At 37.9% G+C, this 285,835-nt stretch overlaps 16 protein-coding genes across 35 annotated transcripts; 9 read left to right on the top strand and 7 right to left on the bottom strand.

Annotated features, from left to right (window-relative positions):
* The first annotated feature begins 1,041 nt into the window (after positions 1–1,041).
* On the top strand, positions 1,042–47,914 carry cttnbp2 (cortactin binding protein 2). Of its 2 annotated transcripts, none has more exons than XM_077248871.1 (23): positions 1,042–1,332; positions 4,327–4,434; positions 23,936–24,160; positions 26,535–27,975; positions 31,128–31,334; positions 31,474–31,573; positions 32,106–32,256; positions 32,714–32,941; positions 33,042–33,159; positions 33,287–33,544; positions 36,144–36,239; positions 37,263–37,342; positions 37,754–37,840; positions 38,752–38,851; positions 39,553–39,708; positions 39,806–39,987; positions 41,929–42,107; positions 42,443–42,648; positions 44,150–44,332; positions 44,462–44,513; positions 44,598–44,709; positions 45,552–45,698; positions 46,721–47,914. In XM_077248871.1, exons 1-23 carry the CDS (start codon positions 1,252–1,254, stop codon positions 46,970–46,972), a joined length of 4,749 nt encoding a protein of 1,582 aa, XP_077104986.1. In that variant the 5' UTR covers positions 1,042–1,251; the 3' UTR covers positions 46,973–47,914. The 2 variants fall into 2 exon arrangements, with proteins under 2 accessions (XP_077104986.1, XP_077104988.1); XM_077248873.1 differs by having other exon boundaries at positions 1,117–1,332; positions 45,552–45,755; positions 46,721–46,855.
* A 137-nt stretch (positions 47,915–48,051) lies between these two features.
* On the bottom strand, positions 48,052–75,373 carry cftr (CF transmembrane conductance regulator). Of its 2 annotated transcripts, none has more exons than XM_077248875.1 (27): positions 75,160–75,373; positions 74,148–74,258; positions 72,956–73,067; positions 72,336–72,551; positions 72,150–72,239; positions 70,447–70,610; positions 69,701–69,826; positions 68,451–68,697; positions 67,970–68,062; positions 67,368–67,544; positions 66,868–67,059; positions 63,212–63,306; positions 62,631–62,717; positions 61,189–61,900; positions 60,969–61,106; positions 60,294–60,331; positions 59,871–60,151; positions 59,692–59,771; positions 58,631–58,781; positions 57,037–57,264; positions 56,636–56,736; positions 56,023–56,250; positions 52,121–52,276; positions 51,940–52,029; positions 50,433–50,605; positions 50,211–50,316; positions 48,052–48,751 (listed from the first exon to the last, which is right to left on the bottom strand). In XM_077248875.1, exons 1-27 carry the CDS (start codon positions 75,210–75,212, stop codon positions 48,539–48,541), a joined length of 4,458 nt encoding a protein of 1,485 aa, XP_077104990.1. In that variant the 5' UTR covers positions 75,213–75,373; the 3' UTR covers positions 48,052–48,538. The 2 variants fall into 2 exon arrangements, with proteins under 2 accessions (XP_077104990.1, XP_077104989.1); XM_077248874.1 differs by having other exon boundaries at positions 48,615–48,751; positions 50,211–50,311; positions 75,160–75,338.
* Positions 75,374–77,564: 2,191 nt separating this feature from the next.
* On the top strand, positions 77,565–91,867 carry asz1 (ankyrin repeat, SAM and basic leucine zipper domain containing 1). The gene is made up of 13 exons (XM_077248876.1): positions 77,565–77,718; positions 77,871–77,973; positions 78,054–78,176; positions 80,742–80,856; positions 85,401–85,512; positions 85,712–85,846; positions 86,370–86,491; positions 86,888–86,957; positions 87,210–87,266; positions 88,093–88,205; positions 89,854–89,959; positions 90,840–90,953; positions 91,504–91,867. Exons 1-13 carry the CDS (start codon positions 77,626–77,628, stop codon positions 91,663–91,665), a joined length of 1,425 nt encoding a protein of 474 aa, XP_077104991.1. The 5' UTR covers positions 77,565–77,625; the 3' UTR covers positions 91,666–91,867.
* Positions 91,868–93,516: 1,649 nt separating this feature from the next.
* Positions 93,517–101,893, top strand: wnt2 (wingless-type MMTV integration site family member 2). Its single transcript, XM_077248879.1, has 5 exons — positions 93,517–93,840; positions 94,143–94,363; positions 96,568–96,845; positions 96,997–97,261; positions 100,588–101,893. The coding sequence occupies exons 1-5, from the start codon at positions 93,710–93,712 to the stop codon at positions 100,791–100,793; spliced, it is 1,101 nt and encodes a 366-aa protein (XP_077104994.1). The 5' UTR covers positions 93,517–93,709; the 3' UTR covers positions 100,794–101,893.
* A 2,908-nt stretch (positions 101,894–104,801) lies between these two features.
* bcl2l13 (BCL2 like 13) lies at positions 104,802–121,661 on the top strand. 2 transcript variants are annotated; one of them, XM_077248877.1, is made up of 7 exons: positions 104,802–104,889; positions 105,622–105,804; positions 110,192–110,293; positions 110,388–110,544; positions 110,850–110,922; positions 111,049–111,177; positions 120,487–121,661. In XM_077248877.1, the coding sequence occupies exons 2-7, from the start codon at positions 105,681–105,683 to the stop codon at positions 121,354–121,356; spliced, it is 1,455 nt and encodes a 484-aa protein (XP_077104992.1). In that variant the 5' UTR covers positions 104,802–104,889; positions 105,622–105,680; the 3' UTR covers positions 121,357–121,661. The 2 variants fall into 2 exon arrangements, with proteins under 2 accessions (XP_077104992.1, XP_077104993.1); XM_077248878.1 differs by having other exon boundaries at positions 104,856–104,934; positions 120,487–121,498.
* Positions 121,662–123,872: 2,211 nt separating this feature from the next.
* bida (BH3 interacting domain death agonist) lies at positions 123,873–127,209 on the bottom strand. Its single transcript, XM_077248880.1, has 4 exons — positions 127,075–127,209; positions 125,571–125,845; positions 124,686–124,819; positions 123,873–124,601 (listed from the first exon to the last, which is right to left on the bottom strand). Exons 2-4 carry the CDS (start codon positions 125,809–125,811, stop codon positions 124,413–124,415), a joined length of 564 nt encoding a protein of 187 aa, XP_077104995.1. The 5' UTR covers positions 125,812–125,845; positions 127,075–127,209; the 3' UTR covers positions 123,873–124,412.
* A 631-nt stretch (positions 127,210–127,840) lies between these two features.
* wee2 (WEE2 oocyte meiosis inhibiting kinase) lies at positions 127,841–134,311 on the bottom strand. The gene is made up of 12 exons (XM_077248882.1): positions 133,719–134,311; positions 132,992–133,246; positions 132,656–132,855; positions 132,528–132,582; positions 132,228–132,397; positions 131,226–131,347; positions 130,979–131,125; positions 130,775–130,876; positions 129,355–129,440; positions 129,025–129,195; positions 128,375–128,523; positions 127,841–128,243 (listed from the first exon to the last, which is right to left on the bottom strand). Exons 2-12 carry the CDS (start codon positions 133,235–133,237, stop codon positions 128,108–128,110), a joined length of 1,584 nt encoding a protein of 527 aa, XP_077104997.1. The 5' UTR covers positions 133,238–133,246; positions 133,719–134,311; the 3' UTR covers positions 127,841–128,107.
* On the top strand, positions 134,287–143,366 carry dennd11 (DENN domain containing 11). Of its 4 annotated transcripts, none has more exons than XM_077248883.1 (10): positions 134,287–134,872; positions 135,535–135,634; positions 136,207–136,365; positions 137,534–137,690; positions 138,850–138,988; positions 139,771–139,902; positions 140,193–140,343; positions 140,443–140,511; positions 141,247–141,438; positions 141,810–143,366. In XM_077248883.1, the coding sequence occupies exons 1-10, from the start codon at positions 134,488–134,490 to the stop codon at positions 141,835–141,837; spliced, it is 1,512 nt and encodes a 503-aa protein (XP_077104998.1). In that variant the 5' UTR covers positions 134,287–134,487; the 3' UTR covers positions 141,838–143,366. The 4 variants fall into 4 exon arrangements, with proteins under 4 accessions (XP_077104998.1, XP_077105001.1, XP_077105000.1 ...); XM_077248886.1 differs by having other exon boundaries at positions 134,291–134,872; positions 141,543–143,366; XM_077248885.1 differs by having other exon boundaries at positions 134,298–134,872; positions 141,814–143,366.
* An 83-nt stretch (positions 143,367–143,449) lies between these two features.
* Positions 143,450–148,192, bottom strand: agk (acylglycerol kinase). The gene is made up of 15 exons (XM_077248888.1): positions 147,930–148,192; positions 147,780–147,819; positions 147,476–147,555; positions 147,284–147,359; positions 147,094–147,186; positions 146,954–146,986; positions 146,774–146,868; positions 146,615–146,684; positions 146,437–146,516; positions 146,283–146,340; positions 146,030–146,177; positions 145,412–145,509; positions 145,243–145,313; positions 144,735–144,819; positions 143,450–144,637 (listed from the first exon to the last, which is right to left on the bottom strand). The coding sequence occupies exons 1-15, from the start codon at positions 148,037–148,039 to the stop codon at positions 144,506–144,508; spliced, it is 1,269 nt and encodes a 422-aa protein (XP_077105003.1). The 5' UTR covers positions 148,040–148,192; the 3' UTR covers positions 143,450–144,505.
* A 171-nt stretch (positions 148,193–148,363) lies between these two features.
* ighmbp2 (immunoglobulin mu DNA binding protein 2) lies at positions 148,364–155,883 on the top strand. The gene is made up of 15 exons (XM_077248881.1): positions 148,364–148,650; positions 148,755–148,924; positions 149,097–149,292; positions 149,505–149,602; positions 149,719–149,882; positions 149,985–150,185; positions 150,831–150,978; positions 151,079–151,253; positions 151,565–151,747; positions 152,175–152,293; positions 152,604–152,698; positions 152,840–152,963; positions 153,119–153,967; positions 154,049–154,248; positions 154,771–155,883. The coding sequence occupies exons 1-15, from the start codon at positions 148,574–148,576 to the stop codon at positions 154,966–154,968; spliced, it is 2,997 nt and encodes a 998-aa protein (XP_077104996.1). The 5' UTR covers positions 148,364–148,573; the 3' UTR covers positions 154,969–155,883.
* Positions 155,884–162,491: 6,608 nt separating this feature from the next.
* Positions 162,492–172,480, bottom strand: rapsn (receptor-associated protein of the synapse, 43kD). 4 transcript variants are annotated; one of them, XM_077248891.1, is made up of 10 exons: positions 172,361–172,400; positions 172,048–172,081; positions 170,481–171,702; positions 169,314–169,652; positions 166,233–166,391; positions 164,249–164,347; positions 163,615–163,737; positions 163,473–163,526; positions 163,158–163,357; positions 162,492–163,078 (listed from the first exon to the last, which is right to left on the bottom strand). In XM_077248891.1, exons 3-10 carry the CDS (start codon positions 170,703–170,705, stop codon positions 163,006–163,008), a joined length of 1,272 nt encoding a protein of 423 aa, XP_077105006.1. In that variant the 5' UTR covers positions 170,706–171,702; positions 172,048–172,081; positions 172,361–172,400; the 3' UTR covers positions 162,492–163,005. The 4 variants fall into 4 exon arrangements, with proteins under 4 accessions (XP_077105006.1, XP_077105007.1, XP_077105008.1 ...); XM_077248892.1 differs by lacking the exon at positions 172,048–172,081 and having other exon boundaries at positions 170,481–170,980; positions 172,361–172,480; XM_077248893.1 differs by lacking the exons at positions 170,481–171,702; positions 172,048–172,081 and having other exon boundaries at positions 172,361–172,480.
* LOC143759215 (protein FAM180A) lies at positions 166,674–180,087 on the top strand. 2 transcript variants are annotated; one of them, XM_077248895.1, is made up of 4 exons: positions 166,674–166,834; positions 178,140–178,313; positions 178,702–178,781; positions 179,730–180,087. In XM_077248895.1, the coding sequence occupies exons 2-4, from the start codon at positions 178,253–178,255 to the stop codon at positions 180,054–180,056; spliced, it is 468 nt and encodes a 155-aa protein (XP_077105010.1). In that variant the 5' UTR covers positions 166,674–166,834; positions 178,140–178,252; the 3' UTR covers positions 180,057–180,087. The 2 variants fall into 2 exon arrangements, with proteins under 2 accessions (XP_077105010.1, XP_077105011.1); XM_077248896.1 differs by lacking the exon at positions 166,674–166,834 and adding an exon at positions 177,981–177,999.
* Positions 171,890–177,904, bottom strand: kbtbd4 (kelch repeat and BTB (POZ) domain containing 4). 2 transcript variants are annotated; one of them, XM_077248889.1, is made up of 5 exons: positions 177,576–177,904; positions 176,817–177,290; positions 176,580–176,721; positions 176,381–176,487; positions 171,890–174,774 (listed from the first exon to the last, which is right to left on the bottom strand). In XM_077248889.1, the coding sequence occupies exons 1-5, from the start codon at positions 177,636–177,638 to the stop codon at positions 173,914–173,916; spliced, it is 1,647 nt and encodes a 548-aa protein (XP_077105004.1). In that variant the 5' UTR covers positions 177,639–177,904; the 3' UTR covers positions 171,890–173,913. The 2 variants fall into 2 exon arrangements, with proteins under 2 accessions (XP_077105004.1, XP_077105005.1); XM_077248890.1 differs by having other exon boundaries at positions 176,817–177,483.
* Positions 180,088–180,267: 180 nt separating the features above from the next.
* On the bottom strand, positions 180,268–186,544 carry ddb2 (damage-specific DNA binding protein 2). Of its 4 annotated transcripts, none has more exons than XM_077248897.1 (11): positions 186,416–186,544; positions 186,142–186,303; positions 185,853–185,974; positions 185,509–185,700; positions 183,337–183,503; positions 182,580–182,679; positions 182,314–182,491; positions 182,048–182,193; positions 181,762–181,917; positions 180,791–180,836; positions 180,268–180,701 (listed from the first exon to the last, which is right to left on the bottom strand). In XM_077248897.1, exons 2-11 carry the CDS (start codon positions 186,287–186,289, stop codon positions 180,445–180,447), a joined length of 1,512 nt encoding a protein of 503 aa, XP_077105012.1. In that variant the 5' UTR covers positions 186,290–186,303; positions 186,416–186,544; the 3' UTR covers positions 180,268–180,444. The 4 variants fall into 4 exon arrangements, with proteins under 4 accessions (XP_077105012.1, XP_077105015.1, XP_077105014.1 ...); XM_077248900.1 differs by lacking the exon at positions 183,337–183,503 and adding an exon at positions 184,224–184,369; XM_077248899.1 differs by having other exon boundaries at positions 186,142–186,306; positions 186,416–186,507.
* Positions 186,545–187,319: 775 nt separating this feature from the next.
* On the top strand, positions 187,320–192,341 carry paqr5a (progestin and adipoQ receptor family member Va). Of its 3 annotated transcripts, none has more exons than XM_077248902.1 (9): positions 187,320–187,474; positions 188,648–188,877; positions 189,049–189,176; positions 189,940–190,145; positions 190,267–190,393; positions 190,549–190,593; positions 190,684–190,780; positions 190,911–191,055; positions 191,182–192,341. In XM_077248902.1, exons 2-9 carry the CDS (start codon positions 188,824–188,826, stop codon positions 191,406–191,408), a joined length of 1,029 nt encoding a protein of 342 aa, XP_077105017.1. In that variant the 5' UTR covers positions 187,320–187,474; positions 188,648–188,823; the 3' UTR covers positions 191,409–192,341. The 3 variants fall into 3 exon arrangements, with proteins under 3 accessions (XP_077105017.1, XP_077105018.1, XP_077105019.1); XM_077248903.1 differs by lacking the exon at positions 187,320–187,474 and adding an exon at positions 188,275–188,313; XM_077248904.1 differs by lacking the exon at positions 187,320–187,474 and adding an exon at positions 188,365–188,462.
* Positions 192,342–192,892: 551 nt separating this feature from the next.
* Positions 192,893–209,836, top strand: kif23 (kinesin family member 23). Of its 4 annotated transcripts, none has more exons than XM_077248908.1 (23): positions 192,893–193,011; positions 193,510–193,576; positions 193,656–193,784; positions 195,153–195,258; positions 195,555–195,691; positions 195,797–195,909; positions 195,997–196,164; positions 198,399–198,511; positions 198,603–198,724; positions 201,790–201,892; positions 201,984–202,063; positions 202,148–202,267; positions 202,356–202,515; positions 206,044–206,205; positions 206,287–206,453; positions 206,660–206,833; positions 206,934–207,116; positions 207,342–207,641; positions 208,149–208,382; positions 208,463–208,551; positions 208,638–208,716; positions 209,148–209,218; positions 209,317–209,836. In XM_077248908.1, exons 1-23 carry the CDS (start codon positions 192,998–193,000, stop codon positions 209,330–209,332), a joined length of 2,907 nt encoding a protein of 968 aa, XP_077105023.1. In that variant the 5' UTR covers positions 192,893–192,997; the 3' UTR covers positions 209,333–209,836. The 4 variants fall into 4 exon arrangements, with proteins under 4 accessions (XP_077105023.1, XP_077105020.1, XP_077105021.1 ...); XM_077248905.1 differs by having other exon boundaries at positions 192,901–193,011; positions 208,641–208,716; XM_077248906.1 differs by lacking the exon at positions 207,342–207,641 and having other exon boundaries at positions 192,901–193,011.
* The last annotated feature ends 75,999 nt before the right edge of the window (positions 209,837–285,835 follow it).

Consider the following 285,835-nt stretch of genomic DNA (forward strand, 5'->3'; position numbering starts at 1 on the left):
GAGAAGATTTGATGAAATGTTGGGTTGGCCGAAACCACAAGTTTGGTAAGTTTGAGTTGAATGTAAACATAAAACATGGAAGTGTGTGTGTGTGTGTGTGTGTGTGTGTGTGTGTGTGTGTGTGTGTGTGTGTGTGTGTGTGTGTGTGTGTGTGTGTGTGTGTGTGTGTGTGTATGTGTGTGTGTGTGTGTGTGTGTGTGCGTGTGCGTGTGCGTGTGCGTGTGCGTGTGTGTGTGTGTGTGTGTGTGTGTGTGTGGACATGCTTTCTTGAATCTTAAGGAACAGGTAAACATTGATCCCATACCATACCCTTTTTTATATATAGGCTACATATTTTTTTCATTATAATAATGATAAAACTGAATGTTTACCTATTAAAGTTAGATTTAGCAGAGCATCATTGCACTAACTTTATTCTTTATATCTTGCATCATTTTGGATTGTCTGTCCTGTCATGACTTTCTCATCTTGAGATGAACATTGTTGACAGATGTTTTGACCCCCTGCGTCCAAATAATGAGCGAAAGACATAGCCTAAGTGGTAACCTCATTCATTTCATCACTATTCCCTGTCATTTTGAATAGTTTGCTATTATTTTCTCTCATCACCATTGTGGGCAGCATTCATAAAGTTATTTAGCCTAATGAAGTGCAGTCTGCTTTACATTTGTGTTCACATGCTCCACACAAACACTATGTAGGCTATAACATTAGGGGATTAACCATCAGTTTCCTTTTCATACCTTTTTAAAGTTTTATACGTAAAGGCCTGTTCAGTGAATTAGGCTATTGCTCCCTTGAAATGTTACGTGGTTCCAGGGGTATCAAGAATGTCATTTATTGAATTGAGGCTACATTTTGAACGAAATACTCAAAGGCATATCAGATAACGTTAAGTTCCACTCACCATTATAATCTCTTTACCACATCTTCATATACAAATCAACTGGCGACAGAGAGGTTAACCCAAGCAGTGCAAAAATAGGATCGCGTTCATGTCACTCCCTCAAAAGCTGTAGGTTCACACCTCTTTTCAGGTTTACATCTGGACTGAGCTGCACAACCTGCGCCCCGTCAAAATCTAGTCCTCACCGGTCATTCACAGCCCTACTCAACACATTTACAGCTGGAAGATGAATTCTAGGCTCTCTGCGATTCTTTTGCAGCAGTGTAATAGTTAAATCAGTGCCGAATGCGTTATTTGATGTGGTGTGTGGTGCCTAAGCTTGAACAGTCCTCTACAGTGAGAAGATGGCGTCGGACGGAGCGAAAGGGGAGCAGCCACCTCCGCTACAAACACTGGTAACCACTGGCCATGGAAGCGTCGAGGCGGTGAGATACATTTACGCATAAAATGACATCTGTCTGCCGCAATGAATGCTAATTATAACATGAATGAATGGTGATAATAGAATAGGAATCGTCCTGTGCTGTGAATCATAACTATCTGTGGATGTGTCACGGTGGTCCGTGTGTATGTGGAGGAGATTTAATTTTTTTTTATTTAATTTTTGCGGGGTACTTTGTTGTGCTTTCACATTTAGATATCGTTTATCTGGGACAGAGCCCAATATTGTTTAAAATACGATAATTATTCCTTATTGTTTCTTTAATGTGAAGATGCGCGCGATTTGATATGGTAAGCCTAGAAGATGGTTACCTTACAATTATTGAATAACACTTAAGGTGATCTGTTTTGTCACGTTTCGAGATACCATACAATGATAATTGAAATCGATTATCAATTGCTTTTTAGTATGGTTAAGTGCACAGTGTAATGTTTAGAATCATTAATAATATAGATTGTATTCTTTACCTAATAATAATAATAATATTATATAATAATAATACACACATACATACATACATAGCCTACATACAGAATAAAGAATACATTCCCTTACGAAAATTAACCATGGTTTTACTTAAAATAAAACCAAAAAACTATGGTTGCTATAGTTAGACCAAGGTAACCACAAATTAACCCTGGTTTTGCTACACTAACCATGGCATTTGTAGTAAAACTGTGGTTATACAAATAGTAAGCAATCTGCCCAAAAAACATGTCTACTACACTTTTAGTATAATAAAACTATGGTTAATTTGATGCATTGTGATTATAAGGCTGCTACTTTAATTGAATTGAGTTTCACACATTCTGATGACAAGTCAACATACTGTATAGATAGAAAAAAAATCAATATTACCCCTTGGAGAGATGCTATAGAGCTCTCCAGTACAGTTGCCTGAGGTTCTTCTTGCTCAAATGTATTGATCTGCATGCAGTGTCTTACGGTAAAGGGTGGTCTTTAGTTTCAGTAGTAAGATTTGTCATCATCTTACCATCCATCTTCATATTTGATTTGCATGACAGAAAAAAACACCACTTTAGAGTGCTATACAGCCAGCCATATAGTTTATTGTTTTAGCAATGCATGGAGTCAAGTGGCTCAAAATGTAGTGAAAAGAGAGATGTAATGAAGCGGAGGCGGGTTGGGGATGGGGTGGGGGGTGTTCACTGGAGATGTTTCTAAATCGGTCTGAATTTTTGTGACTCAGCTGGCATAGTTCAGAGTACTGTGTCACTCACCGATCTGAGCTGCTTTAACTGCCCGAGGCCCCTTTACATTTAGAGTTGGGTTGAACAGGTGCGCAGACTTCAGCGCTGCCCATTGGCCACTGGTGTTAAATCTCTGTCTTGTGCATCTACCCAGACACCTTTCTCAAGGGCTACATACCCTTACAAAGGTATGTAAGGCCCATGAATGGTTTATTTTGGAGGGAGCTTTGTTTAACAAGTTTACTTGAGTGGTCTGACCCCATTTATTGCCAATATCGCTTAAAGAAAAAATTGCCTTAATGGCTCTGCATCGTATTCAAGCAGGGATTGTGTGCTCAAGAGCATCTCTCACCGACCAGTATTGACTTTTTTTCTTCGACCTCAGCATACTAAAGTATTGCTTTATTTGTGGATTCTCACGATTGGCTGGTGTTGCAAGTCTTATCCAATTTCTCATTAATTTCTTCAAGAACAAACAATGAAAAACAAAGATGATAGTGACTTACATCTTTAAGTTGCAAGAAACCTTCAGTTTCAGAAGTGAATTATTTGATAAAATCGCAGTTAGGATCATACCTGAAAGGCTGGACACATTTTGATTAACCATTCATTACTCTCTTATTTTTCATCACACTGAGATAAATCACATGTGCTAGTTAGTCCTTCTCAAAGAGACTGACTCGTGAGAGTCCTTACTTGCAATGGAATGGAATACATATGGAATGTAACATTAGAAGTTGGTTTTTAACAAGGTAGACCTTCTAATTAAGCACATAATTTGTGGAAAGGTCACTAGAGTTATATTAGTCCTAGTTACAGGCCCTAAAAATGTGAAAAATCAAATAGTCACAGGAACAAGTGGTACTTTTTTGGGGTTTTTTTGGTTGAAAGCTCAATCATGATTTTTTTTTTCTTTGTGATGTTTTTTTCCCATTTTCTGTTTTTTTATGGCATACCCCTCATTTAATTCTATTGTAGTGTAAAATATTGCCTTCAAAAGACAGTATCACTGCTATTTAGTTATGCTGTATGTTATGGTAAAACAGAATAAAAATGCAGAAATAAACCATAACAAATACTATAACATATATGTCTGTAGGGCATTATAATTTAAAGGATGGTTTTATAAAGCTGTATAATTCATGAATTGTTTTATTATTAGCTCATTAGACTTTTTTTAATTATTGAGGCGATAAGGAAAAGTAGGTCTCATTAAACGCAGTACTTGCTTTCGAGATGAAGATGTACCATTTATCTTTTCCTCTAGTTTTACTTATAGAAATACACCAATGTATTATAAACAGATATTTATCTGCCGATCATTGCCAAATTATAACCATCTGCATATCAGATACAAGCATGAAAAAAACAATAAACAATGTAATAAAACCTAATATATATATTTTATTTGAGCAATATCACTCGAGTGTGTACAACAACAATACTCTTGTTTGTGTAAAACATGTAAATAATTTCACAGATTTAGGGACAAAATACATATTTTAATAAAGATTTGTATTCATTTATTTTATTGGTGTCGGCCAAAGTTGTCCAGATCATTGCATCTCTAATTACTACCCCAGGGAACTCAGACAAGACTGGTTTGAAAATTAGTTGGTTAATATTTCAGTAGAAAAAACTTAATGCTGTGGGCAGTGAGATTGGTGCCCACTCAACACCTTCTCTGCCAAGGATCTAATAGACCATCTGAGATATGCAGTGTCGTTTTCCTGTTACAAGGCTCGTCTTCTTGCTCTGTCTTTCAGAAATGCGAGCTGAACATCGACAACCTGAGCAAACCAGAGCTCCTGACCCTTCTGAGCATCATGGAGGGAGAACTTGAGGCCAGAGACCTGGTCATTGAAGCTCTTAGGGTGAGTATGAAATCTCTGCACCTGTACGCCCTACTTTTGTAGAGAATAACTGTATCAAATAACAACATTCTCATTATTGACGGCTGTCACAGTGTGTGCTGCATATGCTCGTGGCATGTAAGAGCAGTTAGGCACATAGGGTATCTCAATATGCTTTACTATAAGTTTAAAAGGGTTGAAAGTGGTCCCATAAATATTAGAAAATAAAGTTTCTGATGACTTTAATGAAAAATCAATAAACCATATATTTATTGCTTAGACTTGCATATGTAGTCCATTTCCTCTGTCTAGATGGGTTTTTTTAATGAGATTTTATGGATCTTATGCCTTTTTAGTTTGTTTCTGCTCAACCGGATGTTTATATTTTGGGCTGTAGCCACCATAGATCAATATGGGTTTCACAGTGTCCAATTCTAAAATATGGTTCCCTTCAGCACTGAATATTTGGTACGTATCTTTGTTTATATTCATCTAGTTAGTTTAGTTAGTTTAGTTTATTTCGGTCAACTTCAAAAGACAGAATTTTTTTTTTTTTTAAATTACAAGCCAACTTAAAATTTAAAAGAAATTAAAATTTAATCATGGTGTAAACAATATTTTTAAAAGAAAAAAAAGTTGCTTGACCGAAAAGGTGTCAGCTGAAGCTTATGCTTATTGCGCCGATCCTTTTTACATTTAATTTATTTTACACACAACACAAAAACACCAAACACCAAAGTCATCTTGCGTACATAAATAATGACTAAAAGAAAAAGAAGCTTTTAGCATTTATTCAGCTTTGTATAATGTAAATTTTTTTTTAATATAATTTCTTAAAGCTACCTATGGATTTCATCATAGTTTAAATATATATATTTTTTACAAATTTTAGCTGTGATTTCACCAATACGCTATCATTTAAACGTTTGTGGGCAAGAAGATAAAAAAAAAGAAATTAATATATTTATTCAGCAAGGATGCATTAAATGGATACATTTTAACCAAATTGGTTGTGACATAAGATTTTCGATTTCAAATAAATGCTGTCAATTCATCAAAGGATCCTGACAAAAATGTATCACAGTTTCCACAAAAATATTAAGCAGCACATCTGTTTACAACTTTGATATTAACAAGATAGGTTTCTTAACATCAAATCAGCATTTTAGAATTAGATTTCTAAAGGATCATGTGACTCTGAAGACTGGCGGAATGGCTGCTGATATTTCAGCTTTGCCATCACAGGAATTAACAAAAAATATTAAAATAGTAAAGAGTTACTTTAAATTGTTATATATTTGACTAAATTACTGCTTTTACGGTATTATCGATTAAATAAATGTTGCCATGGTGAGCATAAGAGATTTCTTTCAAACATTTAACAAATCTTACTAACCCCAAACTCTTTATTGGTAATGTACTTAAAAAGTTGCTATATGTTTTTGACAATCCGGGCACATTTTATTAAAATAAATCTTATGGAGATAGAAAGTGTTTAGGGCTTGGCAAAGAAGCTGAGTCAAGGGGATTGTAAAGTCATGGTCCAGAATTTGTCCCTATTAATCCTTGCATTAAGGTCAGACGTTCACAACGGGGTAAGATGCCAAGTACATCTGATTAAGATCAAAAAAGGATATACCTTTAAAATTGAGGTCAGGAGTGTCATTATATTTTCAGGTGTTCTAGTTCTGTGTGCTTGCGAGTTTTCTAGGCCAGTGTATTGACAGAATGATGGGCAAATTTTCTGTATCCAGTTTCCATCTCAATCTCCTTTCCTGTCTATTTTTGCTTAGTTTGTGCAAGTCTGTGATGTTCGCTTGTGTCATTCCCCCTCTTCCGCTTCACTGTGGGGTGGTTTCCATGCATTTTAGAGGCTGCTCTCTTTGTAATTCTGTTCCCCTGGCTGCTAGTTTTTCCCAGCTGGTTTCCCCCCCTGCGGATATACCATCTCTTTCTCTCCCACCCTCATCCCTCGTTCTCTTTCCGCAGCAACCAGCTCAAGCACAATGGTCTTGTTTGTTTCCTTAGGGAGATGGTGATAGGGCCAACCACTATGCCGACTTTTAGACATACCAATTTAAAAAAAAAGCCAAATAATGACATTTTGTTTATATTCTAGCCCATATTGTAAATACTGCATTTGATACATGATATATGAAAGCAGCAATCCTATGCATTATTAAGAAGCTGTCAGCTGTTCGATTAATTAGCGAGCTGAAAAAACTCTGTGCAATGTATCGCTTTTCATCAGAAACAATGGCGAGACATAGGCAGATTAACTGTGAAGTCACATGCCTACAAATCCTCGGACCTGCATTCAGGGCCAGCCCATTATTTCCAGTCACATCACTACACCTCAGTTTTTGAGTTCATCCCAAGAAAAATGGATGTTCTTTGGTGCAGATAGATCACTTTGAAACCGTGACTAGTCCCGTATGGACATCTGGATTTAGAATATAGATGCTCGCAAGCCATTACGTCTTAAGTGTGCTTATTTCCATTCATAAAGCCAAAAGAGTTGAGTGGAGCAATGGATGAACCAGGTCTGTGTACATGGCAGGACTACAGAGTAACCTCTGTCACAATGTTGTTTATTAATTAATCTTCATAAGTTTGCCTTTATGTTATTTTTAATTTCCCCGCTGAAAAAAACAGGCTTCTCATCTCTCATTTGTTGGATGGTTAAATGTTGTTGGATGGTTAATAAGTTCTTCATTGTAGCAAGAAACAGTATGTCTCTGTTCCAAAACCTCTTGGGGTTACTTTAGGTTAAACGTGCAGTGACTTTTATCATTGTTCTGCGAATTTTCACAGCCAAAATCCAGTCATTTCAATAGAAATCCACGCGGTTGAGGGTGAAAGATTTGCTGTGTTGACCAACAGACAGCTGCTTGTTTGAAGCAACTTCGCAACACTATTGACAATAGTCTACCTTTTTTTGTCTGCAAATTTTGCCAAAATTTCACTAATGTGACCACGTCTCAATACCTCCTTGAAATAAAATCTCATCAGGGACTGATTTGAAAGGCTCTACATAGTCATAAACTAGTCAGAAACATAAACAGTGTTCCTCATGTGAAATGCACATGATATTTGAATGATTCACAAACAGTATCAAGGAAGTTAGGTGTGCGCTTGTTGCTAAGTTAACTCCACAGTACTCTAATCAGAATAAAATGTGTAGCACACAAATATTTTTGATAATTTTTTTTTAAATATATTTATTGTTTTTGGTAATGAATGAATTATAGGTATATTTTGTTACATTTATCTTGCTTCTTCCTGTATCTCATGGGACAGTCTTCACATTGGTAGCACACCTCTGAATGCCTTCAATGCTGCCTATGTACAGAAGGCAGATCTTTAGGTTTTGAAGCAGAGCCTGTGTGTACATTTAGAGCCAAGTAGTTCACTGCTAGTCTCCCTTTTCATTTTTAGCTTACTTTCTTTGTGTAACCAGGTGTTGTTTTACCAAAATTTATTAGAGCTTTGGCAAAAATCTGACCTGGAATAATAGACAAAGTGAATTGGAGTAGTGTAGGCTATCTGGTCGTTTTAGCTCTATTAATGTGATTGGCTGCTTTTCTGCCTATGCCGCAATGATTAGTTGAAGCCGTTTCCGAAAACACTCTCTAGCATTGCCACGTGAGATAATGTCAGGTCATCATCGCTGAACGAGACTGGATACAGGTTCATGTATATGAGTGATTGTTTGTGACATTGAACATGTTTAGCCTATTATGTGAAAGGAATGCATATTTACTGAAGCCGCTTCCCCAGTTCACGTTCAAGTGGCTATTACAGAGAGCGATGTACATTTTTATACATTCTATTTGTGGTAGATGGGTAAGAGTTATTTTCCTGTGTGACACGGATAAAAATAGAACACAGACACACTGTTGTCTGTGTACAGGGGCCAAAATGAACACTCGCCAATTCCCAAATCACCACTGCCCGGTAACTTTACAGGGAACTGCAATACATGGCTTAAATTAAATTATATTTAAATCATATTTAAATATTATTTTATAATATTTTAGTTTTTAATTAAAAATGTTATTTCAAGGGCCTAAAACTAACTTTTTGTAAACACCTGCCAATGGCCAGTGACTTAAGTAAATTTACCGGCCATAAATATTTTTTAGCGGCCATTAAACTGTTTTTGCAAAAACTGACAGTTATGACCCCAAAATTCTAGACAACAGTTAAAATTCACAATTCTCTATTCTAATTTCAATACCACAGCTAAAACTATTAGCCTAACTAATATCAATTTAAAACATCACTCAAGACAAGTAACAGTAATTTTTTTAGGTAGATACATTTAATAAAGTAATCAAATGTCAATAACACTGAATAGTCTTCACTGTATACATTAAATTAATCAAATAATTCATTAATTAATTAAAATTTCAAAAGTTAATCACTCATAACTCAGAAGCAGGGAGTGAATTTTTTTTCTTTGTCCTTTTTTGTTTTTTTTAACATTAGAAACACAGATAGTAGCAGAAATATTAGGCTACTGTCACTTTAAGACCTAATGCAATATACTGATAATTATACACATGCGTTGTCTTTCTCGGCTGTTTATGTTCACTCAAACCATAACCAACTGTGTTTACTAGGATTCTCGCCAAGGCAGGCATTTCTTTACAAAATTTTGTGTGAATTTGTCCATTCAAGCGCAAGAAGATGTGAGAGAGCATATTTTTTAGTATTCATTATGTCTAAGACAAAGGCCTTCTGGAGGCGTACTTCGGATGACCTCATAATAGTATTTTATATATTATATTATATTATAATTGGACTCTGTCTGTAGCTCTAAATATTAGTATCTCTGAATGCAGCATGAACATCAAAGAGAACAGCTTGGAGCTGTTTGTGTTCTGTCAGAGTATTTGTCTCTCTCTTTCTCTCTCTCTCCCTCCACCCCCCCTTTCCATCACATTTTACATTCTATCTGTCAAATGCAAGAAGCAGAACCATAATTCCACATGCACGTGTCTGTAAGATCCGCTTAGCTGATCCTAATGCTGCCATTCAGCGAGGCAGGTGACAGTCAGCCGAGTGTTTTTGCGTGTGGGTGGCTGGATGGATGGACAGAAGCGCATGTTATGAGAATATGAGAACACTATCCAAACAGTTGAAAATCACTTTAATTTATGAACCCCTATCTGAGGTATTTTCCAGCACCCTCCCGTTTATTTAGAAGAGCACTCTCAATCATTTGTAAACACGAAAGATAAAGAATCATTGCAAAGTACTGGAAATTCTAAGTAAGCAGAATAAATCAAGCACCACACGCATCGAGTCAGCCATTTTGTTTGCTTTTACCCTAATGGCTTTCTTTTTGCCTGAACAATTTAAGCAGAATTTACCAGAAAAGATTCTTAGAACTAGTATCCTTCAAGCTTTTTAGTGCAGTTGTGTGCAGAAGTGAAAGAAGGGGGGGACCACCATTTCATAAAGTCCACTGAGTCATCAAATGTAGTAGGTGGGAATCAATAGAGTGGTTTTGGTGTCCAACAGGCAAAAATAAAGAATGTTTACAAAATTAATTCATTTGAGGATTTTGAAAATGTCAAAATTAATTTTGAAACTGGTTTAGCCGAGGTTAAAGGAGGCCTGCATCACATACTTTGCTGTGTCATTTTGTACCTGATGTTGTGAAATATGATGGCACGGTGGCAGGAAGCGTCCCATTTGGGTGATTAGCTGTTTGAGTGATCGCTCAGGTCATGGGCACCATGTTAACTTGCTGTTATTTCTAGCTGGAGGCCAGATGAAGACCAGCCTCGTTGATGTGACACCCGCCGCTCCAGCAGACTCTCTTTGAGAGAGATTAGGGTTATGATGTGGAAATGTTGTCTTAACCCTCACAGCCTAACAGCACACAGATGTCCCAATATCATTATTAATATTATCTATTATTAATCTCTCACATTGTGTCCTAAGAGAATGGAATTGTCCTGATGCACCATAATGCAACAGATTTACTAGATTAGGGTATTGAACAGTATAATGTTACAAAAGTTTATATTAATTAAATTGTTGATCAGATGGTACAGAAATGCCCTCAGTCTGGAGGGAAAATTAATACATATTTTATTTGTGATGGCAGATAAACAGATTTACTTAGAGTAGAAAGCATTTTTAAATTGACACAAATGAAAGCTGTGAGACATGAGAACAAAGTCTGTTTAATATGTCATTTGTTTTGTACCAAAACATAATGTCCTGTTTCTTGAGCATATTGGAATGATTTATGAAAGCTCATGTGACACTGTATTCAGCTTTGCCCTCAGGGACAAATTACATTTTAAAATATATTAAAATCGAAAACAGTTTCTTTGAATTGTAATTACATTTCACAATAGTAAAGTTTTACTCTATTTTTGATCAAATATTGACTTGGTGAGCAATCTGAGCGTAAGAGACTTCTCTCGAAAACATTTCCAATCGACTCCCAAACTTTCGAATGGTGGTATGTGTGTAGCAGATTAATGTTATTTGTAAAGTGAATAACTTAAAAAGGTGCAATCCGATCAGCCCGGTAACGGTTAAAATAAGTAGATTGGTAATAATCAGAGGTTACAATGTCTCTTCGTGGTCAGGACAGTTTCTGTTTGTTATTCTATATTGGAAACATGATGGGTTAGAGACATTGTGACAGACTTCAGGGGTATCCAGCACGAGCAGGCCTTTGTCGATGTGTAGTCCTTCTGGGGCTGTTTCTGAAATTAGGCTGAGACAAGATCCTGCTAGCATACAAATTGCTGTTCATAGTCCTGCCAGAGCAGAAAGGTAAGTGTCTAATTGTCCTTGCTTACCCTTAAAACTGGCTGCCTTTAAATGCAACCCATTCCATTTTTGGCCATTGTGTTGCATCTTGTGCTGTTGTCTGAGAGCCCCTAATCATCCTTTCTGAGATTTAAACCTACAACCTCTGGGTTACCAGCCCAGAATCTTTAAAGACCACCTGTGTAAAAAAAGAAAAAAGTTTTTTATGTTGTTTATATGTCTAAGTGGTGTTTTTTATATGCTTTAAGACAAACCATGTGCAAATTCATAAGTCAACACCATTGCTGAGTATTTTCTCCTTAGAACGGCAGTGAACCAAAGACAGTCTCAAAATCGCGGTTTGAAATCGCCAGTGTTTCTTATGTCACAAACTACCTTGTAACCAATCACGTCAACGTGCGGGCGAGCTTTAGTATATCATTAACTATGCTGCAAAGTCTGAAGAGAAGCCAGGTTAAAGCGCTATATTTTTCTGTTGATATGGAAAATTGGGTACATTTAGCTATATAGCGGGTGAATTATGATGTATATTACGATGTTATGATGAACTGATGAACCTAAGGATACTAATTTTTAGAAGGCAGCTGTCTTACTGTGAGATGGCGAATGGGAACATGGTTCATGTAACATTAACAACACATTATTAGCTCTTTGTAATGTAGTCAAGCAAAAGGCTAATCATATTAATTGCAGTTATGTGTCCATCGTTGTAAAGAGTGATACCATTGTGCAGCGTTTAGGGCATCTCTGAGCTGTTGCGAATGAGTGGAGGCGGGGCTAATTTGCATATTCACGGATCCACGTGTACTAAATGAAGCAAGGGTGTTTACATTCAAGCTAAGGCATGAAGGATTTTTTTCACTGGGGAAAAACATTTTAATGTGTCATTTTGATGATCATAAATGATTTTTAAGGGAAAAAATTATTGACTACAGGGGGACTTTAACCACTCAGTCACACCACCTTTGTTTTTCCTTCCTCAAAACTTTACAGCAAAAACTGAAATGAGGCAGAAGCTGAATACTCGTTGTTTAAAATGTCAGTTGGGATGAGGCCGGGCTGTTTCTCACTGGGAGCCGAATAGCAGTTTAGTCACTTTATGTGCCAGTAACTAGTCTGCTGCCAGAAACTTATATTTCATCAGACTTTGTTGTTGTCAGAGTCGTGTTTTTTTTTTGTGTGTGCCAACCTTAGTTATCTTCTCATGAAGATGGCCAGACATCTCTATTATGAATCCATTTTAAAAAGTAAGTAAATAAGCTGTACTTATGTCAGCCATTTCACATGATTTGCAACTTGCTAGTCAATTGCTGGTGGTACTATTGGGAGAGACATTCTCATTCTAGGGGGTATTTGATTGGACAAAAGTATGTGTGGTGCAGGATGAGTCTTTTGTCCATTTTCCCATAAATGGGAGTGTCCATCAAGTTAACAGATGTTCAGCTTTTGAAAAACACATCTCTAGATATTTCATTGTTTTTCATTCCACTTTATTGTGTTCTGTGTGAAAGACAATTTTATCTGCTACTGGGGGTAAACTAAAGGAGCCGAGGGTCTGCCGTCGGGCGACGTCAGGCAGTTTTTGAGCGTCGGTCCGCTTAGTTTTGGTGTGTTCTGCACCATTGGCTCTGGTTGGACGCTGTCTGTTTTTTTTTTTTGTGGCTGCTTCAACATGTTGAATCTGTGTTGGGCCATTGATGAGAGAAATCTGATTTGCTTTTAACATTTTAGACTGGTCTAATTTAAGACAAAAAAGTAAGACTGGTTCCCCCTTGGCTAACTTTCCTTTACAATCTATGTTGCCATGGAAACAAATAAACTGTCAAGTGCTCTAGATTCACAAAAGTGGCCCGGCCCCTGAGCTAACAGACATTGACTAAACGCCACAGAACTCAAGTTTTGATTTCACAGGCCTTTAAGAGACTTTCTCTTTATTCTTGAATTTCTGAACTGTTTGTGTCCGAGAATTTATTATCAAGCCAAACCGTGGCACAGATTCGCACTTCCTCTCAGACTACATTAAGTACATCCTTAAAATAAATATATTTGTACTACTAAGCTACCCTGAAGGCTAAGAAGACATATATAATGTAGAATGAAACTCCTCAGGCTCATGGACATTGCTTAAAGGGTTAGTTCACCCAAAAATGAAAATTAAGTCATTAATTACTCACACCCATGCTGTACCAACCCCGTAAGACCTTCGTTCATCTTCGGAACACAAATGAAGATATTTTTGATGAAATCTGAGAGGTGGATCACTGCTACATAGGCTGCCAGAGGGAATGAAACTTGACGGCCCAGAAAGTCATTAAAGAACATGTTTAAATATTCCATGTGCCTACAGTGGCTCAACTATAAGTTTATCAAGAGACGAGAATACTTTTTTTCCGAAAAAAAAACATAAATAACGACTTTATTCGACTATTCCTTTTCTTCCTTGTGGGCCTGAGACGAGAGTTCAAGAGATTTCCACGACGCATGCGCGAGAACTGAGAAGAGGACGTTCTTCTTCTAATACTTCTTGTTCAGTTCTCTCGCATGCGTCGTGGAAATCTCTTGAACTCTCGTCTCAGGCCCACAAGGAAGAAAAGGAATAGTCGAATAAAGTCGTTATTTATGTTTTTTTTTCGGAAAAAAAGTAGTCTCGTCGCTTGATAAACTTATAGTTGAGCCACTGTAGCCACATGGAATATTTAAACATGTTCTTTAATGACTTTCTGGGCCGTCAAGTTTCATTCCCTCTGGCAGCCTATGTAGCAGTGATCCACCTCTCAGATTTAATCAAAAATATCTTCATTTGTGTTCCGAAGATGAACGAAGGTCTTACGGGGTTGGTACAGCATGGGGGTGAGTAATTAATGACTTAATTTTCATTTTTGGGTGAACTAACCCTTTAAAAGTGATGAATATCTTTTTTCCTGAATATTTCATCAAACCAGTTAATAATTTCCTGGACTGGTGTAAGAATCTGTTCTAGTATAGAAACAAGTCTACAGTACTGTATGGTGCAATCCTTTATTCATTGGCTGTTTGAAATAAGCTGACATGTTTATGAAAAGTTAGTCATCCATTTTGAGCTTGTTTTAGCTACTTGAGGAAAACAAATATTGTCACCCAAAATGGAGCTGCCTACATGCCTGTAATGAAGTGCAGTACAGATAAAATGCGCTGTTTATGTGACACATACATGGTCTGACTCTTGAGAGTAGTTCTTATCAACTGAAAATAGCATAGATATGGTTATGTTTTTATATGTGGTTACATAATGAATTGCTATATGAAAACATAAGAATGTTTTTTTTTTTTTTTTTAGGAAACTTGCATGTCTGAATCTGTAAGGTTGTGTGCAGGCTATGGGTTTCGCATGTTTATTGGCTTTTCTTAGATTGGTCTGTGGAGCTCCTCAAAGAGATGTAGTTCATTCGAGAGGGTAATTAAAATAGGCCACAAACATCATTAGAGAGGCATGACCAGTTTTAGCGTTCCAGCAGTGCCTGTCGATCTAGAGGCGGAAATATACTGAAACCCTCTCAAGTTCTGTTTCAATGACTTGGTGGGAAAAAAAACCCACCATCCCCCAACCAACCCCCCACCCACAAAACCCTCATGGATTCAGCTGTGTTAAATAATTAAAGGATGTATGGCTTCCTTATATAATGGTGTTGCTATAAATACTCAGCATATGTGGGGATATATCTGTTGTGGAGAAATTTGGTTCCTTCATAGTAGTCATATATATATATATATATATATATATATATATATATATATATATATATATATATATATATATATATATATATATATATTATATTTATATTATATCTATTGGGAGAGACATTCTAATTCTAGGGGGTATACCCTAGGGGGTATTTGATTGGACAAAAGTCTGTGTAGTGCAGGATGAGTCTTTTTTCCATTTTCCCATAAATGGGAGTGTCCATCAAGTTAGATATTTATTATATTTTAGAGCTGCACGATTTTGGATACATTTTTGTTTCAAATAGAGATCACAATTCTGAACCGACAACTAAACAAAATAAAATGTAATTTAGTAGTGGTTCTGACAAAATGTTAATTGTTGCAGTTTATTTAAAAATGTTAAATCAATTTAAATGAATTCTTTTTTTTATTGGTTTGAATGAATTATTCAGTGATTCACTCATAAACACTTAAAACGAAAAATCTTGAATGATTCAATGAAAAATAAATTTTTAACAGTCATTTGTCTTGTAATGATGTAATGGATATAATCGTTATATAATCGATTTACTCTATTTTGATCACTACTGTACGTAGACATCAGTGTTTATACCTGAACTATAAACTTATATCCCAGTACTTCTGTGATGATTTGTAACAGAAATAATGATACTGTGTTGTTGAAAAGACTGTTTGTGAAGCCGTTTCATACCTATGCATGATAACTGCTCTCTCTGGGTCACACACACACACACAAACACACACACACACACACACACACACACACACACACACACACACACACACACACACACACACACACACACACACACACACACACACACACACACACACACTCACTCACACTCCAGTTTTGTCTTCACATTTTAGAGCCTCTGTCTCTAATTGCAAAGGAGAATTATATACTGCTACACCATGCACTCTTTCTCATGAGTACACTGTAAATTCCTCTGTAAATAATGAAATTTGCTTTCGCAGCCAATCAGCAGGTGTTTTGCTTTATGTGTGGTGTGCGACTGTGGGTTGTGGTTTAATCTTCCTAAGTGCATCCTGTGAGGAAGTTAATATATGGGTTTGTTTGTGTGAAAACCTCAATGTATGCTTAACAGGCACTTGTCACTATAGCACACTAGGGGTACCGAGCTTTGCCTTTCTCTTGTGACTTGATGATTCACTCATTTATGGCAACAGCTTCTGAGCTGCTTCTCTTCAAAGAATCCAAATAATCTTTTCTCTTCTGTAAATGCCAGTGAGCCACTGCTGTGACCTGTTTATGTAAGAGCTCCATGTGGGGCTGAACTCGGATGTTTGAGCCATTTTGCTTCGACTTTGTCGGGAAGAGAAAATCAGGGTTAGTCGTGATTCATTGCTTCACATTGTTCACAGTACGGAAAAATGCCCCAAGTGGTACACATTTATGTTAAATACGGGAACATTACGTGTGCTTGAGCGTATGTATTAGTATAAAGTGTTTAATCCAGGTCAAATACCTTTATCCTTAAATATGGCTTAATCTATCCCCGTCTCTCCTGATCACCCATATAGAAGATGTCATGCCGCATTTGGGATGTATGCAGCAAAAGCATGACTGGCTTTCCATAAGTGAATCCCAAAGGAAAGCCGATTTCTGTGTGTGTGAGTGTTTCGCATCAGAGTAAAGCAGCGCCATGAGCCTAATATGAATCTGACCCAGAAGTGAATATGAATGTGGGAGTATGACAGCTCCTCTTTACTTCACGAGCAGTGCTGTATGTAGTAATATCTCGATATGGCATCAGTGTCTTGTTATTTTGATGCCGACTTTCCTTCCTCTCAATAGAGATCAAGTTTGTTTCACTGTTTTTCCTTTGTTTTGACATTCCCTGCTGAAAAGTGTTTATAGGCAGCTTGTAATTAAATGTACAGGGTTTCTTCATTGCTGGAATTGTTTGTTATTGATTTAGTCTCTTAACTCCGTCAGTTCTGCTTCACTCAGCTGCGTCTCATTAATTGGATTGCTACTTTTAATAGATATTTGACAAATGGCACAATGTAATTTACCTTATTTTGCTTGAACAGATGTTTCTATCAAGTCCTCTGAGGTAAGCTGATCAGTGAAGAGACAGCAGAAACCATACAACATGTGCTGGTACAAGCTATACGTTTATTTTTTATTTTTTACAACACCTGCAATAGCAGAGTGCAGGTGAATTAAGTAGCCATAAATACAGTTCTTACAATATTACTGACATTGAAATTTTTAATTAAATTATATTTTAAATTTAAATCAAATCAAATATATATTAAATATTAATTAAATACTGTATCTATACCATAGAGTATATATATTCTATATGAATTTGGAGATTCAATGTGAAAATATGTGATATAATATAAAAATATATTACAAATTATAGAAATATTATTACCATTTAAGATAAGTGTTTTCTATTTTAATATATCTAAAAATGTAATTTATTCCTGTAATGGCAAAGCTAAATTTTCAGCACCATTGCTCCAGTCATCAGTGTCACATGATCCCTAAGAAATCATTCTAATATGCTGATTTGGTGCTTTTATTATTATCAGTGTAGAAACAGTTGTGCTGCTTAATATTTATATTAATACTTCTTATTTTTGTGAAAATCGTGGTGCAATTTTCAGGATTCTTTGATCAATAGAACATTCAAAAGAATAGCATTTATTTGAAATAAACATCTTTTTTAAACATTAAGAATAACTTAACCATCACTTTTGAACAATTTAATGTAAACTTGCTGAATAAAAGTATTATTTTAAATACTTTCATTTAAATTACATTTGGTGTTGCGTATTCATTTTCGACCTTAGGCACTGAGGGTTGTACTTATGGGTTAGGGCTAGTACTTGAATGAGAGGGTATGACAGATGGTGGTTGGTATTGGAGGTTTTCAGATGGGGGTGGGTTGGTCTGTAGGGACCCCTCGGTTGCCCAGATTCTCTCTCCCCCTGTGGACCCTGTCCTGTCCCTTTTTACCCCCCGAATAGAAACCCCTATTGCCTTAATTTTCTACCAAAACCAAACAATACACAGGCTCTATACCATTTGCTATTCTGCCTGATCGTCAACATGGAGCCATTCAATCTGTCCCAGAAAACTGCTGTGAAAATGTTTGACTCGGAGTCTCTTCTACTTTTAATATAGTGTTTAACTGTGATGTGAATGTCACAAGACTAAATTTCTTCTCCGTTCCTCTTTTCCCCTCCACCAGCCTGATGCCTTTTGATATCACATTTGGGTTAGGAGAGCTGCGGAAGTCCTTGGCCCACAAAGCCAGCTCTGTGTTGATCTAATTGAAAGGCCCCTTGTGAGAGTCTTTGGACATGCACTCACATTCAAACAGAAGAGACACAGAAAAAGAGCTTTCTCTCACAAAAAAAGCCTTAAACATGAGCTAACCTCTTCTAGTAAGTGTAATATGTCTGAGGGAAATGCTGGAAATCCATGGCAGATTTTTGGGGTTTGTGGCTTCAATAGAAACGTATCACTGCCCTTGGCTTGGTCCGGTTCAATGACATTAAGAGGAAGTGACTCGATACTTTACCTTTCAACAGAAATTGTCACAACCAAAAAAAAGCCTCAAAAATGTGTTAAAGTAATTTGAATAATTAGACTTTTTTTTAGGTAATCATACTCGTAGGGAAAAAGTGTATTAGCTCTTCCTCGCCTTGGTTCCCGGTTTCAATCATCCCCTGTCACTCCCCTCAAACCGTCATTGTCCTCCCCTCTCTCTCTGCTCATTTTCAGAGCCTCTTCCCCTTTGGCAGGGTGCCCTGGACCCCTCATTCAGCCTGCGCGTGCCTGTAAAGGTTAATGCTAATAATACCAGAGACCTGCCTGAACTCCACCAGGAGTCCTGTGTACACAATTTAAGCTCAAAATCTGGCAGAGAGAGTATGTGAAGTTTCAAAAGGGTTTCTTGTCTTATTTATCCCCTAAAAACCGAGTCAGATCAGGACACATAGCTGTACAAATAAGTACTTGGCATTTAATGGGCAATAAGATGTTTCCTGCTTCCTCTGCAGTCCACCATTTGGATACCAAAAAATAAAATGGGTTACACACAAATTGCTATGATATTGATGCATATTAGCACATGCCTGCCCAAATATACATATTAAGTAATACTTTACTCACCTTTACGTTGTTCCAAACATCCTGTATGAATGTCTTTCTTCTGTGGAACATAAAAGGTACAGTATTTTGAGAAATGTCTTTTTTTATTTTATAAAAATTTAAGTGAACTGGCTTCAATGATGTTTGGTTACCAAAGTTCTTCAAATAAATGTTGTGTTCTTCAGAAGAAAGAAAAGCTATCAGGTTTGAAACGACATGAGGGCGAGTAAATGCTCCTTTAAATTAAAGTGACAAGAATGAAAAATGGTCTTGCAAAGCTAAATTTTGACATAAATTACAAGTGGATTACGGAAATCTATGAAATGGCCCTTTTAATAATCTTCTTGTAATTTTGGTAAGTTAAGTTTTGGCCTGAAATGAGGGGTTTTACCAGTGTCTGTTATAATAAACTGTTGCAGTCTGATGTACTAAAAGACTTAAAAATCTCTTTCTTAAGTATAATGGAAAGTGACAACTAAATCATGGCCTTATTATAACTAGCTAAATAATTTGTGTTAGAATTAGAGCAGCTTTTTTCTGATGTTTCAAAAACAATAATAATATCAAGCCCTACCGTCAGACATTACTCTGTTGATTTGTGGCTAGTTTCCTCCGCCTTTTACTTTGAACAAGAATGTTGATCTCTGATCATCTTTACCCTTGATACCACATAATGTGTTGTGTGTTGCTCTTGTCCGTGATGGACAGATAAAGTAGTACATGAGGAGGAGGGACGGCACAGCCTCTGTGATTATAGAAGAGATTTGTGAAAGCCTAGAGGAAAGTGCCAGATGGCTGAGAATCTCAAAGCCCTCCATTCTCTATCTGCCATGACACACAGACGTTTCTCCCGCCTCCAGTTTCCCATCTCTTTAGATCTTTCTCTCTCTTGCTCTCAATCTCTCCCTCAGCCCCCTCCTCATGCTCCCCTGCTCTCTTTTTTCCTCAAGACTTTGCGATGTTTACTTGGTCCTTTACTGTTGTTGATCAGAATAACAGAAGTTTGTTTGCTCTGTTTCTCTGTCAGCTGTGTTCATCTCAGGTCAAGTATCTTCTAAAATGAGAAACTGGCTATTCATGTTGGATTCATCCTGGTCAAAACTGTCTCTCTATAATGTTTCTCCACATTTTGAGGGTCTTGCTAACGATAAAACATGTTTCTTGAATTTTAATATTTTTAACAATAGTTTCAATTATACGGTATATTATCAATTTCCTGTGTCAATATGACTTTCCATTCATTAGTCTTTTGTCATATCCCTTTAAAACAAAAGTCAGCTCCTTAATGATATGATCATCCTCAGTGACATCACTAAGAACAACAGCATAAATATCAGTAAGGTATTGTAAGTATTATCATATAGTATTATCAATGAATGAAAAGTGCCTGAGGTTGACCAGAGCATATTTGTGGCATACCGTTTATATACGTATATTATATATATTTTTAAAAAACTGCGTTAAATTACAACATAAGCAGTTAAAATGCAAGGTTAAAGATTTCAAAATTGTTCTGCATGATAGGAATGACCACCATAAGGTTTGTGAATGTGATAAATTCTTCCTTTCCACTTGATCAATATTCTGTTGTAGACCATGGTGTAATGCTCAGTCTTTTTGAAACTTCATCCATTCATGCACATTCCTTTGATTTGAAGCTGGCTCTAATATTTCTCGCCCACTTTCTTTTGTTTTCCACTTATATGGCAGACTGCACTCATAATGAAATAAGCCTGGTCCAGCACTGGTCTGTCTGTTCATGTTAAGTGGACTGAAAGCAACTCACTTAGAGAACTTTTATGCCCTTGAAAGCCATGATACACAGCAGAAGTAAACCGATCCTGACAATTGCAATGAGAGTCATCCATCTCAGGGATCGCGTATGTGTGTGTGTGTGTGTGTGTTTGTACATCTGTATGTTGATTATTTCCTTCTTTGGTGAAGCAGTAACTGGGCATTAGCCTCCAGTATGCTTTGTGCTCTTTGCATGGTTCCTCCTGCTTTCAGTACACAGACTGTGCTAAATAGGGACACCCTGTAGAGAGTAAACGTGTAGATTATCGCTCCCATTTGAGCTGCTTGTTCCTTTTATAGTATTACTTATCCTGGACAGATGGGTAGTGTAGATCAGCCCAGTGGGTTTCCTGACACTGAGCATGTTTTGTGACACCAAATCCCTTATAATGTTCTTGGAGTCATTTAACCGAATCTGTGTCTTACACTATAAAATCTAAAAATCTGGAAATTTATGATAAAAAATGGCAGCTGTGGTTGCCATACATTTTTAGTTTTACAAATGTAACTTAAAGTTACAGTAAAAAAGAGCATTTATATATATAATCTTAATACACAGATAAAAACACAGGTGCTTAATACACTTAATACCACCATAAAAACACATGTGCTACAGAGAAAGCAGAGATCGCTTTCCTGTAGCTCAAACAGTAGAGTGTGGTCATGGGTTCGATTCCCAGGGAAAGCAAGAACTGACAAAATGTAAAATGTGTATCTTGAATGCAATGTAAGTAGCTTTGGAAAAAAGCATCTGCCAAATACATAAATGTAAATGTAAAGCCACGAAGGTCATTAGATGTAGCTTTTCCGCAAATGTTTATAAATATAGAAGGTTCACAGTGTCATACACACACATACAAAACACTATTCATGGTAACGCACAACACTAAAATAGTAAACATTATAAATATTAATTTAATGTATTAATAATGTAACATTTAATTGAACATTAAACATTTATCACGAAAAGATCGCAAGCGGCCCCAGATTACTGTTATTTACATCAACTGTGTTCTATACATGACATTCTTATTCAATCCTGGCAAACTGTGTATCATTTGAGGTATTTAGGACTCTAGATGTGATATTCGACCACTAAAATTGATAAAAAATGGTTACAGTGACAGTCATTTCATGATTACAACTGAATTAATTAGAAGTTATTGATATTTCCAATAGAATAACAAGACACATCTGTACTCAATCATGTCTGCTCTGGTTTATTTGCATTCATAGGGCTTAGCTGAATGACACAATAGGGCATTTAATCCAAAAGTGTGCACATTTAGAGAACTATTGCGTAAAGTGTTTTCACACGTTTACTTTAAAAAATGTTTAAACGTATCATAATTTCTATTCATTTTCCACTGAATTATGCGATCTGCAGCGCATTAGTGGCTTCAGACACTGTTGGTGACACTGATGCACCGACACATTCGCTGCACGTGACATGATACTGTACATCACTCATATTACTAATCATAAAACGTCCTCCTCATCCTATGATGAATAATAACAGGTTTAAACTTCCATGTTCTGTATTGTACATAGACATAGAAACAAACACTAAGAAACATTTGTACAGATGAAACATGAAGCTAATAAATACAATTATTACGACAATATATGGTTTGTATGTATTTTTCATTATCTTTGGGGTAACTCGTATAAGAATATAGACTGTTTACTGAGGAATGTTAAGCAGGTAATAGCGCTTAGCTCATTGTAAAAAGCTACAAATAATATATTTCTGCCTCATCAAATGACACCAATCTCATCAATCTTACCAATATAAGATATACATAACTAATAACAAAAAACTAAACAATTATTTAGATGAAAAATCATTGAATGTGAAGTGTCAAACAAGGAATGTCACTGTAAATTCTAAGATAACTTATTCTTTTTCACTTCCAAAAACTGTACCTTTAACCTTTCAAAGTATTTTAATGTAAAATTTCCTGTTCTTCATTGTATATTGTAAGGGAACTTACCGTTGCCAACTTAACAGTTTATTTTTTATCATTAAAATGATATTTTATTTTTTATTTTATTTTTTATTTTTCTTTACTGAATTCTTGCATTGTGATGAAGGTGCATTTTTCATCCTACTGCAGATACAAACGGTTAGCATCTTGACCCAAGTAGTTACAGTTAACATGGTTGCTTCACTCCTGAATCTCCCTGCAGTGAAATACAGTCAGTTGTCTGTGTTGATTTGTGTCAAGGAAAACATCACATTTGTATTTGGTTGTTTGACGTGGGGTGACAGGGTTGGCCCTTAATTGACCCTGCTTGGATGACCAGCTGGTCTTCACACGGCCTAAGTAAACGTCAGGCTTAATGATCACTCCTGAAAAAGTGCTAACCTGCTCTTTGTGAGCATGTATGTTTGAATGCAACATTTCAGGATGTATTAAGAGGTTTGTTTGTGTCTTTGCATTGGAAAGTAGAAGAACTTAAATGCTTCCTTTGTTATTAAAGTTCTCCTTAGTTAGTAATACACAATTGTTTGTGCACTAATAAGTTCCCACACTCAAACAATTCCCAAAGCATATACTCATAAGATCACGAGCAATGTTGGCGGTTTGTCTCTTGGCAGTCACCCACCACTTACTGTACATGCATCACTGCGGTAACATAATGTGTTATAATTGCTCTGTGTTATTTGACAATGATTTGCCCGCATCCCACATGTACCACATTGGCATCATAATGATGCTAGGAGTTGTATTTACCTCTTGATCTCAGAAGTTTTCTGTTCTTTTATTGTCTTTACATAAGGTTATTCAGATATTGATTAGATTTTAGCCTCATTCCTTTTTTATGTAACCACTATGTAAATAAAACAAATAGCCTACTGTGTTCCTGCATTAGAATTTCAGGTCTTATACACACCTTAGTCAGAATATCTACTGTAACTTAATATTTATGTGTGTGTGTGTCCAAACAAGGGTAATTTTGAGTAATATTAGATACAGAAAGTTGTGAAAATGCAAAGCTATTGAAAAAACAATCCTTTTTTTTTAAATTTTTTTTTATTTTTTTTATAAATGTTCTTCATAGGCTCGAAGGAAAGAAGTGTTCCTGCAGGAGCGATATGGACAGTTCAGTCTGACGGACCCATTCCTCGCCATGCAGAGGGACTTTGAGTCAGGGACAGGACCAAAGGACTGTAGGCCTGTTAGCGCGAGCCCCATCACCGTGCTGGAAGCTGTAATGGCCCACTGCCGTAAGATGCAGGAGAGGATGTCTGCACAGCTATCAGCCGCTGAGAGCAGACAGAAAAGGGTAAGATATGTGTGATAATTGTGTGTATTCTGTATGTTTAGCTGGGCTTAGACTACAGAAAGGATTGTGTGTGAATTATTCTAAGATTATTTACATATTCTATCTGAAATAAGTCATCCTTTTTTGGTAGGATTACATTGACTTGATTAAGTTTGCTGTCAGAGGTTTGCTGAGGTGTTCCTAGTTATTCTTGGAATATATTCTAGTATGCAATGTGTGCACCTGTGTGTGTCTTTTTAGGAGGTGTGTAGTAATTTGTCTGCACCATCTATGCTGATATTGTTCTGGCAGGAAAAATTGATGACAGGGGAAAAAAAAGACTTTTAGGCAAAATCCACTTTTACTAACCTCCATGAAAGCATAGAAAAGAAAAGCAGAGTAAGAAGAAGAGCGCCAGACAAGGCGAGCAATAATGGTATTTAAGAAGAAGAAGAAAAGTAGGTGTCAAAGGAGAGAAATTGATGCTAAGCTCTAAAACACTCTGCCAAACACATCCGTAAATCTATATCTCACTATTTGAGATAGTGTTACGAAGAATACTAGCTACGTGATATTAATGCAGGCCTTGAACTTTAAAAAACACACACACACACACACACACACACACACACACACACACACACACACACACACACACACACACACACACACACACACACACACACACACGCATGCTTCTTCCAAGTGACCCCTGACCCTTCACTGCACACCACTTCTGCAGACCAGATATCAGCTGTGTTCACCATCTCAGTGGGTTCATTTATTTTGTAGGATAGGATTTTTATGTATTATAAAATACAGTTTATATATAGGTACATAGCATGCATATTTACATGTTACACCGACACTGAGTGAGCTCAGCTCTTTTTTCCAATAATAAACACTTGTGCTTGGTTGTTATGGTGACAGCTCTCTTATTGCATCGGTACTGTAGTCAATGCAACAGCTCATATATATATATATATATATATATATAGTTTAGATGTTTACAAATAGTATAAACATAGTTGTTTATCACAGTGATTACTGTCTGATTCTGTCTGGCCACTGCTTAAAGGGACTATGTGTAGTTTTTTAGGTATTTTATTATCTAAAATCAATATTTTTATTTATAAATATGTCCTCAATGGTGTACAAATATCTCTGCCAATTATCTGACTTATCCTCGTAAATGAAGAATTTATTATCTTTATATACATGTGACGGGTAGGTCCACGGAGGCTTCCATGTCGTTCCACCATCTTGAAAAACTGTAATAGCAGGGTCAAAAAGTACTCAACAACGCGTTTTCGTTCAGAGCCAGCGTCAGTAAGCAGCAGAAACGGAGGAGCAGAGCAGTGAGAGGCGCTTGTCACTGCCCCGGCAAGTTTAAAAGGCTGCATTGCACTGTTATTATTCATACTGTAACATCTGTTTGTTCGCTGTGTCAAGTTGCAGTTTGTTTGAAATAACAAACCTGTTCACCCGAAGGAAAACTAGACGAAGTGCTATTAGAAGACATCCTGTCATAGCTTTTTGGGACATAACAGCTACCGTAGATGCAACACACATTTGAAAAAGCAAGGCGCTGGAAAGCACTATTCGTTGGAATGCAAATAGAATTTCCGCTAGACGGGAGAAATTCTTACACAATGCCCCTTTAAGTGTTTTCTTTTATCTCTTCATTTCTAGGGAAGTGTTCATTTATTCATAGGCTAAGCAGCTTAAACCTGCAAATAAAGCTTGAACTTCTACCTCTAACTTGTAGTGTCAATAAGTTCACCTTTTTCATGCATGTATTATAGGGTATTGCTCAGCAGTTGATGTTAGTAGCCCGACCCCCCCCCCCCCACACACACACACACACACATACACATACACATACATACAAATTCAATTCCCTCTTGATTATCATATTAAAAGCACCTGATACCTTAAAGGTCAAACTGCTATCCCACATGAGTGATGTGATCAGCTCAGTCAGTACCTTAACACGAGTACTGATCCCTGAACATACTTACACATACACAGTCTCCAAAATAGATTTGGTGTTTATTCATATAATTTTTTCTAATTGTCTGGCTCAGAAAACATGTAAAAAAAAACACTTCAGCTGATATGTTAATGAAAAAGCTTAGTTAGTGGAGCTTAGACACAAACAAATAATTATGTAAGGTTAACTTAAGAGTAACTTCTGATTTGAGGATATTTCTTTAAGTTTCTTTAAGTTTCTTTAAGTTTATTCGTTGATTTTAAAGTAAATTTCTAGGCATGTTTACAAAGTTTTGTCCGAAAGACTGATGAATCTTAAATTGTTTAATAATTACTGGCTTGCTTTATGTGTGTGTTATCTGCTCTCTGCGAGTCTAACATTTGCCCTGCTGCTGCTGTCTAGCTTGAAATGGAGAAACTGCAGCTGCAGAGCCTGGAGCAGGAACACAGGAAGCTGTCGGCTCAGCTGAAGGATGAGCGAGAGAAAAACAAACACGTGGTGATGTCACTGGTGCATGAATGCAAGCAGCTAGCTGCTCGTGTGGTTGAAGAGAACCAGCGCTTTGAGGAGCTCTCGTCCCGCACTGAGCAGGACAGTCGTTCTGTGGGACGATTAGAGGAAGAACTGGCGTCTGAGCGACGTCGTAGCCAACAGATGGAAGCAGAGATGGAGAAACAGCTGGCTGAGTTTGACACAGAGCGAGAGCAGCTACGTGCCAGGCTTAGCCGCGAGGAGACGCGGGCTGTGGAGCTGCGGGCTGAAAGCGAAAATCTCCGCCAGCAGGTAGAGCAGCTAAGAACTGAGCGATGCAAAGATGCCACACCACTGCCTTCTGTCACCCCAGCATCTGCCCCAGTTAAACCCAAGACTATGGCATCCGTGGCTGTGGGCACTGAGGCAACAATTTACAAGACTGCTTCCTCTCAGACAGATGAAAATGAAGCAGCTAAGAAGGTGCCACTCTCCATCCCAGTAAAGCCTACAAGTTCCATCTATGCTAGCATGAACCTACCTAAGACTTCCAGTGCTGGACGGGGGCTACACCACGGGAGCTCTCAGGCAGAAAATGGAGGAGAGGGCCAAACGCATCCACATGGCTCACATTCACCTGGTGTGTCTGCTACCTTGCCGACTGGGGTCAGTCCCCGCGTTCAGGCGGCCCGATACAAATTCCAACCCTCTGCCTCAGAGCAGGACCAAAATGGAACTGCAAACCAGAGCCCTCCTTCCCGCGATCTGTCCCCCACAAATCGAGACAACTTTGCTGCCAAACAGCAGGCTCGCCACACAGTCACACAGGTTCTCTCCCGCTTCACAAGCCCTCCAGCAGGGGGACCCCCTGCAGCCCTTCGGCCTGGTTTGCCACACTCGACATCTGAGGGAGGACCCTTCACAGGGCGTTTAGGCCACCCCCAGATAGGCCTTAAATCACCAACTGTGGCCCGCATCGACAGGGGTAACCCACCCCCCATCCCACCAAAAAAACCAGGACTGTCCCAGACACCATCCCCTCCACACCCACCAATCAAAGTAGTAGGTGAAGCCAGCAGGTCCCCTGGAACAGGACTGGGTGTGGGCCTTGCCAAATCAACTGCCACCCCTCAGCTTCCTCCAAAGCCCTCCCTAGATTTGGGCGGTACAGTCCCAGCCTTGACTGCGTCACAGGTGGGTGCTTCCTGTACTGGCTGGCCGTGGGGGCAGCAGCCGACAGCAGCATGTGTGGATTGTCCCCCTGTCACCACCTCCTCCACAGCTACCATTGTCATTAGTCCCTCCATAAACCCATCTAGTCTTCCGTCCCATAGCCCCCAGCACCCGGGCAGCACCCTGGCAGCAGCATCAGGTAAAAGGGTGCTCTGTTCTTCACCCTTGCTTTCACTGCTCTTCCTTTCTACTACCCTCCTTTTCCATTCTTGATATATTCCTCAGTAAGTCCTACCAGAGGAGGACACAGAACCAACAGAGGAGTATTCATAATCTACTAGGGTTACGTGCCGTTAAAACACAGTACTTCAACATAACCAAGATAAGAGCATTTTTACGATTCTTGAGGGAACCTATCTATGGCCTCATTTACACTGCAGGTCTTGATGACCAATTGTTGCCTATATCCGATTTTTTTTTTTTTTACCGTCCATTAACACATTTTTTCAATTGTGACCCATGTCCGATTCATGCGTTTACACTTGACATACTATCTGAAACATTGTGCATGCTTAAAGGGGGTTCTTGCACAAATGGACGAATGCAAAATATTGCTTGATGCCAGCTTTGCAATATATGCGGAGTTCGCCAAACATCACAATGATTTTGTGTGGAGTGCATGCGTATTACACGTCATAAAGTGCGTATCATATGCACGTGAAAACCGCGTATCACATGCACAGTTTATTTTTGCGTAAATGGCACGAGAAATAAAATTTGTGCTATAGATATGCACTTTCATGAGATCATGGCGGGCTTTAATGAGGAGCAGTGGGTCTAAAATTTTAGGATGAGCAAGCCAACCTTTGATATGTTGTGTCAACCTTTGTCCACATTCCTCTTCTACGATGACACAACGTTTCATCGGGCCATCCGTCCCTATGCAGATGCGCGTCGGGGGTTTCTCTCGTCATTAAAGAGCGGAGATAGCCTAATGCCTCAATCTGATCTGCCTGTTTACATGACAGTCGCATTGGCACATATCTGATTTATTTCTACAAATAAGCATTTCCTGAAACTGATTTCCGAATCCATTTGTTTTTCATAGAACACATCCGATCTGTGTCACATATGAGCAAAACATCGAATTGTGTCACATTTCAGTGACAGTGTAAACGAGGCCTATGTCTGGACAGTTTCTTGACCAAAGCACTTATACAAATAGGTCAGGTTGGCCCTCTCTTGACGATGCAGGTCTCTAGGGGTCTTTCCTGTAACCCATTCTGAAGCTGATGCCAGAGGCTGCTCTTTCCCCTTTCCTCCCATTGACCTACAGCATGGTTCTGCCTCTCCTGTGTTCCACCACTAACCATTTCCCACAATGTCTTAAACTTACCATTCCAGTGTGTCCATGCTGCCATCTGTTTCTTTGTTTGACCTACTGTAAAGCAACTTGTGAATGTGGTCTTGTTCCCTGCACTTTTAAATGTTTCATTCAATGATTTAAATTATGTTTCTAGACAACTAACCCAATATAATTTGTCTTGACTTGTACTTAAATATCCATAAATAGGTATTTATGCATTGATTCTGCACAATAGCAATTACCTATACATCTGAGATATACCATTGATGTCTTTGTTTGAGATGTGTAAATTATTTTCTTAGAGCAGAGGTGTCCAATTCTGCTCCTGTACAGCCAATGTCTTACAAAGTGTCCTTTCAAACACACCTGTCTGAAAGTTTGCAGTGATCTTTAAGACCTAGCTAATTCAGGTGTTTTTGAATACGGTTGGAACTAAACTCTGTAGGACAGTAGCCCTCCAAGAGCATGGTTGGTCTCCTCTGTACTAAAATACTACCCTCCTAAAAGACCAGCTTAGATTAGCAGGAATGTCCTTGCTGATCCTGCTGGTTAGTGCTGATTTGGTTTTAGTCTAGATGGTCAACCAGTATGGTCTTTCTTGTAAAGTCTTGCTGGTAAAGCTAATTAAGAAGCCTGGTGGAAACACCAGTACAACAACATCCTACACTGGGGACCAACATCAAAGATGCAACATATGCTGGTCTTTTCAGCAGTCCAAAAGTGCTTTGACAGAGATGTCAGTTAGGTAGAGTCATGCGATGGTCTGTAAGCCAAATAAATGAGACAGCTCCAATTGCAGTTAAATTTTCCCATTGGAAGGAGTGTCAGAAGCTTTAGAGTTATCTCATATTTTGAAATACCACCCTGTCTCTGCAGGCCTCTCCATAGCTCTCTGAGAACACCAAAGAAAGACAATTATAACACCATTGAAGGCAGAGCAAGTATTCCAGCAGAGTCTTTTTTCTTCAATGTCACTAGAGACTAATCTACAGGGTAGCCCTGAATTATGTCGGTAGCTAGCTGTCATCGCTAAATGCTAAAAATTAGCCCTTTTCTCCCTCTTTCTGCAGCCACTCAGCCATGGCAGTTCTCTGAGGCTCCTCTGCTCTCTTTGCCGCCCATTTTAACCCAGAAAAGAGACACTAATCTTATGCTTTCCACTGGACCTTAATGAAACAGCCTATTTCTATCTCTATATCTCTCTCTATCTCTCTCTCTCCAAACTCCCTCCACTAACCAAGATAAACATCGAGAATCCCTAGAGACAAAGCTATTTACAAACATGCTTTAGCATTAGCACTCAGATACTAGACTAGTTACACTCACACTGATGAGTTATTTGAATTCTTTTTTCACATACAGGTGCCAATTTGCCAGTAGTATTCCTGTGCATTGTGCTCTGTGCTTTCAAATTTCATCTGTGTCTCTGCTGTAATTTCTAACGCTGTCTAATTGACATGTCTCTCCAAACCAGCACCATGTTTAGAATGTTTCAGTTTGACTGACACAATTTACGATGCGTGACTTTCATTAATGTATCATAAACCACCTGCTGCCTGATTTGATTTATCCAGTTGTCTTTTATTTGATTTTGTTTTTAGCCTGACCTAAAAACCGATGAAGTTGACTTTAGCATTTGAAAACTGAAATTTGTAGGATAGTGTGTGTGGATTGCAGATACACTCTCTAGAATAATACATTTCCGATGTTGTGCCAAAATGTGTACGTCACATAAACATTTATCCTTTGTTTTAACCAGATTTGGCTTACTTCTCATTTTTAACACAATTTTTGTATGTTCATCTTTCTGGAGGGTAATGTGGATACTGCTAAATACTCACTGCGCCAGTGGCAGTGGCCTTAAATTATTTCTGTATGACAAATGGAGTCGTTCTTCTGGGTAATGTTTTGGTTCAGAGAACACATTTTGACACAACACAAGCGCCCTGCCTCACTAGTTACTGCTGTTGCTTGAACCCTCCCAGGCTGGTGTCCCTCCATAGTCCCCTCGCTAACCTGTGGTGACCCCGTCCCCCTGGATGACGGGCAAACCCTTCTCCTCCAAGCTGCTTCCCAGGGAAATGTCACTTTATTGTCTATGCTGCTTAACCAAGATCCACTATTGGATATTCATCCTCGTCAACATGAATTAACCTCTGCCTTGATCTCTGCTGCTCTTAATGGACACACAGGTACGTGCTGGGGAGATTGGCATTTGTATGCATAAAAATGTTTGAATTTTGTTAGCATTGTGCTTTTGTCTTGTGCACATATACACAGTGCAAATGTATATGTTAATATGTAAATAATGTGTTTATTTCTCTTCTATAGACTGCTTAAATCTGCTGCTGACTTCAGGGGCATCTGCTGAAGCTGCCAATGAAACAGGATTTACGCCGTTACATGCCTCTGCTGTAAATGGTCACCATGGGTGGGTCCTCTCTTCTCCTTTCCCTTGCTGTTGTGGTGTTTTAACTATTTTATTGTGTTTTTAAGAACAGTGACACTTTTGCACATTTCATGGCACTGTTATTAAAATCCATATCAGGTGATCTGATCAAAAGACAGAGTATGATTTTTGGTTATTTTCTCTGAAATTTTAGATTGGACAGCTCTTTTAAAGCCACATGTAACAGGCTTGTTTTAAAACCTTTGCTTTGATTCAGTGAATGATTGACGGGTAAGTAGGTGGCACTGTGTCAGTGTTGTCCAGGATGCATTAAACGGATTAGCATTTTAAATGAAATGTGATGTGGTCACATGACTACTCCAGCAAGTGGTTTGAGTAATCAACATTTTGAACCCCCTTTGCATGTGTATTAAGCGCTGCCCGGTTGTGATCAAATCAACAAAATTGGATTGTAGTGCTGGCTGTAACCAGGGTCTGCAATATCTAGAAAATGTTGTCTCTGATGTGTTTCTCTATGCAATTATACCAATCTAAGCTGCTCTTTCATTGGTAGGTGTGTGAAAGCTCTTCTAAAATGTGGAGCTGATTTGGAGAAGGAGTGTTTGCAGGGAAGGACCCCTCTGTACCTGGCCTGTGAACAGGGACATGTGGAGTGTGTGAAAGTCTTGTTAGATGCAGGAGCAGAACGTTCACATGTCACGACTGTGAGTTTTCAGTTCCGCAATGACACCAGTGTCTCTCAAATGTCAATTACATTCTGCGTTCATAAACACGTTAGGAAATACTGGCCCTCTGTTCATCTCCATGGTTACCCTAACAGTTGAGCGTGGGTATTTTGCGGTCTGTGTTTTGTTCAGAATGTAATTACGGTCCCTATTTTAGAAACACTTAATTATGTCCTGGATGGTTTCTCAGTTTGCTCTTATTCAGTGGGCTGAAAAATCCCCAAAATATCCTGGGAAATTCTTTAAGTCTAAATTAAGGTTGTTTTCTGTTTTTACATTTGCTGGTTGGTTCATATTGTGTGTGTTTGTATTTTGATAGATCTGTTTTGTTGTAAGTATGTGTATATCTGTAGATAAGTAAGTTTGTGGACTTTTTTCCTCCACAATATTTTTTTTTACATCTTTGCACTTGCGCTTAAGTCTTTGTTGTTTTCAGGACAACTGCACAGCTCTGCACGCCGCTGTCAGTTCAGGTCATGTGGGCCCTCTGAAGCTCCTGCTACACCACCCATCACCTGAACCAGACCCGGGTCTCCCTGCATCCCCTTCAGACTCCAATCAGGAGCTCCAACACCCTGGCATAGCCAAGGCCAGTCACATCCTCAACCACAGTAACCAGGATGGCTGGACTGCTGCTCATATTGCTGCATCCAGGGGCTACAAGGTGACATGTTTGAGTTTGATGCCAAGTACACTGTTTTACACCAGAAAAGAATAGTTAGAAGTGCCTGATAACACATGCTTACATGTTTCCTGCTTTACAGAAATGCCTGGAGGTTTTGTGTAACCACAGTCAACAGGACATGGAGAAGAGGGACAAATGCAATCGCACCATACATGATGTTGCCACAGATGACTGCAAAGATCTACTAGAGAACCTGGGTGAGTATAATTTAAGCGATAGAGCTTTGTACAAATGTGATAGTTTGACAGGTTTAGCCACTATGTGATAGTTGGCTTAAGTGACCACAGACTTAACCCTTAAAATTTGCTTTCTTCACTACTTTAGACTTGTACACAGTGGTTGTACAGGTGCTCATGTGCTCACTGGAGCGTCTTTGCCCTGTGGATCTCCTGGAGGATGGATGCACTGTTGGCAAAATTACAATTCGCCGCAATACCAGCTGGGAAGAGTTAACAGGAAGCTTGAGTGACCTGCTGACCAATCACCTCCAGCTAATTTGTGGGAGGTGGGAACTGCAGGAAGTTCTGGATAGACCAGACACTTTGGGACTCTCTACTAACAGCATGGCCTCAGTGATTATAGGTAATCACATATACATCTTACAATATAACTAGCTACTTGCCAAGAAATTAAGATTAATTTGTGTCCATTTAACTTGATTATCTTTATAATAAGGGTGCCCAACCCTATTCCTGAAGAGTTCAGATCCAACTGTGTTCTAACACGGCTGTCTGTCATTATCAAGTTTTTCTCAAGATCTTAATTAGCTGGTTAATTAGCAGTTGCGTTTGATCAGGGTTGTAGTTGGAACTTGGCAAGAATGTAGATCTCCAGTAACAGGATTGGGCCGTTAAAACCTAACCCTAACCCTACAACATGATGTGTTGTGTAATTTCCAGATCATATTTCACCTCAAAACCAAAAGAAAATACAAATACACTACCCTTCAAAAGTTACCCAGTCAGTAATTTTTTTAATGTATAAAAATAGAAATGTTTTGACAATGTAAATGGGTCTCAATCATTAAACATTCGTAAATATACGAGTAAATATGCGAGTGATTTGCGCGTAAAGAGACCTTCCCGAAAACTCTTCTCCTGATTCACAAATACTTTGTAAACGTCAGATGTGATAGTGAAATGTGAGTGTGTGTTAATGAATTCCAATCAGTCGTAAATGGGATGCACGTGCACGTTCATTCTCAATTACCATAAATCCCGGCCATTAAATCCGGCTGACAACTATATATGGGCATCATATTATGACATGAATGCGAATGAAAAGAAAAATTTCTCAGATGCAGAAATTGAAGTTTTATTATCAGAAGTTCATTCAAAACGCCACATTTTATTTTCAAGTGTACCTAGTGGCGTATCGGCTCCTAAAAAAAAGGAAGCTTGGCAGCATATTACAGATGCAGTCAATGGAGTTTCATCTGTTAATTCGCAGAAGTGAGAAGAAAATGGTTCGATATTAAGCTTGAGAGCAAAAAACGAATTAGTTCACTTTGGAAAAATCATATTAAAACTGGAGAAGGACCACCATCGCAGATGCTATTACTGGCTCTCATAATAAGAAAAACCGTATGTAATTACTATATATAATATATTTTTTAAAATGCTGTGTAAATATGTACCCGATTAAGGTGAATTAAAATGCAGCCTTATTAATGAGCAAAACGTTCGGGTGTTAAGCGCACTATTTACGCGTGGCTGGGAGCAGGTGTAGATTTCTTGCGTACCAACTAACATTTGGAAAATACGAACATTTTAATGAATCTGAAAATTTACGCCAGAACCACTTTACACACGATTTACACAAAAATTCGTTCTGCTCGTGTTTCATGAATGAGACCCACTGTCTTTACAGTCAATTTTGAATCCATTCTTGATGAATAGAAGTATTTATATATATATATATATATATATATATATATATATATATATATATTTTTTTTTTTTTTTTTTTTTTTTTTTTTGAACGGTAGAGTAGTCCCCTACATTAAAAAAATCGAATTTATATAACTTTAATATATATATATATATATATATATATATTGCAGTTTTTGCTTTATGGTAATTTGCACACACACAAAAAAAAAATATATATATATATATATATATATATATATATATTCTCTATCCGTTTTTATTTTGATGTGAAATATGACCTGAACATTTCTTGGTGATATTCACCCCTTGTATTTTTTAATTTTAATTTTGATGTAAAATATAACCTGAACATTTTTTGGTGAAAATCACCCCTTCACTGACATGTTTGAATACACAGTGCAGAAGCAGCCATGATCGTTTCATGATTGCTTTGAAATGCAACCTGTAGCGTAGAGATTGCGATGGCTATTCTCGGATGACCCCAGCCTTATGAACAGCTGCTGCGCTTCCTGAATTGCCCTAGGTTACTGTTCAAGTTTTAATTTCCCCACCTCAGCGATTTTAAACTCTTGTTGTCATAGAAGCAAGAAAAAAGAGACAGCTAAAGGGCCCAATATGTCTTAATGTATCTGCCACTAGTATGATTTGTGATATAAAACTTCTGAATATAGAACTTACCACACACACATCCACACAAATGTGCTATTATTTACTTGTGTAGGCTCTTTAGTAGTTATTCTGACACTAGCTCTAGTGAGCATGAATTAAATGTGACTCTTGTCTTGGGTGTTGTCCAACACCACACTGGGCCAAGTAGGGAAGGACGTGGGACAGGGGTCTAACTCCGCTTGGCTCGACCCGAGGGTTGCCATGCAGGGCTGCTGAAAATAAACTAGCCTTCTCCAAGTTCTCACCTATCTCTTTCACACCCCTCTGGCCTTCTCCCTGTCTCTTTTGCACTCTTTCTCTCACCACTTCTTTTTTTTGTTTACACTCAACTCCCCCCTTAAGACAAGATGTTTCCAAACACTGAGAGCAGATGTCAAAATGAAGCGATTTGGCCTACAGAGAGCAACTTGATGAATCTCTACTATTCCAGACAGAAAACTTGAGGAGACTGACAGACAGGAAAGAGAGAAGAGGATAAAAGCTCATTTATCATGGCTCAAAACAGTAGATGAAAACTGCTCCCATGTCAGTAAAGATTACACATCCGTGTCTTTCACCGTAAGCGGACACATACATCTAGCAAATCTATCCCTCTTTCCTTATCGATTTTCCTTGTTCAGGTGATGCTGTCTGGCTGCCGGGACAGGAACTGGCCCAGTCTCCCTGGGACCTCATTCGGAAACGCCTGAGTCAACGTATTACCATACATCTTAAAGGTGAGCTTTGCAGTCGTTTCATTTAGTCTCTTTTAAACTAACGCCTACTTCACACCTCATACATAAGCAGTCCATATTAATTTTGTCACCCATATTAAAGACTCCTAAAAATGTAGTACAGTTTTCACAGAAACATTAAGCAGCACAACTGACACTACTAATAAGAAGAAATGTTTCTTGAGCACCAAATTAGCATATTAGGGGGCAGTAAGATAAAGTAGTCTCTTCAGCTTGCAAAGACTGCATTTATTTGGAATGTATTAAGACAATGTAAAGCATTCAAAAATACAGTAAACAACAAAATGTATTAAAAAATTTCTTAAATAACTATTTTCTATTTTAATATATTTTATAATGTTATTTATTCCTGGGTTGGTATAGCTGACTTTTCAGTGAAAACTTTTAATGAATAGAAAGTTCAAAATAACAACAGTTATCTGAAATAGATGTTCTTTTGCAACAATGTAAATGTCTTTACTGTCACAACTGACCCTAAACGTTTGAAAAGTATTGCATTACGTGGCATTGCATTCTACATGGTATAACTTGTAAGAAATTTCTTTATGTAGAAATGAACATTAAATTAGATTAAAAGTATTGTTCATAGTTATTTAGTGTTCATGGTTCATATGTATGCAGTGACTAATGTTAACAAATTGAACCTCATTGTGAAGTGTTGCCACATGTTTTGTAAAATGATCAAATTGTATAAGAGATTCTCTTGGTAAAGCAGAAATTTACACTATGCCTATGATAGAAAGAACCAGCTGATTTCTTGGGTTTCCACACTTAAATGAATAGCCATGCTGTGCTCCCTGTCATCACATGACCATGATGTTTAGCTGGGCTCCAGAATATTCCATCTCATGCAACAGCAAGTCAAAACAACTGCATGAAATCCTCGCTCAAATCCATTTCACACAGATCTCCTGGTCTCCCATGTCCTCTGTGTGTTGTGCTCTTTGATATACCATGTAGGTTTGATTTATGTCTCATGGCTGCTATAACTTTGCTTTCTGTCAGGCCTGTCAGAGTGCACTCTGGATGAGATGACGTACGACTCCCTGATCCCTCTACAGCTGCTGCAGAACTATGTCCGCCTGGTACGCTGACTCACTCTTCTCGTCAAAGAGAGTTTTTTTAGCATGTCTGAGTTACGCTGGATGATCTTTAAAGTTTGGATGAAGAGTTCTGAGAGGGAACAAAGTCCTTATAATACCTTGGGACCAAAACAAAATGCTTTGAGCCTCCACCACCAGTTCGGCACCTTGGGGCAACAGATGCTATTTATGTTTTAAAATTATGTAATAGAAGATACGTGCATGCAGTGCAACAAGCAGTAACTTAAGACAACATAACACCCTCCAAGACATACTTGAGTAATCAAGCCTGTATAAAGGCATGCATAAATAAAATATTTGGCATGGATGATAAAATGAACCTGGTCTAGATGAATAATACATGTGCTATTGTTCATGATATTTACCATCAGTTGTGTTTTTGTTTGTGGTCAGGTGGAACAGTATCATAATGTCATCTTCCATGGGCTGGAGGGCAGCTTTCAGGAGTATATCGCCAACCAGATCTCTCATTATATCAAGGTAATTATTATTAATTGTCTTAAATATTAATATTTTACATTTCATCCAAAGGGTTTAAAAAAAGTAAATGGATTTTGTTAATTTATATGTTTTTTGAACATTAAGCACTGATTATATGAGGCCTAAATCCTATAAGTATATACATAAAAAGTGCAATGATAAATTCATGAAATGTATTCAAAAACATACACCACATTTAATTAATAAAAAGTTAATGTAAAGACATTTATAATAGAACTTTCTATTCATCAAAGAATTCTCAAAAAAATGATCATGGTTTCCATACAAATATGAAGCTGTATAAATGTTTTCAACATTGATGATAATAAGATGTGTTTCTTGAGCAGCAAATCAGCATATTAGAATGATTTCTGAAGGATCATGTGACACTGAAGACTGGAGTAATGAGCTGAAAATTCAGCTTTGCCATTACAAGAATAAATTACATTTTAAAATGTTAAAATATAAAAACAGTTATTTTTATTTGCAATATTATTTCACAATATTACTGTTTTCACTGTGTTTTTGATCAAATATATGTGTCTTGGTTGGTGAACGTAAGAGACTTCTTTCAAAAACAATAAAAAATCTTACCGACCCCAAACTTTTGAACGGTGCTGTAAAATAAATGGTAAACAGAGTACAATCTTATTTCTGTAATGTAACATATTTTTGAGTAAAATGTTATTCACCAAGAAAAAATGTAGGATGGGCCGGAAGGTGTATTATTAAAGTAAATAGGGTCCATTTTGATTTCATGTTGACTTAAGAGTTTCACAAATGTATAAACATCAAGTAAAAGTTAAACATGGTGAATAATCTCTGAATCTCAGTATTTCTCATGTGCTGTGAACATCCATCTGTACCAGTCATGATGTTTATTATGATGCACCTGTTGTGTGTGTTTGCAGCACAGACAGGAGGCCCAGGGGATTGGCTGTGATGTCATCAGGGTAGAGATAGATGAGAGTCTATCAAAAGAGCACCTGCTGGAAATCTTCATCAACTGTGGTAAGAGCAGCGCTGTATCGAGGAGTCACATATCTCTGGTGATGATGTAAGCAAAAGAGCAGAGGAAGAAGAAATCAGACCCTAGAAACGAGATCAAATCTTGAATGAACATAAAGTTTATCATGTGTTTAATCTGAAATGCTCAGAAATGACTATGAGGTTTTATTGTGCAACTGTCTATGATGACTGATGATTTTGGCCTGTACCTTGTAAAAAAAATTATATATAAATCTTGGTTACAGTGAGGCACTTGCAATGGAAGTGAATGTGGTATATTTGTAAATGTTAAAATACTTAGTTTTTATAGCCACCAAATGTGAACAAAATGTCTGTTAGCATAGTTGTGAAAAAGTTTACTGTGTAAAGTTATATAAAATTGTACATATTTGTTGCCATGGCTGTAAAACAACCAACTTTACAGCTCAAATAATATGTTACTTTTAACATAAGAATTAATGTTACTGTTTTTATGAAATTATGTGCTAATTTCTGCTGTTAAATCCTCCAAAATTGGGACCTGTTCACTTACATTTTAAGTGCCTCACCATAACCTTTTATTTTTGCACAGTATTTTTATGAGGATTTTGAGATTATGTTGTTTGAGGACTTTAACTTGTATTAAACCCATAATATTCCTTAAATAATTGCATCTTTGAATATAGTGATATGTCTGGTATTGATCGAATTGTGTTGTGTATCAGGGTTCCTGGTGTCTTTGCATGAAGGCAGCGCTGGGCGTTGTGTTGTGGCGGTTCTCGAGGGTCTGGAGAGAGCCCACTCTCTCAGCCACATCCTGGGAGACCTGTGCGAAGCACTGGAGAACCGAGGATCTGTCTATTCCCTCTCCCTCAATCATGGTGAGATGCATTCATGCAGATGTAGCAGAGCAGGAACAGTCAATGTACCTGAAATAGCGTTCCGGTTCAACTCTTTTCTCCTCGTGTTGATGGGCAGGTCACAATGGGCTCTACTATTTCCGTGAAGGGAGTTTTTTGATTGGCACCCTGGCTAAGCCTCGTCTGCAGGGTGCTGAGCTACGATTACAGCAGCACTTCCGCTGGGTTCAGCTGCGCTGGGACACAGAGCCCCTCAATGGCATGCTGGGACGTCATCTCCGCAGAAAACTCCTCCACAAGGTCAGCCCTGCTTCATTATCTAATGAGCTGGTGGGAAGGCCTCCAAAATAGAAATTCAGCTCTAAATTTAGTCAAGATCGTTTTGTACAGTGGATCTCAACTGGTTTTGGCATGGGACTCACAGTTTCCCATGGTAATTAGTTTAAATTAAGTTAATTTATTTCTCAAAAATGGTTGACATACAGACAAGTACCATCCCTCTTTAAGGCTATTAAATAGCAGCCCCAAACTAGTATAAATACAGGAAAGTTAGTAAGTTGGTATGAGACACCACAGTCATAGAAAATAATAAAATAAATGAAGAAATAAAGTGGTATTTTGGTAACTACAAAAACTAGTTTTTCTATGGTAAACACACAATATTTACCTGAACTATTAATAAAACAAGGGCTTTGATCCTGATGAATACCTGCATGAAAATTCCTCCCAGCTAACATACGACATCAGTGGCGTAGCAAGTCAGTCCCGGGCCCATATGCAAAAAAAAATTTGTACGGGCCCCCCTAACCCTGCCCCCCAAGTACATTGAAGATTAATTTATAGACGTTCACTGTAGTGTATCAAGAAAATACCATACCAAACAATACCATAAAAAACACTCTACCCAACAACTTTTCACAACCAGAACGGAACAAAAACAAGTCTAAAACCAACCAAGGCTCACCCAATGTCAATAATAAACTACTGATCTTGGCACCGCAGCCCAAAATGTAAAAAACATAAAACTACTTACTCATTTAGTTGCATTCTCCGGGCCTTTCTTTCGGCAAATTTATCCACGAGCACGATGTCACTGGTGTTTAATTCATGGCTTTGTGCATTCTCGATGGAAATAATTGCCCGTCCCAATAGTCTGTTTATTAGCTTCAGTTTTGAAAATGAGGGCTCCGCTGAAGCAACAGAAGGGATGGTAAGAAAGAGAACTAAACCGGTCTATTTTAGTTAGTTTTTGTGTCGCAACTAACTTCTCCACCTTCTTTTTTCTCTTTGAGGCCCCACTTTTATGTTTGTATTTTTCCATCCTTTAATGTTCAATTAGCTAGCGTCTAGCAACCTCTCTCACACTGTGTTTTCTTTTTTTAATTTGACGCGGCGATGCCGTAAAAAATGACGGTACAGTTCTACGGCAGCCTCGGGGTGCAAAAAATAATAAACGCATAATAAATGCACACAAGAAATGACGGAGAAATTAGACATTATGGAGAAACAATAAATTATTACACATGACATGCATACAAAAATATATTGATTGTGGCTACACTTTAAAAATGAATTAACCTGTTTTAATTAAAAGTTCCCCATGGGCGGGCCCCCTATCGGCCCGGGCCCATTTGCACGTGCATACCCTGCATGCCCAGACGCTACGCCACTGTACGACATACCAGTTATAGAATTTATTCGTGCGTTTTAGTAATTTCATGACTTACTAAACGTAACTATGCTGTGCATGCTCGTGATTTAATTTGCTCTTTATAAATAGTGAAGTGATATATAGCACACACTGAATAGATACTGAATCCCATGTTCTTTTCATGCACTCTTTTTTTTTTTTTTTTTTTTACTGTGTCTGACAGAAGAGTCAGCCTTCACGCACATCTTTCAAAATAAAAGTCTTGCAACAGAAAAACATTTACAATAAAACATTTTTGTTTTGTTTCTTTTTGATTACACACTCTGCGACCCTCTCAAAACAGTCTTGTGACCCACTTTTGGGTCGTGACCCACCGGTTTAGTATATTTAATGTAGTTTATTGTGTTGTAGCGTATGACTGCTGAATTTGTTCATTGTGATATCTAGTTGAGTTAGTTTTAAATCGTTTTTTGGAGCACATAAAGAGTTTTTTTTCAGTTGCAGTTACAAGAAATGGAGAATTTTAAGCATAAAAAAAGTCATTTTTTAGTGAGCTATTCCTTTAACTTAGATTTTCTGTGTTTCTGCAGACTCAGGGCCAGTGCTGGACATCTGATGATCCTGTACCCAAAGCTCTTTCTTGGGTGTGCTCAGTGTGGCACCAGCTCAATGCCTGTCTGTCGCGTCTGGGGACATCAGAGGCCTTGCTGGGACCCTACATATTCCTCTCCTGCCCTGTGAATCCAGAACAGACCCAGGACATTCCAAAGTATGTCAATCTAGTGTTGTCACAATTCTGGAATTAATATTAATATATATATTTAATAATAATATTTCTAAGACAATTGTAATACAACTGCCCTGTAAAATAAAAATTGAATTTTTCAAAACAAGTAAATGAAGCACAATTGGTACCATGTATCGATTCTGCAGAAAATTAGTATTTCAATTTTAAATATTCAGAATCTGTGTATCGAAAAAAATAAATAACAACACTGTCATTTAAAATTAAACAACTAGTCATGCTATTTTTTTTTTTTGTTGCATTTCCTATGACAGGCAATGTTTCATGTTAAAATTGGTCCATGTGTCTTTTGTTTTTAGGTGGTTAGTGAGGCTTTGGAATGCAGTGATTGTTCCACGGGTCGAGGACGCTGTTATATCTAGAGTAACAGCCAAGCGCTCTCCCGCCCAACGACGGTCTCCCAACAGCAAAGGTCTGAGCCCAGGTCAGAGAGCGGTTGTCAAAGCAGCTCTCAATATCCTTCTGAATAAGGCTGTGCTGCAGGGCTGCCCACTGCCCAGACCAGGTACAGCACCAGTGTTGGGGAACAGACTCCACTAAAACATGCGACGAATGTACCTACATGTATCAGTAGCTTGACAGTAGCTCAGTTGATTTTACAATAATGCAGCTATTTCAGTACTGAGATACTTTCCCCAGCCACATCCAAAGTAGTCTCAGTCTCAGACAGCACTCCCACAGACCGTTGGCTAATGCAATGGCACAACAACTTGGAAACACTTCAGGAGTTTAGAAGTCATCATTTGATTGGTTGAATTCTACAGGATTTCCGGAAAACGTGTCTGACGCATTTTTTACGGACCGTCTGGAAACAAAGCTGTCATGGTTTGAAACCCCCTCATGGTACAAGAAAGCTGTCGTGTTTATATCTGTGACAATGAGCACTTACCAGGATCAACTAAACACTGGATTTTCAAGTTGTGAAGTTCACAGCATAGACTCTTTAAAATCGTCTAAGAGTTTTGCACACCATTCTGTTATCGTAGGGACATCATCGACGTTTAATTTTCATGCCCCCAAACATGAAGCTGAACAAAACAAACTGTGATTGGTTGCTTTACATGTAGCTGCTATGGAGTCCGGACCTTCTGCTGTCAGTCTGAAGGTCTGGCTATGCGAGACTACATTCAAAGTAGCTTTACTAACACTGACCATCTATTTGAGGCTATGTGTAAGAATTTTAATGCATTAATCAATTTGAACAGTGTGTAACGAAACTTTAAAAAATTAGACCTTCCTAACTTCCTAGGTTGTCTATGAAAGCCAGGCTGATTTTTATGTGAAGAAATCTGAATATTTTTGCTGGGAAAATAAAAAGGATATTATGTTTAAGCACGCTCCCCAGAGCCTCTATTCCATTATATGACACATGAAACGAATGCTTAAACAATGTTCAGGATAATGCCGAAAGAGACATTCTGTACTGTAATGTCAATTTGTCTTGCAAAGAAAAGGGATTCATTCAAACTATAGTCTCACATAGCCAGATCTATATAGTCTATAGTCTCAAATATACTTTATAATCAAACCATCATAATTGTGTAATTTTAATTTCCTCATCTGTTGACATGGTGCCAGTGAATTGCAGAGCTGGTGCAAACACATCCATATCGCTATGATCAGATGCTTTCTTAACTGCTGTTTTCTCACCGCTGTCATTTTAGTTGTTTATTTTGTTACTGAGAGGAAAGCATATTCATCTAAATGTCGCTCTCAGCAGTGTGGACGACTTCAGGATGTTCGTTAACAGTATATCTCTGTATTTCCAACTACTTTTTACTTATATGTAAAGAATAAAAAAAGAACTTCGCCACAAGTATATTGGAGACCTGTTAGAGTGCGGACACAAGCAATAAGTTGCTGAATCCAATTCACTTAATGGCTGCCGGTGTCGCTGATAACAAGGGTTTTTGAATTCTACCAATAGCCCCTTTAAATCTTTCAGTGCAGTAGTTATTGATGCTCACGTAAAACATATTTTACTTTTTTTCTGTTTGTGTGGTTAGAGATTGACAGGCTTTTACCAGAGTTCCAGGGTGGATGTTTCCCTCTTTCCACCATTGGCTCCGCCTACAGGAAAGGGGGCCGAAAAGGACGTGAAAGTGGCGCTTGGAGACGAGCCAATACCAGTCCGCGGAAGAAAGGAAGCTCCGCCTCTGGGAGGAACTCTAGCTGTTCCTTAAGAGAAGGTGAGGTGTAACTGATGGCTTTCATTTTTGCAGTAAATGCACCTCAGCTACAGAAGCAAACTGCTTTTAACTCTTTTGTTTCCATAAAATTGTCTAAATAATCCATATTCTTTTATTCTTGTAATATAGGATCTCTGGCCAATTCAAGCACTCACCCACTGACAAATGTCAATCATGCAAGGTTGGTTTCCTATGTGTGTGCACGTGTTTGTGTTACCAGCAGACGGCAGTGTTACTCAATGATTCTGTGTGGATGTTCCTGCAGACTCAGTGATGGAGTTGCTGTGGGTCTTTCTCTCTACTCTGATGATGAGACGGATCTCATCAGAGAGCTCCAGACCATGTGCTCTAGCAAATCTGAGCCAGACATAAGCAAGGTAATAGACATTAATATGTACTGTTCAAAAGTTTGGGCTCTGTACGTGTTTTCAACATTTAAAAAAAATATTTATTTTAGATGATCAAAAGTAAATGTATTATTCCTTTGATGGGAAAGTTACATTTTCATCATGATTACTCCAGTCTTCAGTGTCACATGATGCTTCAGAAATCATTCTAATATGCTGATTTGGTGCTTAAGAAACATTTCTTATTATCATTGTTGAAAACAGTTGTGCTTAATATTTTTGTTGAAATTGATCAACTTTTTTCAGGATTCGATTTGATGAATAGAAAGTTAAAAAAAAAACTAAATTTACTTTAATTAATTTAATAGTACATGTAAATAATCCATTTACGTTTTGAGAATAAACTGGGTGGAGAAAAAAATCCAACTGACTTGCATTAGTGGGATCGTTCACCCAAAAATGAAAATTTACATTTACTCACCTTTATGTTGTTCCAAACCTGTTTGAGTTTCTTTCTTCTGTTATTTTGAAGAATGTTGGTAACCAGACAGTTGATGGCACCCATTGACTTCCATTGTATATTTTTCCTACTGTGGAAGTCAATTTTGCACATACAAGTACCACTCATATTCCTTCAGAAAATGTAAAAATATAGTTTGTTACTATTGGTATGTTTTTGTTAATTTTACATATACATTACGAAGCAGTGGTTTAATCTTCTAGTCTTAAGTTTTAGTCTGTCTACTACAAAAAACTCACCTTGTGTTTCTCTCAGAGTCTTTCTGTTCAAGCTAAACAAATAGTCTGGCACATGGCCTTGCAGTTACTAGGAATTGACGAGCTGTTTTCATTTCCTCTTTTACCTGGTACAGATCGCTCTCTTTAAAGAGGACTTCATCATGCTTCCAGATTCGAGTCAGCCCACTCCTCAGATGAGTGATGGTGAGGTCACGGAGTCCCAAACACTCCCTGTTACAACAGAGAGTGCCGTGGATATGACCTATCCTCCACCACAGAAGGCAAGCCTTTGATAAAACACCATGGCTCTGTTCCAAAGCCTACTGAGACACCTACAGGTAGCATTGTCCTAACTGTCACGGAACCTTATAAATAACCACTATGAGACACTCTACATAGTGCACAGATAAGGACATTTCACACTGCGCTTATTCTAAACCCCGCTTTTAACTACGGGTAAAGGAACGTTTCACGTTTTTTAGAAGTTGAACTTATTTTAACTTGAGCAACGTGTTTTTAGAACGCTGTGTCATGTTTTCTTTATTTATCTGTTGCTTTTAATTGGGTTAAGTTATTTTGCTGGGCTTCGTGGGATTGTAGTTTTTTTCCCCCTCATTTAAGCTGTTAAGTAGTCTTTTACCTTTTTGTTTTTGTCCGAGTTTCAAATACTTTTAATATTGTGATTCATCTCTTAGCAGGTTGGTTTGGTTTATGGCTTCTAACTCTTTAAAGGGGTAGTTCATCCAAAAATGAAAATTTTGTCATCATTTACTCACCCTCATGTCGTTCCAAACCCATGGAACGGGTTTTATTCATTATTTTTGTTCTTCTTCAAAAAAAAATTAAAGATATTTTTAATAAAATATGAGAGGTTTCTGTCCCTCCATTGACAGCTACGCAACTACCCCTTTTACACTTCAAAAAGTTTATAAAGAGATTGTAAAACTAATCCTTATGAATGGAGCGGTTTAGTACAAATTTTCAGAAAAAACTTGATCGCTTTATATGATGAACAGATTGAATTCAAGCCTTTATTTCACATATAAACATTGATCAAACAGAAGCGTAACCGTACTTGCTTGACACGCAAGAACAAACCTCATTGGTTCTTGCGGAAGCTCAAATGTGCTGCGTAACACGAGAATGATCCAGTTAACACCACATTTGCCATCTTGGATTTGCCTTAAAATGCCTCTGTAAGTCGTTTGCTAGTTTTTGGAACAAAGCACATTCAAAGTACATTCTTTCTTTTATTTTTGTTCAAATATGTTGTTTTTTTGTGTATTTCTTTGTCTCTGAAAAGACTGACGGTGGTCACTCTTCTCCTCGGCGAGTGACGAGGCCCAGGTCGCATCTGCCCGTTCCCAGCAGCAGAGGAGCTCAGCAGGTGAACACCGCCCGCAGCAGCAACAACAGCATCAGCAACCCTAGCAGAGCTTCCACGAGCAGCAGAGCAAGGCAGCTTCTACCCCACAACAACACAAACAACTTCTCACAAGACCACATCTGGTTCCTGGATCCCAACTGTAATGAAAACTACAGTAACCATGGATAGACACCTCCCACTGCCCTCCCTTTGCCCTCGGTCTGTTATTGCCCTCTATTTTGTGAAGTTAGGTTACTGGCAGCATTTAAGTATTTGTACATGTTGTCCATACTTGTTACAATATATTACATTGTGTACTCTTGGGACCATAGTTTTAATATATTCAACTGTTTAAGTAAAGAACTTTGAGGAAAAAAAGAAAGATAAACTAACAGGAGAAAGACTGCTTGAACACTTTACAATTTGCCTTTTAGGTCAAATGTTTTGGATCAAAGTAAGAGCTGGTAGTCTTTTTGCTCTTTAGTATTTTCAATCAATCGTGTTTTATCATTAAATAAGTGAAAGGTGAGTTTTTAAAACTGTCGAAATCAGGGTTTTACCAAATATGTGTAAATAATAACTGGGAACTTAAATGTTGTATAGATTAGTATGCGAGCGTGCGTGTGTGTGTGTGTGTGTAAGCTTGTACATTGGAGGACTTTTGAAGGAAATATGAAAACTGTATATATTGTTTGTAATATTAAATTTTGGTTCATAGTTTTTCACTCGTTTCCAAACAAACTGAATGTGGCAATAAGTACCGCCATTGCAAACACAGGATATTGTTTTTTTTGTTCGTTAAGCCATAATTAGTATTTTCAATTATTCTCATGCGTGCTCAGTGACTGGCTTGAACTTTGACCCAACAACCCCCCACTCCAACCCCCCACCCCCCCACTCCAACCCCCCACCCCCCCTTGTGTGAAATTCAACTATGAAATTGGAAACGGCGCGCATTAACTTTCGTTTGTCTTCTGTATTGAACGTTTAGGATAAATCAGTATTGTTCATATGTACAGAAGAGATTATAGTTGACCTCTGATGTTTAACTGTATTATAGTTGTCGGATGAGGTTCAGAGAAATTGCCCTGCTTCCTCCAAGCACAACAATTAAAAATGCACTATCCTAGACATCGGCTCTTGGGTTTTCTTTCTCCACACTGCTAATGCTAACATTGTGTATGTTTAAAATCAAATCATTCAGCCTCTCCCCTGAAACTTACAACTATAACACAAGGCATTGCCGTTACACAGAAAAAAGAGAAATGTAGTCTTGAAAAATATATTTGTTTCACAGAAAATTCCTAGATATATATTTACAGGTTAAAATAATCACTGCTTTTTGCTTGTGCCTCTCCTAGTTCCATGACAGGCCTAAGAAATGAGAAAACAGAGTAATTGTTTTGCCATTTACATGATTCATATGATTCCATTTTGCTGCACATATGGTCTCACTATAATTTAATAAATTAATCGTTCAGAGAGAAATAAGAAAAGAATACATTTGATATGATCAAAGAAAGAACAGAGATGAATCATAGAAGTTGCATTATATTTCTTACAGTGTTCCATTATTCCTGGGCTCACAATGTCCCGTTGTGAGAGGATATTGAGTACCTCCTGTGACATTAAGGAAGAATGCATATCTTTTTCATAACAAATGTCAGATGTGTTCTGAAGGTAGGTCATCCAATATAATGTACCATTTGGAAAGCATGCTGGGGAAGCGTCCGTATGAAGTCCAGTTTGGGACGCTCAGAGGCGAGTGTCTTGGATATTGTCCTCTGCCTCCTCCTGTAGTGTCTGTGTAACAGAGCCTAGTTTGGACTGAGGCGCGCGCATGCTAGAATTCCGACGAGGGAAGATTTTGAGGCGCTCAGCTGGACTTATGGCCTGCTTTAGATGACTGGTCTCATTCAGCAGCTTCTGAATGGAATCGTAGGTCTTCACCTGACCCTTGTCCATCATCTGCAACAGAGATGCGAAAGGACAAACGTTTAAAAATCCATTTTTTTTTTTTTTTACCAAGTCTCTTATGCTCACCAAGGCTGCATTTATTTGATCAAATTAAGTAAAAACAGTATTATTGTGAAATATTATTACAATATAATAGAACCATTTTCTATTATAATATATTTTTAAATGTAATATACTCCCGAGATGGCAAATCCACCAGTCTTCAGTGTCACATGATTCTTCAGAAATCAATCTAATATGCTGATTTGCCGCTCAAGAAAGATTTCTATTATCAATGTTGAAAACAGTTGTGCTGCTTAATTTTTTTAGAAAGTGTTATAGCCTAAACAGTATATACAGGATTATTTGAACAGAATGTTCAAAGGAACTGCATTTATTTGAAATAAAAAATATTTCGTAACATAAATGTTTTACTGGCTTTTGATCAGTTAAATTCATCTTTGCTGAATAAAAGTATTAATTTCTTTTAAAATAAATTGTACCGATCCCAAACTTTTGAGCGGTAGTGTATGTACACATTTTTTAAATACCACAGATAAATTGTCCCTAGTTTCTGACAGAAATTACTGTAAATGTAATAAGCGCTCTTTGTTTTTGCTATTGTTTGGTATTGCTAGTGGTGCAAATGATGCCTACAGTTGTTTTAAAGGTAGGGTAGGCAATTTGTTTTATAAACACTTTGTGTATACTGGTTGAAACTCTCTTTACATCCTGATAGCGATCAATAATAGAAGTGGTCTAAATATTAAAATTTACATCTTCTGTTGAAGTCTCAGGACCAAAAAATGTTCGTCCAATCATTGACTTTGGTCCGATGTCCTACCTGCCTGTCAACATATATTTCCATACCTCCGTGCTCCTTGCTCATGCAGACATCACACGTCATCGACCCGTTTCATGCTATGCAGAGTTGAAGACGACAGTCACCGGGCGCCACAAACAAACAGCAGACGCTTTTTACAGTTCCTCATGAACCAAAACAATGAGTTTATGCTGTGTTCCCGCCATGTCCTAACCGTAATTGCCAGAACCCAGAGTCAAGTCCTCAGACTTGGATTTATGCTTTTTGTATGTCAACACTATCGCTGAAATGAGTCTGCAGCAGTCAGGTGGTACAACTGCAGCTCTGTAGGTTGTTTAAGTTCATTATTATTGGGTTACTTTGAGACATGAGGTAATTTAATAATGTCTCTCGTCTCGTAACGCTTTGCAGAATCTACTGTGTGTTCATGATGTGTTTTGGAGGAGACGTGGCTTTAGAGAGCGCTCTGAAGGGAGGGTGGGATCTTATGATTTCCAAGCTAGCTTGATATCACTACCCGCTTCGAAATTGCCGACCCTACCTTTAGGTTTTACCTTTTTGTCACCAGTACAAATGTGAATAATGGTTAAAAAAGCAAATATGACATTTCATTTGGTGGTATAGAATGAGGTGGTGCAAAAGCTTTACCAAGAAAGACTGGCACTCGAGCAGTGGTTCCACTTTGTGCTCAGACAGTAATATAGTGCAAGCAGAAAAAGACTGTCGCAATGTCTTCTTTAACACCTTTACTGTTCTGAAACCAAAGACAGCACAGCTACCATTATTCATCATGACATGAATTCATTGTACTTTGTATTAAGCCAGTGGTGTTATCCGTGGAACAGGTAGTGTGGTGTTGTTGGGACTCACATTGGATCGAGATGGGCACTAGGCTCATCCAGGAGGAGAATCCGGGCTCTGCTGAGGATGGAGCGAGCCAGGCATATGAGCTGTTTGTGGCCGTTACTCAGTACATAGCCTCCATATTCCAGCTGGAAGTCCAATTTGTCTGGAAACTGTTCAATCAGTGTCTTGAGACCGACCTTTGCACACAAACACAGAAATAACTGCTCACTGAAGCCTTCCAGCAAATTGCATTTACAAGAAAGGAACAGGACATACTTGCAGTTCATTAAGGAATACTATGTTAATCTTAAATAATACTAATACTGTATGTTCTCCAAGATATTACAACTAGCATTCACCCTATTATAGACCCAATGTCTATAATAAAGTACACTGATTTTTGATGACTAAAAATAAAAATGGCATTGAATTCAAATACTGTTGTCTTTTTAAAAAAATCCACCTATGTTAAAACTAAATAAAGAAAAAGGTGTGTCATTTCTGGGCCTGAAATGAGAACATTTGGATGTTAAGCATGTAATCGCTGGTTCACAAAAAAGTCCTGAGATTTTTCTCGTTGGACAAACCAAATGACCTCATGCCTTGCTTTTGAAAAGGTCACTTATTTTATAAACAATAAACAGGAAACCTCAAACACCCAAAAAATTGATAGGTGCCTAAGATAACAACTAATCAGGGAAGAAAAATAATCTCACACACTACCACAGCTTGCAAAACATGCAATATATTTAATGCAATGTTTCAGGCAGACCTTCGTCAAGCATTAGGAAATGGTTTTTTGTGGCTGATGAAGATCAGTTGACTGAAATGTTATGCTAAATATAATGCGTTTATTTTAGTAAAAGACAAAAAAATTTAAATTTTTCTAATCACTTTTTGGGAAACCTTGATAGTGATTCTTTTACAAAATAAAATTGTTAGATAATGAAAGTGTATAGCTAGTAAATAAAGGTTTTTTATTTGCATTTTGAGCTTATAATCGTTTATATTTTATGTTCAATTATTTTATTTTATTGTGGGTAAAACTATAAAATAAGGTCTAATTTATTAACATTAGTTAATGCATTCATTCATTAACATGAACTAACAATGAACAATATATATTTACAGCATCTATTAATCTTTGTTGATATTAGCTAATAAAAATAGAATCGTTCGTTGTTTATTCATGTTAGTTCACTGTGCATTAACTAATGTTAACATTTTATTGTTGTTTAATGTAGATGATCGCATTATTTTACATATGCATATGATTGCATATGATATTGCTTGCTTTCAGAAGATGCCTAATGCCGTCCCCTACCGCATAACAGTGAAAGACAGAAAATTCCGTAAATGGCGGGGAAAGAGTTAAATGCTCAATGGCAAATGAAGTGTTGCCATAGTAAAGGCATGAAAGACAATGCTCTTCCAGTTTCTTTGAATAACTCTAGAAAAAAAGGGTCATCAAACCACTTGACCTCACAGTCATTGATCATTTCCCCTGGACCCCTACGGCAAAGACACCCACCTCCTCTGTGACCCGCCACAGCTCCTCATCACTATGGCAGCCATAAGGGTCTAGGTTCATGCGGAATGGTCCCGTAAAGATGAAGACTTTCTGTGGTGGTGTGGGAGAAGACATTTACAAAAATACAACTTTAAAAGTTATCAAGAGAGAGGATGAAAGCTGTTCCCAGAACTGCTTCTACCTGAGGCACCACGCCAAAGGCTTTCCTCCACTTCTGAAGAGGAATTTTGTTCCAGTTGAGCCCGTCAATGGAGATATCTCCATCTGTGTAAACTAGCTTCAGAAGAGCATTGAACAGAGAACTCTTCCCAGAACCTGTTCGCCCCAAAATGCCCACCTGAAAAAGAGCACATGATCAACCTGACCAGTGTTGCCAAGTTCACAGTTTTCCCGCGGAATTGGGCTACTTTTACAGTGTTGCAGCGGGTAGTTTTTGTCTACCCGATAGTCCAATGCTATGGAAATACAGAAGTGCATCTTTAAAAATACAAGTAACACATTCTATTATAATGGATGCTTGTGCTAATGCCCTTCCCACATGGATTTCCTACAATATACATCACAAAACTCACAGAAATTGGTGAACATAAGAATCTGACAAATATAAGATTGAAAACACATGAGACTCTTATGCAAAAAGTGAATTTTAGCCTTTAGCTAATCTGCTACAGTCATGGTCAGAATTAATGGCACCCCTGGTAAATATGATGAAAACTGGCTGTAAAAAATAAATCTGCATTGTTTATCCTTTTGATCTTTCATTCAAAAAATGTGCAAAATTCTAACCTTTCATTGAAGTAAAAGAATTGAAAGTGGGGGGGGGGGATCACGTTATTAAATAAATGTTTTTCTCCAAAACACGTTGGCTACAATAATTGGCACCCCTAAAAAAATTTTACGAGTAAAATATGTCTAAAGTATATTCCCATTAATATTTACCTTTTTTAGCACACCACAGGGTGACTAGGAACATGACATTGTCCACATGACTTCTTGTTTCACAGGAGTTTAAAGCTGCAGTAGGGAGTTTTGAGAAAATGTTGACTTAGCCTGAAAATTTGAACAAGCACAACTTACAGGTCCAACCCCCTTGCTCTCTGCTGCGCTACAGCCCTCCCTCCACAGCTCCTCCCCCACAGCGGAGCCTGCCGTGAACGCACAGGCTAGTAAGCAGGACCACCGATGACAGCGGATTATAAACAGTTATGGAACATTCACTTATAGGGACGAAACATCAAATGCTTTACATTGATTATGGCCTGCTCATACTTTGACTACAAACTTGGTCCTCAAATCATCATCAATTTTGCAATACATGTATTTTTATAAGGTTGCACTCTTTCTATAAGTTATAAATAGCTACTAAGATAACGTTAAAGGATTAGTTCACTTTAAAAAAAAAAATTTGCTGATAATTTACTCAGTCCCATGTCATCCAAGATGTTCATGTCTTTATTTCTTCAGTCGAAAAGAAATTAAGGTTTTTGATGAAAACATTCCAGGCTTTTTCTCCATATAATGGACTTCAATAGGACACAAACGTTTCAAGGACCAAATGACAGTTTCAGCGCAGCTTCAAAGGGCTTTAAACGATACTAGGCGATGAATAAGGGTCTTATCTAGCGAAACGATGGGCCATTTCAAAAATAAATAAAAAACTTTAAGTTTTGTAATCACAAATGCTCGCCTTGCTCTGTTCTGCGATGCACATTCGTGATCCTGTTCGAACTCGTTCATCCAAATGAACGAATCTTTTTTCGAGTCATTTCGTTCGTTGAATGAACGAAATGACTGCAAAAAGACTCGTTCAAAATGAACAAATCTTTTTTCGAGTCATTTTGTTCGTTGAATGAAGGAAATGACTCGAAAAAAGATTCTTTCATTTGGATGAACGAACAGGAGAGTCACGAACGACGGTACGCGCTCGCGCTGTGCAAGAGAGGGGTGATCAGCGCGTACACGAGCGTGATTGACACTGCTAAGACATTCCTCCTGGCTCTGATTGGTTGTTTCTGACCGGGAGCGTTGTATTTCTGCAAATGGCAGTAGGACCACAGGGAGGAGCCAGAGGAGCTTGATTTTTTTCACAGATTATCTGTCTCATATTCTACTTTCAGGACATAATGACAGTTTTAAAAAATATTTGTTTACAAAAGCTACTTACTGGAGCCTTTAAAAATGAGGAAACACAAATGCCAAATCCCCGTAATCATTCATCACAATGAGTAAAATCAAAGAATATAGTTCTGATGTGCATTAAAAGATTGTTGACCATCACAAAATAGAACGTGGCTGTAAGAAAATAGCTAAAGAATTGAAAATCCCCATTTTGACCATCAGGGCAATAATTAAGAAGTTCCAATCAACTAAGATGTTATGAATCTGCCAGGAAGACGACGTGTGTCTATATTGCCTTAATGCACAGTGAGGAGGAGAGTTTGAGTGGCCAACAACTCTTCAAAAATCACAGATGGAGAATTGCAGATTGGTTTAGTCTTGGGGGTCAGAAAGCCACAAAAAAAACTACAAAAAAACCTACATCACCTCATGTTGTTTGGGAGGGTTTCAAGAAAAATCTTCCTCGCTCATCCAAAAACGAACTAAAAAAAACAAACAAATTCAGTTGTCAGACACGACTGGAACTTCAAACGGCACAGGGTTCTGTGGTCAGATGAAACTAAAAAAAGAGCTATTTGGCAGCGAACTCGCTAGATGGGTTTGGTGCACACAAGGATAAAAAGTACCCCATGTGTACAATTTAATATACCGCTGGATCTTTAATGTTGTGGGCATATTTTTCTTCTGGAGGTCCTGGACTTCTTGTTCAGATACATGGCATTGTGGATTCTATCAAATATCAACAGATAAAAAATCAAAACCTGACGCCTTCTGCTAGAAATCTTATAATGGGCCATGGTTGGATCTTCCATCAGGACAACAATCCAAAACAAACATCAAAATCAACACAAAAATGTGTTACGGAGCACAAAATCTAGCTTCTGCCATGACCGTCCCAGTCCCTGACCTGATGAGTGGAGTGAACTGAAGAGAAGAAGCACCAACATGGATCTGGAAATCTGCAGGATCTGGAGAGATTCTGTATGAAGGAATGGTCTCTGATCTCTGGTCAAGTGTTCTCCAAACTCATCAGGCATTAAAGGAGAAGACTCAGAGCTGTTATCTTGTCAAAAGGAGATTGCAAAAAGTATTTAATAAAAGGGTGCCAATATTTGTGGCCAACGTGTTTTGGAGAAAAACATTTATTTCATAATGTGTTTCCCCCCCCCCAGTTTCAATTCATTTACTTCAATGAATGGTTAGAATTTTGCAAATTTTTGAATGAAAGATCAAAAGGATAAACGATGCAGATTTATTTTTTACAGACAGTTTTGATCATATTTACCAGGGGAGCCATTAATTCTGACCATGACTGTATTTGTTGCTCATCACTGACATTGCTCTACAAAGGCAAAATGCAGTAACTTTTTCAATACAGAATTATGACCAAAATCAAATCCTGTGACTTGGCTCAACAGTGCTCAGATTTGAAGAAAAGGATACACGAAAACAATTTCCATTTTCCTCAGCTCCAGGGTTGGTGTTATTACCACATTTTGCCTTTGCAGGGCACTGAGGGCAGTATAATTCAAAAGTCCACAAATGGAAAATCTGTATAGCATAGATATGGTACAGATTTTGAAAAACATAAAACTAAGCAGTTTTATGGCTAAAAATTCTAGATTATTGATAGGCCACTAATCAAATAAGCAATTTGTGCCACTGAATTTCTGAACTCCTTTATACAAAAGCTCAGATGTCATGCAGAGAATATAATTTGTAATGAAAAAATGCATTAAATTAGACTAAATACAGAAAAAAAGCATTTTCACAAGTAGTCTTTTAGACCATACTACCCTTAGACTTTTAGACCCTACTGCAAAATTCAAGCTTTATCCCATTGCTCTGTCTTGCTGTGAGACAACACTGTTCCAAAATGCCCCGTTTGAAGAAAACTTAGCTTGTTAGCATTTATTTTTGTAACGTTTAAAGAGGAGTTTAAATCCGGGAATTGCTTGTACATACCCTCTGTCCACCCTCCGCAGTGAAGGAGAGGTTCTTAAGGACGGCGTGACCCGTTTCTGTGTATTTGACTGTTAAATCCTGCACATCGATCTGACCACGGTTAGGCCAGCTTGAGTCAGCCTGTGCATTGGCGTTCTCGATAATCAGATCCGAGCCTTTGCTTTTGTCTGGTTTGGGTGTCTCGGACGGTAGGTCGATGAACTTAAACACCCGGTCAACAGAACGCATCTGGAGGAAGAAGGATTAGAAGAGCTATGATGTAATCAGGTCCACCGAGGGCCAAGCTGCATGTGGTTTGTTTAGCCTTTAAATGATGCTTAGCCTCTGTGTTTGCGTGTGCTTGGGAAGGCAGTATGGGTGTGCAAACAGTTACACCATGTGGCAAAAATAAAGAGCCACTTCTGTATATGTGTATCAGTATGATTGTAACTATTCTCCTGATAGGGCCATAGTGAAGGAAAACAAAATGTCCTGCACCTTGATAAGCCAGTCAGTGTTGCTTAAACTCAATCAGACATTGTTTTCAACAGCATTACAGTACAGGACAATTTCTGCAGTGTAGAACAACTGAAAAACAGGCTGTTTTCAGGGAGGAAAACTAAAAGGCACGTACCATTCCATCTACCGCAATGCTGGTGGCGACACACCACTGGAAGGTGCCTAGAATGAGCATTGCCAGGCATATGATGATACCAATCTCACCCGGTTTATCCTCTGTGGAGAAACGCACATGCATTAACATGCACCAACAAGCAAGTATAAACATCAAGTGCAGGGGTGCTCACAATGACCTCACTTCTACACTTCAAAGGCAATTTCCAAGCACTGTTCACAATTATCTCTTTATATAACCAATTGTCTGTAAAACCCACTAAATCAAGCGTTCATTGGTTTTTTGGACCCACCGAGAACCATCAAATAAACAGTGGCATCCGCATCATTCAACATGCTCTACTGCTTGCTTGGTTCAATCTCACATATCTTGCCTAGATACAGACGGAAGAGTGCTCTTACGGTTGGTTCCTACCGCAATCCAGGCGACCAACGTGAAAAAGAACACGAAGATGATGTCGGCGCGGAAGAGAAACCATCGTAGGGTCGACAGGTAGAGGAACCAGGTGGCTGTGTGGGTGTTGAGGGTCTTGTGGAACAGGTTCTCAAAGTAAGCCTGTCGCTCAAAGGCCCTGATTGTCCACAAACCCTTCAGAGAGATGATGAGGTGGGAGAAAATGGGGCTCCGAGCTGTGATGAGAGAAGAATATAACGTCAACCATGTATATTAATTTAATTCCAAGTCTTCTGAAGCAATACGACGCGTCGCTCGATGCAAATCTTGTCCTTCACTGTAACGCTCAAATCAAACCTAATTTTGGTGTATGGGCCAAATGATGACTTTTTGTCATTTTGGAGATTGCAAAAGAGTCTTAGAATGATATCAATGATTTCTGATTTTAAAATATATTAAAAAGTATCAAAATAAAAACGTTTTAAATTGTAATATTATTTCACAATGTGCTGGGTTTTTGTTTTTTTGCAAAATAAAGGAAACCTTAAATTTCAGTATAATGTGTTACTACTGACATGCAAGTACGTTTCTAATTAAATCCATTACAATACATGGGTTACTAAATTTGAAGTAATTTTAATGCTACTTTCATTTATTTATCAAAATAATTGTTGAAATTCTGCATCCTGTTTGCTGCCTCCATTCAAATTCATTTAAAAAGCTTTCTCAATTAAATTCTAAATACTTAATGGTTTAGAACGGATCAGAATTTTAGATTTTTTTGAGTCAACTGCTCCTTTAACTGTCAATCTCAAGCGCTTATTATATTTCGACATCATCTACTGTATGCCACACCATTCCAATAGCAGAAGGCATCAGGAAGAGGAAGGAAGAAATAAAAGTCTCGCCCTCTGTCCTTTGGCCTCTAGGTGACCTCATGAACAAAATGAACTAATCCACAAGTTCAGCTACCCACGATTTTACTAAATAATCACGTCGGCTTTCCTAGCAGCATCCTTTCCCTTTCTATAGGCAAAATAATGCCTTTAGCTACTCTTGTCTGAAAAATAATAGAGTTGCGCAGTTTTCTGGGATCCCCGCCATAAAGCTTGTTGCTCATCACTTGTGGACTATGAGTGAATGATATCAGGATGGCAGCAGAGGAAATCCCTGGTCGGGTTTTTTCCAGCCTAGTATTACAAAGTACGGAAAGCCCTAGTTGCTTTCTCTCTGGCCCTGGACAGTCAGACAGTGGGAAGAGTGTTGACAATTGAGCTACAGAGAGACCAACAGAAATGGTTTGCCTTATTCAGATAGGTAATAGACCATAGATGATTGGTTGAGAGACCAAACTCTGACCTCCCGCCCATGTCACTTCCTCTGAGATATCCTCTCCCTTTCTGGTTTACTCATCCATCCTCTGCTCCTCCCCTGTTTTCGGACCTAGCACTGACCTCCCATCAGGGCCCTGTCAAACTGGCCCTCTCGTCCCTGGCAACAAGCCACACGCCAGCATGCAGAGTGCGTCAGGAATCCCTTTGCCAACTGCAAAGACGTATCTAACAACTGCATGCAAAGAATGCACACACTATCTGGCCTTACCTTCTGTCTCCAGCTGTTTAAGCTGCTGACCCGTACGGAGAAAGTACTTCCTCAACACAATGAAAATAATGGCCAGGGGAGTAGCCGCAAGGAATATGTACGGCCGCACGATGGACACCACAAGAATACATCCAACCACCACCAAAGTCAACTGTTGGAAGAAAAGCAAAAAAAAGCATAGACTCTATGTTCTGTATTTTTGAAAGAAATGAATACTTTTATTCAGCAAGGATGCACTAAATTGATCAAAAGTGAATGTAAGGACATGTCTCGGTTGTCATAAATACACTCTATATTACACAGCACAAATGTTTTAAACATTGATAGTAATAAGAAATGTTTCTTGAGCACCAAATCAGCATTTTAGAATGTATTTTGAAGAATCATGTGACATTGAAGACTGGAGTAATGATGCTGAAAATTTAGCTTTGCCATCACAGGAATAAATGACTTTTTAGAATATATTTTTATAGAAAAATTGTATAATATTCCACAATACCACTGTACTTTTTTACTGTATTTTTGATCAAATATGCAGCCTTGGTGAACGTTTTGGTGAAATATTTTTATATTTGAAAAAAAAATTAAACACATCACATTTGATGGCTTCCATACTGCAAGACATTGTTGACAATATTGGCCCAAAAAGCATAAATGTATGTTATAAATCACTGAAAAGCCTGTAGGAAAACATTCTGGTCCATTTGACTTACTATTTTTCAGTATGTTATGGTTTGGGACATAGTGTTCTAGTATGCTATATAGTACTGAAAGAGTGTGTAAAATCGTCAGAGTTGAAACCAGTGTTGCCAAGGCCGGGGTTTTCCCGCAGAATTAGGCTACTTTTACATTGTTGCCGTTAGAACCCCCTGCGGAACGCGATTGGGCTAGTTATGATCAGCAATTGGGTGGGTTTTGATTTGCAGACCTGGCAACGCTGGTTGAAACTTAACTCTGCTACAGAATGGTAGATCTCCAAAAGCAAGACTTGAGCAACCATACACTAAACAGAAACTCATCTACCCATCAATTAAATGCTTTTGACTAAAGAATTCACAAACCTGGACAAAGTCAAACATGAGGAGAGGAAGCATGTCATCTATTGTGGCCATGTCCTTGGTGAACCTATTCATGATTCGGCCTGCAAAAAAATGATATTAGGATACAAACGGTAAAGTATTAAGTCAGAAACTGGTCCTGTAGAAATAAGTTACTTTTTTCAGCCTTACATAACACTGACCTGTCTTCATAGTATTGAGAACAGACATGGGTGCACTGAGAACAGCACGTAGCATCTTCTGGTGCAGTCTCTTGGAGATTGTGATCATAGTGTGCACAAATGGAAGACCCCGGAAAAATCCCATTGCGAGGAGGCTCTCTGATGTGGCCACGTAGATGTAGAGAATGTAATAGCTGCTTGTGGGAGTCACAATGACTGCAGACTTCTTTCCAGGTGAAGACATGTTGGAGTACTTTGTCATATTTGGCTCAAATCGTTTATTCTCTTCTATCCAAAGTTCACTGCAACAAAATAGTTAAAATGCAGTATTTTGTGGATTGATTAAAATTAAACACTGAAGTGTTTAACACTTGACAACTAAAAAGATTAGTTTGCCTGGAAGAACAGTTAACTGAGATTGAGGAAATAAAATAAAAATCTTACTCAGTTATCAGAAAAATCCCTGCTACAGATCCTGCAACCTAAAACACATAAGAAATCATTAAGATTAGCAAATTTAGATGTACACGTCTGTTCAAAAGTTTGGGGTAAGATTTCTTTTTTTCTTTTTTTTAAGAGATTTCTTATGCTCAACAATGCTGCATTTTTAATCAAACATACAGTAGTAACAGCATTATTTTAAAATAATATTACAGTTTAAAATTACTTTTCTATTTTAATATATTTTTTAATAAATTACTTTATTCCTGTGATGGCTAATGAATTTTTAGCATCATTACTCGAGTCTTCAGTGTCACATGATCCTTCAGAAATCATTCTAATATGCTGATTCGGTGCTCAAAAACATTTTTCATTATTATCAATGGTAAAAACGGTTGTGCTGCTTAATATTTTAGTGTAAACCATGATCCACGTTTTACAGGATACTTAGATGAATAGAAAGTTCAGAAAAATCTTTTGTAAAAATGTAAAAGTCTTTACTTTATATTAATATTAAGTATTAATCTATTTTAAAAATCCTTAATGACCTTAAACATTTTAACAGTATTTGTATATGATTAGGAAACACGTCAACAATATTCATATGTAATGCAGAACACGTCAGTACACATACAGTAGACAATACATAAAGATAAACACAGAAAATATTCAGATTACCTCAACTGTAGCAACAATGAGGATGAAGATCAGAACATAAAGAAGACTTTTATTATTTGACACATATCTGACATATGTGTTCCACTTTGTCGTTTCAAATTCCTCCTCTATTTCATCTATTTCATCAGCTAAACATGCCTGCAAAGAAAAGCGAATCAGACCATGTTAAAGTCTAGTATGAAAATGAATATTTTGCAGTAAGTGCAAGAATTTTCCACACCTCAATATTCTCTTCTTCCAGGACCCCGCTAATATCATACGTGCTGTCTGACAGGCGGCGAGTGTAGATGTCCAGCTCAGAAGCCAGTTCGCTCTGAGGCACGACTGACAGCCGTCTGCGGAAAGAAGACTGAAGGTGGTCACGACGGCCCTGGCCTTGTGCATTGGTCATGAAAGCTAACACCGACTGCCTCCTCTGACCAGCCATATGCACACCGTGGTTATGATACACGTCGCTTCCCATGAAGGATTCATCTACTAGCTCGTTCTCGGGAACCAGGGAGAACTTCCGGTCAGGTAATGTCCTTCGGACCTCTTCCTCTGGTCCCTGAATGAAAGATGCCTTACGAGCTGCTCCAAGAGGGTTGACGATCACTGAAGCTTTTCTCTCATCGATGTACTTGGGCATGGAGGGGGCCACCTGGCGATAAGAGGGGCGTTCAGGTCGCATGCCTGCGCTCTCATCCACCGAGACGCGGTGGAGAGTCTCTGTGAGGATAGAGCAGCGGCGCTCTGCGCTGATATTGTCATAGGCCTCCAAACCCAGAAGCAAAGAGCTAAAATCAGGACGCTCCGATTGAAGGTGATTGAAGGTGCCGTAGAAAAAACTTTCACCATTGTGGAGCAGTAGGACCTTATCGGCCCGCTTGAAATGCTCTATCTTATTTGTTACCAAGATGCGTGTCTTGGAGGCCATCAGCTTACAAAGACATCTGGGTAAAGACATAAAAAAGAGATTATACATCAATATTACTCACAATTATGCTCAGCTTAACTCCAGTATAGTATACAGTATGTTATCATCTCTTTTCGATTTTGTCCTTTCTATTGGTAAGAGGTCACTATTCATTTACTTTTTGTGTAAAGAGAGCAACAGTGCTGATTTTTTTCACGGCCTTGGTTCCAGAGGTATTTTTCCTATTCACTTTTCCATAGGGATTTTAACAAAGTTTTCATGAAAGAGTTATAAGCCATGAAACAAACGAACCAGCTATGTGATGAATCACAACATTACAACCTTTGATTTGAACCAAAAAAAGGTTTTGAAAATCAGACAAAAAGCAAAGGTACAAGACTGTGTACTTATTGACTTTAATGAGGAAAAAGAACAGCCATCCCAAGAATTGCAAATAGTGTAGGCATATGACGGATAAATAAGATGTACAGTATGTATACTCTATTATGCCATTTGTATACTCTATTCTACCAGTTCTTTGATTGGTAGAGATTCTGGTTCCACTTTATTTCGATAGTCCACTTTAGACATTCTACTAACTATAAGTAACTTTGCAACTACACATCAACTAACTCTAGTCAGAGTATTACTAGACTGTCAGTAGACTGTTAGGTTATGGTTAGGTTTTAGGCTTGGGTTAGTAGAATAAATTTACTTGTAGTTGCCAAGTTACTTATACCACGCCAAAGAGAATGTAATATACATACTTGTCAAATATTTCTTTTTCTGTTGCAATATCCAGGTGAGTAAATGGTGCGTCAAGCAGGTAAACATCAGCATCTCTGTAAACAGCCCTGTGCAGGTAAAAATTATACTTTAACATTTTGAAGTAGATATTTTTAACCTGTGAGAATTTCATCATTCATCATTTAAAAACTAAATTAATTTTATTAAAATAAAGTTTATTTTAAGGAATATTTGAATACAGTAAACTCAACCTATAATAAGACTTGCTAATAAAACACACTTTGCAAAAGAAAAAAAAGTTACACAAGCCCAGGGACACAGGAAAACAATACAAGTTTGTCATACTCTCATTTTATTGCTGTAGGATTGTATTCAATTGTAAGATTTAATATTAAGTTTATGGCCATGTAAATCTAAGAGAGATGTTGTGGAAGTTATTAAAATGCCATACGCATATGAATTAAATTCTTCCCTAAACTTCAGTGGGAAAGAGCAGCCCTAGGGCAAGTGAGTACTCTATTGTGGAGTAAACTACAGGTGCTGGTGTACATCTGAGGAGTTGAGAGATGTTCAAGTGTAGGTGAAGAAATGTGTGACATACCTGGCCAGAGCAACACGTGCCTTCTGACCCCCGCTCAAGTTTAAACCCCCCTCAGCCATAGGTGTCTTATCCTTCTCAGGAAGAGCAGCCAGATCCTGACAATAAAACAGAAAACGTCATCACACAGAGCAAGAGAAAGTAAGACACTGTGAGAAATTTATGGACATGCTATTTTATTTGACTCTGAAGTACAGATACACACAGGACAACAAACACTCTCAGCAGGAATAGTTGGTAAACTGCATGTTTGGTGCTTTAAAACATTTGTGACATATTGAATGGGAAAACTCCCCAGACAGCAACATAGTGTCGGCCCAGATCCGGGCCACATCTGGTACATGTGGATTCCATGCGTACCAGATGTGGGCCAGATCTGGGCTGACACTATATGTTGCTGTCTTGGTCATGAGTCATGCAAAAAAAAATTAAACCAGCCTCAGACGGTTTCAGGTACTCTTCAGCTAGCTTTGTCAGTTGGCCAGTCTGGCTAACTGATAAGTTCCCAAAACCAATGCTAATACCAGCAGACCAGCCTGACAATGTTAAACTGGATTAAGATTTTTTTTTAAGAGATCACATGCAACTTGAGATGAATGATTCTCATGTAGGAGGTTCTTACCTTGTCATCAACTCTGTCCATTTTAGGAGCATTAAAAATAATAATTAAATTACGTGGTGCAGTGAGAAAGACTCTAAAACTCTACACAAACAAATCAGTGGGGACTGGGGAGCACTGAAGCACTGATGTCTTAAAGATGAAAATGCTGGGGTTTACTGCTCAGACACAACATGAATGAGGACTGGAAAGCAAGTGAATCGGTGCTACAAAGAAAATCCATGGATAACACGAGCCCACTAAACTTGGGCGTGTTAGCACTTCACATTTTAAAGACTCCACAAAATCATTTATTAGATCCTGCTAGTCTTGCCATTTGCATTGAGAGCTTGTTTCTAGAGTGACTCAGAAGATTAAGTAGGTTACGACAGCGTAAGTGTCTGCATCTTGATTTTGTCAGCATACACTGAATAAAGACTCATTATGTACAATAAAAAATAACAATACTTTGCAGCTTCTTGCTAGTTAGCACACAAGCGGCTAACTTCTCACACTCTGTTGTTATGGCCTTACCAACCATTGTGATGACAATAGCCACCTCACACTGCTCTTTAAGATCTCCTGTTGTTAGAGTCTGGATGTTTCACAACAAACAGTCATAAATTGTGCTTAATCACCATTTACTGTAAAACATTCTTTGTTTGTGAGGAAACATGATAAATTTTCTCCCTATGGGAAACACGGGGACTGACAGGCTATAAACATCCCAGGTTCACAATTCAAAAACCCACAACGCTATTATTGAATGAACATCCGTAGACCATTAAAGAATATATATATATATATATATATATATATATATATATATATATATATATATATATATATATACATATATTGTTTTTACTCTGAATAAGCTTTATTACTTTGAATAAGTTTTAATTTTCTTAGTCCTAATTGCAAAGTATTTTTTCTTGTGTATATATATATATATATATATATATATATATATATATATATACACACTCACCTAAAGGATTATTAGGAACACCTGTTCAATTTGTCATTATCTAATCAACCAATCACATGGCAGTTGCTTTAATGCATTTAGGGGTGTGGTCCTGGTCAAGACAATTTCCTGACTCCGAACTGAATGTCAGAATGGGAAAGAAAGGTGATTTAAGCAATTTTGAGCGTGGCATGGTTGTTGGCGCCAGACGGGCCGGTCTGAGTATTTCACAATCTGCTCAGTTACTGGGATTTTCACGCACAACCATTTCTAGGGTTTACAAAGAATGGTGTGAAAAGGGAAAAACATCCAGTATGCGGCAGTCCTGTGGGCGAAAATGCATTGTTGATGCTAGAGGTCAGAGGAGAATGGGCAGACAGATTCAAGCTGATAGAAGAACTTTGACTGACATAACCACTCGTTACAACCGAGGTATGCAGCAAAGCATTTGTGAAGCCAGAACATGCACAACCTTGAGCCGGATGGGCTACAACAGCAGAAGACCCCACCGGGTACCACTCATCTCCACTACAAATAGGAAAAAGAGGCTACAATTTGCAAGAGCTCACCAAAATTGGACAGTTGAAGACTCGATTTCTGTTGAGACATTCAGATGGTAGAGTCAGAATTTGGCGTAAACAGAATGAGAACATGGATCCATCATGCCTTGTTACCACTGTGCAGGCTGGTGGTGCTGGTGTAATGGTGTGGGTGATGTCTTCTTGGCACACTTAGGCCCCTTAGTTCCAATTGGGCATCGTTTAAATGCCACGACCTGAGCATTGTTTCTGACCATGTCTATCCCTTTATGGCCACCATGTACCCATCCTCTGATGGCTACTTTCAGCAGGATAATGCACCAAGTCACAAAGCTCGAATCATTTCAAATTGGTTTCTTGAACATGACAATGAGTTCACTGTACTAAAATGGCCCCCACAGTCACCAGATCTTAACCAATAGAGCATCTTTGGGATGTGGTGGAACGGGAGCTTCGTGCCCTGGATGTGCATCCCATAAATCTCCATCAACTGCAAGATGCTATCCTATCAATATGGGCCAACATTTCTAAAGAATGCTTTCAGCACCTTGTTGAATCAATGCCACGTAGAATTAAGGCAGTTCTGAAGGCGAAAGGAGGTCAAACACAGCATTAGTATGGTGTTCCTAATAATCCTTTAGGTGAGTGTATATATACTGTATATATACAGTGTATACTGTGTGTCAATATGTATATATATATAAATTTCAACATATTTTTCTTTTATATATATATATATCTATATATATAACTCTGAACAAGTTTTATTTTTCTTTGTCCAAATTGCAAGTATTTTTACTTGTTTTCAGTTTAAACCTCACTCAGTTTTGCAAACCTTATGCTTTTTGTTTTTATCAATTTGGTGGGAAAAAGCTTTAATATATTCTCTAAAAACAATTATAAATATCTTGTGAAGCTAATTTCTCTTTGTTTGTTTTAAGATTTTTATTTATTTTTTGCAGTGTTAGAAAAAGCCTTGATACACGATCATCACTATTATATATATATATATATATATATATATATATATATTAGTATATATGTAATATATCATCCACTAGCATGAATAAATCTCACACTGCGGCCTAATGCTTGGACATGAATGTATTCTCATCAGATCTCCCTTCTGACCGTTCTTTCATGTGAGACTCAGTTAAACAAGGGCCCTGTCACTCAACACTTTGGCTGCCGATAGTTGCACACGATTGGATTCTTTGGTATCAAGAGGTTGAGAGTGAAGAGAGAAAACCATCAGTGGGATAATATGACACAGTTCTACATCTAACAAAGGTTCTCAGTTCCATTGCCAGGTGAGCATTCCATGTAGAGAGAGAGGGGGGGACAGAAACAGAAGCAAAGCAGGAACTTGGGACAGGACAAAAAGGACTTGTTAGGTTGAGCAAAGAGATGAGTGACGTCAGGCAATATACTGTAGACAGAGGGATTGAAATATAAATGAGAAAGAGGGATGGGAATTGGAGATGGAGTAAGACTAAGACTAAGGAAATGACAGACACAAAGAGTGGACTGAAGAGCATCAATGTGTCAGTACCTCCTCGAGCTGGCATGCTTTGACCACACTCTTGTAACGATACTCATCATAGGTCAGGCCAAAAAGGATGTTGTCTCGGATGGTTCCAGGCATGATCCAGGCTGTTTGGGAGGAGTAGGAGATTCGGCCGCTGTGTCGGATCTTCCCAGAGGAGGGAACCAGCTCCCCGAGGATGGTCATCAACAATGAGCTCTATAAATATAGACATTATGTCTGAACAATGACAACCTTTCTTTTTCCTTTTAGCAAATGTTTGTTTTCTCTTAAACAGCTAGCTTTACTCATCCTTTTATATTTTAGCTTATATTTAAGCTTATTAAAGGTTTCGCACACTTAGTGGCCTTTCATTTATTTACTATAATTGTGAATTATTTGTTAGAATTGCTTAGTCTCTTGTCCTATATATATATATATATATATTGCATTGTGTTGTGTTGTGTTTTAGGGTTATTATGAATTTGTGGAAGATTACAACTGAATAAAAATGGCACCACACCTACCTTCCCAGATCCCATAGAACCGGTAACAGCCAACATCTCTCCTTTCTTCAGTTTCAAGCTGATGTCCTTCAGTACAGGAGTCACATATAGGTTGGTGAAGAAGAGACCTGCATCTCCATTGTGATGGCCATTAGCTTTGTTCTCCTGTTTTATCCTTTCTAGAAGTTCACCAGGACCCTGAAGAAATGCAGATAGAGGGTATTTACACTGCACTAACACATACACATTAAATGCATTCAAACCAGTGATTGATTCTTCCTCTTTTTCTGTTCTCTCTGAGTGTTACAAAGGAACAAGTGATTTGTATTCATTTAGAACATCACCTAATGTGGTTCGAGTAATTCAATGTTAATCTGTGATCTCTGTAAGGCTTTATGGGTTACTAGCCTTGTAGCTACAAAACAGAACATGCCATTCTAATCGAATACACGAAAATCAGTCAACAAAAAGCAGCAATTCGTTTGCTATATCTGCTTCTCAAAAGTGAAAAGGAATTGTTTTCAGTCTCAATCTGATTCAAAGGAAAGGTCTCATGGTACAAAATTGAGATTTTAGAAGAAGATGTGTGCTTAATCCAAAAGAATGTGAATGCATAACTGTACCTCATCCCAAGAAGCAGTCACATCTGTCAGTTCCAGCTCTGTGATGCTGAGATCGTACTCCATTAACTTGTATTCTTCCTTACTAAGAAATTCCTAGATGAAGTAGATTAGTTAATGTTATAGGTAGAGCTTTGGATACAGAGAAGATCATGGTAACAGAAACATTATCTCAAAGTTCAGTACAGTTATACACAATAATATACTGATGCCAAAAATAGTGCTCTTCAGAAATATACAGAGTAATATAGAGGAGAGTTTCCCCTTTATCAACACCAAACCAGAGATCTTTTGTTTCATACTCATATTATACCAGATATCATTTAGCATTATCATTTATATTACTAAAATGGCATTTTATTCATTGTGTGGATTATTCATTAAAAACGTTTGCCTCTCATCTTCTTCATCGTGGTGCTAAACTACAGTTTGTGACACCCGGACTGGGCTACACTTGTGTCACTTGTAGAGTGTGTGGACTCACTTCAATCTTCCAAATAAGCCGCATGGTGTCGTACCACATCTGGATGGAGCCGGGCAGTTGACGAGTGACAGTCATACGCAGCACCATACAGTAGGAGAGAGTGGTGAATATGCGGCGCAGGTTGATACCACGACTGAGGGCATGGGGCACCACAGCGGCCACAATCACAAAGATGGCCGAGAAAAAGTATGCAGAGCTGTAAAAGTAACGCAGGGAGCCAATCTTCCTGGTCAACTTCACCTCATCCCTATAAACAGTTTTACGGGAAGAAAGAATGACAATCTGAAGGGGAATGCCAGATGGGTAGGATATTTGGAGACTGTGTCATGAGAGATCAAATATCTAAAAAAAAACAACGGCACATTGATTCTCAGAGACTGAGCTGATAACAAAAACACAAAGGCACACCGTGTGCTGCATTAAATGTAATACTACAGAGAAACAGTGGGAGACTGTGGCTTCAAGTTTCTCTGATCCAGGCCCACTCTTCTGATCCATAATCTCTTATGAAAGACCTCACTTAATATTAAAGGAATAGGAATTAAAGAATGTGTAGGACAGAAATGTAATTAAATGATTAAACTTTCAAACTGTTCACTTTAATTAAATCACTCGTTTAGTCTCAGTTTCAGACTGTTGCATATTGGTCACAAAAATGGGAAGCTCTTCTCAGTCAAATTGTTTTTCAATTCACCTGGAAATAAATGTGTGTTTACAAAGTACTGGGTTGATACAACAAGTGCCTTTAAACGTGAAATAATCACTGAATTCTGCAAAGTTTTCTAGGTCAATGGCGTCATATCTGTATAGCAAAACTGTACAACAAACTGGACTATTTGATATGCACACTACTATTAAAGAGATGTATACTTTAATTCTTAAAGAATGCATTAAATTCATCAAAAGTGACAGTAAAAACTTTCACATTGTTACAAAAAAATTTGGAATGGAAAAAAGGAATGTTTTTTGGACTTTCTATCCATCAAAGATATTCCACAAAAATAGTAAGCAGCACAACTGTTTCAAAATTGATAATAATAAGAAATGCATCTTGAGCACTGAATCTTAATTTTAGTAATATGGCATGTAAAATGGCATGTAAAAAGATATTAAAAATTGGATGGTTTTCATGTCAGTCAGATGGTCTCTTCTCCTTTGTTAAAGGTCTGGGTATGTGACGTGAGACCTATAAAATCTTGACTTGTTTTTAACAAAAAGTGGAGAACATCCACAAACTGTTTGGGTCTTACTGTCTGATGTTCTTGATGAGGGTCTCCATTATCTCCTCCCAGCCGTAGGCCTTCACCGAATGGAGGTTCTCCATAATCTCTGAGGTCAAACCCAACCGTTTGTTGGTCAGTAGCACTTTTTGTGCTCTGATGGAAAACAGTAAAAGACAGAAAGTTGGAATGATTTGTCTGTGCTCACAGAACTTCAAGTCCTGTACATACTGTAATAAACACTCCAGTGTGGGTGTTTAATACATCTGACTAAGCATTGTGTTAATGTCTATAGTGTTCCTTTGAGTGAAGGCACTGAATAAAGACAATATACAGACTTGATTGTGTGTGTGTGTGTGTGTGTGTGTGTGTGTGTGTGTGTGTGTGTGTGTGTGTGTGTGTGTGTGTGTGTGTGTGTGTGTGTGTGTGTGTGTGTGTGTGTGTGTGTGTGTGTGTGTGTGTGTGTGTGTGTGTGTGTGTGTGTGTGTGTGATACTGTCTCAGTAGCAGTTCTGACCAACATTGTTTACATATCTCCAAGGCACAAGGCTAACCAGCCTTCTGATTACAGGAGCAGAACTGAACTACCTGTCCAAACCCTTCAAAGCCTTTAACCAGCATGAATCACAAATGAAATGTTTATGTGGGAGCATAAAGGATACTTGGAGAGAAACTCTTAAACAAATATGTGCCAGTTTGAGTCTATCAATGGGAGCATCATTGGACAAGATTTGCTTTTTGGTTTGGATGAAGGCTAAAAGTACATTTGAGACTTACTTGTAAGGACCCATTTTATGTGAGAGAAAGGCCTGCGAGACACCCAGTAAAGAGATAGCAGCAAGTGCACAGAAGCTATTGACATCGATGAGTTCCCAGATAAGCCCTGTACACAGGATGCATTGCAATGGTGATATCCATACAAAATGGGCCATACCCAGGCTCTGTACCAAAAAAAGAAAAAAAGAAATGCATCATGGTACAGTGAATACAAGATTGGGATTACTATTTTCACAAGTAAGGTGCATGTTCTCAAAACTCTACTACTGTAATATCACAACAGATAATCAAAAACACAAAATAAGCTTGTAAATACAAGATTAATTCAATATCAAAAGCTTTATTTAAATGTATTTATTTCAAAAGCTGACACCTTTTTTAAAGAGTCAGATATTAAATTTAGATTCTCCTGTTCTTTGGTAATTCATTCACCTTATGTGTTAGCTAAATGCCATTGTTTTTTGCATTGTTGTGCCACGCAAGTCCTGCTATATCAGGTATGCTGAACCATATCTAAGAACACTTTTGAAACCATTTAGAAAAGTTTGTTCACTTCGGTACATTTGCAGTGGCTACAAAACATAAAAAAACCATCTCATACATTCCAAAGAAAGGACACTCGAAGAACCCATATTAAACACATGTGCTAATTGCTTCAGACCACTTACAGAGTCTATCAATATTCAGCACATTGGCTCTACCTTCCTAGGACGTTCCAGAGTTCAGCTACGCTCCCCTCTGAAGCTTTATGCCAAATTTAATGCTCACCCAACAGGTTGGCAGCAGTGTACTTATTTCAAATTAGTTTGGAGTCTTCTTTGGAGAAATATTTTTTGGCCTTTGAAACTCCCAAAAGTTTGGAGTCTGATTTTTTGTATGATTTTTTTTTAAAGAAATTGTTTTATTCAGCAAGGATGCATTAAATATGTATACTCTAAAAAAAAGTCTGAAAAAGTTTTAAATTTTTTTTGAAAAAATTGTATTTTGTATACATTTTTCCCAGGTGTTCCCACCCTTCCTTCAAAACTCTCTCTCCAAAGCCTTGCCTCCTCTAAAACAAGTGAGCAGAGCAGAGTCTGCAAAGTGTCATGAGAGATGGCGTTAAATCACCTCATGTCTCAAAGCGCATAAAATTACAATAATAATGAACGTAAACAACTTAAAGAGCTCTGACTTGTACCACCTGACTGCTGCAGATTCATTTTGCCGTCTTTAAAAACACATAATTCCGAGTCCAAAGATGCGAAATGCTCAGAGTAGAGCGTCACAAGTTGCCATCTTTTAATTAGGATAATTACAACATGGGGTGGACACAACATAAGCTCATTGTTTGGACCGAATGCAATGATTGGACAAACAATGTTTGGTCCTGAGACTTCCACAGCTATATTTAAACCACTTCTATTATTGATTGCTATCAGGATGTGAAGGGAGTTTCAACAAAAAGTGTTTATGCAAAACATTGCCTACCCTACCTTTAACAGAAAAATGTCCTGTCAAAAAAAGTACCAGTATCTTTTCAGTTTTTCTATGGACTATTATATATATTGTGTACTGTATGGATTTTCATTCAATTCAATGTTCTATAAAACTAAAAATATCCCTCTAAAATCAATATTTTTAGACTTTCAAATCAAACAGGTGACCTATCATCCAGCAAACATGAGGGAATACTGAAGTGATTTGCTCTTTTTAATACTCGCCTGATCAAATTTGCCCAGGTTGGCTGACATCAGACTGACCAGCTGACCTGTGCTGATCTTGTCCAAGACTCGGCTAGAAAGTTTCAAGGTCTATGGGTCGAGATTCAGAGAAATTCATAAACTTAATATACTGTTGGGAAAGATACTTGTATCAGAGAAAGATGCTTGTAGACATAGATAACAAACCTTTTTATATATTATGCTAAAGAGTGCAATCCTGATTTGCATGCCCAGGCGGTGCAACCCAAACAGGGCAGGCTGGAGCAGGAGGAAGCGGGCAGTGAATAGCAAGCCAAGTCCAAAGGCAAGAAAGTAACCATTGGCTCGCTCCGGTTCATGGGCAGGGTCAAATGACGCAATGATCCGCCCTAAAAGCTGTGGCTGCACTGTTTTTGTAGCCTCCTAGAAAATAGTAACAGAAATTAATAGAAAAAGACCAAGCACCTTCAATTTGACACATTTATAATTCCTATTTAGAGAAAAATCTAAATTGAAGTCCAAAGTATGATAACAACAAAATAATAAAGTGACAAGTGAAAAATAAAATCTAGCAAGAGGTTGGATGCTGTAGGCTTCTTCACTGGGACAGTCACACTGCACTGTTACCTGAGTACACAACTAGGAATCACATAACTTCATACCAATGAGCCAGCAATATCCACCCATGTGCAAACAATTAGCAAATATATATGTGCGTTTGGACCTTGTTGTAGACCTTGTTGTCAAACTGCTGAATTATGAGAAAATCAACACTCTAATCCCAGAACAAAAAAAAGGGCACAGACACAAACTATTTGAACACTTACGCCTATATATAGGAGGAAGCCAAATAACAGAAAAGGTCCTATGAAGCATCGTGCCAAGGCTCGCAGGAGACTGGGGTTTTTCTTCCCAGAGGCAACTTCTCTGTCCCATTCTCTGTTTAGGGGGAGAGAGAAAACTGAATGGAACAGTTAAACAGCATCCAATCCACCCACCCACCCACAATTAAACGGGTTTGTCAACATTGTTTGGTGCACCCCTGTATAACCAAGGTGATTTAGCGAACTTATTAAACAGAGCAAAGAGACATTGGGGAAACAGGAGAGACTGCTCCAACATGTTAATTGAATAAAAAGTTCAAATTCCCAGCAGTGCTTCACCTTAGAGCAATAACAAAAATGCTCATCATCTATCACTCTCCAGGATCCTTGCCATTTAAAAGGTCACATTTGATGCCCATTAGACCAGGGCACTGGCATGAATGTATTGTGGTTTATTTGGCATGAGAGGATATTTACTGGAATAGGCAGGGTGACATTTAAAGGGGTTGTCTACATTTTATTGTTCTTTTCTCCCATCTTTTGTCAAAAACAGCACACAAACCCCTAAAAGGAGGGATATTGGCTCTGGTAAGTAATGGGAGGTGAGGTGAGGACAAGTCACAATAGAAAACAAGATTATGTGTTCTTTTAGGGTCACTTAATGTTGTAAATTTGCTCACTTCACAAAAACGTAAGTGAAAGTTCTTTCAGTTCTGTTTCCTGAGAGGCTTAGGAAAATATTCTCACACTGTCAAAAAAACATTTTCATGATTTGTTATCACAACTTTTGTCAAATAAACTTAGATAATTAATGTGATTCAGATAGCATAATATTTTGAGTTTATATTTACTAAACCATCTCCTTCACTGTATTAACTAAAATGTTTAGCTCTTAACTCAAAATTTTAAGGCAACCAGCCTTATGTTTTAAGTTAAACCAACAATAACAATATACGGGGGGAAAATCAATTTATATGATATAATATCTTATTTTTGAATATAGGGATTTGTGTTTAATATTTAATAAAATGTTTAAAAATTATAATAAATTACATTCTAATGCACGTTAATAATTGAGTGTAATTAGAAATTATAGAGCAAGAAACACGCGTACTGTAATGAGCTGTATGGACATATCAGTTTTAAAAAAACATTTTTAGATCACAAAAGTAAAGGTAAGAATGCAAATACTAACTTTTCCAAACGCTCTGCAAGAATGTCTGCTGCATCTTGACTGGGTGCTTGATAAACATCAGATGGCCTCAGTTTCTCCTTAAAACCCTTTCTCATTATAGGGTTTGTCCACCTGTAAATAGCCAAAACAAATGTTGAAAACTGTAATATTGTGAATATTTTAATTGAGGTGAACTCAAGTTATTTTCTAAGGAGAGATGTAGGGAAGTGTAGTTATTTTCTAGTCTATGATTATGCCCTGTTCTATAAAAAAAACACGTTCAAGTCACCTGACCAGTGTTCGAATTGAACTTGCTAGAGCAAAGAACATTTTTCTTTTATGGGCTTAAACATTTCAAACAAAACTTTGTGCTTTTGCTATCACTGATATATAAATCTAAATAATAAAGTATTGTAACATATCATCAAATATTGATCTAAAAGAAAAACGCACGAGCGGCGTGATGTTGCTATGGTAACATCCTCAGGCGAGCCCTACTTCTGTTTGTAAGCGTCTACTGTAGGCTACTTATCGCACTCTAAATAAATTGTATCCTACTGTAACATTTGAGGTTGTAATTTTTTTTTCTGAATCTGAAAAGTGCATATATACACACTTGTATCTATATGTAAACAATTAAAACCTTGGTTTGTAGTTCAATTTCACTGTAAAAAAAAAAGTTGCTGGCTTACATTTATAAGTACAATCAACTACATTAAATTACATTAAATTGACTTACAAAATAGTTGAATCTTGTATAACTTAAAAGCAATGTAAAAACACGTGTTGCCATAACTTATTGATCATATATTTTATAACAGTACTGGCTTTAATGATTGAATGAATGTAGGCTATCAGTCATCAGGTGCAGTTTGAGTAGCTCGTAGAGACGAAATGTGAATAAACTAGAAAAATGTATATTTAAACTCAAACATACACACGTGTCCTTAAGCACAAATTTTGTTTCAAGGTTTGTTAGTCCAAACGTGAACACAGAAAACATCTAAATGTACAGTTAGTTTGAAAGTCTTACAAAAAGAAGTATCTTGAGAGGCAGCTGGCATCCTCCACAGGTGATCGCTGCATCCTAAAAGTTTCCCGGGGATGACACCGCTTACATCGGGCGTCAGCTGAACGCCTCTCCGTTGAATGAAGCTCGCAAGCCCTGTCCTCCACCGCGCGCACTGTTGAGCGCTGATATTGTCGAGATTCGCTGCCAGTATTTAGACAATGAGGAAAATTTCTCGTATGTCAAATCGTTAATGAAAATTAAAGCGCTTATAAAGAGCCCATGCTGACAGAAGCGCTGTGATTCAATGAGAAAAGTGCGCTGTCTCAACCCCAAACGCCACAGATCCTTTGGGCATGTCATCCTCAAACTGTCAGTCTTTTACAGAGATGCTCACGTGTTGCTTTACAAGAGCAAGTGGCGTGTCATCATCAGAGAATTCTCGTGGTGTTCGAGAAAGAACGTTAATAGATTAACACTTGAAAGTATATTGCTTTAATTTCGCACCTTTCCTGACTTCATAATGTTTGAAATGGAAAAGTAAATGTAGCCTTCATTAATGTAGGCTATTTTTAAACTAGGCTAGTTGAAAGAAATGAATGACTAGTAAGACAATTCAAATAGAACAAGAGTCCTAATATTGTAAAACAAACAAACAAAAATAAAAATAAAATACTTGTCAAATGAGAGAGAAATATTTAAGATGCGGCACTGTTTAGGTCACTTATCAAATGAGCATATTTGTGATTGTGACATTGACCATTTCAATTCCATTGTACAAAAGGTCAAGCACAAGATGCTTTTTGGATAATTCTCAAATTATTACGGATGATATGATCATCGGGTTTTACACAAACTTGTGGAGTTCAAGCAGACTGAGTGCTGCCATTACAGCAAAAATGGGACTTATCAAATATAGGCCTAGCTTATATTTTATTTTACTTTTTTCATTTGAACTTTTCACTCAAATTGTCCCAAACATATTGATTCATGGTTCTGTAAAAAGGCTATGAATCTCATCATAGTGACATATTGAGGCCATTGATGGCTGCCTTTGTGGAACCAAGTAAATTATATAACTCATTTTGTACTCCAAGATCAGTTTGTGAAATTGCAATGAGAAAGAAGATCACATGAAGTCAATTCAGTGTTCCTACGCAGCTGGCAATTTTGTCTCAAATGATAAAGTTTCAGATAAGCCACAGCATGCAAATCATAACTGATATAGTTGGCAATCTTAACCATTTTTTAAATATATATATTGACATATTGACTTCTGCAAATGTTCTATCTATCTATCTATCTATCTATCTATCTATCTATCTATCTATCTATCTATCTATCTATCTATCTATCTATCTATCTATCTATCTAATTTCCGATAACCGAATGTAATGAATTATTTTTACATTAGTGATTTATAGATAATAACCACCACTATGTTATAATTTGTCATTTGTGAGCAGGATAGAGTATAGGGAGAGGAAACAGTCAATGACTATAACATCAGATTGATCAGAGATGCATCAAGGGAGACAGACGACGTCAAATACACCATTTATATTACTACCATGTCATACTGTAAACCTAACCGACTACTATGGTAGAGACTGCCACATTACTGTAACTCAAACTTCATCTGTAAAGGTCAACAGTATACAGTATAAATTCAGTCATATGGCACAGTGAAAACAATTACTGCATTGCCAGCAAACTCTGTTCTAGCACAAAACCTCATGGTTGTGTCATATTTCATCACTCATTTTGATAACACACTAAATAGATACTATTACAAACATTATGAATTCAATTACATACGCTAGGATATGTAAGTGTATTTTTTAATGTGGCATCTGTAGCCTGTATTACTGTAATTAATTCAGTAACAAGGGTGATTTGACACACGTATCTTGCATTGTTTGTTGTTGAATGAACTGATTGTTAAAAGTACTAAATTGAAAGAAGATTATACTTTTTTGTTTCTGTTATTAAACGAAATGTTCTCATTAGATTTTACAATAATCTTGTGTTTAAAACAATGATTAGCCTATATGGACTGAAATGTGTATAACTGTAGGCTAATGGAAGCATGGGACCAGGTTTCGCAATAATCTGTTATGTGATCAGTTTTTCTTGATTTGTGTAGGCTACTACGTGTTTGGAAAAAAGCAAACAAAAAAAGCGAATATAAAAAACGAATATATCTTACGTAAGAAAATTAGCCACCTATTTAGCCTACTATCTAACTCATCTATCTAACTACTTTGGAATAGGCTAATTAACAAAGTGCACATATCCTCTAGCAAAATGTATATAAATGAGAAGCAGATAGATATTTTAGAAGAATTTGCTTGAGAAGAACGCGCTTCTCTATTGGTCGTTTCATTACTGTAATATACAAATGTGGGCGTGGCTGCCGCATACGTCATTACGCAGGACATTAATGAGAACACAATCGGGTGAACAGGAACTTAATAGTCCACCATAATCATGTCGGCCTTTCCTGCTGGTGATGAAAGTGATGGGAGTAGCGACGAGTGGGATATTGGATATTCTGATAAAAACAAAAAAACATGCGCTCAGGTAAACGTAATAACACCTTTTAACTAATTTTAACACCTCCAACACTGTGCCACTTTATATTTTGGTTTGCATTAGCCCACTTAGTTTATGATAGTAGCCTAATCAACACAAATTAATTGCATGATTAAAACACATTTTTATCTGGCTCGCAGTTCTCAGCGGAAGTACATTTGAATGGAGAAGATAAGGTATCCACCTTGAAAAGAGCCATTACTGCAGGAAATGTCGACCTGGTTCGCGAGCTCTTGGATGGGGGTATGTTCTTGTAGTTTTTATTATGGCGAGAAAATCTACAAAACATATAAATATACGCCCATCTCATCGTCTTTTAACAGGCCTGGACGTGGAAACGAGGCTTGGTTTTGGTTGGACTCCTCTCATGTGCGCTGTCCATGTGGCCCACTATGAGCTCACTGAATTGCTGCTGGATCATGGCGCAAGTTCAAACTTCAGCAGAGGTAAATGGAGAGTTTCTCCATAATCCAATTCAAGGTTTCTCAAAAGGCACCCATAAAATCATTAATGCGTGTATCAGAGCTTTATATTGCAAGATTAAACGAAATATTAAGTAATGTTTGCTTGTACTGGCACTTTTCACCTTAACGTTGTCATGGTAGTTCAGCCAAAATTCACGTCATCATCAATACTCGCCCTCAAGTTGTTCCAAACCTGTATGAATTTCTTTCTTCTGCTCAACACAAAAGAAGATACTTTGAAGAAAATTGGTAACCAAACTATGGAAGCTTGTTTCTGCCACAGAATAAAACAATTTAAAGGATAATTCTGCCTTTTTTTTCCTTCTCACTATTGCTAGTTTACATCTCGCAATTCTGACTCTATAACTTGCAATTGTGAAAAAAAAAATTGTGAGATGGAAAAAGTCGCAATTATATTTTAAATTTGTTTTATTCTGTGGCGAAACAAGGTTTAATACCAAACAGTTGATTGACCCCTATGAAAGTCAATGGTGCCCATCACCTGTGTGGTTACCAATATTCTTCAAAATATGTTTTTGTGTTCAGTTGAAGAAAGAAATTCAAACAAGTTTGGAACAACTTGAGAGTAAGTAAATAATGATAGAATTTTCATTTTTGGGTGAACGATCCCTTTAAATGAGCACCTGGGTGGTTTTATCCTCATTAGAAACGTTTACACTTTTTTTTGTTTTGCACAAAGTTATATTACTAACATAAACTCACATAAGAAGGGGATACACACTTTGCGCTTGTCTATTTACATGATACATTTCCAGTGTATGGTCCAAGTGTTCAAGTGTTGTAAAAATCCAGGTATACAATTTTTTTTAAGCTTTTACACATTTCAATACTTTGCACTTCAAATTAAACTTCTAAATGTCTGTTCAGTAGTATTTAACACAACTTCATTTAATTGCGGTGCTTCTACTTAAAGGGATAGTTCACCTAAAAATGAAAGTTTTGTCATTTACAAATCATTTTGAGTTTCTTTCTTCTGTTAAACACAAAAGATGATATTTTGAGGAATGTTAGTAACCAGACCCTACATCCTGTTGATGGACCCCACTGACTTGCTTAATTCTGATTAAAAGCAGTTGCCAACATTTTACAAAATACACATACCTGTACTCATCTCTGCACCAATAAAATGTGCAACACTTAACATTTTACCACCAAATTATATGTAGTATCTAATTAAATTAGCTTGGACCAGAAAGTTTTCCTCAATCGTGATTTTAGGGCACATTAGATTGTGAACATGATTAATGATGGGATATGCTTCAAAAGTATATTAGATCTAGTGTGTGTTAAGGGCACTAAGCCTTTAGTGTTTTTCAGATGCTTTCAAGTGGCAAAAACCACAAGTGCATCTAATGGGACAGGCCTTTTTTCTGTTATAGGCCAGTTTTTGTCTTAGACTAAATCATAGCTATCTAGAGCATCTCTACAATACCATCAGTAACTTATCAGGTGTATTAAGGTAAACTATACTTGGTGCACCTTTAAGGTCAAAGGTTTAGTTTGATAAGGTGAGAGCAGGTGCTGTCAATCTACCATTGCACCACATGGCCTTCCTTTGACTTTTGTGGGTTTTTATTGGAGAGGATGGGGTTTTGCATCAGCCACCGGGAAGGAACCCAATGATATCAAATCAAAAGAGCATGGCTAGACTTAATCCTTCAGGGGGGAATAGTTTGGTTTTCATTAATACGCTTAACATTGAAGTTGGTTACATTCTTTTGATTTCAACCCATGTGCTTGCGAGGATGGAAACCAATTAGTTTGCCTTAGTGTTCTTCATCTGCTATTACTTAATGTTTGTGACGCACATGCCGAACTATTGTAACGTGTAATTAATCTGCTGGTGTTTTTTTCGTTTACACATTGTCTTTCTTAATTTTTTTTTTCAAAATTGAATGCATGTGTTGGTCAAGGTGAAATGTCGGCACATAAGCGAATGAAGCGATGTAGACACTTCCGCTGTGTCCACCGGGAAGAGATGGAGGGGGAGTTCCAGAGGGGGTCTCGAGCAACTGAAGCTGCAGGCTTAGACAGGAAATAATTAAATGTGAATGCAGCTGCCACTTCCTGGTCTGTGTTCCGCACAGAAGGGGAAGAATGTAGAAGTGATTGATAATGGTGGTATACAGAGCGTGGTGCTGGCGTCATTGCGTTGGCCCAACACTGGAGCTTTATTTATTTTCGTGCTCCACCGCAGACGCAACTAAACTGTGTCTGCATCCTACTCCCAAGCAGACCTGCTGCTGCAGTCTAAACGCAGCTATCATCACAACACACAAACCCCTAACATAGATGGGTCTCCTTTCTGCAACAACACAACATTAGAACTGCTCCCGGTCGGATACGTGACCGAAGTATTAACAGTGTCTTTGTCCAACAACATTAGGCCATGTGAGACTCACATAACGTATGTACAAGCATGTCCATCCTGTGGTATGAACAATTACCATTGGAGAATATTTGTGAGAATTATTAATTGATTATGAAATGGTATGTGTGTGTTTTTTCCCTAACTTCCGTACACAGATCACTATACAGTTCTGATGGCTGCTTGCACGGCAACGTCTGCCTCAGAAGAGAAGATCTCCAGGTGTGTGGCTCTACTGCTCAGTCGCAACGCTGACCCGAATGTCTGCAACAGGTAGGAAAGGTATTTTGCAGGTGTGACTGCTCCTGCATAGCATGCAGCTGGGGTTCTGGCTGATGAATTCTACTGTGTAATTTTACTAGTCAAATGTTATTCATTTATTTTTGCTAACTGACATGGACGTGACATGGCTAACGGACAGTAGCGTGCACAGACCTCCACAGGTGCGAAATCGGGGTACCGCAATACAACGGAGAGGGCATTTTACTATTAGCGATTAAAGTGGCAGGTGCTCAAGCCCAAAGTGCATACCACTGACATGGAGTAAAATGGTTAAGTTCCTTTGAATCTATGTTGTCAACCTTTATAGTTTGTATATTATGGAAGCCCATTTTCAGTCTTAGAGTAAAAAAAAAAACACTTTGGAAAATTTTTATTTTAAAATCTTAATTTTATTTGTTTTCTGACAGTATCTTGCTTCTGTAGTTTATTATTTGGCATTTAAGAAAAATATTCAGGTTGACTACAGTGATCTCTTACATTAATTGCCTCGGCCATTATCAGTTTTGTTCATTTCTCTGTTGCATGCTATACTAGAAATAAAAGTGCACATTTAGTTCAGTGGTTCTCAGCCAGGGGGCCTCAAGGTAAAACAAGCATTAAAATAAGAATAAATTAAATAGAAGAATCTGGATATATGCCTAGTTTTAAACATATGTAAAAATAATAAATATACACTGTTTTTATGCCAAGCTCTCCAGTTAGTTTTTTGGGTAGCAATTGAGTAATGATATTTGTTAAAATCCTTATTCACTAAATTAAAAATGACTAGAAAATGTTGTTGTGGTCAATCCGGGGGGCCTTGGAATCAAAAAGTTTTGAGAACCAATGATCTAATTATTCAATATAAAAAGACTATGATCCCTCATCTTATCCACATGCTTTCAAAATTAACAACAAATAGTCACCAGTACTGTCTAGCCTTGTTGATTGAGAGTATGGGAAAAAAATGCTCCCACTAGCTACAAAAAATGAACACTGGCCAGACAGTGTTTTAAACAAGTCTTCCTAACAACTCTGTTTGGGAGGTAATGTGTACTCAATAGTGCATTTTTCAGGGCAGCCTCCAGCTGCTTATCATCTGTCACCCAAACCGCTCACATGATCTGGAGTGTCAACAAGCATGTTGCTCACTTGACTGGTGAGAAAGTGATTGTTTCCCCATCCAGACAAAATATTTAAATTTCGTTAACAAGGTACAGGGAGACATTGGGCCTGTCAAAGATTCATCCTCTTCCTCTGCCCTCTCAGTGCTCCACACATAACTTACAATATGCAACAGCTGGATTTCCCTAAATCTTTTTGTTAACAAATACAGCATGCTTAGACTAAGCCAGACATCATTTGGGAATGGGGTCTGTTTCAGATTAGTTGAGATTTTATTATTTGAAATTGCTGAGACTAAAAATTTACATTTGGCTACCATTCTCTTTCACATATGAAATCACAGGCATATAATAGATGTTTAAATGCATCGCATCATGTAACATTGTGACTATGGTATTGGGGTGAGTCGTTTTAATTTGCATGTATTATGTCTCTGATTACATGATAATATAAATAGAGAACTGTATGGTGGAAGCACTTATTGAGTTGATAATGGGGTCATCTAACTTTCTAACTCATCCAACAGCTCTCAAGAATATATGCTGTACGTACCTGCAAATGTGCATGCCAGGGTTTCTCAAACGGGGGGTTGCAAGTGAACTGCAGGGGGTTTGTTTGTTGATAGTGTAATTTAAATAATGGGGCTGCACAATTAATCAGAATAAAACTGAAATCGCTATATTGCTCAAAGGCTGCCATTTTAATTAAATAATTATATAATTGGTTACCCTGCGTGTTTCAGAGTGAAGCGCAGCACTGTTTTCAGCAGGTCGATGCACAGTAAATGCTGTTTTTAATAAACTCCAGAACCATGTCATCATTCCAGTGCCTTGCTATAAACTTGCTGAAAGATAGTTTACTAAAAAAAAATTATTGTCATTTGCTTAACCTTAAATGCATGTTGTTCCAAACCCATATGACTTTATTCCTTCTGCAGAACACAAAAGAGATTTTGAAGAATGTTTCAACTGTTTTTGTCCATACAAGAAAGTCGATTGGGTCCAAAACATTGGATTCCTTTGACTTTGATTGAAAAAGCACTAGACATTTATCAAAATATTATCTTTTGTTTCACAGAAGAAAGTAATTTATACCACTTGTGTATAACCTCATCCATACTTGCTTCAAGTTGTGAATTGGAGACTTTTTGAAATGCAACAACATATAATATTGAGCTTGTGTAGCATTTGCATTCATGTCCTTCCATAGAGTGCATTCTCTTCACATTTAAATCCTGAAACATCCTGTAATCTAAAAGTCACTGGGCCCATGTGGCCTTACAGAAAGCATATTTTGCTGGCAAATTTTTCAAGACTTCTGCTGGTGCCTCTTCCTTTCATTATGTAGTTTATTTGATGTGCCCAGTGAGGCTTTTAAGCATCAATGCTGACAAGCATTTGCTGTTCCAAATTATTCTAATTTTAGTTTAGTAAATGAGAAGCATTTATAACTGCTGCTTACTAACTCCCAGTTATGTAAATACTTGAAAATTATGATCTTACCCATCGTATAAACCCTGTTTACAGCAATTAGAATTGTTTTATTGATTCAATAAGTTTTATTGCTCCCTTGTTTTTGGTAGGACAGCCTGGGAAAATGCTTTTAAGACCGTACACATTTGTCACAAATACAGTCACTGAAGGGGAAATGCGTAGATAGCGAGGAGATAATGTCAAGATGAAGAATGATGGTGCCCTTGCTCACCTGTGCCCCACGCTGTAGAGTTCAGTTCGCCACCATCACCTTCTCTGGGAAATGCCACCCATTTTGATTAATAGCCTCAGGATTTTCCCATAGACTTGAGGTGTGATGTTTGAAACTGTGATCTTTAGATAAAAGTGTATATTTACAACAGTGACGCAAGCTCTAAGCACAGATGACAAGAAAGTTCCTCTTTTGTGCTTTTTGCAGGTAATGGATTGTCCTAAGCTAGGTGTAAATGTTTTTGTCTTTGTTTACTTTGGCACAGTTTGACTCTTTATGGTGATTTGATTATTCTAAATGGGGGTTTCGTTTAAGGGGTGATTTACAAACGGGCGTCATGCACCTGTTTTTATGAGGGGGGCTTCAGTGGTTGTCCACACTCAGTTGGCAATCTAAGCAAGATCAGACATGACTAACATTTTAGTAGTTCTTTATAAGAACTGTCAGATGTGTTAGACTAGATGTACATTTTGTTTAGCATGCAAGGAGGCCTCCATTTAAAATTGCAAGCTAATATAGTTATTTTTGTAATGAACCAAATCTACAATCAGAGATTTTATATTTAACTAAAACTAAACCCATTAAGTGTTACTTGAAATAAAATGCACATTATCTGAAATAAAATTAAACAATGTATTTATGTACTAAAATCACCAAATTGTAATAAAAATTAATAAACTATATGGACATTTAAAAAAAAACATCAAAATGACGAGCACACAACACATGCACTTTTCTTGTATAGATTAGCTTTGTTCTGATTCAGTTTTTTTTGCTCAGTCAGGGTTCCTATGATAACAAACTAAAACCATATAAAAAAAAATGTTACTTGAATTAAAATGCACATTAATTGAAATTTAAATAAGTAAAATTCTCATTTTCATTTAGTTTAACGTGATTTACTAAAATACCTAAAACTTAAATTGAAATAAAAATCTAACTATATGGACATTTAAGAAATCAAATAAATGTCAAGCACACAATTGAAAAAAATTAAGAAAATGGAAAATTCTGAATATTAATAACTAGAGAAGTATTTAAATGATACTAAAATAACACTGACTACTATTAATTGTGCAAATCATTTATGAAAAATTTGTGGAAGTTGCTTTTAGGGCAGCCACGATTCCTTGATTAAACTCTAGTACTGGATTTTTAAAAAATCCTAGATTGCAATTTACCTGTCGAGTAACTGGAAAAATATCGGAAGTGGGGCATTCCTCAGAATGGATGAGAATCCATGAACCGCATTATTAACCACAAAAGTGTACCAATTAATCGACTGATTACTCTATTACCAAAATAATCATTATTGACGGCCCTAATTGCTTTTAAAATCCATTTGGTTGAAAAAATCTAAAGGGGCACGAAACATCTGTTAACAAATATATTTACTGTGAAAGGTAAAGGGTGACAAGCTTGAATTTATGTGTCTTATGTCATTCTCAAGGGTTTCATTTGGTGTTATTTCAGATATTGTTTTCATGAAACTGCCAGAACACTCTGCAGTTTACTTTAAGATGTTGACGATAGCAAAAAGTCACTAAGCTTAGTTTATCACTATTACACTTTGCTTCTAACAATTCCACTTCAGTTTATTGCAATAAATGACTTGTTAAATCTAAATGTGGCAGAGAACATATCCCCTGTATGTGTGATCCGTACCCAGCAGCATGATCACAGTAACATCTGCCAGTTCTCTTGTCTTGTTTTTGGCCTTTGTTCAGGTCCAGTTTGACGTGTCTGATGCTGGCTGCCAGAGATGGCTATTGCCAGCTGATTAATTTGCTGGTGTCACATGGAGCAGAGCTGAACTTTCAGAACGAGAACGGGCATACGGTAAGACCATCAATAATGGCTGTGATAATCATAGGTCATGTTAATAGATGTAGAGTACATTTAACTATCTCTATATTTTCTATACATCTGCACTGTATAATAGTCAGTTAAGCAGATGTTCTTAAGAGAAGATTAATATAACTGAGCATCTAATATTTTGTTCTCTGGTAACCACTGTAATGTTGTTCTGATGGCGCAGGCACTCATAACAGCAGTGCAGTATGGACACGAAGGTGTCGTGTTGAAACTGCTTCAACTAGGAGCGGATAAGTCCATCAAAACCAAAACGGGGAAGACGGCATCTGACATGGCCAAAGTGTTCAATTACCCTGCGGTAGGTCACCTTCTGCCCTGCCGTGAACTCAGAAATTTCTGAAAAAATGTCAGAAATCATTGACAAAAATGTCATTTTTAGACTACAGTTAAAGTGCCCCTATTGTGCTATGTCCTAATTTTGTTTTGGAGTTCTTCTACAGTATGTTAATGCATTGAAGAAAAAAAAACACATTCATTTTCTCATAATATACATTGCACATCACCTCGTTTCTCAAATAGTCTGAAAACAGTTTGTTCGAAGATGGAGGCTGTATCTGAAGTCGCATACTTTCTTAAATGGGTACTTATTTTGAATAAGTAATTACTGAACATCCCTTAAAAAAGTATGTCATAGTATGAATGTATACTGTACGTAACGCATCCTCCATGTTGTTGTTGTTGTATTTTGATATTTAAAACTTTGCAGACCTTTTACATTCACAAACAGCTATATTACACACTGCATGATAGGTAATAATTTTTTTTAGAAAACATGGCTCTTGCTTTTGAGAATGAGGAATATTAAAGTTGTGCTCCTTCAGATCTCCAGGATCCTTGATTCTCCAGAGCTCTCTACTGCAAATGCCAATGTACAGTCCAAAGCTGAGGCACTGTTTAAATTTCTCAAACGAAACCCTGATTCTTCCTCTGCCTGCAAAGAGAGGTGAGCCTCTTTGACTCTGACTTGGCTTGTAACACCCTCTAGTGGTAACTGCAAAGAAATACTTTGCTCCTATAGCAGCAAATCAGTATATTAAAATGATTTCTGAAGGATCATGTGCCACCGAAGACTGGAGTAATGATGCTTAAAATGCAGCTTTGCCATCACATGAAGAACATTTATTAAAATAGAAAACTGTTATTTTAAATTGTAATATCATTTTACAGTTCTACTCTATTTTTGGTCAGATAAATGTAACCTTTTTGAGCATATACAGATGGGTAGCATATTCTGGTCCTCACTATACATTTAATAGCCTTACAAATCAATATAAAAACAGCTCATCTCAGATACTGATATTGTTAATGAGTTTTCTTTTATTTGGGCTTAATCTTACAGTTCTAAGCTGAGTGATATTGAACTGCTGCTGCATGGTCTGAGTCTGGATTATCTCTCAGATATCATGGTGGTGAGACAGTCGATTTATTTTGTTAAACTTAAATGCGTTTAAATTTACTTTACAATAGAATCTATATAATATTTAATAATATATTTTTTTAATTATACTGCAAAACTATGGTCGCACTATAGACCTGCATTGTAAAAGATAATAAAGGTAATAAACATTGAAATTCACAGATAATCAATATTGCCTAACAAATGCTCATTTTAAGTTTCAGTTCTCATGTCTCCTACACCTGTTTATTTTTTACACTGGCAGGATCATGATGTCACTTGGAGCGACTTGTTGATCATGGAGAAGGAGGATTTGGAAAAGGTATGTAGATCAAGCATTTTTAAAAGATGATGAAGTGCTTGTAAGGCAGTAAAAAGAATACTACTTGGTTTTAAAGGGGCATTCGGCAACTCTAGCTATTTCTTCGCTATTTCTTCTTTCACTTTTGTTGTCGCATGTTTTCTCAGCGAGCTCCCCCTACAGCTGTGAGGCGTATATCTCACAACAATGTCGTAAGAACTCACTTGCGGCCCCCTCCTCCCGCTTTCTACCGCTGCTCATGTGCATTTGTTATTATCGGAGCCGGCCAACTTTATCGTGTGGAGCTATGTCTACCGAGGTGGGTAATACATCACACACATTGAGGGCTGCGTGTGTATTTGTCGAATTGCCGTAAAGCAGTTTGTGTTTCTCGCTCGTTCTCGCTTCTCATGAGATTTCCAATTCACTGGGACGTTAATCCCCATGTTGCAAGGTTGGTTTTCTGCCTAGGAACGATGGGGGGAGCGGGGAAAGTCAACATTCTCACCAGAACAGGTTATTTAACCATCTAAATGATTTCTAAATAGTTTTAAGTTGAAATAGTTGCCGAATGCCCCTTTAAGTAAGATTGGATTTTGGATTTGGTTGTCACATGAGCAGCTTTGCTTTATTTTGTTCTCCTCGACAATTAATTGACAGTCACTGTGTAGCTAGTATAATTATGCAATATATAAATATAAGCAAGACAGACAAGATATAAGAAATATCGATTACAGTTATATTTAAACAAAAATAAATGTGTATTTTATTTTGTTCTCACACACGCGCACATCCATCCCATACAATGTTGTTTACATTGATAAATCAGCTCTCTTTCTCTTTCTAGATTGGCGTAACTGATCCTGAGGATCAAAAGAAGATTCTCAGCGCCATGGAGCAGATGCACCTTGATAAAGTAGATCTGGACACCCTGACGCCTCTTAATAACATAGACAGCGGGTAAAGCTCATCAAGCCTAAAGCTAAACTAAACTTTATTGTATGTTTATGTATCCACATCAAATTCAAACCATATTTATTTATTCGTCATCAGTTATAGAGTCCTATGAACAGTTTCCCATGCTGGTAACAGTCTGCAGTGAAACTCTTAGCAGGACAGTGTCTTGATAAGGCTTCCATGTAAGCCTGTCTTAATGGTTTAAGCTCTAGTAATGATTTGTAAGGTGAGAAATGAGCTAGTGCCGTTTCTGCACGCTCCGGGCTCTGACGGATGACGGTGAGTAGGCGGCATGGCGGCCATGTTTGACTTTAAAGTCCACGCTCAATGAACCTAATCAATCTGTAATTTCTTTATTCAATGTCAGGGAGGTACAGAGAGGGCAGACGGACACACAGTAAATTATACGGTTAAATCCTCTTCTGATAGGTCCTCCGTAAACACACATTAAAAGGATATAGTTACAGTGAAATTCATCGCTAGAGTTTATTTCCTGCCTAATGGGATGTATGTAAACATAAGCACTGCCGCTTTCACAAGAGTTCATAAGTTGTTTCCGGCAGATAGCTGTAATGTGTAGCTTTGATGCTGATGTTATTTTTAGGGCAAAGAAGACTTACAAATATTATTAATAGATTCAACTAATTGTTTATTTTGAGTGGTTGAATTATTTAAAATGCAATTAATAGCCAGTATACATGCCCTGATACAATTTGATGGATCTGCTCATGGTGCCTGTTGGGACGGTGACTAACCCAGCACTTAGTCGTCCCACAAGAGCCTATCACTCATTCAGTCATAGAAAAACTAACAAAGTGACGCTCCGAGCCCATCTCTCCGTCCTGGAGAAGATAGTAACTCCACAGCGTCTGACAGTGTTTACCACGGGCTCTGACAGAGTGTTAAGAGAAGAAAACGGCTGCTTGGGGAAATGCTATCAACATCGCGTGGTATGTGTGAGCCATTACAGGAGTTTAAAATTGTAAGTGATGGCAGAAGTGCGCCAAGAATACTGTCAACAAATTGGTCATTTAAGAAATATTTGCTCTGTGACAAACAAAAGTTAATGATTTGTTACATGTTTTGTTCATCATGATAATCTTCACAAATGAAAATAACTTATGAAATTTCAATCAATACAATTGCTGGAGGTAAAAAGCTAAACGTAGGATTTGAACAAACTACACCATGGTCACGTGAATTTAACGTCACCATCACTAAGCTTTCAACAACTCTTTCAGTCTTCATTTTCTCTGACAGTTTAAATAGTTTGCAAGTGTGCGATTTATAAACGCAGTGAGGCTGTAAAAGCGAACTAGTGATTAGAGGAGTTTACCTGTTCGGCTGATGATGTTTAATGCTCCTGACAACCTCTGTAGTCCTATTTAGCCACTTGTTAACAACCGTGGTAAAAAAAAAGGGGGGCATTACTAATGCATTTTGTTTTTGAATAAAAATTGAAAATATTGTGAGCTTGTTAACCACAGACCTTATTTCAAGCATTTAACCAAAAACCCATTGACTATAGGACAATGGAACCCAAAGTGTTAATACTTTTATTTTATTTATTAGGAAGTGGAATGTTTATTTAACTACTTTTATAAGTTCTTGAACAAAGTTTGTCATTTGTGAAATGTCGTCTTTTCCTCAGGAGTGAAGATTTTCTTAACTTTCTGATCAGCCTGAAACAGCAGTGCTGTTACCTGACAGAAACCTTACAGGATGTCATCAGCAGGTTCCCACGTAGCCCCTCTGAGGTTCGTTGTGTTCTGTATCTGCATCCTTTGTTAAACACGACTGTTGTCTTGTGTAGCCAGACTTTTGATTTGTGGCTGTCTGGAACACATTGCTTAGGTAACACTATTTCAATGGTCCACTTTATACATTCTACTAGTCTACCAATACACTGGGAGTTGGTAAACATATAGTTGCAAAGTTACTTATAGTTAGTAACTATGTCAGCTGTATTGATAGACTGTGAGGTTAGGTGTTAGGGTTTGCGTTAGTAAATTAAGTTGACATGTAGTTGCAAACCAACTTGTAGTCAGTAAAATGTCAGTTGGGGGACCATCAAAATAAAGTGTTAGCAGATATTGGGTGCATCTGAAATAAAAAGAATTCAATTAATGGTAAAAAAAAAAAACCCACTAAGAATATAGACTTGGTCAGACACCACAAAAGATAAGCTTGTGTGTGTTCCATTGTGAAAAAAGTAGTTTAAACCACATAATGGATGGTTGATTCTTTTTATTTAAACCCAATAATGTACGAAAAGTTGTTACTCAATTGGACTGCCCAAATATTTACTTGTAAATCTGTGATTCCCCCCCTCCAAAAGTGTTTTAGACAACATTTTTTACATACAACAGTCATGCAACCTTAATATTAAACTCAACATTTTTGCTTTTCAAAGTCACTTCACAAAATCTCTGATGGGCCATGAGTTAAATTTGCATGGTACTTTTGAGAGTGACTGCCCTAAGCACCTGAAATGATCCATGATTACCGCTTGAATGGTTTCAAATGCACTTCATTTGTTCAAGTCACTTTCAGCGTTTTCAACTGAATTAGTAGTAGTAGGCAGACACTTAATGTATCTCACGTTCAGTGCCTGCTTGTTTGTGACTCCTTTGATAGGTTGTTCTTACATGTGATCCCAAGAAAGAGGCTCAAGCCCTTTGCACTGAGCTAGTAACTCAGACTGGAGACCTTCAGAAAGAGATATTCTGCCTTAAGACCCTGCTCAGCAAGGTCAGTCATGTCCACATTCCTTTGTCCTCTTCTTTCATCTTCTCTGATGCTTCCATTTACAATAGTTTTGTCTAGTTAAAATACTCTTGAGACCAACAGGGGCAGCCATTGCATCCCACTCAGATGTCGCCATAGTCTCTTTCATGAGGATGAAGGGTAATCGGTTGATTAATTGAGAATCAACTAGGCATGTTATCCGCCAGCACTTTCCAGGGAATTTCCACAACTCTCATCAATCTCCACTGTGGAATTAATTTAGTGAGAGCTGCTTGCAGCTGCTTGTTGCCCCTGTTCTCAAAGCAGTCAGCATTTGATTGTGCCAGCATATCAAAATAGAAATGCTTAAATGCAACAGTTTCTCAGATTCCATTATACCATATGGATACTGATGTTCTGAAATTTTTCGGAGGGTTTTGGGAGGGGTTTTCACTGAAATCTAGAGGCAACTGTTAATTAGTTTTGTTTAACTTTAAACAATAATATTGGCATAAATTGTTAAAATAAATTCCAGAATGATATTTTTCTCTTTTAACCCTTAATTTTCCCTCAGACGGACCACACAGAACTTACCTTTCAGCCTCTTCAACCAAACTCTAATATTGGTCAGCGAGGAAAGGCCCGCAAGAGGTTTGCTGCCGTGCTTGGACTTGGAATGTTTGGAGCAGGGCTGCTCTTTGTGTTGTCACAATCCAGAAATTTGAACTGTTTTTGAGGTTATATATTTCAGTGATGCATGCATTTTAAGTTACCCAAATCTTTTATTAATCATCATATGTTGTGTGTTTACGTTAGGGGTATGTTACGATTCCCTTTTTTGTGGTGCTTTTCTAGACTGTTGTTCAAGTAAATCTGCTAAATGTTTTTTTGGTTTTACAGACAATTCACTTCAGCATATTAAATGATTTCCCAACCCACAGTGTTATCATTCTCATTGCTTTGTATCATATTAGCAGCTTCTATTTCAGAAGAGCTGGAGGCTAACGTGTTTTGGAAATCCTGTTTTGATTTTGCTGGGTGGCCCAAAAAGAAAAGTCATTGCCAGTCGCTGTCTGTGGTGCTGAAATGTCATTATTTCGGGTGCTTAGTGAGTCCAACCGGGGTGCAGGCCCCATTACACATGATGAATGCTGATTGCTTGGAATAATCTTCAGTAATATTGAACAAATACTTGTTACATCTTCATTGTTTGACAGTGAAATGTAATATGGCATGTGCATGCAGTTTCCTAAAAGCCCCATTTGAGTGTTACTTAATACATGTCTATGAGCAGCAAAGAATGGCAGCTCTTTTATTACGCAATTTCTTCTGGTTGCATGCATTGTATATGATGTGTGTAAGCAGGAGTTGTCAAATAATATGCATGTAAAAGAACCACTTGACATCTGACTCTCCCTAGAAGAAGGTGATAAATTTTATGAAAACGTTTTTAAACTACTATACGTTTATCAGAGTGAATGTATAGGCCTACGCTAGCGGACAAAAATAGTGTTCTGAGAAGGTAACTATTACGGATTGTTACGGACGATACCTCGACAAAACTTATCTTTATGACAAAGATATTTTTAAACCTGCAGAAAAATAATTGGTGTACTGACTAATAACTCAATAATGGATAACTCAACCGATTGCGTCCAGACACTTACCCAAAGATTTAAGTTGGTTACCATGAGTGTGATTGAATAAGTTACGCACTGGTTATCCAATTTTGAAGGCGTTTATAATAAAAATAAGAGCGGCCAGCCAGATTCATCAGATAATCTCTCTCTCTATATAATAGTATTATTCTTAGGGATAATTATATTTAAAACCACTGAGAGGATTCAGAATAGTCTTTCCTTATTGACTTGAAAAGGATGAAATTAGGCCAATTTAAATTCCATCATATTACCGATGACAAGTCTTCTCCACGCTCTCGCGACCGCGCCCTTTTCACGGGGATCACAAGAATCCGGTTTTCCTAATAAACTTGGTTCCCATCAGTAGAAAGGACCTCACAATTCAAGGAAGAAGGACAAATTAATTCTTTCACATAACTGGTGATCAAAGATAGAGGAAATTCTGTGCGACAATTGAACAGTTCGTGAAAAGTTCAAAAGAATGTGATAATCCAATTTCAATGCACATCATCAAGAGCGGAACATGTTGGTTGAGAAGATGGGATGAGTGTGCTTCATTCAGTCAATTAAGCTTTATTCTCCGAGAAAGATGTTTTTCCAGGTTTAAAAAAAATGGATTTTCAATTCTATAGGCCAATAAAGTTAATAGGCCTAATGCATAAATTGACTGACTGATCAGCTAATACAATGCCAAATAATAATACAGGCCTAATAATAATAATACTGCATTATTTATTAAAGTGCTAGGATTTAGGAAGGTATGGGCATTTCACGTTGGACCACATTCTACACTTTCGCTGCTTTGGAAATAAGCCAAAACCTGTGGCTGGTGTCAAGCTAGCCTGAACAGATACTTTCAGACATCTAATTTCTTCGCTTCATTCCTGAGGCAGGACTGCGCCCACCCCTTGTGTAAGCAATTTAAACCTGATAGGAGATCATCAGCTATCTTCAGCCACTTCAGCCCCAGGACGAGCATCAGGCTGTGTGTGCAGCGCCACACATCACACTTCACGATGCTTTGACGCTCAGCTCACTTGTGTCGCGTCACTCCACTGATTTTTGATCTGGGAGAGTAAATTACAATTTTTCTCCGACCGCCTCAGCATTCGATGTTTCATTTGTTTGTTGTTAAACTGCATGCAAGTACCTGAACGAATGTGTGTGTATCAATACAATTTTTATAATATGAACTTTTTGCCAAGTGGAATATGTTTTTATCTGTCCGTGGCAATTTGCTGGTTCACATCAAGGGTCGACGCATCGTGGTGGTGGGTACATTTTTTGTTTTATTTTAAATAGCCTATGTTTTAGTAATGCTTTCTCGTTAAGAAATGTAAATAGTTTTAGAGTAGGCTACGATGTGGTTAAAATGATAAATACTCTGGAATAAAGTTATTGAAATGTTTTGTGTTAGCGAGGTTGGATTTTGCACTGAAAAATTAAACTACTCGAATTTTTTTTTTTTTTTTAAATGAAATGAATGTGCCGAGTACGCAGTTGTGTTGAAACATGATGACTGTCTTTAAGAGATTCCCATCGCTCATTCCCTGTGCCTTCATCTTTTATGCAGGTACATGGGCACTCTTGGATCGCAAGTGATGTGCGACAACATCCCGGGGTTAATTAACAAACAACGCCAGTTGTGCCGCCAGCATCCCAAGGTGATGCAGGCTATAGGAGCTGGAATTAAAAACTGGATTGGAGAATGTCAGCACCAGTTCAGGAACCACCGATGGAATTGCAATACCATGGCGCGCGAGCACAATCTTTTTGGGAGGCTTTTACATCGAAGTGAGTAAGGCATAAATGTGTTGTTTCGAGTGTATAAGGGCTGTACATACAGTGTGTTCTCTGCACTCAGTGAAATTCCTTATCTGATATCAGATCCTATTACAGAAAGTAAAACTTGATGAACTGGGTGTGCTTTTGACCCTTCTTTGCTCATCTGTGTGTGCAGCACAGTGTGTTTGATTTTTATCTGATTTTCTAGAGTATAAAAAGATAGTAGCCTATATGGGTTAATGATACATAAGGATCAAAGGATGTATGAGATTATTATTAAAGGAGAGGGGAAAAAAACAAGTTTTAAACATCTGGCAAGTTCTTAGTAATATAGCCTAATCCTTCTATTAATTTTAGCTTACATAAAAAAAACAGTTATTCCATTTTCTACAATACTGTGTTGATATATTGACTCTTGAAAACAAAATGTTGTTGACAGCTACATTTTATTCTAGTTGGTTATACCACACTGACTTTGTCTGCCAAATCATTTTTTAAAGGAATCATTTTATTTACTTTTTAATTTTTGTTGTTGTTGCTGTATCTGGTAAATCTGACACGTGGACTGTGACTTTAAGCCCCATATGAAATATCACAATTATTTACACAAAAAAATGCTGGGCTGTTTCAACCAATGTTGAAAATTTACTTTTTTAACCCAACGGTTGTTGTCCATATTTGACCCCAAACATGTGTTGAAACAACCCAGAATTTTTTAATTTTTAAGTGTAAATTCATAAATCTCAAACATGTTATAATAGAAATATGTATTCTTGTCATTGTCTGTATGCATTGCATTTTAGGGTAGGCTATATATTTAAATATCTAAATCCAGATCTGAAAAATTCTTGTCATTGATCCATGATGAAGAACACAATACTGTTCTGTGATCATCTCAAGATGTCTAGATGTAATTTGAATCGATAACTCACAAAAGTCTCACTTAGCATGCAAGTGTATCCTTTACTTTTCATTGTGTTCAAGATTTATGTGAACAAAGGCTGGACTATTGTGTCTGGTGAGTTCATTTGGAACTGCTCAGCAGCTTGATGCTTTAACTAGGTGTAAATACCAGTTTTGTGACTTTAGGTTTGCAACCGTAAGTGTCTCTAGCTCTATTTTCTCATCCCGCATAAAATCATATTAATGGGAACATCCTCAAAGTAACTCTGTGTCCCAGGCCTCTAAGCTGCTCTGCACATTAAAGTTAGGTTAAACCTCTGACTTTAATCTTCTTGCTTTAAGGTATTCAGACCTCCCAGAAAGACTTCTTTGTGACACTGTGAGAATCTACTTATTGTCAATGTCAGCTCACTAATTTAAAACAATTGCATGGCAGGCATCCTCTTTCAGTCTGACAAAGCTGCCGAACGGAAACATCTTTGGTATACATGTGAAAAGCTGTAGCTTATAACTTTTGTTCAGGCGGTCGCTTGTTACTGTTGTTCTTTCTTCCCTCTCTTAATGCTTCCCAGCATGATCTCCGTCACACACATGCTCAAACTCAGACATACACTTTTTCTCTCAGTCATATATCTTTCTGAAGTAAAGCTTAGGTTTCTATAATGGATTATGAGATTATATATTTTTAAACTGAAAACCTACTAGAGTCAGCATTTATCTTAGGAATCGACTTGACCTGTGAATGTAATGAGTAAACAGAAACGTATGAATTATGAGTATTCATTTATTATAATTTTTATTACCTTAATTATTATAATATTTATAATACTTGTATAATATAACATGCAAAATAAAATGAAATATATATAAAAAATATTAAAATAATTATACGTCTGTGTATATATTAATAAAAATTAGCCTATATGCAAAAGTTAAGAAATTAACTTGTAAGTAAAAGTAATTTAAATTAATTTTATACCAAATTAAATTTTTTATAATCTATTTTTTATGTCTGTGTGTTTGTGTATTTACTGTATATAGATATAATCACACAAATGTAAGTTTTAATAATTACTCATATCTTAATTATAAAATTAAATTAGTTATTTTTATAATTTTATTATAAATATTAATGATATATTTAATATATATATATATATATATATATTAAATTGATATTAAAATTATTTTGTGTGTGTATAAACTAGACACAAAAACATTTTAATTTTAAACAATGACCAGCTCCTCTCTAACTTATGTAACATTTTTATGCTCACTATTCCCCCTCTGTGTGTGTGTTCTTTTTTTAGGCAGTCGTGAGGCCGCCTTTGTCTATGCCATCTCCTCAGCAGGAATGGTCTACACCTTGGCCAGGGCATGCAGTCAGGGTGAACTAGAAAACTGCTCCTGCGACCCCGGGAAAAAAGGCTCCTCTCGTGACGCCAAGGGATCTTTCGACTGGGGTGGCTGCAGCGATCATGTTGACCATGCTATCAAGTTCACTCAGGTCTTCATTGACGCCAAGGAGAGGAAGGAGAGAGATGCACGAGCGCTCATGAACTTGCACAACAACCGTGCGGGGAGGAAGGTAACAAGGCCGTGTTCTTGCAAACAGCTGTTAAGACACATATTGAGAAATGAAATCTTGACAAATAATAATCCGTGACCATATTGTCACGCAATCAGAGATGGAGCAGTCAGAGGATTACTACAGACACTGTCTTTTTTTATATTTACAGGCAGTGAAGCGCTTCATGAACCTGGAGTGTAAGTGTCATGGTGTCAGTGGCTCATGCAATGTACGAACCTGCTGGTTAGCCATGGCAGACTTCAGGCAGACTGGTGACTATCTCCGCAAAAAGTACAACAATGCCATTCAGGTGGTGATGAACCAGTATGGAACAGGCTTCACCAGTGCTTACAGGACGTTTAAGAGGCCATCCAAAAATGACCTTGTCTACTTTGAAGACTCACCTGACTACTGTATATGGGACCACGAGTCTGGTAAGTGTGGTGGGTGGGGGAAAACCATAACCCATAAAAAGATGGTTTCCACAAAAAAGAATGAATCACTTTTCAAGTTTTTTTTTGTTTTTTGTCTTAACAGTGAAAGTCAGTGGGGTCCAAACCAACACTGAACCGCTTTGACTTTCATTTTATTTTTCTAAATAACTGTCTTTTTGTGCTGCATCAGAAAAAAAGTAATGTAAATTAGTAAATAATAATAATATAATTTTCATTTTTGGTGAACTATCCTTTTAATTATTTCCTCAAGAGGCGAATTAAGTTGATATATCAAATCTGTAGTGTTCCAACATGTTTCATAACCCATTGTTTGTGTCTCCACCCTGCAAGACTCCCACACTCTCTGCTCAAAATCAGCAAGGCATTAGTCTTTGCCCCCAAACATCGTTGTAATCAGAGGACGGGAGCTATTTAGCTGGTTATTACATACACAATAGTCATAACCCAATCCTGTAACCTGAATGCTGGTAAAGATTCCCTCCCTAAGGCAGAGGTTTATCTCTTTTTACTTTTCAGTGTGTGTGTGAATGTGTGTGTGTACATACTGAATAACACCAGGTGTACCTATGTGGGAAGCAGTAAGGGAGGGGGTGCCTGTCAGACTGCAGATGATCCCTGCTATCAGGTGACGCTGTGTTTAGACACATTACCACAGTTTTGTGGGCAGAACGGGAGCTGAAATTTAATCCCTACGCGCAAATGCTATAAATCACTGCCTTCCACGGCGGCACCTCTATATTTTCTGTCTAAAACTGCCAGGAATATTTAGAGAGGTAGGTCATGTCTCTTTTAAGTGCCCTGAGATGAAGGTTGAACCCACTTTAGGTATTTATTATTTATTGTATGTCAGAAAAACTGCCCGTTTATAAGCATATCAATTTTGCATGATCATAAAAACTGGAAAAAGAGTTAAAAGGCTGGTTCATCCAAAAATGTCATTCCAAACTTGTGTGACTTCTTTTTCTTTTTATTGTACCTCTTCTGCAGACTACAAAAAAACACTAGACATTTTTTTTGTCAATACAATGGAAGTCAATGGGGTCCAAAATAACATTGGACCTCAGTGACTTTCAACGTATGGACAAGGAAAAAAAATACTGAGACTGTGTCTGTAATCGCATACTCTAAATAGATGAATGAGTAATTATTTTGTAACCATTAAAAAAGTATGCTCTATATAGTATGAATGTATGTAGTATGAATGTAATCCAAATCCAGACATACTACATCCGTCATGTTGTCATTGTCATGTGACTTTCGGCGTCGCTTCACTGTCATTTACATATCCTCTCCCTTGGCTCAATGGAATAGTGTCAATCAGATGCTCACTTCAAAATCTTGCAGGACGTAGTTGGTCATCCGGGTTCTTTTCACCTACTGTTTTTCGCCTACTATATAAAGTAGGGAACGAGTGAGTTCGGATGCAGCCTGAGATATTTTTCAAAATAAAATCATACAGGTTTAAAATGACATGATTATGTCATAATTTTCGGATATTAAGATATTAATATAATGTTTTTTAAAATCTTGTCCATTTTTTTCTCATTAGCTTTGAAGGTACATTTAAAAAAATCACGACGACCATATTTTAGTGCTGACCTCTCTAGCATTCTATCATGGTGGTTTGTGAGAAACTCTCGGCAGTCTGTTTGATGTCAGTTTTAGGAGACATGGACTATACCTCTACTGCATAAGTGTGAAATCAATTACTAGCTCTCACCATGGTCACACATGTTAAACTCATCTCTTGGCACCCCCTCATCTTAATTCAATAAGCAGATCCACGCTCAGGTAAAGGCTGCCCATGATGTAAACGATATCCGCCCAGCATACCAGCCTGATGAACTGCTGTGGGGGGGGGGCATGTCATGCCCAGACACATGCCTGCTTACTTGCTATTGAGTTCAATAGAGCAGCGGTGACATACCAATGCTGATGCTACTGAAGAGATTTGCAGTTCTTGCCTTCACTGTAGGAGTGTTCTCATCATAAAACCTTGCCCTAAATCAACTCTAAATTGGTTAAACCACATGAAAAATGGTTGTTTGTGTAGTTCTGAGTGTTGATTGGCATTGAAGGGATCTTTATAAACAAAGGCTGTAGATTGTCACTCAGAGGGAGCATTAAAGCAAGGGTTTATACAAGGTCTTTAGCAATTTCTGTATCAGCAACAATCAGCGACGCGTCAGCCTCATAGAGGGCGGGTTTGTTGAGATTAGAGCCGTTGAAATGAGTACGTGATGAAGACCCAGAGCAATGCCTGATAGCTTCTATCATCAGTCCCTCATCTGACCAAGGACCAAGCGGTCATCCTTTTACATGGTGCCGACAAACCCAGCCTCTTCAAGACAGCGCTGTCTGGACACTATCAGACATCTGCCAGGCACTACACATGACTATTCAGTCGAGGTCTGCTTGCTGCAGGAATTTGTTCAAATATTCACTACATTAATAGATTCTAGCAGTACAATATCAATATTAATGGATGAATGTATGTGGAAGGATGTCTTCTTTTAAATGGTAGGTCTGGCTATTTTAGGCCAGTATTAACAATTTTACCTGACCTACCCATATTTTCACTGGCCTTATCACAAAAGAATGATCAATTTGTATTTGTAGCATTTTTATATTTTAAATATCTAAAATAATAAGATTATTTTTATTATTGTTATTGTAAATATATTTTGGAAAGCTAATTTTTATTTTTTAAACTATATATATATATATATATATATATATATATATATATATATTACTATTTTCAGTATTCTTTGATGAATAATAAGTTACATTTATTTAAAATAACAATATAAACTATCGTTCAAAAGTTTTGGGTCAGTAATTTTGCTTTTATATTATTAGAAAAGATTCTATTTTGAATAAATGCTGTTCTTTTTAACTTTTTATTTATCAAATAAACCTGAAAAAAGTATCACAGGTTCTATTTCCAACATTGATAATAACTGAGTATCAAAATAGCATATTAGAATGATTTCTAAAGGATCATGTGACACTGAAGACTGGAGTAATGATGCTGGAAATTCAGCTTTGCATCACAGAAATAAATTATTATCTTTCAAAGCACATTAAAATAGAAAACCATTATTTTAAATTGTAATAATATTTCACAATATTACTGTTTTTTTCTGTATTTTTGATCAAATAAATGCAGGCTTGATAAGCTTAAGAGACTTCTTTCAAAAACATTAAAAATTAGTAATGTTTCAAAACATGGTTTTAATGTGGCCGTTTAATTTCTCTCATTAAATCCTATTATGTCTCATTTTATTTTTGTCTTATTGCAGGATCTGTGGGCACAGGTGGACGAGTATGCAACCGTACGTCCCGTGGGGCTGACAGCTGTGAGGTCATGTGTTGTGGGCGGGGCTATGACACGTCACGCGTGAGCCGCACCACCAAGTGTGAGTGCAAGTTCCACTGGTGTTGTGCTGTTCACTGCAGGGACTGCGAAGAGGAGGTAGATGTGCACACCTGCAAAACCCAGTCATGACCACACCACTCCAGCACTTCAGTTACCTTCCAAACCAAAGATCCCACCTCAAACCTTTGACCTTGTACAGTGCTTTTCTCTGGCGAGTTAGATAAAAGTAGACCAGACATTGCAGCAATGCAAACACAAATGCAACTTAAAGGTACACTATGTAACTTTTGCATTTTGTGGAAGAACATTGTTTTGGTTGTGCTTTGGCTCTGCGTGACTGCGGGTGAATATGGTTCTTTCTCATAACTAAAAAAAGAGAGAGATTGTCCTACTGCTCATAAAACATTCGCTACTAGACTTATATAACCAGGTTAGATGGAAAGGATCTCAAGCTGAGTAGCTGAAGACTTTAACATACCCATTAATAGCCATGGTACTTCCTTGAAAGTTAAACCAGCGCAGCACTACAACAACCATAATGAAATGACCCTTCACAATATAATGCTTTACAATGAACTCTGTAAGAGAACTACATATGCCAATTTATCTGTTCAATAAAATACCTTAATAACGCGTTGAGTAATAAAAACGCTGTTTTTAATGTGATTTTGACATTACATCGGGTGATTCACCAGAGGTTCGAGTTTTAGCTGCTCCGTGTCAACATTTATCTCTCATAGCAACAACACTCACACACCATTCACACATCAAATAAGCTGGAGCAACTTTTTGCTATTTACAGATGTGACGAGACGGGCAAATGTGACGTATGTACGCAATTTCCAGTGAAAATCATCCCACCCTGTCTAAAATATAAGCACTTATAATAGGCTAGTGAATCAGGGTAAGACAAAAACGCGTTTTGGAAGAAGGATTGATGATTTACTGAATGTAAAAAATGTACATAGTGTACCTTTATAAAACAATGCAGATTTGTTGTGTCACAACTGATTTTGAAGTCTTAAGTTGTTTCATCATCTTTACATGTTTTGTTCCCAAGCCCCCCCCCCCCCCCCCCACCACCACCACCATAATACAAATATTTATTACTGCTTTGTAGTATGAAAATGATTATCTTTAATGTATTTCATATTTTGAAATGTAAATACAAACTCTATGTAATTTAAAATAAAACTTACATCTATGTTATGTCACATAGTTGTCAAAAATTTGTTGTCCTGTTTTGCTGAAAAAAACATAAACTATATTTGTTTTCTGACATTAAGTATATAAACAATTAATGACTAGATAGATTAAACCACTTTGGAAAACACATTTTTGTGTCTGAAGGATATTCAGTCTGTATAAAGGCTAACAAGCTTTCCCCCTTATGATTCATTCATTTAGTGGCTCTAAATAAGACCCAGCTGATATGATATTATACATTATTGTGAAAGATTAATGACAGAAAACTGTCAGTGTCTTGACCAAAAAAAGACCCACAAAGGCCTTAGTGCCTTAAATAGATGGTGCCTTAATAGTGTCTTAAAAAGCCTTAAATAGATGGTCTCCCCCTAACCTGAAAGCAATAACATAAAACGCATTTTATAAAAATAAAACTCTTTGTAAGTTGTCTTTTTGCACATATTTATGCTTTATTCTCAAACTTTATAACTATATTGAATCAGTTGATTGAAACCTCAAAGAATGTTAATGAATTATGTTTCTGTACATAATTGTGTGTATAATTTCCTAAAAGAGCATTCAAATATATAATCATCACATTTTATATTGTTGCACTTAAAAGGGAATTTGATTATGTAGTATATGTGCATATACAGGTGCTGTTCATATAATTAGAATATCATCAAAAAGTTGACTTATTTCAAGAATTCAACTTAACAGGTGAAACTAATATATTATATAGACTCATTACATGCAAAGTGAGATATTTCAAGACTTTATTTGTTATAATTTTGATGATTATGGCTTACAGCTTATGAAACCCACAAAATCAAAATCCCAGAAAATTAGAATATTACATGAAATCACACAGTAATTACACAGGAATACCATGGTCATTGAACCAGGTTTTGGTTCTTTTGGCAGTGTGGGCAGGTGCAAATCCTGCTCAACACCTGTCAAGTTGAATTCTTGAAATGAATCAACTTTTTCATGATATTCTAATTATATGAACAGCACCTGTATGAAATGTTTGAAAAAATAACTTTTAAAGGTATGCTTTACAATATTGCGTTGCATTTTCTCACCTGGGCTTGGCTTGCTTGCTTGTTTTTTTAATAACAAATGTTGTTTTTTGGCAAATGGTTGTTTAATGGCCCTTTCACACCAAAAGTGAAATGAATAAGCCTCAGGCTGAAGGAAATGCATATCCACGCCTGTACAGTAGAGGGCGCCGCTCAAACAAACCTTCCAGCAGACCAATAGAACCCAGGAGAAGAATGTTCAACACTCTTCAGCAGAAAAACAAAAACAACAACAACACCACACACACACACACACACACACACACACACACACACACACACACACACACACACACACCCCTTTGTTTTTGTGATTTGTGAGGACATTCCATAGGCGTAATGGTTTTTATACTGGACAAACTGTATATTCTATCCCCTTACACTGCCCCTATCCCTAAACCTACCCATCACAGGAGACATTCTGCATTTTTACATTTTTAATAAAACACTGCTTAGTATGTTTTTAAAGCCATTTGAAATATGAGGACTCTGGAAATGTCCTCATAAATCACGTTCAATTTGTAATACCAGTGTAATACCCATGCCCATTTGTGTCCTCACAAATCAAAAAAACAAACACACACACACACACACACACACACACACACACACACACACACACACACACACACACACACACACACACACACACACACACACACACACACACACACACAAATGTGTTGTTTGAAGTAATTTTTGCTTTATGGTATTTTTGAATTGGATAATCGAAGGTCAACAGCAAAGACATTGGTTAATAAAGTCTGATTAAATGCATAAAGTATATATGTGTAATTTAACATATTTAAATATTGCAGGTAGCCGTAATATTCTTAGTTGAGTTTGCATTTCACAGTTTTTATGCATTTTGAGAAATACTGAGTCTGTTTTTGTGCAAATGAGATAAGTAAATGTATACCCACATTTATTCTAGAACTATAATAATAATATTTTTTGTTGTAAATGTAAAAATAATGCTTTGCTTTACTAGTTACTTGAAAAAAGTAATCTGATTACATAACTCAGATTACTTGTAATGCGTTACCCCAACATTGCATATATATATTTACCCAATATATGGTAACAGTTTTAAAGAAAATGTTATGTTCTATTCTGATTGGTATGGAATGCTCTGTATTTGTATTTGTGACCTTGATGATACATTTTATGGCGATACATTTTCAAGGATGTGAAAGTTTTTCACTTTACTTTGGATAAAAAAAAGAAATACATGTGCAGGCCTTTAGAGGGCAGCAAAAGCAAACGCAATCAAAGGCCATGCAAACACCTGACTTGTTGGATTGCATTATGGTTGCATCTGGGGGTCATCATTGTGGTTGCATAAAAACTGACTTTTTATGATTTTACACAGACAATGCAACTGCAATTCAATATTGGTACTTTATGGTAGATAAATATGATAAACAAAACAATTTAACAACATTCATCATGTTTATGAAACAGCACTGATTACAATAAAACTCATATTGTGTATGTTGACGTTGTCATAGGCAAAACACAGCTACAGTTACTGATTGGATTGGAAACTGATATTTTATTGGAAATTATGAATTTGAGATGTTAGCAATTTAATCAATATCATACGTTCCCATGTGAGTTGATGAATCATTCGTTCGTGAATCGAGCAAAACTACTCGCGAATGCAAGATTCGACTCATAAGATTCATTTCTGCGAAATGAAAATGAAAATACGTTTAGCTAAAAATGGAACAGGTGCTGAATAAGAAACAGGTCTATGTTTCCCTCTCTATCCTTGACCTTCTCGTTGGCACGCCGTGCGTCCCGCGTCATAGTAGCAGGAATATAATCAAGGCGGAGCAAAGAGCGTGGCTTCATCGTCTCGCACACGCGCAACATCGAGACCACGCACGCGCATGTCTGAACAGTTAGCTATCACCACAGTCGAAGCAGTTAAATAGTAACAGTGTGAGAAACCGGTAAGTCACCACCTCTGAGTGATCAGAATTATCACTGGCGCAGAGGTACGACATATTCAAGCTAAGTCGCAGCATGTTCACATTAAACGGATAGCATGTTATGTTATGAGGTTATGTTTAAACTTTAGCTGCTAGCCAAAACTCTGGCATGCGAGTAGGTGTGGCGTGCACTAGAGGTTCAGTGGGTGTCCACTTGCGTTACATTGTACAAGATGTTGTAATAAATCTGGTGGACTTCTTTAGCGCAAACATATTACTCATTCTCGGGACATTTGCTAGCAAAAATGTACATTGCAGTATTATAACAACTGTTCAGCTTCGAAGTGGTCTGTGAGAAACTTTATCAACTTTGGATTTGTGTGTATTAGTGTTGCATGCATGGCAAGAATTCATTTCATGCAGTCAAGGGTTTGTGAAATCGTACGTTAGTTACACCAGTATTTCTGTTCCAGACTGGCAGCTCCCACAATATTCTGTTTAGTTGTCATTAATTAGTCCACCACTAAAGTTACATAAAAATTATGTAATTGCTTATGTTGAACAATGACCACCTCAGTCACTTTCAATGTATAGATATAAATGTCATTCTGTTGAGGTCATAATAACATAGTTTATTTTCACATACTTTTTCTTTGTGTAGGCTAACGGATGCCAGAAATAAAGACAATCCCAAATTGTACTCTCTCTTATAAATGCATTATAAGGTGTTTTTTTTCCTTCTTTTTTTTCTAGGACTTTTGAAAACTGTCATTTGGTCGTGCATGTCACTGAGAGCTTGACGTGTCTCTTAAATGGCTGCCTCTGGCTCCTCCACCACTGTGCCTGAAGGATTTCTCTATGAGACCAAGTATGTCATTCTTAGCTACCTCAGCCTGCTCCCACCACCAAGATCAAGAACCTCAGAGACAGCGGAGGGTAAGAGATCACATTCACAAATTATTATGTACAAATAGCCTGCCTGCCAAGAATCGTAAGGAGATTAATTTCGTCTAAAAACAATGACACAACTTTCAGTTGACATTTAATTTTTGACATTTATTCATTTAGCTGACGCTTTTATCCAAAGCGACTTACAATTGCTATATTTCAGAGGTCGCACGCCTCTGGAGACACTAGGGCTTAAGTGTCTTGCTCAGAGACACATTGGTGTCTCACAGTGGATTCGAACCGGGGTCTCTCACACCAAAGGCATGTGTCTTATCCACTGCGCCATCACCACCCCCCCGAGTTGTCCGCTTGTGTCCGTAATCCAAGATAACGGGAAGCATATATTGTAGTGAATGCATAGTCAGACAAGAAATCACATTTTCTGTGTATACATGGAGAAAAGTCATTTGGTTTATGCAATACAAATTCCTATAGAAATATGGGACTGATGCAAAATGTTAAGTAACCATAGGAAAGATAGATCATTTGCCAACAATGGTCTCTACGATCAACTTAGGCTTACAATGCTTTTGGGAAACGCAGCCCAGGCCGAAGCCTAGTCCCGGACTAAAATCATGTTTGAGCGGTTTCAACTGAAAGCAACTTGTACTGACATCTCTTAAAATACGTCAGTGTCATTGTTTTGTCTTCAGATGCACACCAGATATGTTTTTTTTTCGAAGGCACATTTAATAGCTACTTAAATGTCCTAATTGAACTAAGGCTTAATTCTGGCTTAATCTAAGCCTTGTCTGTGAAACCGGGCCATAGACTCTTTTATTAAGACGCACAAGATCACATATATCACGTACATGCCACAGGGAACAGATGCTGCCTTCACATCGTTGTCCGAAATTTCCTACTCCCCTATTCTAAAGTTGTAATTGAGTTTGTTGCGTTCAACTGCCTTCAAGAAAATAGAAGTCATGGTGGATACAAGGATCACTTCTTGGGGAAGTCTTACTAAAGCTGCAGTCCGCAGTTTTTCTTCTTTGTCACCATCTCTGTTCGAAATGTGCAATTGCAGTTATTCGTGGAATTATCAACTTTACGTGGGTTGTACCTCGGCACGGCACACCGCGGATAAATCCAATGTTTTGAGGAGAATGTGCGGCTGTCAGTCGCCGCGCCGTTGTGGATACTGTCATTCGGAATCACAGATTCTACTTTATGAAGTATGACCAACATAAGAATTTTCACCGGAAAATGTCATCTGAACAACAAGTATCCACTTTGCATTGAATTGCATTGCACAAAAAAGCATTGCAGTAAATCGCTTTGATTAAATCTGATCGGTTATCATATCACGTCAAACCTTGAGAATTATACTTTGTTCTCAAATTGTTAATATTAACAACATCAGCATTGCGTGACTACATTTAATGCCCTTCCGATATATCCTTGTTTTCGCATGGGCCCGGTTGCATTCTCTTATTTTTCTGTAGCCACTCCGAAGTCCGAACAAAGCCTTTTGCATTTTATAACGGCTGAATCTCCAGTTGTCACTGGTGATTGTCGTTTGAATCTTTCTGGATCCGCCATCAAATTAATAAGTTTAATTATATCAAGTGCTGTGAGAAAAGGCTATAAATCTCCACCTCCGACATCCTCACACGCAATATAGCCTACTAGCCGAGACACCTTCTTTATGTGTACAGATGTGACGTAATGATGCAAAGACATGCTTGAATTTCCCGTGGAAATCCACCAGTACCACTGGAATTAAAAACATTATTATAAGCTTACCGTTTTGAATCGAGCTAAGGCAAGCAGATAGTTTAGAACACTGGCTGGTTATGTACTTGCTCAAATTTATTTTGGATAATTTTTAACCCAAAATAAATTACGGAATGTAGCTTTAAAGCTAAAATGTATTGATTATATTTAGTCAATATCCAATGGAATTTGAATAAAGTGCCATTCAACCATATATACCTTCCCTATTGCATACATTAATTGAGCCATCTAGATACTATAATTTCGGTTTAAAGTACACAAAATATGCATCAAATGGTTATTTTGTATATGGAAATATACATGACATTAATAGCAAGAGAAAGCAGTATAGATGTGGGAAATAATGAATTAAACTTTACAGTCTTTAAATGTTTTTTATAAATTTTTCAGAAACTTTGGCATCAAAAAACGCAAATAGGTTTTCCAGTCATAATTGCTGCTGGAGAGGTTGTTCGTGTCCAATTTCTGACTAGGAAATTTGTATTTATGATAGTGTCCAAAATGTCACTTTTTCAGTTAAATAAGTATCATCCAGGTTCTTGAAGTCCACTTATTGTTGGAATTTTACGTTTGAGCAAACTACTCATCATTTATGCACTATTTTGTAGTATAAGAAATTGGGATGCACCTTAGAACTTCCAAAAGGTCTTTATGCAGTTGAGTTTTCCCTCTACAGGCTGAAACGACCTGCCCTAGGACTGTTCGTGCTACCCATAGAGCTGCTTTGCTAAAGATCCTGGTTTCGAATTCTGCCATTACAGTTTCAGTCGCTAGTTGGGTTTGTCCACAGTTACTGAGGTCACATTCCTCTTCCAGGAATCTCCATTTTGCCCTTGAACATGGGCTGTAACTCAAAGTGCTGTATACAGAGTGCTGTAACTAGTGTAATTTGATTGAAAAATGCCTCCAGGTATTGCAAGTAATGCATTAACAAATCCTTCAGAGTGCATGTGTTGTCTATACTTCTTATGTGGCAGTCCTTATATGGTTGGCAAATTTGGTCCCACTGGTATTGTTTAGTCTTTTGATGTCGTTTGGCCAATTGTAGCTTTAAGCGGTCCCTGGAATTTTGCTTAGAATCATTATAGGACTGCTTCTCGTGAATATTGACTTCTTGTAGCATACGTCCTTTTATTTAGTACTTGTGGACTTCAAAAGGAGATGCAAAGCGCACATACAGTATGTCATTGACAGTTAATCTGGTTGACACAGAGGATGGTTTGGGCTTAAGCTGCCTTTTGGAGATTTTGGAGCCTTGGGCACATCAGCGGTTCAATAAGGAATGTCCTGCTCTGGTTTTCAATCAGTCAGCTTTGAAAGTAGCTTCTGATCCCTCTTTCCAATTGACCTGCTCTGCACTCTGACAGACTGTCATGTGCGATCAGCGTTGGCTTGTTCACATGCCACTGGTTCAGAGTGAAGCGCAGCCCTCTCAAATCTGACTAAAGATCTGCCCAGCCTGGGAAAAATCAATGTGAGCTCCCATCAACTGTTGCAGTGTTGTTTAAGGCTTTATTTTCCACTTCACAGTCTTTATACACACTTTCTTGCTCTCTCTCTATGTCTATCTGACTGTTTCTTTCTGCCTCTTTCTCTTTTTGTAGTCAGTCACTGGTGTTTTTTGGTTGAGGCAGCTGAATGTTGAATCTACTGGTCCCTGTAAGCCTGGGCTGTAGAAAACACTAAATAATTCACCAGTGTGTGAATGAACAACCACACAACACTTTATGGCTGCGTAGAAAAGCCAGTTGTATTACAGAATAATTTTTAATACATTATTGAAATATAGGAAAATGTAAAAGTAATGAGAATCAATGTTGATAACACTGGGAATTCATTTAAAAGGAACTTAAACTAAAATGCCAGGATACGAGAATTTGATAGGGAAATTATCATAAAAACAGGCTGTTTACATATATCATTTGGAGCACATCATATGCTGAACATACTGGACATTACATTATAAATTCTGAGTGCAGTAGTATATCAAAAGCTTTCTTAGTTCTGTTCTTTCTGTCTGTTAGATATGAGATGCTATGGATGCTAATATTAAATGTTAAATTCACTATGTTTTGCAAAAGTCGATATGATCTCCACTGATAAAAAGCACAGCTTTTAGATAACTTGTTTACAAGTTATGTTAGTATTTGAAGAAAAGGACTGCAAGATCTGTGTTATAGTCCAGTATTTTTGGCTCAGTTTTACCGTTATTTTCTTTCCACTTCACCTTTTTTAGCTTCATCAGTCATGCAGAAAATGACTTGCCGAAATATTTGAATACCTGTTTCCAGGCTTGTTTTATGCGTGTTTGTCAAGATTAAAATATACAAGATTACTTTCAAAAATGAAGTACCTAATATTAGCAAGATATTTAAATAACTGATTAAAATTGAATATTTCCTAAATATGTCAGCAAACACCACAATTAAAAAAGTAATAATTTAAATCAATAAAATAAAATTAAATGGGGGAAAAAAACTCATAACTTTGGCCTCACATGACCAGGTAAATGATTATATCCAAATAAGATAAGAGAACTAATAATTATAACAATTATATATTGGAATAGTCTGCACTTTGAATTTTGGGGGGAAATCTTGTTTTGTAATAAATAAACGTGTGTTATGATTCTGTGCAGGAGAGAGCCATTCTACACAGGAAGTGCAAAGAGAGCGGAATAGCAGCCTGAAGAAACAGATTGAGAATGAAATAAAGCAGCTGGAAGAGGAAATTGCGGCCTGTAAGATGTTTTTTGTTATAACTGTAATTTCATGATAAAATAAATCTGAAATCTGGATCATGGTTTAAAGTCATCCGCCTCTTTTTCTGCTCAGCTTTTTCCAGGACTGGCTTTGATCAGCACACATCCCCTGTGTTCAGTCCAGCCAATCCAGAGAGCTCCATAGAGGACAGTCTGGCAGTGCTGGGGGACCACATCTCCCGGGACCTGGACATACACCTGTCCTCCGCCACTCAAACACTTCTGCGCAGGTCCTTTTAAAGGTCCAGGGAGAATTCCTGGACAATTTTAGTAGTTGGTAAAAAGCTCTTGCAACTGAAACGTTCTTGGCAGAGGTCTATGTCAGAAAAATGTATTGTGTAAACAGCCTCCACACACTCTTATAATAAGTTGGCTTGTAAGGGGAGTTTAAATGACTATACTTAACATTTGACTTAAATATTGACTGAAAGCTTTCAACATATATTATCTTGATGTTTTTCGAAACAACTAGCAAATCAAATAAATGCAGAGAAATGTTCTGAACGGTGATTAAATGAATGTGTCTCTTGTGTAGGGATTTGAGCTTTGAGTACTTCAGAGCAGCGGTGGAGGAGGTGTCCTCTCACGCTCAAGGAGGATGGAGCAAGGTCTTTTAAAACACTCACCACATAGGTGCACACAAGCGCCCTCAAGGCCATTGGGCTGTTATCACTGATGTGTGGAATGTCTCTGTCTTTCATTTTCTCATTCTGTTATTGTGTCTCTCTGTTTAGGTGTTGGTACCCTTAGTATTGTTACAGAACCTGCAGACCGAGGGGCAGCCGCTGGTTACTCTGCTACATTATGGTTTGCGTTATCTTGAGGAATCACAAGCAGACTTCATCATTATGCAGGGAGGATGGGTGAGTGACTTACATTTAATCGGTAATCTACTGTCTAGTTTGATCTAGATCATTTAAACAGTTGATTCTTTACCATAGCAAAAGTTTATTTTCATCAGTAATGCCAGGCCTGTTGCGATTATTACTAGAGCCCGACCGATTTATCGGCCGATATGAGCCTGTCGCAGATATATTGGTATTGGCGTATATGACGCAGATATGATTATTTATTTATTTATTTATTTATTTTTACAGAACATATAACGCGAATAAAATGCTTGTAAATTTTGTAACTACGTAGTTTGTCCTGCAGAGCACGCTCCAATGTTTGCTAATGCAAACCCATGTCAGACACGATGTAAGATGTGCACACATTAGCTTCCACTCCAATGACAAGGTATGAAACATGGCTAGCTAGCTGATGTAGCAAACGAGTATGATAAGCTCGTTGTGATAGTGGACGGGGACATTGTTTATTTACTTTATAGCATTGCGTCTCACCAGGTGACAACGTAGCATTAAATCACCATTCAACAGACTCATGCCACCACCGCACTGGTACTAGTAAGCAACTTACCGTTAAGACCGCTTGTCTGCTGCTGCCTGATCAAGACACCGGACACGAGCAGCGCGATGCGACAAAAGACAGTTGAACCCATTATAATCAGAGATGTGGTCTAACTGGATGTGATGACAGTAAACTGATACCTTGTTCTGCTTTGTTATGGGCTCTATTTCGCGTCTAGGGTAAACGGCTGTTGCGACGCGAGCAACATCGCCCGCGTCCATAGACACAGTGTTGAAGCTCATTCTGCCTATAATGCTACGTTACAACATCAAGCAATATTCCAATAATTTATATAATTCTAACACTTTATATGGGGCCATTTTGCATAAAGAGTAGCCTAGTTTCACGTTTAGTACATTTTGCTGACTACTTTTTTAAAATAGTATAAAAGTTCTTTACATATGTAATTAAACAGGTTTTCAGTATGGTATTATTACTTTTACTTAAAAATATCTCAGTTCTTCCTCCACTGGTTGAGAGTAGTAGCCTGGCTCTGCCCTCCTACGTAGTTCCGCTCAATTTTCATTTTCCTTCAGTACTAGGTCTGGGATTGTGCTGTAGTCTTTGGTTTTCTTCGATCAATTTTTTACCGGGCCAATCAGCGAACAGAGGGAGTGGCTGAGAACGATGACGTTGATGTTGTGTGTTATTTTGAGTTGTAGTTCAGTAATGGCAGCGGAGAAAGATGCGAGCGAAGCCATTTGGTCCGTTGTGGCAACACTGCCGAATATCAAGAAGTTAAAGCCGGAGCAAGAACCTCCCTACGGGGTTCGGGAAAATTTTGATTTTCTAGCTCGCTCCGTTAGTGGTGAATGAGTTGGCTAAGTCGAACGCTAGGCATACGTCATGACCAAACGTTAGCGATTGGTTATGGCAGGTCCAGAGTGACTCTGGGCAGATCCAATAGTTTTAGACTTCAATAGAGTACCCGCCTACGAGGAAGTTAACGCTTGTCAATGGAGCGGTGCCAGACTCTATGTACAAATGAAATGAAATGTAAGAGAGTCTGGTGGGACCAGGCTAAGAGGAATTAAGACTAATAATAGAAGATAATAAGTTTTTGCCAGTGACACTTTTGATATATTTATTGATACAAGTTATTTTTTTATATAACGTGACTAAATTAAAACACAAAGTGATTAGTGAAGATTATGTAACAGTATTTATAATATAATATAGAGTAAAACATGCAATGCAAACTAGTTTGATTACAGCTCAAATGTATTATTTTATCATTCACCCTGCCTCCTTTACATATCTTTGTCACACAAGTGTTTGATCACCACATTTGAGTGATCATTGCAAAACATATATATATAAATATTAATTCTGTTTATGTATACTGTATTCTATATACAGTACCTGTTAAAAGTTTGTACACACGAATGGGAAAATGTGTCCAAACTTTTGACTGGTACTGTACTATAATATACACATAAATAATATCGGCCGATATATCAATATCGGGCTTTTTTACTCCCTTATATCGGTATCAGCATCGGCCCCCAAAAATCCATATCGGTCGGGCTCTAATTATTGCTGAATATTTGATAATATTGAGATAACTGCGATCATAGTGCCATTTAAATTCCAAATACATACTATAATCCATGAAAAAGAATTAAGCAATTGTCAAAAAAAATGATATGCACATTTTCATGCCTCTCTTTCTGGTGCAGTAGTGTGATGTTCTCCAAATAAACTCGGGAAAAAAAACTAAAATTCTGCGTGCTGCACAATGACAAATGAAGATCTCTGCAACTAGTTGGCAACCTACAAAATGTTTGATAGTCTAACTGGGTGTACCTTAAAGCAGTGGTTCTCAACCTTTTGACTAAATGCCCCCCATTGTCCAACACAAATCTGGAGGTAAAATAATTCCTCTAGTATTTCTGATATAAATATGACAGTTGTTTGTTTTTAATCTTCTTTTTTTATATATAAACAGAAACTGGGAAACACAAAAGGGAAAATTAAATAATAATTTTGTAATTTAGCATTTAATTAATTCGATTATTTTAATATTTAAAATAAATAATGGTACCATTAATAGTTATTAAAATTAATTTAAAATGTTAAGTCATCCTGCAGCCCCACTAGAAGTTTTCTGAGGCCTCTTAGTGAGTTCCGGCTTGAGGAATTCTCGGCCCCTAAAATCTGTACCCGAGCAGACGATACATTTTTTCCCTGAACCCGACTGGACCACAATGTAAAAAGCAGCAATATCTGCACAGCCTGTGGTGAGCGGGGACTTTTTCAACCGGGCATGACAGACCAAAATCAAAGTTTTGGACAAGAACCTGGTTGGGTCGGACCTTGGTTTTTGTTTTTTAGATTCAAGACTACCTTTGAAGACCTCTAGTTCCGGCCCCTGGGCTGAGAACCACTGTCTGTTAGAGGTTAAGGTCAGTTTCCAAAGGCAGAATGGGTTTCTTCACAGAACTGTAATGGTGTTTTTCAAGACTTCGGTCAGGAGAGGGAGCCAGAGCCGTGCATTTTTTCTTTTTTTTACATATTACCCCCTTCAGCTGCTGGTGGATAATGCTAGTCTAATGCTAGCTATTGTGTGTTGACTGAGCAAAATTAGTATTTTCCTCAAAGTATGCAGAACCCTTTGGATACAAAGGGCTTGGTGTTGGTTAAATGTGTTATGCTGCTGTGTGATGAGCAAGATGACTTTATTTAGTGGTTCTTCTACACTTTCACCTTTATGGACAGTGTGATTAAGAGCATATTTGTTTAAGGCACAGTTCTTCACTACTTCATATATAAGGCCATAATAAAGAATTTCTCTTTAACTTAATGTTTTGCATAATTTGCACACTCATTCCCATTCAGCTTATCAAAATCTATGTAATTTGTTAGTTCAAACTGAAGATTGTTCATTTCTGAAGGCTATCTTTCCCTCATGCAAATGTTTTATGAGAACACCTCTGTTAGATGATGTTGTAAAGGAGTATGAAGGTCTTGTTTATGACATTCTATTTGGGTCACATTATATCTCATAGGAGGGCTGTCCTTATGAAAGACGCAGTTGATGTGTTCTGTGTGTGAGCTGAAGAACTCAGTCAGAAGGAATAATTTAATTAGAGCACCGCTGACACTTGCGCAGGGAGGAGGGGAGACCATTGTTTTATACTTCAGCTCGGTACAGGACCACATTCCAGTGATGGAGTGAGAGCTTTGGCATAGATGATACTGAATAAGCATCTGTGAGAGTTTGAATGCAGGAGGGAGGAGTCAGAAAAGTAGGAGGAGAATCCATGTGCAAACAAACCAGACCTCCTCCCCGGCACTGCCAGTCCTATTACTCTGACAGCAACCTTTTATCCTGTGTATACGTTCTCTCCGGCACTCATTCACTTTATTTCCTTCTGGTCACTGCTGGAGTTCTGCGCACTTAGGAGCTGAGCACAGGCAGGTAGGACAGCTGCTTTCTTCTTGAGCTCTGGACCAGATGAGATTATACTTTCATGGTCCATTTACGAAACAATTTTTTGCGATTTAGGTCTTTTTGAACCACCATCTTGCTCTCCATCACTTTGCAAGCACTTTATCTTAGCAAGGACACTCAGGTCTAATTCTGCATTTAGTTCTGTCCATTAAATAGGTCAGTCAGTAAATTTTGAATTTAACATTTAACTTTGTAACTTTGTTTGCTCAATTCTTCTTTTGAATAAATTTGATGAAATTATTTGCACATTTGCAGAAGCACAATAATTAATGTAGTATTACAAAACCACAAAATAGGCCTTAATCGTGACGCACAAGAATACATTTCTGAGTATATTATTTCCTCTTATGTAAATTCTAGCATCGATTCACTATGACAATTCATGTACAAATTCTTTTGATGAATGATTTATTGCAGAAAATTATTTTATGAATGAGATTCAAAGCCAGTGACGTAAATGAGAAAGGATCTTTCTCTGCGTGTGTGTGGTTCAGGTAAACCCTATGTTATGGGGACAAAATGTTCACACAAAGATGGCAGAATCCTAGTCTTTGTGGGGACATTTTTGGTCCTTATGAGGAAAACAGCTTCTAAATCATACTAGGTGATGCTTTTGGAAATGTAAAAATGCAGAACATTTTCTGTGATGGGTAGGGTTAGGGTTACAGGATAGCATATGCAGTTTACAGTATAAAAATCATGTCTATGGAAAGTACCATAAATCATGGATACCCAATGTGTGTGTGTCTGTTCTGCAAAACCTAAGGCAAAGCAGCAAGAAGCCATTTTGAGAACTAAAAGAGTGCATTAGTCAATGACTTGTTCCGTCGAATCATGCCGTCTGATCATAATACACTCTAGGTCAAGGGAAACTGTTCAATACACCCCACCAAAGGAGTAACAGATACCCGATATTGAGTAACCCCAACCCATGAATCCTTTCCTGTCCCTCTGTCTGTAATGTACGCAACACAGAGGTGACCTTCAGTGTGTCTGTCACATTGCCCAGCAAAGATTCTGGAGATGGCATGATGTGATGTAATTTGACTCCAGTTGTGTGGCATAGAAAAACCGCTGCCAGAGCGCCCTGTCCGTATATCAGTAAGTGCTGAGAGCAGAGCTTGATCCACTTCAGGTCGCTTCAACCTGCGCATCGCTCAGTCCGACCTCTTACGTAACTGCATTTTACAGGCGATGTGCTGCTCTCATCACACAAACAGTGGCTATACGCCACCCCCACACGCTCTAGATGAAGAACAGAAATAAATCTGATAAATCCTCATATGAAATCTGCTTGAGCAGGGCTGTCCCAGTTTGACTGCCTCAAAACTATTCCCTGTGCTAGTCGAGATCGTGACCTGTATGCTTGACATACTCTGGGAGAAAAATCTTTCACCTTAGGTACCCAAAGTCAGTTTGGTAACTTTAACAATATGAATAGTTAGGATGTGTTCAGATGTTTTGAGGAGAAATGTAGTCCACTATGGGTGAAGCCTATGAGGAATGTTTCCACAAAAATATTACTCAGCACATCTCGTTTTTAACATCGATAATAATAAGAAATGTTTCTTGAGCAGCAAATCAGCACATTAAAGATGATTTCTGAAGGATCATGTGACACTGAAGACTGGAGTAATGATGCTGAATATTCAGCTTGGCATTGTAGGAATAAATTAAGTTTTTAAATATATTAAAATAGAAATTAGTTGAATTATTATTACAATTTTAAATATTACTGTCGGACTATTCATGATTAAATGCAACCTTGGAGAGCTTAAGAGACTTTTTTCAAAGATTAAAAAATCTTACTGACCACAAACTTTTAAACGGTAGTGTATGTTTAGTAGGCACATTAGTTCTCCTACTTTAGTAGCATTGTAGTACTAAATGGCTAAACACTAGATCGGTTTTATTATCTGCATACCACCCCATTTTCAATATTGCACCCTCAAATTAACGTGAAAGCATTTGAGTTTGGCATGCATGCGTGAGTTTTGTCTTTAGGCGAGGGTGGGTACATGTATCTTGGGTGGTGTTGCATGGGTACCTATGGCTCACCTAAGAGGAAACGCCTTACAACAACATAACTTCATTTTAAGACAGTCTGTGGATAGGACAGCAAGCCTAATCTTGCAGAAAACATCTGTCTTACTCCACCATTTCAAAAAGCTATTGTCAAATCAGACTTTGTGCATATGGTTTTTGTTACATTACATCGAGCAAAAGTAGCAGTAAAGACATATAAATGCTAATTCAAATAAATCAAAGAATCCTGAAAAAATTTAACATGGTTTCTGCAAAAATATTAGGCAGATTACCGGTACCTGTTTTCAACATTGGTAATATAAAATCTTTCTTGTCCATCAAAACAGCATATTAGAATGATTTCTGAAGGATCATGTGACACTGGAGTAATGATGCTGAAAATTCAGCTTAGCCATCACAGGAATAAATTACATTTTAAAATATATAATTTTTTATAATAATACTACTAGCTGTAATACGGCTTTTTGCTGCATTTCTGATCAAATTGATCAGGCCTTGGTGAGCATAAAAGACTTCCAAAAAAATCTCATCAACTTTAAACCTTTTTTCTTTACTGACATATCCTGTTGTTTGTTGTTTACCATGCTGACTATATAACATTTATCACCTGTCTGCATGTATGGTTATTAAGGTACAAAAAGGTCAGCTGGTTTCTTTGGAAACTGACTTAAACCTATGACTGTTTCATTTACAGGGTTGTGGAGACCACCACTTGCACATGAATGGTTATCTTTTAAAAAAATCGTCATAATATATATTGCGCTGTATCATTCCACTGGTTGTGTCCTTATTGTCCTCTCTCTGTTGGCCATCAGATGTTAAGCCAGATGCTGGGATCTAATGTGTTTTTGAAAGCATCTGTGTGAGGCAGGATTACATGTAAAACTAGATACAAGTGCACAGTGGTTGATTACTGAAAAGGCCTAAAAAGGCAAATCAAGTAGAAGAGTTTCCTTTATGATGAATCAAGTGAGGGGCAATATCTCCAGTTTGCTTAATGCAAATGAACAGAAACTTATGTATTTACAGACAATGAGTTCAAATTCAAATTGATTCGTTTTGCATGCTTGACCTAGTTGTGGTAGACACGCAGAAGCCAGCGGCGTATGCAGACAGACACCACAGCCGTTGGGTGATGTCATTGTGTGGATGGCGGAGTAAGATAAAGACATGACTAAATATAAATGAAAACAGGCTGAAAAAGAGGAGAGTGGGTTAACAATACATGTAGAGTTCTTTTCTTATTGTAAATGTGTTTGTTTTTTTAAAGGTGATGGCACTTTCCCCCCCATGTTTTTGACCTGACTTACCATATCTCTAGTTATGTAAAGTCTTTTTAAAGCTGATTTTGTTTATTAAAGCCATGAATGAAGAGTATTTATTAGTATAGATGTAATACTCTCACACTCCACTGGGCGGCCTATGAAATAAACTACATGCTCCATGTCATGGTAAATTCCTAAGTGCTAAAACGTACTGCAATGTATTTTAACAAGCTGGACTACCATTCAAACGTTTATGTGTTTATCTAATTTTTTTTGTCTTTGATAGAGGTCTCTTATGTTCACCAAGTCTGTATTTCTCAAATATACAATATAAATATATTTATTTCTGTGATGGCAAGTTGATTACTCCAGTCTTCAGTGTCACATGATCCTTCAGAAATAATTCCAACATACAGTATTCAGATTTGATTCTTAAGAAAAAAAATCTTATTATTAATGTTGAAAACAGTTGCTGGTTAATATGTTTGTGGAAACCATGATAGATTTTTTTGTTCACGATCCTTTGATGAATAGAAACTTAAAAAGAACAGAATTTATTTGGAATAGAAATCTTTTAAAACATAAATGAATTTGCTGTGACTTTTGATCAATTTAATGCATCCTTGCTGAAAAGGGTATTAGAAATGTATCTTGCTGACCCCAAACATTTTAATTGATTTTTTTTTATTTAAATGAATCATTCATTTATTGTAATGAATATACACAGAGTATATTTTTATCTATGCATTTGGCATACACTTTTATCCAAAGCGACTTTCATTGCATTTGAAGGTAAAGAATGTAAATGCATACATTTCTTGCTTTCCCTGGGAATCGAACCCATGACTTTGGTGTTGCAAACACTAATTTTTCTACTGTTTGAGCTACAGGAAAACTACAGAGTATAATAATAATAATAATAATAATAATAATAATAATAATAAATGTGATTTGATGTTAATTGAATGAGAACGGGTTTCTTTTTTAAATTGATTTTAAGTCATCTGTGTACCTCATTTCTTTGTGAAGTTTATAATTTGTGGATGAGCCACACTAATCTACATGAGAATGGTTTGCAGACATGATCAGGCTTAAGGAAATGCACAGTTAAATGCATTTATGCAGACAAAATGCATTTGTTTTTCAATTTTACTGTGGCTTGGGTAATGACGTCAGGAAATGCGTACATTGCTTTAACCACAGTTTGTTGAAGAGAGTAAAGCATGTATTATGACTCATTGTTTGCTTAGAAGCTTATCTTGATAAGACAGAAAGACACATACACACACACACACACACACACATATATATATATATATATATATATATATATATATATATATTGGCCTCCACTGAGTGCATTCAAATCGTTTAATGCACAGCTAGAGGTGGATTATCCTGCTTATATCATGGTCATTTGCCAACACTGAAAAGTTAAAGATCTTATTTATGTTTGCTATGCAATATTTGACCAGAAGGGTTAAAAGGATGGTTAAATGATTTTCGTCAACTATAGCTTTTTAGATCTAGCATTCTTCCTGCTCTGAAATCATACATGGAGATAAAGTACTGCGGTGAGATTACATTTATTTAACTTAATTATCAATCGAGAGAGAGATAGATGCGTGTGAATTACTTGCGACTGTGCAGTGTTTCTCTACTAATAGTGAAGCTGTGGGTTTCAGAAAATTCAACAACAGCAACATTACCCCTTTGTTGCTGAGAAATGTAATGAAATGTAATGTGTGTGTGTGTGCGCTTCAATAAAAGGAGCTCATTAATATAGAACAGGGATTAAACGGCGACTACCCGTGCATTAAATCGTTTTATTGCACACCTTCCAGCCAATCAGTGTCGAGTATTCAGATAGACCATGGTACTGTACATGTATACAACATTTTCTATAAACACTATTTCAGTAGAGGTTTTCTGTTGTTTTGAATTAAAAAAAAGATTAATGAACCAACTGATTGATATTTCCTCTCTTTACATTAAAGGGCACTGTGTTCAGCCTGGATGAAGCGGAGGATCCGGGTGTGATCATAGCTGAGGACAGTAACGACATTTACATCCTGTCAGGTGAACAGGCCTCGGATCAGCTAAGCCCTCCTGCTTCACTACTGACTCCTGGAGATAGTAGTGGGGCGGCTTCCTGGCAGACAGAGAGTCTTCCTGTGTCTCTGACAGGACACGAGTCTTGGGCGCAGATTGGCATGATGGACCCAGAAGACGTCAAGAGTCTGGACAGCGCAGATGGAGTGGGGTTAGCTGAAGAGCAGAGCGAGAACAATTCCTCAAACTCTGACATTGTCCATGTGGAGCGTGAAGACGCTGAACTGCTTGAAGAAGGTGGGGAGACGGTGGAGGAAGGAGAGCTGCAGAGTAGCGTACTTAGCGTGTTGGGTAGCGAGAGCGAACTCGCCGCTCTCCGAGAAGAAGCATCAAATGCAGAGCCGGCTCCACCCGCACCGGAGCCAATTGTGGAATCGATTGTGGAGATCCCTCCACCTCCAGCCTCAATAGAGCAAGAGCATCAAGCCACCCATGCTGCCTCTACCGCCTCGTTTCCCGTGCCTGAGCCTGAGCTTCAATCTCAGCCTGTTCCAGCTCCTGTGGAGCCACAGTCATCATCCCCACCGGATCTAGAACCAGAAGCAAGCCTGGAGCAAGAGATACTCCCAGAGGTTGAGCTGAAGGCCTCATCCCCGGCTTACGACTTCTCTGTCCCAGACCCTCCCGAGGTGCAGACAAAGACAGAGCCACACCCTGAGTCCCCTGACCTCCCTGTGCTGCTGTACAGCGGTGCTGCCCTGGTGGCCATTGCTGCAGTATTGGCCTTTGGAGCGCTGGCCTACAGGAAGAAGTAGAAAGTCTGTGAATGTCCATGACCTCACTGTATCTCTTGCCCTAATGGAGCCCTGTGGGTCACCGTGCCGCCACAAGCTATACTTTATGGGAAAAGTATGCCTCTGATATGTCATACCATTTTGTTTTCTGTTCTCCTTGCTTTTATTTGTTGGCTTAGTTCTTTAAACCAGCTTTATGACTGGACAGGAACCTGCAGGTGTGAATTCAGGTTTCTTTTGTGCTGTACTCGTGAACATGGGAGTGATCCGTTCACTAGGCTGTGACCTAGGTAATGCCTGGTTCCTTAATATTAACGAAAGAAAAATCAAGGCTTCAGATCCATAGGAAGTTCATTTGTTAATTAAGCATGTTTATTTTTATTTATATATATATATATATATATATATATATATATATATATATATATATATATATATATATATATATATATATATTCTGTGATTTAATGAACTTAAGTTTGATTTTAAAGCACTAGCTTGTGCGAGTGCATGATTATTAAATTACCTTATCAGACATGAAATATTAAAACGGAGAACTTTTTATGGCCCATGCCCTTTAGCTGGATTATGTGATACTCTTATAAAATATATCAATATTTGAACAAGATTACTCACAATAATCAAAAGCAAAGTCTTCACGTATCGTTGATTCCTTTACACATCATTCGGACTTTCATATCAACCATCTTTAGTGTAAAATTAGAAAAAATTGGGCATGATTATGCTTGTATGAATGCTTTTGTTTGAATTCCCCCTTTTAAATCTAAAATTAGAAACCTAGGTCACAGCCTGAAATGGGAAACCCCTTTACTTGTCCATTACATTTTATTTAAGGGATTTTCATCAATAAATGTACAACAATTTGCTATAATGTGAACAATTGTTCCTCAAGGAACGAAAACATATTTGTTTAGGGCTCATGTGAAAATACTATACCAGCACAGTCAATAGTGTCATGGCAACAGGGCACAGTTGACTGAATTGATCTCAGAAACAGGAATCAGAAGATCATGTTTGGAAAGTCATATTTAGTTTTATAATATGATGTTTCCAAGCATGCATTTTGTAATTAAATGTCTCTAATTCTGGGTCAGGAACTATTTCAATAAAATATTTTTGTGAAGTATTGAAATATTATGTATGATGAAACATTAAACAGTTGGTTTAATCTTAAACCAACATGCTCCAGAAACATCCAATTGAATTTTGTAATTCTAGAGTAAAAAGTGATTTGCTGTGTTAGATAATATTAATGGTAGGGTAGGCGATTTCGGAGAGGCTAGCAATAGCGAGCTAGCTTTGAAATCATAAGATCCCACCTTCCCTTCTGTGTCTCCAAAGCCACACATCCTACAAAGCACACGAACACACACGGTTAGAGCAGAGTCTGCAAAGTGTCACGAGAGACGGTATTAAGTTACATAATTTCTCAAAGCACAGCACATTACAATAAGAATGAACGTAAACAACTTGTAGAGCTCTAGTTGTACCACCTGACTGCTGCAGATTAATTTCAGCATTGATACTGTTGCCATAAAAACACATAAATTCATTGAACGTCTCAGAGTAGAACGCAATGGGTTGCCATCTGTTAATTACAGTAGTTATGGGTTGAATGCAGCATTAGCTTGTTTTGGTTCAGGAGGAACTGTAAAAGGTGGCTGCTGTTTGTTTGCAGCACTTCATGTCTGTCTACAACTCTGCATAGCCTCATGAAATGCGCTTGGCGACGTGTGAGGTCTGCGCGAGCAGGATGCGTGAAGGTATGCAACGTTGACCTGCCTCCTATTATTGAATTGACCGAATGCAATGATTGGACGAACACTTCTTGGTCTTGAGACTTCCACAAAAGGTATATGTATATTTTTAAATATTTATACCACTTCTATTATTGATTGCTATCAGGATGTGAAAAGAGTTTAAACTTGTATAACAAAAAGTGATTATGATAAACATTACCTACTCTAAATTTAACTATCTGTTGCTCAAATCAAGAGGTGACTTCAGGTTTGGGGCACCAGAATGTCTCTTAAATGTCTTCTGAGCCACACAAATCAGTCATCAGTCCTTTACTGTTTTTCTTTGTCATCTCACATAAAGTATTGTCTGTCTTCAGCCTCTGGTTTACACCTTAACTGTATCTTGTGCTGTTGTTTGATCCTTAAAAGCTCAAAAGGCCTGCACGGCACAGCCTTGTCACCCCCGTTTCCCTGTTGTGTGCCTGTCCAATAGAGACCTTTGTCATAACAAATAAAATAAAAATAAGCAGAAGTCACATCTACAGGCAGGATCCACCTGTTGTGTCAGTGGTTGGCAACCTCACGTCAGAGAAAACCAAGTGCTATTTTTTTGAAAGTGAGGTTTTTTGTATCATAGATGGACAAAAGCTGTGAAATAAAACTTCTATCAAGGGTGAACCTGGTGTTTTGTGTCCTAATTTAAGCATGAATTTGATTGTAATGAAACACTGCCTAAAATAACACCAAAAAAAAAAAAAAATAGACTTGAGCAGAAACTAAGTTTGGTTCCTCTATTTTGTACTGATATGACTCAGGCTTGTTGTACATAGAAAGAATGGGAGATCATGTGATATCCCTTACAGGCTGAGTGACAATTGCTGAGTGACAATTACTGAATGCACTTTTAAACAAAGTTAGCAGAGGAGAGATGAATAATGCACATTTTTCTCTAATTTGGTTTGATACACAATTTTCTGGTTAATCAGGATATTATTTTTCCATGGGAGTTAAAGAAACAGTGCAATGCCAAATCATAAAACTTAACATGACCAAAATGCAAAAATAAAATTACTTGTTTCACACAGTATTAAAACAGTAATGAAAAAAAAGTAAACTTGTAACAATGCTAAAAAGAAAAAGAAAAAAAAAGTCTTGACCACGTCTTAATGCATGTTTAAGTCTTGACCATGACTGAACCATGACCCAACTTTCTCTTTACAGGAGGCAAAAACGTTCAAATTTATCTTTTATTTATACAAACATATTCACATTATATCCATTACAAATGTATAACTGATACACAGATCTCATCAGGGATCAGCGAGATCCGAAATACTGCACCACAGTGCCATAAAGTCCGAACAAAAACTGGGGCACACGCTCACACACAGTCTTCATGAGCACAAAAGTCAAGGCCATCTCGACAAGTTCCTTCTTAAACTCTTTGGCTCCGGCCACCTGGTGAAGTAAGCCCTGCACTCCATCAGATAGATGTCTGGACCATAACTGCAAATGTTTAAGGAATATTGTGAGATATGAGTGTTAAATCATGCCAGGTTTAAGGAAACTGCTCAGAATCATTTGTCTTACCTGAGTGCCACAAGTGTTCAGTTTCTTGGTCAAAGTTTCAGCGGCTTGGAACAGGACTCTCTGCTCAAGCAAGTCTGCTATTCTGATCAGCTCTGCAGCCATTTCCCTTGCTGCCCGAGCCTGGTCAGCATCAACTGAGATGGAGATACATAAGTGATAACATGGAGTGTTAACTGACATGGACAACAAGAACAAATTTTACAGTAGTTTTAATATAACAAAAAATTAGGGATGCAAAATAAATCATCCAAAAATCTTATCAGTCAATTTTGCACATTAAATTGTGACCACTCATTTCCAATTTAAACATTGTAATTTAAACAGATAATGCCAGATTACGGCAAATATTTAGCACTATTAATTGAAGTGTTTTTCTCTAATGGAGGTCCCGGCTCAGAATGTTACATATTAACAATATCATGTATGATTTGAGAAAAACATTGTAATATTTTCATTAGATAAAATATTGCCTATTTATCAGTTATCTATATAAACTCGTTCCCACCACTGAATAAAAAATAAAAACTTTTTATAACTTTTTCCTCACAATCCCGTTTACATCTCGCGATTATAAAATCAGAATTGTGTGATATATCTCAAATCTATATTAAATGTAAACTCGATATTGTGAGAAAAAAAGTCAGAACTGAGAGATATAAAGTCAGAATTGTGATTTATAAAGAGATATTTACTTGCAATTGCAAGAAAAACAGTCAGAATTGTAAGTCGCAATTAGCCTAACTTTTTTTATTTTAATGGTGGATACAAGCTTCCATAGTTATCAGCCATAACATTAAAATAATCATTGGCTTAATGGTATCAATTAAGGTAATCAGAAAACAGTACAAATAAGATAAGAGAAAATAACAAGATAACTAAAAATACCTGGCAGTTGAGGCTGAACTTGATTCTGGAGTTCAAGTAAAAGATCTCTGTAACTGACCGAGGAACTATGTCCATCGGTTTGTAAATCACCATCACTTTCAAAATAATTCTGATCAGAAGGAAGATCAAAATCATCAAGTTCCCTTTTAAGCTCACTATTTTGGCAGCCTTTTTGCTCAAAAAAGGAAAGGAGCAGCAGGGAACAGTGCGGAAAATTGTCAATGTTTCTGTTGCTGTCCATTACACAAACCTCTGTAATGCCTCATACAGGTGCTCTGCATTTAAAAGGAAACACAAAAGCAGTTAGTTTCATTATCTTGACAAAAACAAGACAGGCAAGGATTTTCAGGACTAAATACACCCTGATCGATATATAATTTACATTTATTTAATAATTCACCAGATATCATGACAAAAACAAAAGACACAGTAATGAATTTCAAGACTATATAGAGCCTGATAAATATATAATTTAAATGCATTTAATATTTTACCATATATATTATATATGGTCTAGGGACACATTTGTTCCCAGAAGTGAACTAAACCTGACATTCACATTTGTAAAAACAATTTAAAAAATAAAGTAAATACAGACTTTGTAAAACTTCATAACGTTCTGTTATGACAGTAGTTATGTGCATTTGACAGACTCTTACCCAAAGCTATTGCATTCAAGGTAACGTTCTACGTTATTATAAATTTTATCAGTTCACGCCATTCCCTGGAAATGGAACCAAGGGTTGCTAAAGCTATGCTCCACCTTTTAAACTACATGAACACCTGTATTATCATATATTATATAACTGTATATAAAAAAACATGAAATATAAAAGCGAAATAAACGCAAACATGTAGTTCATGGTTGTGACGACGGTTGGCTTAGTAATAAGATGATGAAATATCCAAACTAGATAACGTTAACTAGCAAGCAGCTGAAAAAGTTAATTAGCGGCTAGCTAACATTATGAGGTTTAATATTGATTATTTTGGGCTAATTTTCTAAGTCTTAGTGAAGTTTAGAATACAAATTTAATAGTAAACAGTGCATTTGGATGATTCCCCCGTTTTCAGCTGAAGATCAGTTTCAGATCAAAACAAAGACAGACTGAACTCGAAATCTCTAAAAAGGAGCACACAAAAACTCAATGATTAATGCAGTAAAAAATACCAGCCCGATGCAGCACATTTCTGAACATTAATATCACGTGCAGTTCTGCACTAGCAGGAAAGTTTAGTCAAACAGAGAGAACCGTGAAATATTGGTCTACGTTATCTAGGTAACTTTTGATAAACTAACACGTAAATGTATGTTTATACTTAAAGAGACTGCATAAAGTGTCGTGACATTATCGCCACAAACCACAAGGCTACGATATCGTAGCAAAAGTACCGGGGTGTAATTTGCTAATTTTATACTTATTCTGTGACGCAAATATTCACAATCGTGTATATACCTGTCGAACGTATTTTCATTTGAGTGAAAGAAACATTCGTTACTTACGTAAACTTTCAGTCAAAATACCGGACGGTGAAGCATTATCTCCGAACAACAAAAACCCAAAAGTGCTGTGAGAAATGAGAATCTTCAATCTCCGGCTTGTTGTTCTTGTGTATCAGTGACGCTAACGTTGTACGTAAGAGGGCGTGGCAAACGGACCGGAATTTCCCAGCATAGCAGCGATACGATACATGAACGTAAGATATTATTCTAGCTGTTTGTTAAAAGTTAAGGCATTAAAATAAGATGCGACTTTTTTAAACAATCGCCGAGAAGGCAAAAAGAGAACAGACTTTAAAGTCTCTTGAAAAGTCAAACTTTTCAACTGACCTGCACTTTAGGAGAAAGTTTTTTTTTTTTTGGAAACGAATTTCCCCTTCTGTTAGACTGCACTTTCCAGATAAGGAATTCTGAAGTTGGCAGTGCAGACAAATTTACTATTACACCACATCCACAATGTACTAAGACAAAACGTGACAGACAATATTCGAAACCCTCCTATTTTCCACCTTGTAATAAACTAAAAATGTGTTAGATAAGCTGTACATCTTTTCAATTTGGTAATATAACACACATTTAAGACATACTGGGGCTCCGTTTGAGAACCACTGTACTAGGACATCTCTTGAGGAGGATCACCCGAGTCTTACTAAAATGCATAACTGGTGGAAATGTAATTGTTTTGCCATCTTTTTCTTGTGAAGTGTGATGTTGCTGAATCACCCATAGGAAATAGTCAGAGTTGAATTCAAGGTACATCAATCAGAAAAACATTTAAGAACTTTATTTACAATTAAAATGAACTGGTTATGTGACAAGATAAATTTGGCATTCAACAGCAAACCTTAAATATGTGCTGATTCATGCATCACATAAAACAGCAGTGGCAGTGTTCGTTTTTGACACGAGTCAAGTCTGAGACAAAACCAGATCTGAAAAGCTATTTTTACCATGACATGCTAAGTAATGCAAGAGTGCCTGACTGTTGCATTCCATAAATACAGTTAAGCATGTTGAAACAGTACATGATTCATTGCTAGTATCCGGGGAAACCAAAGCTCATAGACCGGGCTGCATTTCTACCCACAAGCTTCCTCCCAGCTCTCGGAAGAGACCCTGGTTGGGATGACTGCTGGGGTGAGGTAGCAGCCAGTCGGGCTTCCTTGAGTTCTCTAAGTAGAAATAAAAGGCGTTCCAATAAATTCCTGAGCATAAGTGATTTTTTCAAGGAAGTAAACAATACAAGTAATGCTACCTTATTAAATAGAGAACTACAGTATAGTATAAATGTCAGATAACTCACCTTTCCAGCATAGCCGTTCTGAACTTCTCCACATTTAGCTCTTTGCGAAGCTGTGCAGCCAGTTTACCAGTTCTCTCCTTGCACAGTGCATCATGCCGACACAACGCAGATGCAGATGGCCTTTTAGTAGGATCAGGATCTAACATAGTCTATCAAATACAAATGTACTGTCCATATTAGGTTTTCAATTTTGATCTCAGTGACTGTATGAATCCATGGTAAACAAAACTTCAAAAACCACCAGCATATTCATGAGAATTCTTCAGAACTGCAGAGGACTGCACCGAAACGACAAGGATCACCATTTTATGATAGTTGGTTCTATGCCCTCTGCTGGTGGAATAAAATTACATGCTTTTTTTTTTTTAAATCACCCAAGACAAATAGAATACGAGATAACCACACCACTGTCATTTAAATGGAATTAGACCCCCTCTGAATGCTGTTACTTTAGGTTTCAGTTCTCTGCCATTATGAAGAATTCTCATGAATATGCTGGTGGTTTTGAAGTTTTTCGTTTACAATGGATTCATACATTTAGTCTCTGAGGTCAAGTAGTGAACTGATTATTTTGAGAAACTTAACCAACGTTGTCGAAACCATTAAAGGGAATGCAATGAACCACCCAGATGTGCTTACTCAAACAGTACCTTTAAAAGGTCTTTAAAGGGTGCTGGTAACTCCTGGGGCAGGCTGGATAGCTCACCCTGTCTGAGGCTATGCCAGTTGTCTCCATTCTGAGGAAGTGGTGGAGCTCCAGCAGCTAATAAAACTGTCAGGCCCAGCGCAAAAATATCTGCTTTAGGAAGATGCGTGTAGTCCTGTAAACAAAAAAGCAAAATGCAACCAGCAAAAAAAAAAAAAAAAATTGGTCACATCCACAATTATCTTGTTTTGTCATTGTATATAAGATCAGTGCAGTGCAGTTTAACCTCTGCAGCAAACTAAACACCCTGAGAAAGCTCAAACAGATATTGTACCTCTCGCAGGACCTCATAGGCCAGGAAACGGCTATCCCCTTCCTCTACCTGAGGGCTTGAGATGGATGTCACATGACCCAAGTCACCTAAAGAACAAGGGACCAATGATATCAGCTATTAATGATATATAAACATCAAAATGCTGACATTTTATTAGCACTTCTCTGATGGCTTGTTTTGACTGTGTTAGCGAATATTTTGTGTGCACAACATGGATAAGCCTCAACAGGTTAACATGTATGCTGTATGGACAGCTGGACAGACTTAAAGGGTTAGTTCACCCAAAAATGAAAATTCTGTCAGTATTTACTCACCCTCATGTTGTTCATCGTTCATCTTCGGAACACGAATTAAGATGATTTTGATGAAATCTGAGAGCTGGATTACTCCTCCATAAGCTTCTTCAGGGATTGAAACTTGCCAGCCCCGAAAATTCATTAAAGATATTGTTAAAATAGTCCAAGTGACTAGAGTGGCTCAATCTTAAGTTTATCAAACGACGAGAATACTTTTTGTGCGCAAAACAAAACAACGACTTTATTTCAACTATTCATTTCCTTCTCCTGGGCCTCGAGTCAGTTCACTAGTATAATGGCGTAAGCTTCTGTTGTTGTACGTCACACGGATCACACACATGACCAGCGTCGGCCAATAGTGAGCCTACGTGTGACGTAGCTCTACGCAATCATACCAAGTTAACTGACTAGAGGCCAACAGAGAAGGAAATGAATAGTTGAAATAAAGTTGTTATTTTTGTTTGTTTTAGGCACAAAAAGTATTCTCGTCGCTTGATAAACTTAAGATTGAGCCGCTGTAGTCACTTGGACTATTTTAACGATGTCTTTAATGACTTTTCGGGGCCGGCAAATTTCAATCCCTGAAGAAGCCTATGGAGGAGTGATCCAGCTCTCAGATTATCAAAAATATCTTAATTCGTGTTCCGAAGATGAACGAAGGTCTTACGGGGTCGGAACAACATGAGGGTGAATAAATACTAACAGAATTTTCATTTTTGGGTGAACTATCCCTTTAACCATACTAAAAATTTATGCTAGAACAGTAATATGCTACATTTGTTCGGCTGAAATAATCACGAGGCAGCTTGTTGCTGAAGAACTGTACTATGACTAGTTTAATGCATCACCCTAAACAGCATAACAAGCTCAGTTACCCAAATTAAATTTGAGTTTTAGGCTAAATGAAAGATTTAATTAAGGTTTTGGTGAAAAAAATTATGTTTGTGATCAGTAATTATTTCAGGACATTCATTTTATCCTATTGTGGGGCAATTTAGAGATCCATCCATGTTAGCGAAACCTTCCGGATCATTAAATACCTCAATGTGTAATAATAATAATAATAATAATAATGGAAAACACTTATGCATTTAAGGGTTGAAAACAGAGAGGTAAGATGATACCAATTTTATATACAACCCCAGAGGAGGGGCTTTCATCCTCTTCTTCACTGTCTCCCTCTCCACCAGCACTCGAGCTGGGTCGACGGCAGATGAAAATATTACCTGAAAAGGATGGAAATTTAAGCATGTGCCAGTCAAAAAGTCAAATGTCTCATTAAGTGGTGGAAGCATGTGGAAAAACAACAAAAGAGAGACAGAGCTCACTGGGTTTAATGTCGAGGTGCACTAGGCCTGAGCTGTGGATGTATTTGAGCCCCATGGAGACCTGTAGGAGCAGATCCCTTAGCTCAGGAACTCTGAAACACTCCCCTTGCTCCTCCTTTTCAGTTATAGCATCATGGAGGCTACCACCTACAAGAACAAAAAACATTGAGAGTTAAAAAAAACAAAAACACCAATATACAAACATATAACCATCTACAATATGTTGTATTGTGATTTTCTGTCCTACCATCACAGTACTCATTTTGTATAATCATGTGGTCATCTTCTGCCCATGCTGAGTAGTATCGGACAACATGAGGGTGATGGCCCAACACCGCATGGGCATACACTTCCTTTAAGGCCAACTGTCTGAAAAAAGGAACTTGTTTTACATTAATAAGGTCTAAGATTAATCAAGGAATCACAAAAATCTTAACCCAACTTCACATAGGGCTTAGATTAAACCAGGATTAGGCCTTAGTTCAATAAGGACATTTAAGTTCACGGATACAAATAGGAGGTTTTAAAATGGACCCTTTTCACAGACTATACGATGAGACGTTTACACAATTATCAACATCGCAAATCTAGTACATTTTTTCATTTATAAATAAATAAATATTATTATTAACAACATGTATAATGCTATACTTGGTGTTGTATTACCTTGGCAGTAAATTCCAAAATATAAACTAAACACTGCTGCAAAGATGTTTTTAATATGACGGCTGAGGGAATGACCTCAATTTTGACATTCTTTCTTCTGACTGCTGCAAGCCATTTCTCTACACTGTTTAAGTTTTCCAAAAGGAGCTATTCAAAGCGTTGCCATAAAATAACAATTTTTGGTTCCCTAAAGAACCTTTCAGTGAACAGTTCTTTTTAAAAAATAAATAATTTGTCGTCAATGTGAAGAACCTTTATCCACTCTAAAGAACCTTTCAAGCAATAGAAAGGTTCTATGGATGTTAAAAGTTCTTCATGGAACCGCTGATGTCAAAAAAGAACCTTTATTTTTAAGATTGTATATTTTTTACCCCTCTTTTGCAAAGTCATGGAACCCCTACCATGGCTTTTTTTCATTGGCTATTGGAGCAAATGGGAATACACAATTGATGTTTGCGGTCATCTCCCGGTCACGATTACAAATTCACCCAACTATGATAACTTCTGCTTCTGAGAACCCCGGAAACGTTAAAAGGGTCCATTTGAAAAAAGATTATTAAGCACTGTGGCAGTGCTGACTCACTCATTGGCGGAGCCTGCAATTGGCCTGCGTGAGCGCTTGATGGCGTACATGCAACCATCCAGCCTCTTCACACATCGATACACGGAACCAAACTCGCCCCCGCCGATGCAGCCCAGCTCTAGAAACTCACTCTCATAACGTGACAGCATGCGGGATGACACTGCTGGCCTCTGAAGGCCAACAGATGGGAGACCATGTGAGAGAACACAGATTTACCAAAGCTTCCGGCGGGATTATGAAGTATTATAAACCTACTACATAAAAGACAAGGATGAACTACTATGGTCTTTGAAACCATACCTTTGAGGGGAGGAAGAAACTTTCATCCTCTGATGAGTTCTGAGTGTCCATAGATCTGTTGAAATAAGGTACTTCAATGTGATTCCAGTTCCATAATGGGCATTTCTTATATGCAAGTGCTGTGTTACCTTTGTGCATCATCCTCATAATCATCACTCCTTTGGCTCTTCCTCTTGTGGTGTTCACTGTTCCTGCGCACCGTTTCTGGTGTGAAAGGGTTAACGTTCACTGAGGGCACATGGTCAAAAGCACTAGGCAGACGAAGGAATCTTTGACTGCGACACAGCTTGCTGCTAGAGCAAGGGAGGGTCGATTTAGACAGCAAACTCTATAAGTGGAGGGAGTTGGATGATGTAAATATAAATCTTTATAGGGCCAACTGTATATGAATTGCTCATACAAAAGTATAAAGTAGACTGTTATTGCATCAAAGTTCACATGAAACTGTAGAGCTGGAAGATTACCTTTGGTGTACTGGGCGAGTCACAAAGCCGGAGATTTTTCCAGGCAGCATACGGTATGGGAGAAGTAAGGATGGAAGGGGAAACGGTGATGCTCCTGGTGCGGTGGCGCTGTATCCGGGGCGTCCGACAGGGGCTTCTGACCGAAACACTTCTGTGTGCCCATTCATCAAAGCTATTGTCACTGCTGTCCTCCTCCCCACTGCTGGAGAAGTTCAGGTGCTGCGGTGCTACATTCACAGAGGCCATTTCAGACCACTACAATCAAAAGAAGAAAAAAAACAATTTCACAGATTTATTCTAAAGGGGACAGGCAACTACCATACTGTAAATTAGCCTTCAGCCAATATGGGTTGGTCAACGCAATACCAAGAACTAGAAAGTGGGTTGACAGATGGCCAATAAAATAACTTAATTGCATTTCATGTGCACCTTTCATATGGTGTAGGCCTATATGGGTTTATTAAAACGAATTATAACAATTGAGATGTGTTGAGGTTTAATTTTTACACAATATATATATTTGAAATAAAGACATGCGGGCAAACATAATCAGGATTATGTTAGGCTATTTGATGTTAGGCCTATATGAGCAGTCTCCTTAGCTAGGCCTCAAAGGATGATTTATTGTTAGTAGGGCAACATAGCTATTTACAAATTCTTCTTTCACAATATATCGCTTCCATTGTGATATTTTGCTGTTTTGAACATAAATGCAGTTCCAACTTACCCTGAAATGAGCTCTCGGCCGACAACGCCTGAACTTGGTGCGTCAAAGTTAACGAGGTCCTTTAACTGTGGGCGGAGGGACTCGACCATTAATTAACTCTGCTAACTAGTATTAAGCGTTTAGATTTACTCAGTAGGTGTGTTTGACTTGAACCGATCGCCGCTTCACACATTAACACACTAATGACTCGAATCTTTTGGATCTGTTCTCCGAAAAGATTTGTTATGATCCAAACAGGAAGGCGTGACGTTTGTGTGTGAAATGAATCACAGAATCATCATAAGTATTTCTATATTTAAATGTTCGTGCCTTCATATGCTTAAAGGACGACTACACAGATATCGACACTTTCACAATGTATTATTTGCTCATTTAAATAGAAAACATTTAAAAACAAAAAGTTAAATGTGTGGTTTCCAAAAACATGAATTCTGACTGTTAAGAAAGCTAATTATTGTCGTTAAAAGTCGTCAAAATATTTATTTTAGGGGACTGCGCACACAGACAACATCATGGTGTATTTATTTTTCGGGTGGGTGGAGGTTGATATCAAGAACGCTTTTGCACCACGTGAGCGGAAGTGTGTGACATCATCAAAACAGTGTACGCCTGGGTAGCGTATGTTACCCTGTCTGTGTTACTACATTTAGGGATTTGTATCGCAACTAGCGCTATGTTCCGTTTCTTGCGTGGCATTGGTCGCTCCGACTGAGTGCTCCGAGTCCGACGACTTTGTTTATTTCTTCGATAGTCAATATCGAAAAACGCTATGGTCGAGCAATCGGATCGCGCCCCGCTGCTGGACTGGGAGGAGGTTCCCCCGGCCGAACTTGCCCCATCAGTTCCATCACCAGAGACTGGGGATTCAATACAATCCGGTCTATCGAGTTACCCGACCGAGGGCAGTGTAGGATTAGATATCTCCCTAAACAGAAGCCCAGCGAGACCGAATAGTGTAACAGCTGTTCCAGGTGAAAGTGCACATTCTCCCTATGAACACAGCGGCCCGGGAGGAGATGCTTCTGCCACTGATGAAGAGGGAGACTGCGCCTTCCATGGGCTGTCGGTCAGGGATCGGAGGATCACTGGGTCTGGATGGGAAGAAAAAGATCAGATTGTTGCTGTGTTCGTTGTGACTTTCGACACCAGATCGGGTGAGGTTAATCATCAAATACCGGTAATGTGATTGAAATGACTGATTGAGATTTTAAAAAAAAATTGTATAAGTGGCATTCACAAACAAGAATGTCAGAGATGATGAAGAGGAAAATTTAAACATTTTTAGTTTAATATAAACAATATATTTTCATTAATTAACAATAAAATATTTTTCTGAACTACATTATTTTTCTTACTTTTTATTTTATTTCATACTTTTTATGAGGTTTTTATTTTTTTATTGCAGTCTCCAAACCATTACACCACTTATTTTTTACTTTTTACTGTTAGCTACACAAAACATATCAAAATGTTTCTTTTAATTCAGAAACTGACAACTTGTTTATCACAGATGTGTGCAATAACACCCTGTGCAATAATGTGTGTTTGTGACCGAGGCACCCTCATTTTTCCTATATGGGAGGATTTGTGTTGTCATCACTAGTAAGGAAATACATAGAATATGAAGTGAGAGTTGTATAAGTCATCCGGCAGACTACTGTACTGTTCTTATCCAACTTCCTCTTTTGCTTCTAGGAAGTTTAGCAGAGAAAGGCATTTGGAGAGTTTTTGTGTTCTTCTGCAAACACTATTTGACTAAAACCTAGTCCAACAGCTTCACAAATGTTTACATAGGCCCACATTGTGTCTTTTACAGGGAACATGATAGAATGGTGCCTACCTCACGATATGAATCTGGAGGGAGTAGAGTTCAAGTCAATGGCGAGCGGCTCTCATCGGATCTCAAGTGACTTCATGTAGGAATCTCTTTAATCCCATTGCATTAAAAAGGGGCTGAGGGCAATTGTAGTATTTTTTAACTTTTTACACATAACGCATTACTAATTACTGCAAAACTACCTTCCTCTAATAAACATTTGATTTAACTGTTAAAATTTGTAAAACACACTACAATACTTTTCTGCACAGTTTAAACAAAGTTTAAGTAGGAGTTAAGTGAGTTTATTTTATTTTATTGAAATACATCAAATTCAGATTAAATTAAGTCATACAATTTCTATTTCATATCTAGTGTTACATTTGCCCTGGCCCTCACATTATAAAATCCTTTATGGTATCTATTTGTTTTTCATGTTACATTTTAACCAACAACCTAAAAATGAAATAAATGTTTTCAATCCAAATATTGGCCATTAAAAAAGTGAATTTTGTATTGTTCTTGTGTATTGTATTTCTCTCAAATTTGTAATCGTGAGGCAAACTGTTTGATTAGTAGTATTTTCATACTTACATTCAAACGGGATAATTTTGTGCACATAGCCATGTATTTAGATTAATCCAGATTAAATGTGCTTGTCTTCTTTTGTAGATATTTCCGTAAAGGGTGTTACTTTGGACTAGCGTGCTTTGCCAACATGCCTGTGGAAAGTGAGCTGGAACGAGGAGCTCGGATGAAATCTGTAGGGATTTTGTCTCCTTCTTACACACTGCTATACCGTTACATGCACTTCCTGGAGAACCAAGTCCGGTGAGTGTATTTTTGCATCACGTTTTACCTTGTTATGTTTCCTCCTCTTTCTCTTTTGCACGCATCATTACTATTGTAAGATGTTGTTATGCATTAAACATAAGCTCTGAGTTGCATGCGATGATGACAACGTGATATGCAAATATATAGGTTGACAGGCCGGTAGGACATCCTTTCATTGCATTCAGATTTTTTGGTCCTGAGTCTTCCATATAAGATATATGTAAATTTTTTAATATTTTGAGTAGACCCCCTCTATTATTAATTGCTGAGGCGGCACAGTGGCTCAGTGGTTATCTCTGTCGCCTCACAGCAAGGAGGACCCCGGTTTTAGTCCCGACTAGGCCAGAAGGCCTTTTTGTTTGAAGTTTGCATGTTCTCCCTGTGTCTGCGTGGGTTTCCTCTGGGCACTCCAAAAAAACTGCAGTATAGGTGAATTGGAGACTCTAAAATTTTCCATAGATGTGAGTACATTGCTGAGTAGGTTACTTAAAAATTATAGTCGGTTACTGATTCCAAATTACATGACTAAAATTGTAGTTAGTAACATAATCCATTACATAACATATTTAAGATAATGTAATCTTGGATTACTTTTAGATTACTTTTGACCTAACTTTATCACATTGATTTGAGTAGGATAATCTTGTATCATATTAATATAAAAATACAAAGAGAAAGAAAATGTATTCCATTCTTTGTTATCAACAACATTAAGTGTATTTAATATAACATTATTTCATGTTTTCCCAGACTGGGGTTCATGATGGAACTGCAGGGGTTTCTGAGTTTAATGAAAAGCTATTAATTAAATCATAAAAATGTACAATTAAAATGAATAATTTTAAAATAAAAACAATCTAAATAAAACGCTTACTAAAAAAGATACAAATATTTTATTTGTTTATCTGCATGTCATGTGACCATTAACTGACATCAGAGAACCATAAACTTAATTTTATTATTGTTTTAATTACTTATTTAATGACTTATTAAACCACGTATGGCAAGAGAATCATCAAGAGTCAGATACGGCTGAATTGGTTTATGAATGAATAAATTCTTCATTACTATCAGGATGTGAAGAGAGTTTCAACCAGTATAACATAAAGTGTTTATGAAAAACATTGCCTACACCAGCTTTAATTCTGCAAATGCATTCTTACAGGCACCAGTTGCAGTGTCCAGGCCAGTACTCTCCACTGGAAGCTTTCTACGAGGATAAAAAGGCAGTGTTGCCCCCAGGAGGAAACGGTTTGGTCACAGCCTGCCCGACCAGCGCTCTTGGTCCCATAGTCAACCGCTGCATGCATCCAGAGATGAAGGTTTGAAGATATAACTCAATATTGTCTGCCACTAATCAAAGCTTCAGCTTTTTTAAAGATCTCTTCATTAAATTTTTTTTAATGTTAGTAGCTTTAGATAATTAGATTTTTTTTTGAAGTTATTTTTTAGTTTCTTAAGAAATCTAGGCCAGGCCACTCAGGGAATTTCGTGTTACTGATTTATCAGAGTGCATTACTTCTGCACATCCTGACAGCAGCATAAGCATGGGAGAGTTCAGTTTCGTGGAGTAAAACAAAAACTATTGTGAGACAAATTTGCCTGTGTAAAAACCACAAGATCCTCTATTGTTAAAGAAGAATTCCATATGAGGAGATAAATATGCTGATGTATACTTATGCTCAGAACTAGATGTGGTTATATTGTTTATTGAGGCCTTGTTCAGTCTTGAATATGCACAATCTAAATGTTTATGGTTTTTATAGTTACATAAAATTGCCGGTAAATAATAAAATGTAATGATATCAAGCATGAAGTACACAAAAAGTACATATAATTATAAAAAAAAAAAAAGAAATTCACAAAATATGAAACCCAAAATTGCTCATTGAACTTTAAATAAATGTAATATGCACTGACAAGCCTGTCAGAGGATTTTAAAGATGATACAAGATTAAATAACCTCTTCTATTAATCAGCTAAATGGCCATAATTATTGGCTGAATAGACCTTAGTCAGGGTAGACGCCATATTGAATTTAACCGATGAAAACGAGGCTGTGAGGGACAGTCTTTTACAGTGGTGTGAATAAAGGTCCTACTCACAACTTTCAGAACTGGTTTATGGAGTTTTTGTCTACTGAATTTTTTTCTTCTTTCGGAAGGAAGTTTTGTCGGCTGGACGATTGGTATGTGGCAACTGTACGAACCATTGAACAGAACACACTGTGATTCTATCCCGCACAGCCTAGTTTTCATTCCTGTCAAAAAATAAATGCTGCTACCCTGACTTAGTTCAATGGCTATTAATAATTATTTTATTATTCATCATTTTCCTTATGATCTAAAGGCTGTCATACTTTCTTTTTTATAAACTTAAAGGACCTTTTTAATATGTGTGGTGTGTCTGTATATGTGGAGTCATTTCATTAGAAATCTGAAGCAACAAATTTAGTCACTTTCTCTGTACTCCTTGGATTAGATTACACATCCGGCTGGCTGCATGTCCCAGTTCATCCGCTTCTTTGGAGAGCAGATCATGGTGCTGTGGAAGTTTGCTTTGCTCAGGAAACGCATCCTCATTTTCTCTCCTCCCCCTGTCGGTGTGGTCTGCTATCGAGGTGAGAGAGGAAGTCCATTAACATGCACATTGACACATAGCTAACATTTCTACTTATTTTTCCATAACAAATTAAGGGTATGTTCACACTTGGCATGTTTGGTTAGATTAAAACGAACCCTGGTGCGCAGCAGATCTGTGTTTGTGTGTGTGACGGAGGGATTTTGGCCGCTGTTTTGACTACTTTACACATTTTATAAGCTCTTCATGAGTTCATAATTTTGACCAGCTGAGAACTCATGAAAGGCTTATAGGCTACGTACATACAACTAGCGCATTTAGCCCAGCACACAGCCTTGTTTTGGATGTTCGGTTGGTTCTGACGCGAAATATATAATAAAAGTCGATCAATCAGGTTGTGAACATATCTCTATGCCTTTAGGTTCGGTATTTTTAGGTTTGGTGTGTTAACATGGTTATGTGAACATATAGCGGAAAAGGACTAAATGTTTTTTTTTTGGTCCGGACCAAACGGACCAAACGAACCAAGTGAACCGAACTACAAGTGTGAATACACCATTAAAATAACTTGAGAATCCAATATTATAGATTATCGACATGCAATTGCCAATGTCTTGTCATTAGCTATGTTTTTCATCCACCTGTTTTTATGTGAATTTTGGGATATCACACAAAAAAAAGTGCAAGTCATTTTTAAAGCACGAATGGAAACAGCTAATGATTTGTGCATTTATTTTAATCTGTAAGTTTTATTATATAATTCTGGGTGTTTTCATGTTTAACTCATGATTATTTTGCTATGTGTTGTTTTGCATCCATTAGTATACTGTTGCTGCTGCCTTGCTAATGTGTCCATTCCTGGGATGGGCTTGACTGTTCCGGAGTTCCGCCCCTTCTTTTACATCAACGTTGCTGACATCACTGCTCTTGAGGCTGAGCTGTCTTATGTGGCCTGTAAGTCTCTCAGTCAAGAGAAGGACTGAAGTTGGCAAAATTCATAATTCCACAGACACAAAATGGTTTAACCATTGTAAACAGTAGATGCTAAATAATTTTTAAATTCAGAATGAGTGTAGTTCTTGGTTGATCCTCAAAAAAACAAGAATCTTTTCCTCAAACATCTGTATTAGTTGATAAATTCAAGAAAGAATAATTTCCTGTAACGTAGTATTAGTAAGGATAAATCAGTGGAGTGTCTGTGAATTGCATTTTTGATTTATTTTTATTTTTATTTGGGTTCTCAGGTACTACAGAGAAGATCTTTGAGGAAAAGAAGGAGCTGTATGATGTCTACATTGACAATCAGAATGTAAAGACACACAGAGAGAGCCTCCAGCCTCTGCTTAGACTCAACAGTGCGGACCGAGAGAAGTATCGCAAGCTCTGTGAGCAGAGGTACACCAGCCTTTTAAAATCTTAAAGGCATATGAGGTGGGAAAAAAACACATGAAAACATAATTCCACAGGCATATGACGATGTTGCTATCGTTGCAGGCAGATGCTGCTGTACTCTCAGGAGGTGGATGGAGACTGCACATCTAATGAGGAAGAACTCTTCATTTTGTACGTGATGGAATTACACACCTCAGTTTATCACATCAGCAGTTTTTAGTGAGACTGAAAGAGTGTTTGGAAATGGAACAACTCAATACACTTTCTATGAAAATAGTTTAAGCTTTAAGCTTAATGAAACCATACGCATATACAGTATTGTTTGAAAAAGAAAAAAATCCAATACTATATTTTTATACTTTGAATTTTGGATAGTTTGATTAAATAAATTTCTCTTTCTACACTGTTTTTTGAAATAAGTCTATGATGCTCACCAAGGCTGCATTTATTTGTAAAATATTATTACAATTTAAAATAACTGTTTCTATTTTAATATATATATATATATATATGCTCCTTAATATAAAAGAAGAGCAATTAAAAGGAATCTTTTGTAACATTATAAACGTCTTAACTGATAATTTCGATTAATTAAATACATCCTTGCTGAAAAAACTTTATTGACCCCAGATTTTTTGAATGCTAGTATATGTGTGTGAATGCCATATACATTTGCACATGTAACATGCATTGTTATGCTTTGCATTTAGTATGCAAAAAGCCTTATTTATACATCAAGCAAATATTTCTTGAGTGTCTAATATAATATAAATCTAAAGGTGTGGAAGCACACTGTTTTTCATGTTTGGATTTATTTTTACCTTTTTCTTGTGAAAACCAATGGGAAAATGAACTTCATGTTGCTGTAATTAATCTGTATGGAATTTGCCACTGTTTTTGATCCAGGTTTTTCATGGAACAGAACAACAGAATCTTCCAGACCCTGTCTGAGTTGGCGGCGAGCGCTGATCCTACCCTGACCGCTGAGCACGTGAGAGCCATGGGGCTGGATCCTCAGGCCGACCGTGGCTTTCTCGTCGATCTGCTGGAAATCTACGGCATCGACGTCATGCTGGTTATCGACAACCCCTGCTGCCCGTAAGACACTCTGTCTCTGGAGCCCATTTTCTATTAGGGCTACAACCCACTGCCTACTGATTACCTGCTTTCTTCTCTCTCTTTCTCTGGCTTGGCTAACTCAGGAGCCATTCCTGACACCTCTGGACCACACTGATACTGCCAACACCAGCAAGGTGCAATCTGACTGCAGGCTTTTTGTGCACTTTGCGGCCAGTCAATCCAGTGACGTCTTTCTGCTTGTTTGTCTGTCTGCCTGTGTGCTTCGTATCCTTCTAGCCATCTTGGATTTCTTCTCAACTCTGCCTAAGCTTGTTTCCAAAACATGATCTCTGTGCCTCTCTCTACCGCTTTTCAATCTGTGGTCTTCAGTTGTGACTTTGTTCTTCTAGCCAGTGCTGTCTGGGGGAACTGATGTGACGTCCCCAGTGGATATAAATCTCCTTCACTTGGACACCAGAGAATCGGAAAAGCAACTCTCACTTCCTGGATCCTCCTGTTTTTTTGCTGGTAACAACGGTTTGGTAAAGTTTGCTTTGAATGTCATATCTGTATTTCTAAAGGTTTTATTGTTGTTGCATATTACACACTACTGTGATGGGGAAGATTTTCACAATCTCTGCCACGTTTTTTTTTAACTTAATCATTTACATGTGAACCAGTCATTTCGTTTTGGGAAAAAACTGGCATCTGTCAGTGTGTTCGTTGTGTTATTTGTGATCTATTGTGCATGAACAAAGAGACACAATCAGTTTTGCTACTGAAGTTTGGCACAGAAATTATTCATGTATGTTAATGGGAATGAACAATACTGTAGAAGATTCTGTCATTCTTATTTCACTCCCCAAATGTCATTTCAATGCTGTTATTACATACTGATGAAATGGAGCATAAAATGTGTTTGTTCATGCTGAATTCAGGCCTTTAATCACGATCACCCTTGGTATTGAATGTAAATTGACATTTAATGCACCGGCTGATGCACATATGATGCAAATGACACAGAAATGTTACATTCAGCTTTTTGAGTCACTTAATTTGCTATGAAAGAAATGAATGTGATTCTATTCCTGTCTTTGTCATCAGTGAATGCTCATGATTATGACTTGTGAAAGACTTTTGAATTTGTATATATTTGCGATTTCTTATTTAAAAGTGTTTGGGTCGATAATTTCAGAATAACAGCAGCCTCACTGACCTCACAAGGCTGATTAATTTGTGGATTTGTGTGTGTTTATATGTTCATCCTGTGAAAATTCAAACTGGATCCTTAATTAATCAAATTATTTGTAGAGCTGCATTAATTTAGGTGAAATTCAAAAGAAAACATGAATGGAAAAGCATTTACTTGACCTGTTCAGAATAAAGTCACTATCCATCTAAATTTTAACCTGCTAACAAAATAACGCATTGTGATAATTGATTTCTTAGGAACGAGTGCAGGCACTCTGGTTTGTAACAGTTGGATGGACAAAGGTACTTTAAATATTTTATTTAACATAATTTAAATTAACAATAAACAATACTGTTGCTTATAACCTAGATTTGCTTAAATGTGAATTTAGTTTGTACATTTCTTATCTATCAGAGAAATTGAGAACTTCTGTATTATAAATCTGTTGGTTGGTTATTTAGTGTCTGATTGTAAATGAATGGAGATTGTATATTAAGCAGCCATGTAACATAATTGTACAGGTGGAATTGTCTGGTGTTGTGTATGTGAGATACTTTTTGTGTGTTATCTAAGTGTTGCACAAGTCTTTGTCATAATAACAAGCTAAATGAATGTCGAGTTTTACTCTACTGGTATCACAAAGCACTAGTGTAATGCCTTTGTCTTACACACTACCTATACAGTTATACAAACTAACAGCATGTGTCTGTTGTTTTAAAGCCAGTGATTCTTATTCACTGCCATTTTGAAATAAACGGTTCTTTCTTTTCTATCACATGTTTTGTCTGCACAGTATTTGAGGGTAGATTTAAGACAAAATACTATCAGCTGAAATGATCAAAAATGCATGGAAAAGCCTTTTAAAATAGGAGATTGATAATGTCTTTATTTCTTGGTTCTTATCTGGTTAGACATTTCCAGTATCTTGTATCAAGAAAATTCTAGAGCTTTGTTTGCACTCCCAAAAACATTATCTCAAAATAAACCAGTTTGGACTATAATAAGTTAATAACAGAATGTCAACCTCATCCATGCTGTTAAAAAACATAAAAATGACACAATTTTTGAGACATAAACTGCCTTTCCATTAAAGGTTCAGTTTACCTAAAAATGAAAAACTTGTCAATTACTCACCCTCATGTCATTCCAAACCCGTAAAACTTTCGTTCATCTTTGAAACACAAATGAAGATAATTGAATGAAATCTGATAGATTTCTGTTCCTCCATAGAATGCTACACAACTGATGCTTCAAAAAGTTCATAAAGAGATTGTAAAACTAATCCATATGATTTGAGCAGTTTAGTACACATTTTCAGAAGAGACACGATCACTTTATACGATGAACAGATTGAATTTAGGCTTTTATATACATATATTGATCAGCGAGCTCAAGCGAACCGCTTGACGTACGAGAATGAACCTCATTGGAATGAACCTTTTTACCACAACTGATGTGTAAGATGATGAATGTTTATATGTGAATAAAAGCCTGAATTCTGTTCATATAAAGCGATCGAGTCTTGAGCTAAACCGCTCAATTCATGGATTAGTTTTACAATCTTTTTATGAACTTTTTTAAACATCAAAGTGGGTAGTTGCGTAGCTGTAGCTCTCAGATTTAAATAAAATATTTTCATGTGTTCTGAAGATGAATGAAAGTCTTACAGGTTTGGAACAACACGAGGGTGAGTAATTAATGACAAGTTTTTAATTTTTTTGGGTGAATTAACTCTTTAAGGTCCATAGAAAACAAAATGTTCTTGTTAGAGTGTGATGACTTTATGGCAACTCAAAGTTCATTTGACTCCACTGGTTTTCCAGTTTGTCTCTTGTAGTTTTAGCAAAATGTCTCAAAGGATCTGCAGTCCTATACACAATTTGTTACGTAACCAACATTATCACGGCACTGTCATCACTGAGCCTGTGCAAGCTGCTCTCTGCGCTCAGCACTGCAAAAGAACCTCAGTTTCCGTGGCAACAGTCTCACTTCCACAGACATTGCCTCGTATTCCTCATTGTCAATGCCATAAAATCCGGCGCCCTCCTGTGGACAGGAGAAGAAACGCAATAGATGAGAACGGCTGTATCACAGCTTAAATCAATGAAGAAATCAGTTCCAAAAACTTCCGAAACATACTGACCTCTGGGAGATTGAGACAAGCAGCACTGGCTTCTATCTGCAAAGTATTTTCTATGGACTCCATTGGGTTTACTGCTTTCTTAGTCCTGCATGACATAAATCAATATTCATTCATGTCCACAAATTTATTCTTTAGGCCAGGGGTTTATGAGACCTTATAAAAGTTCAGATGGGAAATTAAATTGAAAAATAATTATTCAAAACACAACACAAACTATAATTTTTTTATCTCACAAAAAGCTGAGTTTATTATTCATATTTTATTGAAAAATAATAATGAATGGAATTGTTTTTATTAAAATTGACTTTTTATTTTAAATTATTATTTTAAATTTACTATTATTTCTTTACATTTACCTTGAAATCAAAATGGACAATTCTTAAGTTATGGAATATTGCAGTATTTATTATAAATTATTTATAATAATATATTATTATAATATACAATGATGTTATATTATAATTATAAATAATATAAGTTATTATAATATATAATGATTTACACTCACCCCTCAGTGATGAACTGACCCACTGTGAGGGAGTCTGGGTCCAGAGTTATCAGCATAGAATCATCCACACGCTGAAAACAGTGGACAATAACAATCAGAACAAAACCTCAAGGCTATTTTACATTTAGATATACAAAATATTCCAATAACGAGTGTTGTCAGTACTCACTCTCTTCACGGGGTTCTTATTGTGTGTGCTAACTGAGAGCTCCAATGTGGAAATGTCTCTGCTCTCCCATCGCTCTGGCTCGGGTTCTACCGGTGGCTCTACCAACACAAACGGATTTAAACAAGAATGACATACTAGATATAAACAGATACACACGAATTGCCGTGGATTTCTTAAAAATAAGTCTGAACCTGCTTTGAGACAATATCAGAGTAACAATATTTATATTAGGGCTGGGCTGAAAATATCGATTTTGAGATTTTAATCGATCTCATTTTGATGAACCTCTATTGATTAAAAAAACGTCCTTATATGTTATTTAAATATTTGTATTAATTTTAACCTTCAATATTGGAGTTATGTAGCAACTGACAGGATTCCCTAATTTACAGCATTAGTTGACAGAGATTAGTTTTTCCTTCAGAAAAAGTGTCATGGTGTGCATCTCTGATATTTTATTAAAATGAATTAATATCTAATCGAACTGAATCAAAATCAGAATCGAATCACAAGCATCCGAATCGAACTAAATCGTGAAATTTGTGTCAATGGCCAGTCCTAATTCATTATGTTATGTTTTATGTATATAAAAAAATATTTGTAAAAATGATCAAATACCTTCTATAGGAGGGTTCCAGTAGTTGTGGAGTCTGCGGTAGATGCGGTAAAGGAGGTTGGGTCTGTGTGGTATTTCAGTGGGCAGGTCAGGTGGACGAGGTACAGGAGCCAGATAGGAGAGGGACGCCTGGTGACTCTGTGGCCACTCCTGTAGGAGAGAAGATAATCTGATTAATCTAATACTCACTATTATGTAGGCCTCATATATGATGTAACTGAAATATGATCAATGTCAATGAAGCACTGCACTCACCTTAAGGCTACTAAACCAATGTGCGGCTCTTGTTTTCAAGGGGCCAAGGTACCAATATCTTGACAAGAAAGAATCAAATCAAATCAAGTTAAAAATACAAATTCCCATTTTCTATTTATTTATGCTGCGAATAAAAAATGAAGCAGAAGCATACTTGCTAATAGAAGAAGCGACATCTCTAAATGCACCCCAACGTAAGCATAACAAAGCAAACACCGGTTGCTCCTTCTCACCCTAAGAACAGAAATACACAATCAGCTCTGTGTGAAGGAATGAAAATAGTCGATGCTGTCAAATCTTGAGTTCTCTTTCAAAATGCCTGTCAAATTCACTTTTATTTGCAGAACATCCAGTGGAACCGTTTCTCCTTTCAGTATTGACAGGGTTGCTGAGGTAATGTGCCTAAAAAACAGAAACATCTTATTACAATTTGATCACAACAAACATTTGGGCAAAGAATTCTCTTTGAAAAGTGAAGTCATGAAACTTACTGTACTTTGTTGTCTGAAACTAGATGCAAACTCTGACTTAGAGAGTTGCTGGAACCCAGGGGAATGAAACCGATTGGAATTTTACTGAAGTTCTCCTGTGGTTGCAGTAGTTCAAATTCAGAAAACATGGGAATGTTCAATATAACTTAGTCTTAAAACAAATATATTACTAGTAATTACCTCATCTGCTCTGCGCAGTAGGCCAGTTATCACCTGTGTGAAATACAATGCATGAAAACATGTGTCAAATACAAGGCATGAAAACATTTATTAAATATGCTCAAGTTGTCTGAAACCACTTTATTAAGATACTTTTGTACCTCCTGTAATGTCCCATCACCACCAGCAATGATCAGCATATCTGTTTGCTCCATCAATTCCATGAGCTTTTTCGCCTGGCCTTCATAATCAGTCTTTTACATGACAGAAAAACAGATAGCAAACAATCAATAAGTTCAAAAATGCATGCAAAAAAGGTGTAAAAAAAAGGACCTGGGCACAGGATGATACCTTCACAATTTTAACCTCCATACCAGCCAAGTGTAAAATGGGAGCTGCATTCTTCTCAAACAAATTATTGGCTTTTCTGCAGAGAAAATGTAACTATTGTTAACACAAACAAACTGACATGGCTAAATAAAACCAATGTAAAACCTATCTGATTTATTACACAGTGAGGGACATAAATCAGTATAATCGTACCCTTTACAGGCAGCAGGATTCAGAATGACTGTGGCTTTCTTCAGATGCTCCTGAGGTCCAATTGACTGATGACCAAATTCCTGTGAAACCATCAAATACAATATATTTAAATGTAGGGAAACTTAGGAAGCTGGGTATCAAAGTTATTAAAGTTGACAAAAGCTAAAACCATATTATTTCAATGTAGGGAACCTTAAGGTTCTGGGTATCAAAATTATTATATTTAATAAAAGCTAAAACCTTAAATACATTATCAAATCTGGGGGAGAGAGTGCGAGCTATTTTCAAACTAAATATCCCTTACCCTGGCCTCTATACATGCTTCTCGTCGCAGCACACTGTCACTGTGAAAAAATATTAGAACTCACTGATATGTACATCAAATGAGAAAAAGGGTTTATAGACAGATAAAAGCCAGAGACGGACAGTCATAGGTATATCTGATTATACAAACCAGTGCTTTCCATACAACCAGTGTCCTCCATATGACAGCACACACACAGCAAATGTGGACTTTTTCCAGTGATTTCTTATAGTCCGAAACACTTTCACCACCCGAGCCATTATTCTCTATATATGGTTTTCTAGATATCCCACTGAAGGTACACTATTGCACGGCAAAACAAGTAGGGCTGAATGTAGATCTTCACCGTTGACATTCCATCGTTCTCCCAAAGCATGACCGGTGCAACAACAATATTCCTCCTCAAGGGAAATATCAGTTCCGCATCAATTTTTTCGTAAAATGTGACTATTTTATAATTTTTTATTAGTGGTAAAAGTTGATTTATATACCTAATATAATTATCTAATCCTTCTAGGCTTTAATAGTAAGAGACTATTTCTGTTCATGACGGAATTATACTGCCAGGATCTTCTGTGCAGAGTGGGAATGAATTTAGAGACGGACTCATTCCAGTGCATGCGCTGTAACATACAAACAGACATGACAGCCTCATATACGCACGCTTGTGCCACTTAGCAAAATTGTTTTTTGACATTATGAATCTCTGAATGTTTAATAGATAAACTGCAAATAAACAGAGTAAGAATTTCAATCCTATCCTTTTAGTTACCCTTCGAGCTGATTTGACAACTATGGAGGTTGAAAACTTCGTTTCCAAGACCCTCGAGCTCCTGCAAGAAGAGAGAGAGGCTGAATTAGAAGAAACACGGTAAATAACACACGTCTCACTGTTCTACACGTGTATTTATCTAGCCATGCATTTGTTTTGCCCAAATGTATTAGTGAACTATGAAATATTGTTTGTGTTGTCAGAGCTTGGCAGGAGAATTTATCTCACAAGAATCTACAGCACAAAGGAGTGTTTCTGATGAAACTTCAGATCGGAAGCCAACATACTGGCATGTATGGCAGACGTCTAGTAGTTTTTGAACCTAGGAAAAGTATAGGACCCTCAGTTCTTCCCAGCAATACATTTGGACCTGGTGAGACATACTGTGCAAAAAAGAATCCATTGGAGTACATGATTTCATACAATACTGCTAAATGAAACCTAATGCATACAATAACAAAGCCTCTGACCAGCGAGGCACTTCACATTTTAACTCAAATGTTATTTACTATTGTTACTTGCTCTCTTTTTTCTTCTGTTTATAGGTGATATTATAGGTTTGTATCAGTCAGAGGGTCAGGGTCAGCCATCTGAATTGGGCTCAGGTGTGGTAACACGTGTTACCCAGGCGTCCCTGACGGTGGCTTTTGATGATACACAGGACAGTTTAAACTTGGACAGAGATGGACTCTACAATCTAATGAAGCTGGCAAATAATGTGACCTATAGACGACTGTCAAAGTATGTGCAATTATCAGTTCATACAGCTAGTATCATTAAATAAGTATTATTAATACTTTTTTCCTCAATCTATTTTTTAGGATTTTCAGAGCTGTTACAGTAGTACAAAAATCAGCTGTGTTGATGAAATATGCACTGCATTAACAGGTTTATTTGTGGTGTTTTTCTACAAGAAATTGTTGATACATATGTGATGCATTTCCTTCTTGCAGGGCCTTAAAGTCTTTAAATGGATACAGCAGTGGTCCTGCATCTTACCTGATCAGTGTCCTCTTTGGTTACTCAGAACCAGGGATATTATCACATCAACGTAAGCATATATATGGAGTGACACCTGAAATGGATCTAAAATACAGCATTATGCAGGAAAATCACCCTGCCTATTCTAATGGGGCCTTAAGTCTATTTATATTTCTTTTATCGCAGATGTTTTGGAATTTAGCAACACTGGGTTAGATAATTCTCAGAAAGAGGCTGTGTCCTTTGCAATGTCTCAGAAAGATGTTGCAATCATACATGGACCACCAGGGACTGGCAAGACCACTACAGTGGTTGAAGTAATCCTGCAGGCTGTAAAACAAGAACAAAAGGTGAGCAAGATATCAAACTCTAAATTTGGATAGTTAAGGTATAAATGATGTGGCATAGTGTATATGCAGTATTGTGATGAACATCTTTGTTAATGTTAACAGATCCTTTGCTGTGCACCTTCCAATGTGGCTGTTGACAACTTGGTGGAGCGCCTTGTGAAGAGCAAGGTCAAGGTTTTAAGATTGGGTCACCCAGCCCGTCTGCTCGAGGCGATTCAGAAGCACTCGCTGGATGCGGTCCTTGCGCACAGTGACAACACCAACATCATTTCTGATATTCGCAAGGACATGGACAAAGCTTTTGTAAGATTTTGATTTCTCATAATTGTTTTGAATTGGCCCCAAAACGTGTTTCAAAGCTTAAAAGCACTTTTTTCAAGCAAAACATTTTACAAACATTTTTATTTAAAGTCGGTATGAGAAGGAAGTTGTGATAGTCTTTTCTTCCCTATTGTGACGCATGAGTGAAATGGCTTCTTGAGCAAAAAAAAAGTTAGCCGGATCCAACAGGAATTGACTGGATTGTAGGATCATTGTGGTTTGGCTGTTGCTGTGATTTCATTTGATTGACAGGTTGTCTTGCCCTTGCTCTAGTAAATGCATCATCAGGGAAGGGATGTTGCTGCAAGAGGGAGGGGAAGATATTTTGATTAAAGATTATAAGGGCACATAATAATGTGTGCAAATAACTGCAATATTCCATAAACATAAGAACTGTCCATCCATTTTGATTTCATGTTTAAATTATAAAATAATAAATATACTGTTCAAAATTAAGACTAGCATTATTTGTTTGCAAATGCTACTTGGTTTTATGTTGTATATTCAAAACGGCAAAGTTCGAACTTTTAAAAATGCGGCTTGAGTGTTTAAATGTGATTTGGGGTCATCTGTTTAGCTGTGTTGAAATACAGTCATAATAAAAAATAAAATCCAATGCATTGACAGAATGAAATGAAGAAGGCTCGGGACAAAGGCCAACGGAGCAATCTGAAACGGGAAATCGGGGACCTGCGGCGAGAGCTGAGGACCAGGGAGGAAACTGCTATCACTCAGATCCTGAAAAGAGCCGATGTTATTCTAGCAACTAACACTGGCAAGTAAACCTTCCCTAGTGGTCATGATTTTTATTTCAGGAAATGTTTGTTTGTTTATGCCTAATTTAAACTCAAATATGATTGATTTGTGTAATATAGGAGCCTCTGATGAAGGTCCTCTCAAACATCTTCCTAAAGATCATTTTGACCTGGTGGTGATAGATGAGTGTGCTCAGGCTCTAGAGAGCAGCTGTTGGATCGCTCTGCTCAAAGCACGCAAATGCATACTGGCTGGGGATTACAAACAGCTGCCACCCACGATCAAATCACAGAGGTGTGGAGAAAAAGGAAATGTATCTTAAGTTTGTAAATTATTTGGTTCATGATATCCATTCTTGATGAGCTCTAACGCTTTCATTGCAGGATATATCTACTGAAATACTTAATATTTTTGGTCGATGTTTCTAATTAACTTTATGTAACTTTTGCCCGGTTTCTTTGCACCTGCCTTAATCTAAAGTGAAACGGTTTAATCTGTGAAACCAGGCCCTTAAGTATGAATTACATTTAGTTGAAAACGTACTCTCATAATGATAAAATGTTGTTCATATTATTATAAATGTTATTTATCTTTAACTCTCACAGTGCTGCATCTAAAGGCCTGTCTGTCAGCTTAATGGAGAGGCTAATAAAAAAATATGGAGACTCTGTGGTTCGAATGCTGACCACTCAGTACCGTATGAACAGTGCCATCATGCAGTGGGCTTCAGAGCAGATGTATCAGGGAAAGCTGTTTGCACACCCTTCAGTGGAGAAACACTTGCTTAGGTTTGTAAAATATGTTTGAAGTTTCTGGAGAAAACATTTAATTTGGCACTGTTGGTCATGTACAATGTTTTATTGTTCAATTAGTGGAACTTTTCTTTTAACAGGATTTAAAAATACTGTTTTTTAAAGGTAGGTTATGATAGCTTTGTAAAATGTTTTATTGTGTAACTTTAATTAACAGTTTCACTATTTGGGCTTGTCCCTCACATAGAGTTTTTTAACTTCCCCTTTATCATATATTTTAAATCAGGGAAATTCTACTTTGTTGTTCCCCTAAGAAAACCAAAACAAAACAAGAATCGCTGTCTCCAATACATAATGTTTTAGAGAGAGTTTTAATTCGTTTTTTTGTATGTTTATTTTAAGTTTGCTAGCTAACTTGTGTTGAGGTAATACGGAGGAAGATCACTGATTGTTTCTTGAACAGAGACCTGGCTGGTGTTGCTGATGTTGAGGAAACCAGAATTCCCCTCCTGCTCATTGACACTGCAGGCTGTGGCCTGAATGAGATGGAGGACACAGATGAGCAGTCTAAAGGCAATCAAGGTTTTTATCAGCTCCAAATACTACAACCTCTTTATATCACTTAATATATTTCATATAAGGGGTTGGATAATGAAACCTCGGTTCATCCTATGTGGTGGTATGCCGACGTTACCCTGGATACCATAGCTGTCGATACATCACAAAGACTTGCTGTCCTGGGTCCACCAATAATTTGCCCTCTTTTGAACTCTGATATGTCTCCCATTATTTTATGTACAGCTGTGCTATTGCTCTGCTAATTCATACAGTATATATATTTAATAATAAAATACTGTATATGAATAAGCTTTTCTCTTTATTCTCTTCACAGGAGAAGTAGACATTGTGGCACTTCATATCAAAGCTCTTACTGAGGCTGGAGTTCAAGTCAAAGACATTGCAGTTATTGCACCCTATAATCTCCAGGTGAGATGCGCTTTAAAGTACTTATGTGTCAAAAAAAAAAACTGTCTTTGCAAAGCAATGCCTTCATTAGGATGACACTGCTGTTTCATTATGAATATCATTCATTCACGCATTTAAAAAACAGGATTTGATCTATTTCAGGTGGATCTTTTGAGACAGAAACTGTCCCATAAATATACAGAGCTGGAGATCAAGTCTGTTGATGGTTTTCAGGGCAGGGAGAAGGAGGCAGTGGTGTTGTCATTGGTCAGATCCAACAGGAAGGGTACGCCAGATCTAAATGATGACTACATCTACATTTATCCATTTATTTACCCTCCTGACATTTCAGATCTGTATGACATAAAATGCACCAGCTTCTCCAAAGATGTGAACATAAGGAATGGTTGAGATATTAATTGCCTTACATTTACCCCAAAGGTGAGGTTGGATTTCTTGCTGAAGATAGAAGGATCAATGTTGCTGTGACACGTGCCAGACGCCAGCTCACGGTAGTGTGTGATACTCAGACTGTTCGAAACCATGATTTCCTCAAATCCTTAGTGGACTATATGTCTGAACACGGAGAATTGCACACTGCCTTTGAGTACCTGGAAGACTGTGTGCCACAGAATTACATTCGTGATGAAAAGGACAAACCGATCAACGCCAAAGACGCTATATCCGTAAAACAGAAGCCCAAGAACCAAGGCAAGAAATCAGAGCAGGAATACAAGAAAAGTGCAAACAATAAAAGCAGAGAAGCGAGTCAATCTAGTGTTCAGCCAGATCAACATAAACACACCAATTCACTCCATTCTAAACCCAAAGACGTCAATCAAACGCAAAACAAGAGAAAGGAGATAAAGGATCAGCTTCTGAACTTTTTGACAGACCCAGACAAGACAGAACTACAGTTTCCTTCCACACTGAATTCCCATGAGCGTCTACTGGTCCATGAGCTCGCTGAAGAAATGGGATTAAGGCATGAAAGCCAGGGAGAAGGGAAAAACCGTCGCATAACTGTGTCCCGGCCTCCATCAGGACCAGAGAAGCCTGTGAAGGAGGCTGAACAACCAGACATGACCGGATGTACAGCAGCAAAGATACAAGAAGAATCACAAAAAGCCTCTTCACAGGCAGCTATTGATTTGAAAAGCCTACATTTGGAGCGAATGCGCCGGGAGCAGGAGAAACGAGAGGAGAAAAAACAGCAGAGCATGAGACTGGAACCACATTTCAATGCGAATAAAAACCAGTCTGTTAAGAAACCCAAAGCAAATTCCAAAGGTTTGTGATCTCTATCCCAGTATCTGAATTCTTTCAATACTTTTATTCTCAGTGGTTTATATGATGGTCTTTCTTTCATAGGAAGCACTAAGATAAAAGCAGGAGCCATGGATATAGCTGCAGCTGCCACAGCTGATGATGATTTTGACTCCCTTATCGATTCTGTGGTTAAAGCTGACAGCGTGTGTGCTTTTGTGAAGTGCAAAGCCAGCGTCCTCACACTAGGGCAGCTCTGCCTCTACTGTAACAGACAATACTGTCTTAGTCACCATATACCTGAGGTACACCTTGCTTTATATTTTATATTGAAGAGGTCATATCATGAAGAACTAAATATTCCTTTATTCCTTTCCTTGAGATAATTGCAATAGGAAAATGGACTGTAACTTTCAGAACTTGAAACTTTGTTCCTAGTCTAAATCAACCATTTATTGAATTCATTGTATTCAGTAACCAGAAATGGCTGTATACAGTCAAGATTATGTAATACAGTGAAAGCTGATTAGATGCTATTATTAATAAACACCTGAAATTCGTTTTAATGATGTTCCAGGATGTTGGCATCAGAGACTTTAAGTTTAAAGTTCAAAGTTTATTATAAGCCCAAAGGGTGATTTTTGGCGCAGTTTAAAATTTGTAACCATGTCATACAATAAAAAAAAAGTCAGAGAGAGGGTTGAAAATTGTCATTAAAATTAAATAATAAAAAAATTATTATATGATCATTTTAAAACATGTAAAACATTTATACTAAAGACATTTTTGATGTAAGATGTGTTCTAAATAATGTATTGTCTTTTTAGGTTCACGGATGTGGAGACAAAGCAAAAGCTCAGGCTAGAATGAGGATAAGTAAAGAAGGGGTGCTCTACGCAGGAAGTGGACAAAAGGACAAATCAATGGATCCGAATAAAAAAGCATATCTGCAGAGAAAACTAGACTCTAAACTGAAAGATATGTCATCTCAAAGAAAAACTAAAGTCAAAGACAAAGAGAACTGACATTCTTGGAGACACTTGATCGATCTAATGCTGTTTAATTTAAATGTGTTGGTTATTTACTTGAAAAATATTTATAGAAATATTTCTATGCTTTTAAGTTTGATCTTTAACTGTAAGGTGATTCTGGTAAGTTCCCAAATAAGGCTGAGAACAGCTGCTATTTATTGCAGATCCACACTGGCATGGCTTAATAGTATGCAAATATACGAACATAAAGATAAAACAAAGACCAGCCATGTTTAATTCTCCCAACTGACAATGAAAAGTGGGTTTTTGAATGACAATTGAGCTTGAAATATCAATCCTATTGCTAGTCAGAAATCCCAAGCAGAATTGTTGTTGGGAGCTTAGGTAGTTGCTCAACTTTCTCTCTCAGTGATTGATGCATTGATTATTGATGTCAGATGTAATCTCTCAGTTTTCCCATTAAGCTCTGAAGAGCACAGGCTAAGCAAAGCTTTGGATTGGGTCCATTAAATACATTTAGTCTACTACTACTACAGCCCAGTGTCTGTGTGTAGTATATCTGTCCACAAGAGAACATAAGGCATGTTCTGAGCTGGCATTGTGTGTTCCATGGAGGCAGTTAGTGGAGGATTTGCATGCTGAACACATTAGAAGGAGCATTACAAAGGGCAGTATTTATAATACACACAAGTCCTATGACCAGAAATTATGTGGCACTACTTAATGCTTTTTTTAACTACTTAAAATGCTTTTAAAAGTTCCCTCAAGCCGCTTGGTTTGCCACAAACTTGGTCTGGTTTGCACTTGATACCACTGCATTGGATGAATCAATGTCTTGTTCAGAAACTGAAACAATAGGATCATATTTTATTTAGTTTGTCTTTTTCATTACGGATGTTGGCCTATGAATGTGATGAAACTGAATAAACTGAGAAATAGCAAACAAAAGGTTTTCTGATGAAGAACTGTGATATGAATTGTAGTTTTTACTAAACAAACATCTGATGATAGGCGGAAATGAGTCTTTCTTGGAGCACCATGGTAAAATAATACTGTGGTTAAAGATCTTTATATGTTATGTAGACTATAAGGAATTGTTTGCTTTACCATATTCCTTTTCTCTACCTCTGCTTTACTGAGGTTCTTGTAATGGGTTGACCTTCTTTTGATCAGGAGCCCTTGTACAGTTCAAAGTGGTGTAAAACGCATTTTAATATGTTATCTAAAGGTTTTTTATGTTAATTTAAGAGCATGGTTTGAAGCATATTTGTAATACTGTAAGTACAGTAGTAGTCGTCTTTGGCTGTCTGTCCTGTGTGACTTGCAGAAGACTCAGGTAGATGATACTCTGCGCTTGAAATGCTAACCATAAAAATAGCTCTGCAATGTTCTGAATCAGAAATAACCATTTAGCTCAAGTAAATAGTTACAAAATAGAAATATCCTTAAAGGAATATGAAGCATACTGTACTGCTGCACTTTTTAATCATCATTTCACATCGTAATCATGTCACAAAAAGTGTTTCAGTAATGAATAGAGAATGCTTAGCTGATGTTTATTATGTAATGTTTATTTTTATAACTGCATTTACATAGAATCAAAATAAATCTGAATGAGATCCAACATACAACATGTTAATTGTATAAACTCACAAACTCAAATACTGGCTAAAACAGGAAATCTTATTACTAAAAATTCTGATTTAAGGTGATAGTAAAAACTGTTGCGTTACAGTAATGGAAATTAAATGATAATGACCCTTGAAAATAATGGCCTCATAAAACTGGCACAAAGCACAAATTGTCCTAAAATAAGCGTAATTTTTTTTCCCTCTGATTTTGGGTGAAATGTGACCTTAACATTTACGTTGGTTAAAAGTGGTTGCATAATACATATTTGTACCACATTACTGACACATTAAAGTGCACATATTCTAAGCGTGTTCCATTCATTTATCCCAGTGGCAAAATAAGGAGATTCTCTCAGTAAACATATCTTTAAATGTGTAAATACTGGCAACATCAGTGTGCGTTAGAAAAATAAACCTTTCCTCTGTCATAGTCCAATTCAACTGTGATTACCTGTAGTTTCTTTTTCAGAGTCAGTCGAGTGCGAGGAGAGGTCTGAGCCCAATAGGATTCCTCATTATTTGCAATTACCCAGAAACCCTCTGTTGGGTTGAGCAAAACTGCAGTCTTCCTCTTTATGGACACTCGTGCCACTACAACGTACCACTCTTTTGCTGTATGCCACCTCTACGTCCCAGCGTTGCTTTCCTGAATTGAAGCCGTCTACTGCCATGCTGCCCGTGTAGCGCTCAGGGTTTCTGGAAGCTGCTGCTTTTCCCCATAACTGATGGTGGTGAGTTCATAGTGATCAAGTTAGGATGTGCCGTGTTTGAATGAAAATGGACAGAGCCTGAGAGATGGCAGGAAGAAAACCGATAATTGTCTTTTCATGATTTTGCATACTGTACCTGAGCAGTGTAGTCCTTACCGATTCATTTTAGCATTTGGAGGACACAATTTATTAAACCTGTTGTACATTCATGGTTTTTAAACATTTCAACATTGCGCAATATGTACATGTCTTGAGGTGCAAATGAAATTTGAGAGCTATGATACAAAGACATTAGTTTCAGAAGGCTTGAAATTAAGAGATGTAGCTATAGGTTTTTTTAATCCCCTGTTCACTCACTGTATACTTTTGTACAGAAATGGTCAGTTCGGACAATTGCACTAAATGCCTCATTTTGTATTCCACCTAAGAAAAAAAGTAATTGAAATAACACTAGGAATAATAAACCATAACAGAATTGCAATTTGGGAAGAACACTCCCTTTAAAGTCGCCATATAAATCGAAACTGACATATTGGAATATTGCAGTATTTATTATAAATGATTTATCCATGCCCATCTTCTTTTTTCTTTTTTTTAACTCATGGGCCCTCGTAATCTTAATCAAAACAGCCTGCCCTTTCTCTTGCAGTGATGTGTTTACTGGGATGAGGGTGGGACAACCTGTTACTCACAAAGACAATGATCCAATCAATTCCCGATGGACAAAATCAGGTCTCGTCCTACATTTTTTCTTGTTCGGGAAGCGATTTCAATAGGGAAGAAAAGACTAAAACAACTTCCGTTTCATGCTGACTTTAAAGTGCTCGAAAGTAATTTGATGTGTACTTACAGTAGCTGACATCATTTTCCATTATTTTCCAGACCCCATGCTTTAATGATCGCAGGTACAGAGACACATCTATAAGTGCCCTTGTTGGCTATTCTGGTTCAGGTACAGTGTAGTTAGTCCTAGAATTAATGCATTATTTGCTGATTTCAGTGTGAGAAAAAGTAAAGGTATAAGCATCATTTTAATCCTTTGAACCAGACTTTATTTTTTGCATCAGATAAGGCCAAATAAGGAACCTACCTTAAAGGTTTTGTGAGTGATTTTTATGGATTACTACGCTGAAAATTATCCTAATGCCCGAAAGATGTCACTGAAAACTGTCCTGAGATATTGCGCCGTATGCTCTAATAAGACTTTACGCCGTCATTACCCGGGTGATGATAGAGCATGAGCGCGGGTGAGACCTGAACAGCACATTGCTATCTTTGTTTAAATTAGACTCATATAAGCCTTGCCAATTCAAACACTCAGGCGCAAGAAGCCTCAAAGAGAACTCACGCGCGCTGTAATAAGATTTGTGTGTGCACACATCCGAAGCGTGCACACGGAAAGCTGCGTCTCAGACAGCGCTCAACTTTTCAGTTCTCATTCCAGTCTTGCGCTTGAATGGATAAATTCACACAAAAATTTTAACATGCCCGTCTTGGTGAGTATCCTAGCAAACATAGTAAGTTATGTCTTAATTTGTAATTAATTTATTCAGTGAATATTACATGCAATGTTGTTTTAGATTTGATTACTTTATTCAATTTTTATGTGACAGTAGTCCTTTTTCCCTGAACATAAAACATACCGAAACCACAATAAAAACAGAACCGAGAGTAATTTGAACCATTACACCCACAGAGTAGTACATACCCTATAGGGTTTTGCAAGGATGACATCAAAACTAATCACCACTGGTTCCTTTGAGACTTTCCTATGGGGTTTTTATAATGAGGTTTTTCAATTTATGTGTAAAATAAAGCCTGTGGTAAACATAACTTGACGATGCTTTTGTCATTTTGTTCTACAACGTAAATTACACAAATGTAAATTTTGAAGCAGTTATGTTTATTTTTGAAAAAGAAATTCTAAGAAGCTAGATAAGAACTTTTGGAGTGTGAGTGTGTGCAGTGTACGTTATAGAACAAAACGTCGAAGTATTGTCAAGTTGTTTACCACAGGCTTTATTTTACTCATAAATTAAAAAACACTATTATAAAACCCCATAAGAAAATGTATAGGGAACTAGTGGCGAATTATTAGGGTCCGTTCACACAGAGTGGCAAAAGATTCCTCAAGCATTTGATTACGTCGAAAAGCAATTAAATGAGGCGTTCTGTGTGAACCAGCTCTTACACAGCCGAGCATCGTAAAGAAATACAAAGACAGAGGAAAATAATGAGACCAATATGCTGAATGATAGATGATAATACCATATATACTTGGTTACACCAATGCGGCAGGGTTGTAAAAAAACAGGATGTATTTAATTTTGGTAGGGAGGAAGTTCAGGAATATCTCATCTATAACATCGCTCACAGCACCTTTAAAGGTGCTCTAAGCGATGTCAGGTGACGTCACTTCTTGTTGACGTTTAAAGTATTGTCAAACAAAACGGAGGCGAGCTCGACCCTCCCTCCCCCTCATCTGCGCACTAACCCCCCAAACCGCACCCCCACATCCTTCTTGCCGGTTATTGGCTGGAACAGTTTGTTATGTTTCGTGGTGCGGGTTAGCCCAGTTTGTTTTTGTTGCCGTTTGTGGAGCCTGGGGTGCCTGCAGAGACCGCGTTTTTTTACAGCGTGTTCAGGGGACAGGCAGCTAACGGATAGTGAGGAGATGTTTGCTGTATGTGACAAAAAAATTTTTGGCCTAAAAAAGGCGTGACATCGCTTAGAGCACCTTTAAGTAAAAATAATGGTTTAACTGTCTGGTCATCTGCTATTATGATGGGTTCTATCTAGTTGATGATGTCAGAGAGCTCTTCAATGCTCTTATTGACCTCCTGCAGTTTCTCTCTCACCACCTCAGTCTTGCTGTCGCTCTCATTTTGAAGCATCATGAGTCGAGCTGCCTCCTCCTCCCTTAGGATTGTACTTAACTTTTCATACTCTTGTTTTACTTCTGCAGCATGTTTAGCTGCTTGTTTCCGTAAATTAGACTGGATGATTCATGAGGAAGTTTATGTTGAGGGACTGTAGGTTTGTACATAGTTCACATGTATATGTATGCATCCAAGCCCCCTTTAACTTTTTAAAAGTGGTTAGATGTTTTTTCAAAGGATTGTATCTCGAAGTTATAACATTCTAAGTCGTAATTAGGAGATTAAAAAGTAGAAATTGAGATAAAAGTTGAAATTATGACTGTTATAATTTCGACTTTTCATTTCATAAGAATGACATTTTTATGTCATAATTAGGATTTTCAAAGTAGTTTACTAGTTTATATATCTACAAATGCTAATATCTAGCTACAAACGACAGGTTCTTCCTACAGGTTAACGTACGTTTCCTCACCATTATTTCCGATGTTGCCTCGGCTATAGGGCAGTACTCATGATTTCTGTGTCCCCTTGATGACGTACAAAAAACGAAGGTAAATTCTGCAACTTTCCGACAAAAAAGCTTCAGTTCCTCATTGTGTATTGGAGCAAAACTCGACCGATTTAACCCTGCACTGCTCCGGCTTCTTTTTTGAAGACATCCGAGGCTATCTTTAGAGACAGATTTAGAGACAGGCCTGCACAGAGGGCATTACCGTGTTCCTCTACAGTCCTAGTGTGTCTGAACGCAGGTTTTGCAGAAGCTATGTTTGCAACCTCACAGCACACAGGACACTGTAGATCCTCCACAGTGAATTGACAGTCTTCAGCCATCGGTGGTGAATTTGCAAATCCAAAGATTTTGAGAGGTGTTTTCTCTTTAGAAAAGTAGTGAGCACTGCAACTGGGACAGACTGATTCGACCTGATTATTAAACTTTTTTTAAATACTGTCTCTTCTTAAACCAGAAATCAGAAAGGAAGCTGCAAAAAAAAAATTTTTATTGAAGATTTACCAGAAAAAGTCCATTGAATGTATATACAGGACTTATCTTAATTAAACAATGTGTCCAGTCTCATTTTCAGAAGATTCTACTGCATAAACATGCTAGTATTGTGAGGGGAAATGTGGAGAGGTAGTTATAACCTGTATGTAACCAGGATGTGAAACGGCTTTACACAGCATGCAGGGAAATTAGCTTTTAGGAAAGGAAAAAGTTACTATAAAAATTAAAGTAAGGTAAAAGAGAAATAAATAAGCAGCATTTTTAAATATTGCTCCCATATATTTATCAATTCAACAATTATAAATCACCATGTCATGTTGTTTTATTATGTATTTGTAAGAATATGTCTAATCACAACCAAGATTAAATGTTGCAAAAGCTTATACTTGGGGCGATTTTATAAAATATATGTCTTGGGATGCGTTTTATTTAGTTATGGAAATATTACAGGGGCAAAGAAAGATGATCCACTTTAAAAATTGTAGTAAAAAAAAACATGCATATGACCTCAGATTTCTACCTGAAATCCTCACAATTTAAAATGATGAGAAATCAATTTAGCAGTAAAGAAAGGTTAGAGAATTTTTCAGTTAATGATTAACAAAAGAATATGAACATTTCTCAAATGATCAAATAGTTTGTTCATATTAAAAACGATCAATATATATACCGCTTGTAATATTTGGGCATAGTCATTCTAAATTTATTATATATATATATATATATATATATATATATATATATATATATATATATATATATATATATATATAACAATGTACTTGTTTATTTATTCAATTAAAGTGCCCAGAAAGAAATTAGGATAAAAACTAATTTTGGGCCATTCTGATTAATCATACTCAAATACTTTAGTGCTATAGATGTTGGAAACAGGTATAAACCATTTGTTGATTCAATACAGAGTGCATTCTCTTTTGTGAATCTCTGAAGGTTGTAGAAAATAATGGAGATGATACATAAGTTGATGTTAGAAAACTACTTATAACCGCACATCCTATAAATGCATTCAATAAAGAAATAAAGAATTTAATGTAGACTACTTTTCACATTTTGTTGATTCAAAGTAAAATTCATCCAACTATTGTCAGATACAGTAAAGTAATGTTGTGTGTACTGTGTAAGTTTCTTATTAAAAGACATAAATAATTGTCATATAAATAGTTAACAAAATGCATAATTGGTCAAGTTAATAAGTTGAACACGCCCCTGTTACTTCAGAATTTTACAGTTTCAGGAGGCAGTTAGAGACATTTGAGTTTACTACAAGCTTAAAGCAAACCTCAAACCAACTCAAACAGAACAGCATGTCTTACACTGTTGAAAGAGAACACCTTTATCTTTTTCAAATGAAGTTGATCATAGCATTCATGAATTATTTACACAATCTGAAAATACTGATTAGGGCTTGAAATTTGGTAGACTTTTTTGTTCTGTTCAGCTGTGATAATAGCAATAATGTCCACTATGAAACCACGTGATATGTAAAGCTCTCACCTCTTTGATGAATATCCTCACTAAGAGGACAGCAATGCTGCATGGTCCAATCAAAGGCTGTTTTTAAAGTTTCTGTCTTACACCAATGCAGCATTATAAGGTCAGTTCAAAGAAAGATCTGCTGTCATTCATGACGTCTCTGCGCTGAACTATTAATCCATGTCCTTTCAGTTCCACATTATTCCCAGTTGCCATAAAAGCAGGATGGAAACACTGGAAAACCTCCTTTTGTCCAGCTAGAACGCTCCCTGGAAGAAGGCCCTGGAACTTTTGCTCCCAGACGAGACACTGTGATGGGATTCAGCCGTTTTGTCCAAGGCAGGAGTGCAAGTTCATACAAAACCCAGCTTCATTGATGAACGATGGCATTTTGGGCAGCCCTTTGTGCCGTTTGTCTGCAGACACCTGCATGTATGAACGGAACATAGTGAGTTGCGTAGTTCCTCATAGCTGGTGGTTACAGAGAGCAATAAACAATACCTACTTTAGGTGGAAAATGTGAGAGCAGGGCAAGGCCTGCAGCTGCTGGTTCCTCTCTCCGATAGACTCCCCACACATGCCACAGTAGAGCTCCAGCTCTTCTACACACTGCAGGAACTTCACCACCTGCTCTCTCAGCTCATCCTGCTGCTCCTTACTCCGGTAGATGCCTTCACACAGGCTGTGCACCTTCAGGATGCACAGCTGGAACAGAAAAACACAGAGATAGATGGCCAAATGCTATGCTAATGCTAATACAGAGCATGCATTTATCTTCTGAATGGGTTTAATGGGTCGTCATCTAAAATAGACGCATCACCTTGTTTCCAATCGCCTCGGCCAGATCATGTGCTCTTTGCATTGAGTCCAGAGCCTGTGAAAGTCATAAAATTTGAGATATTCCAGATGTTCAGTAATGGACATCTATCATAACAACTACACAATCAAATGAGCTTCTTGACCTTATCGTATTCCTTCTGCAGAATCCAGCACTTTCCCACCCCGACGTAGATGGATGCTTGTCCAAGGCGGTTGCCAATCTCTGACATTATGCACATGGAGGACTCATAACGAGGGAATGCTTTCTGTATTAAAGTTGAGCGCATAAAGAAAAGCAACTGTTACAGTCTTGGTTGAGTATTCTACAAAAGGAATCCAGGAATAAGCAAAAAACATTGTGATTAGGGCTGCCGTAATTAGGTAATTGTGAAAAGTTTTGATTACAGAATGCATATTTTACATTTTTTGCAGCATTGAATATTGTAGCAAGTTGCAAGAATGTTGTATATTAATGCAAATTCCATTGATCAACATTTACTAATCATGGTTATAATATAAAAGGAAATAAATGACAATTATGATTTTAATCATCATATAACCGTAAAGCACAATACTCTAATAATGTGTAGGTGGGAGAGTGAAAAAATTGTTTGTATAAAAATGATGTGCCAAATGCACTAGTAATTTTCAGTAGGATCCCTAGCAATGATATCCAATGTGATTAAGGATAAAAAAAAACATAAATGCTAGCAATATACTGAAAAGAAAGCTTGAGTAAAATAGAAAAAAAGAGATTGGGGTTTGCATTAAACTTACATCAACATCTTTCTGACAGCGATGAATATCAGCAAAGTTAAGCAGACACAATGCCTGAAGAGGTCGATCTCCATGCTGCAATGCAATCTTCATTGATTCCTGAGAGACATACGGTTTTATGTCGATATTAAGGAATCATGTATACTAAACTGTGACATGTAGGTTTATATTTTTCTTTTACAACATCAGTTTGCTTTTGCATGCTTGTTTTTACCGCTTTCGCCAAATATATTTCCTTTACATTTTCTTATACCTAAAATAAGAACAGCTTCACGTTGCACGTATTGCACATACAGTATACAGTTTAAGCATAAAGTTAATCTTACTGTCACTTCCATTTACGACAGACAATATATCCTCCCTCAGACGTTCCCACAGGTGGCTCAAATGTCCCACCACCAGATGTTATTTGACTTCACATATTACCTTTGGGCCTCGTTTATAAATGTGCATACAGTATTTTAAAATGTAATAATATTTCACAATAATTTAAACAGTTTTTGCTGTATTTTTGCTCAAATAAATGCAGCCTTGGTGAACTTTATTTCAAAAACATAAAAAACCCCGTAATTATTCCAAACTTTTTGATCAGTAGCGTATGTACCAACAGACCCCAAATCGTAAAGTTGCGTGACAGCCGGCGAATACCCTGCATTAATCCCCTGCACTGTTCGACGTGTGTAAATCACTGCTGCAGACGGCACATTGTGACGCTCACAGTCCAAAGCAATGACTGCCTGTGATATTTCTCTACTCGTCATTAGCGAGGGGCTAAGTGTAAGCTCTGCTCTTCATTAACACTCCTCTCAGACGGCACCTCAGCAGGATGGACTCTCGACTGGCGTATTTTTATCAGCCATAGTAAAGAGGGCTGGCACAACTAGCCCTACAAATAGCTGCACCTGTCAGTTGTGTCGTGGCCCGAGCTGCAGAAATTCAGAGGCCAGGGTTACGCCAAGGGGACTGATAAATATGATCAACATGCGGCATCATGGGGGATTAAGATGCTGCCTTAAATTCGTCCAGGTGACCATTGACACAAGCTGCCATATTGTTAAGTTTATGATGCACTCTACAACATAAATACATATGCCAAATTTATATTTGAAGAGCAAAGTGGCCATTTTAATTAAAAAAATCATGTCGTTTTTACTGAATAAAACTGGCAGCTGTGGTTGCCAGAATAATTCTGTAGATAATAAATACAGTAAAAAGTAAAGATATTTACAGAGAAACCTGTACATTTTACCATTTAAAATTGTAATTTACAAAAAAATATATAACATTTTAAATCAGTAAATCCAACATCCATTTTCTGCTGAATTAGCAAGGTCATGCTGCTAGCCTGCTAAAGGTTGATTTGTACTTGTTACATAAACAGACATTCACCATAACACTTTGGGTAAAGAGAAAACCACAACATGAATCAAAGTTCATCACAAGTAACTTTTCCACAAGCTGAGAAATATACTAATATTGAGAAGGTGGTGCTAGCAGTGTCACGGATACAAATACAAAACACTATCATGGTAACACACATGACAATAAAATAATGCAATAAACATTCATTAAATAACATAAGATGTAACATAAAACTACATAACTGATAACAAAAACGAAAAGAAGGAACATAATTATTCAAATAAAAAACCTTCAAATTAGAAGTGTCAGACGTAAATCTGGGAATGTCAATTTATGCCTTTTCACTGTACATTTTAAAATGATTTGCTCTTTTTACTTCTAAAAATGGTACATTTAACAGTATTTTACTGTAAAATGACAAAATATAAAATCTATTGTAGTTTTTACCCATATATAGAAGGGGAACTTACTGTTAACCAATTAACTGGTTTTTACTGTCACATTTGTTAGTCTTTTAAAGTTAAAATTAATTTTTTTTTTTTTCAGTGTATGTGATAAAAAGTCATACACATACATTATTATTTAAAAAATGGTTGTCATAAATCATATTAAATGTTTGTACCTCACAGCATTCCATTGCATCTGGTAAACGCATCAGCTTCCTGTAGGCCACCGACATATGGTACTGGCTCATGGCACGGTACTTTAGACTCCATCCTTTACCATAGTCATTCACCAGTTCAGCTGCTTTGCAAGGAAAGAAGAGTGCTTTCTCATAATCCTGCAACAGCACAAAATATGCAGATAGGGACACTTATTAGCATAAAACAAGCTGTACATAATTATTAGGGAATCTTTATGTAAACTTAGAACATTTAAAAGAATGTTGATTCAAAACACTAACCAAATACTAATAAAGAAAATCTCTGCAAATAACTGACTGATACACTTAGAATGAGATATTTCAAGTCAATACATGAACACATTTAAATAAATATGATTATCAGAGAGATGTAAATGAGAATGCAGAAAGCAACCAACCACTCAAAGCTGATCATTTCTCCTTTGCAGGGAGACAGATCTCTGCCACAGCTAAAAGGAGCCGTCTTATTATTGCTCCTAGTAGCGCTTACATTCTCTGCATGCCTCTTCATCACATACATATTACAGCAGGCCTTCCTGGCAATCCAGGGGATTTACTCTCTTCAAATCTCTGGTGTCAAGGTGAGTGCAAATGCCTATATTTAGCCAAACCTGCTTTGTCGGACTTGTAATTGGATACATTGTACATAACATTTTGGCAGTTTGTTAGTGATGTAAAAACTTTGTACTACTCTGTCAGTGAGTGAATAGAACTTAAATAACTGTAGGCATGAAACAATATACAGTATGCAGTGATGCTGGTAGACAATGATCATACTTAGGGGTTTCATCAGTTAATAAATGTGGTTCTTTTGAATTTTCTATTTATATTAAGCAGCAAAACTGTTTTCAACATTGATTATAAAAGGAAATGCATTTTAGACTGATTTCTGAGAGATTATTCAAATAAGTACTGGGTAATATTAATTAACTACATTAATACAATTAAATTCTATAGAGTTACGGTTAGGGTAAGTTACTTGTAATTATGCAAAATTTAGAGTCATTCTATTCTAAGTACATGTAAAACGTGTAAGTATGTCACCTTAAAATAAAGTGTTACTATTTGTATAGGTCCTTCTAAAAAAATTAGCATATTGTGATACATTTCATTATTTTCTGTAATGTAATGATAAAAATTAAACTTTCATATATTTTAGATTCATTGCACACCAACTGAAATATTTCAGGTCTTTTATTGTTTTAATACTGATGATTTTGGCATACAGCTCATGAAAACAGAAAACCCCAAATTCCTATCTCAAAAAATTAGCATATCATGAAAAGGGTCTCTAAACGAGCTATTAACCTAATCATCTGAATCAACTAATTAACTCTAAACACCTGCAAAAGATTCCTGAGGCTTTTAAAAACTCCCAGCCTGTTTCATTACTCAAAACCGCAATCATAGGTAAGACTGCCGACCTGACTGCTGTCCAGAAGGCCATCATTGACACCCTCAAGCAAGAGGGTAAGACACAGAAAGACATTTCTGAACAAATAGGCTGTTCCCAGAGTGCTGTATCAAGGCACCTCAGTGGGAAGTCTGTGGGAAGGAAAAAGTGTGGCAAAAAACGCTGCACAACGAGAAGAGGTGACCGGACCCTGAGGAAGATTGTGGAGAAGGACCGATTCCAGACCTTGGGGGACCTGCGGAAGCAGTGGACTGAGTCTGGAGTAGAAACATCCAGAGCCACCGTGCACAGGCGTGTGCAGGAAATGGGCTACAGGTGCCGCATTCCCCAGGTCAAGCCACTTTTGAACCAGAAACAGCGGCAGAAGTGCCTGACCTGGGCTACAGAGAAGCAGCACTGGACTGTTGCTCAGTGGTCCAAAGTACTTTTTTCGGATGAAAGCAAATTTTGCATGTCATTCGGAAATCAAGGTGCCGGAGTCTGGAGGAAGACTGGGGAGTAGGAAATGCCAAAATGCCTGAAGTCCAGTGTCAAGTACCCACAGTCAGTGATGGTCTGCGGTGCCATGTCAGCTGCTGGTGTTGGTCCACTGTGTTTTATCAAGGGCAGGGTCAATGCAGCTAGCTATCAGGAGATTTTGGAGCACTTCATGCTTCCATCTGCTGAAAAAATTTATGGAGATGATTTCATTTTTCAGCACGACCTGGCACCTGCTCACAGTGCCAAAACCACTGGTAAATGGTTTACTGACCATGGTATTACTGTGCTCAATTGGCCTGCCAACTCTCCTGACCTGAACCGCATAGAGAATCTGTGGGATATTGTGAAGAGAAAGTTGAGAGACGCAAGACCCAACACTCTGGATGAGCTTAAGGCCGCTATCGAAGCATCCTGGGCCTCCATAACACCTCAGCAGTGCCACAGGCTGATTGCCTCCATTAGACGCCGCATTAAAGCAGTCATTTCTGCAAAAGGATTCCCGACCAAGTATTGAGTGCATAACTGAACATAATTATTTGAAGGTTGACTTTTTTTTTGTATTAAAAACACTTCTTTTATTGGTCGGATGAAATATGCTAATTTTTTGAGATAGGAATTTGGGGTTTTCATGAGCTGTATGCCAAAATCATCAGTATTAAAACAATAAAAGACCTGAAATATTTCAGTTGGTGTGCAATGAATCTAAAATATATGAAAGTTTAATTTGTATCATTACATTATGGAAAATAATGAACTTTATCACAATATGCTAATTTTTTGAGAAGGACATGTAGATTTAAATAACTCTAAAACTAAATAGATCTAAAACTAAAAAAAAAAACAAATAGATTCAGTTTTAATTGATAAGCGGATAGTGAACGAAAAGTAGCCAACAAGTGTCCAGAATTTTTGGAAACTCCTTCAATACTGTTTAAAAGTATCCCAGAATGCACCTCATTAAGTTAAAATAATGTATGTACTGGATCTAGAAAAGAGTTGACATTTTATAGATATAAAAATAATATATATATATAATTTATTTTGGGTGACTCCATCATTTCCATCCACCCATTTGATGACTTTACTATTATATAAAATAAGTAAAATAGTGATAATAAAATGAGTAGGTGTGTCATAAGCAAAAAGGAGTGATAAAGTATTGATACCTTAAGCTGGATGTAGAAGTTGCCCAAACTGCAGCAGACCCTGCACTCCAGCATCTTGTCATCGTTGTTGTGAGCGTATCGCAGGGCCTTCTCGTAGCTCACTAAGGCCTTTTGGAAAACGCTAATGCCCAGGTAGGCATTGCCCATGCTCAAACACACTTGCCCATTGAGCTGTAGGCTAACAGTGGTGCCCTGCATGTTTAAGCAGGTCTCACAATATGAGACTGTCTTCTGGAATTCACAAAGCTTCTCGTTGCTGCGTGCCAGGTTCAGGTAGCCCTCCGTCAGGTAGTCAGGGTCCTCCATCTCTCTGGCTGTGTTTATCTGAGCTAGGGAGTACTGTTCGATGGTTGCATGTACATGGGGACAGAAAACAACAGAAGATAGTTCATTAATACAACTATTTAAAAATAAAAAGCGTATTCAGGTGTTTCCCCATTGGGAAAAATGAATCCTGTTGCAACCAGATATGACGCTAGACACGACAATGTACTACTGTTAAAATGGTCTTCATACCACAACAGATATCAAGCATACTTTATTATTATTATGTGAGAGCTACAGTTGTTTAAACACATCACAGTGCAAATGAAGTCTATGCTGAACTCGGGAAAGCAGGTCCCTCTGCAAGGAGGTTTATGTCAACAAGATGCTCGGTGCTGAGGATCAAATTGCATGTGGCTCTCCTTACCTTCCATGTAACTATGGAAGTTATATATTATATGCGTGTTTCGCATTATTCGCATTGGTATATATATCAGTCAGAAATCTGTCTCAATAAGGTTGCAAGCAAATTGGTGCAAATCATATCTCAGTGTGTGTATTTATCAATTATTTACCAGACATAAGCATTTAAAGGGATAGTTCATTTACTCACCCTCATGTTGCTCCAAACATGTATAACATTATTTCTTCTGCAGAACACAAAAAAGTGCTTTTTGACCATACAATGAAAGTCAATGGGGTCCAATGTTGTTTCGATCCCGTTTGAGTTTCATTATATGGAAAAGAAGAAATAAAGTCATACAGGTCTATTTAAATGAATGATCCCTCAATTTAAATGATCCATTTACACAGTTTACTCCACATGTCAGTAGATGGAATTAAGTTTTTTGACAGAGTATCAAGGCACGAGAGCAGGAGGACGGTTGTATAAGCAGCTCTTACCTGTAGCATCTCTTTGTATTTCCCCATTTCTGAATGTGCTGTGATCAGACACCCTAAAACTCGAAACTTCCCCCCAGGATCAGATGTCTTCCTTAACACTTTCATCCAGACATATAAAGCCTTTTCCGTGTCATTCGACTGGTAGAGCTTCAGTCCCTTCTCAATCTGCTGTTTGGTTTGGTCCTGACCCATTTCTGCTACAAAGTCCCTCATAAAAATAACCATCCGTTTGGCTCTTCGGCCGTCTGGGGAAGTGCAAGCGTGCAATTTTTTTGTCTTTCACCCGTCAATTCCACCCTAGAAATCTGCACCCACCTGCTTCGCTGATCCACAACACTCAGCTTTGGGTGCAAAGAGATGTTGAAGAAACTGGATCCACGGCTTGCGAGGTATTCTGAGTACAGATCCTCATTGCTCATCACTTTGAAAACACGTCATATGAATCACAAAATCATGATTTCTTTTGACGTTAAAGACCCAACCTCAGTCCCTTTGGAAAGCTGGGAAAGAAAGTTGAAGGAAAAAATGTGACACTAAAGAAATAAGTCTCAATCCAAGGTGCTGGCAATGATCTCCTAGAATATCTAGTCCTTCCACACCCGAGGAGGAGGAATTCTCTGTACCCTCACCCCCTACAAACCACCCCTTCATCTTTCTCCTCCCTCCCACTTTAGTGCTGGCGCTACAGCAGATGGCCTTGTCACTCTGGACCATGTGTCCCTGGTGGAATCCAGCTTCAGCCTCTGAAAAGATCCAAGGTCACAAAAAGACACTTATCCGCCGATCTTCACACCAAGAGTAGTGGTGTTCACCTCCACATCCTCACAACGTTAAGAGGCTTAAGCAACACAGCTATGAATGACCCTTAAGAAAAAAACAACTTACAGAAACATTTAGTCCCGAGCTACAGCAGAGGTTTGGACATCATGTGAAGTCTAAAAACAGCCAGATATTTCACAACGGTGAAGCAGAGCGAGTCAAACGCTCCTCATAGAGTGGCAGTTCCTGTGGGTGGGCCTTGTTAAGCCGCTTGCTGTGCCACCTCCCAGCCCCCCAGCCTTGGTGTCAGCAACTGATGCTTAGAATAGTTCACAAAGTCTGACATGGTATTTGTCTTGAGTTACAGTACCGCTGCTTCTTGAAACACATCAATGGGATCGAATTGTCGGGTTCTCAACTGAACCTGGCTTTCTTCGGCCCTTCCTTCCCCTTTTACACCCAGCTTCACAGATACAAATAGGGAGTATTTACTACCTTGCCATTCACAAGATGGCTTATGTTACTAAAGAAAACGTCTGGTGGTTGTAAGTCACGTCTTTGTTATAACACAATTCCTAAAATGCTAACACACTGCTTTAACGCGTTTTGGGGATTGTATTGTGTAGAATTTATAAAAACTGAAATACAAGTTAGAAAGCACAGCAACACAAATATTTATTTCAAGTGATACAAGTCTGTTTTAAAACAGGGTGAAGAAAACAAACTTTTTATTCTTAGTTTTTGGTGTTAACATCTCCTTAAAGAGATAGTTCACCCAAAAATTAAAATTCTGTCATCTTTTACTCACCCTCACGTTGTACCAAACCCGAATGACTTCCTTTCTTATGTGAAACAAAAGATATTTTGAAGAATGTTTCAAAACCACATTGGACCCAACCGACTTTCGCTGTATGGCCAAAAAACACTAAGGCTATGTTCAGACTTTTTTTTCTCAAATCAGATCTTTTTAGGCAGAATGTCTGCACTATTATTGCAAGTGATCAAATGAGATGTGTGTGTGTCCAGACATAACCAGCCTATCTGCATGGTTTCTTTAGTAACAATGTAGGCGTACGCACATGTGTGACGAGACGCAAGAAAAATGGACCAGTGGTACTCACTGCAGAGTCAAATGACGACCAGCTCCTCCTCTCTGGAGCTCTAAGGGGGTGGAGGGATAGTGTTGTTAGGGTTAGGGTGTGGTTGGATATTCTAGCTCCACCCATTAGACCCAAACTACATTCGCTCCTCCTCTCTGGAGCTCTAAGGGGGTGGAGGGATAGTGTTGTTGTAGGTAGGGTTTGGGTGTGGTTGGATATTCTAGCTCCACCCATTAGACCCAAACTACATTCGCTCCTCCTCGCTGGAGCTCGAGCTGTCTGTTAGAAATCTGTTATCGGTTATGGTTTGATGATATCGCAAGACAATTTGAAATCGGATTTGAGCAGCCAGAGCATCCAGAATGAGACGCATCTGTAAAAATCTGAAAGGAATCGCATTTCAAACCACCTCCAAATGTGGGTTGAATCAGATGAAAAAAGAAAAAAAGATTTCATGTGTTTTATTGCTGTCCAGACTTTCAAAAACCCATCTGGATGTGCAATTTTTTAAATTTTTGCTGGCAGTCTGAATATAGACCAAAGCATTCTTCAAAATAACTACTTTTTTGTTCTGCAGAAAAAAAAGTCATACAGGTTTGGAACAACATGAAGGGTGGCATTATCACAACTGTTATGCAAAGGGGGAAACATGAAACGAAATGCGTACATTATTTTTGCCTTTTAATTCAAGAGTAAAGTTGACCGAAAGTACTGAGTCAAACAACAAAGATTTTCAAAAGTTAATTCAGTCATTTTTAGTAACAATACTTTGAACTAGCTCCAAAAGGTCAACAAGAATATGCTATGTCTCTGGCAGATGTAAAATGAACTGCATCTTCATATACTGCATAAGTAAAATATTAACAGTTGTAGCACACATTTTGCAAACCAGCTTAAGGTGGAAACGAATATAAAGTTCCTGTCCAGTCATAAACCACTGAGAAAGGGGAATCTGAGGTGACAATTGAGAAATTATCAGTAAGAGAGAGATAAGTTCATACTTTCATTATGAACATTATTTAAACGCCCCTTGACAGTGGTACTAAATACTTTTGTCAACATCCTTGAGGATGTTTTGCATGGTTGATCTGAGAACATTTCCTTACATTCAGTGTATCTTGGCAGATATTTGAAAGACACCATATATTGCACACTATCACTTATTTAAGGTAGTTATGATATCCAATTCACAGCTGTATACACAGCACATTTATTCTGCTAATTCAGTAAATGATGTGTACACATTAGTTCTTGTGGTGTTAGAAACGTGTTGTGGAATGTTAATGGTTTAAAAGGAAATTCAAATATAAATTCCTTTTGAAATCCAAATGAAATACTAAACTAAAGCTTGACAAACTTCAATGGTCAACTGCAAATGACACTGCAGATACTGACAAACATTACACATTACATTTGGCCTTCATCAACACTTTACGGTGTCCTACAGTGTAACACTTCACATGACATTATAAAGCTTGTACCACTGCATCACAGTAACAACTTCTACACGACTGCGGTCTATTAAATCACCATAGTTCATTTTTATCATGGTCCTTTGCATTACGTAGAACATCTCAGGCCAAAACAAACTGCCAGTTTGTAAGGAGGATTTTGATTCCCTTAATTACTGAGACCACCGACGTGGCAGGGTTCAATTTCAACGTGTTTGCGTCACCTTTCTTGCATTTATCCCTAAAAACATAAATGCAGCCATTGCAGCTGGCCACTTTCCATAGAGATGGCACGCAGCTCCACACTTCAGGGAAGCGCAGCCGAGTGAAGCTGTCCAGCAGTGGGTTATAGCACACCAGAGAGTCGCCCTCTGCCACCACAAATATAAGGTCCTTATGGGCGGTGGCATGCATGCATCCAGCAAAAGGCAGCATGTAGGGCTTGGTTTGACACCTCTGTGTGGCTGTGTCGAAGCACTGGATAAGGCGAGAAGGTTTGGTAAAGAAGTCCATGTCATTTTCCTCCCCACCCAAAAGGTAAATGGTGCCTCCCAAATTGACCCCGGCTGCACCCGACACGGCTGTGTCTAGTTGAGTGGTCTCTTTCCATATGTTGTCCTGTACTGTATAGCAAATGACAGCGTTGGAGAGAGTGTCCTGAAGGGTCTTGCCTCCCAACGAGTATATGGCATCCTCTGTAGACACAGACACTAATGTGTGGTGGAGACGGTCCCGGGGCAGGGGGGCGCAGCGCTCCCAGTCCATAGTGTGCATGTTGCATTTCCACATGCGCCGTGGTATGGAGCCCCCAACAACATATAGATCGGGCCCATGCTTGCAGGCAGCCGTGATCTGGTGACACAGGCTGTTCTGGCCACTCACACTGATGGCATCATCCTCGTCACAGTGAAGAGACACTGCCAATGAGTGTGTGCGTGTGTCTTCTTTCCCAATTAGGTATATGTGCACTTTTTCACCAATCTCCTAAATTGCAACAAAGCCAACAATGAGCATGCGAATAATACAATAGTAATAATAAACAACAATTGGTTATGAATTCTGCGCGTCAACATTTTAAACTGGTCAGAACGATCTAGGTTTTCTGGGCATTGCAAGAATGACTTCTGATAGCATAAATTAGAAAATGTATTAAAACTTTAAAAAACATTGCATACATTTTCAGCGTGCTTAGAAAGTTTCCTTTATAATTATAATAACTACATAATTTCCAGCTATAATTGCAAATTCTCTTTGCAAATAAAATAAAAATAAAAATAAATTCCAGGGGGTTGCATTAAGTTGGTTTTCTCATATCTTAAAGACATAACTTTTTCTATAAGTACTGATATCCACTCCTCATCTTCTAATCTAATTACATGTGGCATCCCACAAGGCTCCATTTCCATCCTCTGCTTTTTTCCTCTGTATATGCTTCCTCCCGGCTCTGTCTTTTAGTACAGTCTAGCTTATTGTTATGCTGGCGATACACAACTTTACCTTCCTGTTAGGTCAAATGAGTCTTGTTACATCAGTAATCTCATCTTTTGTCTTGAGGAAGTTAAAATTATGGATGTCTGAAGATTTTCTTAAGTTTATTGAGGATAAATCTGAGGCCATTGCCTTTGGTCCTTCATTGTGTATCTCTGACCTTGAAAATCAGTTAGGTACTCTGTTCTTTAACCTTGCATGATAAAGTGAAGAACTGTGTCAGCTTTGATTCTGACCTATTTGATAAGCAGATAAATGCCATTATTAAATGAAGCTTTTTTCATCTCAAATCCATTGCCAAATCAAAATGCTTCCTCTCTCTTAGAAGGACTTGGAAATTAGTATTTCACGCATTTATCACATCCCAGTTGCAATGCAAATTATATGTGGTTTGTCTCAGTCTACTTTTTTCACACCAGCAATTAGTCCAAAATGCTTCCCTACATTGGCTACCAGTTAAATTTAATGTTCTGCTGTATGGTTTAGCCCCACAGTACATTGTTGATCTCCTTTTGTACCTAGGTCTCTTTATTTTTTCAAATCAGTAACTAATCAGGATCTTTCTGTTCCTCATTCCTGCTTGAAAACCAAGGGTGATCGGGCGTTTGTAGTTGCGGCCCCCAGGTTGTGGAATGCACTTCTGTTTTTTGTTAGGTCTTCCTCCACAATGGCCATATTTAAATCTAGGTTGAAGATATATTTTTTCTCCAAAGCCTATGATGTTGTCTGAGATGCATAGGGGTTTTATTTGCAGCCTTTGTTGTTTTTAAAATGTGTTACATACTTGAAATTGAATTTATTTTAAAATAAAAAATAATATTTTTGTTTGCATATTTATTACACATGCAAATCATTTTCCATTTAAAATTATATAATGCAAATATAAAATAATTTAAATTGAATTTATAATTAGTCTTAGGGCAAGTGTAATTTTTTTGCAAGGCGAGTAGCAACCTTAACTACATATACTACTACTAATATATTTTCATCTGATGAATATAGAATATCAATACAGCATTGTGAGATGAAATACTGTATAAACTGTGATAAAAAAAATACTGTGAAATGTCTATTTTTTCCCCAACTCCTAATCATCACTAACCTTTAGGCTGTCTAGAAGCATATCAGAATACTCCTCTCGTTCGACTTTGTTGTGATTTATCCAAGTACCAATAGCTGCAGTTGGATTTTGTGAGCTTGGCACCCCATCTGCAAATTACAACACAAATTAACATGATCTCTGACTCTTTCTTATCACAATCTCTCATATGAAGTGAATCCAATTTGCTGTATTCATTCACCTTTAATGATGTCTATGAGAAGGCACAAAGGCATGTTCAGGAACTCCTCTGTCTGGTGCAGCTGAACCAGGTGAATCTTTGCACAGTGCTTGGCAGCCGTATACAACTCCTGGTCACTGTGTCTGTCCGCCAACCACATAATCTGAAAGAAAGAGCGGTCAACAGTTTCCGACTGATTCAGCTGACCTTTATCAAATAATTTTTGTGTATGCTATAAATCAAAAATGAAGGTTTCACCTGCAGGCAATTCTTAACAACCACAGTTCGTGATAGGAAGCGAGAGCACTCCTCAAAGAGGGCAGTAAGCTGATACATATCAGCCATTTCATAGGTGTCCTGCAGGTCTTCAACCCTTAGTTTTATTGTTCCATGGTAGATGTAGTCCACCAGCGACTGGAAGACAGGTGCACTGACGTCCTTCAGCTCAATGTTACGATCATAAGCTTCTCTAAGGTTAGAGGTGAACATGGACCTGAAGAAGCTGCTTTGTGCCGAGAGCACCAGGCGGTGAAGCTGGAACTCTTTGCTGTCCACAGTGACGATGACATCTGCAAACAGACCATCCTCCAGACACAAGTCCATGATGCTCTTCACAACACGGCTGGAATGGGAGCGATCGGTAAAGGTGTAACCCTGGAAGTAGTTTTCATCCCCCGATGGACCTCCAACGCTGTAGCCTCCATCCTCACCAGACTCCATGGCACCTTGAATCTGAAGTAGCTTTACCTGAATACTTGATAAATGACTTACGGAGTCAGCTGTCTCTCAGATGGTGGCATTCGTGTAGCCTTAAATATTAACTGGCAGGCTGGGATTTGCCATGGGATTTAACGCTCACTTGGCTCTAAAATAACTGACAGATTGATGTAAAGCCATGTTTATGAAGGAATCTGCTGCTTGCAATCTACACAAGCACAATTGCATACAGATTAAGAATACGTTCATTGGTGATTTTGCATTTCAGACGTTTCCACCGGTTCAAAACATGAAACTTACCGGTTTAGTGTTCACATAAGCGTTAGTTTTGACTGAGCAATTTGTCAGCCAAATTATGTCCATCTATGGTAAACTGGCCAGCTATGTAGCTAATGCTAGCATAAACCATCTAGATTAGGATCTATTTAACTTATAAGTTACCTTACTAATGAGTCCACAATCAAACGCAACAGATTTTTTTTGTCAGATATAACTCTGCAGACAGCATATGCGCATTCAGATAATATTATTTATAAATGTTAGCATGTGTTAAATCTTTACCATACCAGAAGACTGCCTGTAAAAGTCAGCCCTAGGAAGTAAACAGCACATTTCTTCGTATTGACGTCACCGCGCGTTTACTTGACTCTCTGCTGCCCCAGTGTGTTGGAGGACTGTCATTGCACTGCATTTCGAAAAACAAACAATGTATTTATTTCAATAAGTATGCTTAATTCAGATTAATTATATAACACCATCTATATAGTATTTACAAATTACAAAAAAAGGGAAATAGATATAAGCCACTCTTGTAGTCACATTTTTTCTCTCTCCCAGTTTGGCTCAAATTGTCTTTTTCCGCAGGTGGAAAAATGCGACGCACTAGACTAAATCAGGAATCCTGTTTTTTGTGTGTGGGACAAAACGGATAACGACTGAAAGCTGCGTGAATCAAGTGGAATTATATATCTGTGGCAATGTTGTTGGTATGTGTTGTCCTGTTTCTCATTGGCTTCAGGGAGCCCTGGAATAACTCAGGTAAAGACTTTTGAACTTGACGCGACGACATAGTAAATCTTTTTGCTATACAGTTTTATTTTGTTCACACATGCATTAGGTTTTCCTTATGATATTGTAATAGGCTGGATTTTATTAGCTGTTCCAGTGCTGTTGGGAAAGTGGCACTGACATTCTGTGGCATGCAGCTGGACATGATTTGTGCCAATCATGACGTCAGATTCAGATATTTTCCTTCTTTAAATTCCTTCGAGCACTGTTGAAATCGTTCGTTTTACATTATACTCAACTTTGACATGCAATTGCTCGCATAGCACTGATCAATAGTAATTCAGCTCAGACTTGTTTTCGAACAGTTCAGACTTAATGTTTTCCTGTAAGTCGTGAGTCTGTGTGTGCTGTCGTGCAGATGTTTCTGCGGTTCTGCACGGAGGATTGGCACCTCGGGGTTTTATCAGATCTGTAAGTGATGCTAACCTGATGTTTGAGGTAAGAAAATATATCCGTACATTCCACAAAGCACTCAACGTAACAATTGATTTCACCATACATTAGTCGAATTCAATATTGTAGTTAAAACATTGATTTATGTCACTGGAATGATACAATACAATTCCTCTATACACTCTGACGTGATCATGACCATTTGTTCATATAAAGTTTAATAGCCTTTATTAGTTCACAGAAGCAGAATTATATTATATACTCCATCTAAAAATATTTTAAACATTTCTAATTGGTCTACAAATATTATGCATGCCGTTTTTATGACACTATTGGAAAACAACATGGAATTAAAAATTCTAAAAAAGATATTAAAAACATTCTCACACTATAGAAAACTGTAAAATGATAAATACTACGATTTTAATCTAAATTCTTGATTAAACTACAAGTATAAATACTGAAGAAGCCCTAAAGGGACATGGTAATGGGAAAAAAATATTTAAATATAATTGATATTTCAATGCTTTTGCATTCCCCAAAGAATCTTTGCATTTGTTCCTCCAAGCTCCAAGAAACATTGCACTTGCTTGTAAAATGTTAGGTTTTTTTGTAAAAAAAGAAAAAATAATGGAAAAAACTTGTGTGCTAGTGTGGGGGAACACTATATTTCAAGTTTCTCATTTAAATGAACAAACAGAAGCACTGAGATAATTCCTTTGTCTTTGTTGGGGCTCCATACAGATGATGAACTTTATATATATATATATATATATATATATATATATATATATATATATATATGTGCATACATATATGGTTGCGCGCACACACAAGTATATATCCTGTGTGTATGTATAAACAGTGTATATATATATATATATATACACACACACACACACATATATATTATAAACACAAACTTTTATGTTAGATGTGATTTGACAGCACTCATATATATATTTTACATTCCCTCTTTTTTTAAAATCCTAGTTCTTATGGAGAGGACTGGAGATTGATGTCGACAATAATGTTGTCATGCGGGATCAAGAAATAGCATCTATGCGACAAGGGCGAGCTTTCTTATCTCTTATAAACGACAGTATTCCAAAGACTGTGTCTGCAATGGAGAAGTTACTGGCTATGCTGGAAGAGCAAGACTACTCTTTCACTCAGGCCCGGTTTGAGACCCTCATCCTCGGGACGATCTATTCAGCCTACCAGGCCCGAAACCAGAGGCTGGAGTCAGAGCAGCAGGCCTGGATTGATATTCTTGGTCGCCTTGCAAATGTTACTTTCATTCAGCTACGCAAGTCTTAACTAACAATAAAAATACCAGTTATTAATGTAACATCCTGATCATTTGTACCTGGCTTATATGACTCAAAATACAGTTTGTAATTAATTCAAAAATCTTTGTTGTCAGTTTGAATTGCTTTGATTTTCTTCACCTCCAACCATGGCTTATTTTTTTTTGGTTCTTAAATACAATACATGTTTTATTACACTCACAAAGACACATAACCAAGTGTTTGATGTAAAAGTACAAAAGTTTATTTTGAACAGAAGATACATTATTTTAGGACCTACAAAAAAGTCCTTATTTTAATTTTTGTTGTTCCAGGAATTATTCATTGAAATGAGCAGAAGAAATGAGACCTGAGACACTAAGTACTGAATCTAGTCTTAAAGCTCAGTATATTCTTTCTCACTTTTTCTTCACTTTTGATGTCTTGCATTCAGTCTTGCTCTTGGTCTTTGACTTGGTTTCTGTTGAAGACAAAGATGACAGCTTTTTCTTGAGCTTGGTATCATTAGCAGCTGCTCTTCTGTCTCTATTCGTGCGCTGCTGGGCGCTGCGCTGAGATCTGGAGGTTCCAGCTCTGCCTCCACTGTCCTCCACTGTCTGTTTCCAATTAACACTGTTCAGTGTGTCCCCTCGGTTCCAGATTAAAATGTTATAGCCTGTAATTAAAGTGTACAACTTTTCAAATTAATTAAGTCATGTAGCACTCTTGACTACTATGATTATAAGAAAACAAATTATATTGTACCCATTCCAGAAGCCAGCACATCCCCAGTTGAACTGAACTTGTTGAGCTGCAATAAAATAAACGTGAGATATTAAGATATTTGCAACTGCGATGTTATCAGTAAACAATTGTGTGTATATAAACCTATATACACTACCATTCATACATGTAGGGTCAGTAATATTTTTGTTTTTGCATTTTTCAAAGAAGGGTGCATTTATTTGATGAAAAATACAGTAAAAGAGTTTTTGTTTTGTTTTACTAAAACAATCATTTTCTATTTTAATATATTTTAAAATGTCATTTTAATTTCGCTGCAATCAACGGAAATCCGTCGTAGCGACAGAGAACTTTAATCCCTGTCATTATAAACGTTATGATCATTATGTATAATGATAAAAATCTGGATGGATTTTTATCATTATATGATGGATGTGTACAGGCACTGCCAACACACATTTAAGTAAAATCAACTTGTAAAAGTGCATGTACCATCATATGACCCCTTTAATAACTTTTCAGGGCCGACAAGTTTCAATCCCTTAGAAGCTTATGGAGGAGTGATCCAGCTCTCAGATTTAATAAAAAATATCTTAATTTGTGTTCCGAAGATTAACAAAGGTCTCACTGGGTTGGAACAACATGAGGGTGAGTAATTACTGACAAAATTTTCATTTTTGGGTGAACTATCCCTTTAATATTTTGTTGAGATGGTGATTTTTTTTTTCAGGATAATTTTATGAATAGAAAGTTCAAAAGAACAGCATTTATTTGAAATAGAAATATTGTGTGATATTACAAATGTCTTTACGGTCACCTTTGATCAATTAAATGTGTCCTCGCTGAATAAAAGTATTAATTTCTTTAAAAAAAAAAAATCTTACTGAACCTAAATGGTTGAATGATTGTGTATATATGATTAAAAATCATAATTAACACTATGATGTTAAATATTGTACAATATTTAAAAGGAAAAAACAAAACTTGCTTACAGATATGATACCAGCAGCATTGGGGTCTCTCAGCTGGTGCACAAGATCACCACTGTTGGCATCATAAATGTCAATAGTTCTCTTGTCATTGACTAATACTTGATCATCTGGATAACGGCCAGCAATGATGAGGTCATACATGGGATGCCAGGTTGCCTGAGAGAAAAAAAAGACCAAAATGAAACTATAAAACCACTAAGATGCCTATAGATTTGATTACAAGATAAACTATTTGGAAAAAGGCAAACAGTTAAAACATGCAGTTTAGACTTAAGGAAGTTTAGACCTTGATGGGCGTTAAGTGCTGGAACTGCCGGTGAGGATGAATAATTATTTGATCAGGTTTAGACCAGTCATATGAGCAATATACCCTGATCTGGTTCCTCTGGTCTGTAGTAAGGAGTTTGGTGCTGTCTGTCGGATTAAAGTACACTGAAAAAAAAGAACATTCGTTAAATTTCTTTCGCATTTAAACCTATTGTACAGTTGAGAGGCTTTTTAAAATTTATTACGTGTTCCCCTCCTCACTTTTCTGATAATTTGGTCTCTTACCAGAATTGACAGGTTTCTCATGAGGCATTTCAGCAATATAACTCCTTTTGTCTTTAATATTTCGGAGGTCCCACAGCTTGACCGTAGCATCAACTGAGGACGTTGCCATCAGCCAGTCACAGCGAGGGTTAAATTCTGCATGGGTCACTTTGGCTTTGTGCAGCTTCTCTTTGAAAATCTTAATACGTTTACAAACATATGTATATCAGAGAGCTTTATTTTTGATTTTGGCAATGAGAATTGATTTAGATATTTCCCTCACTTACTTCTTTTCCATCCAGGCCAAGCAGGAGAAGTCTTCCAGTACTGTCCCCAGTCGCAAGCATCTGACGGCTAACAGACACGTCCACACAGCAGTACCAGTAACTGTGAGAGTGACATTTGTGGCATTAAAACCATATACACATTTACATCTTCATGTAATATTCAATTTATACCTAATAATATATGACAGTGAAATGGATCTTTTTTAAAGTCCCCGTGAAGAACCGGAAGTTGCAACCGACTTTACTTCAGGGTTGTGACGTATTTCCAAGTGAAACTGAATATTGAATAGAGGGCGGGTTTTACTTTAGCACACTTCCTCTCTATCCCTCGCTCAGAGAAGACTGACGGTTGGAGGGGAGTTGTTAAGGATATTCAACCCAAACCTTAAAACTGACGTCATTAGAAAAGGAACGCCATTCAAATTTTCATTAAATATTACCACAACAAACTAATTTTTCTCTGTGTCAGGTACTAGTCGGGTTCAACACACGACTAGTAATTTGCGGCAGTAAAGTAAATAGGGTAAATTTTGATTTCATGACGACTTTAAAAAGTGAAAGAATAGACTGAGATACAGTAACTGTGTAAAGAAATATGCAGTATAGATCGGTTGTTGTTTTGTCTGCAGTTTAAGGGCAGTTGTTCTTCCAGCAATATGGAATACTAAACATTAATAAGAAATAGATATAAACATCACCTAAAAATATTCTTGATTTCCTAACACTGCTGAACAATTCAAACAAGCACTGTCCTCACCAAAGATCATGGTGGTCATGGCCACAGTCTGGGGTTCGAGACAATATCTGACTTGGGGAGCCCTCAAAACTCTGCACGCTGATTGTGCCATCACCAGAAGCGACAAAGATTTTGGACACATCTGTGGGGCAGAACTTCATCCCCCCAATAAAGTCACCAGCTCCCTTCTGCGTGGATACAATAGACAAACACAAGCTTGAAGGATCTAGATACAACTGCCAAAACCAAGTATGGCCATGATGAGGGAGGACTCAATGCTCAGGGAGGACTATGGGTTGAAAAATAAGCAACTAAACCAGCACAACAACATGAGGAAGGTGAAGACAAATAATGGTCTTCATGTTCGCCAATAACATGCTACGGTTCAAATATACATATTACAAATTATAAATGACAATGTTATTGACTAAATGGATGGATTACTCTTAAATGGCCTAAAGCAACTTAATAAATGATGAAGACATGGAGACGATGAACATAGTATACTGTCATTTATATCATAACTAACTGCAAAAAAATTATCAAATGATTTCATCCTCTGATCTATCACAGGGTTTATCCAACTTCATACCAATCAGACGACCAAAACATACACAAATATATTAACTTCACACTTTATCTATGGAACTGAATTTTATATATTCACTGTAACTGTGTGAAACTTCAAGCACAAGCATGTTTAAGAGTCAACTGAATGAAATACCGATAACTAATGTCGCACACTTGTTATACTATAATTCAACTGAATGAACAGAAGTGTCCATCAACAGGACAAAGTATCAGCTCAAGCCTCAAATCAAGTTTCAAGTACTGTAAATCTCTGTGTGGTCTTTGTTTATTTGAAAGCAAATGGGAGAACAGCCACAAGTGCTAATAAAGGATCTTACTCCCATGAATCTGTTTTGGCAAAGACTTGTATAACCGATCCACTGATATCCCGAAGGGTGGTCGAACCCCAAATAGATGAGGTGAACAGCTGATTGGTATTGAATTGGTTAAACTTCATGCCTGTTATTGCATCTCCAGGACCCATCTAGGATAAAGAACAGAGGAGAAAATCTCAGCAGTCACCAAAACTGCATCTACAATCTGTTTAAAATCTGAAAATGCTGAACTTTACTTTTACTGTATTCTTAATCAATACTTTTAATAGTTTATAGTACACTATTTACACATTAATGTTTACATTTTTAATTTTAAGTGATTTAACCATTCATATGTACACTACATTTCACTGGGACCCCAAAAGTATTTGGACACTTAAAGGGTTAGTTCACCCAAAAATTTTAAATCTGTCATTTATCAGCTCACAAATCAGTTGTTCGCTTGACGTGCGAGAACCAATGAGGTTCATTCTCTTGTTACGCAGCACGTTGGAGCTTCAGCAAGAGGTTCGTTCTCGTGCGTCAAATGGTAAATGGACTGCATTTATATAGCGCTTTCACAGACCCAATGGCCACCAAAGCACTTTACATATTGCCTCACATTCACCCATTCACGCACTCATTCATACACCGACGGCGGTGTCAGCCATGCAAGGCGCCATCCAGCTCGTCGGGAGCAGCTGGGGTTAGGTGTCTTGCTCATGGACACCTCGACACTTGGTCAGGTGGAACCGGGGATCGAACCACCAACCTTTCGGTTTGCAGACAAACTACATGAACCACTGAACCACTGCCGCCCCAACAGCAGGTTCAGTTGAGCTTCTGTTTATGTTCGCTGATCAATGTTTATGTGAATAAAAGTCTAAATTAAATCTGTTCATAATATAAAGAAAAAGTTCAGAAAATTTGGACTAAACAGCTCAATTCATACGGATTAGTTTTATAATCTCTTTATAAACTTTTTAAAGTTTCAAAGTGTCAGTTGCGTAGCTGTCTATTGAGGAAAAAAAGCTCACAGATTTAATCAAAAAGATCTTCATTTGTGTTCCGAAGATGAACGAAAGTCTTACGGGTTTGGAACGACATGAGGGTGAGTAATTAACAACAGAATTTGCATTTTTGGTTGAACTATCCCTTTAAGTGAAACTTAATGTATGAATGTCATTGGATTAGATAAATATCAAACCAAGTTGCGTCTGCAAACAAATGCTGCTATAACTCTAGAAAGTACTTTTTGTCTTCACTTTGAACAATATATTCTTCACTTCACAATCCAGCTTCATCTCACCCCCTGTATGAAAGTTCTCTTATTCAGCACATCGTAATCCCACAGGATGATGTCTCCACCTTTGGAGCCCACTGCAACAGTGGTGGGATGGGTGGGATGCCATTCCAGACAAGTGACCCTCCGGTCAAAGGGGCTGGCTGTGCGGTGAAGTTGGTAGGCTCCAAGAGAGCGTATGAAAGGCTCTTGCAGACACTATATCACAAGGAAGAGTAGTACATAGTACTGTAATATTGTTGTTGTTGAGGACTTGCACTAGTTTTCCATAAAGTGCAGAGTGTATAGGCAACTCCATAGTAATACATATCACCATATACTGTATATATGCATTATATGATTGTCATCACCTGGCGCAGTTGAGAATGGATGCTCTGTCCCAAGGTGCTTTTGTAAATGTAGTGAAGGATACTTGTTTGGCCCACTTTCTTTTGACCTCCAGCCCATTTCACACTTGCTTGTATGTAGGTGTCTGTTACATTACACAAACCCAGTTTAGCTCACCAGGAAATCTAAATTAGCGACTGGTTAGTTTCGAAAAAAATAGTTTTATATTTGCCCTCAGGCCGTTAAATTAAACTTTTTGTATTTTTAAAACAAACTATGCAATTGAAAGACATAACTCACAGCTTTCCTCACCCGCTTTTGGTGCCGTCTTGGCTTTCTGTTTGGCTTTTAGCTTTTTGGAGAGTGTTTGAGGAGGTTCATCATTCGGTCTTTTCTTTGAATTGATGTTCTTCGTCTGCTTCGAAGCAGTTGAGTCCGTCTGAGCCCTTCCTCGCGCCATTTCAAATCTACTTTCTACTTGCGAGTGTGAAAAGGGTCAACAAAGACATTGCATGTCAATTATGCGTTACACATAAAGTTAAATCGTAGATACGACCCGAACAACAAGAATCATGCACTTTCTTACCTGCAAATGTAAAGCTTTCTGCATTACACTGGCAAGCCCTCGCAGATCAACACCGCTACACGTGCACAGACACGCATTTTGACTACATTCAGTGACGTAAAAACCAAATGTTTTGTAATTGTTGAGCGCGATACAGAACTTATCCACTAGATGGCGTCAAATGTTGGAAAGTATTCATTTACATTAATTTTTATGATTATATTTATATTCAATTATCTCTTTTTAAAGATATTCAAATTTACAGCACTAGAAAAAACAACATTAAACATTGCACCTTTGCTATTTAGGGAACAAAAATATTGCCCGAAAACACGAATTAATTGATGAGTGATTCTGTCATCATTTACTCACCCTGAAGTCGTTCCAAACCTGTATGAATTCTTTCTTCTGGTGAACACAAAATAAGATACTTTACAGAATGTCGGTAATCAAACAGTTGTCGGCACCCATTGACTTCCATAGTAGGAAAAAAGAATATGGAAGTCAATGGGTGCCGACAACTGTTTGATTACCAACATATCTTTTTTTTTTTCAACAGAAGAACTCATACAGGTTTGGAGTAAATTATGACAGAATTTTCCTTTTTAGGTGAGCTATCCCTTTAAACTGATCGCAGTCTCTGTTCAAACCAAATAATATAGTGTATGAGCTTGCTTGATACAATACTATATAATTATAATATATAAACAAGTTAATTCAAAAATATAAATAACACATTTTCATTAATTTTATATGAGGTTTTAAATAATCTAAATAAATTAAATTTGACATCAATTTGCAAAAAAAAAAAAAAAAAAAAATCAGATCTAGACCAATTTGGTGGGCGTCGCTTTGTGGTTGCAGTGGGAGATTTGATTTTAGCGTCTTGGATACGGCGAGTTCAGGGCGTGTGTGTTGGCCAATCACAGAAGCCCATGCACCTACAGCTGACAACGAAAACAAAGAAAGGCAAGTTGTCCTCCCACTCGCTTCTCGTTGTCAGTAGGGGAAAAGGATCAAATCGGTTTGTTGTTTATTCAGTTCTCAGATTGAACGTCAAAAACACATCTACATCTGACGGTAAGTGTGATAAAGAACAGACTTGAGCTGCGTTTATTGATGAAGCTACTACTGTCTTTTCAGAAATAAAACGTGAGGTGTTTTCTTTATAATATGTAAAGAAATTTTGAATGCCTTTGCAGTCTTTATATTTTACAACAGCTTTGTAGAGCAAATAATTAATTTTGCCTGGCAATTTCAATGTGAACTTGCGCCACGTGTTGTTCATTATGAGCGATGAACTTCACTTAAATCAGATTGGTCAGTTTTGATGTGATGTTATGGTTTAATTTAAACTAGTGTTCTCACATTTTTGATGTACACTTATCAAATCAACAATCAAAATCAATATTTGAAATCAGAATGTTAAAAACAATATCTACTTCCACCTTGTAATTATTATATGCTGCTTAGTTGGATTTTGGATTATTTTCCCCCTCAGGTGAGCCTGTGTGCTTGGACTTTTTTGTGTCAAGTCTATTGTTGCCAAATTAAAAAAATGTACCTCGTTGTTTACCATTTATTAATGATACTGCACAATGCAGATGAGTTAAATTTTACTTGTTATCTTTCCATTTAAGTATTTTAGTGATTGTTGCAACAATAAAGATTTAGACCCTTGTTGTGTATTCTATGCTATAGCCAAAATATGAGCTCTGATACACCAGTCCTATATGTTATTATTAGGATTTTATTTCACATCCCTCTAATGTATGTTAAACAATATTTAATCAATTGAAGATTTTAATAACTAACAAAAACAAGTGTTACTGTATATTCAAAGGGCAAAGACAAGTTATTTTTCCCCCCTCTCCAGTCTTGTCTTTAAGTTAATGATCTACTAACCTTTTGTACTTGAGGTATGGTGATTTTCAGGTAGCAGTATAAATATGAGAATAATAGGGGTTTAATGATTAAATTTGTGTTTATTCAGGATGGTAAATTTGCAGCCACAAGGTTTATGACTAGAGTTTGATAACCCTATCTATTGCACTGCTGCTCATAACAGGTTTGTAATAGGCTATCGTAGACATTTAGTTTGTCTCTATCCTAAAACACAAGTGATGGGTTTGACAGTAACACATTTTTACATTTTAATATGTGATGTGTTGTTCTGATGCACTTTTCCAGACAACAGCTGTATGTATGATAGACTTATAGATTCAAAACTTATAGAAACTATAACTCCCATAGGTGCACTTAGGGAGGTTTTATAGAAACATCCTGAGTTGGTGACTGGACTGTGAGATACTGTAATCGAGGGCAACACAAAAGAGAAGACTTCTAAAGCAATCACAGGGTATCAAGAAGAAGCGCTGTAGATGGCAGCTGGTTTCTCCATCTTGTAATTGCTGGAGCCTTCCTCTACTATGCTCAATCTCATCAAGCTACCTCAAGTATTCACCATCAATCAAGTTCCAAAAGTAAGTTTTTCAGTGCTGATGTTACTTTGCAAGAAATATCATTGTTTAGCATTGTTGAATTTGTTGTAAACTGGTTTAGTTGACACTTTATCATGTCAGTCATAAACTATTAAAGCAGATACATTAACTTGCTCAATTCAAATTTCAGTTAATAAATATGTTTCATTATAGGTCTTCCACGAGGATGGCATCATTTCAGGGTATCGCCACCCATGCAGCTCTGCCAAAGAGTGTGTGCTTAGTCTTTTCCAACTAACAAATGAAACTCTCAATATTTGGACCCATTTTCTGCCTACATGGTAAATTCAGTTTCAGCATTCATTGTTCTATGTATGCTAATATTGCTAATGTTAAAATTGAGAATTTTCTTGTAAGATCAACTTAATTGTTGCCACATTAATTTATAATTTAAACTAAACCATTTGCATTTTGATACATATATATACATACACTCATCTTTCATATATAATGCATATGCTTAAGAAATAAGCAAGCATTTGCAAATGGTTTAGAGTCAATGACTGGATCATTACTGCAGTGTTATGTTATGTAAATTAATTCAACGTATTTGGGATGTGCTGGGGTAGACTTCACAGAGTTCTCGACTCTTGCATTGTCAACACAAGATCTTGACCAAAAATGTATGTTGCTCTTGATGGAAATGACATCACAATAATTATTTCAATCAAAAGGTGCGTCAATTTTTGGTCAAGATCTGGCCATGATGTGTCTTCCTACATGGTTGTTTCAGAAATAAAAAAACAACACAATCAGTTAGTGTTAAAAGAACTGTTGCCAAATGTAAAACATGCTAGAAACATAATAATCACTGCAATAATGATCCAATCATTGACTCCTAACAATTTGCCTATTTAAATCCAAACAGAGGTTGTTTTTGTGTGTGTATATATATACATATATGTGTGTGTGTGTGTGTGTGTGTGATTTTGGGTGGCGTTTAGCCTTTTTATTGCAAGAGCATTCAGACTACTGTTACACCACGTCTTTGATGCATGCTAGCGATTTTAGATTGTCAAGTAATGGCTGTTTTTGTTATGCAAGGTTTTTCTTATGGAAACTGCTGACGGTAGTGCTGGTGCAAGATGACTGGCAGGATCCGTTCACCTGGCCCTTGCTGGTGTTCCTGCTGTCATGTTGTGTGTACCCACTCGCTTCCAGCTGTGCTCATACCTTCAGTACCATGTCAGAACGGGCCAGGCACATCTGCTTCTTCTTTGATTATGGAGCACTCAGCTTCTACAGCCTTGGTATGTAGTAAATACAACAGAACTATTGAGTAAAATGCAGTTTCCGCTTCTTTAATATTTTTGTCTTCATTATCTTTCCTTCATTTCCTCTTTTTTAATTTGTGTATTTGATCATCAACAGGTTCTGCCATCACCTACTCTTCTTACTCATTTCCAGATAAATGGGTTAATAGCACATTTCATGAATATTATGTTCCTATAGCTGTTGTCAACTCTGTGATCTCTACTGCATTGGCCTGCTACTCGAGGTAGGATAAGGAATCGATAAAACCTATAATTCCAGTAAAAACGGAAACATTTCAAACCTGCTTTGTGAATTTGCATTTAGCAAATATACATTTTCCTGAAAGTATATATTGTGCTTAAATGTCAAGACTAAGCATTTTATTTCTTTTGTTTTAAGACTTGGTTTACCATTTTTTCAGTATAATTATCACAGCATTAAAAGGTAATTCCTCTTTTGCATTTTTACCTTGGCATATTTGATTGTAAAAATATATATATTTTCAGTAAATAAACAATTATTATTATATTTTAGGTATTCTGGGGGAAAAGATCCGAAGCTCTGTAAACGTCTAAGGATAATCGCCTTTCTTTATCCATATCTCTTTGACAACATCCCTCTCTTTTATAGAGTAAGTGTTTTGGGTCATTTCTATTTTGTGTGGAACTTTTTATTTTGGCCGTATTTGTATTGATTACATAAATTCATTTTGTTCAATTTCTCAAAGTACCTTTGTTTGGACTTTTGGTCTCCTTTTGTAGATCTTTGTGTGTGCTGGTGAGGGTTGCACTGTTAACGACGCCAATACGGTTCACTATCAGCACACGTCATTGGCTCTCTTCACTGGCTTCCTTTTTGTCACACACCTGCCTGAACGGTTGGCTCCTGGTAGTTTTGACTACATAGGTGCAATAAGAGATCCTTAGATTTCCTTTTAAACTAAGCATCATACATTCAGATGGTATAATTGTAGTGGCGAACAACAGTGAACTACTAATTATAAACTGTTTTTTTAAAATGCATCCTTCACAGGTCACAGTCATCAGCTCTTCCACGTGTTCGCTATTATTGGCACGTATTTCCAGATGACTGCTAATGAACTGGACATGGCTGCACGGAAGCAGTGGCTTTATGCTCATTCGCCACCAATCACCCTTTCAAACACTGCGGGAGCTGCAATCTTTAGTGTGGTCTGCGGGCTTTGTATAATATATGTTTTTAGTCTGCCACTTTTCTCCACCAGAGGTGTGAAGAACTAGTTAGTCTGAAATGTGATATTTGATAAGGTTACTCCAGGCAGCCATGTTAGTTTCCCTAAAACTGAGTAAAATATATTTATATATTGGTTCAAAAGAAGCAATTTTATGAAGAGCCTGAGAAGATTTATTTAATCTGGAAGAGTATAAGACTGTATAATTCATGATTAGGTTGTATGTTTGATCAATATTTTTGTAGAGTTGTTTTTTTCTTTACTTCAATTCTTTAACATTTGCACAATTTCAAAGCATATTTACATGTTTTTGAAGCCTATTAATCAGACTTCTTATCATCATTTATATACAAGTGCATTTTTGTAATCAGCCTTTTTGAACACTCATTTTTTATTTACAAAAATTTCTTATAAATAAATCTTGTTAATATGTAACGTTTTATATTTTTACTAAATAAAACTGATAAACTACTTACCACCTGACTTCAGACCATTAATTAGCTTGTACATTACTAACAAGTGGCAGAAGGAATGGGAAGAATATAAAAAATAATAAACTATGAAATAAAAGAGTATAAAAAGAAGTGTCTTCCATAACTTCCAATCAAGACATGATCAAGTCATCTTCACTAGGTGCTTACTGGGTTACTCAAGACTTGCAATGAGTTTCTATTGATAGGTGAAGTTCCTCCTTTTATGTCTCTTGTGTAAAGTTACTTCGATTGTAAAACATATTTTGCTGGACTGTAATTTTTATGATACTTAAAGAAAACTCTTTTATGCAGAAACATGTTTAAATGGAATTTTTCAGAATGTATCACCCAAATTTATTTAAGATTTTCTATCTTATGTCAATGTCTATCTTATGTGTTGAAATGTTTTATATAATTAAAATGTTATGGATTGTGATATTGACCTTGTGTTTGCCATGTAAATAGCCCTGATGTCAACATGGTGTGAAACACTATTTTATTTAGGCTAGTTTTTGTATATTTTTAGTTTTTCCTAAATATAGTTTATTATATACTATATATATTATACCGTTTTATATTTTCATATTAATATTATTTATACATATTACTTGTTCAATGTGCATATATTAGTTGTTGTTTTTTTTAGCAGAAAAGCTACTCGTGTTTTATTTTATTTTATTAAGACAAAAAAGTAGTGAAATACACTCATTTGTCAAGGATAGCACAATAAAGTTAAAAACTTATTTCCATTGCGGTCCTTGAAGTAAAAGTTCAAACTTCACTTCTAGTGACAGGTTACATGGACATTGCACCCTATTATAAATACAAAGCTAAAAAAAGTTTTCACATTTGCTGTTTACCATCACAATTTAACATCCACACAATACACTAATACAAATACATAAATAAAACAACCTTTCAAATAACTTTTGACTTTAAAACTAATACCCTATTTCCCCCCTTGTTTAGATTCTGGATAAAACCGGATATTGTCAACAGGAGAGCTTTGTGTCTTTAAGGTGGGACATCCGCTCTTCTGAGGCGCGTCTGAGCTCGCTGATTGGTCACATTTGAAAATCAGTTTCTGACGCAGGAGAGGGAACGTTTGAACTTCGAATGTCGAACAAGGCAACGGCGTCGCGGAATTGAACTAAAACACATCAACATGATTAGGCAAGCGTAAGTATATTGTACATATTTTTTACTTTAGTTATTAAACTGATAACGAATTATTAAAGTTCCGTTTATTAACAAATAACTGAGATTATGGTCTCACAAGAAAGACGTTAGGTCAGTTTTGGCAGGCAAGTTAACTAGTGTAAGTTAACGTTAACTCGCTCATGGATCGTTGAGTTTATTTAGCTAACGTTATTACCACTGTTTTTACTTTGGATCAGTTCACAATCCCGCGTTATTTATCATGCTTTCTATTTATTTTAGTAACGTTAGGTTGACTATTTGTTTACCACATTATTACCAACGTGTACGCTAACGTTAACCAACTAATGTTAGCTTCTAAGTGTTTTACGTTAAAATCAGTAGCTAATTACGTTAACGTCTGCTGATTCAATTCGCTTATAACCGGTTAGGACTCTTTCAACCAAAGGCAGATTCATTTTGCTTGAACTAAAGTTATTTGCTGACTGAATAACGCCTGAATTTTTGCTTTTGTAACAGGAAGGGCAAGACCCCCCGCCGCCATCCTCCAAAAAAGACTTCCAACAACCAGAAGGACCCTGTTGGAGTATGTTGTAACTTGTTGCTCACATTAAGATGATCAAAATCACGATAAACGTATTAATCTGCGATGTGTGTGTTGGCAGGTGTATTGTCGCGTGCGCCCACTGGGTGCAGATGATGATGAATGCTGTATTGAGGTTATAAGCAACACCACCATTCAGTTACATGCCCCTGATGGGCTCAAAGCCAATAGGAATGGTGAATTCAAAGAGGTGAGTGCACTCAAGAATTATTTAAAAAATGTATCTGATCTTTTTGTGAATTAGGATTAGTTCATCCTTACTCCCCTCCGTCTCTAATACTGTATGACTTTTTCTTCTGTGCAACATTTTATGTTGTCTTGCAAGAGTTTGCTGCAGCGTGGGTTGTGTTGGTTTAGAAGCGTGGGTAAACTCTTTGTACTCGTTGTCATGTTGGGATTTTAGGTGCTTGATTAAATTACTTGTTAAATGCGCTACCTTTTAATTTCGCCTCTGGACAATTTCGCTGAGCACAATTTGCAGTCCGCCTTTGTTTTGTCGTCTTCATTCACTTTGAAATAGTTCCACACGGCTGACATGTCTCGTCTCACCTTGCCTTCTCCCCGCTCTGAGCTGCAGCCGGGGCCTGGGGGCGGGCACTCGGCGCCTGTGATTAACCCCTTACACGCCGCTCAAACATAGACATTTCTCAGACCGTGGTATCGGTCCCCGGTATCGGGGGACTTTTAACGAGTACTTTAGAAAATGTGGTATCGAGCCCGATACCATTTATCGATACCGGTGCATCCCTATAAAGAGTAACAGATGATCGGTTCACGTGCCGCTTGAACTGAGACCTGCCAGCGTTTTTTCACGTCCCATTTACAAGCGCCAAAACGGTGTTTATTGTTTGAATTTCGTAATAAAATTGACAGAATCTGAGAACTGTCTATAGTAACCTGCTCTGTCTTGTCTGTCGGTGTCAGTGTCCTCTTTGCTTCGCGATTTTTCTCTGCGTGAGAAAATGGATGTGTGGCGTGAGAGCGTGTAAAAAGTGACAAAATTGGGTCTCTCACAGTGAACTCGTGAGAGTTGGGAGCCCTGCAGATTCAGCTTGTAAATGTTTTCAGGCGGGTGTGCTTCTGCTGCCGCGGTCTTGCCCATTTGCCATGTTGTTTGTGTATCTCTATCATGGCTAGCGCTGAGCTCGGTCGGAACTGTGGAAGCCCAGATGGCAGCGTCGACGGTTGGTAAAGAGAAAAACGGTTTTCATTCAAAAAAAATCGGCGTAAACTACACATTCGAGTTAATCGATAAAATCGATTTATCGCCCAGCCCTAATGCATGTAATGATTACAATTTTCTATAAAATAAAATTGAGAGTACTAGGTTTGTCAAGCTTGAAAAATGACAGTAAAAGCACCATAAATGTGGTCCGTACAACTTGTGTGCTTTTTCCAAGTCTTTTGAGTCTGAATTTTTCAATGAACTGCTTTCTCTCATTTGCAAAACTTTGTTGTATCATTTTGTTGCATGGAACAGAAAACTATTCTTTTGAAGCTTATGGCACTAGCCAGGCTTTTTTGGACTACTGAAGTTAACTAATAATTTCTGTTTCAGACACAATATTCCTTCAAAAAAGTGTTTGGAATTAAAACAACACAGAGGGAATTATTTGAAGATGTTGCTAAACCTCTGGTGGAAGACCTTATTCACTGTAAAAATGGTAAATATACTCTTCTGGACACATTTTGTTATTTAAAAACACTATGGCTTGGTTTCACAGACAGGGCTTAGATTAAGCCTAATTAGGGCATTTAAGTAGCTTTCATAAACGTGCCTTAGAATTTTTTTTTACTGGTGTGCATCTTGAGACAAAACAATGTCACTGTCTCTTTTTTTAAGAGATGCCAGTGCAAGTTGCTTTCAGTTAAAATGGCTCAAACATGCCTTTTAGTCTGGAACTAGGCTTAAGCTTGGTCTGTGGTAAGACTGACAGCAGTTTTCTTCTTTTTAAACTAGGCCTGTTGTTCACCTACGGTGTCACCGGCAGTGGTAAAACTCACACAATGACTGGCTCACCTGGTCAAGGTGGGCTGCTTCCACGTTCACTTGACATGATCTTCAACAGCATTGGCCCCTACCAGGCCAAGAGATATGTGAGCGAATTCATCAATTTACTTTACTTTTATTCTTGCATAACAGAATAAAAGAGAATTAGTAAATTTTCCGTCTTTGAGCTATCTTGATCTTTCCCTCATTAGGTTTTCAAGCCTGATGATAAAAATGGCATGGAGGTGCAGAATCAGGTAGATGCACTCTTGGACCGACAGAAGCGAGACAGTCAGTCAACTGTACCGAAGACCCCAACTACAAGGTTATTTCCATTTGAAATCAGTTACAAAAGAACATAATCTGATTTAAACGAAGAACGGTACATTTATCTGCTGTTTTTGTTTTGTAGGCGAATTGACCCTGAGTTTGCTGACATGATCAGCCCAGAGGATGCTTGTAGGGCAGATGGGGTGGATGAGGACAGCAGTTATAGTGTCTTTGTGTCTTACATTGAGATTTACAACAACTACATCTATGATCTCTTGGAGGAGACTCCTTTTGACCCAATAAAGCCCAAGTAAGCTTGCTAAGTTTGATATTTAGTGGTAAATTGAATAAGAAATGATAAAATCACTAATTTCACTGTCTTCGTGCGGTGTATTTATGTCCTCTGTATACTTTAAAAAACACGTAGCCTATTTTATGCAGTACGGTTCAAAAGTTTGGAATCCAGTTTTTTAATATTGGTATATTTAATAGTAAATGAATACATGTATTTAGCATGGATGCATTAATGATAAAAAAAATGACAGTACATAAAAAACCCCTGCAAAAAAACAGGCACATCTGCTTCATGATAATTAAAGCTATTTTTGTGGGTAAACGTGTCGTCCTCACCTTGTGGCTTGGAATCCAATATACATTTTTAGATGCTGGTCGGATGTCCAGATATCAGATATGTATCTGATTTAAAACCACATTTGGAAGAGGCTCAGATCGAATGTGAAAATAGTTAAGATTTTTGTTTACATGTGTGCAACAAATTCCGACTTGTCAGATGCCAGTAAAAAATATAAAAAATTTGTGCCAGTGTAAAAGCTTTTGTCTTTGAAACTGCGCTTCATTGCAGCATGGCTGTATATTTGTAGAGGTCGACCGATTCATCGGTTTTGCCGATATATCGGTACTTATAGTTGATTGGTGGAACTATCGTTATCGGCAAAAATCCACACCGATAGTTTTCCTGGGTTGCTTCCGTTGCCGTACATTACACAGTACGAGAGCGTTGAAGACATAGACATCATATAGATAGACGCCCTATCGACCGCTACTGCCTATTGGCGCGGGCGAGCCGTGGGGCCGCCATCTTAAACCGGTCACCTGCTCCACTCAGTGTAATCTGTTTGGCAGGTGCAATGAGCTGCCAGCGCATTTAATTAATCATATCTCACTGAATACCGAACTGATTTTCATGCGTTTTTTTTTTGCTGCAAAGGTCATACACGTAGCTATGATACAGGACACATTGAATATTTTGTTCACAAAATACAACCAATAGTACGGTAATGTTAAATCTTACTTGTGAAAAGTAATCCCCGAGTGATGGTCTGCCGATTTCAAGCAGGAATATGCTGCACAGTGCTCTAGCATCTACTGCTGCTATGCAACGCAAATAGGAGTATGACCGGTTTAAGATGGCGGCCGCATTTCTTGCGCCACAGCGGCTAATAGGGCATCGCTTCTCTATATATCTATGGTTGAAGAGACTGCTGGCATTATACAGAGCGAGAGCGGCCTCTAGAGGACAAATTAAAACTATCACTGGCTGAGTTTAACACGAGAGGCAGCACGGAGAGCGCTGACACTTCAGATGCACATTTAAAACACTGACAGCGAACCGGTATGAATAAAGAACACTAAAGAACATATTGTAATATCATTATAAAGTAATTAATTTGTTGACTAGATGCTGCATTAGCAGAGAAAGAACAGTATGTTTGCCGACTAGGCTGAGATGACTAGTAGTGGTTATCTCAAGCGGTTTAAACAATGTGACGCAAACCTGACCCAAATGTTTTGTCGCAATTGTTACCATCTATTTCCATTAGTTTATATCCAGCTGGTAACTTTTATGCATTCATTAGCCGGTGAAGTTGCATATTTAAAGTTAGTGACTTGATTGATTTCTCGACATTTATATGTTCATGTAGCCGACAGAAACAAACTGATTCGATTTCAGTTATTTTTTTATTTATCACTACATTACATATTATTTTGATTAGATGATGGAAGAAAATAAAATGAGAGACTATAATATAGGTCTACATTTATGTAATTGTATTGCTCTGGCCTTTGCAGTTATTTAAATATGGCCATCTTTAAGAATGAATCTTTGGATTTATATGAAATGGTAACAGTACAATAAGATTCCATTTTTAGCGTTAACTAAGGTTAATGTATTCATTGTTAGTTTAATTTCAATATTTAGTAATTTTAAATTGAGTTTTATTTTTAATTTGATCTATTACCTTAATGTACTATGAACTAACATGAATGATCAAGGCACAATTGTATTGCTCTATTAATAGATGCAATAAAAACGTATTGTATACTGTGTAATGCATATAGTTCATGAAAGCTAGCTAATACATCCTTGTTAACAAAATGTTACTTGCAAAGTGTTACCTATGAAATTTACATGTTTCTAGGTTTTAGCTAAAGAAATGCATATTAGACCTGTAATATGTTTTTAGTGTTTAAATTATTTACTCTGTGGTTACAGAAGTTATCTTATGCTTTTTCACATTTCAGACCGCCCCAATCCAAAATACTGCGTGAAGATCAAAATCACAACATGTATGTGGCTGGGTGCACAGAGGTTGAGGTCAAGTCAACAGAGGAAGCTTTTGAAGTCTTTTGGAGAGGTAAATTGCTGTAGATGTTAGCTTTTTTCAAATGGTTTGTTTGCGGTTAGCACGCAGAGCTATTGTATAAGAACTTCTGTTTTCTAAACAGGTCAGAAGAAGCGCAGGATTGCAAACACGCAATTGAACCGTGAGTCCAGTCGCTCTCATAGTGTGTTCATTGTTAAATTGGCACAAGCACCTCTGGATGCAGATGGAGACAATGTGCTTCAGGTTGGTTTGATTCTAATTTAATTCTTTATTTTTTTAATCCTTTTTGCAATAAACAATGGCTAGATACAAATTATTTTTAATATTACTGTTAACCGCTAGGTACCTAATGTTGTTGTTCAGATAAATGCCAAGTGAACCTTTTCTTTTTACCCCATTATAAATAAAGCGCATATATATTTTATTATTTTTAATAAACACATTTTTTATTGTTCCTGATGTTTATGCAGGTTTAATGAATGTGGTGTCTGTGGGTATTTTAACACCCCCTACTGATCAACTAATGTTCAGCAGTTTCACCTTCATTTTAAACACTAATTCTTTTGACACAACCCTCTGAGAACCTGATATTTGTGGGTAATTTCACATTGTCAAAGCTGAGACAATTAAGTTAAACAATTTAACAAGTTAAAATGTTAAAAGAATAGATCCCCCCCAAAAAACAACATTGGACATAGGACTTCCATCTTTAAATTGGACATTCCACCAAAACTCTGATGCTTCAAAAGCCTCATTAGTTCTTGCAGAATCTCAAACCAGAAAAGGTTTAAGAATTTTATAATATTAGTTATAATGTTAAAAATATTGTATAATTTTAATTGCGTTTTTTTTAGGGCTGTCAAAATTGCTCAAAAATGACATTCGAATATTCCCTCTAAAAAACACGCATATATTCGAACTATTTGAATATCTGGTTGTGCATTTTTTCAATGCCACGCATTGTTAATAACAGGACAAATTAATACAAAGAGACATAACTACTTCTATAGGTAGTTTATTTAAATTTAAACATATTTAACAACGTATTACACAAAAAAAAGTAAAGCTAATGGAAAAACCGCAGACCTCGCTGGCGCTTGCAATATCTAATCAGTAGGGGTGGGAATTGGCAACAATGTGACGATTCGATAGTATTGCGATATTTGGGCCACGATTCACTATTATTGCGATTCTCAATATATTGCGATACAGCATGTATTGTGATTCGATTCTGCGATATTGCGATTCACGTCCCCCATATTATTCAAAGGCATTACAAAAAATGAGGAAAATAAGACCGCTCACCTCACTTTAAATGTCACATTTAATTCTGTAAACATTATCTTCTACACATTAACTGAAGTGCAAAAACTGAAAAACTTGTTCTTGAACATTCGGGACACATTGCAACACTGGTTTCATCACTTGCCCACCGCGGCACCGCAACAAAAACAAAAAAAAAGTTTAAAGCGTTAAAAATGTTTAACGCAATTACGCAGTATCCGTTAAATCCTGCCTGTATTACACACACACACACACACACGACCCACAGAAAAGACGCGCGTCAGTATCAAGTTCTCTTTCGGGCTTGAACAAACCATAACACACACAAATTATGCCAAAATGTCAGTTTTGTCGAGTGTTCTCATAAGAGCAATCTTGAATTATTTAAATAAACGTAGAGATTTGTGAGAAAATGGGACGCGTGTCAGATCGCGTCTCTGTCCCAAATTGCACTGCACTAACGAATGTACAGCTTATGTACGCTCAACCCATGTCACTCACTCGTTTTCATTCACTCCTTTAAGTGAACAGTATTAGTGGACTAACGTTAACTTAGGGAATAGGCATAACTTAGTGAATGAGGGTTTAGAGGGCGATTTCAACCCATGTTCTCAAGCAGTGAAAAATAGAGGACAATGACAACGCGCTGACAGACAAGACCGAGCAGGTAATATTTAATATGAAACAAACAAAACTCACTGAGCTCCCAGCACATAACTTAAAATTATTTAAATGCAATAGAGTAACATAAAGCAGACATAATAGAGTAACATAAACCTGAGAATAATCATAAAACCGAAATTTACCCACACTTTCGATTTGAAAGATGCGGAGCGTCGTGTACAACCGTAATACTGAAGCCATTTTCATTTGAATTTGCTGTCGAATGTACGACAACAAAGCACCGCAACAAGCGCCACCTTGTGGATGTAATACGCAAATGTAAATGATCAGAGTAAACTCTGAGAAAACCGGAAATTAAAACAGATAATTTTATAATTAAATATTGCAATACTCTGCGCTACTGTATCGATATAATTGCGTGTGCAAAATATCGCGATACTGAACAGAATCGATTTTTCCCCCACCACTACTAATCAGTAATTACAGTACACTAATGTTTCTGTTTAACGTTGAATAAAATGAGGCACACAATTCCGAGAAATGTGGCAACAAACTTTTACCCTGAGGTTCATAAAAAATAAAGTGCTATTACAAACGAAAAAGGCTACTTACATTATTGGTGCTTGTATTAAAAAGGAAGGAAAAAAAACCTTACATGGCTTGCATACAACTATCTCGTGGCTCAACAATTTTACCATCCACCGACCAAAATATGAAGTACTTCCAGACATAGCTTTTTAGATTTTGGGGGGTTAAAATCACTTTCTCTGCTGTGGTCAAGTTAGGCTCTGCACTTTCTGCCATCTTCCATGCAAGTCAACTTTCAGCAGTGACGCTGTGCCAGTGCGACACAGCTGTGACCTGTTCCTGATCCCTCAGGCAGCGTGTGCCTCCGCTACTGCGTTTTTTCCCCCCACATTCGAATATTAATTTTCACCTTTGAATTTCTGTTTTTTAAAACTATTCGAATATATATATATATTTAATGTATTGTATGTGTATATATGTATGTTGTGTTTCCGTGATGTAGAAAACTGATTTCTGTTCCAACAGTTTCTGTTTACCATTTGATGTGCTGTGCGTTAAAGTTTATGTCTGACTAAAAGCCTAAATTAAATATTTTCTAAATATAGAGATTCTCTTTGCGGAAGACTTAGAAGTTTTTAACTTTTTGAAGCGTCAAAGCTTTGGTTTGGATGGGAACGTCTCGAGGTTTGTTAAAATCTTCAAGGAAATAAATCTTATGAGTTTTGAGTGACATGAGAATGAGTAATTGAGACTTTTTTTCAAATGTGACGTTTTGGCCCTACACGTGGAGATGCAGAAGTTAGGTTCTGAATTGTGATAGTGGTACCACAGACCTAATACTTGATTTTAATTTATGATCTTCCCTTTTTTAGGATAAGAATCAGGTGAACGTGAGCCAGTTATGTCTGGTGGATCTGGCTGGCAGTGAACGCACTAGCAGAACCCGAGCAGAGGGCAGTCGTCTCCGTGAAGCAGGTCCGCCAATGGCCCAAAGAACTAAAGATTGACTTTAGGATTTCAGGGGTGTGTTTTATATGAAGACCATATGTTTTTTCCCCTCTCACAGGCAACATAAATCAATCTTTAATGACTCTGCGCACGTGTATTGAGGTTCTGAGGGAGAACCAGATGTGTGGCACGAACAAGGTATGTGGAAGATTTTAACTGACCATTTGATTTAAAACTTTCTAAATTCAGCAACATCAAGGCACTCTTGACTTCTGTCCTCAGATGGTTCCATACAGAGACTCTAAAGTGACCCATTTATTCAAAAACTACTTTGATGGTGAAGGCAAAGTGAGGATGGTTGTGTGTGTAAATCCAAAAGCTGATGATTATGAGGAGACATTGGTAAGCAATTTCAACAGATCAAAAGATGGATTGTTCCTCCTGATTTATACTACTTGTAGTGACATTTGGGTTTCTCATCTGTGTGCAGCTGGTGATGCGCTTTGCTGAGATGACTCAGGAAGTGGAAGTGGCCCGGCCTGTTGACAGGCCCATCTGTGGCTTCACTGCTGGTCGCCGACAGAAGAACCAAGCCTTCAAAGATGAGCTGACTCGCAGACTGGAGGAACGTGGTGGTCCTGTAGATGGAGGTATTTTTTGTGTGTGAACTTAGCACATTTGAGATGACGTTAACACGCGTTACGTTCCCACAAAATGTGTGTTTCTTTAACATTTAACAGAGACATTAGCCTAGAGCTGCACGATTATGACAAATCATAATTGCCGATTATTCTTTTTAAATTGTAATTGTGATAATCGTAATTAATAATCGCAATTTACATTGAACATATATAGGCATATTCAAGTCACCTTTATTTATATAGCGCTTTTTACAATACAGATTGTATCAAAGCAGTTTCACAGTGATAACATGAAAATAATATAACAAAGTTTGTTTCTAAAAGAAAATTGCGTCAACGTCCACCTTAAGGCAGATCAATAATATTATTGAATATTAAATGTCCCCAACTAAGCAAGCCAAAAGCCAAGGCAACAGTGGCAAGGAACCAAAACTCCATCAGGTGACAGAATGAAGAAAAAAACCTTGGGAGAAACTAGACTCAGTCGGAGGGCCAGTTCTCCTCTGGCCAACGAAGGAACAGTGCATGATTCATGATTTTGGCAGCATTACAAGTCAGATTGGATCGGAACATTTAGAATATTTATCCATTTCCATCTTTTGGAAGTCCAAGTAATCACGCCGGTGTTGAGACGAGTTGTTGAGGATCAGTGCCGTCCACCATAGAGGGTCCATATCGCCGGTGTTGAGTCGTCTCTTCACAGGCTTTGTGATTGGGGCAGCTCAAGTCTACGTGAGAGGCTGGATACAAACTGGAGCTGACGAACGCCGTTTTTCTCGGGACTCGCGTCCCGAGGTAACAGCAGAAAAGCAAAAAGGGAAAATAATTAGCGTAGCTGCTGTTCATAATGATTTCCATAACACGGGCGTAAATGATAAAAAACATGAAGACAGTGATTCTTGCGTCCCAGAGTCACCCCCCTCCGTCCCCCACTCAACTCAGCCCTGCTTACTGACCTCTACATCCCTCCTGCTGCTGAGACCTAACCACAATCTCTCCGCAACCCAACCATACGCGCCGACCCGTTTGACTAAGGCTGTCGAGCCCCACTGGTGCGTTAATATGCAGTTTCAGTGGCAACGGTTCCGTATGGCATACCACCTATCGCAAAACACAATATCTGCCCAAACAACCGGTCATTCACGCGATATACACAGGAACGTAATGACTGTAAATACTATGCAACCTATACAAATAACCTACAGACTCTTCAAGTTTTATAATATTAAATGCATTTGATCTGATTCAGCAGTGGTATAAAAGGTAAGCATTATGTAAATGCTTGGCTAAAGAGATGCGTCTTTAATCTAGTTTTAAACTGGGACAGCGAGTCTGAGCCTCGAACTATATCAGGAAGGCTATTCCAGAGTTTTGGAGCTAAATGTGAGAACGCCCTTCCTCTAGTGGACTTAGATATCCTAGGAATGACCAGAAGCCTCGAATTTAGTGATCTTAAAGAACGCGATGGATTGTAGGGCGATAGAAGGTCCATTAAATACACAGGAGCTAAACCATTTAGGGCTTTATAGGTCAGTAATAGTACTTTGTAATTGATACGGAACTTGATAGGTAACCAGTGTAGAGATGATAAAATTGGTGTTATATGATCATATTTTCTTGACCTAGTAAGAACTCTAGCAGCTGCATTTTGCACTAACTGTAGCTTGTTTATTGAGGATGCAGGACAGCCAGCTAATATAGCATTACAATAATCTAGTCTCGAGGTCATGAATGCATGAACTAACTTTTCTGCCTCAGAAACAGATAGCATGTTACGTAGCTTTGTAATGTTTCTAAGGTGGAAAAAGGCTGTTCTTGTAACATATGAAATATGATTTTCGAAAGACAAGTTGCGGTCTAGTATAACTCCCAGGTCTTTTCCTGAAGTTGATAAAGTAACAGGACATCCTTCTATATTAAAGTTGTATTGTAAGTGAGTTTGTGGGTAGTTTTTTGGACCAATAAGTAATACCTCCGTTTTATCTGAATTTAGTAGCAGGAAATTACGCGTCATCCAGCATTTTATATCTTTGAGACCCTGTCAAATTAGATAAGTTAGTGTTTTCATCTGGCCGTGATGAAATATATAATTGAGTGTCATCAGCATAACAGTGGAAATTAATTCCATGTTTTCTTATAATATTACCAAGTGGCAGCATATATATTGAGAATAGCAGAGGGCCTAACACCGATCCTTGCGGCACGCCATAGTCTACTGACGCTATCTTTGATTTTTCCCCATTTAAACAGACAAAATGGTAACGGTCCGATAAGTACGATCTAAACCAGCTTAATGCCTGTCCCTGAACACCAGTGTAGTTTTGTAGTCGATCCAGGCGTATTTTATGATCGATAGTGTCGAACGCAGCGCTAAGATCGAGTAGAATTAATATTGAAAAAATAAAGACGAGTTAATAATAAGAGGCTCTTCCACTACAGGTAACACTTCTTTCAGGAATTTAGTGGGTATTGGATCTAATAAACATGTTGTTGGTTTAGATGCAATGATAAGTTTATTTAGCTCTTCCTGTCCTATAGTTGTAAAGCGGTGTAGTTGTTCCAGAGGGGCCAAAGTTGAGGCTGAATCTTAAGACACCATAAAAGAGTGTACATTTACAATTGTGTTACGGATGCTTTCTATTTTCTCATTGAAGTAGTTCATAAAATCATTACTACTATACTGTAACAGAATATTTTGCTCTGGTGAATATTATAATACATGTTTACACAAATTAACACACACAAGTACTGCCCCCCTTTACTTAACATACACATAAATTGTAAGAATGACTCATAGTAAAGACTAGAAAAACATTAGAACTATGCTAAAGCAATTAAATAGCAGTCCCAAACTAGTTTTTGTTAATACAATGTTGATATGAGCCACCACAGTCATTTAATATAAAAAATAACACAAATTGAAAATAAAGTTGCATTTTTGGGTTATGGAGACGACAGTTACCATGGTGAATACACAATACTAACAAGAACTGTTAATGAAACGGCTCCTGGTGAATAGAATGAAAATCATACCTGCATGCAAATCCTTCTCAGCTAACACATGATTTATTGGTATTTTACTTTTATTTCTCGACTTAATAATTTACATTGTAACGACGTTGCTCGTAGTTTCTTTTGCACTTTATAGAGTGAAGCGATACACAGCGCGCGCCACCGCATTTGCGCGTGCAATTGAAGAGTGCGCGCTACGTGCACAGTATAACGGCTGACAGGACAGTAAAGTCCGTTTTTCTGAGGTGAAAGTCTTTTTATTTCAGCGTACACTTTCGTCACTGACTGGTATGTCATTGTGCTGGGTTTTCTGAAGTAGCCGTGATTCGCTTCTCATAACATAATTATGCTCTAAACACACACGCAGAGTGGATTTTCTTTTGTAATCGCGGCTTTGAACGATTACGTAATCGTGTCATCCGTAATCGTAATCGCAATTAGAAATTTGATTAATTGTGAAGCCCTACATTAGCCTGAATGTTACTGTTAATGTTACTAAAAAAAATGTGATGTTTGCTTTTACAGAGTTTCCAACAGTATTGAACCAGCTTCTTCAGTCCTTTCCTCCACTTCCTCCCTGTGAGGTTTCTGGCCCCAATGATGACGTCACTCTACCCAGACTCATCGAGGCCCTGGAGAAGAGACACAGGGTTCGACAGATGATGATAGAGGAGTACAATAAAACAGGTAAAATCATCATTCAGAGCCGTTTATATTGTCCTTCATGCGCAACCTTTTTTTATTTTTTATTTCTGGCCATTGTTTCAGCCGACATGCTGAAGTCTGTGCTTCAAGAGCAGGACGGCAACATTCTCTCCAAGGAGAACTTCATCCATGAGCAGCGTGGCAAGCTTGGAGAAAAGGATAAAATGATACAGAACCAGAAGAACGAGATTGATCGTCTGGAAAAGAAATCTAAGATGCTGGAGTACAAGGTATTTGCACCATCATTGAGTCAGGATAAAAAATGAAGTGCAATATTTTTCTAAAGGTTTGTTTTAAAGAACTTAATACTTAAGTGTACACAGTAGATTTAACTGACATGGTTGAAATAATTACTATTTGTTGCAACAAACCTTGACCTAACAAAAGTGTTGAATATGGCAGCTTTAATGCATCTGCAATGCTTTTCTGTGTGCAGATTGACATCCTGCAGAAAACAACCAACATCTATGAGGAGGACAAGCGATCTCTACAGCACGAGTTGGAGAGCAGAGAACAGAGGCTTCAAAGGGAAATGTCTGAAAAGAGACGCATGGAATCACGTATGCAGGGCATCGTCACTGACGCCAAGCTCAAGTGGGAGAAAGAATGTGTGAGTATCTTTCTGTAGATTATATATTTGAAATTAGTTTGATTTGGGAAAGACTCTAACTTCATTTGTTGGTGAATACACGGATGGTTGTTCTCTGCAGGAGAGGCGGGTTAATGCCAAGCAGCTGGAGATGCAGAATAAGCTGTGGGTGAAGGATGAGAAACTCAAACAACTCAAAGCCATTGTGACGGAAGGGAAGACTGAGAACCGGCAGCCACAGCGGCCCTCCAGAGAAAAGGACAAAGCGCCCCCCAAGAGATCCGCCTCCCCGTCACCCGTTCCTGTACGTTTAACTGACTTGCGTTTCTAGACCGCCTGAGCCTGAAAATTATGCCTAACCTCATCTTTGTCTATGCATGGTCTGCTGTGCAGTATGTGTGTATAATATCCCTGTTGCCCTGTACACCTTCACAGATTTCCCACCCCTTTTAATGCTGTAAATGTTGTTTTTAATGTACCGGTGTTTGTTGCATGCAAACCATGTGTGAACTAATCATGTCACTTTCAGTCTCCCTACAATGATTCGCAGTCATCCCTCTCCTCCTTGGAGCCTATATATAACTTCTCTCAGACGGTCAGGCCAGATCCTCACTTCCCCAGACCAGGCAGTGTGTCCGTGGCTTCCTGCATCTCTGAGTGGGAGCAGGGAGTCCCGCAGTCTCGCAGGCAGGGTAGCCAGTCGCCTCCAGACAGTAGGAAGAGAGCTCAGGGCCTTCCCGACAGTCTTAGCAGGAGAAGAGGCAGGTGCTGGGCCAGAGAGGTGCCTGTCCAGCCTGCAGATGTAGACCTAGAGGAAACAGATCACTGGGTCAGTGGAGTATCTTGCTGTAGTTGTAGGTAAAGCTTCAACGAGACACTAATATAGACATTGTAGCTTAATGTAGACCTTTTGATCTGTTTTTAAGCTTCTCCAAATATTACCCAGAAGATCTGAATGTAAAATTATAAGGTATTATGTGCTGCTTATTTTAACCATGTAATGCACTTTTAGATGAATAAATTTGAGTTTTCATCTTCTCAATGTCATTCGTTACTCATAATACTGTTTAGTTACTCTTCATAACAATTTATGAGAATAATCTGTCTAAAGTGTGAGGCTGAAATTGTAAACTTAAGATTTATTATCTGCAGACTGAAAAGCAGATTTTTTTTTTTCTTTGAAGATAAAGAGTTCCACTCTAATCTCCAGCTTTTTTCCCTTCCTAACAGCTTGGTACGTTTAGTTTGTGCTTAGAAATTCACTAACACACTAACGCTTCAGCATGCTTGTGGTCTGTTTTCTATTAGTCTTACTGTGTTTGTTTTAATTGAATAGACTGCGCCGCCGGTTCGGCCTCTACACAGACGCTCGCACTCCGCAGGTGGGGAGAGGTGGGTTGATCATAAACCCACCAGTAATGTGGACCTGGATACAGTTCTCCAGCCAAACATCCCCAATGCCATCAAAGTAAACGCTCCTAATGAGAAAGCTCTGTCCAAGTGTGACAAATATGTTTTGACGCACCAGGAGGTGGCCTCGGATGGGGAGATTCAGACCAAGCTAATCAAGGTAGCTTCCTTTTTCTGGTGGTCTTGCTCAGTCTGGTGTTGTAGGTCTGCTGAAATTTAAAATTATTTGCTCTTTATCAGGGTGAAGTGTTCAAAACTAGAGGTGGTGGACAGGCTGTTCAATTCACAGACATCGAAACGCTCAGGCAGGAAAACCCTGTTGTGGCCAGGTGATTGTTGCCAAGTTTGAATGCTTTGGTGGTCATATGTGCATAACTTTGTCTCTGTAAATACTCTATTTGTTTTGTTTAAGTAGTAGCCGTAAGAGGCGATCATCAGAGTCTGGCCCGGATGGTGGGCCTATGGAGGGAGACTGGACTGATGTGGAGACGAGGGTAAAGAAATATTCTGGTGTCAACTATACTAACACTTAAATGCCCACATTTAAAGGTCAATGATTACTTTTTGGTATTTAAAACCTTGAGGAATTTTTTCTAAATTAAATGTATTCCTGTGATGACAGCTGAATTCAGCATTATTACTCCAGTCTTCAGTGTCACATGATCCTTCAGAAATCATTATAATATGCTGTTCTGATGCACAAGAAACATTTCTTATCAATATTTTTAACGGTTCTGCTGCTTAATATTTTTGTGGAAATATATTAGTGTCTTTACTATTCAAAGAATCCAATGAAAGAAAAAAACGTTACATTCTGTCACTTTTTATCAATTTAATGCATCCTTTTTTTGAATGTGTGTGCATGCATATATTTCTATATTTTAAATGCTGAATAATCCTTATCTATCCATTGACTTTACTCTAGTGCTCTGTGGCTGTGGAGATGAGAGCTGGCTCAAACTTAGGACCTGGATACCAGCATCACGGATATACAAAGTAAGCTCAATATTTGTGTATCATTTCTTACTCTTAGTTTTTTTTGTCACAGGTAAAAAGTAACTTTAAAAACTGAGTAACCCCCTTTTGTTTTATAGACGCAGAAAGCCTTGAGACTGCTCTCGCATTGCCATCACAGCCGAAGCCTCTCCTCACTGTGTGCAATAGCAAATTCACTTTATAATATTTAAACTTTTTTTTTTTTTAATGCTTTTTATGTAAACATCTTTTTATAGAAGACTACACAGTTCACCAAAGCTGTTTTTGTACTGCTTTTTCAACCTGGGTGTTGCCATGTAAAATTCACATTTAGTCTAAGTGTGGGTCAGGGTGGTTTTTAAAATGAAACAAAAAAAAAAAGTGTTACAAATGTTTTGTTTTCTAACTGTCTCTTAAGCACATTAGCTATTTGCGTGTTTTTTATATATATATATATGTTAATGTATACTCTTGAAATTTGACAGTTAGGACAAACATTTGATGGTGTTTCTATAAGTCCTTTAGTAAGTCATTCTCATGACTTCACTAGGCAGCATCTTGGAAAAGTACTCCTTCCAGGTAGTTTCATTTGTATGATATTGCTGCAGACACAACTGTTAATAAACAGCACATGATATACTTATTTGATTTATAGTGATTAATTTTACACATTTGTCTTCCTTTTTCTTTTCATTTGTCATGCCATGAAAAGTAGTTGATATGATTCTATAAGAAATCAGTAGATGGCAGTAGTGTTTAAACTATTGAGGATAGCAGTATTAAATTCCTACTGTAAAGCTAATTTATTTTCATGTAGACAATTGATACTTTAAGATGAAGTATGAGAGTTGAAGAAAAGTGAAAAATCAAGGAAAATATCAGAATGCAGTGTTTTTATCAAGCTGTATTTATATTTTTCAGATTATGTAAGGTTATTTGAATGTAAAAATCCTAAAGAAATTAGCCTTAGCAATAGTGGTTTTTACGGTCTCTCTCCCTTTCTGGTCAAAGTTTGTAATTTCCGTTATATGATATTAAACAATATATAATTTGAGATGTAGATGCAATATTTAACTTTTCAGGGGGGAAAAGACATTTTACAGTCATGCATGTTTGACTAGTGACTGTTGTGTCACTACAAATTGACAAATTAGTGTTTTAAGAGCATTTTTGTTCACGTCATAGTTTTAAACCTATTTAAAAAGCCAACAAATTCTCTTTGACCTACAGGAACCCATGCTTAACACGTAAGGGCTTTGTATTATCTTGTTATAGTGATTATCACATTAAGAATATACGCATAAATTAATGCTAAATCTATCAGAATATCAATGGACAAATATTTAATTGAATGTCTGTGATGTTAGCTTGTTGTTCTGCTCAAAATATATTTTAGTTGGCTCTGCCTTAGTGAGCACAACATCCATGGCATGTAAATATACGTTTATGAAATCCAGGCTAAAAGAATTATGATTATCTAGTGAGATTATGAAATTGTATTTTCTTAACGCATCAAAACTGATTTGGCATTACTGAAATGCGTTAAAAGCCTCTATTCACACAGGCCGGAAGTAAATGTGGCAATGTCATGCCTCTTACTGAAATATGCATCGCTGTTTGTACATTAGTATGACAGAAGATAAAACCGGTTAAAAAGCTTAGCTGTCAAGCTTAGCACTTGATTTGACCACTTTCTCCCATTTTGGCACCAACAAAAAAAAAAAAAACAGTAGGCCTGTGCTATTTTTGTTGTTGGAATATTGGAGTTGAGCTCTTTGTGTTTGTATGGTGCCATGCTTCTGTTTTCAATTATTTAATACAGACTCAGTCTCACAAAGATTTTTGGATATAAAGACTTATTACCGTAATATAATCTGAAACTGTTCACACATCTCCCACTTATGGTACAAACACAAACATTTCTACACATCTTTATGAATGAGCCAAGACCATCAGCTGTTTTTCCTGAGTGTTCAACAGTTTACTTCATACACCAGGACAGACTGTTGAATTAAATTGCAGAAATTGCTGTATTTGTATCTATGTAAAATATAAATTACATTAGGTAGTAAATGGTTATTAAAAAGGGACATCAGTGTATTGGCTTATTTAGGGGTTTCCTTGAATCAAGCTTTCCTTTCCAAAATGTAAGACTACACAGTCATCTGGCATGTTTGTAATTGTATTTTTTGGTGGGTTACGGTTGTTTAAAATTAAGATGTTTGCAGGTGATTGAGTGTTTGCTGTTTGAGTGGAAGCAATTTTGTATCAGGACAAAAAAGTGCGCCTATGTTTACAGGTCAAGGAGGTCGGAGCGGTAGCAATTCTGCTCAAGTACCTGAAGTGGACCATGTCTAAAGAGTTTGGAGCCCAGACATTCCATTTCAAATGAGGCAAACTTCCTCCAAAATATTTTCCCAATATTTCAACTTCATTCCTGGATTTACCTTTTGATTAAAAAGATTGCTTACAAGGCCAAAACTGCCCATTTAATTTTGAAAGAATTTTGTATTCTACCACTCATTCCCACAGCAAGCTGAAATGAGGTTTGTGGACAAAGGTTTTTCTGCTTTGAGAAAAAAAAATTGTAACTAAATCCACCTTGTCTTTCTGTCTGGGATTTCTCTTTCAGCTTAGAACAAAACCATAGTCTTGTTCTCAAAATATTAAAGGGCCCCTATTATACTATTTTAAAGGTTCCTAATATTGTTTTAGAGGTCTCTTAACATAGGTTTACATACATCCAAGGTAAAAATGTTCACCTCTTTTGTCACAGTGTCTAAAACTGTTAGATCAAGGATTCAGTCTCTCTAAACCCCTCCTTTCAGAGAGCTTACTCTGCTCTGATTCGTCAGATGGTCCAGTCTGTTGTGATTGGTCTATCGCTTGCAGTGTTTTGAAAACAAAATGCACACTACCATATTTGGATTTCAGCTCCAGAGGCTTCCTCAACATTTAAAGCGGCACTATGCAGGATTTCTGTTTTTGTCAAACAGTGATCCCTAGAGTCGCTGTAGAGTACTTGTATTTAACGTTACTGTCGTAAACACCATTCACGCAGGCTTATTTATGTCCTGATAATTATGTTAGATATTGACAACTGTTTTCATGATAATCGCAGGAATCAACTTTAACAGTGAAAGACTGAGCGAGTATGACTCTTGTTCGGTTCCTCGTGCTGTCAGATTCTCGTTACCTTTTTCTAGACTCTTCCGACCGCGCTTTCTTTGTTTTTTTTTCGCCATTCTGAAAACGCAGGTCCGATGTTTACTCGTGTCTGACTCTTCGCTCGGTCAGTCTGCCATATCCTCTTTCTCTGTTCCTCCGACAATGCTTTTCTAGCTTTCTGCTTCTTATATGCCAGCTTTGCCATGGGACGATAGTTGTTCTAGCCGTATCCTGGATGGGGGCGTGTACGCGTGCAGTGCCGTAAAGCAATTCGTTACCTCGCGAGACCTGATATCACACGATACTTCCTAACACTGAGGCCCGCCGGCCCAAAGTTGCAAGGGTGGTTTTGCGGCTCACAGGCACCAGGGGGGTGCGAGACGACCACCATTCAACACGAAATCAGTAATATAAACATTACAATAACTCCAAAGCTGTTCGGTTAAGGTAAAAAAGTTACTTAGTTCTGCTTTAACTCTTAACGTAATTTTCCGGATTTCAATGTTTTCACTATATGGATTTCCATTCAAACATGAAGCGAATCTTTTCAAAGTTCGCCAAAAAAATAAAAACAAATGGGAATTAGGTGCGAGGTTGTTTGAGTGAATGACAGTGGTGTCGGTAACCTAGTAACCAACAATAAATAAAACCATGTGTGGATACAGCCAATTAAACACGTAGGTTTAATGTTCTCGACGTCAAAATTTATTCGGGAAATGCGTTTCCATCTCCCATTATTCGCATGAACTCTCATGAAGTCAAAAACCACCTCGAGTGAGAACAAGCGATAAAAGCATTGCTTGTGCACATTGTAGTTTTTCTCAGTATTTTGTTCAAAATGTTGCTTTTTTGTGAAACTTACCCACATTCAAGTGTTGATAAAAACGAATGCACAAAGCTAGAATAAAACTTTTTTTTGTTTTTGTTTTCTTTGAATATATATTGCAAAAATATACTGATGACCATGGAAGTTTTGTGAAAATTATCAAAAATGCTGGCAGTGGCTGGCAATATATATATATATATATATATATATATATATATATATATATATATATATATATATATATATATATATATATATATATATAAATAGGCCTCAGCTACAACTACAGAATTTGAGGGCGGATCAAAGTAAATGCTTTGCATGGGCAGCCAATGAAGTCCATAGATGGAAATTATGCAAATTTGTTACAAACCTACAGACGGTTTGTGGAGGAAGTAACACTGGATAATCCTTTGTGAGACAATAACTCCATTTATCCTGCGCTGTGATCGTCAAAACTTTTACAGTCTTTTTACATTCACAAATAGATATACAACACATTACATTAATGGTAATATCCAAAAGAGCATAATGGGGCACTTTAAACTATCTGCTCATGGATTGTACAATAATTGTCCTCTGTGACATCTCAATCTGAGTTGTGTAAGGAGAATATCTCATGGGCCCTGTATCTATCTCTCTATTAGCTCCACAGCCAAAGCCTGATGGTGGATATCTCATCTGCTCCTCTGACTCCATTTCAATTTGGAGGCACTAGAGAGTGACTAACATGGAGCGCCTCCAAGAGAGGGTCAAGGGCTCCAAGCAACGAGCAGACATTAAACTCACTTGTGCAAGCCATCAAGTGCTCTGCTTTTTGACCATACGCAGCTTGATGAGCCACACTACAATATAATGATTTGGCTCGGCTGGCAATGGCTCTGGAGCTAGCGAGAATGTTATGCTATGATAGAGCTTTAGATTACTGCATTAGGATTATGATCCGATGAAGTGAGAGAAAGAAAAAGAGAGAGACACATGAACAACCCTGGAAGACTAGCACTCAGAGAGCTCCTCACTGGAAAATGTAGCAATTTCAAATAAATAAGCATAAAACTCACTTATGCCAGCAGATCTGGAGTGCGAAGCACTGTAAAAAAGCCTTCATAGTTATGGTGAGCTTATTGATATACTATGATGTGCTAATACACAGCCAATATGCTAGTGATATGCAAGCTAATAGTGAAAATTTGTTCCCAAACTAAAGTATTACCATTGTTTTTATTTGTATTATTTAACCTTGCTTTAGTAGAATTCCGTTGTTGAATTCTAAGAAAACAGAAAAAAAATTGTTTATTTATTTATAACTTATGTATTTATACTGAACATGAAATCCTGCTAGTTTACTTTTTTTTATTGTGGTTTCTCTTCATTTTATGGTTAAAAGTGGCGTACATACCAGAATAGAATAAAACAATCCAGAAATAACTTTTTAGCCAAGTGACTTTAGCAGAAAAGAAAAATAATTTCAGAAGAAGATAGGCAAGTTATTATATTTTGATTCAAGATTACAAAGACAAAACAGTTATTTCCAATAATCTGCAAATGAATTATAATAGAAAATAGAAAAAATGCTTTTATGTTGACTTTAAAAAAGAAAATGAAAGTCATTCTGCAATTAAATTCTCTAAGCTAGGGGAGAACCACTTACCAGAATGCATCAGTAGTCATTTGGCACATTTCTAAGGCAGGAAGTTCTTTTAACAAAGTGAAAGTAATTCTCTATTTAAGTGCTTAACCTGCTTAATACACAATAAAGAATTAGAGAGAAAATACTGGAGAACTGCCTGCTTGAATTCACACTAATTAGTCAGCTTGGCTTTTCAAAATATATGATTGCATGGTTTATCTGCTATTTGGATGATTAGTTCCTGCAGTCTTTTTTTTTTTTGGTCCTCTGTTAGTCTATCGCTTGCCGCTTGAGAAACGGACTAAAAATAATTTGGAGTAAGCCAGACCATCTAATGAGCTTCTCACCGCGTTTCCCCACCACACCAAACCATTACCGATGCAAATTTCTCCATGTTTATTTCATGCGTATAAGTAATCAACCTGAGCACTCTAGGTTCATTTTCTCATTAATACGATCAAAATATTCAGTTTGCCGTTAATCATTCCTCTCCCGTATCAACCGACACCACAGATGCATTTAAAATGGAAGATTTTCATCATAGTCTGTCCGTAGCCTGTTGACTTGATCGCCATTTGATCTGACGTGTAAACCAGGTGTGCTTGAGCTTCACGGCCTGTCAGGTCATGTCAGCGTAGTCGGCTCCGGTGCACAGGCTGTTACTGTTTTTCCATGTTTTGGCTGATGTTATGTATTATGTAGACGCTCAGGGAGAGGATTGTCAACACTTAGTGTTTGGCATTATGCAATGGAAACCTTCCTTCAGATGCTGTAAACAAGGCTGCCATGCTGACTGTATTAATCATTTAACCACTGGGACAAAGGCTGGTTATGGTGGTCGACTGAGGAGGCTTTCTTCCAGCCTTTTAGCTGAATTAGATGAGAGGGGAGTTTTTCCTCTTGCATATCATGATGGCAGGATCCCCTCAGGGGCGATGAGGTTTAGAAGGGCATGTTGTGGTTGGTGGCGGTTGAACCGCAGATGAGCCTGCCCTTTAAAGGCCCATATACCTATCTAGACGTGTCCTGGGGAGCAGTCACTGACATTAAAACTCAATTAGTGGACGACTCTGTAAATACTGCATGAGCCCGGCGCTTTGCTAATGAAGGCCCAGAGCAGGGTTCCAGCTCTACATCTTGATATGTCAGGATCGTGGCTGCCTGCGAGCCAGCGTTTCAGTCCATAGGGAGGTACAAATGCAGATGAGTGTTGACAGTCGGGTGCAATTGTCATTCAGCGTGTCTCGTGCCCTCCCCGGGGTCTCATCTCGCTTTACTATGGTGCTTCACTCCTCTTTGGCTCCTGCTCATCAGCACGCATACCAATACGCAGGGTAAATTGAGATATGAGCTGCATTTTAATACACTAGGTCAGTCTATGTTGCTTGGTCCTGAGGCGTGTTCAGAACGCTGACTGAAAAATGTGTTGTGTATCGCCTGAACTGTCTTTTCTGCCTGTGACTATCTGTATTTCTTGTTTCTCATGCAACAAAAATGGAGTAATTTTAACACATTTCACCTCCTTGGTAAACACTCTGTGGTCACACTTTAGATTTGGGTCCAATTCACACTTTTAATTATGCTACTGCTTATTAAAAAGTTGTTGTTAAGTTTAGGCATGTAGAATATGGTCACGCAGAATTAATATGTGCTTTATAAGTACTAATAAACAGCCAATATCCTAGTAATATGCATGCTAATAAGCAACTAGTTCATAATAAGAATTGAACCCTAAACTAAAGTGTTACCCACTCTTTTTAATGATTATTAAAGGGATAGTTTACCCCAAATTAAAATTGTCATTATATGCTCAAGGGGCATAATCATTGAAGGGATTAAAAGGGATTTAAGGGAATAAAGAAAAAGTAATGGTATAAAAAAAGTTATATTTCTAATTGTAGTTATGGAGTAATCGATTTAAACTAAATCTACTAAAACTGAACAACTAAAACTACTTTAAAATATGCAGACATTCACTATTATTGGTATGTGTAATGTGTCAGAAAAGCAAAACGTTTCTTGTCTTGTCACCTTAAAGGGGTAGTTCACCCAAAAATTCTGTCATCTTTTATTCACCCTCATGTTGTTCCAAACCCATTAGACTTTCGTTCATCTTCAGAACACAAATGAAGATCTTTTTGATGAAATCTTAGAGATTTCTGTCCCTCCATTGACAGGAACGCAACTACCACTTTGACGCTTCAAAATGTTCATAAAGTGACTTTAAAACGCTCAGTTCATATGGATTAGTTTTAGTTAAATTTATTTTGAATATTTAATACAAAAGAGACACAATCACATTACATGACATGAGCGATTATAACGACATGAGAGTGAGTTATTAATGAAATAATTTAAATTTTGGGTGAACTATCCCTTTAAGTTATGAATTACATGAATACTGTAAAATTATAGCATATTTTCAAAACTGTGAAATTTCATAAAATAGTTGAGTAGTACTCGTCTCCCTCAGTGTGTGTGGTGGTTACAGCCCCGATTTACTCAAACTCCTGTCAGTTGAGCAGAATGTTAACGCTGCTCTTTTCGTCGTTACACTGACTACGTTTACATGCAGCCAATTTTCGGGTTATGGTCGGGTTAAGGTCACTACTCGGGTTTCTGAAATATTAGGAATAACCCGTTTACATGCGTGAGCAGAGTGAGTTACTCCTGTATTATACATGGAATTGCAATATCCCGATGTAAACGGCGACGCACGGTTAGCGTCTGGACGTACAGACAACCTTAAGACGCAATATGTGTCATTTCCGATTCTTCTTCCTGTATCAAAAGACAACAGCAGCAGCAGCATGCGGATAATGAATAGTTCGGGGCAGATAGCGATTGCCTTTGCGCTTTGGTGCTGGTACTTACCTCGCTCCAAAAGTATGCTGTGCTGCGTCTCGCCATGTTTACTTCCGGTATAACTGTTAAGGCCTCATTATGCTTCTGCGTCAACTCCACGGCGTAGCTACGTCGTCACTCCTACGGCGTCGTGGCTGTTTTATGGTTCTGCGTAAGGTTGCTTGCATCGTGGTGCATCTGACCAATCACTGCCCTTGGAGTCTGCGTCGCCTCGACGCGTAGTTACAATTTTTTGGAGGTGCACGTCGAGCTACGGCGGAGGGGTCGGAGAGGGGTTCGCGGCGACGCAGAGGGGTCTGCTGGGGTACGCCGTAGATTCGACGCAGAAGCATAAAACAGGCTTTACTGCACGCGGGTTTTTGTATGCGCCGAGAAGTTCCTCTACTCAAAAGACCAAGATTCCTTGCGAATAGAACATACGCAGAACACAAATCACAACCCGATTTCACGGCAATTCGTACGAATTTTACGAGGTGGCTAATTCGTATGAATTCATACGACCTCACTCGTACGAATTAGTACGTTTTTTGCTAAATCGTACATATTTTACGAGTTGCCCAATTCGTATGGATTTGTACGCATGACCTACCCCTGACCCCGCCCCTAAACCTACCCATCACGTGGGTTTAGACAAATCGTACAAAAATTCGGACGAATTGGTCGTTAGATAGCGTTGCGATATGCGTTTACATGACCAAAAATTCGGGTTAGAAAAGGGGTACCCCAGGTATCATATCCCGGTTTTTAAAATCCGGGATATGAGCATATTCAGGTTTTTGCCGGTGTTTACATGGCCGTTCATGACCGGGTTATTGCTAATATCCCGGTTTTGAACGGGTTATTGGCTGCATGTAAACTAAGTCACTGACTTTGGATGAGGACCAGGGGCTGTCAAGCTCCAACAAAAACACCATAAAATAGGTCCATATGCATCATATTACAAGTATTCGGAATGAATATGATAGCTTAAGGAACAGGCTAAAATTCATCTCGAAAAAGATTTTCTGCTTTAAATAACTCATGACACGAGGGTGAATCAACGATAACAGAATTTTCATTTTTGGGTGAACTCTCTCTCACAGATCCTGATAAATATTTTTTAATGGAGTTAATGGACGCCTGCCAGACATCTGTTTAGAAACTTTCATTATATTTTGAAATGTTATTACTTTTGTAAAATGAGACAATGATCCTCTTACTGTGAAGGATATTTGTCCAAATAGAGGAATGTTACAATTAACAGATCTAATACAAATGCCAAAAAACTCATAATAAAAACATGGATGTCCTCCAGCATAAGCAGTATAAGCAACAAGTAGGCTAGTTTCCACAGAATAAATATCCTTTCATGTGTGTATCACAATATGAGTATGAATGAACAGTGGATTATTTTCCCCTCAGGGTCTTTGTTTCTGACAGTGCGGTAACTCTCTGCAGCTGTCCTGAAGTCTGCATGTGCTGGCCACACTAACAGGCCGTGACCTCGCAGCGGTGACAGTCTGCCAGAACTGATTTCCGTTGACTCACTTTTGCTGTGACCACAGTGAGTCCTTCACAGCGCTGCATGGTTACATGGCTTGCTGCTTTCATCCAGTTACTGACGTGTAATGTCGGGCTAGAGACTTACAAAATGTAGCAGGCAAGCTATCTACAATAAAAAATATTTTTTCCCCAATTAAAATAGTGTTCATTTATCTGTCCTAAATGAGCAGGGTCTTAAAGTGACAGCTGCTACACAAAATACAAAAGGTTACTTCAATAACCATAACTATTCCTTTACCATGAGATAATTAAACAATAATAATTGTGTTATTTACAGTGTCAATAAATGAAGAATTCACTATTTGTATATAGCCTATATATTAACAATGTAGAGTCTACAATATATAAACTATTAATAAACTACAATAGTTTGACAATCATTTGTAAGCACTTCATTACTGTATACTTATTATAAAGTGTTACCAAATATTTAAAGTTGGCATGAAATGGAAATCTACCAATATATTTTCAAAAAAATTATGTTATTGATAATTTCGTTGAAATTAATTTAATGAAAATGTAATCCGAAAGAAAGTAATGTTGCTATTTCTGTTGCATCTTGACTCTAAATGTATTTCAGATGTAAAGATGTAAATCCTGTTTTTTAAATAATCCATTAAAACAAACGGTTCACTATTCAGTGGATCTCAACTATATGCCCCCCCCCCTTGTCCACAACAATATTTTAAGCCACCCCACCTCTACTTAATTTAGAGCTTGACATAACTAAAACGCTATTAGAAAATAACCAAATAGAAATATCTTGATTTTACCTTATTTTAATGCCTGTTTTGACTTATTTTAAGCTATTTTAAGTCATCTTGAGGCCCCCTTGGAAGTTTGTTGAGGCCCCCTGGTTGAGAACCACCGTGTTATATAGTCTAAATGTTAAGCCCCATGTTTCCGATCAGTTTAGTACTGTAATACGTGTCCAAAAATAGTCTCCTGAGAAATCATAAACATTCTATAGCATACAACAAAAGTTGTATCCATTTCCTCTATGCACTGGGTATACTAGTTGTTTGCACTACCACGTAGTATTTAATTACTTAAAATTAGGCATTGAGTGTCATGCGTAAAATACACACACTTTCTTACATGCCTTGCTTTTTTGCCTGTTGAAAGTCTGTGTGATTTCTTTGAAATGATATCAAATGATGGCAGGCTGTGACATGCACTGTGCCTTTAAGCGTTCATCAATAAAAAAATTATTTCAATGAAATGTTATAGGCTGCTGCTTAGATACCCATCTCTTGTCTTTCAAAGAGGATTTTAATCTCTTCCATTCTTTCATGTAGTCGTGAGAAGCCGTTCTGTAAACACAGACTTTGAAGAGACCTGTCACACTGGCTGTCAGATACAGGTGCGAACACACTGTTCCAAGACGGGCCCGTTTCAATTGTCTCTGGTGGCAAAAACAAAATAAGGAGCAAAAAATCGCAATGTCATTCTAACTTAACTTCCCTGACGAGAGACGGGTATAACGTCATCTGCGGTAGGGGGATGAGTGCATGACTGCACGACACTACATCACTGGGCCTTTACATTCCAAGAGCATAAAACCCTCTGGAGTGGACTGGCAAAACAGTGTGATATATGGAGTCATTTGTGTTTTGAGTGATTTTGAAGTCGCTTCAGAGCAACCGACTTAGTTCTTATCCACCAAAGCATGTCTGTTTTAATTAAAAGTGAATTATTTAATCCGGCATTTTTAAAGCATCCACTCCTATAGTGTTGTTCTGAGGACAGGGCAGCCGGCCAAGCCCCAGAGACCAAGCTGCTCTTTAGGAACATTTGTATTTGAGCCGGGCCAGGCCTCCACTAATCCCTCTTAGGGCATCCATCGCATCACTCTCTCCCGGCTCTCCTCGTGATCAATACACAATACATCAAACGTTAGGTGGAGATGGGCCCATTCTTTGAAGCCGTGTGTGTAGAGCTGGATTTGCTGAGCTAACATCATCGAGTGAAGCCACCTTTTGATTGAGCTTGTTTGGCCGGAGCTACTTCTGTTTGCTGAGGGGCAGAGGAGAATCTAATGAAGAACAGCCAATGTCTCTCCGTTATCTCTCGTCTCTGTCAAAACCAATAGAAGGCCACTGCCAGATTTATTTATTTTTGTCCACTGGACACATTCCAGATAGCTAGAATAAGTTATTCGCTATGTATTACTGCAAAAAATATATTAAATATAAAATCAGTTTGAGAATATGGGCTCAGTGAAGGCTTCAAAACATTCCCAGTTCTCATACTATATACTATATGTATGTGTGTATAACAATGAGCACTTATTCTATATGTATGTGTGTGTGTGTGTGTGTGTGTGTATATATATATATATATATATAACCTTCTAGCATGCCATGCAATATATATATACACTATTTTATATATATATATATATATATATATAAAATAGTTCTTATAATCAGGTTGTTGACAAAAGACAAACCTGCATTGTTATACAAGATACTACCTGTCATGTGCACACATATGGTCTACCATCGCTGCTGACAGACATTTAGAATAATTAATTCTAAATATCACAGAGGAAGCCTTGCCAAGTCAAGTTAAATAGCAATCACCTGCGCTGATACACAGCCATTTTAGATGATTTCGTTTTCATGCTGTCTATTCACATATAAAACTCCCTGCATATAACGACAATCAGAATTTACGGTAACACTTTATTAAGGTTTCAGTTGATAGGATTAGTTAATGAACTAACAATGAACAACAAAGAGTTTATTCATCTAATGTTAATCTCAGCATTTACTAATAAGATGCAATAAGTTGCATCTGTTATCATTGGTTAATGCATTGTGAACTTGCATAAATATGAATATTTTTATTAACTCACAAAGGTTAATAAATGCTGTAAGAATATATTACTCATTGTTAGTCCATGTTAGTTAATGCATTAACTAATGTTAAAAAATCAGACACACACACACCCACACATTTAATATCTCATTTATTAATCAATTTATTAAATAATTTATTAATTATCTTAATAATATGGCCTAATAAAATCCTTTTATTATTACAAATTGTAAATAATCTCTTTTTAATGAAAGTTTTCTGTTTTCTTCCCCTAAAAATGGAAGATTTCACACAAAAAGATGCGGTCCGCTCCCTCTTCTCAACCAGCAACATTATAGAGTTGTGTTCTGCTATCATTCTCCTCCACACCTCCCTTCTTTCCCTCTCTCTCTCACTCGGTCTCTTATTTGCATTATATATGCTTCGTTTAGTTTACATGGCTGAGTGGAAATATAACCTGAAGCCATTCACACAAGGCATGAAGTGTGGCCCAGCAGCAGTCAGGAGCAGAACCGCATACGACCATGAGATGGCAGCACTCTCCACCGCTCTGACCGGGTCTCCTCCATCTCTCCTCATTTACACTCTGCTGGGTATAAACAGTGGGAGGAGGGGGACCACTTGTGTGAAAATGAATGGTAGGCTGAATTCAGCATATTGCCATATGACAGAAATAGTAAGAGTAGTATTCTATAAGAGAGCTTTTTTTTATTTAAAGCATTAACTGAACCCACCTGAAAAATATTTAGCATGATTCGCGGAAAAAAGAGAGAGAGAGAAAAAAAAAAGAGAGAAAAAAAAATTATATTACTGGTTTGAAATATGTTACAGAAATATAATTTTGACAGATACAGTTTTGGAGATTTTGGCCTCACTTTATTTCATTTATTGAAAATTGTTGTAATTGTTAACTGAAACTAACATAATAATAATAATAAAAAAATAAAAAAATATTTAATATATTATATTTTGTTAATTGAAATAAAGCTGAAATAAAACATAAATATTAGATAAAAAAACATAAAATGAAAATCAACTGAACAAAATGAACAATGCTGGCTTGGCAACTAGTTGAAATATATAAGTTGAAGTTAAAAAAAATATATAAAAAAAGTTAATTAGAAATATTTAAAAAAAATTATACAAATGACAGAAGCACATAACTTATTTCTAAACTACTACTACATATACCCCAAAAAATTAAAAATAAAACCGTTTCAAATTCAAAACAATACATTCTATAATAGGCTAGTGCATTTAAAAATACTAAAATAACAAATTTTTCCTACCCTACATAGAAAATCAACTGCCTGTATAGACATTACCAAGATGGCTGCCAAGTGAACTGACTATCCTTAAAGTGACTTGTCCCAAATGAAACATCCTATTTAGGAATTTGAAATATGTCCAAGAGAGCAATACAAGCATACTGAGATTGAGTGGAAATGCATACGCGATTGAGTGGAAATGCTGAAATGTCAATACACGACTACAAAGTACTTGAAATGGGATGGAAAAGGTGCTGTAAAGCTGTTTGTTCTTCCTCATTTTTGAAATGGCACATGCACGTCACACTGGTTTGGAAGCTACGTTCATCTTGAGGTGTTTTTTTCCCAGTTCCCCTGTCATTTACTCCCTTTCTGGTTTTCATTAGCCGAGCAACCTTAGCGAGGCCTGGTCTTCGCCTCCCCTGTTATCTCAATGATGTTCTAATGCTGGTCAAACATTATTGTGAATGGCTCAGCTCAATAGAGGCAGTGTTAGCCAGGAGAGTCAATATTAGCTGAGCAAACAGGGTGAGCGGAAGGTGGGGGAGGGGAGTGCACCGTCTATGAGTGTGTGTGTGTGTGTGTGTGTGTGAGGGTGCCTAGTGTGTGCTCTTGGTGAACCTTGACCGTTCACAACAGAGGCAACTAAGCATGGGATAAAGAGATGACAGGAATTTAGCAAAGCATTCTTCTCCTTCTTTTGCTCCTGGCTCTTGCTGAAGGAGCCGGTGATCCAACAAAGATCGGTCAAAGATTCCCGTCGTTCCATCTACATCGCACATATTTACAGCCTATTATAAGCGCGCTGTGGGATTAATGAGGGCTGTGTCTTCTCAGGGTTGCAAGGGAAGGTCAATTTGTCAAAGGACACAAACAACAGGCCCAAGGTCAACTCTTTGTCAGTCTTTACAAAGGTAAGTGAATCACAAGCTCCACGCCCACCCCACCTACGGCCGTATCAACACGTCTCCTCAGTAATCACAGACACTTTTATGCCCTGAGAGCTGTGCAAACAGTTGGTTTGGTAGAATCAACAGTGGCTGTCATGTGACCCCAAACGCACCGAAGGCTTTCCGCATGAATCATAATCTAACATAGAAGTGATTGTGCAGGTGAATGCGCTAATAACAACAAGCGGCTGACTAATGTTTGACTTGCGTCTCATTAGAGAATGCGAATAAGGGGAAAAGATTAACTTCTCAAATGACAAATGTCTCACTGTTTAGATGAGGCTTGCTGACCTGTCCCATTTAATCTATGGGCCTCGCTGGCAAACAAACAGACAAATATTGACCGTCTGGGAATAGGCCTCACTCAGCAACACATACACCCAGAGCAATTTCCTCAAGGCACTGGGAAACTGTCAACATGATGGCAAAAGAAAATATCTTTTCTTGCCATGGGGCAAACTGCGAACAATATGCGCTGATATGCTTAAGTCAGACTGGCTAATTTGAGCAAATATTCGGCCCGGCTGTGCGACGTATGGAATATTGCAGGTACTGAAAAGACTCTCGTTTTCATTTTCCCTGCATTTGTTTTTGGTTTGGGTCATTTGATATGGATGAGCAGGCATAACGTTTAAGTTGAGTTTCAGGCCTAAACTCCAGTTAAGCTTGAGTTGCATCCGAAGCTTTCAAACCAAACAAACAAAGGCTGAGCATTGTTTGAGATAACCGAACTAACACCCCCCAACCGATCTCGAGAGCGTAACACAAATACCTTTTGATGTAGCAACACGGTCCCCATTCAGATCTGCTGACATGTGAAAAAGCAACATTAGCTAATGCACTTCTTAAAGACCATAATCGCTCTTTCCCATACAGTTAATGAATGCTAATTAGAACTAGCTTGGTGTTTGCTGGCTGCCTCTCTAATGTGGCGTATTGTTCCTCTTCTCCTGCTTCAGCTCGGCTCTAATGCTGCTGTGCCAGCTATTAAAGTCAGCTAATCCATCTATCTCCACAACTGCCAGCTCCGAAAGCCACTAATAGCTCAGCCACAAAAAATGCACATTTCCGAATTCATTTGATCCGTAGTCTTCGTGCTGGTAAAGCGAGTGGGTGGCATTGCGGTTGAACTTGAATTCCATGCCATACCTGGCTCGGATGCTTAGGGGTTTTTTCTCTGAGTGTTTTGTTTTGATGGGACGGATAGATCAGCTCCACTTCCTCAGACATAAAGGCTCGTCTCAAACCGAGACCCAATGTTTGAGACCAACAAGGCTTGTGTGGGCAGGAGGATTTCTGATGCTGGAAAAAACAGAATTTAAATTATATATACATATACACATACATACATCCCCTTGTTTTGTCCGTTGATAGACACTCTTGTTTTGTCCATTGATGGACACTATTTTGGATCAATTACTTGCCCACATACAGTAATAGACCACCATGTTTTTTTGGCTGCGGGTGTCTGATGTTTACAATATTTTCCAGCCTGGTAAAATGGTTAGCTTTGGCCTCTTCTCAGACCTCTCTCAGTCTGTTCCCATCCTGAGATGCTAATAACTAGCTCTGTGTGACAGACGAAAGGTCCCTTTGTGTTCTAAAATGCCTTTCTTGCATGGCAGGGCACCAAGAATCACAGGCTCGCAAACAGGTGGTGAAGCATCTGAATAACAAATTAAGCTACGCTTTCGCATGAGCCAACTCAACAAATTATTACAATGAATTATGACAGTACAATAATGTCCAAAGGACTAATTTAAGTATGAGGAGACTGTAGTGGGGTAAGCAAACTGATTTGCTCCATGGAGAGGTATAATATGCAGGATGTGGGCTGGCAGATGGTGTGCCTGGGTAAACCTATGAATAATATGCTTTTCTACCTCTTCAAAGCAATGGAACTTTATAAGAAAGAAAAACAGGGTTGGATTTACACTGACCATGAGCCAACATGACTATCCACAACTTATACTCTAGAGTTTTTTTAATTTGATCTCCAACACCAACACTTCAACGCCTACTGTCCTGTTCTCTCATGCTTGCTGAATTCAAAGTTTGATATGTTTAATTGGAAAAGACTCTCATCAAGATGCAATAATTAGTAATTACAGTGCCATCTGATTCCAAAGTGTTGTGGTGTCAGAAACTAAAGAGCCAACGTTCACGTTTCAATGAAAATGTAAATGCTATAACGTTTGATCTTTGAGTAGACGTATCAAATGCTTCTTGTTCTGAAATGAAATGTTATTAAGATGTCAAGATCAAATTACTATTCTTCTTAAAGAAATATTCTACCGGGACACAATAGATGAACATAGCTGAGGTGCACATTTTAAAAATATTCCAGGTTAAATACAGTTTATATTAATAAATTAAAAGATTTACAGAATATACATTTTCTAAATAACTTGTAACCCATTTTATAAAAAGCAAACAACAAAATATTTGGACAGAAATGCACTTATAAATAGAAGTCTATGGGACAAGAAGGTCTGCGCTTCTATTGTTAGTGCAAATTATTGTAAATTATTTTCTGTGGAAATCAACAGCATCTTCGTTCATGCGAACTATTCGGAATAATTTAAACAGTATTATCATTGTACACGGTGGTTTATTAAAAGATCAACTGAGAAATGAAGAGGCGTTTGTGGGAAAAATTGCACTGTTTTTTTGCACGTTACCTGTGCAAAACTATATACGACTTGGCAAAAGTATTCATGAAATTAAATCTGTTGGCTAAACACAAGTGTTAAAATATCTCCTCCAATAAAATATGATTCCTGTGAAATGTGTTTGTGTGAAATAAAAGTGTCATGGGTGGATTTGTGTATGTGCGCATCATCATCCTCACCACAGATGGATGATAAACGGCTATAAAAGAAGTGAAATTTATTTATTCCAAATAAGAATGAGTGCTTGTGGCCTAGAATAAACCAAACCACTTTGGATGTAACTTGCAAACTTAAAAGCGTAAAGCAGGATGACACAGAGCATTAATTTCACTGAACTAACAGGAACCCCGAATGGTTCTGCATAGTTTCAGAACAATAAAACGACTTCGCTTTGGAATGAGGATTAGATTAAATCACAGGTCTGCCATTGAGGCATGAAAAATCCCACAGCATTACAAAAACATGTCTGGTGGAGGAACAACCTTCTTACCTGACAAACACGGCCACACTTCCACCATAAAAAATGTGATATATCTTTTCCATGGCTGAAGGACATAATCATCAAGTCAAGCTATGTATACTAACTTCATTGTCACAGCCACTGGCTTAGTCTGAAGCAAACGGCAACATTTAAACACCTGAACAAATGAAAGCCTTTAGAAAGTGATTTACAGGCCTGCTCACTCAATGTGTACTGGGAAAACAGGCGTGAACGGCACACAGTTATGGAGAGATAGACGATGCGATCTGATGAAATCTAAGATAACATACCTCACTAATGATGCCGTGGTACAGCTGGGTCTCAGTGTTCTGTTCAGTCACGTAGCTCACACGTCACTAAATGCAGGTTTCTCTGGGCCAACAGATCAACACCCGCCTATTAGCTCTGTTCTCTGTCCCTCCGGTCCTATTATTCCTCTGGATTACAGGATTGTTATACACCCAAGGGCTTCTGACCCATTTTTTCCTTCCCCCATAAAATCTATTGAGGTCTTTTTAATATGTCTGCATCTACTAGCTCCAGAGATCCAGGGTCAATCAGAAATAAGATATATATAAAATAACAACTAAAAGATTATGCCAAAATAGCATTTAAATTAGGCTTTTCTCATCCTATGATATCCGGACAGGGAAACGCTTTATTATAAGGCCCCATTGTTAACATTATAACAGCATTTATTAATGCTCTTTGTTGCATTAGTTAAAAAAACACAACCTTATTGTTAGATCAAGTATGCTCAGATACAACAAATAATATTAACGGATACAACTTTTTTTTAAATTTTTTTATAATGTATTAATGTAAATGGTATGAAGCCCCGAAAGGGAAAAAAAAAGAAGAGATTTTATTTGTCAATACTTTGGCATTCTCTCAAAAATGTTCTAGAGTATACCCAGTTTTTTAGGGGAACGCAAAACATATTGTGAGAAAACGCAAAAGCATTGACTTATTATTTTTCCTATATATATAATATACATATATTCAACTATATACTACCAATCTTCTTATTTAATGTTAAGTTGAATATTGTCAAGTGTTGTTTATCGCCCAGCCATTTATAGCTTTATGCTCCCCAAAAATAACAAAGATTTTAGATAGAAAAGTTAAAAATCTACGCAAAAATTTATTTTACACTGAGGCGTTGTCCTCATTGTATGCACAATCTGTGTGTGTATACATAAATATATATTTATACAATATATATAGACAAAAAAAAGTAACTGACCCATACACATCATTGTGACAGAGCCAAATACTTTATAAAACACAGAAATTCAGTATTCTACATGCAATTCCTCAGTAGACCTTTGGTTCAACCTCAGTGCTGAGGCTTCAAGCTCTCACACACACCTGACGCCTCAGGTGAGTAATAAATACCTTCAAAACAACCCTTTGGCTCATAACTCCCCTTTCACAATCAGTGCTACACACAGATCTTTTATAAACGAATGCTTCACAATAAGCAGTTAAAGTTGGCTAATTATAGTAGTCAGGGACGGGCTCGGACACGCTCCAGTGCACTCCTGACGGAAGCCAACCTGAGGCAAGGGCAGTCGGTACTCTCTTTTGTGACCGCCTGAATAATCAGACGAACTCGTAACTCGGTGCTGCCCATCTCCAGGTGTGATGGAATGAATCTCCACAGTGTCTCATATGTGGGCTAGTTCTTAATGAGCCGCTTCAGACAGACAGACAGACAGATACACACACAAACACAAGAGGCTGTCGGAAGCAGAGGGCAAATCACTATGCTAAGATTTATCATTATGACAAGTCTCTTTGTGAGCTGTTGTCTGTTATCAAGTGTGTTGTCTTTGCGTTTCTTTTCTGGCTGTTGCCAAAACAACCAACAATTCTATGATGAGAGATCCGTCCAGGCCCACATTCTGTGTATCTTTGTGTGTGTGTTCGTGCGTGTGTGTGTGTGTGCGTGCGAATGTGCAGTTACATGAAGTGCTTGTCTGACAGGGTTGGGTGTGTGTACTTTAGTGTTGTAGAGAAAGGGTGTAGGAAGCCTCCGGGCTGAATGGTTTCACCTCTCTACCCTTCATTTAAACCTTGTGTAAAAACACAAGTTATTCACCTCACCTGCTTTACCACATTTCAGTAGCTCTCATTAACACCAGTTTATATATTTCTCCTCATCACTAGATCTGTGCCAAGAAAAAATTCTTTTAAATCTCCTATTACGTGCATGCAAAAATCGACATGCGTCATTCATGTTTATCTGCCCTTGACTGCTTTAATGTTTTGGGAAACATCTATAGATTTAATCTGATTCATTTGCTTGGGGCTGTTTCATATCATATTACAAGCCTTAATAACTTTTTGTTTTTCCTGTTTAAAGCTTAACCTGATTACTCATGTCTATCTGCTATTTAAGAAATATCACGTGGGCAAGAGTGATGTTGTTTTCTATTCTAATGTTTGTCTTTTTATACAAGAGCTTCAATAATTTATTATTGAGTAATTTACATTTTAGACACAAAAACAGTTTCAAACAAAGCTTCAGCACAGTTTACCGATGTCATGTGTGTAATGACTCGCATAAAGATAGTCGCTGCATCTGAAATGGCGTACTGTCTGAGTAGGTACTATTTGAATTTGAATTTATTTTGTGGCCGTTAAAAAAAAGTACACTATGCTATGAATATGGGAGAATGAATGTAATTCAGATGTACTACAACAGCCATGATGTTACTGTCATGTGACCTACGAGCATCAGTTGCATCGTTTTACTTCCATTCATAAATCCTCTCCTGTGGACTCATGGGATAGTAAATTGTACATTGAATGCGTACTGTCGAATGCCTACTGTTTTTTGAATACTGTGTATTCGGACATACTCTTCTTTTGGTGTACAGTTTTAGCATACTATATAGAAGAAAAGTATTTGATTTCAGACGAAGCAAGTGAGTTTTTGAATCAACGAGTCAATGACTCACTAATAAAGATGGTGGCTGCATCAGAATATGCATACTTCCCTACTATACTTCCCTGAATTCACAGCATATAGGTGAAAAGTACCCAGATAACCTACTACTTCTGGCGAGATTTTGAAGTGTGCATCTGATGGACACTTTAATATCCTATGAGGCCACAAGAGTAAATGGCAACACATACGTGAATGGCAGAGAAACGACACAAATGACAACGTTAATCACATAACAATGACATGCCGAATGTAGTATGCCTGGATTGCATTCATACCAGACACATTCAAACTATATAACATAATTGCAAAGTAATTGTTGGCGCACATTTAAGTCGTTTTGGACGTGTGTTTCGGGCGTGCTGTTTCCTTGTGGCTTAAAATAATTAAAGGGGACTGGTGGCAGATCACAGCGCCATCCTATCACAATACACAGAATGGCTCCAACAGTAATTACTTACTCAAAATAAGTACCTAGTTTGAGAGATGCAATTTCAGATGCGGCCGGACACTTGTTTTGTTTCCTGAAAGAATCAGTGTTTTATAACGAATCAATCAGTTGAATGCTTACTAAATAATTCCATGCAAAAATACACAAACTGACAACGTGTCTGGAACTAACAAGCCCAGACAACCAGAGTGATATAAATGTTGTGGCAATTTTGTAACTTTTCTTTGGTGGAGAAAAAATTATTCAAATTAACTGGCCACATTTTCTCTTAAAGGTACTGTTTTTATAGAACTTTTTATATAAAAGCAAGTGTGTAGTGCTGATTTACCTATGGCCAAATCATAGCTGTGTTCCATTCAACAACTCTTGTTTGTGTGCTATTGCTTAAACATACACTAAAAGCAATGTGTACCTGCAAATAAAGCTTACATTTCACACATTTGGCTTGCTCTTGAAAGTGAAAGACATCTTCTGGCATTTCCCCCAGAGTGAGACCGAGACATAAATCTTAAGACAACGGTTTGTTACACCTTGTAAGTGTATAATAAGTGGCTGTCACAGGTCAGGAATGTGTAATGGCCACTGGCATTAGTCTTAATTACACTGCAAGGCATCGGATGAGTGAAGACTGACAGACTAGAGATGAAAGATAAAGCAGAACAAAACTGAACAACACTAGCAGCAGCAGATCGATCAAAGAAAAACTGAAAACTCTTATGAAAACACGAGGATGCATGAAATCAAAACAGAGATGCTATGGCAAGATAAAAAAAGGTTTACATTTTGATATGAGCTATAATTTTCCTTGGTCTCCAGAGATAATGTAGGGTTTCCCCTTCACATTGCAATGACTGAAATTACATGGCTTAACTCAGTAGTTCCTTGTAATTCTGACAAGCCAGTTCCAAACAGGAAGTGACTGGGACAGACAGGGGATATCTGGCCATCATCAGTAGATTCTCAGGTGTCCTATCACATGCTTGATCCTTTTCCCAGCTATTTTTTCCCCACACACCCTGCGGCCGACTACATGAGCTGCGGCCTTTGCCCACCCTTACCCTCCTGGCCTGAAGGATTTATTGGTCAGCTGCTCCCAAAACTCCCTTTAAAAGCAAATGTGCAGCATGTTCTCCGGTCAGCCCCCACATGCTCTCTTCGTCAGACGCACATTTATTGCCTCGCCTGAACATTTCTATTAGTTCAACCTCCTACGTCCCAGTCAGCCGAGCTTTATTTATGATCATTACCCAATTATAGCTATTACATACTGTGTCGTACATGACAATTAATGAGGGCAGAGTTATGGGGGGCAACAGGACTCACCTGTAAATACCCGCTAAAGAGGCACCTTAGCCTTCAGTGGCAGTGCTAATCCTTCAGCAAGAGCGAGACTGTGGCTGGCTGGAGTTTTTAGAGCTTGTGTCTCTGGTGCAGTGAGATATCTGAGCCCTCTCCATTAGTCTACCGCAGCGCACTGAGAAAGCACAACCCTATTTCATGCCAGCTCCCAAATAGTGTGGAGAATTTGCGAGGCAGTTAGTGGCCGTCATTAATATCCACCCGGGCCCAGGCTGACAGCTGCTGATTGGAATGGAGAGCCCCTGTAAAGCAGACAGCAACAAATTTCCCTGACAGCTCGGCGTCCATTACCCACAGTCAGCTGCCAAAACAGCAGTAATAAGAGACACAGAAAGAGAGAAAGAGAACGGCAAACTTGCCCTCTATCGCTAACTCTCTATCACATACCATGCCACACACAGACAGAATCCCAGCCATAATTTACCTATTCACTTCTATGCTCTCATGACAGAAGAAATACTGTATTATACATTCGCCAGTTAGTGTAAGGTGTTGAAAAAGTGTTTGTGGCCAGCAAAAATGGACCGGTAGTTATGTCACTATATGGCAGTGTATGCAATGAACCAAAACAACCAGCAACAAGGTGAATCACAACCTTACAAACTTGAATCGAAAAAGAGTTAGGCCTATATATATATCACTCTAATATAAACTCTATATAAACTATTTTTTATATATACACACACACAAATAGTTAAAGGTGAGTGTAGGGAGACTGACTCAATTACAAAATTTGCAGTGCTTCATGGGAGTGGGTGGTTATTATGGCATGATTTGTTTGTTTCGATTCTCTGATTGGTGGAGATTTCTTTGCAGAAACATGGGTAATGTAGTTTTACACCTGAAAACCCGCTGTTGAAAAGTATTATATTAAAAAAGAAGTTGAGATAATGTGGGCAGATGGCTTCAACAAAAGCACATACCATCGATCAACAACCTCTGAGCTCACAGTAGGTCTATCTTTAATGGTTTATCGTTAAAAATCAATTCCGCTGTGAAGAAAATTCAAATGGCATTTTTACTTCCAGAACCTGACTGTTCCTAAACTTGCCCAATCACTTTACTTAATTAATATTTATAAGCTAAAACAGTTCTCAGTTGCACGCACATGCGCACATACACGCGCACGCACACGCACACGCACACGCACACGCACACGCACACGCACACGCACACGCACACGCACACGCACACGCACACGCACACGCACACGCACACACACACACACACACACACACACACACACACACAAACACACACACACACACACACACACACACAAAAACACGTATCTTTGTGGGGACTCTCCTAATGGTTTTTATAGCCTACAAACTGTATATTCTATCCCCTTACACTAATCAGGTTTTTACTATCCTTGAGTAGGTTTAATGTAGGTTAAACAAACACACACACTACTGTGACTGCCAGTGATGAGCTTGAACTAACCAGCGAGCAAGTGTGTCACTATTATTTTGATTTACTCAGTCACAGTGCTTTAAACTCAATGTAATAACAAGCATAAGACTGATTTATTGCTCTCTTACATTTCACGCATGGCTCCACTAACGCCCCTGCACTGCAGATTGATGCGAGATATTTGGGTCACTTAATTATAGCCAGACCTTTTTTAAGTCCTAAAACAGAGGTGACAGCGTGTTAAAATGCCAGTCAGTTCGCCCTTCTGGAAAACCCAGCTTAAAGTGTGTTTTGGAATAAAGCAGCTGCATTCTAGGTGGTCCAAGCGGGTCTTTAGCTGGTCCGAGCGGGTCAGCCAGCTTCAAAACGTGCCACCTTACTAAATCGCTAATATATGAGCTAAAGATGAAGCTATTTTCCAGCATAGCTCAGTATCTTTCACTGAAAGTGAAATTAGGTTTAGGTCATTGCCATACATCTCACAACGCCACAGGTAAAGATATTTCAGGATTGTTATTATATTCCAGAGGTCTAACTCCAATATTAACACCTACTTCAGCTTTCTGCCTGACACCCAGTACACACACACATGTATAACCCCACTTGTTTGTATATGCACATTAAACTCATAGACAAAATACACATACCCTCCTCCAATCAACCCCACAACTGCACTGTAATTCTTTTACCAAGCGACAGGACAACTGGAAGCTCAGGGCGCAATATTTTACAGCTTCCTTTTATTGCCTCTCCTCCCCTGCCAGTCTTACCCCCGTCAGCAATAAAACACTCCATAATAAAAGCCCCGCTCCCTTAGCGCCTGCCACACCACCACTTCGGATAATCCTGGCGGATCACGGCACTCTGCCCGCGCATAGCAGCCAGTGCTGTCGCTCGGCTAACCCGACATCTCTTTCAGCTGGGTTATTATAATGTTCGTTCCTTTATTGCGGCGAGCGTCAATTGAAAAGAGCAGTGCCGCCCTGAAAGTCTAGGCATACAAGCCGTTAACACAAGCCAGGCCCCAAATGGGCCCTGGGAGTTATTCATCATCGGTTCTCTCAGACAAAGGCCCGACTTACCTTCATATTTCTGAACAAAAGCGATATGCACTCAATAAAGGGAATATTACAGCGGTGCAGTGGAGGAGATAAAATATGTCCATACAAAGACATACAAAGCCTGCGCAGGGATGTGGATAGATAGCAAAACCTGAGGCTACTTAATTACCCATGCTAAACCAGGGAGGATCGGACGGTTTTGGAATCAAGGCATGGCGCAGACTGGACACAAACTCAAGTCTCCCATATAAGAACCACAGCTTAATGCGTCTAATGACATCACTGCATAATAATTAGTAGGTTTGTATAATACAGTTTTGCGTAAGGTAATTCACTGCATAGCATGTATTCCAGAGTTCCGAAATATTTCTGTACATATAAAGTCAGGTATGGTGTTAAAATGACAATTTGCTTTAATGCATTTTCAATACATCTCTGACTGTCTGCTGCAGTTTAAAAGAGCTTCATGTTATAGCTAAGCACATGGTTGTATCAGAGCACTGCAGGCACCCTGCTCTTGTTAGAAGTGAAGCACTGCTGGCTGTGAAGCCTGCCTGCACTAAATTAGTTCTCCTTTGGAAAAGAGGCCAATGTTTGAAGCAACCACTGAGCACCGCACTGCTATGCCAAACTCCGCTGCAGAACACCAAATGCTCTCTGTAAGCAATTAAACACATTTAGATATCCAGGCACAAATTTATATTACAATACAATTCGGATGTCTAGTTTTTCATTTACACAATCATGGGTTCAAACTTCTCTAATATGTCTCTTACAACTTAAAAATGTACCTGAGGGCCACAATGTATGATAGTGTACATTTACACTATCGCTCAAAAGTTTTAAAATGTTTTTGAAAGAAGTCCAGTTTGCTCTCCAAGGCTACATTTATTTGATCAAAAGTACAGTTATAATTTAAAATAATAGTTTTCTATTTTTACATATTTTAATATGTAATTTCCTGTGACACTAAAGCTGAATTCTACAACAGACATCACTACAGTCTGATATGCTTATTTGCTGCTCAAGAAACATTTCTTATTATTATCAATGCTCAAAACAGGTGCGCTGCTAAATATTTTTGTGGAAACTGTGATTTTTCCCCCCAGGATTCTTTGATGAATATAAAGTAAAAAAAAAACGTTTTTATTTTAAAAAGTATTAATTAAAAAAAAATGTATGTGACGATGTAACACAGAGAACAGTGATTTAACATAATTAGTAATTAATTATTAATACATTTGGGGTCATGAATAGGTTCAGACTTTGAGTATGCATAATTAAATATCTAATAAAATACAACACTGTATTCAATAAATTAAAAATTCTGTAATAACCAATATTTGATAATGTAAGCACAATCAAATGAATGAAAGCATGTTCTAATTCTGCAGTTTTCTTATGAATTCCACTGGTGCATAATTCAGGGCCTAGTTATGACCATTTGACTGTAGAAGAGTACATTTCTGATATCTTAAGATATCATACACATACGATTATTTTTTCCACTTGTATCCATGCCCCCTTTATTTTTTCCATAATTGATGTGTTTGCTGTGATAAATCCTTTAGCGTTTCGCAGGAAGACGTTTCTGTCTACATAGCTCTTCTCCAAAAAAGTCATGAGCAGGATGTAGCTATTTTCACAATCCACGCCCTAATCATTGTTGTCATGAATTTAAAAAACACTAGTCATCTGATGTGGTGTATGAGGAGCTTTATTGTGCTCACAGTTCACTCACTATTTATGACACAGGATGTTCCATCTGGCCGGGTTTCCTGTAAGAGCTCTTTCAGGATGTGCTCCCTGGATCTGCTTACACTTCTCCGGGACATCTGTAAGGCACTTCTGGGTGTAATACGGAACCTCTTCCTGAGCTCAAAGGGGCTTCTGCTTTTCCCATTATATGTACATGCTGGAGAGTCTGTTGACAGTCATTACCCCCCATGCTGCGTGAGAGCTTTCCATAACATGGTAATTGTCTGTTTAGGTTAACACTTGGCTCTCACTGCCGTTTTGTTCTTAGCGAGGTGTGTAATAAAAGACTCATTTAGTCAGAATAAAGTTCTAGTTCCAGCATAATGAATGAGAAACGGAAAAGTCGCTTCAGATAAAAGCATCAGCCAATTCCAAAAATTATAAAATATTGCAAAAAATTTAATCATTCAATTTTATAAAATACTATCTGACACCCTGCACAGAAATCAGACAGTATTTTATTTGAAAATTTTTTTTTTGCAATTATATTTTCAGAGCATTATAACCAAGTACATAAAACAGTTCCATGGTGCAGCGAGAGGACTTTCTGATTTGCATCATTCTTTCAGTAAATTGGGTGCTAAAACAACACGGACAGTGTGTGCAAGTAAACTTCCCTGTCCGCAGACACAATGCTTTCAATGGACCCGATGAAATTCTGGATTACAAGGTTTCCTTCTTTTAATGAATGCGCAGAAGTGCTGTGGGCTGACATTTGTCAATTACAGGCCAGGAGTTGTTTTTCCAGCGCTGCCTCACAGATTAGTCCCACATGCCTGCACTCTCGGTCTCTATTGAATCAGTTGTCTTTAATGGCAGCGGGGGGAAATTGAAGGGCTCTGTGTGCGATTTGTCCCGTCGTTGTGGAGCAGATGGTGGATATCAGTGTCAGGCTTTGAGTGGCGAGTGGCTCAGGGAACAGGAAATGGCACGGCCGAGGGCCAGATCTAAGGCAGCGTGAAAGCGCCATTCGTCACACATTTCCATGGCAGCGTCACTCATTAGCATTACCTGGATGTGCATGATAGGGGTTGATGGGCGAACAGGGAACGTTTATGCGTCATTGGGAACATACCAAGGGATGGACAGAGGGGAGGATATGTCAACATATACAAAAATAGCATTTGTTTTATATTATTGAGCTAGGAAGATACACTACATTTTTAGAAATCCACTTGTGCACTGGGTTTGTGCACTTTCCATCTGAAGGCGGTAAAGACAACGATTTTGTTAAAGCAGGAATGCACAAACACAAAGACACACACACAGACACACACACACAAAGATAAGGATAAAGAACAAGAAGTGGTAAGATAAGCCGGACAAAGAAGTGAAAGGTAAACATCCTGTCTACGTGCTTTGAGTTTGAATGCGTTTTCATCTCACACCGATCACAGAGCACAATATCCCACAATAGCGTTATTGATAACAGAATCAGAAAAAGTTCCCGAGAGAAAAAGGAACCATCTTAAAGAACCATTCTTCTTTGAAAAGCATTATTTACATCAATTATCATTGAACGTTATTATTTACTTTCATTCAAAAGTTTATGGTCTTTATGATGCTTTTATTTTTCAATTGATCAAAAATGACAGTATGTTGCCAAAGATATCCATTTCAAATAAACGCTGTTCCTGAATCCTGAATTTGTTTTATCACGGTTTCCACGAAAATATTAATCAGCAACTGTTTTCAACATTGATAATAATAAGATTCTTGAGCAGCAAATCAGAATATTAGAATGAATTCTGAAAGATCGTGACACTGAAGACTGGAGGAATGATTCAGCTTTCCCTTCATGGAATAAATTACATTTTTTAAAAATATATTAAAATAGAAAACAGTTTTTTTAAATTGTAATGTTTCACAGTAATATTTTTACTGGATTTTTGATCAAATAAATGCAGCCATAAACATTTTTTTAACAACCCCAGAATTTTAAACTGTAGTGTACACTGTAAAAATAGTTGGTTTAACTTTAAAAAGTAAGTTACTTGGTTGCCTTGAAATTTTGAGTTCATTGTAATTAAAAATATGAGTTAATACAATGAAGGAGATTGGTTTAATAAATAGTAACTCAAAATATTATGTTATCTGAACCACATTCATTATCTAAGTTGATTTGACAAAAGAAAAAAGTTCCGATAACAAATCATGAAAATATTTTTTTACAGTGTAGTCATATGAGTTTTATGGTTTTTTTGGGGGGGCTTAACGACAAATGAGCTGCATTAAATTTTGTGCTTAAAAGAAAATAAAAAAATATATTTTTGGAGTGACATGAGGATGAGTGAATAATGATTGAATTTGAATCTTTGGATGAACTATCCCTCACAGGTTGATCCTATGTCAGTGATTAAGGTATCAGATGGGGGCAAAAGAGAGCGATCGTAGATCATCATAAAAGAGCAACATCCAACACCTCGCAGGAGTTCACACGCAGGGGCATCAACTCAACAGTTCGTGTTGGACAAATACTAGCGGGGAGGTGCTGCTCCTTGCCAGAGCACCTTCTGCTAGCAACACGCTAGTGTCAGTCAGCTTTAATTAGTCTGAGTTGATGTTAGCCCACCGGTGAATTCACTCCCTGCAGGTGAACTTGGCAACGAGGCAGAGCAACATAACGACCTTGTGAGAATTTCTCTGCTTTTATCTCCCATTTATCCTTCCACTGTAAAATCATTTGCCACAAATTAGCATGTAGCTGTGCGCCACTTCCGAGGTCTCCATTGTTATTATTGACTTGGTTGATGAGGGAGGAAATCATAGTTCTCTGCTGATCTTGGATCTGTTTCAGGGACAGCTCACCTGTTATCTACTGCCACCACTTCAGAGGTCAGGGAATGTGGGAGTGCAGCCAATCCGTCCCAGGCGGGTACATCGTGCTCCATTCTTTCTTTAAGCTCATTAAAGCGCTCGTCTGTTACCCTCTCTCTCCACATCTATACCGCACGCCCTTAAAAATCTATCTCCTGCTTTCTCTCTTCCAAATACCTGTGCTTAGCTAGATCAGATGACAGGAGCAAATAGTGAAGCGCAGTTAAAATGGCCCCAAGCCCTTGCAGCCTTAACCGCAGTCCCTCAACATCAAATAGACATCCAAAGCACACTTGAAGCCCTGCTAATGCGAGCCAATTGAAGTCTCCAGACCTGCGCCAGGCCGCGCAGTATCGCTTCCCCTTGGCAGTCATCTCTGTGGTTAATCTGATCACAGTGCAGTGTTAACACCACATGGCCTGGCCCTGGAGCCTGCTCTAAATGAGGTTACATCCCAAGCAATACCTTGATGAATAATTAAAAGGCCAGACATAGAACTTGAAGTGACTTAGCCAACGACCCTGGGGTCTAATCACATGGTCAGGCCATATTTGGTCATCTATCCAATGCCATCGCTTACTCTATTTTTCATGTGCCCTCGTTCCTTCTCTTTCTCTCTCTCACTCGCACACACACACACACGCACGCTCACGCACACGCGCACGCGCACAAACACACACACACGTGTTGTGTTTTCATGCTTTATGGGGACTTTCCTTAAACATAATGATTTTTATACTGTACAAACTGTATATTCTCTCCCTTTACACTAACCCTACCCATCACAGAAAACTTGCTGCATTTATACATTTTAAAAAAAACATGGCTTAGTATGATTTATAAGCTGTTTTCCTCATGGGGGCCAAAAACTGTCCCCACAGGGACAAGGATTTCCGATATTGCCATTTTTGTGGGGACATTTTGTCCCCATAGTGTAGGGTTTACCAGGTCTCTCTCTCTCTCACACACACACTTACTCAGTCACACACACACTTACTCAGTCACACACACACACACACACACACACACACACACACACACACACACACACACACACACACACACACACACACACACACACACACACACACAATCACACACACACACACACACACACACACACACACACACACACACACACACACACACACACACACACACACACACACACACACACACACACACACACACACACACACACACACACACACACACACACACGCAGTTTGTTGGTCATCTTCCAGAGCTGACAGTGAGCACGATGGTCATGTTATTCTCTTTTGGGCTCACAGCGAGACAACTGCTGGCAACTGTTAGTTAAAACAATCTGCCATGATAAACAGTGAAAGTGTGTCTTTGACGTTGATCATTATGCATTTTCTGTGTGACATTTTGCCACAGCATTTCAGACACAAACACACACTTTTTTTATCTATAAAAATCATGAAACTTGATTTTCAAAGATAATTTATTTGTGTGCATTTTGCAGGCTGAATTTAAAATCTGAGGGTGCAATTTTGTATTGGCATGATGCTTATGCTGTGATGGATAATATTTTATATACTTATTCGAATATGGCATGAGTTGACATTCTATCTTTTCTTTGCTCATTTTTAAGTGGTTTTCCCTAATATTTGCAATATTTTAGTTAGAGTGCTCATAACACATAAATAAAACTAGCTTTCAAGACCAAATCGAATGTACCAAAGTAAACAAATCTTCATCTGCAAACAAAACAGGTCCTCCAAATGTCTGCAGCACAGCATGTAATCAATGAGTCTACGTGTCACAGATGAGCCAAACATAAATATTATACCTGCGTAAACACCAGCATTACAACACTGCACTAACAGAGATGACTTCCACAAGTCCAAATCTTTGCAGTGTGAAACATAATAATATCTTATATATCATATTATATACAAATCATTATAACACATGCATAACATATAATTTTAATTATATATTTTGTATATAAATTATAATGAAACAAAATAGTATATAAAAAGTACAGAGAACAGTGGACTTGTCACTTGTTGAGAGGGGATTATAATTCAGAATATCTAAAGATAAAGCTGAATTGAGGAAAATGTGAATGCTTTATATTTCAAATGATCATACAAACACGAAAAAGTACAATCAGAATTAATTTGCTTTATTCACATTTTTACAGAAGGTTTAATTTTCAGATTATTTGAATGTAGTGAGACAATCTTCAAAGATCTGTTATAATACCATTTCCTAAATTTGGCGGCAAAGTTCACTATCAATTAATTGAACTACTGACACAGCTTACCCCAAAGCATCTGGCATACTTTACCCTATTTCAACTGTTTTTTTGGGGGGGAAAATGCTTCATTCAATCATTTATTTCTAGTCTTTAGATCAATGAATTACATTATACATTGGCAATTTATCTACATGCATGATATATAGACCTGTACAGTTTTGCATTGACATAAAGCTCTCGTTCTGTGACACCCACAATTCAAAGCAATTGCACACACTGAAAATATAAATACCAGAGCAGAAAAAAACAATATTTTTTCAGTTGCATTTACTGCTATAAAAATACTTAAAGACTTGCATATAAATCCAGCGTGACAGCTGTTCTCTTTCACCACAGACTGAGAGCCATTAGAGACATCTTTGTATATGCCAAAGTGCCAAAGGCCTTCATCCATATCTAAGCATCAGTTTAGAGAAGCTAACATACGACATGAATGGTTCCAGATAAAAGAGATTAAAGAAAGGTTCGCCGTTTTCCATGCAGTCTCACTGACAGAGACATGAGGCACGGTGACCTTCTGAATCTAATTTACAAACATAAAAGATATTGCACTGCCACTGAAGTATCAAAGGACTCTGAGAGAGCGGGAAAAATATTTGGCTGCTCAATGCAGAAAAAATGTTTGACTGCTCAATGGTTCTCTGCGAGCATGACGTGTCAAGGTTGAAAATGATGAAGAATATGAAGGCAGGGATTAGATGGGAAATTGTTCCTCAATTTACTGACAGCTAGTGATACATGTCATGCCCACATCCACGTTGCAGCTGGGGAACAGGGAGAGAGGGAAGAGAAGTGCCTTTGATGGTCACGCAATTTCAGATTTTTATTTGCCTGTGAGTGCAAAACCTAGCACCTGCCCTCAAATTACCTCATTCTCTCCCTTCAATGACTAAAGGAATCAAAAATATCTGGAGTGAGGACATTTATTCTCTTTAGAAGGGGCTTTAGAAACTCAAGATTTTCAGTTTTTAAAACAGCGACTATGAGATTGTTTTCATTTCCTCAAACCCTGAGCAGGGCTCATGACCCCAAATGAAAAAAGCGGGCACCCTCACCAGCGTATTTAAAAAAAATAAATAAAGCTGATAAAAAGGCAGACCCAGGGTTGAATTAATCCATTAAATCATGCTATGTGCCCCTCTTCTTGCAAGACTCTTACACACAGTATTTTCATAAGACTGACCAAGAAGTAAGTAGACTATAAACGGTTATTCATAAACGAACAGAAACACTTTACACAGTTTTTACACGGTTCTTCTGAATTAGAGCTATTACGCGTAAAAAACACCCACCATAAACATGACATAAAAATCGGTTGAAGTGTAAATAAAAAAAGAAACCTGGATGGAAATTGTACAGTGCTGGTTTAATAGCCCTGCCCATCAAACAGAGTCAAGCCTGCTGTGATCTCCGTGAGTGCTTGACACCTGTGACGCATGTGACACATTTGTTTATGCAGAGATGGCAGAATAATGTGTCCTCCCTGGAGACGTATGGTAAATTTACCTTTTCCCCCCAACGCTGGGCCGAAACATCAACATTAATCTTTCTCTCAATGAGACAGAGAGAACATTTGTAGACATAAGGCCAGTCGAGTTAGCCAAGACAAACCTCTCATATCCTAAAAATGCCAAGAGCCCAGCTCTTATGCCAAAAACCACAGCAGACCTTAGGTGGTTGGAGAAATCTTTCCAATGAAAATGTTTACATGAAGAAAACCCTTTTTTTCTTCCGTATAAAGTCGAGTTCGGGCAAAAGCCACACTGACACACATTGTGAGGGTCAGAAGTAGAGAAACATGCTGTAGACTGAAAGTGCGGCCATCTTTAGCAGAGAACCTCAGTGCATTCATTTCGCTCACGCTCTTGACTTACTTAATGGAAACATGTAATTTGTCTCTATGTGTTTTTACTCTGCCACACACATACAAATACATATGCTGAACATACTGGAACAGCCTCATTTCAGATAACTCAAACATTACACAGTCAACAAGACCTAACAGACCACATCTTAACTCCAAACAGTTCTTTCTTACAGACAAAACAGCCATTGTGGTTCTGTTTCACATTCCTCACAGGGCCAGTAAAGACGTCTGGGATGAAGGCCTTGAAAGGGAAGCCAAACGATGCAATCTAAGGAATGTATTCATGATGATAAAATTCATTGTGATGATGAAATTCATAATATAGTGAAGATGTAAGAATGTTGCTGTGTAACAATCAGTCTTGAGTGTCCTTTATGACCATTTTGACTCGCCTGACCCCTACACTATTGCTAATGTTGAGAATCTAGCGTCTTGTGTAATTTTGTCTGGCCCAACCAGATGTCAGCGGGCAGAGTTAGTGTAAATAGCCTCTGCCAACAAGGTAGTGTAAATAGACACCCCGAATAAGGTGCCAGATAATATACGATTTTCACTACAATTGAAGTGTGCCATTGGTTCCACATCCAGCCTACCAAATAGTCACTTTATTTGCTTACACAGGCCAAAGTTTGTTTCTTCCCCGGTGTGTGCTTGTGTGTTTATGTGTAGATTGTGTTTTGCCTGGGGCTCAGCCATGTCTGGACCTGCGTACAGAAGGGAGCTGCCACATCCGAATAATGAAGAGCTCTATGGAGGTGACAGAACGGGTAGCAGGTATGCCGTTGAACTCAGCCCAAACCATCTGATCAACTGTGCTCTCTGTCACACACACAGACAAACGTGTACTCTTTCACACACACCTACTGCACAGGCATATTTATAGTGCACTGTCAGAGCTGCAGACAGATGTCACCTTCAAGCAACAATCTCCAGAGGGAAAAAAACAGCGTGTGCGCATATACAGGTCACCGGCAAACTGCAGATTGTGCAGACAACAAACAAATCAGAACATGAAAACTAAATCAACCCACATATAATTTAGCTTGATTGTGCCTGGTAGGCTCAGATAAACATGCACGCGTGCTTTAAGGCCAGCGGTTCTCTCTCCTGAGGGAGATTTTTTTGTTTGTTTATAATGTATGAGTGACCGGGGACAGTGGTTGAGCTGTCAGGCCTAATAAGCTGAAGGTTGACATTTATCTTCCCACACAGGAGAAGGGGGCTGGGGGCTCTGAAGTGATTTTCACTAAAGGCCCGATATAATCACGGCAAAGTTCTTTTTCGTTCTTCATTTAGGGGTAAAACGAAGTTCGAAATACGTGAGCAGCAATATACTGTTAGCGAACATCTGACGCCACCCACACTGCCGAGAGTGACATTTAGATGAATATGTAAATATGTGCTGCATGCTTTCCTCACCATAACAGAATAAACACACAAAAAAACTGAATAAACAGCAAGCATATTAATAAAGCATAAGAAAAGCATCTGAATGGCAATGTGGATATGTTTGTTTTTCATAAGCTCTGCAATTCGGCACTCGGGTAAAGTCACGACATGGTTGTTTATAGGCTATTGCACTTTATACAATAGATTGCTTAAAATCAAAAAGCTTTACTATATTAAACAGTGTCAGTGTTTCGTTTCATTAGAAGTACAACTTCATTTTCTACTATAAAGCAGCTCTCAGTGTGTTCATGTTTTCACTCACAGGAGAAATGAAGCGGAAAAGATTTCCATGTGAAAGAAGGCGGAGCCTCAGCACACACCTACCTAGTACATAATTGCCACTGACCAATGGTAGTACAAAGGTGTTTTTTTTTACTACCTCGCAATTACGAGTTTATAATTTGCTATTTCAATAAATAAACTCGCAATTGTGAGGAAAAACAACTGAATAGTGAGATAAAAAGTTGTGATTGCTTTTATTTAAACAAGCTTCCATTGTTGCTCCTCTAAGCACAACCCTGCAGTACAGTGATAAAGAGGAATGGAGCCAGAGTGCTCGAAAGAGATATGGAAACAGTGGAAGACAGTGAGAGAGAGAGAGAGAGAGAAAGGGGAGGGCCGCACTTCTCGCCCTTGAAGCAGGAACACCCCTTTATAGACATGACATGGTGTCGTAATACATCAATACTAAAACGCGGCAACGCAGTGCAACAGCCGCCAACCACCCCTCCAGATCCTTAATAATTCATACTGACGGTAATGCAGCGGGACAAAAGATGTCATCCTTTCTCATTTGATGTCATCAATAAGAAATGGCATTCAATCCTACTTTACGTCTTTACAGGGAATATTTAGTAAACAAAGCTTGACAGTCGGTGACAAGGGGAATTTGGATCGAAAATCATCTCTGGTTGTCGTGTATTGAACCGAACCGTACCAAACTGTACAAAAGCAAACAACAAGTAAAAAGAATAGTGCAATCCCACTGCAGATCACAGGGTTCTAATTGTGTGTGTCTAATGTGCAGTAGGCAACTATGTTCATCTGCCCACATAACTGCAGGCTGGGAGCGAGACGAAATGTGACCCTGCCATTCTCAATGTGTTGACAGTGCTTTAATTCAACATGATATCAGACACCCGCAGTCTGCCCTGGCCTGCTAGAGCGGCTGCTAGTTTTATACTCTCAGAGGCACTTAAAATACACAAACACTGCTCAGGTCCACAAGGGAGGGGGGGCGAAAAAACGCTTAGCTCTGAAGCTACTTACATATTCGCATGTTGGCATTTCCAGGAAGTTTGCAATATCGAGTGTTGCCTTTTTATATGCGGTCGCATGCCAAAGTGGAACGGAATCATTGTGAAGCTGAAACAGTAAAGCAAACATTTAGAACTGCGAGCTAGAAACAGCGTTGACATGTCCGACATGTGACCTGCAACTAAAAATATTTTAAAAAGTTTTTGCTCTAATTATTTAGTCAGATCATATTAATTGAGAGTCGAAGTAGATTATATGTACTTTTAAGAAAAAGTGTTTTTTAATTATACTTTTATAAACACTTTCCATTAAGGTTTGTTAACATTAGTAAATGCACTAGGTCTCATGAACTCATTGGTTTTTATTTATTTAGCCTATCTAGGCTAATACTACTTTGTTCTTAGGTGCGCCGAAAGAACACCATAGACACAGTACAATCAACATGGGAAGATCTTACAGTAAAACAAGCAGCTGTGAGAAATATGATCCACTGGTTTTGCAGGATGAGAAGTTTATCTACAGTATGCATCATCTTTTTACTCTTTTAATTCCTTTTATAACTGTTTTATTTTCCTTGCTTTTATTTTGTGATTATTTTAATTCATTTCTGTTTAAAGCAATTTGAATTACCAGTGTATGAAATGTGCTATAGAAATAAACTTGCCTTGCCTATTGTTCACTTTTAATTCAAATGTTTTTATAACTAATGTTAGTTTATATTTTATTAATTCGAATATGTATTAATTTATACTAACTTGTAAGCATTTTATTCATTAATTTAAACTTAATTATACATTTTAAAATACATTATATATTATAAAACTCTTATGCTCACCAAATCTGCATTTATTTAATAAAAGAACAGTAATATTGTGAAATATTACTACAAATTAAAATAAACTGTTTACTAATTTAATATATTTTAAAATGCCATTTATTCCTGTAATGACAAGGCTGAATCTTTAAAAAACGTAACATTTTGAACTGTAGTGAAGAATTTAACATTAATCACAATTAATAAATACCCTACTCTACAAGCTGCACCTAGTATACACTTTTCCTTACACATTACAATCATGTATATTTAATCTAAAATCTGTTGACAAAACAGGTCTATGGAATCGTTTTTGCGTCAACTACCTATATATAAAGGGTGAAAGCTGTTCCTGCCAATGCAGGCTTCTTTTACAGTTCACACAGCCAGGCAGAGCAGACACACAATCCTCTCGCTGATGGCCAGCACTGACTTCAGCTGCTCAGAGCCCTCTGCTATCACACACAGAGAGAGGGAGAGAAGAAGAGGTGACAACAGTGCCCTGCTGTGAAAGACAAGGACTCCCCATGTACCCTGAGAGCTTGGTTTTCAGCACCCTCAGGCCCTGCCCCTTCGTCCTCATGCCACCCTCTACAGCTCAGCAAGAGTCGATTACTCATGCGATGGCAGACAGAGATGAGCAGATAGTGCTTAGGACTGTCTCCAGATGGTCAAACAAACGGTGCTGTATAGTTTACTATAGTATTCGCTTTGATCATCGTGACCATGTCAACCTAACAAAGTGAATGTGTTAAATCATGACACTGATAACGTAAATGACACATGAACTTTTGACAGATTGTTCATTTTTGGATAAAAGATCACTTTTTTTTTTTTACTCACCCTCAAAACCTGTATGGGTATTTATAGAGTGAAACAGTCAGTAAAAACATTCATTTTCTCCAGGAAAACTTTAAAGAAAAACCTGTTGTGAGCTCCGAGGTTGCTAATTGATGGTGTATGCTTATGCTGAAGCCATCTGTTCACATTATTTCAACTTATTTTTTAAAATAATCATGTTTAACAGAGGAATTTGGGGTGAAAAACTACATTATCCAATATGTTGTACAGAAATATTCACCAGTCAGAGAGTAATGGGCAAGCACATCGCACCAAAAGAGCTCTGTAGGGAATATTCACTCCCAGCAAGCATCGTGAATGATATAATTAAGTCGGTGTCTAATACTTTAATATTTGTAAATATATGCATATTTTGCAATAAACTTAAAATGTACTGTTTCTATAGATATAATCTACAACTTTAGTTTAAATGAACAGTTTTATATTTCACCATTATATGATTTGCAATGCTTCATGGAATTGTAGTTCTTTCCCTCACTAAAGCCTTGTACGTGTCTTTATTTCCGATTTGCAAATAGTTTAAGTACCATCAACTTGTATGTTTAATAAACTTAAATTCCATTAAACTGACTTAAAAACATGAGTTGAATCTTGGATAACTTATGTTTTTACTTTTAAAATCTTTTCAACTTTTTTATATGTTGTCATAACATACAGTATGTCGTAGCTGGTTGGCTTGGTTCATATCTTATAACTCTTGAATGAACACTATAAAAAAAGAATCCCTATTGAAAAATAACTGGAAAAAAACCAACGCACCAATTGCACTCTATTCTCAAAGCAGTGATGACAAAATTGGAATGGGATGGACTAACACACTGCTAATCATTTTTTACTTCAAGGTGAGGGATCATCATCATCGATCCCCTCCAATTAAACCTCTCCAAATGTGCAACTCACAATCAGAAAATAAAATCAGCAAGCACATCATTATGTGCCACATTTATACTAATGGAGTTCAAAGTTCCCTGACCTTCTCTTAACAGTTACGTAACTGGATATCAAAATCAGTTGCATGACACCTCGGCTAATATTTTTAGCTATAAATACCCTCCTTAGCCCACACAGCAGATGCAAATATAGCCATTGCCGGGAAAATTGTGCAATCTCACTGGAAAGTTCAGCCCATTAATTAGTGTGTAGTGAAGTCTGGCTCTTTTAGAGGCCGTGTGCTCTGACAGAACCGCAGCCCACATGCTGACATGCTATGATGATTTCACATCAACACATTTACGGTCGTGCTGCCCTCCCGAACACCAGATTGAGTGGGCAGGGTCATTAGAACAGACCACAACAGATAGAAATAACAGGCCTGAATGTGTGTGTGAGTGCAGTACCTCTATCCACAGGAGGCTGACCTTACTCCTAAATGAAAGGAAAAAGAACGCACTGCGACGGCGCAGGACAGAGATCCAGTTTCAGGGAAAAAATCTGCTTGCATCTGTCAGAATAGAAGGCAACTGAAGGGGACTGCATCCAGAATGAAAACAAGATTCCCGTTACAATGCATAGCATTTAGTGAGCGGACCAGTGAATGGCCTCTCAGTAATCCTGGCCCACTCTCTGCAAAGCACTCTCATTAGTATCAAGGGACTCAATATTTGCAACCCTAGTTTAATGCTGTTTATATTTACACTTACAACGTGGACGGCTGCCAATTCAAGCGCCGGACCATTTCATCTGGCTCGCTTTTCTCTGCTTTTTTAAACTCTCCATTCACGTGGCATTAAACACTCATAATAATCTGTCTAAAGCAAGCTATTTACAGAGAGGAGGGGTACATTACAATGATGGACTTGAAAGTTTGCATTCTTACAGTGAAAGTCAGTGGTATCCGAAACATAATTTTTACATTCAACAGAAAAAAGAAAGTCATGCAGGTTTTAAATAAGTAAATAATGATAATAATTGTAATTTTTGAGGTGTACTATCTCTTTAACTAAAGAGGTAAACTGCTCTGCATGGAATCTGTGGTGTGTAACATGTTCATCTTTGTTGAAACTGTATTTTTTTTATTTTGTTAACAATAATGACATAAACAACAGCATCAATATTAGGTTCCTGTCACTTTAAGACCCACTCATGTACTTACACATATTCGGTTTCTTTCCCAACTGTTCAGTGTTTACTTATTAATGACATAACCGAGAGAATACTTGCTGAGACGGGTATTTTGACATAATTTGTGTGTATTTGTCCGTTCAAGTGCAATAAAACGCGGAAGAGGAATCAATTCAGTGTTTGAGCGCTGTCTGAAAAAGCTCCTCTCTCTCTGCACACGAGTGAGTCCCAATTTTCACCTCTTCTTCCGCGTTTAAAATCGTTTGGATGTGTAAATTGGGAAGAAAAAACACGTCCAAATGATAAACTTTCATTCTATGATGGTTAAACTTAGCAGTTAATTCGCGAATCACATGCGTGCCGAATCGTGGGGCCTCATCCGTACGGATCATGGATCAACTGCGATCTGTTGCACCCCTAATAATTACTGAACACACTCATAATCATGATTCATAATGCCAATAACAAAAACAAAGTTTTAACAACTTTTCTCTCTAATGGAAGAGATTAACCATAAAGTCACTCATTTATTTATCATGCTATGTGAAAAAGAAAAACAATGTATACATGCACTCGGAATCCCTTTCCACTAACCAGGCCGGCCCCTCACATAGCCGTATATGAAAGCAATACCCTTCGTCTTTTATCTGCTAATGTGTCTTCCACCCCTGGGGCCTAAACAGTGGGCCATGCGTATCAGATGAAGCCAGATAAATGGACCAGGCAGACGGATGGCACCAGGTAGGCAGCCGACGTTTACAGAGTGCCGCTGCAGGCAACAAACCAGGGCTGTAGGTTGTGATGAGGACTAATCCTCAATGAATGCAGTATGGACTGAGTCTAAGCAGCATGTGTGGTAATCTCCTCCAGTCTCTCACAGCTACTGCCAACCTCACTCTTTGTAGTGGGTGCCAACCTGGGTGGTGAGGGGAGCTCAGAGACACTATTAAGCAGGGATGGCATCTGGGAGCTGCTCATTCCAGAACTGGGCTCCAAAGCCCAGATTTTAGCCGAGAAATAAAGGGAACGCGGGGACAGAAAAGGGGGAGAAAGTGTCTTTTGGGCTTATTTTCGGCTTAAGTAAACAGCTTGAGTGTCATTAACATCTTACATTTGCAACAACAAATAAGATGTGGGCTTTGCGACAGGATGCGTGACGAGATTGAGTTTCTTACACAACAAATCAAACAAAATCCCGATTTACAAATGCACTTCAGTCTCTGGTGATCTTCCAGCCTGAGATCAAATCAGGCCTCGAAAAGTCTACAGCAAATCTAATTAGTTTCTCCCTCTGATCCAAAAACATAATCAGCCTATAAACGCTCTCCTCTACGCGGTGGACTTAAGTGCAGCGGGCTGCGGGAGAGATGAGTGCGATTTCTCTCTTCCTGCACGCGGTGGTTAAATTATAGACGAGGAGCCCATGAGAACAGAGTCTACCCTTCCAATCTCCTCTTCCTTCTTTCCCTCCCACAGAATGAATTAACACCCTCCGCTGCCACCTCTGATTAAAAAAGCTCATTGGAGAGAGATTTGTAATCATTTGTCTATAATGAATTCTTAGAACCCTCACCCCCAATTCTCACCTGCCACAGCCTGCAGACACACTCACAAAGGATATAGAGAGAGATGAGAAAAAAGTGAGAATAAGCTATGATATTACCATCCCTTGTATTTTATAATATGAATTCGTGATACCGCTTTTTTTTGCTCTTCCAGGCTTACAGCCTAGTTTTGTTTTGAGATGGTCTTTTTTAAATGAAATTTCACATTCATACGATACAAAATGATGTACAACCAGACAATTAATAATGTGTAGTGATGTGTAATATGCAAATTATATACAAATTAGGACTGTCAATTGTCAGCGGGATGTGTTTTCTCATTCAAAACCAGCTGGATGGAGTGCGACGGAATGAAACAGAATCTCGAAAAATGATTTTAAGTTGACAGTGTCTTAAATACGTATCGTTTATGGAATGAAGCAACAAGATGTAACGCAACAGCCAAAGACGTGTTCATAGACCAATAATAATAATAATAAAAGGACTATAAATTTATCCTCTGACAGATTGACAAGTTGAATAGTGTACTGTAAGCCAGTGATAGGCTTATGTTCAAAGATATGGAAATAAAACAACAATATACTGAAAGCAACAACATTTCACAATAAGGTTCTAAACTTATCATTAGTTAACGCAATAACGAATTTATAATGAAATAATGTGTGAACAAACTTGGCAATGAACAATAGCATATTTTTTTTAATTAAAATCAACCTATGTGTGAATAATATCATTATAAATAATACATGAACAATTACAATATTAATCAACCGTCAGCCCCTAACACAAATCTTTCCAATGCTTCAGAATGTGTTAACGTCCACTGTGGTTAGCACTCACTCCTGAAGTAATGCGAATATTACATCTTTTCCCACATATCTCAGTTTTCATTCATTTATAAATAGCTCCCAATTGTGGCACATTACTCACGAGTACATATTTCATGGTTTGAAACGCAATCCAAATTTGTCTTTATTAATAACCTTAATATATCAGTGGAATGCAGAGTGTGATGGATTAAAGGGCCCATATATCCCATGCAGAGCTGATTAATTTGTGCTCTGGAGGTTCCCGCAGCTCTTTTGCCCTCCTAATGAATGTGCACAGCCAGCATGGACACTGTTGCCTCCGTGACCTTTCTGTTTGAGTGCCAGGCCATCTGTCTCCCTGTGTGCACACGTTCTGCACACGCTCCTAACCTCAACTGGACGAAGGCAGAGCTTCGAAGGCGCCGCGTCACCCTTACTTATGTCTAAAATGTGATTTTAGTCACCTTTATTTATATGGAGCTTTATAGCAGAAACTTGGAGCCGAGTTTCATGCAGGTGTAATAGAAGAAAACCTCAAGAATTATGGTTTTCACACCTAAGGGATTCACTGTCAAGTTGCTTGACGTCAAAGCAAATTCAATTACTTATTCCATCCTGCTTTTATTAATGCAAGCCAGACGTGAGTGTTTAATCTTGCCCTTAGCTTTTTTATTACATACGGCTACCTTCAGGACATGATATCACATGCAGCAAAGCTCTTTAGTCCCGAATCTGTTCAAGTAATAGATTTAAAATGATACCTTCTGATATGTCAGGTTTCATTTTGACTTCGTGGCGTATGCGCATATGTCAAGCATGAAATCTGCCAAGGCAGTATGATCTGTAAGCCAGTCTCATGTCTCAGCCTTAATAAAAATGACACATTGGCTGTTTATGATAAGAGAGACTGAGAGGGTATTACCGCTTCCCGCTGAGCGGCGTGCTATAATGGTGACTGGTGGCAGTGGCGAGGTGGCATGGGGGAGGGAGGCAGACAGGTGGCGCACATTTGGGTGTGATAAATCTGCTCTTCTTCGGCAGGGAGCAGCCTCGGCTCGGAGCTGCTGGAAATGTCAGCTAATGTGAGTCTCACTCAGGAGGTTAGGCAAGAAAGCACTCTCAGGGGAGATGCGAGTAGTCAGGGAAGAAAGAGAGAGTGGAGACAAGAAGAGTGGGCTCCCCAGGGGGCCTGGCAGGTAGTCTGTCTGCTGGGCAACTTTCCGCCTGAGGTAAAATAATATGGTTGCAGGAAAGGTGACACTGTCCTCCATTGCTCTGTTGTTTCTACTCTAATGATGCACCTGTATCTATGAGAGATACTTTTCTGTGTGGGTCTCAAGGGAAAACTGATCATCAGACACGGGCCCAGGTCATTGTTCACAATCCTAAAGCCTTAGCCTATATATGCTACTACATCGATCAATACAATATCTAACTACAAAACTATAGATAGTTTACCCAAATATTAAGTTTTAAAACATCACTTACTTCATTTTAGTTCCAAATCTGTATAACATTCTTTCTTCTGGTGAACCACATTGACTTTCATTGTACTGACAAAGAGATTTGAAAAAATTTTCAGCATATCTTCTTTCAGTCATACAGGATGACACACATTTTTTGGGTGAACTTTCCTCCTAAAAAGAAGTAATTGTTATATAGTGCTAATTTTTATTATTATTATTATAATTATTAATGCCATATATACATACAAAAAAACAGAAAACAAAAACAAAACAAAGTAGTAATAATATTATGGTAATTTATACAACACCATACCTGCTAAAAAGTTTTAGGATCTAATTACCATTTCACCTTTGCAATATTTGAAATAATTTTTTAAGTGAGAAAAATTTGAAGCTAGTGGCTATAGTATACACCGCAACTATCAGCTTGAAATTTGAACATGTTGATTCATGGAGCCCATTGTTGTGACATTTGATGTGTAAAATTATAAAATATCATATAGGAACAACAAACTAAAGCAGTTTTCAGCTAACATTTTTAGTATATTTTACAGTGAACTTTAGATCTGTCTTTTGTAGGTTTTAATTTTTAATTTGCACTCATGAGCAATTCGCACTCCAGTCAAGTTGATTCAGAGATTTTCCTTCAAATTGGGACTTTAACTCAAGACAATAACTAGTATTAATAATAATGTCAACATCGTTATCATATTTTTATATATATTTAATGTTTTTGAAAGAAGTTTCTTAGGCTCATCAAAACTGCATTTATTTGCTTTTTTTTTTTTTTTTTGTAAAACAGTATTGTGAAATATTATTACAAAAAAACTGTTTTCTATTTCATATATATTTTAAAAATGTAATTTATTCCTTGGATGGCAAAGTTGAATTTTCAGCATCATTACTCCAGTCTTCCGTGTCACATGATCCTTCCAAAAACATTATAAAATGCTGATTTGCAGCTCAAGAAACATTTCTTATTATTACCAATTTTTGTGTTTTGTGGATTCTTTAATAGTAAGACTCTTTTCAAGCACTAGTCTGATTAGAACTTATGGCTGAGATATTATATAATAGTAAAAACAGAAAAAGTCCTCAGAGGTTGTTCTGTGATTGATTGTGTAGTTGGTCTTTAGTCAAACCCTCCAGGTTTGATTAAGAATAAGATGCCAGATGTGATCATTGGTTGCGCGCGCGCGCACGCACGCACGCACGCACGCACGCACGCACGCACGCACGCACGCACGCACGCACGCACGCACGCACGCACACACACACACACACACACACACACACACACACACACACACACACACACACACACACACACACACACACACACACACACACACACACACACACACACACACACACACACACACACACACACACACACACACACACACACACACTTTTGTGCCTTATGTGTAATCTCTTATCTCTCCCCGACAGCAACCTGCCATCATAATCAGCAGTTATAGCAGCCCATAATCTGCAGGGGAGGCTGAACTGATCTGATGGCTATCACTACAAATCTCACTGCAAATCACTCAAATGACACAGAGAGCCACCGAACACCAAATCCACAAACCACCACTGAGAACAGTACTGCTCATAACCTATAAATACAGAAACATACTTGAATAGTGTAGTACAGTGGAAGACACATAAAAATATCTACCCCACACAATTCATCTCTGTGAGCCAAGACTTGGACAGCCTAGACCAATATGTCATCCTAAATGGGTCTGTTGTTGGTCATTCGCTGTGCAGGATTTTCAGTTTGTGCCACACCGCTGATCAAAGCACATACCCGGCATTAAATGAGCAGAGAGATCCAGATCTACTGCAATTGGCGTCCATTAGAGAGTGCTCATCTGTGTGAGTGTGTGTACACTTGAAACGAACCCCTAACTGTTTCTACCATTGTTTGAGAGTCATTACAGTGCATTGATGTTGGATAATAGTGGTTGATTGCAGATCCTTTGTCCTGCATTGTGCAGTTCTGCATTGAACTGGATTGTGCTGTGACACGTCTTATGAAGCACAAAATCACAAATAATTTTTAAATTAAACTTTACTTGTGCCTGACTAGTATTTACTGTATATTTCTATTATTCATTTCAAAAGAAACACTTTTGTAACCAAGATGCGGGGGATTGTGGGGTAAGTTGCATAAGTAGTTGCATATTGTGAAATATTATTGCATTTTTAAAATAGCTGTTTTCTATTTTAAATATATTTTGAAATGTAATTGATCTCTGTTTTCAGCATCATTACACCAGTCTACAGAGTCACATGGTTCTTCAGAAACCATTCAGTTATAATTATCATAGCTGAAATCAATTTTTCTGCTTTATATTTTTGTGGAAACCAGGATTCTTTGATGAATATAATGTCCAAAGGACAGCATTTCTTGACATTTTCTTTGAAATAGAAATATTTTGTAACAATGTAAATTTCTTTGTCACCTTTGATCAGTCTTACTGACTCCAAACTTTTGAACCAAACAATAATGTAATCACTCACTTCTACTTATCTAAATCTAGAACCTTTCTTTAGCCTGTGTCTTTTAAGATGCGTAATCCATGTCAAAATCGTTTTATATATAGGTGTCGGATGATTGATGTCACTGATGTCACCTCCAAAGCCCCTGTGTATGACAGACAGCAGTGGCGAAACCAAGCCTGAGCATCTTATCACCACATGGAGCTTGTGCAGTGAGTCGATCTGGTGCAGCTTCACATCCTCATTCATGTCTAAGCATCCTAATGCGGGCTTACCGTACAACCAAACGCTTGTCATCCGTTTAGACCTTTTAACTGTAAAGCTCGCCTTACTCCGCACCAAAGTCAAACCAAGCAGGCATTCATCAGCCCTTGAGGGAAAAAAATAAAGACAGATAACATTTAAAGCCTTGCCAATTAGAATCACTTGCTTCATGTCAGTAGGATAATTTAATGATTCATTTATAGTTACATTTTCCACCTCCATGATAATGAGGCAGAATGCATTCCGACCTAATAATTTTACAAAACAGCACTGAACACATCCTGCTTTCAAAAAGAGGATGGCAAAAGCGTTTCTGGCTTGTCACATCAATTACACACTGTCATCCTACTTCACGCCACACACACAAAAAAAGAGGATGAAGGGAGGAATGTGACAAGAAAAAACTGGAATCATTTCAATCATGCACAATTGTGTATTATATAAGATAAGCAGACCAATTATAATAAGTCATTACAATCACTGGCAAACAAAGCATTCAGTTGTCATGCTGCTTTTGTTGGGAGCTGTCAGTTTCCCCCTCTCTTCACGCATGGCTGACCATGCCTGGTGGACTGTAACCATGTGGCACTGATGGCCCCCAGTGCGCGCACACACACACACACACACACACACACACACACACACTTACAGAGAGAGAAAGAAAGAGGTGGGGGATGCAGGCTTGATCTATTTTCACCAGCCTCGGGGTCTGTTTCACACCCCCTCTCAGCACTGAGAACCGAACTAACATGTGGAGGTGAAACCAGAGACAGGCTGCCATTACTTGACCTCCTGCGCTCCCGAGCATCCTGTTAAGCTACAACACACACATGTTAGAGCGAGGGGGGGGGGGGGGGGGGGGGGGTGATGGGGGCACTGCCTGTGTAAACAAACCAGACAGGAGATGAGGTGAGACAGAAAGAGTGTGCATGCCATTCTAGTAAATTAATAGATTAATTGTTTGCAATTAAACGATTTGTCTTAATTGAAAAATCATTGGTTGCTCGGTTGTGTGTGATCATTAGGAGTGCGTGCCCCCAGCGCCCGGAGATCGGGGATAATGAGACTCAGGGAATGAAGTGCATGATGGGGCATGGGATAAGCAGAGTCAGCCTACCACACAAACACACACACTCACTCCCTCTCATCTGACCTCTCTCTGGAAATGAGCTCCACACTCCAAGCTCTCATGGGTAATCATATATGGAGCTGCCCATGATGACAGTTAATTTGAAACTATCTGGCTACTCTGCACGCTACCCCTTCCCTTCCCCTCCCCAACCTATCTGTCTGTCTATCCCTCTCTCTCTCTCTCTCTCTCTCTCTCGCTCGCCACTTCTTCCTTTGTCTCTTTCCTGCTTCCCGTCTGTCTCTCCCTCCCGAAGCTCCATTAGAGCCAGTTCTCCATGCTCCTGCAATCAAATTAATTCCCCACATTTTCCAGAGGAACCCCCATCGTTCTAGAGCTAATGTTTTTAATTCAATTGGAGCAATCCATATCCAGGCCCATTTCCTGTTTGGCTGTGCCAGCAAGCCCCTCCCTCGGGCGGCTTTAGAGAGTGCATCTGTGGAGTCTCGATAAAGGCGCACACGCATGGGCAACGCACCAACGAGCGCGTTAGACCGCCTGTCGTGTTCACGCCGCCTCATCTAGATAACAATGAAAAGCGCCACATTAAAATAAAAGTGAACACTCACACATACACACGTGGAATTGGCTGGGCTTTTTTAATACAGACAGTAGGGGAAATGCCGCAGTAGCCATTAATGTTTCACAACACATCTGTATCGCTGATATTTTTCGCACCGTCTCATTGCCAAATAGATGAAGCGAGGGGAGAGGGAGTCCGCGTCTGTTTTGAAGCCAGTAGCCATGTCTCTCAGTAGACACACTCTTCCCCGTTCTCATGAATTAATCAGAGGATGCGGGTGTTTGTGTGTGTTTGTGAGCACAGGGTGGCCAGGATGATGCTGATATAATGAGTGGCGCAGGGACCGTGTCGGCGTGCAGACCATCATCCCATCATGGCTCCTCAGCCCTACCCTCTCCCCATGGAGCACAGCCATGTTTGGCCTCTCATTAACTAGATAAATATATCTATCCCTTCACCTCCCCCTCCTTATTCTCTTTCTCCGTTTCTGCCTTGATATTATCAGCGCTCTGATTAGCCGGCCTTAGCCCTGCGGGACCGCATCAGGGTTACTAGCTGGGTGGCGCGCACAACCCAAACTGCACTTTCCATTCTCTCTGTCACGTAAAACAGTGGGACACTAACCAGAAGAGAAAGACCTTTGGAAGCACAGTGGTGTCAGCAGCGCTGTACGCACATGCATTAACTCAATTCGCCTGGACAGACACACATGTACACACACACACACACACACTGCAAAGGCTGCGGGGGTTGCTGGTGATTATTGTGAGATTCAACTAGGCTTTCCAATAAGCAATTATCTCAGTCAGAACACATTTGAATTAGAGCTGCAGGACAGGGTAATTACTGAGGTCAGTAGATAAGGCTCTTGCTCTCTCTCTCTCTCTCTCTGGTCTCAGGTTGAGTCTATAGATAAATCCCTGCAATGCTAAAGCTACATTGATTTAAGAACCGCTACCGGCATTGATCCAAGTTGGCTGAGGTGTCACCCAAGGGGGAACTGTTCTGCTCACCTAATGACACAATCAAGCTCAACAGACATGCACACACACACACACTAACACACCCCCACTGTGAAGCCAATGACCGATCAAAGCAGTGACCCGTCTCCGTCAGTATACGTATCAGATATACATCTCAAGACACACTTCACCTCAGATAGCTTTTGACACACAGAGTCAGTGCAGGTATTGATGTAAGATGACAATTGTATCTTAAAGGGACAGTTCAATAATAAAAAAAAAAGATTTTTTTTCATGATTTACTTACTTTCATTTCTTTCCAAATCCACATGAATGTATTTCTTTATTCTGTAGAACACAAATGGAGATATTTATAGCAGAGCATCTAATCTGCTCTTATTCATAAATCTAGCAGCTTTTAAGTAAACAATAACTAAAAAATGTGTTTTTTTGTCATACAAACCAATCATATGGCTATATGATATAAATAGTGTCATAACATAAATTTATGCTACTTTTATGATTTTTTTATGGTACTTTTAGGCGTTTTTTTGCAGCTTGAGAGACCATGGTCCCCACCCACTTCCACTGTATAGAAAAGCAGCAGCATAAACATTCATCAAAACTTCTCCTTTTGAGTTACATGTAAGAAAGTAAATCATACAGGTTTGAAACAACATGAGTAAATGATCAATTTTACTTTAGGTGAATTAACATATATATATACATATATTTACGTATATTTACATGTGCAGTTATTATCCTGATACAGAGTTTTAAATAGTTAAGCTACAGCCTAGTAATATACATAACCCAAAAACATATCATAACATATCTAACAGAAGTAGCAAAAGATACTTTCTTCTGTACACAAAAGTGTAACGAATTCTCAGAAAAGAAAAATGTAGGGCCGTACTTGGTTCTATCTATCGGTTGTTGATCTACGAATTTAGCGAATTTTAATTTCATGCCTATTTTATACATCACGGGTCACCTCTAGATTTCACAGCAATTTAGTAACTGCAACTGTAGTTTGCTTAACATGTAAACATGATGGAACAATCCAAGCTACAATTGCATTATGTATACTAAAGCATTAACATGACACTTTAAAAAGACAACCGAATGATTTACTCCAGGGGTGTCCAAACCTGCTCTTGGAGGGACACTATGCTGCAGAATTTAGCTCCACCTTGCCTCAACACACCTGCCTGGACGTTTTTAGTATGCCTAGTCAGACCTTGATGATCTGGTTTAATTGAGGAGCTAAACTTTTAAAGTGCATGTAAACACAGCGTGGCAGTGGTTTGATGGGTCAGATAAACATTTAGTATAACACAACATCATCATTATCCTCCATATATTTATAACACTGCAACTTATTTTATGTCCATCCATCCACTAATTTTTAAATGGATTTTACCTATTAAGAATCTTTAATCACCACTGAGAGCATAAGTTGATGCTCGGCCTTTGCATGGCCAAGCAAGCAGTAAAGCCTAAATGGCTCTTAATGAAAAAGTGTATTGAGAGAGAGAGTAAGAGGAAGAAAAGAGAGCAATGCACTGCACAAATGCATCGTGAGATGGAAGGTTTATATGTGACACCTCCCCATTTCTCTTCGCCTGTGGCTCTTATGTTTATATAACAATACTGTCTCAATCATTCTCCTCAGTTGGTTGAAGGTTACCAGGGGCAAGAGGGGTAAGAAGTGGACCGGGCACAACGTCTGAGAGATAGCAGTCTGAAGGCCAGATAATAGGCTGTCATAATGGACAATACAGAGAGAAAAACCTCCAGAGATCAGCCGAACTGAAGAACAAGTAGGTTTGCATTATTCATCGTCCCCGCAGAGGGTTCGGCAGCTGCATTACATTAGACTCTTCATTACTGTGGCTGTATAATACTGAAAAAAGCCGCTTTAATGTAAAATATGACCAATTTTTTTTCACCGTGGAGGTTGGCTTGAGGTTGGGTGGAGGAATATTGTAAGCTCTCTGGAGAGTTTAGTCACTACTTAAATGTGTCTGAGAGCTGACCTGCCCTTCGCTGCGCTAATAATGTGTTGTGGATTAAAATACGATTCCATCCACGACAAGAGGTTCTTGTGATCATTCTAATGATGACTGCCATGTGGCAGGTCCGGCTCCATAGCCGCCGCCATAATCATTCTCCTTTTTAATAAGACACTTAACACTACCCCTCATTCTCACGCACCTCTCTCTCTCTCTCTCTCTCTCTCTCTGTCTGTCTAGACCAGGATGTGAGAGGGGGATTTGTTATTCAGTCTGTGGGTGCATTTGTCAGTGAATTTGTGGCATCAGAAATAGCAGAGGCTTTGCTGGGCTTTGGTGCCGTCTGCCCACATCAGTGTTCGGCTGCATTGTGATACCTGTCAGGGAAAGTATTGTCTGCGGCCCAGACACATGGCTCAAAATGCCTGTGTGCCATTTTTAAATGCCTTACAAAACCAAGTGACATTTTACAATAAGGTTAAATTTGATAACATTATTTCATGTATTTGGTATCATGAAAAAATATGGCAACGTGAAAAATAACACACTTTTTTCCTGTGTTAAGTTATTTATATATTCATGAAATCCTCTAAAAAGCGGTTCCATTGACTTTCATTGTAAGTACCGTAACCCTTCTGTGGCAAAACCCCTTTTCTGAAACCTTTATTTTTAACAGTGTATTGCAAACAATAATCTGTTTGTCATAATAGTCTGTCCAAAAAAATCAGCAAAATCAAATACTACAGACAAAACACCCACTTCACTAATAGGTAACAGCTTAGAATTATTTATCCCCCGTCTGAAAAAAATGGCTACCTGGCTACACGACTACCTGCCTATCACATTCCTCCAAGACATCCCATCTCTCTCTCTCTCTCTCTCTCTCTCTCTCTCTCTCTCTCTGTGTGTGTGTGTGTGTGTGTGTGTGTGTGTGATTGGGGGGGGTCTTTTTTTTACCTGCCCCTGCCGCTTCTATCTTCCTGCTCTAATTAACACTGCTGTCTGGCTTTTTCCGACAGCGGGGCTTGTTTGCTGGTGAGTCAGTCTCCTTAGAGGAAAAAAATATATAAAGACGTGAGATTGTGTCTGTCATACCCCATCCAGCCTAGCCTGCTGTTGCCCGGCTCACCTCTACTCTCTAATCATTTATTCATGTTGTGCAGTCACTCAGTTCAGTCAGTCAAGACGGTAACACAACATCTTCACCTGTAAAGTTGTGCCAGCTGGCCTCAGTGCTACTGCTGTGACCTGGGTCAGGGTGTCATGTTAGCATAGAGTTTATGCTCATGACAAATACAGACCACATGAACTTTCAGTTGGGTTACCAAACATCTGTAATGTGTCCTTGGCAATTTCCATGCTTTTTACAGCGCATTCAAAACAGCTCAAAGTGAAATAACACCTATTGTAATATTGACAATTGTTGGAAATAAAATACATTATCATCATTACATTCAGTTTGTAATTTCAATTTCATCTTTATTTTCCAATTTAGATTAAAGAAACAATTAAACTATCAACTTTCGCTCTGAAGTGTTACCTGTCTATCAGGCTGCTATGCAAACAGGTGCATAGCATTTACAGAACATACCATGTATATATATATTCATATAAAGGCCTTTTTATTATTTATAATTGTATTAGCAATTGCATTGTATTCATGCTGTAATTATTTTTATGATGCTTTATTAACAAGATTATTCAACATGGTAACTATCAGTACTCAGGGACTGTTTTGCATGCACACTGATGTCCTCATAAGTACACAAGCATTAGTTCATAATTCATTTAAGTATGCACCAATGACTAAATATAATTTTGAGCAGTATAAGAGTATGTTATACAATCATTTGTCACAGTACTACTTTTAACATGATCAAAATATACAAAGCTTACAGTTAGGGAAACATTCAAACTGCAAAATTTACAACTAAAATCTATAAAAACTAAACTACCAAAAAATGTTAATCAGGACACTTACACATTCCTCCTCAGATATAAAAGAAAGAGGGAGAAAGAAGCAGAGATGAAAAAGGAGAAATGGAAAAGACAGACTCTCAGTCCCCTGAGAAAGCGGAGTGATTAGCGTTTCTGAAACATGAGCAGTTATTTAAAAATCAATGTATTGTCATTAAAGCTGAAGATTGTTCCCTGGGAGAGCAGGTATTGATCTACGCCTGTGCCCACTGGGTATCGACCGGGTCAGTAATTTGCTTCCAAACATATGTGAAGTATGGGGGTGTGCTACAATAATGGCTCTCCACTATTATTACTGTCTTACTCAGCAGGCATTGCACATTAATTACCACCAGTGAGACTCACTGAGAAACATGATTACAGCAGAGACGATATATGAGCTCATACCGATCTTACTCTTATCACTGCTACAGGGTACAAGTGCATCTGATTCTCGTGACAAGGATTAAAAGACAGTTTTGTTTACTTATATGCTATATGCTCTATTGTTGTGTTCTCATCTGGATAGATATCTCAAATGTCTTGATTATTAACTGCCTTAAATATGTACCTCTATTCTGCCAGCACTTAAACCAAAGGCAGTCTGCCATCCATTTATTCCACCCTAGAGTGCTTTATAAAAGTGTGTTTGAATTTCTAAGCCCTTCTCTTTAATATAAAGTGAATTATTCACAAAACGAGTAGGGGATTATCATCAAAAGCATTTGGATAATGTAAAATTCAACGCACCAGTCCTTAAAACGCTAACATGATAATATATGCACAAACACACACACACACACACACACACACCCACTGATGCACACTCGCTAACCAAAGATCAGCAGAATCTGTGCTTCCCCATGCCAATCAAAACCCTGAACAAATCTCTCCAGTCTGACTCACCATTGCTTTTACTATGTTTCAGAGATGAGCGGTTAGACTCAGCAATTATACATTATTTAAAGGAAATTACAAAGAGGCGATTTAATAAATACAGTTCCCTCCAAGACAAAGACCTTGAAGCTTTGTGTTTATCTAATCCTTTGAGTTTGTGCATGCTTTTTTCTGTGCGGCCTGCTAGAACAAAACCCAATCATTAAAAATCCCTCTTTAATATTCATAATCTCTTTTGAACTGTAAATTCCATCTGTAGTTTAAAGTGATGACTCACTCATAGAACTCCCCTATAATCCTCTCTCTGCGTCGGGAGGCTCTGAGCCTGGACGCAAAACTAAAAATAAAAAAAAGTATGAAAGCTATTGTTGAAGGATTATGTTATTGTGACAAACATATTCTGAACAAAGCAAAGAAAGACTATAGGTGATGTCTAGTGTTATCAATCTTATTAGGTGGATTGTGGATTCAGATCACAGTGTAGTTATACACACCAAATAATACCCACTGTCTTTGGTATTTCCAACATTCTATGCATTATATTACAACAGCATATTCACTATCTCACATACTGTATAGGTCATATGTTCACGTTTTCACTTTCTGTGCCTTCGCCATGCTGACATTTCATGCCGTCTGAATCATCTTCAATTAGTAGAATTGTGAATTGCTACTGTGGAAATGTACCAATATCATTTCTAGCAATTTTTGATGAACAAATGAACCAAGCATCGTTATTATTAGTAGTAAATTTTTCACAATTGGACATTGTAGAATCTTTTAGTACTATTTAAATACAACATAAAAAATTGGAAACTTAAGCATATTTTCAACTTCACCTTATAGGTGTTTTATATACTCGTGTTGCATGTAAAGTGGCAGCCCTTCATAATGCAGTTAGAATTAAACTGCAAATTCTGCATCTGTTCTGTTCATCTATATAACTAGATGACCAGACATAATGAATACCTGTTACAGTATTGCCAATATATCTGACATTGTAACCACAATCGTTCAAAGTGTGAACTTGCAATTTGTCAGCAGATCAGTATGGACTGCAAGGAAGAGGAACCAATCAATGACTTGTACAAGAGAATCAACAGGGAGGTCAAAGAAGTGAGCTTTGGTCACATCAAATAGACACACATCACAGGAATGGAGCCAGAGGGCAGAAAACTGATGTTTAAAAAGAAGGCCATCTATGCCATGTGATAAACAGGTGTCACCATTGGAAAAGACTGCCAAATTAGTTCAACACAACCTTAAAAGAATGCCAACTGAGAATTAAATCAAAGATTTGCATTACATTTTTGTTTTACTTTAGCTTTATTTTTATTAGTCCAACCTATAAAAAAACAATATTTTAATTTTTCATTACTACCAATTTAACAATGAATGTAAAAAATAAATAAAAATAATGCTATTAAAAGGATAATTCAACCAAAAATGAAAATTCTGTCATCATTTACTCTCTCTCAAGTTGTTAAAAACCTGTATGAGTTGCGTTCTTCTGCTGAACACACACACACACACACACACACACACACACACACACACACACACACACACACACACACACACACACACACACACACACACACACACACACACACACACACACACACACACACACACACACACACACACACACACACACACACACACACACACACACACACACACACACACACACACACACACACACAAAAAACAACTGTTTGGTTACCCATATTTTTCAAAATATCTTTTTTTGTGTGTGTTTAGGAGAAGAAATTCATACAGGTTTGGAAAAACTTGAGGGTGAGTAAATTATGACAAATTTTCATTTTTGGGTGAACTATCCCTTTAAAGCCAGAATAATGCACTTCATTCAATGCACAGTGCATTTCCCCTCTTTCGAGAAGCGAACATACCGCTCTCTGCTTTCTTCAAAAATTTCAGATTTGTAATTAGATAATAAATGGGGGCCACCAAGCTGCAAGGCCAATACAAATTTGATCGGCTACAATTAGACAAATAGATACTGACATAAAACTTCTGTAGAAACAGAATCATAAACACCAGTCACCAGCTCACCAGTCACACAACATCCTCATGTCTGTTCCATCCACCTCTTGAACGCGAACCCTATCGTGTCATCACGCATTCGGTGGATCAACTAGCATACATCGAGTTTTATTGCCAGCCATTCACATTACCAAATGTCGACTACGAAAGCCACATCAATCCATAAAGCATTTATTAGGGTTTGCTGCATTTGGTCTCCGAGCAGATGCTATTGCAAAGTCTAATGAATTCATAATCAGGGTTAAGGTGGGAAGAAGGGCAGCTGAGGAGCTCTGTAGTTTTGAATTGGTTATTGGGGGCTTTATCTGTTCCTCACTGCTGAGAGGGAAAAGCCAGGACACATATCACAGGAAATGAAAGAGCTGAATCTTCAATCGAGGTGGATAAAAAATGTATCAAAGGGAAGATAAGAGAGGCAGGCCATGAAATATCCTCCCTGAGTGCTTTGGGATTTTACATGGATATGCGTATCTATGGATACCAATCAGTTGTGCACCGTGACCCGCGATTTTGAGAAGATGAAAAAGTAGAGTTTGGAGATTCGTCTGACAGTCCTAGTGCTGTTCCTCCAGAAGTGCTGCAGAAAACCTTCCCCACAATGCACTGGCAGGCTGGCGGGAAGCTGTAGTTAGGTTCTCCCCCAGATGGCAGAGACCCAGGGGTGGCACGGGTTGTTGTTTTTGATGAGCTGTGCATATACAAAAGCTGAACATCTGGAGCTGCCATGTGGCCCCTCCATTTGGCCAGACTCACACCTCCCCGAGCCAGATGCACCCAAGCAACTGCGAGCTAAACAGCATGAATCATTCATAGGCGAGAGACGTAAACACACACACACATGCACGCGCTCACACATCCATGCAGTGCTCACGCGGGAGGCCCAACAACGACTTTGATTAGACTTCTAAAAAGCCATGAATATGCAGCAGGCATTAACGCCGTTAAGAGAGACTGATTTGTCAAATTGTCCATATTTCATTAAGATGGAGTTACACCCTGAGGGTTTGATAATTAAAAAATAAAAGGAATCTGCCATCCAATTGCCATGTTATCTCAATTATTGAGCTCTTGTGTGCTTAATTAACATTTAGCAAAGAGTTAAGAAGTGGTCGGCGCGCTCGATGTAGTTGGAGGGAATTACACGAAGGTGAGTCGAGACAAAGAGCAGCGATTCACACTCCGTCATCTCAGCCGGATCATTCTCATCGAGCTTAATTACAGTTAAAATGAAGCGATGCACTTGCTTACAAATATCTAATCATTGAAGTGATTCGAAACGTCGCTAGAAAGCGAACAAGTAGGTGAATGAGGTACAGAACGAGAAGAAAAGCTAATGGCACACGGCCAGCCGTTAATAAAGTAAAATGCCAACTCAGTCCTGAGAGATATGAAACCCACACAAATGCACAGGTGTTGTTATTTGTAGTTTTGGGCAGCTGAGAGCATTGTGTGGATTCCATTTAATAATTTTAAGAGGAATTGGAAAACCGGTCTCAGATTTAAAGGGCATATGCTTCCAGAACTACTGCAGTCGCTCGGACATAGACATTCACAGCAACTGGGAAAAAAAGGACCCGAGGGTAGAAAGAGGGAGGGTAGAAAAAGGTTATTATAATTAGTGAAAAAAAGAAGGGAAAAAAATCCACGAAATACCATTAACACTACACTTTGGTGAGAAATTTAACACTACTAAATATTTAAATATTTAAATGATCCCAGCACATTCATTTTGGCACCCCTAAGAAATAAAAAAAATCAATCAATCCATCAACCAATCAAAAACTAAAACGAACACTGCCCCAGGAAAATGAATGAAAAGCAGAAGTAGAAGAAATTGTAAAATAAACCTTGAACAAGCACATGAAACCCCATTAGAAGCAACATGTGTCTCAAGGTCACGAAGGTAGTTATGAGCTGGAACGTACAGGAAGATTGCATGAGGGAATAATGTTATCATGGCAGTATGGAGCATCATCTATATTTATCTCCAAGAATTTAGAAAAACACAAGCTCAACTTCAGCCATTGCACCCTGTGCCCTTGGTGGTGACGATGATGAGGTTGATAATGACTAGTAGCAGTATGTCAATAATGAGCGGGTCTCAAGAATGGTGGACACGTGCAGAAAGAAAGAGCGGTGCCACCCTGAGCAGCATTTGCAGCATGTGGTGAGTATGCCACTCTGCTCTAATAAGATGAGCTCTCTACACTAATTAACTCATCTATAACTCTGAGCACTCAATTAATCATTATAGCCAGCTAATTGAAAATAGATAAAGACTGACAAATGTTCAGTCCTCCTTCGAACGTCTCGGCAAAGATTACGGACGTGTTGTGTTTTATTCAATCAATTAAAATAAATCAATTCATTTTCATTTACGCCGGGATTCCTTAACGACAGTATTTATCCCAGTTCGCCTGTGTTTTTTTTGTTTTGTTCACTCAACGCCCCATCAGCGCGTCTCTGTGGCATATGGATCTGTGCCTGCGCATTCATATCAATTAATGTGCCAGTCTGATGATAGACAAGGACAGTGGAAGGATTTGTTAACCTTGCTCCTCGGGACACGCCAATTACGCTCCAGCAGAGCCCCTTAATGAAGTCGATGGGATATCAATCTGTTTATAAACGCCCGGTGACCAGCAAGAGCGAACCGCAGTACGCTTTTTAAATGGACGCTTCACATCTCTCGTTGTTATTTATTCATAGAGCAGGGCTATGGTACACAGAATATTGTGGTATGATTATAAAAGGCTAGACTGAGTGGAAATGGTTGGCCTGTGTTGACAAACTCAGAGATAACAGTCCTCATGTGACCCAGTCAATGATCATCTTATGTTACAGTCAGCTCCGGTTGCACCCCAGGCCTATGAAACATTAACACACCACTGAAACATCCAATAAAAATTCACTTAACGTGGTTTCTTTAAGAAGAACATCAATCTGTGATTACCTTTCACATCTACGGATAACTAAAAAAGTCTTAAGTTCCAGATATAGACTCAGCGGTGTCTGCCAGATCAAGGTCACTCTCGGTTGGGGCCGCTTTGACTTCCCCGTCTCATTCTGCAGTCAAAGTGTGCTCCCAGTTCCCCATCTCTGGAGCTCTTCCACCACTCACTGTGAAAGAATAATTATTTAGTCCTTTCGTAAGCAAACCATGTCCCCATTCACGTATTAATCTTTCATATGTTTCCAAGATCTAGCCTTCTGTAATCCCATCTGTATAAGACACAACAAAGCAGAACAAAAGAGAGTTTGGCATGAATAATGTATTGTTTCTCTCATAAAAGGCTTTAGTTGCGTCTGTTATGTTTCACTCTTGTGGAGAGAATCTATTGATCCCTTGTTTTTTTTATTTTTATTTTTTTTATTGGGCTCTACAGTGCTTCTGCTTCCGTTCCCTTTATAACAAATGATCACACTACAGCGACTTTATCGCAACACAAACACAGACACATGGCCGAAAACAGACCATTTATACAAGTGCTCGCACTCGCATGCATTAATAAACAACGAAACGCATACAAATAATGAATCTTACAAGCAAACCGCAGATGAGCATAATGATTTCTAATTACAATCAAATTAGGGTACTTGCGGGACATAACCATAAAGAGACTTCATTCTTAAACATCTTACCCAGAACGCTTTGCTATGAAAAATAAATACGGTATGATCCTAAACGACAGTGCGCAGTCAGGGACAAATGTGGGCCTGTAAGCTCATACGTCAGAACGGCCGAATGAGGCAAACAGCGCTGTTAACAAGAAAGGGCTTTAAATCAGGAGCAGAGAGTACATTTCCTGTGAAATATTAATGTGGCAACCGTGTTTGTGTACAGGGGAACAAAGGCCAGAGTGTTGTACATCAATGGCTTGACAGCACTGCTGGCTCCACAGGCCAAGAACTGCTTATTCATACCGTGACAGGGTTTGAGTGTGTGTGTGTGTGGGGGGAGGGTAGGGTGTGTGAGGAAAGAGAGTCATATATTATATATAGAGCTGGTGGAGCATGTTCGTGGTCTGCAATGTGCGTGTTAGTTTACAAAGAGTGGTTTTCAGTAAACTCATTAAAAAAAACTCTGGAGAACGGAAAGAGTTGGTCAAGTAATTGGTTTCAGGCTCTAAAATTCACACACATTTTATATTCTGAGGGAAACACAGCTAATACAAGGAACAGTTCTCTTATTAAATAATCAAAACAATCTTTGCCCTTTGAGCTGTAGTACAGTGGATGGACATTTACAGCTTACAAATACTATTATCTGTATTTTTGCCAGCATATTCAACTTAAATATACTCTAATACTCAAAATATATCTTAACTATAGATGATTAAAAATATGATATAATAATATTACCTAATATTATAATCATAATCAAATCTGAGAATCAAATCGATGGACAAACAGTAGAAAGTGAAACAACTCGTAGAAAATCATAACATTCAAAATGGCGGCTGTAACTAAAGTCTTGACTTTAAGTTAAATCAGCCAATTTTGACACAGATTTTTGTTCTAGAACGTGCACAATAGGTTGACATAACAGGGCTGTTTTTGTACAATTTGTATACTATTATCCACTTTTTTCCACATAAGAGCGGCTATTGTCGCCCTTTTTCGCCTTTGTCGCCATTGGCTTTTGGCTTTCTTAGTTGGGGATAATTAATTTTATATTTAACAATATTATTACAACATTATTTTCCTGTTATCTCTGTAAAGCTGCTTACAATCTGTATTGTAAAAAGCGCTATATAAATAAAGGTGACTTGACTATAGTCTCATCCGCTTCCAGTTATTTTAGCTGTACAAAATCTGTCAGTTATGCTGCTTGATATTGCATAGATTGCTTATCATATTATTTTATTATCGTAACCATAAACAGGCTTGTAGCACAAATTATTTTACCATTCACAGTTTTTTCTTTTTCTAGTTTTTTCCCTATAGCGGCAAATTAATCTGAAGTCCCGGCACATTGGTTTTAGCATTTTTGTTATGTGCTTTGGTAATTTTAGCTGTTTTAATATTTCTATATAGCTTTAATGCATTTTTGTTTCAGTTTTAGTAATTTTAGTACTTTAACTTCAAGTTATTTCAGTTTTTAAAAAAAATCATCTAATATTTTATTTAATTTCAGCTTAATTTTAATTACTCATTTTTTTAAAAATAGTTTTAGTTAACAATAATAACAATCAGATATAATGTATTTTGTGTGATTTCGGCTAAAGAAGCAAAAAGAAGCTAAATGTATGATAGCTGGTTATAGACTGAACGTATACCTTGTAATCAGATTTTATCTGTTGATGTGAATTATGAAATGTGTAATTTTGATAAACAGTTCTGGAATTAATACAAGCATGCTTATTATTACCTTTATAGATAATAGCTAAAAAAAATGGTGTTTCCAAGATGGCTGCCTGACAGACTGACCTAAAGGGATTTTTCTGTGGCTCAGGTCCAGCGTTATGCCAGAAACAGGTAACCAAGAAAAGCTGAAATGAAAACAGAAGACTGCCGACAGTGTGCATTGACGCTTATCTGAAGCCAATTGTGCAACCCTCCTTGAGTAAGATCAGTCTTCTCTGTACATGCATGAGCTACTAAGATGAAGACCAACTGGCTTAACTCCCCTGGATCTGGCACAGCCTGACCTTTACTTCAAACTGCAAGGGGAAAAACTATTTTTATTAACCCTTTTCATGATCATTTAGTCATATTGCAAAAAAAGACATCACAAATGTCCCGATGCGTCTGACTCACCACCACAAGTGGTACAGTCAGAGTACAATAATGACGCTGTCTTTCTAATTACATACCCTAGTGGTAAAGAGAAAGTTCAACCAAAAAATATACTCATGAAGTTATCATTTGCTTACCCTCACGTCATTCCAAACCAATTTACATCATTTTCTTCTGTGGAAAAAAAGAATTTCTAAATATTTCTAAAAATATCTACGTTTTTTTTGTTTGTTGTTAATACAACTTGATAACAAGTCAATGAGGTTCAATGCTGTGGTAACATATAACAATAAGGTCTCATTTGTTAACTTTAGAATGAATTAGCTCAAATAAATGATCAATTGCCTATACATTTTTCTCAATATTTTATAATCTTTGTTAACATTAGTTAATACAAAAACAATTCTTGTATTCGTAAATGTTGAAACTTACATTAGCAAAGACTAGTAAATGCTGTAGGAGTACTGTTCATTGTTGGTTCATGATAACTCCTTATTGTAAAGTGTTGCCAGTTGTTTTGGACCCCATTGACTTCCACTGTATCGACAAAACACTTTAAACATTCTTCAAAATAACTTATTTTGTATTCAGAAGAAAGAAAGTCATACAGGTTTGGAACGACATGAGGGTGAGTAAATGATGACATGGGATATTCAACAAGATAAATGTAAGATGATTTATGCATGACTGGATTATGTAAAGTGGGTGTTACATACCAAAATATAGTCAGGTGTTTTAAGAGGAGGAGCTGGAAAGTAAGACGATACCTGAAAAGGAATGTCGCTATAAAAGTTTACAATGACAAATACTTTGCGTTTAGATTAGATCCATGGATTAAGAAAGTACATGAGGTCAAAGTTTTGATTTGATGTACATTAATGCTTGTGATACCACACACTCAGCATCACACTAGTGCAGCTGGCTTTCAGCAAGCACAGAGCTCATGTACCTCAGAGAACTCCTCCCTCCCTGTGTCACTAATCTAGCCTGCTCTGCATTGTCAAAGCCCTGTGTTTGAACAATGGAGCTGTCTTCTTGTCTGTTAATTTGGGAACAAACATTTGCCTGTGTGGCAAACAAGCTCTCCCAGGAAGTGCTATTAATAGGATAATTAGGCAGACGGTAATGAGCTGGATTACTGCTAATTATGATAAGATTTGTTTTGGCATTTGCCTGAGAGGCAGCGGAGAGTTCGAGTTGGCCCAGGAGTTTAGAGCTGAGCGGCGGAGTGCGGTGCACCTGAATCAACACAGAGACAGTCACAGCGTGTGTGACGGGAGATAACACCAAAACCAGTTTCGCTCTCCCTAGAGCCCTCCCTGTCATTTTGGCCAGATTTCCGCCAGCAATGTGCAACCTCGTGCACTGGAGCGCCACATGGGCCAGGTTGTTGTTGTGTGACTGAGCTACGGGACCTTATTAGTGTCAGGCCAAGGATGCTAGAGCTGTGCTAAGCCTTCAGCACACGGTAAGCCCACTATGTCAGGTCAAGGGTAACGTAAGCTAGGCCTACTACAAGCTAATTACCTGATGAGACAAGGCTGATACCACAGCGTTTCAGAATTGGAACCTAGCGGAGCTTTGCTCTAGATGCTTTGCAAATGGAGAACTAGCAGTTGAAGTCAAAAACACGCACATCTAAGGACACGTTCACAATGGCCACATTTTCATGAGTGACTTGCAAAGCTCCAGATATATGAGCAGTGTGTCATTTGAAGGTTTGAAAGTTTGAAATTACTTTATAGTGTTTCATGTGAAGCAATATATACTAAATAGCAAATCTCGCACAGCTCACTATATTAAGTAAGCAATAAGGTACGAGAGGCTGTGCTGTATTTTGAATAAGTCACAGCTGAAGGGCGTTGTTAGGCACGACCCAAAGCGTTTTGCTGTGGTTACAGGTTACGGCTTGACTTCGGTTGCACTTTCATACAGACAGCATTTCGAGACGCTACTGTAAGCTGCTGTACGAACAGAACATTGAGACTCACACCTGTATGTAAATACAGTTGTCAATTATAAACCCTGACAGTGTGATTATAGCCTATAAAGGTATACTAAACTTTTAGACGAAAGGCATATCAATCTGTAGATGCAGAGGAACAGGAGTACAGACGTTTAAATGTGCTTTAACAATGTCTTAAAAGCATTATGACAAGTCCAATATCTTTTACAGTGTCAGTTTTAACAATCTCGTCGTAATGGCTGTTCCAAATTCCCTTTCAGTCCATTAAGGAACAATATCAGCACAAAAGCAAGCAAAGTAATTTGCTATTAAATCGCCTCTTCACAATCATTGCCGAACAGCAGCCAGAAAAACGCCAGGAAGACAAATGACTATGCGGAGAATTAACTGCGGGAGCTTATGAGTTGAATTTCTCTACATCCATGCCGCAACTTGAAAAAAAAAAAAGTAGGGAAAAAAGAAAGAGATGATGATGATGACGAAAAAGGAGGTGAAAAAGAAATCAGGCACAGTGGTGAAGGCGAGTCTTAATGCGATTGGAGTTAAATCCCAGACAGAGAGCCGCCTCCATTAAAGCATGCCTCTCGCCCCAGCAGCTCCTGATAAGACAGCTGAGGCAGGGATTTACGGCTTTAGCTTATCGTCATCTTCACACCAGCCTCGCACTGGGCGCAGGGACCACAGCACCAAATCCTGCATGATTGGGAAGCAAATTAAAGTAAGCAGGCTCATGTGAGGGGAGAGGGAGGAGGCCCGACTGGAAAACAGGTGTGTGTGTGTGCGTGTTTGTGTGTGCACATGTGGGAGGCAGAGGGAGAGAGAGAGAGAGAACAAGAAATCACCCCACATGTCACATCTTTTGTCTTCCACCCTCCTTCGACACCTTCACATTGCCTTTGACACATAACAGCGTCTTTTCCTTTTGACGGCACGACGATGAGATTACGGAGAGAGCCACGGACTCCCGTTTCTGAAATAAAATTGGTTTTATTCCTCCCAACATGTGTTCTGCGAGATTAAGGCATAATCTTACAACGTTTAATAAGAGCCTGTTTGTGGCCTGGCGGCTGACACAGAAAAGTGGAGCATGCCTGCTCTGCCTTTAATCCTGTTTATTGAATTATAAAGAACCTTAAAGGATAAAGAATATGACTCAAGGATTTAAATATTTCATGGTATTTCTAAGTCAAAGCACAGAGGAAAAAATGAAGAGGGGAAAAAAGAAAGTAGAGAAATGGCCAGTGACAGAACATTGGCCTCAAGCATTTTAAGCCATGCCCTGATTTTAAATCTCTCTCAACAAGATGTATTACCTACAAAGATGAAGGAGGCACACGGAAGTAACACGGATACGAGTGGGCTGCTGGCCTTAAGACTGCAATTTAGGTGTCATTGCCAACCGTGCCAGTATGAAAGAGACTAATGCATGTCTTCACGCTCATAACCGATGCTTTACGGTCAGGGGCGATGGCACGTGGAACGGGGTCATAATTATTCATTGAAAACAGTTTAAACCACACACAGACAAAAACACTAGAAGGTTTGACAATCTGCTGCAACATCATGGCAGATTAAAGCCGCGATTAATATCCTTAAAATTACAAAAGTTCCCCTGAGCTCGCACACAAAAAGAACACGGCGGTCCTCGACCACGATTTCTCATCAAAATAAAGCCCTTACATGAACTACCCAGCGAGCTGTGGCTTTCAAGAGGTATTTGGAAGTTAAAGTCTCCGATCAGATTTAGACAGATTAGAATTAGGGGCTGGAAGTCTGGGAGGGATGGATATGTGGATTTGCTGTGTTCCACGAGACAGCCTTGTCAGTGATAAGTTATACTGAGCCAACGGGTAAGAGGATTGCCCAAACTAATCCGAATCAAAAGACATACCATGTGAATTACATCCTGAAACAGGTTCGCTTACACAGATTAAGAAGCCCCGAATGTAAATCCTCTCATACTCTACTTGGCGCTGCAGAGGATGTGCCTGAAAGAACAAACACAAACATCTGCTTTTGAAAAAGTGGCATGAAAAAAAAAAAAAGTAAAAAAGGTCTAACTGAATTCTAAGAACTACAATTGCAGATTCAGTACATTGATTCCTCTCCTTTTTAAAGAAACTCTCTCTCTCTCTCTCTCTCTCTCTCTCTCTCTCTCTCTCTCTCTCTCACACACACACACACACACACACACACACACACACAACGTGGCGGGGAAAACACACAAGGTGGGAACTAACACCCGGGCAGGCGGGCACCCCCTCAAACCAAGCTTTAGTTCAATGAAGCATTTATTTCTTTTCCTGTTTGACAAGGGTGTTTCTATCAAGGCATCTGGCAGTAAGTGCTGTAGTACAAGGCCTTCTGTTGAGACGTCAAAGAGAGTTACACTTCACTGTATCGAGGGAACAAAAAATAGCCTGCGTTTTTCTTCTCTCTCTCTCCCTCTCGTGCTGTTTTCCTTTTTTTCCAGATGCACTGAATAAACAAGGCTGTATCCCTGGCCTAGAAATGCTTCAAAGCCCGCAAAGTCTGTTGGGAATGCTTCAGAAATGTAGAGCAGTGTTGACTGCTTAGCTTTGCATTTCAACAAAGCTCCTGCTTCTGAGCGCCATGCAGATCTCTCGTCGAGCACACAGGCCCATGTAACCAGTACTCTAATAGGATGAGCTCACTCTCTCCCTTGTACACACATACACACAGCAGTGCAATATATTAATGTATGCTTTCTTATGTGGCTATTCCCAGAATTGCTCATATAACATGATGCTCTTTTTTGCCTTTCTTCCCTCTTATTTTCGATCAGTGATCCAGGACACATCCTCTATGCTTCTCATGCTTTACTTGCTTCATAGGTGTAGGTATACACAGCACTTTTAAGATGAACTTGTAAAAAAAAAAGACATTCATTTCAAATATAAGCATCATGCCACCTCGATGTGAAACAATTTTTATTCAAAAACTGTGTCATGCGGTCAAACTTAAAGCTGCAGTAGGGAGTTTTGAGAAAATGTTGACTTAGCCTGAAAATTTGAACAAGCACAACTTACAGGTCCAACCCCCTTGCTCTCTGGTGCACTACAGCCCTCCCTCCACAGCTCCTCCCCCACAGCGGAGCCTGCCGTGAACGCACAGACGAGTAAGCAGGACCACCGATGACGGCGGATTATAAACAGTTATGGAATGTTCACTAACTTTTTTGGGCGGCAGTGTTTCAGTGGTTCATGTAGGTTGTCTACAAACCGAAAGGTTGGTGGTTCGATCACCGGTTCCACCTGACCAAGTGTCGAGGTGTCCATGAGCAAGACACCTAACCCCAGCTGCTCCCGATGAGCTGAGTGGCACCTTGCATGGCTGACACCGCCATCGGTGTCTGAATGAATGAGTGAATGGGTGAATGTGAGGCAATATGTAAAGCGCTTTGGTGGCCATTGGGTCTGTTAAAGCGCTATATAAATGCAGTCCATTTGCATTTTAATAGGGACGAAATATCAACAATATGCTTTACATTGACTATGGCCTGCCCATACTTTGACTACAAACTTGGTCCTCCAATCATTATGTATTTTGCAATACATGTTACTTTTTAACGTTGCACTCTTTCTATAAGTTATAAATAGCTACTAAGATAACGTTAAAGGATTAGTTCACTGTAAAAAAAAACTTTTGCTGATAATTTACTCACCCCCATGTCATCCAAGATGTCCATGTCTTTCTTTCTTCAGTCGAAAAGAAATGAAGTTTTTTGATGAAAACATTCCAGGCTTTTTCTCCATATAATGGACTTCAATAGGACACAAACGTTTCGAGGACCAAATGACAGTTTCTGCGCAGCTTCAAAGGGTTTTAAACAATACCAGACGATGAATAAGGGTCTTATCTAGTGAAACGATCGGTCATTTCAAAAATAAATAAAAAACTTTAAGTTTTATAAGCACAAATGCTCTGCTTGCTCTGTTCTGTGATGCACGTTCGTGATCCTGTTCGAACTCGTTCATCCAAATGAACAAATCTTTTTTCGAGTCATTCGTTCGTTGAATGAACGAAATGACTCCGAAAAAGACTCGTTCAAAATTAACAAATCTTTTTTCAAGACATTTCGTTCGTTGAATGAACGAAATGACTCGAAAAAAGATTCGTTCATTTGGATGAACGGGTTTGAACAGGAGAGTCACGAACGACGGTACGCGCTCGCGCTGTGCAAGAGAGGGGTGATCAGCGCGTACACGAGCGTGATTGAGCGTGAAAGACATTCCTCCTGGCTCTGATTGGTTGTTTCTGACCGGGAGCGTTGTATTTCTGCAAATGGCAGTAGGACCACAGTAAGGAGCCAGAGGAGCTTGATTTTTTTTCACAGATTATCTGTCTCATATTCTACTTTCAGGACATAATGACAGTTTTAACAAATATTTGTTTACAAAAGCTACCTACTTGAGCTTTAATTTTCTTTGAAGTCAAAATACTGTCATCATCGACTCACCCATGTTGCTTTTTCTTTTAGTCATGCCTGAGAACTGACCTGGGACTGTAATGACTGCATCCTCTCTGAAAACAAAAAATAAAAAAAACATTTCATTAATTGAAATAAAGATAAAAACATACAAAACTGTTTTTTTCTAACCTAAACAAACCCTAATACATCAAAAATGCCATTTGATACATTATAAAAATTGAAACCCTTACAATCTGCCTGCATTGAACACAAAAATGCCACTTGATAGCAGTTGAACTAGATTGTACGGAGAATTTAAACGGCATGAAACTTTTTTTTTTTCAAAAACCTGTTATTTATTTTCAGATATAATAATTACACTCAAATAAAAACGGAAATGTTTGTATACATGCACATAATTCAGGTGTACAATAAGTTTTTTATAAACACTTGTCTTCAAGACAAATTTATTCAATAATACAAATTTACCCCTCTGACTCTATTGTTTTTTTTTTATGGCTAAGCTAACAAACGAACTGTAAACATTGTAACTGTACTGAGGTAAATGCAACGTTAAGTAACATTGTTCACAAGCTGTTTTATTGACGTCTTTCCGGTATGAAACACTGACTGAGCGATTACACGAGACGATAAATTTCAGTAAGTTGTAGCCCTACTTTATCTTTCAACATACCCTTTGATGTTCATGGGTGTTTTTTTGTTTGTTGTTTTATCTTGTAACTTATGTGAGTGTAAAAAAGGCAGCGCAATACAGTGATCTGACATGTCACATTTAACAGCCATTAAATTAACACCATTTATTTTACATTTAATTTAGTATGAATTCTATAATTGGCCCTGATCATCTGCTGTTTTCAAACAAATCGGCCAATGGCCAAAAGCTTTTATCGGCTGATACCGATTATTGGGCGATAGTCCTAGTTAGCGCACTAACTTTGTTTTTATTCAAATAAAAACTAATAAAATAACTAAACTAAACTGAACTTAATCTAACAACTGACAGTGAAAACAACGAAACTGATTTGAACAAATAAACTGAAAATAAAATATAAATAAAAACTAGATCAAATTTAAAAGTATTAACTGTTTTGTGGTATAGGTTTAAAAAGTAATAAAAAACACAATAAATTATTTCAAAAGGTTTAAAAAGTAAAAAGCATAAATAAAAATCAACAAGATTTTAGTATAGGCCTAATGACTCATCGATTCGATTTCCAATGCGAAGAAATATGTATCATGAGTTCATGCACTCTACATGGTTCATACATTCCAAGTAAACATCTAGGCACTGAACAGATAAACAAACATAAAATTAATGCAAATCATGGGATCAGAAGATACACAAAAACCATCAGATAAAAGCAAATAAATGCACGGCAGCAGAAAGATGCACTATCTACAGCCATAAGCACAGCAAATATGCATTTGATCACAATCCCATCCCAAGTCCTGCAAACAATATTCATAAGCACAAATCCTTTATTCAGATGCTCTCTGGAAGAGAATGTGAACAGTTGTTTATTTCAAAGAAGTCCATCACGTTTGTATGTCTTCTGAAAAGTCACTGTGCCACACACACGCTGCTCTCTCTTCCAGCATGACTCTCTCTTTTCTGAACACTCAGCATCCTCTGGCTGCCTCCCAAGAGGAAGTCTGGGATGTTAATGTGTTTTCCCCCACAAGGTACTGTAAGTACAAACGGGTGTTTTAAGAGGGAAAAGCAAGCCTGCAGCCACCCTGCGGCTCGGAGGGAAAGTCTAAAGGCGCGTTTAACGTGATCAGGAAATGTTACATAGTTTAATAGCGGGCGGGGGGCGGGGGTAGGGGGCAGAGATGGGCATAAATACATGAGAAGGTATTTCAAATAAAAATACAAAAAGCCTCAGTTGAAATATATCAATATACGGTGTGGATAAAATGTATTTAAATACAAATAGGCTACACGAGAAATTGGCCATTCAGTGATGTATCACTATTAGGGTGACATTTATCTAGAAATTTTATGAATGCAAATAATGTTTGGGTGTGTACAATTGCTTAGGAACTTTTGTTTTCATTTTCATTTTGCTAGCACCAACTTAAAAAAAATGGGTTTAAGGTGTATAATCTGTGCACCATTTACTTATTTCTGACAGGGTTACACTGCAGCCTATTACTTTTAAGTAAATTATGCAGCCTATCACTTTTAAGTAAATTATAAATCTATTACTAAGTAGTTGGGAAGGCCGATATGACCAAAATCGCATAACAATAACAATAACAATATATATATGTCTTTTTCCCCCCTGGAATTTTTTTTTTTTACAATACCAACATGTTAGATTCGTGTGACATTAGTAAATTTCACTCATTTACGTTAGATTCTAAAAACCATTTAATTGGACAGAAGTTATGATTAGAAGCTGAAGTCCGCGGTGATGTCATAAAAATCCGCAACCCATTTTAGAGCAAGTGAGAGACTAAGTTTTGAATGCTTTTATCTCCTAAATGCGAATTTTGTCATTGTTTTTGGAACACATTAGCTTATTCGTAACCCTAATGCTAACATATTCATACTAAAAGCAAAAAAAAAACTCACATTTTGATTTCAGGGGGCCTTTAAAGCTACAAAAGTTATTCAGTCAAGAGCAGTGAGTGACATTAATGACAAGACAGCAGCAGTATTTTAGGTTGCTGTCACTTTAAGAGCCAATGCACTCAATGTATCTGTCACGATCATCAGTGAGAGTGCCCGTTATTGTCATTCCCCCATGAAACTACATTTCCCATAATCCTTTGCACAGACCATCATCCATTATCACATTCACCTGTGTCTCATTATCTTGTTTACTCACCCTATATAAGCCTGGTTCTTTCTGTCATTCCGTGCGAAGTCTTGTATGTTTAACACAGCATTTCCATTTGATATTTTCCTTTGTCCTCATTTTCTGTTCCTGCCTCACCCTCTTGATTTGTTTGTTTGATTGGACTGATTTACTGTGCTCTGACCTATTGCCTGTCTTTTACCACGATTGTAGATTATCCTTTCATTAAAACACTGCATTTGGATCCTCAACCTTCATGTCTTGCAGCAGTTTGTTACAGTATCGTTACACATCCGATTCTCCCAACTGTTTACTTTCACTCAAGACATAAACTGACTTTTTATGTGAATACTTAGATTTTGACACTGTGTGCATTTGACAGTTTAGCCCTGCACAGAAAACTAGCCTACCTGGTTAGTGTGTGGACACTGAATATGAGTTCTTTTTCACGGCATATATCGCACTTTTAAACATCAAGCACGTTCCTCTCTTTATTACTCATTCGTCCATGTTTCCTTATCGCTCTAATGTGCAATAACTCCTGCCCAGTGCCCACTAAAAGCAATATATATGTATACAGGGATATATAAACGATATATATGTGGTTAATTTGATTCAAACTTTATATCATCACCACTATATATATATATATACAGGTCCTTCTCAAAAAATTAGCATATTGTGATAAAGTTAATTATTTTCCATAATGTAATGATAAAAAGTAAACTTTCATATATTTTAGATTCATTGCACACCAACTGAAATATTTCAGGTGTTTTATTGTTTTAATACTGATGATTTTGGCATACAGCTAATGAAAACCCCAAATTCCTGTCTCAAAAAATTAGCATATTTCATCCGACCAATAAAAGAAGTGTTTTTAATACAAAAAAAAAAGTCAACCTTCAAATAATTATGTTCAGTTATGCACACAATAGTCAATACTTGGTCGGGAATCCTTTTGCAGAAATGACTGCTTTAATGCGGCGTCTAATGGAGGCAATCAGCCTGTGGCACTGCTGAGGTGTTATGGAGGCCCAGGATGCTTCGATAGCGGCCTTAAGCTCATCCAGAGTGTTGGGTCTTGCGTCTCTCAACTTTCTCTTCACAATATCCCACAGATTCTCTATGAGGTTCAGGTCAGGAGAGTTGGCAGGCCAATTGAGCACAGTAATACCATGGTCAGTAAACCATTTACCAGTGGTTTTGGCACTGTGAGCAGGTGCCAGGTCGTGCTGAAAAATGAAATCTTCATCTCCATAAAGCTTTTCAGCTGATGGAAGCATGAAGTGCTCCAAAATCTCCTGATAGCTAGCTGCATTGGCCCTGCCCTTGATAAAACACAGTGGACCAACACCAGCAGCTGACATGGCACCCCAGACCATCACTGACTGTGGGTACTTGACACTGGACTTCAGGCATTTTGGCATTTCCTTCTCCCCAGTCTTCCTCCAGACTCCGGCACCTTGATTTCCGAATGACATGCAAAACTGAGCAGCAGTCCAGTGCTGCTTCTCTGTAGCCCAGGTCAGGCGCTTCTGCCGCTGTTTCTGGTTCAAAAGTGGCTTGACCAGGGGAATGCGGCACCTGTAGCCCATTTCCTGCACACGCCTGTGCACGGTGGCTCTGGATGTTTCTACTCCAGACTCAGTCCACTGCTTCCGCAGGTCCCCCAAGGTCTGGAATCGGTCCTTCTCCACAATCTTCCTCAGGGTCCGGTCACCTCTTCTCGTTGAGCAGCGTTTTTTGCCACACTTTTTCCTTCCCACAGACTTCCCACTGAGGTGCCTTGATACAGCACTCTGGGAACAGCCTATTTGTTCAGAAATTTCTTTCTGTGTCTTACCCTCTTGCTTGAGGGTGTCAATGATGGCCTTCTGGACAGCAGTCAGGTCGGCAGTCTTACCCATGATTGCGGTTTTGAGTAATGAAACAGGCTGGGAGTTTTTAAAAGCCTCAGGAATCTTTTGCAGGTGTTTAGAGTTAATTAGTTGATTCAGATTAGGTTAATAGCTCGTTTAGAGACCCTTTTCATGATATGCTAATTTTTTGAGACAGGAATTTTGGGTTTTCATGAGCTGTATGCCAAAATCATCAGTATTAAAACAATAAAAGACCTGAAATATTTCAGTTGGTGTGCAATGAATCTAAAATATATGAAAGTTTAATTTTTATCATTACATTATGGAAAATAATTAACTTTATCACGATATGCTAATTTTTTTAGAAGGACCTGTATATATATATATATATATATATATATATATATATATATATAAAATTATAGCATCACATCACCCAGTCCTAACGAGTAGTACATTTGCATTTACTTTGTCATTTAGCAGATGCCTTTATCCAAAGCGACTTACAGCAAGCGAGTCATCATGAACGCAGGCAAACAATGCAAGTAGTAGGAATACTTAAACATTTAACTAGCTGGTTGATAAAACCAACAACCAATGAATTAACTATCAAGACTAGCTAGCTAACGCTATTTTCCCCTTTGCCAGTGCTCTTTTATTCCTTTAACTGAAGGCAAACCTGAATGACGTACCGTTTCAACCTTAATCGACAAGTAGAATCGACCATGACATCCTCATCTTATCTTATCCTTTATTAATGTCGATAATTAGGTCACTCAATACTAGATGGAGTCTCAGAACAGCAGCTCACAGAAAGAAGGTGCTAGTGTCATTTGTCAATAAATGCCATGTTTATAATCATTTTGCATGTAAGTATTTTCCAAACACCTACTTTAAAATCAACACTAATTGCTGTTCGCAATTTTACTTTGAATATCTTGTTTCTGTTAGAAATATTTCAGATGTCTAATTCAATGAGAAAAAAAGGAACTTTTATTCATCAGGAATTGATTATGGTGAAAAGTGGGTGTTGAATTTCCTAAAACTAGGCCTAAATAATATTTATTTATTTTATAAAAGATTTTGCACACCGATTATTTATTCACGATAACACTATATCATACATTAGGTAAACGGTTAACATTTTGTATTTATTTAATAATTAAATGCAATATTATAATTATTTGTATTAAACATTAATAAAAGATGTAAATATAATTTGAAAATAAATATTGCATAACATGGTGGAAGATGCAGGACGATAAATTAAAAAATTGCTAAAGCAGACAACAAATATGAACATGCAAGATTATGCATTATGAAAATACAAGATGATAAAACAAACAAACATGCATTGCCCTTGTCTTTGTAAAATGTTCTGGTTCTTGACAGGCCAAAACATTCTTAAAATAAGTGAACACCATCATAAATTGCCCAAGGTTGAATCAAACCACAAAACCGACTTACAATGCATGCAGAGCAGAGAAGATCATCAGCATGTGGTGTTGTGGTTGGAGGCCTGTTAGGGGTCCACAGGGGCGCCTGAGGCCATAATCCAAAGGTGCTCATTAACAGCAAGACCGGATTGCAGAAATCCCAGATTAACACAAGCCTGGGTTACTGACACAGGATAACATCCTATAGAGCCTGCAGCTCTAATGTCAGCATGACCTTACACTGAGCCAACTAATGTGTGTAAACACTGACACTCTGTATGACAGACCCAACAATCGCGCCATCTAAAATCATAGAACACATCAAGGATGTTCTTAAAAAAAAGCGCTCAATGCAGTTAGGAATATTGATAACATTATTGAAAACACAACAGAGAAAACAACAAGGACAATTGCAATCATCGGATGCATTGACGGAGATTATTTTGCTTTATGTCGAAGCGATCCGCGCCCTCAGCATTACGACTTGTAAAGAAATCGACAGAATGAAAAAGAGAGCATTAGAGAGTGAGTCAGATTCAAAAGCCATCTAGCAACCATGCACTCGCCATCAGCAGAGCTATGGAGCATGCAGAATGAGCTTCTCAATGCAGTATAACGGCTCATAGAGCTGAAAATGGCGTTTCCGCTCCATTCAGTCCCAGGGCCAGATTCCAAGCTGCTCCGCAGTGATGGAACTGAAGCCATTAGCAATCGATTAGAGAACCAGCAGGCAGGCAGTGGCATCCTGGGAAGCCTGGGTGTGCCTGAAAGAGGGACGGACTACAGTTGAAGTCTTTATGTTAAAAGTAATGCAGAGCATTTAAAACTACAACTTAAACCTACTCAAATGAGTAGGAAGCTTAAACGTTTTCCTAAACAGGAAGCTTTTATATATAAGGTTTTTATATATAAAAACACACACACAAACCATTTTTGTTACTTGTTATTGCAGAGGCAGGTGGGGCATTCACTTTCTATTAAGAATTTGATTTTACAAAAATCAGCTGTCATCATGTCTGCATCAGCATGCCATTTTTAATGGCAGTTATTATAGTTATCCAAAATAAAAACTTAAACTAAATGCCTACTGAAATTTTTTTTACTTTAGCAAGTTGCCAAAGCAACATTTCTCATTTTAATTTGAACTAAAAAATTAAAAAATAACTAAAACTGAACTAAGACGACATTTGAAAAAAACTTCTAAAAATACAAAAATTAACTAAAATAAAATAAAATAAGTTTAAATGTAGGCTATGTATGCTTAATGCTAATTTTAACAACTTCTCAAAGCATTTTAGCATATAGATTAGCATCAAAGCTAACAAACATAAACTGTTTACACCCTGTTATTAAGATGCGTTTTCGTCAATCCAAGCACAAGTAGACAACGCTAAATACAGGTGTAAACGGGCCAACAGGGTCGAAAACGTTTTGAGATCCTCCACTTTGGACCACTTTCAAAGATAGTAGAAAAAGCATTCAACCGTATTGCTTCAGTGGTGTAAACGCTCATGTGGTCAAATGCATCGAACAGCCACAAATCACCACCTACTCTCCGCCTACTGACCGAATGCGTAA

Source organism: Siphateles boraxobius, unplaced genomic scaffold (assembly GCF_051911475.1).
Source record: "Siphateles boraxobius isolate OS27281-9 unplaced genomic scaffold, OSU_SipBor_1 31, whole genome shotgun sequence".
Taxonomy (NCBI): domain Eukaryota; kingdom Metazoa; phylum Chordata; class Actinopteri; order Cypriniformes; family Leuciscidae; genus Siphateles; species Siphateles boraxobius.

Excerpts from the sequence above, each read along its gene's own strand:
- cttnbp2 (XM_077248871.1), top strand. The coding sequence starts at position 1,252 with ATGGCGTCGGACGGAGCGAAAGGGGAGCAGCCACCTCCGCTACAAACA. Across the intron at positions 36,240-37,262 it reads TATTACCATACATCTTAAAG|GCCTGTCAGAGTGCACTCTG; the intron begins GTGAGCTTTGCA and ends GCTTTCTGTCAG. Across the intron at positions 45,699-46,720 it reads CCTATCCTCCACCACAGAAG|ACTGACGGTGGTCACTCTTC; the intron begins GCAAGCCTTTGA and ends GTCTCTGAAAAG.
- cftr (XM_077248875.1), bottom strand. The coding sequence starts at position 75,212 with ATGCAGCGATCACCTGTGGAGGATGCCAGCTGCCTCTCAAGATACTTC. Across the intron at positions 73,068-74,147 it reads CTTGCAGAGCGTTTGGAAAA|AGAATGGGACAGAGAAGTTG; the intron begins GTTAGTATTTGC and ends CCCCCTAAACAG. Across the intron at positions 72,552-72,955 it reads GCTTCCTCCTATATATAGGC|GAGGCTACAAAAACAGTGCA; the intron begins GTAAGTGTTCAA and ends ACTATTTTCTAG.
- asz1 (XM_077248876.1), top strand. The coding sequence starts at position 77,626 with ATGTCGGCCTTTCCTGCTGGTGATGAAAGTGATGGGAGTAGCGACGAG. Across the intron at positions 85,513-85,711 it reads AGAACGAGAACGGGCATACG|GCACTCATAACAGCAGTGCA; the intron begins GTAAGACCATCA and ends CTGATGGCGCAG. Across the intron at positions 86,958-87,209 it reads ATCTCTCAGATATCATGGTG|GATCATGATGTCACTTGGAG; the intron begins GTGAGACAGTCG and ends TTACACTGGCAG.
- wnt2 (XM_077248879.1), top strand. The coding sequence starts at position 93,710 with ATGCAAGTACCTGAACGAATGTGTGTGTATCAATACAATTTTTATAAT. Across the intron at positions 93,841-94,142 it reads AGGGTCGACGCATCGTGGTG|GTACATGGGCACTCTTGGAT; the intron begins GTGGGTACATTT and ends TCTTTTATGCAG. Across the intron at positions 96,846-96,996 it reads ACAACCGTGCGGGGAGGAAG|GCAGTGAAGCGCTTCATGAA; the intron begins GTAACAAGGCCG and ends TTATATTTACAG.
- bcl2l13 (XM_077248877.1), top strand. The coding sequence starts at position 105,681 with ATGGCTGCCTCTGGCTCCTCCACCACTGTGCCTGAAGGATTTCTCTAT. Across the intron at positions 105,805-110,191 it reads AACCTCAGAGACAGCGGAGG|GAGAGAGCCATTCTACACAG; the intron begins GTAAGAGATCAC and ends GATTCTGTGCAG. Across the intron at positions 110,923-111,048 it reads CTCAAGGAGGATGGAGCAAG|GTGTTGGTACCCTTAGTATT; the intron begins GTCTTTTAAAAC and ends CTCTCTGTTTAG.
- bida (XM_077248880.1), bottom strand. The coding sequence starts at position 125,811 with ATGGACAGCAACAGAAACATTGACAATTTTCCGCACTGTTCCCTGCTG. Across the intron at positions 124,820-125,570 it reads AGTTCAGCCTCAACTGCCAG|TTGATGCTGACCAGGCTCGG; the intron begins GTATTTTTAGTT and ends TCTCCATCTCAG. Across the intron at positions 124,602-124,685 it reads TGAACACTTGTGGCACTCAG|TTATGGTCCAGACATCTATC; the intron begins GTAAGACAAATG and ends AAACATTTGCAG.
- wee2 (XM_077248882.1), bottom strand. The coding sequence starts at position 133,237 with ATGGCCTCTGTGAATGTAGCACCGCAGCACCTGAACTTCTCCAGCAGT. Across the intron at positions 132,583-132,655 it reads TATGAGGATGATGCACAAAG|ATCTATGGACACTCAGAACT; the intron begins GTAACACAGCAC and ends TTATTTCAACAG. Across the intron at positions 131,348-132,227 it reads ATTGCAGGCTCCGCCAATGA|ACAGTTGGCCTTAAAGGAAG; the intron begins GTGAGTCAGCAC and ends TCCTTTTTTCAG.
- dennd11 (XM_077248883.1), top strand. The coding sequence starts at position 134,488 with ATGGTCGAGCAATCGGATCGCGCCCCGCTGCTGGACTGGGAGGAGGTT. Across the intron at positions 135,635-136,206 it reads CGGATCTCAAGTGACTTCAT|ATATTTCCGTAAAGGGTGTT; the intron begins GTAGGAATCTCT and ends CTTCTTTTGTAG. Across the intron at positions 136,366-137,533 it reads TTCCTGGAGAACCAAGTCCG|GCACCAGTTGCAGTGTCCAG; the intron begins GTGAGTGTATTT and ends GCATTCTTACAG.
- agk (XM_077248888.1), bottom strand. The coding sequence starts at position 148,039 with ATGGCTCGGGTGGTGAAAGTGTTTCGGACTATAAGAAATCACTGGAAA. Across the intron at positions 147,556-147,779 it reads AAGCATGTATAGAGGCCAGG|GAATTTGGTCATCAGTCAAT; the intron begins GTAAGGGATATT and ends ATGGTTTCACAG. Across the intron at positions 146,178-146,282 it reads ATTGGTTTAGTAGCCTTAAG|GAGTGGCCACAGAGTCACCA; the intron begins GTGAGTGCAGTG and ends TCTCTCCTACAG.
- ighmbp2 (XM_077248881.1), top strand. The coding sequence starts at position 148,574 with ATGGAGGTTGAAAACTTCGTTTCCAAGACCCTCGAGCTCCTGCAAGAA. Across the intron at positions 150,186-150,830 it reads AGGACATGGACAAAGCTTTT|AATGAAATGAAGAAGGCTCG; the intron begins GTAAGATTTTGA and ends ATGCATTGACAG. Across the intron at positions 154,249-154,770 it reads TTAGTCACCATATACCTGAG|GTTCACGGATGTGGAGACAA; the intron begins GTACACCTTGCT and ends TTGTCTTTTTAG.
- rapsn (XM_077248892.1), bottom strand. The coding sequence starts at position 170,705 with ATGGTTATTTTTATGAGGGACTTTGTAGCAGAAATGGGTCAGGACCAA. Across the intron at positions 163,738-164,248 it reads GCTGTCAGAAAGATGTTGAT|AAAGCATTCCCTCGTTATGA; the intron begins GTAAGTTTAATG and ends ACTTTAATACAG. Across the intron at positions 163,079-163,157 it reads TCTCACATTTTCCACCTAAA|GTGTCTGCAGACAAACGGCA; the intron begins GTAGGTATTGTT and ends TCATACATGCAG.
- kbtbd4 (XM_077248889.1), bottom strand. The coding sequence starts at position 177,638 with ATGGACATAATTTGGCTGACAAATTGCTCAGTCAAAACTAACGCTTAT. Across the intron at positions 177,291-177,575 it reads CTTATGTGAACACTAAACCG|ATTCAAGGTGCCATGGAGTC; the intron begins GTAAGTTTCATG and ends AAGCTACTTCAG. Across the intron at positions 176,488-176,579 it reads TCTCATAGACATCATTAAAG|ATGGGGTGCCAAGCTCACAA; the intron begins GTGAATGAATAC and ends TGTAATTTGCAG.
- LOC143759215 (XM_077248895.1), top strand. The coding sequence starts at position 178,253 with ATGTTGTTGGTATGTGTTGTCCTGTTTCTCATTGGCTTCAGGGAGCCC. Across the intron at positions 178,314-178,701 it reads GGAGCCCTGGAATAACTCAG|ATGTTTCTGCGGTTCTGCAC; the intron begins GTAAAGACTTTT and ends GCTGTCGTGCAG. Across the intron at positions 178,782-179,729 it reads ATGCTAACCTGATGTTTGAG|TTCTTATGGAGAGGACTGGA; the intron begins GTAAGAAAATAT and ends TTAAAATCCTAG.
- ddb2 (XM_077248897.1), bottom strand. The coding sequence starts at position 186,289 with ATGGCGCGAGGAAGGGCTCAGACGGACTCAACTGCTTCGAAGCAGACG. Across the intron at positions 185,975-186,141 it reads CAAGACGGCACCAAAAGCGG|ACACCTACATACAAGCAAGT; the intron begins GTGAGGAAAGCT and ends GTAATGTAACAG. Across the intron at positions 182,194-182,313 it reads TGAGAAACCTGTCAATTCTG|TGTACTTTAATCCGACAGAC; the intron begins GTAAGAGACCAA and ends CTTTTTTTTCAG.
- paqr5a (XM_077248902.1), top strand. The coding sequence starts at position 188,824 with ATGCTCAATCTCATCAAGCTACCTCAAGTATTCACCATCAATCAAGTT. Across the intron at positions 190,146-190,266 it reads ACTCAGCTTCTACAGCCTTG|GTTCTGCCATCACCTACTCT; the intron begins GTATGTAGTAAA and ends GATCATCAACAG. Across the intron at positions 190,594-190,683 it reads AATTATCACAGCATTAAAAG|GTATTCTGGGGGAAAAGATC; the intron begins GTAATTCCTCTT and ends ATTATATTTTAG.
- kif23 (XM_077248908.1), top strand. Across the intron at positions 195,259-195,554 it reads CCTTATTCACTGTAAAAATG|GCCTGTTGTTCACCTACGGT; the intron begins GTAAATATACTC and ends TTTTTAAACTAG. Across the intron at positions 198,512-198,602 it reads TTTTGAAGTCTTTTGGAGAG|GTCAGAAGAAGCGCAGGATT; the intron begins GTAAATTGCTGT and ends TTTTCTAAACAG.